The sequence below is a fragment of the Dendrobates tinctorius genome, unplaced genomic scaffold (genome assembly GCF_039654945.1).
Source record: "Dendrobates tinctorius isolate UK_male_01 unplaced genomic scaffold, ASM3965494v1 ptg000079l, whole genome shotgun sequence".
Classification (NCBI taxonomy): Eukaryota; Metazoa; Chordata; class Amphibia; order Anura; family Dendrobatidae; genus Dendrobates; species Dendrobates tinctorius.
Genome location: NW_027361747.1, coordinates 9,489,212 through 9,777,569, shown reverse-complemented (window position 1 = coordinate 9,777,569; position 288,358 = coordinate 9,489,212). Strand labels below are relative to the sequence as shown.

The 288,358-nt window shown below is 44.6% G+C and overlaps 2 protein-coding genes across 10 annotated transcripts in view; one reads left to right on the top strand and one right to left on the bottom strand.

Moving 5' to 3' along the window:
- Positions 1 to 37,727, top strand: part of TEC (tec protein tyrosine kinase) — a 181,765-nt gene extending 144,038 nt beyond the window's left edge. For all 6 annotated transcript variants that reach the window (XM_073583479.1, XM_073583476.1, XM_073583480.1 and 3 more), the window contains 3 exons: positions 657 to 775; positions 22,676 to 22,833; positions 37,228 to 37,727. In XM_073583479.1, the coding sequence (XP_073439580.1) occupies positions 657 to 775; positions 22,676 to 22,833; positions 37,228 to 37,299 (349 nt within the window). In that variant the 3' untranslated portion in view covers positions 37,300 to 37,727. The remainder of the gene's footprint in view (positions 1 to 656; positions 776 to 22,675; positions 22,834 to 37,227) is intronic.
- Positions 37,728 to 108,422: 70,695 nt separating this feature from the next.
- NIPAL1 (NIPA like domain containing 1) lies at positions 108,423 to 202,516 on the bottom strand. 4 transcript variants are annotated; one of them, XM_073583472.1, is made up of 7 exons: positions 202,420 to 202,516; positions 172,221 to 172,337; positions 122,866 to 123,138; positions 119,457 to 119,513; positions 114,382 to 114,472; positions 112,903 to 113,063; positions 108,423 to 111,649 (listed from the first exon to the last, which is right to left on the bottom strand). In XM_073583472.1, exons 3-7 carry the CDS (start codon positions 123,119 to 123,121, stop codon positions 111,033 to 111,035), a joined length of 1,182 nt encoding a protein of 393 aa, XP_073439573.1. In that variant the 5' UTR covers positions 123,122 to 123,138; positions 172,221 to 172,337; positions 202,420 to 202,516; the 3' UTR covers positions 108,423 to 111,032. The 4 variants fall into 4 exon arrangements, with proteins under 4 accessions (XP_073439573.1, XP_073439574.1, XP_073439575.1 ...); XM_073583473.1 differs by lacking the exons at positions 172,221 to 172,337; positions 202,420 to 202,516 and adding an exon at positions 161,499 to 161,528; XM_073583474.1 differs by lacking the exons at positions 172,221 to 172,337; positions 202,420 to 202,516 and adding an exon at positions 160,078 to 160,130.
- Positions 202,517 to 288,358: the final 85,842 nt, after the last annotated feature.

Sequence of the window (288,358 nt, the reverse complement as noted above, 5' to 3'; positions counted from 1 at the left end):
TCCTAATAAACGGAAGTCATATCAAATAAATTTTTACCACTAACATGAAGTACAATATGTCACAAAAAACTTTCTCAGAATCACCGTGATCTATTGAAGCATTCCAGAGTTATTACCTCATAAAGGGACAGTGGTCAGAATTGTAAAAATTGGCCCGGTCATTAACAAGCAAACAACCCTCAGGGGTAAAGGCTCCGGATCCCAGACTCAGGCTTTCCAGATGAGATGATGGTCTCTCTATCACCACTTCCCACCAACAGTACAGCACCATCAATTTAGGAATACAGAAAAATGTTTCTGCTCATAATACTTTAGGAAAACCTTTTAGGTTGCTTTAGCTCCTCAAACTGCTACCCTGACCTGGCAATGTTGCCAAACGTGCCTCTGTGTGTTCATTACCAGCGAAGAGTCATCAGGGCGGTGCTGTTGTCTGGAAGAGTCAGATAAGCGGGCCAGTCTCTGAACCTGTCCTACCAGGCTTGGTTGACAATCCTGTGGCCTCCATTTAGATGTGACATAGAGCATGGTCAGCTGGGAGCAGATATGTCAGTCATGCCTGGATGGGTATATATAATAATTCCTTTTTTATGTGTTTTTTTTCATGTATTTTTAGGATTATTATTTTTTAATAATTTCTCTTCTGTTACTAAAACCAGGTATGTTCTGGATGATCAGTACACAAGTTCCTGTGGAGCCAAGTTTCCAGTAAAATGGTCGCCCCCTGAAGTGTTCAACTACAGCAAATTCAGCAGCAAATCTGATGTCTGGTCTTTCGGTAAGATAATATCATTAGGAGAATTGAACCACATTGTACTCGGGGAGCTGAATTTGGCTGCAGCGTGGGCATGTACAGATAAGCAGGATGTCTAGATTTCAGTCTTGCTTTAGTTGGTGTAATGCAGGATTATTTCCATCATTAGTCTACTATAAACCACAGTTTTTTTCATTGGTGTGTGAGCATCTTATCAGCTAAGCTATTGTAGATGCATCTTACAAGTTATTAAGAAACAAAAAACAGAAATGTGTACTGACAAAATCTGTCAATAAGTTGCATTGATTAAAAGGAGTCTGTCAGCACCAAATGACTGTTCAAACCAAGCACAAGCGCTCCAGTCAACCTTTCCACCTACATGTTTTCCATTTATCTTTGCTCTCTTTAAACTCCTATAAAACTGAAATTTTCAACCAAGGGAGAAGGGATGAAGATATGTGGAAAAGAAGAGTTTGTTGTGCTTGGTTTGCATTGTCGTTTTGTGTTGACAGACTCCCTAAACTGAAAGATCAAAGATTTCTCTACCTTCAATGGCATTAATTCCATCGATGTCAATTTGCTTTATGACTAGACAGCCAAGAATTTTATCCCATAATTAATGAACTTGACCAGGGAATATAAATAATTGCACTTATTCCATGGTGCTTTACATATGAAAAGGGGTATACAAAAATCTTGAACGAAATGGGTTACCGACTGGCTTAGGAGGAGAGAGGACCCTGCCCGCAAGAGCTCACAATCTACAAGGGATGGGTAAGGATACAGGAGTTGAGGGTAGAGCTGGTCTTGCTGTGGTTTGGTGGAAGGGGGTGTCCACTACTTTTCCATTCATGACTGATTGGTGGGGGAACGTCAGATCTGCTCCTGGGACCACCAACACAGTTGATGGAGCTGTGGTATTCATCTCTGTACAGTTTCCATCCAGCCGCCTCTGATGGTGATAACAGCTGATCAGCTACCCCGTGTTCTACTTCCACCGATCGGATCCGATAGCCTATCCTGGGAATAGATCATCAGTATGAAAGTATTAGACAGTAAGCAAGCTTTTAATAAGTACATAAATGTTTAATAAAGGAAAAAAATTTAAAAGTAATGAAAACAGCCAAGTACAAATTTTTTCCATAAATTAGCAGTATAAATTATAGTTATTTTGTGAAGTTACTAAAAGAAACATATACAATATGTGCATCAAAATGCAAGTTATCAAGTTTGACATTACATGGCTATGGGCAAAGGCATAACATAAGGTATCAGAATGCAATGGAATAACAAGTAAAACTAACCTAAGAAACAGAGAAAAAGAAAAAAAATCAAACAATTTTGAGCACAACCTAAAAATCAATCCAGAAATCCCCATTTTAATTTTGGCTGCAATGACCTGTGTCATTTGTAAATCTTTTATGCTATATAATAGTGAGGTAGCGTCTGTTAAGGAAACAGCACTTTCTGTATAAAGAAGAAATGAAACTTCTTACTATTAAAGCAGGTGGTGTCAGAAGTGCTACATTGCTGATGTGATATGTGTCACCATTGTACATAGCTGTGGGCTGTGTGGTTGATTTTTTCACAGCCAGGAAGCTTCATCATCGCCTGGTGCCTTGATGTCGCTGAAAAATGTATCATTGGAATAAATTATAGTGAGGGAAGTAGGAAGTGAAAGAGAAAATCTTGAAAGTTTAAAAAAAGGAAAGGCGGCACTCTCTGTCCCATGAAGACGTCTTTTATTATAAAATCATTAAAAAAATGGATACAGGAGAATGCAGGTGCAAGAGTTGGACGACGGACGTTTCGCCCACAATGGTGCTTCAGTGGGTCCAAACACAAACTGTGTTAAAACCCAACTGTCCTTGTGATTTTTTTTTTTGTAATCCATATGACTTCCCATCTAAGAACTAACTTATAGTTACCTCACTGATCCGGGAGATTAACACTTTCTATCCCTGCAAATCTTAAATTAGACTGATGACATTCACATATATGCTTTATGATTCTTGCGGAACCCTTTCCCGATATGATTGATTTCATATGTTCTCTGAACCTAGCGTATAATGGTCTGATAGTTTTGCCAATATAAAAGAAACCGCAGGGACAGTAAACTACATAAACCATAAACTGAGTTTTGCATGAGATAAAATCAGAGACCCGATGTGTGCCAGATCACACGTACTTACAAAAGGAACAGCCCCCGCCTTTAAAGGGAACCTGACACCAGAAAGAAGGCTGATGGCCTGTAGCTATGCGGTTAATCTGCAGGTTAACAGCGTTATGATGCTGCCTGGCGCCTGCACTTAGCCGAATGCAGCAAGGAGAAAATAATATTTATTATCCGCTGTAACCGCTCCCCCGGCCCTGACTGACAGCAGGCCGCAATGTAGAGGCAGTGTCAGTCACGGACGAGGGACTGGTTACAGAGGATAATAAAGATTATTTTCTCCTTGCTGCATTCGGCTAAGTGCAGGCGCCAGGCAGCACTTCACTCCATGTCTACAATCCCCACCCCACAAACTTTCACACCCTCGCAGGAATCTTAAACACCTTGACCTACACTCATTCTCCGAATCCCTCCTCCCTCTTACAGATATAAGTTCCTTACACAATGCGGATGACGCTGCCGCTCTATATAACACCACAATAGCTGTAGCTTTGGAATCCGCTGCCCCACTTACACATACCAAAACTCGCAAAATCAACAGACAGCCCTGGCACACCAGCCTGACCAAAGAGCTGAGGCGAGCTTCCAGGGCTGCTGAGCGCAGATGGAAAAGATCCCACTCCAACGAGCATTTCATCGCATTCAAACAGTCCCTCACTACTTTCAAGACCACACTCGCCACAGCTAAACAAACCTACTTCTCATCTCTCATATCCTCCCTGTCTCACAACCCTAAACAGTTATTCAACACCTTCAATTCTCTCCTCCGCCCCACAGCACCTCCTCCCTCCCCACTCATCTCAGCTGAAGACTTTGCCTCATTTTTCAAGCAGAAAATTGATAACATCAGGGACAGTTTTGGTCAACAACCCCCAGAGCCCTTCCTCCCGACTTCCCAGCCCTCCACCTTCAAAACCAACTTCTCCACCATTACAGAAGATCGACTCTCCACTCTACTCTCAAGATCACATCTCACCACCTGTGCACTCGACCCGATCCCATCCCACTTCATCCCAAACCTCACCACAGTCTTCATCCCAACCCTAACCCATCTCTTCAACCTATCACTAACAACTGGTGTTTTCCCCTCAAGCTTTAAACATGCCTCCATCACACCTATCCTCAAAAAGCCCTCTCTTGACCCATCCTCTGTATCTAGCTATCGCCCTATATCACTTCTCCCATACGCCTCCAAGCTACTGGAACAACACGTCTACCTTGAACTGTCCTCCCATCTCTCTTCTTGCTCCCTCTTCGACCGCTTACAATCTGGCTTCCGGTCACACCACTCCACTGAAACTGCCCTTACTAAGGTCACCAATGACCTCTTAACTGCCAAGAGCAAGCGACACTACTCTGTCCTCCTCCTCCTGGACCTGTCGGCTGCCTTTGACACAGTGGACCATTCCCTATTATTACAGACCCTCTCATCCCTCGGCATCACAGACTTGGCCCTCTCCTGGATCTCATCATACCTAACAGACCGGACATTCAGCGTCTCCCACTCACACACCACCTCCTCACCTCGCCCCCTATCTGTCGGAGTCCCACAAGGTTCAGTCCTAGGGCCCCTGCTGTTCTCTATTTACACCTTTGGCCTGGGACAGCTCATAGAATCTCATGGCTTTCAGTATCATCTTTATGCTGATGACACACAGATCTACATCTCTGGACCAGATATCACCTCCCTACTAACCAGAATCCCTCAATGTCTGTCCACTATTTCATCCTTCTTCTCCACTAGATATCTGAAACTCAACATGGACAAAACAGAATTCATCATCTTTCCCCCATCTCACGTGACCCCCCCTACGAACCTATCAATTACAGTAAATGACTGCCCACTCTCCCCAGTCCCACAAGCTCGCTGCCTCGGAGTAATCCTTGATGCTGATCTCTCCTTCAAACCACATATCCAAACCCTTTCCACTTCCTGCCGACTTCAACTCAAAAATATTTCACGCATCCGTTCATTCCTCACCCAAGAATCTGCAAAAACCCTAGTCCATGCCCTCATCATCTCTCGCCTTGACTACTGCAACCTCATGCTCTGCGGCCTCCCCTCAAACACTCTCGCACCCCTCCAATCTATTCTAAACTCTGCTGCCCGACTAATCCACCTGTCCCCCCGCTATTCCCCAGCTTCTCCCCTCTGTCAATCCCTTCACTGGCTCCCAATTGCCCAGAGACTCCATTACAAAACCCTAACCATGACATACAAAGCCATCCACAACTTGTCTCCTCCATACATCTGTGACCTCGTCTCCCGGTACTTTCCTGCACGCAACCTCCGATCCTCACAAGATCTCCTTCTCTACTCCCCTCTTATCTCCTCTTCCCACAATCGCATACAAGATTTCTCTCGCGCATCACCCCTACTCTGGAACTCTCTACCACAACATATCAGACTCTCACCTACCATCGAAACCTTCAAAAAGAGCCTGAAGACCCACCTCTTCCGACAAGCCTATAACCTGCAGTAACCACCGATCGACCACCGCTGCACGACCAGCTCTACCCTCGCCTACTGTATTATCACCCATCCCTTGAAGATTGTGAGCCCTCGCGGGCAGGGTCCTCTCTCCTCCTGTACCAGTTATGACTTGTATTGTTTAAGATTATTGTACTTGTTTTTATGTATACCCCCCTCACATGTAAAGCGCCATGGAATAAATGGCGCTATAACAATAAATAATAATAATAATAATAAAGTGCAGGCGCCAGGCAGCATCATAACGCTGTTAACCTGCAGATTAACCGCATATCTGCAGGTTAACAGCGTTATTTCTGGTGACAGGTTACCTTTAAAACTACCCGACACTCTGGATTTTGTTAACCAGTTTTTTACTCCAATTTTAAACGATTGTGGACCAACATATCTTTTAAATTCATACATTTTCTATACATTATCATTGTTTTTTTTGCCACAATCTCCGACCAAGCCTTGTAAGAGCTCAATAATCGCCAATTTTTATGAACGGCTGAACGGTTGATGTTATCCAACGGTCTGAACTAGAAATTGAAAATAAATCTTTTTTTGATTTGTCTTTTTTTCTATCTCAACCAGCACTTTTCAGACAGTTCCCTTTGGTTCTAACTCTGTCCAATGCCTTTTTAAAAAGTAGGGTAGGATAACCTCTGGCCACAAACTTGTGTTTTTAATTAGTTTGCCTGGTGTTGAAAGTGTACCTCATTGCTGGTCAACTTTGACTATAGGGAAGTGATTTTTTAGTGTAACAGGTGTAATGCAGCGGTAGCACCGTACGCAGTGATGAGGCAGTGACCCACAAAGTTCAAACATAAAAGTCTCTTTAGTGTGTTATCTTCACACAGGTTCCAATCCACACAATTGCATATAACTTCCGTACATATAACTTCAGTGCTTGTTCAGTTCATACCAGTTCATAGCACTACATAGTGCACGGCTTTGTATCACAGTCCCTAAATATGCCGGACTTCACCTTGTCCAGTTTCCATGGGCGACTCCACGCCATGCCAATGTCTCTCACTTACAGCCTCCTTTAGTCTCTTTACTCATGCACACAGCCGTACACAGTGCTTGATATCCTCCAATTGCAGCCGGGCACCATATCCATCTGTTTGCAGTCATTACACACACCAGTCTTTCTTCGTTCACAGGAACTGTCTACCTCTGGTAAACCTTCGGGCTTTTAACATTAGAACGTGTGGCCTTCTGCCACATGGAAAACCTGGGTCCGGAATGGAACAGACTGCAACACTATCATACTGCAGTCTGTTTCAAACACAACATCCAGAGCAGGTTTTCCCTACATCTGCCTTGGACAATACCATTCTCATGATCCATGCTGGATCAGGACTGATAAAAAGCACAGGTAACCTTTTTTTATCTAAGCTGTGCTTAAGGTTGTTTTTTGCCCCTGGTGGCCATTAGGATTATTGCACTGTGGTGTCGTTTGTTCAAGTTTGCCCCCGGTGGTGGTGAGCGTCATTGCACTCTATGTTATGAATGAGTCACCGAGAAAAACAAAAACAAGCTAAGCCACAGAAAACCAGAGAGGTTGGTAACTAAGCGGATTGCAGACCCCTGATCCTATCCTCACAACTAGCAGTTGCCGTGGAGCGTACTTACGATGATCCTAGACGCTTCGTCACAGCCGGAGAACTAAATAAGCCTAAAGCAAGATAAGGGGAAATCTAAACTGCCCCAGAGCAGACCCCAAAGCAATAGACAGCCCCCAAACATGTATTTTCGGTGAGACAAGATGAAAACACAAACACAGAAAAAAAGGCTGAGCAAATGATGGGGCCCACACTAACTAGAAAGGACAGGAAAGGAAAGATGCTGTCTGCAATCATGCACAAAACCCTACCAAAAAAAGGTCCAACACTTTCTGATAACAAAACCCCTGAAGTCGCTAGACTTCAAATCCCTATATCAGCACTCTGGTATATTCTGAAGACAGAGCACAAAAAAGACCAATGTGATCAGGGACAAAAAGCAAACTGGCATAAACAGAGACATAAGAATGGAAATTCAGCACAGCCCCAGCAGGGGCTGGCTGACCACAAACCAAGTAAACCAGACCAAATCTCATGTGAAAAAAAAATAGCAGAGCACACTTAGCTTGAGAAGGCAGGAACAGGACTGGAAACCAGAACCTCAGGGCGGGGAAAATCACCAGCACAAAATTAGGGAGTCGGCTGTCTTAAATCCAGTCAGAGACTCCCGATGTCCACTCACAGTCCTCCTCCTCAGGTGGCAGGTCTCTGCCATTTAGATCAGCTTCATTACCTACTGTCACCACCAGAGGGAGCCCGGATGGAGAACTCACGACTCCTCTGTCAACACAGCCAGCTCCACCACCCTCACCAGAAGCCAGAGGTAAACCAGAAAATGAGTTCACAACAACTCTAGTTTCTTTAGTTAAGTGCACATGATTATAATGCAGGTGTAATTGCTGGCTCTGCTATAAAAGAGTCACAGGGGTTGCAATCAGTGTTGGTGATAGTGTTCATTTCAACTATCCTTGGTGGAGGAAGGAGCTGGAGAGCGTTCCTTGCAGCACTGTCTTAAGCCTGGTGTGGAAGGAGTCATAGGGGATTTTCTTGTAGCTCTGACAGAGCTTGGTGACAGCGATTCAGGAGGAGAGCTGCATTCTGGTGGTGGACTCTGTTGCCAGGAGCAAGTGCAACAGAGTAAAGCTAAGTTGTGTTTCCCCGTTTGTGTTTTTCCTTAGTGTGTATTAGTACAGCGGTGGGGCCAGTGCCTGCGCCATAAAGCTCCCTAGCAAGGGATAGGTGTAGGGTGTGCTAGGGTGCCAGGTATACTGATCGGCGCCCGGTGCGGAACCGGCATAGGGAACGTTAGGAGCGTTAGGGACACTGACTCAGGGGAGTGCAGGAGGTCTCCATGTCCCCTGTCCCTATCGCAGGGCCAACCGTTGTAACGGTTTCCCTACCCCTTGTCTTGTCGTTTTAGTTACCGTCCTGCGAGCCGTGTCACACAGGACAGTATCACGTGCCGCGTCTTGTTGTTTTAGTTACCGGCCGCTGGTCGCGTCACACAGGACGGGTCCATGTGACAACCATGTCCAAGACTAACCTTATTTATTATTACATTTAACCTGCATTACTGTCACAGTTATGCCAGTGACTGCCATGCACACCTATGGCCTTCATACACCTCCATGCATATCCTGGGGAGACTACACAGTGACTCCTACCTGTGATATCAGTCACTGCTTCACTATTGCAATCCCAGCTGTGCCTGTGACCGCAATGCATTCCCATAGCCTCAATACACCTTTCCTGGGGAGCACACACAGGACCCTCTAGCTGTAACAGCGGTCACTGCCTCACACAGGGGTGGGCATTTTTGTGCTTGTTTAGACTCATAATTCTTATTGTTTCAGGAAACAACACATGTACGTAGCCACAACGGTCGGAACCCGATCCTGTATTTTGTATTGAAGTGTCTATTGAACCTGTGAAATGGTCATTGTGATGGGAAGGGGAAAGGAGTCAGGAGTGACTTTACCTATTATGAATAGTTTGTATTGTGTTATCAGCTGTGTAAAGAAGAGTTACAGCTCACTGTAATCCTGCTTCTCATAGAATGTTAGAAGGGACCTCAAGGGTCATCGTGTCCAACCTTCCTGTTTCCTGATAATGAGGTTGCAGAACATTCCTGATAGGAATTATGACAGGACAGAAAGCATTAGTTTAAAAAGGCCTCAGTGGCTAGTGTGAAAATTGCAAGGTTATATTTTTTTTAATAAAGACTGGAATATGATTTTTTTAATATATGTAACACAAAACCTGATTTAAAAAATAGGTCATTTTCTTATAGCTTCCCTTCAACCCCTTTTCGCCCGAAGGTGGTTTACACGTTAATGACCAGGCCAATTTTTACAATTCTGACCACTGTCATTTTATGAGGTAATAACTCTGGAACGCTTCCATGGATTCTGGTAATTCTGAGAATGCTTTTTCGTGACATATTGTACTTCATGATAGTGGTAAAATTTCTTCAGTATGACTTGCATTTATTTGTGGTAAAAAAATGGAAAATTGGTTAAAATTTTGCAATTTTCCAACTTTGAATTTTCATGCCCTTAAATCACAGAGTTATGTCACACAAAATAGTTAATAAGTAACATTTCCCACATGTCTACTGTACATGAGCACAATTTTGGAACCAAATTTTTTTTCTGCTAGGAAGTTATAAGGGTTAAAAGTTGACCAGCGATTTTTCATTTTTCTAACAAAATTTACAAAACCATTTTTTTAGGAACAACATCACATTTGATGTCACGTTGAGGGGTCTATATGACAGAAAATAGTCTAAACTGACACTATTCTAAAAGCTGCACCCCTCAAGGTACTCAAAACCACATTCAAGAAATTTATTAACCCTTCAGGTGCTTCACAGTAAATTTTGGAATGAAAAAAATTTTTTTACTAGAGATCCATTTATTTTTTTTATTTTGACAAGGGTAACAGGAAAATCCGGACCCCAAAATTTGTTGTGTAACTTCTCCTGAGCATGGTGATAGCCCATATGAGGGAGAAAACCAATGTTTTGGCATACGACAGAGCTTGGAAGGGAAGGAACGACAGATCTTGGAAGAGAAGGAGCGCCATTTGACTTTTTGAATGCAAAATTTGCTGGAACAATTGGCGGACGCCCTGTCGCATTTGGAGAGCCTCTGATGTACCTAAACAGTGAAAATCCCCCACAAGTGACACCATTTTGGGACCTGATCTAGATGTGTGGTGACCACATTGAACCCTCAGGTGCTTCACAGAAGTTTATAACGTTGAGTAGTCGTAAAAATAAAAAAATAACATTTTCCCCACAAATATGTCTTTAACCCAAAATATTGCAGTTTCATAAGAGTAACAGGAGAAATTGCACCATACAATTTGTTATGCAATGTCTCCTGAGTACGCTGATACCCCATATGAGGAAGGAAACTACTGTTTAGGTGCACGGCAGGGCTCGGAAGGGAAGGAGTGTCATTTGGCTTTTTGAATGTAAAATTTCCTGGAATCATGAGCAGAAGCCATGTTGGAAACTAAACCCCTCAAGTAATGTATTTACACATGTGGTGAGCATTTTGATACCCCAGGTGCTTCACAGAAGTTTATAAAGTTGAGCCGTGAAAATAAAAAAAATCACATTTTCCCCACAAAAATGTTATTTTGGCCCCAAATTTTGCATTTTCATAAGGGTAACAGGAGAAAATGGACCATACAGTTTGTTATGCAATTTCTCCTGAGTACCCCGAGACCCCATATGTGGGGGAATACTACATTTGAGTCACAGAGCAAAGCTCAGAAGGGAAGAGGCGCCATATTGGAGTTCAGATTTTATTGGAATGGTTTGAGGGTGTCATGTCACATTGGCAGAGCCCCTGAGGTGCCAGAAAAACAGAAACCCCCTCTGACTCTATTCTACCACTGGCATCCATATCCTCACTCCATGACACAGACAGTGCCACTGCTTTCTACAATGCCACTCTCGCATCAGCTATTGACACGGTTGCCCCTCTCGTTCATGGCAGAATGCGACGTATCAACAGACAACCCTGGCACAAGAACACCACTAAAAAGCTCCGGCAAGTGTCCAGGATTGCAGAACGGCGCTGGAAGAAAACAAATTCGCAAGATGACTTCACCACATTCCAACAGGCAACACTCGATTTCAAAGCTGCCCTCACCTCTGCTAAACAGGCCTACTTCACAACCCTCGTATCTTCCCTATCTTACAACCCAAAACAGTTATTCAAAACATTTAACTCCCTTCTCCGCCCACCACTGCCTCCTCCATCCTCCCTCATCTCTGCAGAGGACTTTGCCACACACTTCAAAAACAAGATTGACCAAACAGGCAAGTATTCATCACTCAACCACCACAACCCCTTTGTATACCAGACCAATGCCCAAACCCCATAACCTCACTCTCCAACATCACTGAAGGGGAACTTAATCGCCTCTTCTCCAAATCGCACCTCACAACCTGTGCACTTGACCCCATCCCATCCCACCTCCTCCCCAACCTCATCACCACACTTATCCCATCCCTAACCCACCTCTTCAACCTATCACTAACGTCCGGTACCTTCCCTTCTGCTTTCAAGCATGCCACAGTCACGCCTATCCTTAAAAAGCCAACCCTCGACCCAACCGCTATGTCCAGCTATCGCCCAATATCTTTGCTCCCATTCGCTTCCAAACTCCTGGAACAGCATGTCCACGCTGAACTTTCCTCCCACCTATCATCTAACTCGCTCTTTGACAATCTACAATCTGGTTTCCGCCCCCATCACTCCACTGAGACAGCCCTAACCAAAATTACTAACGACCTACTTACAGCCAAATCAAATGGACAATACTCTATACTCCTGCTTCTAGACCTGTCTGCTTCATTTGACACAGTTGACCACTGCCTCCTACTACAGATCCTCTCCTCCTTCGGCATCAAAGGCCTTGCCCTATCCTGGATCTCCTCATACCTTTCCAACCGCACATTCAGCGTCTCCCACTCCCACACCACCTCCTCATCCCACCCTCTCTCTGTTGGAGTCCCCCAAGGATCTGTTTTAGGACCCCTACTCTTCTCAATCTATACACTTGGTCTGGGGCAACTCATAAAGTCCCACGGATTCCACTACCACCCTTATGCTGATGACACTCAGATCTACCTCTCTGGCCCAGACGTCACCTCTCTGCTGTCCAGAATCCCAGAGTGTCTATCAGCCATATCCTCCTTCTTCTCCTCTCGCTTCCTCAAACACAATGTAGATAAATCTGAACTCATCATCTTTCCTCCATCTCACAGATCTTCTTTACCCGACCTAGCTATAACAATTAATGACATCACACTTTCCCCAGTACCAGAAGTCCGCTGCCTCGGAGTAACCTTTGACTCTGCCCTGTCCTTCAAACCGCACATCCAAGCTCTTTCTACCTCCTGTCGCCTCCAGCTCAAAAATATTTCCAGAATCCGTCCTTTCCTCAACCCTCAATCTACTAAAATGCTTGTGCATGCCCTCATCATCTCCCGCCTCGACTACTGCAACATCCTTTTCTGTGGTCTCACTGCTAACACCCTCGCACCTCTCCAGTCCATCCTTAACTCTGCCTCCCGACTAATTCATCTCTCTCCTCGCTACTCCTCCGCTTCTCCCCTCTGCAAATCTCTTCACTGGCTCCCATTCCCTCAGCGTATCCAGTTCAAATTACTAATTCTGACCTACAAGGCCATCTATAACCTGTCTCCCCCATATGTCTCTGAACTAATCTCCCGATACCTTCCCTCACGTAATCTCCGGTCCTCCCAAGACCTCCTTCTCTCCTCCACACTTATTCGCTCCTCACCCAACCGCCTCCAAGACTTCTCCCGAATAGCCCCTATTCTCTGGAATTCTTTGCCCCAACAAGTCCGACTATCAACCACATTTGGATCCTTCAGACGGAACCTGAAAACCCACCTCTTCAAGAAAGCCTACAGCCTGCAATGACCCCGCTACCTCCTTCTCTCTCACCACTACCGGTGATATCACCTCAACCAACACCGGAACTGCTGCAACCCACCAACCTACTGTCTCCTTCCCCACCATCCTGTAGCATGTAAGCCCGAAAGGGCAGGATCCTCTCTCCACTCTGTATCAGTCTGTCATTGTTAGTTTGTTTACTGTAAGTGATATCTGTAGTTTGTATGTAACCCCTTCTCATGTACAGCACCATGGAATCAATGGTGCTATATAAATAAATAATAATAATATGTGAACTCATTTTACAAACTACACTCGCTAATGAATTCATCTAGGTGTGCAGTGATCATATTGACAGCACATGTGCCTCACAGAATTTTATGCCGTTGAGCGTTGAAGAAAGAAGAAATTACATTTTTACTACTAAAATGTTGTTTTAGCCCCAAGTTTTTAAATTTTCTAAGGGCTAATAGGAATTTTTTTTACAACAAACTGAGGTCCGTTTTTTCCTGAGTGCGCCAATACCCTACATGTAATCGGGAAATATTTTTCAGGCACATTGCAAAGCTTAGAAGGCAAGGAGTGCCATATTTTACTGTTATGGTTTGCAGGTGCCATGACCCACTGGGAGAGTCAATGAGGTGCCAGACCAGCACAACCCCCAATAAGTGACCTCATTTTACAAACCACATCCCTCAATGAATTCATCTAGGAGTGCAATGATCATATTGACACAACAGATGTGTCACAGAATTTTATACCATTGTTCAGTGAAGAAAAAATAACTAAATTTTTACCACCTAAATTTTGTTTTAACCCCAGATTTTATATTATCACACAAGAAGTGGGTAAAAATGGCACCAATATTTGTCCCACAATTTCTACTGAACGTGGCAATACCCCATATGTGGCTATACAGTACTACTTAGCCATACGGGGAGACTCGGGAGGAACAGAGCGCTATTTGCCACCTGGAGCGCAGATGTTCCTAGAACAGTTTGCAGACTCCATGTACAGAGCGCCTAATTGCTAGAAGAGCAGAATCTACCCTCAAGTGACCCCATTTTGGAAACTGTACCCCAATTGGAATTTATCTACAGGTGTAGTCATAGTTACGATTTTGACTCCATGGGTGTTTTCCAGAAACAAGCAGCAATGAATGTTGCTGAGTGAAAATTGCAAACTGCAGTTGCAGTGACCAGTACGTTATGCCCAGCCTGTGCTTCTGGAGGCATACACCCGTAAGTTAGGCAGGCTCTCATCACTTGAGAAATGCCAAACTTGGACACAAATATGTGGTTTAGGTACACTGTGGGGCTCAGAAAGGAGGGCATGTTTGGATTTGGGAGTGGCCTCTGTTCAGCTGTGTCCTTCTTTTCAGAAGTGCACAAAACTAGGGCTGACGGCACTTTTATGCAATCCTAAAAAGACAGACACCACCGGATCATAGGTCTGACGGCATCCACAGTGCCTCCATCTGCCTCATTATAGGGAATCTTCCACCAGAGATTCCATTTGAATCGCGTATTTCAGAGATTTTCAAGGAAACCCTGGTGTAAGCACTCAGCGCAGAGTGCAGCATAAATGTGTAAATGTGCGCCGAGCCTTACTGCGATCTTTAGGAGGCATAATGATAAAATCAACAGCAGGTGAAGACTTAGTTTTATTTATTTTTTTACTCTTTGGGTCGGTGCGATTACAGCGATACCAGATTTATATTGTGTTTTTATGTTTGGCTTCTGTCACACACTAAAAGACGCTTTTTATTGCAAAAATTAGTTTTTGCATCACCACATTTTGAGAGCTATAATTTTTCCATATTTTGGCTGACAGTCATGTGAGGTCTTGTTTTTTGTAGGACAATCTGACGTTTTTATTAGTACCATTTTCGAGCACATGACAATTTTTGATCGCTTTCTATTCCGATTTTTGGGAGGCAGAATGAACAAAAACCAGCAATTCAGGAATTTCTTTGGGGGGATTCATGCCGCTGCATGTGTGGTAAAAATGCTAAGGCAGTTTTATTCTTCGGGTCAGTATGATTACAGCAATACCTCATTTTTATCTTTTTTTGTGTTTTGGCGCTTTTACACAATAAAAACTATTTTATAGAAAAAAATCATTATTTTTGCATCGCTTTATTCTGAGAGCTATAACTTTTAGGCTGTGTGCACACGTAGCGATTTTTAAGCGTTTTTGCCGCGATTTTCGGCGCAAAAACGCTTAAAAATCGTGTACAGAACGCCCCCCATGCATTCCTATGGTATTCCGCACATGCTGTGCTAATGCTGCGCTTTTTTCTGCGGCGGAATCGCATCGCGGAAAAAATCGCAGCATGCTCATTCTTTTGTGCGGAATCGCAAAGAATTGCTGCGATTCCGCACCCATAGGAATGCATGAGAATCGCTTACTTCCCGCATGTGGCTATGCCCACCATGCGGGAAGTTAAGCGTCTCATGTGCGGTTGGTACCCACGGTGTGGAGGAGAGGAGACTGTCCTCCAGGCCCTGGGTACCATACCCCTGTAAAAAAAAGAATAAAAATAAAAAAATCGGGGTATATTTACCTTCCGGTGTCCCGCGCTGCATTCCCGGCCTAGCGTTCCCAGTAATGCCTTGCGGCAAGGCCCTGTAATGACGTAGTCTCGCGTGACTCTAGCGGTCTCGCGTGATCGCTATAGCAACGCGAGACTACGTCATCACAGGTCTCGCAAGGCATTACTGGGAACGCTGAGGCCCAGGAATGCAGCGCGGGACGCCGGAAGGTAAATATACCCCGATTTTTATTTTTTCTTTTTTAGCATTTTAACATCCTATCTTTTACTATTGATGCTGCATAGGCGGCCTCAATAGTAAAAACCTGGTCACACTTGTCAAACACTATGTTTGACGAGTGTGACCAACCTGTCAATCACTTTCCAAGCGATGCTTTAAATTGCTTGGAAAGTGCTTGAATAACGCACGTGAAAATCGCGATCATAATCGCGGTGAAATCGCGCGGAAAAAAACGCGCGATTTCTGGGAAGTTGTCCGGTTTTTAGTGAGCGTTTTAAAACGCTACGTGTGCACATAGCCTTATTTTTTCGCTGATGGAGCTGTATAGTGGCTTGTTTTTTTGTGGGACAAGATTATGTTTTAAGCAGTAACGTCTATTTAAACTGTGTTCCAAATTATTATGCAAAACGAGTTTAGGAGTGATAAGGTTAGAATTTTTTTGTTAGTCATTTACACTCATTGATGGTGATGTGTGTCAGGGCTCTTTATATCACTGAAAGCAATTGCAGATACCTGTGCAAATTAGTTTGGCAGGTGTGTCCAAATAAAGGCAAGACTACTTAAGAAGGCTGTTCCACATTATTAAGCAGCCTACATTTTTTTGCCAAAATGGGAAAGAAAAAGGATGTGTCGGCTGCTGAGAAGCAACAAATTGTGGAGTATTTAGGTCAAGGCATGACTACAATCAACATTGCCAAGACACTTCATCGTGATCATCGCACAATCAAGAAGTATGTAGCTGATTCCCAGCACACACGTGTGCGTGCTGATAAGGAAAAATTGAGGACTCTTTCCAACAGGCAATTGCATCAGGTTAAAAGAGCAGCTGCAAAAATGCCTTGTCATGGCAGCAGACAAGTTTTTGAAGCTGCTGGTGCCTCCAATGTCCCCCGAACAACAAGATGCAGGGTCCTTCAGAGGTTTGCAGCTGTGCGTAAGCCATCCTGTTGACCACCTCTATCCACTGCACACAAGCAGAAACGGCTCCAGTGGGCCAAACGAGACATGAAGACTGACTTCCAAACTGTTCTGTTCACCGATGAGTGCCGTGCAACACTCGATGGTCCAGATGGATGGAGTGAAGGAAGGCTGGTTGATGGACACCCCATGAAAACACGGCTAAGGCGCCAACAAGGAGGAGGTGGAGTAATGTTTTGGGCTGGAATCATGGGGAGAGAGATTGTCTGCCCCTTTAGGATCCCTGAAGGGGTAAAGAAGAACTCCATAATCTATGTGGAGTTTCTAAAACAGCACTTCCTGCCATGGTTCAAGAGGAAGAACCATGCTTTCCGCAGCAAGATCATTTTCATGCATGATAATGCACCGTCTCATGCTGGAAATAACACATCTGCATCTCTGGCTGCTATGGGAGGAGAAACTTATGGTGTGGCCACCATCTTCCCCTGACCTCAAACCCATTGAGAACCTCTGGAACATCATCAAAAGGAGTGTCTATGATGGTGGGAGGCTGTTCACATCTAAGCAACAGCTCTGGGAGGGTATTCTGTCCACATGCAAAACAATTGAAGCACAAACCATCCAAAAACTGACATTCAATGGATGAGAGAGTTCAGAAGCTTCTTTCGAACAAGGGGTCCTATGTGCAAATGTAACATCACCTAGAATAAAGTTTTGACTTGAAAACTGTTTGATTTCATTTTGTAATAAGCTGATAATGCTTATAATTTCACAATTGACCATTTTTTTTGTTCAAAATAAAAATAAAAAGGTTGAAAACTCTGCTGTCCATGATAATTTGGAACATGCATTTTGAGTGTTTATTTTTAAAAATATACTGTTTTCATAGGCAGTTTGTTCAAAAACATTGCAATTATACTAGCATAGTAGATGACTGGAAAATAACAATGACTTCAATTCATATAGGTAATTTAGAGAAAATAGGAGGAAATATCTTTTTGCATAATAATTTGGAACACAGTTTATATCTAGTGGGACAGTTTTATAGGTCGAGTCGTTGCGGATGCAGGGTTACCAAATATGTCTACTTTTATTGTTTGTTTTTTTCATAAAAATATTTATTTATAGATACAATATCTTGATTTTTTTTGTTATTATTTTTTTTAAAGATTTTTACAATTATTTAAAAACATATTTTTCGCTTTTTTTACATTGTCCCACTATGGCAGGGGTCCCCAACCGCCGGTCCGCGGCCCAGCACCGGGCCGCTGCAGTGCCCTTGCCGGTCCGCGGACACAAGGGGAGCCAGGGGCGGTCAGTGGCATAGCGGGGCTGGGGCGGCGCGCAGCAATTCTTAAACTGCGTGTAGCGGCGGGCAGGGAGCGATCAAGCAGCTCCGCTGCCTGCAAGAGGGAATAGCAGGAGCGGAGCTGCAAGGACCCATCCAGCTTCCTGCCCGCCGCCCGCGCTTCCTGTCTCTGACTGACACAGAGAGGAGCGCGCCGCTGCTGTGTCAGAGCGAGGAAGCGCGGGCGATGCTGCGGACAGGTGAGAGGTGGTGTGTGTATATATAATGTGTGTGTGTATATATGTCTGTCTGTGTGTGTACATGTATGTCTGTGTGTGTGTGTGTGTGTTTGTCTGTGTTTGTGTAGGTGGAGCCTGGCCCTGGAGGAGACCATGATGGGGAGAGAAGGCCATGAGGGGGTAATGGGAGAAGGCCATGATGCCTGGGGTGATGGGAGAAGGCCATGAGGGGGTGATGGGAGAAGGCCATGAGGGGGTAATGGGAGACGGCCATGAGGGGGTAATGGGAGACGGCCATGAGGGGGTAATGGGAGACGGCCATGAGTGGGTAATGGGAGAAGGCCATGAGTGGGTAATTGGAGAAGGCCATGAGGGGGTAATGGGAGAAGGCCATGAGGGGGTAATGGGAGAAGGCCATGAGGGGTTAATGGGAGAAGACCTTGATGGGAGTGATGGAGAGACGTCAGTGATGGGGTGAAGGCAATGATGGGGAGAAGGGAGTGATGGCGTGAAGGCAATGATGGAGAGACGGCAGTGATGGGTGAAGGCAATGATGGGAAGAAGGGAGTGATGGAGAGATGGCAGTGATGGGGAGAAGGGAGTGATGGGGTGATGGAGCAGGCAAGAATGGGGTGATGAAGCACTCATTCAAAACCTATGGTGAGTTGAGTCACATTATAAATGTTATTTAATTATAAGTATGCACTGCTACACTACAACTGCGTCCACAGCCCCGCCCCCTTATGACCAAAGCCCCGCCCCTGCCACACCTCCATCCCCACCCTGCCGGGCCATGGAAGAATGGTCTTGCTTGAAACCGGTCCCTGGTGCAAAAAAGGTTGGGGACCACTGCACTATGGGACAATCTTTTTTTTCAGGCTGATCGCTTGTACAGCATCGCTATGCTTTTCAAACTGTCAGTGCTGCACTGACAGAGAAAGTTGCTGATCATGCACTAAGCATGATCAAACAACTTTCCTAGCTCTGGTGACCCGGATGTTGTCATGACGACATCGGGTCACCATGGCAACAATCAGGACCCCTCGTGACGCCGTGAGGTCTCCGATCCAAAGACAGAGGGTCTGTCATCCCTCTGCTGGCTCCTGGAATGCTGCAATCGCGTTAAATTGCAGCATTTTCGGGGATAAAGTGCCAGGAGTGGTACGGGACCTCTCATGGCACTTAGTGTCAGCTGTCAGAATCAGCTGACACTCGGCGGCGATCGCCCTCACTCCCCCTGTGTGCGCAGTAGATCGTGATGACGTAATAATCCGTACCTGATCAAATAGGCCCAGGTCACATGGACGGATTACTATGTCAGAAAGGAGTTAAAGGAGTGCAGACCCTGTGGTAAGATAGCAGTCTCAACATTGATGAGCTGAATGTCACCCATATGTAAAGCATTTATGGATACTCCGAACAGGCAATTGTGTTCATTAATATTTGCTTTGTGTTTTTTTTTTTTCTGCAGGAAATTGACCTTGCAGCCTATTTTCATTCTTCCACTGGACTTAACTATGTTTGGGCATCTGGCCATCATGCTTATTAAACTTATTAAACATATTAAAATTCCAATGATATACCACTGGAATTAGGGTCTCTTTTCCTACATTATCATACTCTCAGATTAGGTGGCAAAAACCTAGTGACACATTCCCTTTAAAGCACAATGTATTTTAAAATGCACTAGCATAAAAAACTAGCTGAAGAATCCGGCGCGGACCGGGCATAGTAACTAACTATGGTTAGTTATAACAAATTATAATGATTATATATATATATATATATATATATATATATATATATATATATATAGCTGAGTGTATAGCCCCGCCCACTCCGCATAGCCAGATTCACTATAATATCCCACATCATCCCGTCAGCCAGAGCTACCGGACTACTACCCCTAATATCCCACGTCGTCCCGTCAGCCAGAGCCACCGGACTACTACCCCTAATATCCCACATCATCCCGTCAGCCAGAGCCACCGGACTACTACCCCTAATATCCCACATCATCCCGTCAGCCAGAGCCACCGGACTACTACAACTAACATCCCACATCATCCCGGCAAAGCCACCGGACTACTACCCCTAATATCCCACATCATCCCGTCAGCCAGAGCCACCGGACAACTACCACTAATATCCTACATCATCCCGTCACAGCCGCCAGACTACTACCACTATTATCCCACATCGTCCCATCAGAGCCACCAGACTACTACCCCTAATATCCCACATTATCCCATCAGCCAGAGCCACCGGACTACTACCCCTAATATCCTATATCATCCCGTCAGCCTGGGGTCAGAACCAGAGCGCTGAGTGGAACGATCCTACCTTCCATACCAGGGATCCCTTTAAGAGAGGCCTGGCGGCAGAACCAGTGGATTTGCCCTGACTTCCATACCAATGATCCCTTTAATAGAAACCTGGGGTGAGAATCAGAGCACTGAGGGATTTACCCTAACTTCCATACCGGAGATCCCTTTAAGAGAGGCCTGGGGTCTGAATCAGAGCGCAGAGTGGATTTGTCCTCACTTCCATACCGGAGATCCCTTTAAGAGGGGCCTGAGGTCAGAACCAGAGCGCTGAGTGGAATTGCCCTAACTTCCTTACCAATGATCCCTTTAAGAGAATCCTGGGGTCAGAATCAGAGTGCTGAAGGATTTACCCTAACTTCCATACAGTAGATCCCTTTAAGAGAGCCTGGGGTCAGTACCAGAGCATTTGAAGGCAATTGCCCTGACTTCCATACCGGGGATCCCTTTAAGAGGGGCCTGGGGTCAGAACCAGAATGCTGAGTGGAACTGTCCTAACTTCCATACCGGGGATCCCTTTAAGAGAGGCCAGGGGTCAGAACCAAAGCGCTGAATGGATTTGCACTGACTTCCATACCAATGATCCTTTAAATAGAAGCCTGGGGTCAGAGTCAGAGCACTGAGGGATTTGCCCTAACTTCCATACCGGAGATCCCTTTAAGAGAGGCCTGGGGTCAGTACCAAAGCGCAGAGTGGATTTGCCTTCACTTCCGTACTGGGGATCCCTTTAAGAGGGGCCTGGGGTCAAAACCAGAGCGCTTAGTGGAATTGCCCTAACTTCCATACCAATGATCCCTTTAAGAGACCCTGGGTCAGAACCACAGCGCTGAGTTGAACGGTCCTAACTTCCATACCGGGGTTCCCTTTAAGAGAGGCCTGGGGTCAAAACTAAAGCGCTGGATGGATTTGCCCTGACTTCCATACCAATGATCCCTTTAAAAGAAACCTGGGGTCAGAATCAGAGCGCTGAGGGATTTGCCCTAACTTCCATACCGGAGATCCCTTTAAGAGGGAAGATGTGCCTATGGGATGGAGGATGTGTGATGGGTATATGGGCACGGGAAGGGGGGATTCATATCCGTCATGTGCTCTCTGCTCCTTTCTGGGGGGCAGACAATGGCTGGGAGTTTATGTTTCCGGGGATGCTAGATTTCACCCACCCGGTCAGTGTCTGTTGAGGTGTTGTGGAGTGAGAAAACTGTTGCTCATAGCAACCAATCACAGCTAAGCTTTCGTCTATTAAACAGCTCTAGTGAAATGAAAGATGCTTAGTGATTGGCTGCTATGAGCAACAGTTTTCCTTGCAACCAATCACAGCTCAGCTTCTTTTAAACAGGTTTGGTGAAATGAAAGATGCTTTGTGATTGGTTGGTGATAGATAGATAGATAGATAGATTAGTCACTAAGTCATTATTGAAAGTGTTCAGAAGTGATACAGCATGGGTCCCCAACCTGTAGCTTGGGAGCCACATGTGGCTCGCGGTCCCATGAATTGTGGCTCGCGTCTGTCTGCTAGCTTGGTGCATTAGGTCAAGATCTAGCAAACAGGTACGAAGAGCACATCGCAAAATGGTACATTTTGTGAGTAGCCTGCACAGAAGAGCAGATCTGGATGCACATATACTATCATGGGGTTTAGAGATGATTTAGGTATGGTACGCTGAAGGATGATACTACCTGTTAGAGGAGAATCTTGAAGCTGGATGCGACTGTGTGTTTGGAGTCCTTCATGGGAAAATACTGAATTGGGGCATTGTGGGAACCCCTGGATCTCAGTGCATTTCTTTGGAGTGATTTATGTGGAAATCTTTGGTTATGATTATGCCTATAGTAGGGGCTTTGGTTGAAAGTACTTTGAGGGGGCGGGAGCTGGATGTGGCTCGCGACCCTCTCTCAGTGCTGAGTGTGTCTCGCGACCCTCTCTCTAAGCTGAATGTGGCTCTCAAGGTCAGAAAGGTTGAGGACCACTGTGATACAGCGTCACTCTTTATATATGGTTTCTTTTTCTTGATGCGTTTACGTGTGATTAGTTCTAATGTGTTCCCATTTTGACCAAGCCTTTCTAAATAATGTCCAGCAGTTAAAGTGTTGTTCTTAATTCCCATAACAGCTTGAATATCTCCATAAAGTATAAATCTGTCTTCTTTTTCGTAAGAACCCCTTATTATCTAGTGTGAGTGTCACTTCGCCTCATATGTCATGTTGCTCTCTCTTATTTTCCTTTCCAGGTGTATTAATGTGGGAAGTATTCACAGAGGGGAAGATGCCCTTTGAAAGCTATTCGAACCTTGAAGTAGTAGAAATGGTCTCAAGAGGAGATAGACTCTATCGACCAAGGCTGGCATCAAACAGAATATACAATATTATGGTGGCATGCTGGCATGAGGTGGGTTATAGGTTACGCATGAATTATAATTTTTTTATGCAACTAGAATATTCGGACTTAGCAGTGATAGAATCATAGAATGTCACAGTTAGAAGGGACCTCCAGGGTCATTTGGTCCAACCCCCTGCAGGATTCACTAACCCATCTCAGACAGATGTTTGTCCATCCTCTGTTTGAAGACTTCCATTGAAGAAGAGCTTACCACCTCTTGTGGCAGCCTGCTCCACTCACTGATCACCTCACTGTTCATGCTTGAGAAATACATAACCAATCCCGAGGAACAATAAACATTAAAGGCTATGGTATGCCTTTCTCACCAAGTAATTTTTTGGTGATCTGTCAGCAGTTTTTTAATATGTAATCTGAGATCTCCATTATATCGGGGCAGACAGATTGAGTACAGTGATGTGTCACTTACTAGACTGTGTTTTGCTATTTCATTAAAATTAATGTTTTATCAGCAGGATATTATCACTGCAGGATTAGATGTCTTGTGCCACCTAGTCAACTGCTCTACGTAACCCCGCCCATGCCACTGATTGGCAGCTCTGTGTACACTGTACATTGACAAAAAGCTGCTAATCAGTTGTTTGGGCGGGGTTATACAGAGCTCAGCATTCTGAGCACTGTTAGATCTACAGTAGAGAAAACAGTGATTATGTCTAAATTCCAGCATTAAGAGCAGTAACTGATACTTCTCTCGAATTGGGGTCTCAGTCCCTACATCATGCTGCTTTCAGAATACATATCAAAAGTCTGGGGCAGATTCTCTTTAAAATTAGAAATCTTTGTAAATAATCTGTGTCTGAATTCCTATGCAAAAGTATTATACATACCAAAGACTACACAGGACCTGATAAGTAGAGTGCATAGCGTTTAAGTTATTATTCTAATGTGATTAAGGCCATGTGCCCACGTTGCGTTTTTCAAGAAACGCATACCCTTGCCAGGAAAAACGCATGCGTTTTTTTTGTGCGGTTTTTGACGCGTTTTTCATGCGTTTTTGCATGCGGTTTTTTAAGTGTTTATGAGCCAAATAAAGTTGTTTATTAAAAAAAAAAAACCACTATGAGGTCATTTCTTTTTCCATCCCCTTTTCTCCATTTTGTTTTCTGGCTGTTTTCAAAATGCCTCACATGCAGCAGCAGCAAAGAAAACTTGCGGATTTTGCTGCTGACTTTATTACTGAATCTGGTACTGCCCCCATACTGATGCCAGCCACTGCCGCCATAGCTGATGACAGGGGAATTGGGGATGGGACGTCAATAGTCATTAACAGTAACTTGACTGCTGACATGAAAACATTCTGCTGGTCCCGTGGCATGGATCTTAGGCGGCCGGCTAAAAATGAGCCGAATTTGTCCAGCTCATCTTGCTTCGACGAAGTGTCGAGCATACCGAGGGTACGACTAGTGAGGTTTTCTAACGCAGTAGTCGAAGTCTCAGTATTTGGGACCTTTTTGTGTGCCGCCCTTCTCAATGCCACGGGACGGGCAGAAGATACCCCCATCGTAGTGGGCCTTGACACGCCACCAGTAGAGCTAAAGGCAGCGCCCGAGGCAGGAGCAGCAACACAGGACTCTGACGCCACCTCCACCCCAGATGCCGAAGTGCCCGCTGCATAACTTGTTGGCGATTCAGATACGATATCTGTGGGCGCCGAGGATGATGGCCTGTCCTCCGAACCATCCGGTGTTTCTGCCCTGGTATTGCCGTCAGTTCTGTAGAAGGAAGACAAAAACCATATTAATTTAAGACTACTTTAAAATGTTAACAAAATGAAAAAAAAATTTTTTTTATAAAATTTACCTCCGCAAGTTCCTGCTCATTAAAATAAATTGGAGCTGGTCAGCATATTGGACTCTACCCCTCTGAAGCGAGCTTCCGCTTGGAGGTTTCAGGGATTTCATGAAGCGGTCTGTGACAGACCTCTTCCGTTTCTTCCACTGAAATGAAAAAATAAAAAAGGATTTTTAAAATTAAATCATTACAAAACCTGGACAAATTCAATTTATGAAATACATGCTAATCAATTTTTGGCCAGCTGAAGGCAGATTCGGCCACTGCGGGTACAGTTCTTTCACGATAGCCGGCCAGACATCCCGCTTTGAACCCTTCTACTGTTCACAGGAGCGGTCCCAAACGGCCGGATATTTCTCAATCTACAATATAGTGAAGACATTTTTTTGAAATAATTGTGTAGTCAAAAATATGAATATTATATCAATATCTACATTTGCACCTATAAATTCATATATATCAAAATGGAAAAACACTTTCAAAACCAATATAGATATGTATGAATCCATGTACACATGTGCACACACACACAACCACCCCTAATCCCAACCCTAACCCTAATCCCAACCCTAATCCCAACGCTAATCCCAACTCCAACACTAATCCCATACCATAATTTTAAATTTTTATTTTTAATTCAAATTAGGATTCGGGATGGGATTACGGTAAATGATTTGCATAGAGTTGGGATTTGGTGTAGGGTAATTTTTCTTTTGGTAGGGGGGGTTAAAAATGGGGTATATATATATTGTGGTGTGGTGTAGTGACCACTGTCCGCTAGGGGGCACTGTGTGGGTATCCCAGGATGGGCCTACAGGCATATCCATTGTGGTAATGGGTATAGTATGCTGAATGACCGCTATGTATCCCAAGGTAAGTGGCCTTGAGATGCAGGCTCGAGTATTGATCAGCAGAGGTACTGCTGACGTTTCCGTTGCAATGTGTCAGGGAAGCCTGTGTGTGGATGTGTGTAATACGACCTTTAGTGAGGTCATAGCCATATGATTACCTGTGGGTGTGGTTATGGACCATATAAGGTACCTGAGGTCTGGTCACATGAGGGAGAGTGCATGGATCTGATTGAGCCATGTGGAAGGTCCCGGCAGGCCTAGGTGGAAGAAGGTGTGCTACCTTCCTAAAGACCACGTGCTGAGGCTGCTGACCCGGGGAGGCCTATGGATATTGGCTGTATGTGAGGAGGGATAAGCCTCCTGTGTTTTGCTGAGGCTCCAGGACTGAGCCTGAAATCATGGACACTTATGCTTGCTTTCGCCTGAGCTAAAGGCTATTCCTTGTGTTATGTGCTGCTTTATGGGGTATGAAGCAATAAACCCTGTGAACTTTTAAAAGGAACGTGCCTCCTGGTTGTCTCCCGTCGCACCTAAGCGAGTAGAATCCCTACAATTGGTGTAGAATTGGGGGTGGACATTGGGCACCTGGGGCTCCCTCTCTGGCTTCTCAGATCCCGGTAAGCGGTACTATTTAGTTATTTAACTTGGCTTTTCAGGATATATCGCGGTCATGTTGCGGTCTATGATGGGAACTTCCTGACCTGCCCCTTATACACTTTTTCTTTTGGTCACTTGACCTGTGGTCTTGCTTGCAACGGAATTGTTTTGCCAGAGGGGTGGCCCTTGTGTTTTGCTTGTATGCTCCTTGGTGCACTGTTTTACTATGTACAATCATTTATATATTTGTATACATAAATAAACATTTATATTTTTATACAAAAAGTATTTTTCTTGTTGTCACCGTGTACTCCGGTTTCTCTTGATATGACATAATTTATTGGAGTTGGTGAATTTGTTTGCTGGGAGGCTCACCAGGTGGTGATGTCATCCTGTGCATTTTTCTGTACACTGATTTTGTTTTTAATTGGTGTAGAATGCGGGCAGCGGTTCCGGGAGGCACATGTTGCCATACTATTTGAGAAGTCGCTATAGGGTGCGTCTGTGGATGAGAGGTACCCGAGAACCTGTGTGGCTGACACCAGCAGGTAACGGACAGGAATCCGTGTTGCACTAACCAGGGTCAGTGAGAGACTGTGCATGTTTTTTTTTTCTTTTTCCTCTTTTCCTCTGCAAAACCTGAAGGTGATTGCTGTGGCTCAGAGGGGTAATGAAGGGTTTTTTGCAAAGCGGCTTGCTGTAACTCGGCGGGGTTACGAATGTGACAAGCGGCTTCCGGTAACTCGGCGGGGTTACGAAGGGGACAAGCGGCTTCTGGTGGATCGGCGGGTTCACGAAGACGGCGCAGCAGGAGCTGTGGCAGCGCCAGAAGGAACTGGTGTGGAGTCGTGCTTAAAGGGCCAGTACCAGCCCAAAAAGACATTAAGTGTACTGTGTGAACTGTGGCATAAGAGGTTCTGCAGAACGGACATGGGGAAATCCCGAAAGGGGGTGGTGACCCAAATTGGGGTGGTAGCCCAAAAGGGGGTGGAGTCCTAAAAGGGGGAGGTGACCCAAATTGGGGTGGTAACCCAAAAGGAGGTGGAGTCCCAGAGGGGGGCAGTGACCCAAATTGGGATGGTGGTCCAGAAAGGAGCCGAGTTTTCAAAAGGGGCAGCACTGGTTGCCTCAGTGGACATGTCTGGGGAACCGCAGTGTATGTGTATGACTTTTGAAGAATCGGGGACAATCTTTCCGGATAATGATGGACCACAGGTGTGTACTGTGATGCTGCATCGGGAAGGAGTCTCTGGTAGGTTGGACTCAGAGTCAGGTGACTCTGACAGGAACTCCTCTCGTTTTCTCTTTGACCGAGAAAAACATCAGGATTCGCTGTAAACGGGGTCACGGTGAACTGGGCTGTAGACAGAGTAATGTTTGAGGGACCCAAAGGTGGTGAGTGCCAAGGGGACGGGATACTCCCTGACTTAGTGTATGCCTTGGAGAGGGGCCGGGACTTTGTCTTGTTTGACGATGCGTGGGAAGTTGATGAAATGTGGGGTGGCTCAAAGGAGGAGGTAGCACAACTTAAGGTCGATAGTCCAGAGTTTCGGGTGACTGAAAGAAAGTGTGGGTCTAACCAACTCGGGGATTTGGCTGGGGTGAACAAACGTGTGACCGTGGGAAACTGGGTACCTCCAGGAAATGGGTCCGACACCTGTGTGAGTGGGGACTGGCTGTTCCAGGATGACAGGGTGAGTGGTGACTCCAATTCAGACTGTGACTCCAACACAAGGGAAAGAGTGTGTAGTAAGGAGGTCACTTTATCTTGGACAGTCGCCAGCACAGAGGGAGTTAGTAATGGGCTTGAAGTAAAACAGACCTGTAGTAGACCTGCAGAGACCATAGAGCAGGATTACACAATAGAGATGCTTAAAGAGACTTTAAAAGAACATGTCGAACAAGAAAGGGTCCTAAGACAAGCAGCTGAGCACAGAGTGGATGAGCTGGAGATGGAAGTCTCTGCGCTCAGAGGTCACCTGTCAGCATGTCAAACTATAAAGAAAGCTATAGTGAAGGATATGGACGTGCTCAGAGAGGCCCAAGAGAAGCATCAACAGGAGATTCTCCGAAGAGAGGATGAGCGTCGCTGCCTGGCAGAGGAGCGGGATAAAGTTCTTCAAGAACTCAGAGGAGTAGTAAAAGGTCTTCTGCGGGAGAAGAGCTGGGACAAAGATGTACAGCGGCCGGGCCCGAGTGATAACAAGGCAGAACTGCCAAAGCCCATCTTGGAAAAGGGTCCTGAAGACTGTAAATCTCAGGAAGATGGTGAGCCAAGAGCTGCACAAGACAGTCACCCGGTCGGGGCAGATATCTTGAGGGAAGTGTCCGTGGTAAACCCAGAACCGTCTATCCAGGATGAGAGCAAGGCCACGACCTTCAAGTGCGTGATGGAGGAACCCGAAGACGTGCGAGAAGCATGTGCCAGCGAGGGTGTGCATGAGACCTTTAAAAAGGCAGTAAAGGCCTATAGTGTGAACTGGGCACCAGAGACAGATCAGTTGGTGATACTGGCAGAAACAGAAGACACAGAGAGAAGGGTGGCTGTCCTGAAGGAGATGCACCTACAATGTCTCCGCACAAAACAGATGCTCATGGTGCGTAATAGGAAAGCCGCTCGACGTCTGGAGCTTGCGAGGGAAGCTCAAAGTCGGCTGGGCTTTGTGGAAGACATAATTCCGTTGCCCAGAAATCTGGTGGGGAAAGTCATTGGCAGACTTGGAAAGGTGATGCAGGAGATGGTAAATCGATCCAGTGTGAAGAGAGTGAGGATCCCACCTGCTGGGGAAATCCAAGTTGCTGTTGAAGATGACATGGTTCCAGTCATTGTGGTTGGCTCGATGGAAAGCATTGGGAAGCTTCGCATGCTCCTGGAATATCGGGTAGCATACCTGAAGGAGATAGAGCAGCTAAGACAGGACCGACTGCAGTTGAATAAGCAGATACAGAACGTCAGGTGGCATCCACCTCCAACCCAAGGTGTAAGGACTCGAAGGGATCCTCCAAATAATGAAAGGACAGGTGGTTGAAGGCAAGAACGTCGAGAGTCCGCAAGTGGCAGTTCTAATCTTAGTAGCATAGGCATGAAACCCGGTGGTGGACATAGTGACAGAGGGTCAGACTCAGACCAGCCAGTTAGCCCAACTGGACGTGGGACTCATGACCGTACGAACCGGGAGAGCTGGCCAGTGAGAGAAAGGTCGGGTGACGAAGCGCACTGCAGACAGGTGGAGACTAAAGAGTGTATGGTCACGCTGACGGACGTTGACGGGAAGGCCAAAGCCCAAGGCCGAGATACTGACTGCTGGGGGCGGGGAGGCCTAACGTAAATATGATGCAGTATGACTACCGAAACAGACAGAGATGGTCCTCTCGACTTGTAGGGCAAGGTGACATGGGTGCCCGGTCTCGAGATCCCTGGGTGATGTCATGTGTTCAACCCCAGAAGTTTGAACAGAGGGGGGAGGTATGTGGTGTAGTATCCACTATGTCCGCTAGGGGGCGCTGTGTGGGTGTCCCAGGACGGGCCTACATGCATATCCATTGTGTTAATGGGTATAGGATGCTGAATGACCGCTATGTATCCCAAGGTAGGTGGCCTTGAGATGCAGGCTCGAGTATTGATCAGCAGAGGTACTGCTGACGTTTCCGTTACAATGTGTCAGGGAAGCCTGTGTGTGGATGTGTGTAATAGGACCTTTAGTGAGGTCATAGCCATGTGATCGCCTGTGGGTGTGGTTATGGACCATATAAGGTACCTGATGTCTGGTGACATGAGGGAGAGCGCACGGATCTGATTGAGCCATGTGGAAGGTCCCGGCAGGCCTAGGTAGAGGAAGGTGTGCTACCTTCCTAAAGACCACGTGCTGAGGCTGCTGACCCGGGGAGGCCTATGGATATTGGCTGTATGTGAGAAGGGATAAGCCTCCTGTGTTTTGCTGAGGCTCCAGGACTGAGCCTGAAATCATGGACACTTGTGCTTGCTTTCGCCTGAGCTAAAGGCTATTCCTTGTGTTATGTGCTGCTTTATAGGGGTACGAAGCAATAAACCCTGTGAACTTTTAAAAGGAACGTGCCTCCTGGTTGTCTCCCGTCGCACCTAAGCGAGCAGAATCCCTACAAAATATATATATATATATATATATATATATATATATATATATATACACAACCCATTTCCCCCCCCTCCCAAAAACAAATATATATATATTTTTTGGGGGGAGGTCGGGGGTTAAAAATTGGATATGTGTGTGTGTGTGTGTGTGTATATATATATATATATATACAATGTATAAATTTTTTTTGGTGGGAGGGTTAAAACTGGGGTGTGTGTGTGTATATACAGTGGGGCAAAAAAGTATTTAGTCAGTCAGCAATAGTGCAAGTTCCACCACTTAAAAAGATGAGAGGCGTCTGTAATTTACATCATAGGTAGACCTCAACTATGGGAGACAAACTGAGAAAAAAAAATCCAGAAAATCACATTGTCTGTTTTTTTTTCATTTTATTTGCATATTATGGTGGAAAATAAGTATTTGGTCAGAAACAAAATTTCATCTCAATACTTTGTGATATATCCTTTGTTGGCAATGACAGAGGTCAAACGTTTTCTGTAAGTCTTCACAAGGTTGCCACACACTGTTGTTGGTATGTTGGCCCATTCCTCCATGCAGATCTCCTCTAGAGCAGTGATGTTTTTGGCTTTTCGCTTGGCAACACGGACTTTCAACTCCCTCCAAAGGTTTTCTATAGGGTTGAGATCTGGAGACTGGCTAGGCCACTCCAGGACCTTGAAATGCTTCTTACGAAGCCACTCCTTCGTTGCCCTGGCGGTGTGCTTTGGATCATTGTCATGTTGAAAGACCCAGCCACGTTTCATCTTCAATGCCCTTGCTGATGGAAGGAGGTTTGCACTCAAAATCTCACGATACATGGCCCCATTCATTCTTTCATGTACCCGGATCAGTCGTCCTGGCCCCTTTGCAGAGAAACAGCCCCAAAGCATGATGTTTCCACCACCATGCTTTACAGTAGGTATGGTGTTTGATGGATGCAACTCAGTATTCTTTTTCCTCCAAACACGACAAGTTGTGTTTCTACCAAACAGTTCCAGTTTGGTTTCATCAGACCATAGGACATTCTCCCAAAGCTCCTCTGGATCATCCAAATGCTCTCTAGCAAACTTCAGACGGGCCCGGACATGTACAGGCTTAAGCAGTGGGACACGTCTGGCACTGCAGGATCTGAGTCCATGGTGGCGTAGTGTGTTACTTATGGTAGGCCTTGTTACATTGGTCCCAGCTCTCTGCAGTTCATTCACTAGGTCCCCCCGCGTGGTTCTGGGATTTTTGCTCACCGTTCTTGTGATCATTCTGACCCCACGGGGTGGGATTTTACGTGGAGCACCAGATCGAGGGAGATTATCAGTGGTCTTGTATGTCTTCCATTTTCTAATTATTGCTCCCACAGTTGATTTCTTCACTCCAAGCTGGTTGGCTATTGCAGATTCAGTCTTCCCAGCCTGGTGCAGGGCTACAATTTTGTTTCTGGTGTCCTTTGACAGCTCTTTGGTCTTCACCATAGTGGAGTTTGGAGTCAGACTGTTTGAGGGTGTGCACAGGTGTCTTTTTATACTGATAACAAGTTTATACAGGTGCCATTACTACAGGTAATGAGTGGAGGAAAGAGGAGACTCTTAAAGAAGAAGTTACAGGTCTGTGAGAGCCAGAAATCTTGATTGCTTGTTTCTGACCAAATACTTATTTTCCACCATAATATGCAAATAAAATGAAAAAAAACCAGACAATGTGATTTTCTGGATTTTTTTTTCTCAGTTTGTCTCCCATAGTTGAGGTCTACCTATGATGTAAATTACAGACGCCTCTCATCTTTTTAAGTGGTGGAACTTGCACTATTGCTGACTGACTAAATACTTTTTTGCCCCACTGTGTATATATATATATATATTTTGTGAGGGGGTTAAAACGGGTATATATATATATATATATATATATATATATATATATATATATATATATATATATATATATATATATATATATATATTTTTTTTTTTTTTTTTTTCTTGGGGAGGGGGGTTACAACTGGGGCATATATTTTTTTTGTGAGGGGGTTAAAACTGGGATATATATACAGTGGGGAAAAAAAGTATTTAGTCAGTCAGCAATAGTGCAAGTTCCACCACTTAAAAAGATGAGAGGCGTCTGTAATTTACATCATAGGTAGACCTCAACTATGGGAGACAAACTGAGAAAAAAAAATCCAGAAAATCACATTGTCTGTTTTTTTTTCATTTTATTTGCATATTATGGTGGAAAATAAGTATTTGGTCAGAAACAAAATTTCATCTCAATACTTTGTGATATATCCTTTGTTGGCAATGACAGAGGTCAAACGTTTTCTGTAAGTCTTCACAAGGTTGCCACACACTGTGGTTGGTATGTTGGCCCATTCCTCCATGCAGATCTCCTCTAGAGCAGTGATGTTTTTGGCTTTTCGCTTGGCAACACAGACTTTCAACTCCCTCCAAAGGTTTTCTATAGGGTTGAGATCTGGAGACTGGCTAGGCCACTCCAGGACCTTGAAATGCTTCTTACGAAGCCACTCCTTCGTTGCCCTGGCGGTGTGCTTTGGATCATTGTCATGTTGAAAGACCCAGCCACGTTTCATCTTCAATGCCCTTGCTGATGGAAGGAGGTTTGCACTCAAAATCTCACGATACATGGCCCCATTCATTCTTTCATGTACCCGGATCAGTCGTCCTGGCCCCTTTGCAGAAAAACAGCCCCAAAGCATGATGTTTCCACCACCATGCTTTACAGTAGGTATGGTGTTTGATGGATGCAACTCAGTATTCTTTTTCCTCCAAACACGACAAGTTGTGTTTCTACCAAACAGTTCCAGTTTGGTTTCATCAGACCATAGGACATTCTCCCAAAACTCCTCTGGATCATCCAAATGCTCTCTAGCAAACTTCAGACGGACCCGGACATGTACAGGCTTAAGCAGTGGGACACGTCTGGCACTGCAGGATCTGAGCCCATGGTGGCGTAGTGTGTTACTTATGGTAGGCCTTGTTACATTGGTCCCAGCTCTCTGCAGTTCATTCACTAGGTCCCCCCGCGTGCTTCTGGGATTTTTGCTCACCGTTCTTGTGATCATTCTGACCCCACGGGGTGGGATTTTGCGTGGAGCACCAGATCGAGGGAGATTATCAGTGGTCTTGTATGTCTTCCATTTTCTAATTATTGCTCCCACAGTTGATTTCTTCACTCCAAGCTGGTTGGCTATTGCAGATTCAGTCTTCCCAGCCTGGTGCAGGGCTACAATTTTGTTTCTGGTGTCCTTTGACAGCTCTTTGGTCTTCACCATAGTGGAGTTTGGAGTCAGACTGTTTGAGGGTGTGCACAGGTGTCTTTTTATACTGATAACAAGTTTAAACAGGTGCCATTACTACAGGTAATGAGTGGAGGAAAGAGGAGACTCTTAAAGAAGAAGTTACAGGTCTGTGAGATCCAGAAATCTTGATTGCTTGTTTCTGACCAAATACTTATTTTCCACCATAATATGCAAATAAAATGAAAAAAAACCAGACAATGTGATTTTCAGGATTTTTTTTTCTCAGTTTGTCTCCCATAGTTGAGGTCTACCTATGATGTAAATTACAGACGCCTCTCATCTTTTTAAGTGGTGGAACTTGCACTATTGCTGACTGACTAAATACTTTTTTTCCCCACTGTATATATATACCCCAGTTTTAACCCCCTCCTCACAAAAAAATATACATACATATTTATGCATATATTTTTTGGGGCGGGGGGGTGGTTAAAATAAACCACACACTTTAATTAAAAAATATTTTAATGAAATAGTGACAACAAGTTTTTGACAAAATTTTTATCTTTTAGACAAAAAAAATGACGTAATTCTGGCTCACCTGAGATGAACTAATTGGCGTGGGAAAAATTCCCACGCTCCTGAGTTTACCTCAGGTCAACCTGGGAGTCCGCGCATGCGCAGACCGCACCGCCCGAGTTCACCCAAGCAGCACGAGCTGCCTTCGGGTGAAGTCGGTATACAGTGAATCGGGGTGCTTTACGGCCCCGTTCATTGTAGCGGCGTCTGTGGTTTAGAGCGGCCACGTTATGTGGCTGCTCTAAACTGTAGATCTTCGTGGGACACTTCGTGTTTTTTTGGATTCTGCGGAGGGTAGGTATTTTTGTGGTTTGTTATTTTATATTTTTTTTTTAGGTGGAACATGGTCTTCGGGAAATTAGCTGTGTAGGTGAGTAGGGTTTTTTTTTTTAGGTGGCGACGTCGGGGACAGGTAATTATGTTTTTCCACAGGTAACCACTGGCCACCAATGTAAAAAAATTATTGGACAAATTTTATAATTTTTTAGAAAAAAAATTTTTGAAAACAAAAATTGAAATAAGTGGCCCTAATAAATATTGTATATATTGTGAGGTAGCGCTGTCATTTAAGTAGGGTATCACTTGCTTGGCAGCCACAACAAACCAGATCCGGCACAGGTTTTCCATAAACTCAGAACGGTCCATGCGGTTTATTAAACATCATAAACCATGACCAGCAATATATAAACGGCATAGCGTCCATGACAGAGCTTCACTCTGTTAGCAATGTCCAATACGCAGGCTTTTCAGCCTCACAGTTATATCTCACCCCGTCAGGGTTCTCTCTTGGCTGCTTCTCCATACTGCAGACATTCATTCCCTGCCAGGGAACTCTCAGGCACTTGCAGCCATTAAACACAGCGTTCACACATGCTGTCAGGCAGGAAGCCCCATCTCAGCGGGACCTTCCACACTGGACCAACCAAGTCCCAGCTTTCACCCCCCTTGTGACCTACCCTGGCCACATTATATGGTCCATAGCCACGCCCACCGGGTGACATAACCTCATCACAGGTCCTTCAAGCCTTTACACACTCTTTACAATAGTGCTTTAAACACACCCCCTGGGTGGGTTTGTAGGTAACCAGGCCCGCCCATCTCTCTAGTTACCTGGAGACTTCTCCCTTGCTCATTGAAACAACACCTCAACAGTATGACTGCTGATCAACACATAAGTCTCCATCCCAAAACCACCCACTTTGAGATACATAACGGCCATTCAGTATTCTGACATTCATCCTTTCTCCTGGGACATCCACACAGCGCCCCCTAGCCGACTCAGTGGTCACTACACCACATAATACATACATACATACATACATATATATATTTATATTTAGAAATATAAGGGGGGGTTATTTTATGGATGGACGGGGGGGCAGGACCAAAAAGAAAGTGTTTTTTTTTTAACAGCAGGAACAGCTCGATGGGAAATACTGCACCCATCGTGCTGAGCCTGCTGCCACTAGTGAAGGGGGAACAGACATAGGCCGATAGGAGGAGTAGTCCTATCAGCCTATGCCACATAGCACACAGACGCCACACACACCACACAGACACCTCACATACACCACATATACACCGCACACCCCGACACACACACACAGACACACACAATGACACTTACCACACTGATGAGGAGGCCCACATCCAGGTCCATCCTGCGGTACCATTCCATGCCGGCAGCCATGATCCAGGAAGACAGGAATTGTGGAATTTTTTTCTCATCTTCCTGGATTATGGGATGCTCATGGGATGGCATTATGGGATGGCCTGATGTCACTTCCTTTTGTGTGCGTTTTGAGACACTTGAAAAACTGCAAATGTTTGTTACATTTGCGATTTTCTAGCGTTTCAATACAAGTCTATTGAACATGCTGCGATTTTTACCGCTTAGCGATTCCGCAGCGGTAAAAATCGCACCATTGGCACTGCATGTGCGTTTTCCATTAGGAATGTATGGAATGTTTTTTTTAAGTGTTTCCGCGGCAGAATCGTGTGTTTAAAATCACCGCGGAAATGATTAAAAAACGCTACGTGGGCACACAGCCTCAAACACGTCCAGCTCTAGGTTTATGTGGCTCCTAGGGCGATAGAGTCGCTGTGGACCCCGTTATGTCTCAACCTTTCTAATCCACCCTGCATACTTAATGTACACCAGTAACACAGCATGGTGTAAGAAAAACATTTGCTCAATCTTACTAGGAGCAGATTTTTCAGAAAAATCATTGCTTATCATAATTTTGCTAAAATTATTAGAAATGCTGTTATATATATTCCATATAAAAATATAATCTCGTTTACTCTGCTGGCCTTCATTCACGAGGGACTTTCCTTATTAATGTGGTGATTTGTCAAAATAAAAGCTTTCCCAAAAAATAACTAACTCACTGTGCAAGCACAGAAAGTGGAGGTGTCACTGTTCCATAAGCTGCTGCACCACTGCGACCTGTGATCAGCTGCAGCGGTCAGGTGACATTGATTGGCACATCATCAGAAAAACATCTGACTTTTGCAGCCAATAACAGGCTGCAGGGATCTGGCGTCTGGTGGGACGGTGAAGTCTCCATTTCAAGCGACCAGCGCTGGAGGTAGGTGAGTATAAGGCCATGTGCACACGATGCAGATTTCCAGCGGATCCACAGCGGATTTTACCGCGCAGAAACGTTGCATATCCGCATTGTGATGTACAGTAGCATGTTAGTCAATAGAAAAAAAAACGCTGTGCAGATGCTGTGGATTTTTCCTCGCGTTTTCTTGTGGTTCAAAATATGCAGCATGTCCCTACTTTTGTGCGGTTTTCCACCTGCTCCATTCTCCAAATCCGCAGGGGAACACTGCACAAAAACCGCAAGAAAAAAGGAAGAAATCCGCAGGAAAAATGCAGGTCATTTGACCTGTGGATTTCTTCAATTCTGCGCTGAAAAATCCGCAGGGCGAAAAAGTACGTGTGCACTTAGCCGTAGTGGTTTTCTTCATTTCTACAAATCAGGTCCCCTGGACAAGTTTTTAGTTTGCCTTGACAACCCCTTTTATCTTGTAAGGGATAAACACACATAATATTCATAAGCAAGCAGAGATCTTGAAAACAGTAACGTTTACAGTATTTACTAAAAGTGAACTACTCCTTTTAAACTTTCTAGAGATGTCAAAAAGTCTTTATTGTAGATTAAATTTTATTATGCTTTTTTTTTGTTTTTGTTTTTTTTAGAAACCAGAAGGACGTCCCAAGTTTCATGATTTGCTGCTTCACATAGGACAAATCCTGGAAGGAGAGCTCTGATGAACATTAGGGGTGTTAGTAGCCGGACATCTGGACTATTGGACACCTTTCACTTGTGCAGTTCTTACATAACTTCAATTTCTATGTTTAGTTAAACTGTTTGCACACTACGTGTTTTACTTTACTGATTACAGATTATCCCACCCCATGTTCAGGGCCCATAATGTTGTGAAACTATAATGGATGTGGCTTCTGGATCAATGTTCATGACTGTGGACTTTCTGGGACAGTAATCAATGAATAGTAATAAATATTTTACATGTGCATTGTGACTGTGACACATCTGAAGCTAATAACAGGTTGTAAATAGTGAAAATATTCTATACAGTGTTGTTCCAATATGTGAAATTGTTGATTTTTTTTTAGATTTTTTTTTGCAAGTGTCTGCAGCAAAATACACAATAGAAATATACAAAAAAATGCTGTAATTATTGCATTTTGTTTTGTTTTTCCCTTTTGATTATCTTTTGGTGCAGATTTTTTTAATGCTTTAGAATTGTAATGTTTTTAGTTAAAAAAAAAATGGGGATTCTGCACTTAAAACAGAATTGCATTTATGTATACATTTTTTTCACGATCCCCATAAAAGCCTATATGAAAAAATACACCAAAAAAACTACCGACTCTAAACGCTCTGAACTAAGCTTGTCAGCAGGGTGCGTACTGAGGCAACTTGCAAAATTTGACGGCGATAATATATCAATCGAAGAATGGGTCGATCGTATCTAGCTGAGAAGCTGCACTCTGACGTCACGCTGCACACGCTGGAGGGAGAAACCCGGGAAACGGTGATGCCGTATCCTGCATCAACACGAAAAACACTAGAAGACATTCTAGCCATATTAGAGGTTTACAGAGAGATAGACACAGTCGCTAGTTTCTATGCACCCTTCTTTAATCGGTGTTAGCACGAAGACAAAAGCATCTCCCAGTATATAAATGCTTTACAGAGAATGTTACAGACCGGCCAAACAAAATGCAAGGCTGGAGCCTCTCTTTTCAACAATCCTGACACCCTCACGACAGAACAGTTTGTTCAGGAACTGATGGATTCATCGCTGAGACCGACATTGCGGGATCAGATACGGGTGAATGAGACACTTTAGTTTGCCCAGACTGCAGCAGAGGCTTTGGGTCACTAAGGTGAGGATGATATTGGCTCCAGCACTGTGCGAATGTATGGCCCCAGAAGACAGGGAGACCAGGCTGAAAAAAAGCCGTCCTACTCCTTGGCTGAGATGAGGGCCGCAATCCGGGATCTGATACGACAAGTGGATCAGCTAAGAAGGTCTCACCTTGTCAAGTGGGGTGGGGAGCTGGTCTATTCGGCGCATGACGCATTCTCCCCGACAGATGGGGTGAGAAGGACTGAGACATGCAACATACTTTCCTTCGTATATGTCACCAAAAGAGATCAAATGGCCCCAGAGTGGCCTGACCCACCCCTAAGGACAACCTAGTGTAAACCAGGACCAAACCCGAAAACAACTGAACATTGTCTAACCCAAGGCCCAATATGCTGGAGGTGCTAAGAAAGAGATAGTAGATGATAGTGTGAGAGCCAGGATATTTAAACATGGATCACCTCCAGTGGTAGGGCGCACTAAAGTAAATGCCCCATACAGGCAAGGCCTGAAATGTCCGAGTGTCCCGAAGTCCAGTGATGGATGTGCTGATTGAAGACAATACCTTGCGCTGCCTAGTAGATACAGGAGCCAAAGTCTCCACAATGCCACTGGAGTACTTCGAGACCTATTATGGTCACTTTATCAAAGCCGAGCGAGGAAAACTGATTAAGCTGATGGCCATTAACCAGATGAAGATTCCAGTCCATGGGATAGCATGGATGCACGTGAACTGCATGTGGGTCAAAAAGGGATCGTGCTGGTGGATGGGGATTCACTGTCACGAACCCCGATTATATTAAGAATGAATATCCTGCAGGAACTAGACTGTTGATGTTCCACAAAGTTGGCCCGGGATACTGGCAGAGCATCACCAAACATCAGCCTATACAGAAGGCATTCCAGAGACTGAGCTGGGTATATGGGATTTGCTACAGTGTAACTGAAAATGAAGTGGTGGGGATTTTGACAGTCCCACCAGGGCATCAAAATGTTATCGTCAGGAGCAGATCCTGCAGATGAATGTTGGAAGCCACCGAACACTCAATGGAATAGAGGTGATTATTGAGCTCCAGAAGCCAACAGGAACTGGACAAGGCCTGATGATCCCACATACTATGGCAACAGTGGTGGATGGACAAGTGGCCATCCAGTGTGCCAAAGTACGTGATTCTCCTGTAGTGATTTGCGCAATTGAAAAAAATTGCAGATTTATACATGAGGAGAGAGATTTCCCAAAGTCCAACTGGCCCTGATTGCTGAGGAACAGGGACTGTGACTGTCTGAATCTCCGAGGACAGAGCCAATTCTGCAGTGGTTTGGCCAGAAGATCCTCAAAATAATATGACTCGACACCATTCAGTTTTCCACCGAACAAATTCATCTGATAGAAGACCTGTTATGAGAGTTTCAAGGTGCTTTCTACAGAAATGAAGATGATTTTGGACATACAACCTACAGATTCCAACCACGAGATTCCAACGGGAGACACACCTCCGATCCGTGAGCGATATCGACAAATTCCTCCTAACTTGTAAGAGGATGTAAAAGTCATGCTATCGCAGATGCTGAGTAGTGGAGTACTGCAATAGTCAGTCCATGGGCCACACCGATAGTACTCATCCAACTGAAGAAAGGAAGCTTGAGATTCTGTGTCAACTATTGCAAGTTGAATAGTGTCACCGTACGAGACGCTTACGCTTTGCCTAGAGGGGAAGAGTCCTAGACGGCGCTTCGACATTTCAAGTAGTTCTCCACCTTAGATCTGGCAAGTGGCTACTGGCATTTTCTGATGGCTGAAAGAGACAATCCCAAGACAGTTTACATTTACCAATGGACCTGTACAAGTTCAATAGAATGCTTTTCAGACTCACTAATGCACATAGGATGCTTCAGTGGTTAATGGAGCACTGTATGGGAGAGATGAATTTTGAATCCATCTTGATCTATCTGGACGACGTCATCGTTCGTGCACCCACCTTCAACCAACATCTACGAAGACTACGACAAGTGCTGACCTGTCTACAGGCCCACAGTCTGAAGTTGAAGCCCCGAAAGTATCATTTGTTTCAGACAGAAATTGAATATCTAGGGCACCTAATGTCTTCGGGTGGAGCCCAACTTCAAAAGATGTGAGCCTTCCTGGGATTAACAGGATATTAGGATATTATCGATGTTTCATCTTTAACTTCGCTAAGATTGCCTAACCTCTTCACAAGTTACTGAAAGAGAGTGCAAAAGGTCCATAGAGTCAGCCCATTGCCTTGGGAACCTCATAACAACTAGCCCTGTATCAGCTGAAAGGAGCCTTGAACAATGCCCCGTGTTGGCATTCGCCCAATATGATTTTCCATTCATTCTATATATGGACGGAAATATTCACGGATTAGGATCAGTACTGGCCCAGGAATAGGTGGGCCAGAAATGAGTAATAGTGTACGGCAGCAGATCTTTGAGAAACTCTGAACGAACCCAGATAACTACAGTTGCTTTAAGCTGGAGTTGTTGGTGCTGGGCCATGAAAGAGAAATTTGTCCAATACCTCACTGGAGTACAGGTCTTTGTCTGGACTGACAATTATCCATTGGCTCATCTGCAAAGTGCGAAGCTGGGAGCCCTGGATTAGATGTGGGTCATCCGAATGGCGAAGTTTAATTACTTCATGAAGTCCCATTTCTCCTGGATGGAGAAAGAAAAATGTTGTGAAGAAGAAGCGGAGAGTGGAGGTCATGGGGGATTCCATGTTGAGAGGAACAGAGGCCGCTATCTGCAGATCGGATATAACTTCAAGAGAAATGTGCTGTCTTCCAGGTGCAAAAATTAAAAATTAAAGATGTGTCTGACAGGATATCAGGACTCTTCAGACCTACAGATGACTACCCATTCCTGCTACTACATGTGGGGACAAATGACACCGCAAGAAACGACCTGGAAACCATCTGCAGAGACTTTGAAGACTTAGGCAAGAAAGTGAAAGAACTGGGAGCGCAGGTGGTCTTCTCTTCCATCCTCCCAGTGGATGGCCATGGAACAAGGAGGTGGAATAAGATTCTGCAGGTGAACAACTGGCTACGTCGATGGTGCCGTCAGCAACGATTTGGATTTCTGGATCACGGAGTGAACTACTTATATGATGGACTACTTGCTAGAGATGGGGTGCACCTTACGAAGACTGGAAAGCATGTATTTGGAAGTCGCCTTGCTACACTTGTAAGGAGAGCTTTAAACTAGAACAACATGGGAAGGGAAGCAAAAGACCAGGAAAAGCCATACACCTGACAAATGCTATTGAGAACTCTGCTATTAGAAGTGGAAAGGAAGAACAAAGACGAAAGAATCTAATCAATAAAAATATTGGAGAAAGAGAAACCAATCACAAACTAAAATGTTTCTATACTAATGCACAAAGCATGGGCAACAAACAAGGAGAATTGGAACTACTAACACAGGAAAAGAAATATGATGTCATTGGAATCACTGAAACTTGGTGGGACGATACACATGATTGGAATACAAGACTAGAAGGATACAACTTATTTGCAAGAAACAGACTTGATAAACGAGGAGGGGGTGTCGCATTGTATGTTAGAAACGCGTATATCTGCACAGAGATTGAAGCTTCAGAGACGGGGAGTCCTGTGGAAACTGTTTGGGTAAGAATACAAGGACAGAACAATGGAAAGGACACCATTGTAGGCATTTACTACAGGCCGCCTGTGCAAGCTGAAGATATGGATGAACTCTTTATGCATCAAATGGCCAAGTTCTCCAAAAAATATGACATAGTTGTCATGGGAGATTTCAACTATCCAGAAATTTGTTGGGAATCTCTCTCAGGCAAAACTAACAGGTCAAGGAAATTCTTATCCTCTCTTGCTGACAACTTTATCTTCCAAAAGGTAAGGGAGAAAACAAGGGGAACTGCTACCTTGGATCTAATCCTTATAAACAGGGAGGAAATGGTTGAGGAGGTAAAAGTGGCTGGGACCCTAGGAGGTAGCGACCATGCTATTTTAGAATTTTGGATAACTAGAGGCGGAAGACCTGTGAAGACTCAGACATCAAGGTTAGATTTCAGAAAGGCAGATTTTAAGGGATTCAGAAAGAGAATTGGAGGGATCCAATGGCTGGATATCCTTAAAGACAAAAATGTCCAGGAAGGATGGGAAATCTTGAAAAATGAAATTCTCAAAGCACAGTTGTTAACAATTCCGAAAAGAGGGAAGAATAGGAAGCATTTGAGGAAGCCAGGATGGATGAACACAGAACTTAAGCACATGCTAAAAAGGAAGAAAAAAATGTTTATAAAATGGAAGGAGGGAGGCATATCTAAAGAAGAATATAATGCGGTCTGCAGAGCACAAATCAGATTAGCTAAAGCTGAAAATGAATTGAGGCTTGCAAGAGATGTCAAAAGCAATAATAAAGGTTTTTGGGGATATGTCAAAAGTAAAAGAAAAGTCAAAGATGCTATAGGATTTTTACAGGATGAAAATGATGAAATGGTAAGACAGGATGTTGAGAAGGCTGAACTTTTAAATTCCTATTTTGCATCTGTTTTCTCTCAGAAAGGAAATGTAACATCAACTGTTATTCACTGTCCTATTAAGGGAATAGAAGAATCCAGGATATCTATAAACAGAAAGATAGTGAGGAAACACTTAGCTAACCTAAATGAATTCAAGTCTCCAGGTCCAGATGAATTACACCCCAGAGTACTGAAGGAGATAGCAGAAGAAATTTTTGAACCCCTCTCCATAATCTTTGAAAATTCTTGGAGAACAGGAGAAGTGCCAGAAGACTGGAGAAGAGCAAATGTTGTTCCTATCTTCAAAAAGGGGAAGAAGGTGGACCCAAGCAACTATAGGCCGGTGAGTCTGACTTCTATACCAGGAAAGATCTTTGAACAAATTATTAAACAACATGTATGTCAATACCTGGATAAGAATGAAGTGATTAAACAGAGTCAGCATGGGTTTATAACTAATAAGTCATGTCAGACTAACTTAATTTCCTTCTATGACGGTATCACTGATTGGGTGGATCAAGGAAATGCTGTAGATATAGTATATCTTGACTTCAGCAAAGCATTTGACAAAGTCTCTCATACAATCCTTATTGAAAAAATGACTAAGTATGGAATGGACAAGGCAACTGTTAGGTGGATTCATAACTGGCTTAGTGATCGGACCCAAAGAGTGGTCGTAAATGGCTGCACATCCAGTTGGAAGAATGTCTCAAGTGGGGTACCACAGGGCTCTGTCCTGGGCCCTGTATTGTTCAACATCTTTATCAACGATTTAGATGAAGGAATTGAGGGTAAACTGATTAAATTTGCTGATGACACAAAGCTAGGAGGGATAGTTAATACTAGAGAAGAGAGAGAGAGGATTCAAAACGATTTAAATAAACTGGAGAAGTGGGCAGCAACTAACAGAATGGTTTTTAACAGGGAGAAATGCAAAGTACTACATCTGGGCAATAAAAATGAAAAAAGCATATATAGAATGGGAGGAATAGGGCTAAGTGACAGCACATGTGAAAAAGACTTGGGTATACTAATAGATCACAGACTGAATATGAGTCAACAGTGTGATGCAGCAGCAAAAAAGGCAAATGCAATTCTAGGATGTATTAACAGAAGCATACAGTCTAGATCACGTGAAGTCATTATTTCCCTCTACTCCTCTTTGGTCAGACCTCATCTGGAATATTGTGTCCAGTTTTGGGCACCACATTTTAAAAAAGACATCAACAAACTGGAGCAAGTTCAGAAAAGAGCGACCAGAATGGTGACCGGTCTGCAAACCCTGTCTTATGAGGAAAGGTTGCAGGATTTGGGAATGTTTAGTTTGCAAAAGAGAAGACTGAGAGGAGACTTAATAGCTGTCTACAAATATCTAAAGGGCTGTCACATTGTAGAAGGATCAACTTTATTCTCATTTGCACAAGGAAAGACTAGAAGCAATGGGATGAAACTGAATGGGAGGAGACACAGATTAGATATTAGAAAAAACTTTTTGACAGTTAGAGTGATCAATGAGTGGAACAGGCTGCCACAAGAAGTGGTGAGTTCTCCTTCAATGGAAGTCTTCAAACAGAGGCTGGACAGACATCTGACTGGGATGATTTAGCGAATCCTGCTTTGAGCAGGGGGTTGGACCAGATGGCCCAGGAGGTCCCTTCCAACTCTACGATTCTATGATTCTATGAAAGAGAATGCTAATGCTTACACTTTGTGTCGAGTCACCCTTCTCATTTCCCCTGGAGAGGTGGATGAAAAAGAAGATGAGACGCAGATACCGGACTTGGGTCGAGTGAAACACGTGGCTTCTGTAGCCAAGACTAATGGAGTAACAGAAGGTCAGATGTTGTTGCTCATCAGGACACTGACCAAATGAGCCCAGACTCAAGATGATAACCCTGTAATCCAGATGATCAAGGGCTGGCTACTAGAAGGGTAATGGCCTTCAGTGCAGACTTGGGCCGAATTGTCCTCAGATGGCTGGAGGATTCTGAATCAGTGGGAAAGATTGTGAGATAAAGATGGCCTAATGTACGGAACAGTGTAGTTGCCATCAGCGAGAGACAAGAAATGATGGCCTAGCTTGGAATGTGGCTTAAAGAAGGCCATGACAAAAGTTCCCATTTCGGGCCAGAGAAAACTTACAAATGGGTTCAACGATTTGTGTACTTTCCTCAGCTGGAGTAGATCGTCAGAGAAGTCTGCCAGCAATGCAGAGCTTGCGAGGCAGCGACGTCATCCGGTCAACTGCACCACTGGTGATCTTAATGACCGATTATTTTCCGCAGGAGTGCTACAGTACCGTTTAGTAATGAGAACTTTTAAAAGATAGTAGTAGCTGTACCGACCCGTGACCAAACTGCAGAGGTGGCGGCTAGGGTCATGTGTAGACATTCATTCAAGAGTACGGATGTCCGCGGATGATTCACTGTGACCAAGGGGCATGCCTTCAAGGAAAAGTTATGAAAAAGCACTGTGAGATCTATGGGATTCGGAGGTCTCGAGCAACACCGTTTCACCCACAGAGAAATAGCGTCTGAGTGATTTAATTGAACACTGCTGCCGATGCTTCGAATCCTGAAGGGAGACATGAATTTACGGTGGCCGGATAATTTGCCTGAACTGCTCTGGGTCTGCAATATCTGAATGCATAGCACTAATGTTTACATTCCCTTCATGTTACTATTTGGACAGTCAATAAGAGAAGTGTCCGAACTTAACTTGAGTACTCCAACCGAAGAAAAAAAGCGCACTCCAGATGTATGGGTGCAGGAGCACCAAATAAGACTGAAAACTATTCACCAGTTTGTAAGAAACAAGCAACAAAATCAGTTACCCTAAGACTGTTGTTCAGTCCAAACTGAACTGTTCACACTTGGGGACAGAGTTTTGGTCTGTGTAAAAACTACCGTAGGAAAATTGGATGTTCGCTGGGTGTTGGAACCCTACAAGATGTTTAAGTAGGTAATTCTGAATGGATCAGTCTACAGGGTGAGCCATTTATATGGATACACCTAAATAAAATGGGAATGGTTGGTGATATCAACTTCATGTTTGTGGCACAGTAGTATATGGGAGGGGGAAAACTTTTCAAGATGGGTGGTGACCATGGTGGTCATTTTGAAGTCCGCCATTTTGGATTCAACTGTATTTTTTTCAATGGGAAGAGAGTCATGTAACACATCAAACTTATTGAGAATTTCACAAGAAAAACAATGGTGTGCTTGTTTTCTTCGTATCTTTTTATCTTTATTCTTTCATGAGTTATTTACAAGTTTCTCTTTGTTTACAGCCATTGACATGTTGCAGAGGTTAAACGTGAGGAGCGGATAGAAATTATGTTGATTTCTAGTGAACGCAGTACCCGGGTCATTGCAGCAGATTTCAATGCAAGACACCCTACGCAAGAAAACTGTCACCATTTCCATCTTATTTAGGTGTATCCATATAAATGGCCCACCCAAAAAAAGTTTGCCTCATCTCTGAACATAATGTTCTATGTAAACTGAGGATCCTGTTCCAATTTTTGTTTTGCCCATTCTGCAAATTCATCGTGCCGATCTGGGTCACCAACCATTCCCATTTTATTTAGGTGTATCCATATAAATGGCCCACCCTGTACAATGTGAAGCAAGAAGACTGATCCAGTCCGATATGCTGACTACATTGGAACATGCTTCGCCCTGGACTGATTCCAGCATGGACAACAGACCCTCCGTTTAAAATTACAATGAGGATGAATGGTGGACTGTACCGGTCACCCCCAGCTTAGCAGACACCCGAACCAGAGCTGCAACTACAGAGGAAGAAAGAAGTTGAGGGCCCTATAGAGTCCTTGGACCTGCTGGCTTGCATAGGTCAGAGCATCCCACAGCGGACATCCCTCCACAAAGGTACTTCCAAAATGACTGAGTGGGGCCAGATCTCGGTTAGTGCTGTTTTTGCCGAGGCGTCAAAATGATAGTTGGGGGAAATGTAAGGGTTAATCACAGTTTACTGTATTGTTGAAGATTTGTGATGTAATATCTGATCTGGCAAGTAGAGAGTAACAGCGAAAGGCTGGAGATGGAGCAGTTTTTTGCGATTGGTTGGGGGTTCAGAGGGGTCAAAGGAGAGTCCATGTGGAAGTGAAACTGGATCATTGGAGAAAGTCTGAATAGGGCGGTGCAACTCTGGATCTGTTCTTGGTGACTCTGGGACAAATTGTTTGGCTTGACATCAGCTGACTCGGAGAGGACAACCAAGTACACAGCATCTTGTGTACTTGGCCATGTGTGAGGCCTTATTTTTAAGGACTTAGAAAACCCTGTGTTGGAGAGGTCGGCATTTCCTAACAGCTTCAAGATGCCATTTCTAAGATTATTCAGGACTCAGCGCAGCAAGGACATTTCTTATTCAGTTTCAGGACGTAGCGGTACCATCTTAAATCTGACTATACATGCACATATATAAATAGCCTTATAGAGATCCAGTTAGGAGAAAAGACCTCTTTTGTAAGAGACACTTCGAAAGCTGCTCCGAGCAGGTGATTACTAAAGTACTGACACAATACTGTCGTTTTATTGACTTATGCATAGAAAGAGTTAATTGCTTGCATAGAACTGTTAATTCTGTTTAAGTGTGCCTAACATTACATATCATCCTTTATTTTGTTTTACAAACTGGTTAGTAAATATTCATATTATATTATCTAGTCTTTGTGCGTGTCTGCTAATTTTTGCTGTATGCCAATGTGGTCATGACAGGTACACAGGATGCAGTGACGAGACGCGAGACAGATTTGTACTTTGGACCGTAACTTTTATAAATGGAAGCCGCTAGGGCTATCCTAAGCAACCAAAACAAAGTAACAGCAATTGTCCTCGCAGGGACTCAGCACAAACAAACACTATTAAGGAGAACACGACTACCCTGGCAAAGGCCGATGTAAGGTAGCGCTGTAATTCAGATAGGGGGCACTCGCTTGGCAGCCAAATAATCACGTCCGGCACAGGTTTTCCACAAAACAATAACTCCATGCGGTTTATTCAGGCATCATATACCATGACCAGCAACATAAAGTTCATATACACAGCATAGCGTCCATGACAGAGCTTCACTTTGTTTATCCTGTAGTCATACAGGTTATGCAATGTTCGATCCGCAGGCTTTCTAGCCACCAAGTTATCTCACCCATCAGGGTTCCCTCACGACTGCTTCATACTCCAGACGTTCATTCCCTCCCCTGGGAACTCTCAGATACTGGCAGGCATTACATCCAGCATTCACGTGCTGTCAGGAAAGGAATCCCCATCTCCCAGTGGGACCTTCCACAACGGACTAACCGGGTCCCTGCATTCACCCATATGACCTAGCCTGGCCACCTTATATGGTCCGTAGCCACGCCCACCGGGTCACATGGCTATGACCTCATCACAGGTCCTACAAGCATTCATACATTCTTTAGTATGACGTTCTAGACACGCCCCTGGGTGGTTTTGTAGGCAACTGGTCCTGCCCGTCTCTCCAGTCTCCTGAAGGCTTCTCCCTCACACATTGACACGAAAGATCAGTTCTGCTGATCAGCACATAAGCAAGCCTTCATCTCAAGGCCACCCACCTTGAGATACATTACGATCATTCAGCATCCTACTCCTATCAGGACACTGGAAATGCTTAATCACCTGTCCTGGGACATCCACACAGCGCCCTCTAGCGGACACAGTGGTCACTACACCACATACCTCCCCCCTCTGTTCAAACTTGTGGGGTTGAACACACAACTTTACCCCAGGATCTCGAGACTGGGCACTCATTACACCTTGCCCCACAGGTCGAGAGAACCGTCTCCACCTGTCATACGGCCTCATCCCTACGTTAGGCCTCCCCCGCCCCCAGCAGTCAGAATATCGGCCCTGATCTTTGGCCCTCCAGTCACAGTCTGTCTCCTCATCAGACACTGTTTAGTCACCACACTCCTTTCTCTCACTGACTGGCTCTCAGGGTTGGTGCGGTCGTAAGTCTTAATTGAGCCTACTGTCTGGCCTGAGTCTGACCCATTCAGCGTCTCACAGGAACTAATGTCTCTCAGCCTCGTCCTGCCAGTCGAACTACCACTTGTTGACATTCTTCGGCTTTGTGCCTTGTCACTTCTTGGAGGAACTCCTTGGGTCCTTACATCTTGGGTTGAAGGCGGCTGCCACCTGGTGTTCCGTACCTCTTTATTGATCCGTCGACAGTCCAGCCTTAACTGCTCAATCTCTTGCAGATACCCCACTCGATACTCCAACAGCAGCCGAAAATTTCTCAGGCTTACCATGGAGCCAACCACCATGATGGGAATTCTACCCTCTTCACTGGATATCTGGTCTTCATCATCAGGAGGGATCCTTACCCTCACCACACCGGAGATATTCACAAGGTCTTGCATTACATTCCCGAATCTTCCAATGATTCTCCCAATCAGACCCTTGGGTACCGGAATCACATCTTTCCGCAAACCCAGCCGATCCATAGCCTCTCTTACTAACTCTAGGCGTTGAGCAGCTTTCATATTACTCCGCCTAATCAGCTGTTTGGCGTGAAGACATTGCAGATGCATTTCTTTCAGGACAGCTACCCAGTTTGATGTATCTTCTCTGGCTGAAATTATCACCAACTGCCGAGTCTTAGGCGCCCAGCACACCTTACACGCTTTGGCCGCCTCTTTGAAAGCCTCATGCACACCTTCCTCAGCACAGGCTTCTTGCATGTCTTCGAGTACCTCGACTACAGATTTGAAGGTCGTGGTCTTTCTCTATTCCTGGACATAAGACTCTGGCTTTACCACGGACACCTCCCTCACCACCATTGACCCGACCGGGTGACTCTTGAGTTCATTGCTCATCAACTTCACAAGATTTTATCTCTTCATGACCCTTTGCCACGATTGGTACTGGCAGTTCCGTCTTGCCACTCAGGCCCGGCCGCTGTACATCTTTGACCAACTTCTTATCCCGCAGAAGACCTCTTACAGTTTCTCTGAGCTCCACGACTTCTTTCTTGAGCTCCTCGACCCTGTGCTCGGTCGTTTGTCTCAGGACTCTTTCCCGTTTCATATGTTCTTCCATCTCTTCCCTAAGGGTCTTGTTCACGTCTTGCCATGTTGACAGGTGACCTCTGAGCTCAGATACTTCCTTCCCTAGCCCTTCTATTCTGTGCTCCCTTTCTCTCTCAGAGCCACAGTCACCCTCAGAGTCTGCGTCACCCCGCCCTTCCGAGCAATCCCTCCGGTTACCCATTAACCGTGCCAATACTCCAGCCGTCTTATCAACCAGGTCAACGTCAGTCCTGTCACGAGATGTCAGGTCTGTCCTTTGGGCAGACATACCCCTTCGTCCGGTGACATCTACCTCTGACATGTCCATGTCAGGAGCCGTCACCGTCTCCATATCTGTTAGCGCAAGAGTAGAAACGTCCCCAACCTCCTGGCATATGTCATCAAACCTGAAAAAGAATGAGGATGAATGAACTCATGGAGATCAACATCCAACACTGCAGAGACACCATCACATGTTTCTCAACGCAGTGATTCTAGAGCAATGCCCCCATCCCATATGGGAAATATGTCAAAACATGCAAAACAATCCGCGGAGACACCATCATGTGTTTCTCAACGCAAGCAATGACTAGCCAGGTCTTTCCCCAGGAAGGAACAACCACGGGAAGGGCAATCTCCAATGAAGGAGACATGCCAAAACATGGTATCCATCCACAGACAGCTGTTTCTGGGTATTGCCCTCATCAGTGTGGAGTAGGAAACTGGCCAGTAGGAGCAATGCCTAGTAGAAGACTGTGAAAAATGAGGATAAATGAACTCATGGAGATTAACATCCAACACTGCGGAGACACCATCACATGTTTCTCAACGTAGTGATTCCCGGGGAAAGACCTGGCTAGTCATTGCTTGCGCTGAGAAACGTGATGGTGTCAGCGCGGCTTGTGTTTTGCATGTTTTGACATATTTCTCATAAGGGATGGGGGCATTGCTCTAGAATCACTGCGTTGCCAATTGCATTTCTCCACCAATTGTAAGATAGCGCTGTCATTCAGATAGGGGGCACTCGCTTGGCAGCCAAATAATCACGTCCGGCACGGGTTTTCCACAAAACAATAACTCCATGCGGTTTATTCAGTTATCATAAACCATGACCAGCAGCATAAAGTTCATATACACAGCATAGCGTCCATGACAGAGCTTCACTCTGTTTATCCTGTAGTCATACAGGTTATGCAATGTTCGATGCGCAGGCTTTCTAGCCACCAAGTTATCTCACCCATCAGGGTTCCCTCACGACTGCTTCATACTCCAGACATTCATTCCCTCCCCGGGAACTGTCAGATACTGGCAGGCAATACATCCAGCATTCACTTGCTGTCAGGAAAGGAATCCCCATCTCCCAGGGGGACATTCCACAACGGACCAACCGGGTCCCTGCATTCACCCATGTGACCTACCCTGGCCACCTTATATGGTCCGTAGCCACGCCCACCGGGTCCCATGACTATGACCTCATCACAGGTCCTACAAGCATTCATACAATCTTTAGTATGACATTCTAGTCACCCCTGGGTGGTTTTGTAGGCAACTCATCCAGCCCGCCTCTCCAGTCTCCTGAAGGCTTCTCCTTCACACATTGACATGAAAGATCAGCTCTGCTGATCAGCACATAAGCAAGCCTTCATCTCAAGGCCACCCACCTTGAGATACATTACGATCATTCTGCATCCTACTCTTATCAGGACACTGGAGATGCTTATACACCTGTCCTGGGACATCCACACAGCGGACACAGTGGTCACTACACCACACCTGTTACTATAGGGCCGCGGTATGGCCGACTACGGGTCCTTAGTTTCTATAGTATCACTTATCCGTCCTGATGGCCCTTGACGTCTCGGATGATGTTGCTTCGGTGTCGCAGCCGCTGGGCCCAGCTGCTGAGGATCTGGCCTAGTCTTCGGGTGCTCCGACGCCCAGGAGGGGTGGGGGCACAACAGGCCTTGGGCGAGTCCTTTGATGAGGCAACCCCCTGTGAAGGCAGCGGGGTTCCGCCAGTTACCGGGTTAAGGGAGACCCCAGCCCCCGAGCAGAGGTGAGTCGCAGTTACGTGGCGTGGCGGTTGGTAGGCCACGTGCACGGCCTGGGGCTGTGCAGAGAGTTTCTCTGTTAGAGAGGAGCAGGCCCCAGCTGACGACTGCAGCGGGGTGATTGCAGCTGCGGGCGGTAATGGACAGGACGCAGCCACGGACTGGAGTGGTGCAGCAACGTCTGCGGGCGGCAGCGGGCAGGCCGCAACCGCGGGCTGGAGTGGGGCGGCAGTGGCCACGAGTGGCAGCAGACAGGTCGCAAGGGGCTGGAGTACAGCGGCAACGGCCGCAGGTGACAGTGGGCAGGCCGCGACTCCGGACAGGAGTGAAGCAGCAGTCTCCTGTCGGTAAGCTCGGCGCCTCTGCTGCTGGCCTCCTCTCTGATCACTGTTTGTGGCTCCGGCTCTCTGACGCTCCCACAGTCTCCTGCTCCGTCTCTGCCGTTCTGCTGACTCACTCCCCTGCGCGTTCCCTGCCCCTTTTATACTCGCCCCTCCCCCTGCTGTTCTGTCACTCTCAGCCGTCCACCCTCCTCCGCCCCCCGGGTACAGTTCTGTTGTGAGTTCTTTTTCTGGTCCACCAGTTGTGAGTTCTCCTGCCAGGCTCCCTCTGGTGGTAACAGGAGGTAGTGAGGCTGATTTAATCAGTAGAGATCTGCCACCTGATAATGAGGATGACGATTGGACCTCAGGAATCTCAGACTGGATTTAAGACAGCCTACTCCCTATTCTGGTGCTGGTGATTCCTTCTGGCTTGTCAGGTCTTGGTTTTCAGCTCTGTTCCAGGCATCTAAAGCTAAGTTTTTCTGCTAATGTTTACACTTGATTTTGTTGGTCTATTCAGTTTTTTGTGTGGTCAGCCAGCCCCGGCTAGGGCTGTGCTGAATTTCCACTCTTATTTACCTGTATTTGCCAATTTGCTTTTTGTCCCTTATTAGATTGGCCTCTTTTTGCTCTGTCTCAGAATATTTTAGAGTGCTGATATAGTGGGAAAAGTCTAGTGACTTCAGGGTTAATTTTGCTATCAGAAGTGTTGGACATTATTTTTGTAGGGTTTTTTGCAGATTGCAGACAGTGTCTTTCCTTTCCTATCCTTTCTAGTTAGTTTGGGCCCCATCGTTTGCTCAGCCTATTTTCCTGCCTGTGTTTGTGCTTTCATCTTGTTTCACCGTCAATACATGTGTGGGGGCTGTCTTTCCTTTGGGGTCTGCTCTCGGGCAGTTAGTTTTCCCCTTTTCTTGCTTCAGGCTTATGTAGTTCCCCGGCTGTGATGAAGCGTCTAGGATCATCGTACGTACGCTCAACGGCTGCTGCTAGTTGGGTGGTTAGGATCAGGGATCTGCAATCTGCATAGTTAACAACCTCTCTGGTTTTCTGTGACTTAGCTTGTTTTGTTTTTTTCTCCTCGGTGACCCATCCATAACACAGTTCCCTTAGGAACCTAGATGGCAGTCCCCTTGGTTCCGGCCCGGACACTCTGCAGGGGCCCTCCTTCCCACACCTCATCCTGTTGCTGTGCCATATTAACAGTATCTGCTAAAATAAAATATATTAGTGTAGACGTGGCCTGCAATCCAAGCCAACTAGGCACACAGTGAAGGAGCTCCTCAATATCACAATCCATCCCGCCCTGTTATCCTTTCATCTTCACCTTACCTCAGTGCCTCTACATACACCGAGGAACCATCTTTGCCCAGTTTTATGGCGCACGGTGACTAGACCCTGGCTGCATTGTGCCAACTTGCCTGTGGTGAAATGCCGAGCAGATTGGGAGTCCTGTCTGGATGCTCTCCTTCTCAGCTCGCAGCTTTAAATTTGAAGTTGTGGGCCGTTGGACATTGCTCTCTGCATTAAAGGACTTGGAGTTCTCTGTGAGGATATTTGAGCCATCACTCAGCACCAGGATGCAGCTCAATCCTGGAGGGCCAGACCTCTCTTCTAGTAAATGAACACTGTTACATAGCTACACTCACCTCAACTACCACACTTTGTGGACAATATTTAATAGAAGATTAAAGTGGTGGTCTGGCCTTGGGGTACAAGTCTGTTGTCACTTCTGTAGTCACTCCATGTGACTGCAGACTTGTGAATCCTCACAGCACGCAGTGTGCATACTGTCAGGGTCAGGATTCTCCAGTGCTGGCACCTGCAGCAGGCAGTTGTGTGACCTCAAGTATGCAATTTGCAAACTTCCGGCCACATGCTGACTAGATGTATCCAGCCTTACTCAATTCACTTGTATTGAGCAAGGCCACGCACGTCTAGTCGGTATGTGATCGACTGTATGCAAATGGCATAATTGCAGTCACGCACCCACCTTCTCCTGGTACCGACACTGGGGAATCCTTACGGCGTGCTGTGAGAATTCACAAGTCTACGGTCAGGGTCAGACTGGCCCACCGGAGAACCGGAGGATTCTCCGGTGGCCCCAGGCACTGACACCTGCTGGCATACTGGCGGCACACCCAGCTGCTATGGGGCCTCTGAATCAGGGGGGCCCTCCCGGTGCCAGCGGGGCCTGTCCCCACTGCTAAAGAGAAATGAATATCCACGCTTCCCCACACCATCATGGGCATGGAGAGGAGTGAATGCCATTTCACTTTAACAGCGGGCAGTGATAACTGCAGGCTGAGGCTAACACTGCCCACATGTAAAGCAGGTGCGGCTGCATCGGGGTCCCGGTGGTGGGCCACTGCAAGGCGGCTAACTCTGAGGGCAATCGTGGGCAGGGAGCGATCCCTGCAGCTTGGCAGCGTAGCGGAACTGCAGGGATCCGATGCCGCCCTGCTTCCTGTCTGACAACGCAGCTGAATAACATCATCATTCAGCGCGACTGTTTCAGAGAGAAAGCTGCCGGTGATGAAGATGTTGCCGGGATGTGCTGCGGCTGTGGGGAACGTGCGGAGAGGTGAGTGGTGCTGTGTGTCTGCCTGCGTGCGTGTATGGTGCGGTGCTTTGTGTGTTGGTGTGAGAGAGTGGTGCGGTGCTCTGTGTGTGTGTGAGTGGTGCTATGTGTGTGTATTGGAGATTGGCAATGATGTAGAGAGCAGTGATGGGGTGGTGGAGGAGAAGGCAATGTTGGTGGTGGTGGTGGAAAGGATGATGGGGGTGGTGTGGGGGCGGAAGCAATGATAGATGTTGTGGAATGGGAAGTGATGGGGTCGGGGGAGAAAGCAATGATGGTTGTGATGATGGAGGTGTTGGAATGGGTAATGATGGGGTTGGTGGGGGAGAAAGCAATGATGGTGGTGGTGGAAGGACAATGATGGAGATGATGGAAAGGGCAATGATAGGGGTGGTGGGTGAGAAGGCAATGATGGATGTGATGAGGACAATGATGGTGGTGGAGGGGGGATGCATTATACCCTATGAGGGGGTTTCATTATACTTTATGAGGGGGATACATTATATTCTATGCAGGGAGCTGCATTATTCTCTCAGGGGGCTGCATTATATTCTGGGGGGGCTACATCATACTATATGAGGGAGGCTGCATTATTCCCTATGGGGGAGCTACAGTTTATTCTATGGTGGGCCGCATTATACCTTATGAGGGGGTTGATTTATACTCTGAGGGGGCTACATTATATTCTGTGGAGGAGCTGCATTATACTATTTGAAGGGGCCTGCATTATACCCTATGAGGGTGCTACATTATATTCTTTGGGGGGGCTGCATTGTACCTTATGGGGGGCTGCATTATGTTCTATGATGGTATAACGGGGTCCAGGGTGTCAGTCGTGGCCGGGGGCTTTAACTGTTCCACACCCTGAAGCTCCACTACTGTAAAATCAGAATGTCCGCTGTGTGTGTGTGCGGTGCTTCACCCACCTGTGAGCCAGCGTTCTCCAAGTGCAAGGGTCCTTTTCTTTTCACAAACATTGTCAGAGTCTCTATTCATTTTCTGCAAAACTTTACTTAACTCGTTCACATTTACAGCCGTTACAGTCCAGTATTTTCCACATGACACAGAAACTTCCTTCTCCAAACTCTCCCTAGAACCGTCTTCTGGCACAAAATCTGGCTCCCAGGTACCCAGTACCACAGCTAACTGAGATGACGATCCCGCTTCCAGAGGCTTCCTCTTCCATTCAGAAACATCTCGGGAACTGCCCAAAAGCCTCTAGTGTCCCAAGCACTACATAACCCTATTCTATACTAAATATTACGCCTAACTATTTTGCTAACTGTCCCTATCTTGGTCCCTATCACAATACAGGTAACCATGGATCATTACATTATAAAGACATCCACAGTGTGCCTGTTTTGTCCAGCAGATATGCATCAGGGTGCAAGGGCGAACTCAGCCGCCTGCACACCCCCTACAATGGGGCTGCATTATATTCTATGAGGGCGACTGCATTATATTCCATAAGGGAGGCTGCAATATATTGTATGAGAGGGCTACTTTATATTCTATGAGGGGTCTACATTATATGCTATGAGGGGGCTACTTTATATTCTATGAGGGGGCCACCCCAACCCCTGCTACATAATTAAGACATGTACTACTTTATATTATACCCTGATTTTAGCACGTTTTACCGCACAATTGGTGGTCTTGTAGTTACTTCTATGTAGCTACATAGTGGGCCCCAAGAATGATTTTCTCTGGTGAGCCCAAGGTGCTCTAGTCCCGACGCTGTCAACAGTCACATAAAGTGACTGCAGACTTGTACCACAAGGCTGGATAACTCCTTTAAAGATTTGGCTTCTTATAACTGTCATATGTAATAAATTGCTGAATATACGTGCTACTATGCCACCATCTAGTTGAGCTGTCCAATAGTGCACGAGAGGAAAAAAATATATTAAGTTTGCACAACTCTTAGGCTAGGTTCACATTAGCGTCTGAGTCCGCAGCGTATCATACGCAAACGCATGCATAACACGTTTACGCAGCGTTTTTTATGCGCATCATCTTACGCATGACGGAAAAAAGCTGCGTTTGTATGCATTTCTGCATGCCCTTGCGTTGTTTATGTGCATGCGTTCGATATGACATCAGACAAAAATGGGCGTCATGGGATTTCTATTTACATTTTGAAGAACGCATGTGTATCGAACTTGCGTACCAATGCGTTTCCATGGACAGTAATGTGTTTTTTTACGCACACATGCGCATGCCTGCAGATATTTGACAGATTTTTGACACTTCAAAAAATGCAACATGTTGTGTTCACCGCGTCCCGCCGCACACCGTGAAGGGGCACATGCATATGTAAAAGAATGCGAGCGCATGCAAACGCATGCCCCTGCGTACACCATGTTAGATATATGTACGCATGACGCATGCGGATCAACCGCTGCGTGCACAGACACAAATGTAAAACCAGCCTTATTCTTAGACTTGCTATACACAGGTGCATCTCCCAAAAGTAGAATATCATCAAAAAGTTAATTTATTTCAGTTCTTCAATACAAAAAGTGAATCTCATATATTATATAGAGTCATTACAGACAGAGTGATCTATTTCAAGTGTTTATTTCTGTTTATGTTGATTATGGCTTACAGCCAATAATAGCCCAAAAGTCGTTTTCTCAGTAAATTAGCTTGAAAAGTGATTTTAAAATCCGACGTGTTGGCCTACTGAAATGTATGTTCAGTAAATGCACTCAATACTTAGTCGGGGCTCCTTTTGCATCAATTACTGCATCAATGCGGTGTGGCATGGAGGCGATCAGCCTGTGGCACTGCTGAGGTGTTATGGAAGCCCAGCTTGCTTTGACAGCAGCCTTCAGCTCATCTGCATTGTTGGGTCTGGTGTCTCTCATCTTCCTCTTGACAATACCTATGGAGTTAAGGTCAGGCGGATTGCTGGCCAATCAAGCACAGTGATACTGTTGTTTGTAAACCAGGTATTGGCACTTTTGGCAGTGTGGACAGGTGCCAAGTCCTGCTGGAGAATGAAATTTCCTTCTCCAAAAAGCTTGTCAGCAGAGGGAAGCATGAAGTGCTCTAAAATATCCTGGTAGACGGCTGTGCCTACTTTGGTCTTCATAAAACACAGTGGACCTACACCAGCAGATGACATGACTCCCCAAACCATCATTGATTCTGGATACTTAGAAACTAATATATGAGTTTCACTTTCTCAATTGAAGAACTGAAATAAATAACTTTTTGATGATATTCTGATTTTGTGAGATGCACCTGTATTTGTGAAGCTTCATTAAAGGGTAAAAAAACTCTATAATGCAATTCTCAATTTTATGTAAAAAATGACTCTGATGGACTTGATTTGCTTAACTGCATCATAATACAGAGGCCCTCAACACACCTGTGCCTGTGCCAAAGGGATAAAAGGCAGAGTTAAAGACTAGTTTCTTTGGGAATTCTGTTAAAAATTCATTGTAGGCTTCTTTTTAGAATGCAAGACGCCTCTTCTACCACAGAAGAAACATTCCTCCCAGTCCCAATTCAATATCATAGCATGGACTGATCCTCCAAGTGCAAAATTTGGAAATACCCCATCACTATCAAACATGGCAACATCTCAACCACCATTGGAACTCCTCTACTACCGTGTTTCCCTGAAAGTAAGACCCTGTCTTACATTAATTTTACCCCAAAAAGTCCCACCCTGTCTTACTTTCGGGGGAGGTCTTACCCATTAGCCGAAAAAAAATGACAATTTCTTTTTAACCAATAAATTAACATTTATTAACATGCTGTTATACCCCATAACAGTGCCGTATCCCACTGCACACAGCCCCACACCCCATAACAGTGCCGTATCCCACTGCACACAGCCCCACACCCCATAACAGTGCCGTATCCCACTGCACACAGCCCCACACCCCATAACAGTGCCGTATCCCACTGCACACAGCCCCATACCCTATACAGTACATGTTTCCCTACTTGGTTTTTAAATGCTGGACGTTTTCCTCTGCGGTGCGGCTGTGGGTGCGGAAGGCCTGTGCTGCAGGGAACGCTGTGCTAATCAGCAGGGAAACAGCGGTGACGTGGGGCTGGGGCGGCCAATTACAGCCCGAGCTGCTGGACCAATCAGTGCTCGAGCCGGGGGCCGGCGGTGACGTGGGGAACAGGGGCGGCCAATGAGCTGTTGAGCTGGGCGGATTGCGGGGTTAACACGGCGAGTTAACCCCATGAGCGCTGGACCCGCCCAGCTGCACCTGAGGACACCTCTGGAGCCTGGGGACCCAATGGGGGACAGCGGCGGCCCAAAGGTAAGGGCCTTACATTTCACAGCGGCCCCCAACCCTGCCTTACATTCGGGGGAGGCCTTACATTGAAGGACCCCCCCGTAACCCCCACCCTGTCTTACTTTCGGGGGGGTCCTACTTTCGGGGAAACACGGTAAATCCCTATTCAATGAAGCTTCATCAGCAATGATTGTGATTCCTAAATGGCATCAAGGAAACGTTACCTTATCCAACTAAGGATGATTTAAAAAAAATCTATTTCCTAGGTGAAAGAAACATGCAGAGCAGAAATCACAGCCACCACAAGACATCTATACTGTGCTCCCTTCTAACAATTCCCTCCTGCATATTGTCCCCTCCTTGCTATGCCCTCACACTATTCTCCCATCTTGTCCCCTCGCAATATTTACCCATACTATCCCCTCAAACTATTTCCACATACCGTCTCCTCACACTTTACCGACACTGTCCGTTCACACCATTCCCCCACTCCTGTACTACCTACTCATACTTCAAGTTCCCCACATAGTCACTTCACACTATTCCCCTCATACTTCCCCACCATAGTGTCCTCTCACAGTAGGGAAAAAAAAGTAGATTCTATGTCCACCATCGTGTATAACTCAGCATCTTCAGAAAGCCTGTTTGATAGGGCATGTAATATAATAATATGGATTCCAGCTCACCATTGATGTTAACCCCATCCACTCGGAGCTCAGACAACAGCTCTACAGCAGCCCAAATAAGCAATAAGCGAATGAATAGTCCAGCTTCATGAATAGAATCATCTTTATTTAAATGAAAATTGTCTCTTCAGAGAGGAAAAGGACTAGAACTCTAGTGCCACCTATAGGAAGTAGCAATCCTAGAAGTCAATGTCGACCCTTTAAGGAGCCTTGTTACATGACTTAGGATAAAAGCCAAAACCAGAATCTCAATTTAAAGACGCTGTGTTTCGGAGTACTGTCCCTCATCAGTGCAAATTGTGAGATCTGGTTTGGCTGCACTGAGGACCGGCAGGACCCAGAAACACAGTGTCTGCAAATTGAGATTCTGGTTTTGGCTTTTATCTTAAGTCATGCAACAAGGCTCGTTAAAAGCTCAACATTGACTTTTAGGATTGCTACTTCCTATAGGAGGCATTAATACTAAAATATCCAGACTCATATCTTTATAATGAAGCAGTGAATATTACCTGCTCACTACATATGACTCCATATATAATGATACACAAAACCAGAGAATCATAGGAGTTTAGAAAAAAATGCAAAACATTTTATTTTCACCATACAGATAAGTAAAAAAGACAAAAATGATAAAAAGATGTGTTATAATAGACACCAAACTTTAGGCACACTGCAGAATTCTGCTCTGCCCTCAATAGGGCAGAGCAGTGCGCTTGCGCCGCAGCCATTACAGGACAGGAGAAGAGGACGTCATCGCATGAAGAAGGGAGGCGTCGGACCGGACCGCAACGCCCACCGGACCGGACCGCCCACCCCGGTGAGTATAATCTAGCGTGTTTTTCTTATCTTTCAGGTTACATCAGAGGCTTATCTACAGCATTACAGAATGCTGTAGATAGCCCCGATGTCTATGCCGGCAGCTGTAAGCCGAAAAAAAGGGTGACAGATTCTCTTTAAACTTCTCCTCATACTGTTCCCTCACACTCTCCCCCATACTGTCTCACACTAATTCCCCATACTTTCCCCCACACTTTTCTCCACCATACTATAGCCACACTCTTTTCTACACACACTGTCCCTTCACACTTTTCCTTTCCATGCTGTTTCCTCACACTTCCCCTCAGAATGTCCTCTCTCACTTTTCTCGCCCATCCCACACACTATTTCCCTTTGCATGGGCGCTTCCCCCCCAAGGCTATCTACTCACAAGATTCCTTCGCATCATAAAACTCCTTTATTTCTTCTGCTATATTGGAGCGCTTACCTTACTGCTGTCATCCGCTGTGACGCAGAAGCGACATTGACAGCATGATCAGGTGACTTGTTTAGGGTCATTGTCTTGTGGAAACACCCATTTCAAGGGCATATCATCTTCAGTGTAAGGCAACATGACCTCTTCAAAGTATTTTAATATATGCAAACTAGTGCATGATCACTGATATGCAGTAAATAGTAAGAGAAACATGCCCATATCATGATGCTTGCACCACCATGCTTCACAGGCTTCAGAGTGTACTGTGGCTTGAATGCAGAGTTTGGGGGTCGTCTTGTGGGAGAGAGGGTCCCCGTCAAGTGTCCGGGTCGGAACCGAGGGGACCGTCACCCGGGTTCCGGGGGAAGCTGTTTCCGGGGGGACAGAGTTCGGGGACGAACCGTTGTGACAGACAGATGGGCTGGGGGAGGGACCAGTATAAAGGAGACGGGGAATCCCCGGGACGATGAATCAGCAGAACGAGACAGAAGGAGCAGGAGATCGTGGGAGCGACTGAGTGCCAGCGTGACTCCCCAGAGCCAGGAAGGAGGCCAGAGACAGGAGAGACACATCCTCTGGACATCAGTGGGACAGCACCAAGACGACTGTCCGAGAACCGCTGCCCCACATCGACCAGCGGCCGCCGCCTTTTTCCAGCCCGCGGCTGTGGCCTGCCCCCGGTCATTCGCGGCCGTTGCCGCCTCGCTCCTGCCCGCGGACACCAGCGGCCTCTGCCACCTCACTCCAACCTGCGGCTGTGGCCTGTCACCCGCTGCCCGCAGCCGCTCTGCCCTCACCCGTGGTCGCGGCAAGACTGGTGCTGTTGGCGGCTACCACTGTCCCGCTCCGGTCCGCAGCAGGGGCCGAGCCTCTGCATGCCACGGACTCCCCATCGCAGCTGTTAGCTGCGCAGGTGGCCTATCCTTCGCCACCCTACATCGCTGCCGCTTGCCCCAGCATGAGGGCTGCGGCTCATCCGTCCAAGGACTCCGCCGGGGCCTGTGAGGTTCCATTGTTATCAGAGCGCCGGAGCGCGCAAAGACTCCGTCAACGCCTCAGCAACTGGGCCCAGCAACTACTATGCCGAAAGACCACCATCTCGAACGGCAAGGGACGTCCGGACGGCTAAGTTGACTATATAATTAAGGACCCGTAGTTGGCCATACCGCGGCCCTATAGTGACCGGCTAGTGCCGGACGTAGTCGTGTTCTACCCGTTTGTGCTTGCTTGTTTAGAGCCCCTGCGAGGGCAATCCGTGTTACCCCCTTTTTGTTGATCAGGCCGTGACTGAGGAAAGTTCCCTCTAGTCCTATAAACGTTATTATAGAAAGCACCAAATTGTCTCGCGACTCGTCACTGTATCTTGCGTACCTGCAAGCACCACATTTGGCGTAGTCGGCAGGATGCAGTCTCTGAGCGTGGACAACGAGGGCCCCCGGCCCAGCATTTCTTTGGGGGCTATGCTAAACAATCTACCCAGGTTCTCCGGCAGCAATACTATGCTGTGGAATTGGACGGAGCGAATGCGTTGGTTATTCAGGATGCATCCACTTACCCCTGACCTAGAGGCAGAAGTGGCCCTGATGGCGTTGGATGGGGAAGCCCGGGATACCGTAATGTTGAGGCCCCGGGGGGCAGCGAAACACCTTGGTCAGGGTGTTTTCAGATCTTAGAAGAGACTTATGGGGACCCGACCGATGTGGGGGAACTGAGAACCTGGATGTTTAGTCGCATGCAGAAAGAGAGGGAAACAGTGACCCAGTATATGAATGTTTTGCAGGAACTGTTTTAAGCCATTGAAAGGAAGGATGGAGTCGGCGTGGGGACCGTGGACGTAACATTACAGCGACCTGTTAGTGACCGAATTACGAGACACCCTGACAAGACAGGCTTTGCGAGAGCAGGTGTGAGTGGACCCACATCTGGCCTTTTCAGAGATAGGGAAGGAGGCACGGGTTCGGGAACAGGAGCAAGAGGTGACGGTCCCCGTGGGGATGGCTCGGAGTATCGAAGCATCCGTAAGCGCCCTGAGCGAACCCCACTGGGTACAAGAGGTGAAGCAAGAGATACAGAGTATTAAAGGTGAACTGGCTGAAGCCAAGAAAGCGGCCACAAGGAGTCGGCCAGGGCCGGGTAAAGGAGGCATGAACCATCGCGGCCCCCACCCAAGTCAGTCCCCACGACCATTCGCCTGTTACGATTGTGGAGAATTGGGACGCTCTGCCCGAGAGTGCCCACGTTCCAGGGGAAACTCGCCCCGCTGGCCAAGAAGAGCAGAGGACCCTGAGCCATGGAAACGCCGCCCGGAGCTGGAACCCATCACACAGGGTAGAGGAAGTCACGAAGACCTGGTCGAGCGGTGCCCAGTGGTATGGGCAGAGATCGAAGGCCGTGCCATGCGATGCCTAGTGGATACGGGATCGCAGGTTACGACCATGCCAGAGACTTATTTTCGGCAGCATTTTCCCGAAGCAGTGAGACCTCAGTGGGGGTCAGTGATAAAGTTGGTAGCCGCCAACCAGCTACCAGTTCCTATCGTCGGAGTAGCCTGGATGCAGATTTCGATAAGCGGCAAATCACTCGGCCGCCGGGGAGTGGTCCTGACCCAGGGAGACACAAACAGCAAACATCCGGTTATACTGGGTATGAACATTCTACGAGAGTTCGGCAACCTCCTCCTCAACGAACCCACACAAGAGACTCTGAGCCACTGGGGTTCTCGCACGGCCCAATGGCAGGTCTTCCAGCGGTTGGTGCGGGAGGCGCGAGTGCTCCAGGAGTGCCAGGAGGGTGAAGCGCTGGGCAAGGTCATCGCGCCGGCAGCCCCCCGCTAGTGCTTCCTCCAGGGAAGACGGTGGTAGCTCTGCCGATCCGCGTCCTGATGCCACTGGAGGGCGTGGAGGTGCAGGTGGAACCATGTTACTCGGAGCGCCTGCACCCTGGCACACTGGTAGCCCGCTCCCTGGCCACGGTGTGGGTGGGGACCGTCCTGGTGCGTTGTGTCAACCTGGAAGACCAAGATATAGCCCTGAAGCCCCGGGCTGAAATGGCCAAACTAGTGAGGCCTTTGGAGGAGATGCTGCCGGACCCCGTGGTCCAGTTGAAGGTGCAGCCCAAAGATCCTTGGGCAATAACGGTACGAACCCAACAGACTGCCGTATCCTCGACCCAGGAGAGAGGTCGAGTCATCCTGGAGAGAATGCGGGCTGAACTTTCCGACCTAGCGCCAGCCCAGCTTCTCCAGGTAGAGACACTTCTTGGACAATTTTACAGTGTCTTCGCCAGCCACGAGGACGACTTCGGATGTACCATGGCCATCACGCATGGGATCCCCACGGCAGGAGCGGCCCCCATCTGGGAGCGATATCGGCAAAAACCACCGCAGCTATACCAGGAAGTGAAAACCCTATTAGCCCAAATGCTCCGGAAGGGGGTCATACGAGAAAGTCAGAGCCCTTGGTCGGCAAAAAGATGGCACTTTGCGTTTTTGCATGGATTATCGGAAGTTGAACGCCTGCACCATCAAGGATTCGTATCCATTGCCCCGCATCGAAGAGTCTCTGTCCGCCCTGGGGAACGCGACTTACTTTTCAACCCTAGACCTGGCCAGTGGATACTGGCAGGTGCCGATGTCGGAGGAAGACAGAGCCAAGATGGCATTCATCCATCCCATGGGACTGTTTGAGTTCAATCAGATGCCGTTTGCGCTGGCCAATGCCCCCAGGAACTTTTCAGTGGTTGATGGGGCGGTGTCTAGGAGACCTCAACTTTGAAGCCATGTTGATATACCTGGACGATATCATCTACTCCGCCATGTTCGAGGACCACCTGAAGCGGTTGGGGCAGGTGCTCGGCCGGCTGCAGAAGTACGAGTTAAAGGTAAAGCCCCAGAAATGCCACCTGTTCCACACCCAAATCGAGTACCTGGGGCATAACGTCTCGGCAGAGGGCGTCCGACCATCCCTGGCAAAGGTCGCTGCCATCCAGGGGTGGCCTACCCCCGAGACGGTGAAGGACGTGCGGGCCTTCTTGGGGTTGGCCGGCTATTACCGTCGTTTAGTGAAGAATTTTGCAAGCCGAGCTTGAGCCCTGCAAGACCTGCTGAAGGGGGCTCCCGCCGGGGCGAATGAACGGAAGATCCAGTGGCAGCAACCGCAAGAGGATGCGTTTCAAGATCTCAAGGCTGCTCTCTCGGACACCCCGGTATTAGCATATGCGGATTTCTCGCAACCGTTCATCCTGCATACCGACGGGAGCCTCCAGGGACTAGGAGCTGTGTTGTCACAGGTGCAGGCCGGCCGGGAGAAAGTGATCGCCTATGGTAGCCGGTCGCTGCACGACTCAGAACGCAACCCGGACAATTACAGCTCCTTTAAGCTCGAGCTCCTCACGGTAGTGTGGGCAATGACGCAGCGATTCGCAGAGTAGTAGTAGTGCGGACCGATAACAACCCGTTAGCCCATTTGGAGAATGCCAAACTGGGGGCCCTAGAGCAGCGGTGGGTGGCTCGGATGGCCAAATTCAATTATAAGATCATCTACAAACGGGGAGCTGAAAACGTGCATGCCGACGCGCTCTCCAGAATCCGACACACCACCCCAGGAAGAAGTCGAGATGACGAATTAGAAGCAGACGAGACGCCGTTCGCCCTCACCACCGCCGTGCTTACGGTCAACACGCATGAAGCACCTCATCCGGGACTCCTAGGAGGGATGCTGGAACAGCCCCGTGACAAATGGATTCAGCAGCAACAGGAAGATACAGAAGTTGGACTCCTACGCCGATGGGTGGCCACCGGTAAATTGCCCACGGGCTCACAGAGACAGACTTTGACCCAAGATATGTTGCTGATGTTGTGCCAATGGGAAAAACTAGTCATCAAAAAGGGACTTTTATATCGAAAAGCCATGTCACGAACCATGTCAGCTACGATATGGCAGGTGATCGTGCCTGGAGCCCATCTCAACCAACTGGCCCGGGAAGCCCATGAGAAGGGGGCTCATTTTGGTGCTCAAAAGACTTTACAATGGTTGCAGCAGATAGCGTACCACCCACGCTTGCACGCTGCTGTAGAAGAAGTTTGTCGAACCTGCCGCCCATGCGAGCTCTCTAAGCCCCCCCGCGCAACGAGCCCCGGTGCAAACTATTGTAACATCAGCCCCTCTGGAGCTTCTTATGGTGGACTATCTGACCATAGGGCCTGCCTATCAGGGGTATGAACATTGTCTCGTTATGGTGGACCATTTCACCAAGTTCGCCGTGGTCACCCCCACTGGAGACCAGACAGCGGAGTCGGCCGCCTATGCGATTTGTAAAAACTTTATCCAAGTGTACGGCTGCCCGCAACAAATACATTCGGACCCAGGAGCGTGCTTCCTAGGAAGAGTCATGGAAGACCTACATCATCTCTACGGTATCGATAAGTCTCGAACTACACCATACCACCCGCAGGGAAACGGAGCCTGCGAATGATTCAATCGGACACTAATCCAAATGCTATGTACCCTGGAGAGCGACCGAAAGGCCTGCTGGCCTGAATACGTCCCTGAACTGGTGTGGGTATATAATAACCGGGTGACTGGTTACACCCCCTACTCATTGCTGTTTGGACGGGAAGGCAAAGGAATCACGGAAGTGGAGTTAAACCCGGAGGAACCTCTACCCTGGACCGGAGTATCCTCGTGGGTCCGAAACCACCGGCACCAGCTCGAGTCCCTCCACCGAATCGTCCATACAAAGCTCCAGGTCTAGAACACCCGGGGGGAGCGCTGCCCCCACCAATTGACTTCCAGGCTGGGGATCAGGTACTCGTACTAGATCAACTCCCCCAAAACAAGTTAGAACCACTGTGGGAAGAGAACCGGTACAGAGTGTTGCGCCGGGTAAGCCACGACGGGCCTGTGTATGAAATACAATCGGAAAGAGACTGTGCACCTCTCACTCGTACTGTGCACCGAAATATATTGCACCCCTGTGCGTCCACTGATCCCATGCGACCCGAGCCGATCACTCAGGTCCCCGACCCCCCGTCAATGGTCTGGGACCTGGATGACGAAGAGGACTTCCCAGCCACATCCGCGGGCTCTCCAAGTAATGACATTGCAGCGGACCCAGTTAGCCTGCCAGAATCGACCAACCCACCACCATCCACCACCCCAGGAAGCTCCACCCCGGTCGAACTTAGACGCTCCGAGCGGTCAACAGCTGGCAAACCCCCTGAACGTTACGAACAGGACCAGTTCGTATGGCGACAAGGACTGTCTTCTCCAAAGACTAACTCGAGTCGACTAAAGCCCTCGCCCGAAGACTGGTGAGCGTACAGGGTGGGGGAGTGGGGAGAGAGGATCCCCGTCGAGTGTCCAGGTCGGAACCAAGGGGACCGTCACTTGGGTTCCAGGGGAAGCTGTTTCCGGGGGACAAAGTTCGGGGACGGACCGTTGTGACAGACAGATGGACTGGGGGAGGGACCAGTATAAAGGAGGCGGGGAATCCCCGGGACGATGAGTCAGCAGAACGTGACAGAAGGAGCAGGAGATCGTGGGAGCGACTGAGAGCCAGAGCGACTCACCAGAGCCAGGAAGGAGGCCAGAGACAGGAGAGACACTTCCTTTGGACATCAGTGGGATGGCGCCGAGACGACCATCCGAGAACCATTGCCCCGCGTCGACCAGCGGCCGCCGCCTCCTTTTTCCTGCCCGCGGCTGCGGCCTGCCCGCAGCCACCAGCGGCCGTTGCCGCCTCGCTCCTGCCCGCGGCTGCGGCCTGCCCGCGGACACCAGCGGCCGCTGCCGCCTCACTCCAACCCGCGGCTGCGGCCTGTCTCCTGCTGTCCACAGCCGCTCTGCCCTCACCCGTGGTCGCGGCAAGCCCGGTGCCGTCGGCGGCCACCACTGTCCCGCTCCGGTCCTCAGCAGGGGCCGAGCCTCTGCTTGCCGCAGATTCCCCGTCGCAGCCGTTAGCTGCGCAGGTGGCCTATCCTTCGCCACCCCACATCGCTGCCGCTTGCCCCAGCCCGGGGGCTGCATCCCATCCGTCCAAGGACTCCGCCGGGGCCTGTGAGGTTCCAGTGTCATCAGAGCGTGCGAAGACTCCGTCAACGCCTCAGCAACTGGGCCCAGCGACTACTACACCGAAAGACCACCATCCCGAACGGTGAGGGACGTCCGGACGGCTAAGTTGACTATATAATTAAGGACCCGTAGTCGGCCATACCGCGGCCCTATAGTGACCGGCTAGTGCCAGACGTAGTCGTGTTCTACCCTTTTGTGTTTGGTTGTTTAGAGCCCCTGCGAGGGCAATCCGTGTTACCCGCTTTTTGCTGATCAGGCCGTGACTGAGGAAAGTTCCCTCTAGTCCTATAAACGTTATTATAGAAAGCACCAAATTGTCTCGCGACTCGTCACTGCATCCTGCGTACCTGCAAGCACCACAGTCTGATGAACTGTCTGCGGCCCTTGGACCCAAAAAAGAGCGATTTTACTTCTATCAGTCCACAAAATGTTTCTCCATTTCTCTTCAGGCCAGTTGATGTCGTCTTTGGCAAATTGTATGTGCTTCAGTACATGTATTATTTTTTTAACAGTGGGACTTTGCTAAGAGATTAGCTTCACACAGGTGTTTGTCACACTCCTCAAAGGTAACATGAGACGGTCTTTGATCATCCTGGAGCTGAACATTGGCTCAGCCTTTGCCATTCTGGCTATTCTTCCATCCATTCGAATGGTAGTCTTCTGTTTTCTTCCACGTGTCTCTAGTTTGGCTTTCCATTTTAAAGTATTAGAGATAATTTTACCTGAACAGTCTATCACTGTCTGCACTTCTTTAAAAGTTTTACCCTCTTTGATCAACTTTTTAAGCAAAGTACGCTGTTCTTCTGAACAATATCTGTAACGACCCATATTTCTCAAGCTTTCAAGGAGAAATTTATGTTAACATGTCCTGGCTTCACCCTTAAATAAAGGCCACCTGATTCACACCTGTTTCTTCACAGAATGATTGACCTCACTAATTGATCTGCACACTGCTATTATTTTGAACACCCCCCTTTCAATTAATTATTCTAAAACACAGACTCCGAAACCTGCAGATCATGAATGTGAAGTCTGATGGTTTTCTTAGAATCTACTTCACTAACTGGTAAATTGTATGATATGCGGTAATATAATTTATACTAAAAACAGTGATTAATCTGGTTAGTTATATTGGACTGCTATTATTTTAAACACTACTGTATAAAACAACAGAGATACTTAATCTTTACTTCTCTATCCAATTATAAGGATTGTTGCCAATGAATTATATAGTTAATATGCAGGGATGAGCGAGTGTTCTTGGTGACACGCAGACACACTCAAGTTGAGTGCTCAGATGTGCTCGGCATTCGACAAGCATTGTCGGATATAATGCTCAAATCCCTGCCCTGCATATTTGGCTCCTGTTTACACAGCCAATAAACATGTGAGGATTGTCTGCCAGTCACTGTACTGCCGTAGCCCTCTTGGTAGGGCCATTACTGTGATTGGCTGGCTGAATTACCTCATGGGAGGATATGGGAGGATATAAAAGGGCAGGTTGCTATGAATGAGTCACTGTAGGAGGCAAAAACAGAAATACTAGCTAAGTCCAGAAAACCAGAGAAGTTGGCAGCTAGCAGTAGCCGTGGGGGGTTCCTACGGTGCCCTAGACCCCTCGATCACAGCCGGAGAACTACATAGCCTAAAGACAGAAAGGGAAATCTAAACTGCCCCAGAGCAGACCCCAAAGCAATAGGCAGCCCCCAACATATAATGACGGTGAAGCAAGATGAAAAAACACTCGCACAGATAGAAAGATAGGCTGAGCAAATGATGGGGCCCAAGCTAACTAAATAGGACAGGATAGGAAAGCTGCTGTCTGCAATCCACCAAAAACCCTATCAAAACAAGGGCCAACAGACTGATAGCCCTGAAGACGCTAGGCTTCAAAAAGACTATATCAGCACTCAGGTATTTTCTGAAGACAGAGCAAAAATGAATTCAACTCACCCCAGCAGGGAATGGCAGAAATTCAGAAAAACAAGACAAAACAAAACACAAATGCAAAAAGCAGTGCAGAAAACTTAGCTTTTGAGGAGCAGGAATCAGACTGGTCTCCTAGAATCCCTCAGAGAGATCACCAGCAAGGCAGAAGGGCGTCGGCTGCCTTATATCCAGTCAGCAATTCCCGTCACCCAGTCATCATCATCATACCCAGGTGCTTGGTAATCAGCCTCACTACCTTCCTTCACCAGAAGAGGGAGTTCATGAGACCTCAATGGTGAAGGGGAAAATGAACTCACAACAGTACCTCCCCCTTGAGGAGGGGTCACCGAACCCTCATCCACGCCACCAGGGCGATCAGGGTGAGCCCGATGAAAGGCACGCACCAATCTTTTGGCATGAATATCAGAGGCAGAGACCCAGAAATTATCCTCCTGACCATAACCCTTTCACTTAACCAAATACTGGAGTCTACGTCTAGCCAGACTGGAATCCAGTATCTTCTCTACCTCATATTCCATGTTACCTTCAACCAATACAGGGTACGGAGGTGCCACCCCAGGAACTACTGGTTCAACAAACCTCTTCAACAAGGACTTATGAAACACATTATGGATTTTAAATGTGACAGGAAGAGCCAAATGAAAAGAGACCGGATTAATAATCTCCAAAATCTTGTAAGGTCCAATAAATCTAGGCTTAAACTTAGGAGAAGCCACCTTCATAGTGATATTTTTTGATGATAACCAAACCATATCACCAACCTTAAACTGGGGACCAATGGTCCTATGTCAGTTGGAAAACCGCTGGGCCTTTTCCTGGGAGAGAGATAACTTATCCACCACTTGGTCCCAGATCTGGTGCATTCTCTCCACCACAGTGTCAACACCTGGGCAGGCAGAAGGCTCCACCTGCCCTGAAGAAAATCGAGGATGAAACCCAAAGTTACAAAAAAAAAGGTGTCATCAAAGTGGCAGAACTAGCTCTATTATTTAAAGCAAATTCGGCCAAGGGCAAAAATGAAACCCAATCATCCTGATCAGCGGAAATAAAACATCTCAAATACGACTCCAAGGTCTGGTTTGTTCTCTCCGTCTGCCCATTGGTCTGAGGGTGAAAGGCAGAGGAGAAGGTCAACTGAATTCCCAGCTTGGAACAGAAAGTCCTCCAAAATCTAGACACAAACTGAACTCCTCTGTCAGATACAATGTTCTCAGGAATCCCGTGCAAGCGAACCACCTGTTGCAAAAACAGGGGCACCAACTCAGAGGAAGATGGCAACTTAGGGAGTGGTACAAGATGAACCATCTTAGAGAACCTATCACAAATCACCCAAACAGTCATTCTCTGAGAGACAGGCATATCAGAGATGAAATCCATTGAAATATGGGTCCATGGCCTCCTGGGGACCGGCAAAGGCATCAACAACCCACTAGAGCGAGAACAAGGTTTAAACCGGGAGCAAGTCCCACAGGACTGCACAAAATTCCTGACAAGGCGGGCCACCAAAAAGACCGACTCACCAGATCTCTAGTACCAAAAATACCTGGATGACCAGCCAATGCAGAGCAATGAACTTCAGACATCACCCTCTTCTTCCACTGGTCAGGAACATACAACTTTCCCCTGGGACAACGCTTAGGTTTGTCCTCCTGGAACTCTTCCAGAGCACGTCTCAAATCGGGCGAGATGGCAGAAAGAACTACCCCTTCACCTAAGATGGTAGCAGGCTTGGTCACCACAGGAGAATCAGCAAAGAAGCTCCTAGAGAGAGCGTCAGCCTTGACTTCTTAGTGCCAGGAAGAAAAGAGACCACAAAATCAAAACGTGTAAAAAACAAGGCCCACCTAGCCTGTCTAGGGTTCAAGCGTTTGGCCGACTCCAGGTAAATCAAATTCTTGTGGTCAGTGAGGACCACGACTTGATGTTTAGCTCCCTCCAACCAATGTCTCCACTCCTCAAATGCCCATTTCATGGCTAACAGTTCCCGATTCCCCACATCATAGTTACGTTCAGATGGAGAGAGCTTTCGGGAAAAGAAAGCACAGGGATTCATTTTAGATGTTACAGGATCCTTTTGGGACAAAACAGCTCATGCACCAATCTCAGAAGCGTCCACCTCTACCTGGAACGGGAGTGAGACATCAGGTTGCCGCAAAACCGGGGCAGAAGTGAATCTTCGCTTCAGCTCCTGAAAGGAAGAAACAGCCTCCGGAGACCAATTCAACACATCAGCACCCTTCTTAGTCAGATCAGTCAATGGCTTGGCAATACTAGAAAATTTTGCTATAAATTTCCGATAAAAATTAGCAAAACCCAAAAACTTCTGGAGGGCCTTCAAAGAAGTGGGCTGAACCCAATCATAAATGGCCTGTACCTTGGCCGGGTCCATTTCAATAGTTGATGGAGACCAAATAAATCCCAAAAAAGAAATCCTCTGTACCCCAAAAAGGCATTTCGATCCTTTGACATACAGGGAATTCTCCCTCAAGATCCGGAACACAGTCCGAACATGTTCCACATGAGAATCCCAATCCTTGGAGAAGATCAAAATATCATCCAGATAGATAATCAAAAATTTATCCACAAAGTCTCGGAAAATGTCGTTCATGAAGCACTGGAAGACAGAAGGGGAATTAGTGAGCCCTAAAGGCATCACCAGGTACTCAAAATGTCCCTCCGGAGTATTAAACGCCGTCTTCCATTCATCCCCATGCTTAATGCGGATAAGATTATACGCCCCCCTGAGGTCAAGCTTGGTAAACCAGCAAGCACCTTTAACTCTGGAGAATAGATCCGAAATCAGGGGTAACGGATACTGATATTTAATAGTAATTTTGTTGAGGGCACGATAATCAATACAAGGCCTTAATGAACCATCCTTTTTGGCCACGAAAAAAACCCGGCACCTAAGGGTGAAGAGGATGGTCTAATATGACCCTTCTCCAACGCCTCCTTAATATAGGATCGCATAGCCTCGTGCTTGGGTACAGATAAATTGAAGAGCCGACCCTTGGGAAATTTACACCCCGGGCTCAGTTCAATTGCACAGTCATAACTCCTATGAGGAGGCAAAGCGCAGACTCATTCTCACTAAATACATCATAAAAGTCCGCCAAATAGTCAGGAACATCATGCGACTGAGGAGAGGTGGAAAAAACCGGAGCCTCACTAAGGGCACACCGACAACCCCAACTCACCACAGACACAGATTTCCAATCCAAAACTGGATTATGAATTTGCAACCAGGGAAACCCCAGAACAATGGTATCATGCAAATTATGCAACACCAAAAATCTGCAATTTTCTTGATGGTCTAGGGCGACCCGCATTACCACCTGGGTCCAAAACTGAGGTTTATTTTTCGCCAAAGGAGTGGCATCAATCCCTCTCAAAGGGATAGGCGTCCGCAGAGGTGTCATCGGATATCCACAACGTTTAGCAAAATCCAAGTCCATTAGGTTCAGGGCTGCTCCCGAATCCACAAAAGCCTTGGTGGAAAATGTGGACAGGGAGCAGATCAGAGTAATTGCCAGAAGAAACTTAGGTTGAACACCACCCACAGAAAACGTGTGTGCAAAACGTTTCTCTCGTTTAGGACAGACAGAAATAATATGCGAGGCATCTCCACAAAAAAAGCACAGCTTATTACGCCTTCTGAACTCCTGACGTTGCTCCCTGGACAAAATTCTATCACATTGCCTAGGTTCAGACACTTGTTCAACAGGTGGCAACACCTCTCGTGCAGTCCTGCGTTCACGTAAACGCCGATCAACTTGAATGGCTAATGACATAGAATCGTCAAGACCAGAGGGAACAGGAAATCCCACCATAGAATCTTTTACGTCTTCTGACAAACCCTTCCGAAAGAGAGCTGCCAAGGCATTATCATTCCAGGTAGTAAGGACCGCCCACTTTCGGAATTTTTGACAGTACAATTCTGCAGAATCTCGACCCTGGCTCAATGCCAACAGGGTCTTTTCAGCCTGATCAATAGCATTAGGTTTGTCATACAACAACCCCAAGGCTTGAAAAAATGCGTTCACATTAGTCAGAATAGGATCATCTGGTTTCAAAGAAAACGCCCAATCCTGGGGATCGCCACGCAGCAAAGAGATGGCAATTTTAACCTGCTGCGCAGAGCTCCCTGACGAGTTAGGCTTCAAGGCAAAAAATAATTTACTATTATTTTTGAAATTCAAAAATTTAGACCGATCCCCAAAAAACACATCAGGAGTAGGGATCTTTGGTTCAGCAGCATGTGAATGAGCAAGGTAGACGGAAACTCCCCGCACTTCCGCAGCGAGCTGCTCCACACGATCAGACAATTGCTTTATCTCCATTGAGAGAAAAAAAAATTCCCCCTAAGGCCTCAGAGATATAGAGGAAAGAATATACACACTTTTTTTTTTTTTTTTTTTTTTTTTTAACAATTCTTTCCTGCTATTGAGTACCCTAGGATCTGCGGTATGGCTGGTGATTCTGTTATGAATGAGTCACCGTAGGAGGCAAAAATAGAAATACTAGCTAAGTCCAGAAAACCAGAGAAGTTGGCAGCTATCGGATTGCAGGCCCCTGAACCTATCAACAACTACTAGCAGTAGCCGTGGGGGGTTCCTATGGTGCCCTAGACCCCTCGATCACAGCCGGACAACTACATAGCCTAAAGACAGAAAGGGAAATCTAAACTGCCCCAGAGCAGACCCCAAAGCAATAGGCAGCCCCCAACATATAATGACGGTGAAGCAAGATGAAAAAACACTCACACAGATAGAAAGATAGGCTGAGCAAATGATGGGGCCCAAGCTAACTAAATAGGACAGGATAGGAAAGCTGCTGTCTGCAATCCGCCAAAAACCCTATCAAAACAAGGGCCAACAGACTGATAGGGAAAAAAGCCCTGAAGATGCTAGGCTTCAAAAAGACTATATCAGCACTCAGGTATTTTCTGAAGACAGAGCAAAAATGAATTCAACTCACCCCAGCAGGGAATGGCAGAAATTCAGAAAAACAAGGCAAAACAAAACAAAACACAAATGCAAAAAGCAGTGCAGAAAACTTAGCTTTTGAGGAGCAGGAATCAGACTGGTCTCCTAGAATCCCTCAGAGAGATCACCAGCAAGGCAGAAGGGCGTCGGCTGTCTTATATCCAGTCAGCAATTCCCGTCACCCAGTCATCATCATCATACCCAGGTGCTTGGTAATCAGCCTCACTACCTTCCTTCACCAGAAGAGGGAGTTCATCAGACCTCAATGGTGAAGGGGAAAATGAACTCACAACAGCAGGCGCCGCCACACTTGGCTCACTGACACTATTGCACAGCGCAGGGACTCTTCATATTGGAGGGAGAGACTTTTTGTCCAGGCCTCTGTGTGCACAGTACAGTGAATCAGAGTACTCTAGCGCTGATACTGTTGCTGATTCTGAACCATCATACTAACATTCCTTCTAACGGCTAATCCAGTGCTTTGCTGTTTGTACACGATACAATACACTTTATTGATCCCGAGGGAAATTATGGTATTACAGCAGCGTTACAAACAGCATTTCAAATATTACAACATTACAAACAGCATTACATAAAGTAATTCCTAAACACAGATCTTCCATATGACTAACCACATTACGTAACAAACAAATTTGTGTAAGTGCAGGTACTTAAATCTTAAATCTCTGATCATTGCTATTAGTGCACCAGCCATAGGCCATTGTCATCTTGCACCCTTAGGAAATTGTTATATATTCCCATATCAGTAGGCACAAACGATTTCCTGAATTTCTCCTTCTTGCACCCAAGTAGGATTAGACGGCTGCTGAATGTGCTCTTCTGTTTCAAGAACAGCTCGTATAGTGGGTGTGAATTATTGTTCATTATAGCCCTACACTTCTTCTGAATCCTATCTTCCACTACCTCCTCAAAAGAGTCAAGATGGAGGCAAACAGCCGCGCTTGCCTTCTTGATAACTTTGTTGAGCTTATTAGCGTCAGCTACTCGCACACTACTGCCCCAGCAAATGATAGCAAAAAAGATTTTGCTTGCCACAACGGACTGGTAAAACATTTTGAGCATTTTACTGCACACATTGAAAGACCTGAGCTTCCATAGAAAGTACAGTCTGCTCATTCCCTTCTTGTAAACCTTCTCCGTATGACACCTCCTATCGAGTTTTCTGTCAAGGTGGACCCCAAAATTTTTGTATCACTCAACCATCTCCACCTCCTGTCCAGCAATAGTGATTGGTAAAATATCATCCTTTTTCCTCTATAACTCACCACCATTTCCTTGATTTTCTTCACATTTAGTTCTAGACAGTTAGTATGGCATCAATCCACAAAGTCAGAAACTACCCTTCTATATTCCACCTCCCCCAGGTCCCCCACAATGCGCCCTACAATCACTGATTCATCTGAGAATTTTTGGATGTGACAGAGATCTTATTTATACTGAAAGTCAGCTGTATACAATGTGAATAGGAAGGGCGACAGCACTGTACCCTGAGGGGCTCCAACTACTCCGAACACTGCCAGATACCACCTCCCCCATCCTTACAAACTGCGGCCTGTCCGTCAGGTAGTCACTTATCCAGTTCACCATCCCCACATCTACCGCCATATCAGTCAACTTATTTCATAGTAAGGGCAGCTGTAAGGTATCGAAAGCACTTGAGAAGTCAAAGAACATGGCGCGCACTGCAGTTCCCTCATTGTCCAAGGATGAATGTATTGTATGTAGCAGAGACACTACCGCATCATCCACCCCCAATCTCTGCTGGTACGCAAACTGTATGGGGTCAGTGTAGGCCCTCACCCTTGGGCACAAATAGGCAAGTACTATTCTCGCCAACGACTTCATAGCATTCGATGTTAGTGCCACTGGACGATAGTCGTGTAGGGAAGTTGTAAAAGTGATCTTGGAGCCGACACCAGGCAGGTGGTCTTCCACATCATTGGTACTCTCTGTAATTGTAGTCTCCAGTTAATCAGGAGTTGGAAGACAGTACACATTTGGTTTGCGCACGCTCGGAGGACACGTGGACTGAGGCCATCAGGCCCAGCTGCTTTGCCAATGACTAGTTTAATAAACTGTTTCCTCCCATCTCTTGGGGAGACAGAGAAAACAGACAGTTTATCCCCCAATGTCAATGCTGGCAATCGTTCCCCAGATCCATCCCCCGTTCGTGATGACGCTGCGCATGTGTTAGTGAATCTGGTGAAAAACGCGTTCATTTCATTAGCCATGGGCAGTTCCACTGCCCCACGCTCCGGCCTTGCCTTAAACCCAGTTAACTGCTTCATGCCCGACCACACCTCCATGGAATTGTTGTGTGACAATTTATTTTCTAATTTAATTCGGAACACCTCACAGGCATTCTTAATTTTCCCTTTTAAGTCCCTTTGTATAAATTTCAGTTTCTTTGTATCCTTCATTTGAAATGCCAGTTTTTTCTTGTCTAGTAAGTATTACAGTTCTTTTGTAATCCAAGGCTTGTTATTTGCATAACATCAAATCTTTTTAACTGGTACTACAGTATCAGCACAAAAATTTATATAACCAGTTACTCTCCCAACCATATCATTTACATCATTATGCTCTCCCCTGTCGCATATCACCTCCCAGTCTGTGAAGTCAAAGCAGTCTTGCAGGGCCTCCTCAGCTGATGGGGACCACCTTCTGATCAATTTTATAGTTGCTGGTTGTTTGCTGACAACTGGGTGATAAGATGGTGACAGTAGTATGAGGTATCAGATACATTCTGCATTTATACAGTATTATGTGATTTGTGGTACATTTTTGTGTTATACAACACTCCAAAAAAAGCATACATTTTTATCTGGATTCAATTACTTATCCATAGAGTATTACATGCTTTATGTTACATTTTGATGGTATATATAACAAAAAAAGTATTCTAAAACTTTATATGCAATCAATGATTCATCCATACACTGTAACACGGTTCTTGTTACATTACGGCGTTATATAAAACTCAAAGAAACCTTCCAAAACTTTTTATGGATTCAATACTTCATCCATACACTCTTAACACGGTTCTTGTTACATTACAGTGGTATATGACACTCCAAAAATGAGTTGAAATTTTTTTCATGATTCAATTAGTCATCTGTAGAGTATTATGTGCTTTCAGTTAAATTTCGGTGGTATATAGCACTCCCAAAAAGTGTGGAAAAAACTTTCTGGATTCAATTAGTCATCCATACAATTTAATATGATTTGTGCAAAATTACAATGTTTTAAAACTTTTAAAAACTGCTTGGCCTGGTATAGCTCACAAAAACATTTTGTTCCAATAATTTACTTTTGTCATGCAAAATGTATTGCTTGGTTTGTGTGAAATTTCATTTGTTTGAAATAAAAAAGAAAAATTGGCGTGCTACAGGTCTACAAATTTTGTTGTTCAAAAATTGACTATTGCCAAAAATATTGTAGGACTTGGTCTATGTGAAATTTCATGGGTTAGAAATAAATATTAAAAATGGCCTGCTACAGATGTACAAATTTCGTTGTTCTAAAATTGACTATTGTTGTATGTACTGTAGAACTTTGTGTGAAATTTGTGTGTACACATTTGGAACCTTGGTACTTGGTCCCTAGCCGCCACTATTTCTCCCATTGTGGTGGCCCTGCCTTGTACCAGCACGTGCCAAAGAACATCACCAATGCTCTTACCAACGCGGTTACTGTTGCTGTCAACTTAATGACCGACATGTGGACAAGTACTTGTGGCCAAGGATGCTACATTTCCCTGAAGGTATACTGGTTGAACATTGTGGAGGCCGGGCCCAAGTCACCCTGGCACAACACATGTGCTACTGCTGCCATGGATTGCTAGCCCTACTTCTATCAGGGTTTTCTTCACTTCCTGCAACCCTCCTGTTCCTGCTCATCCTACATCTCCAATCTGCTATCTTAGAGCATGTTGTCCACATTAACCGGAAGCTGGAAGCTCTGCAGTACACCCTCGAACAAAACGTGTCCCATGGTGTACTGCTGTGTGTGTGTTGCATCACATTTACTTGTGGCCCATAGGCCTCCGCTGGCTCCAGGCTTCCAGAACCTTGGTAGCAAACAATCCAGGGGACACTGAATTAGTTAAAACAGTCAAGCTTTTACTTGGCAGTTTTCAGTCATTACAATCAGGCATACAGTGGGGAAAAAAAGTATTTAGTCAGTCAGCAATAGTGCAAGTTCCACCACTTAAAAAGATGAGAGGCGTCTGTAATTTACATCATAGGTAGACCTCAACTATGGGAGACAAACTGAGAAAAAAAAATCCAGAAAATCACATTGTCTGTTTTTTTTTCATTTTATTTGCATATTATGGTGGAAATAAGTATTTGGTCAGAAACAAGCAATCAAGATTTCTGGCTCTCACAGACCTGTAACTTCTTCTTTAAGAGTCTCCTCTTTCCTCCACTCATTACCTGTAGTAATGGCACCTGTTTAAACTTGTTATCAGTATAAAAAGACACCTGTGCACACCCTCAAACAGTCTGACTCCAAACTCCACTATGGTGAAGACCAAAGAGCTGTCAAAGGACACCAGAAACAAAATTGTAGCCCTGCACCAGGCTGGGAAGACTGAATCTGCAATAGCCAACCAGCTTGGAGTGAAGAAATCAACTGTGGGGGCAATAATTAGAAAATGGAAGACATACAAGACCACTGATATTCTCCCTCGATCTGGTGCCAGACGTGTCCCACTGCTTAAGCCTGTACATGTCCGGGCCCGTCTGAAGTTTGCTAAAGAGCATTTGGATGATCCAGAGGAGTTTTGGGAGAATGTCCTATGGTCTGATGAAACCAAACTGGAACTGTTTGGTTGAAATACAACTTGTCGTGTTTGGAGGAAAAAGAATACTGAGTTGCATCCATCAAACACCATACCTACTGTAAAGCATGGTGGTGGAAACATCATGCTTTGGGGCTGTTTCTCTGCAAAGGGGCCAGGACGACTGATCCGGGTACATGAAAGAATGAATGGGGCCATGTATCGTGAGATTTTGAGTGCAAACCTCCTTCCATCAGCAAGGGCATTGAAGATGAAACGTGGCTGGGTCTTTCAACATGACAATGATCCAAAGCACACCGCCAGGGCAACGAAGGAGTGGCTTCGTAAGAAGCATTTCAAGGTCCTGGAGTGGCCTAGCCAGTCTCCAGATCTCAACCCTATAGAAAACCTTTGGAGGGAGTTGAAAGTCCGTGTTGCCAAGCGAAAAGCCAAAAACATCACTGCTCTAGAGGAGATCTGCATGGAGGAATGGGCCAACATACCAACAACAGTGTGTGGCAACCTTGTGAAGACTTACAGAAAATGGTTGACCTCTGTCATTGCCAACAAAGGATATATCACAAAGTATTGAGATGAAATTCTGTGGGATCCGATCGTTACAGGGATTTTCTGGGCTCAGAAAAAAGTCTGCAATGACTATGTGGCTGCAGACTGCAGAATCATATTGTAATGATTCCCCTGTATTCACATACTTGCCGTCACATGCACTCTAGATTCTCTTCTGTTCCTCTCAATAGAAAATTGAAAAAAGCACAGAAAGGTCTAGTAGATACGTGACCGCAAGTGAGCAAATCCCATACATGTGTTTAAACAACCAAAAACTCACGCGGGGAAAACAGGGGAATCGAGACAGTGTGGTTTGGGAGTCTGCAGTCACATAGTGCTGCTGTAGAATTTGTTTCTCAGCCTAGAAAACTTTGTTAAAGGGAATCGGTCACATCATGGGAATGGGGGTTAAACAATGTTTCCAGTGTAGGCAAGGACAAGCCAGAGGGTTTACTTAGGGCCCCGTCACACATAGCAACTCACCAGTGATCCCGACAACGATATCAACTTGTCAGGATCGCTGGTGAGTCGCTACATGATCGCTGGTGAGCTGTCAAAACAGGCAGCTTCATCAGCGATCAGCACCACCGACGCCGAGTGCCCGGCATCGCTGTGTACGTTAGTTACCAGCGCGCTGATGCAGGGAGCTGGTAACTAAGGTACACATCGGGTTTCTAAGCGGCGCGCGTCACTTAGATACCCTATGTGTACCTTGGTTACCAGCTCCCTGCATCAGCGCGCTGGTAACTAAGGTACACATCGGGTTTCTAAGTGACGCGCACTGCTTAGATACCCAACGTTTACCCTAGTTACCAGTGCGCTGATCGCTGGTCTCCCGCTTGTCACACGCAGCGATGCATGCTGGCCAGCGGGAGACCAGCAATCAAAAAAATGTCCTGGCTATTCCAGGACGATCAGTGATAACCGGCAGGGGGGCCGGTCGCTGGTCAGTGTCACACACAGCGATCTTGCTGGTGAGATCGCTGTTGCGTCACAAAAATTGTGACTCAGTAGAGATCTCGCCATAGTCGCTGAGAGTCATGGGCCATGTGACCACCCTTGTCAGTGCGTATGTGTGTGCACACTGCGCAAGCGCGAGATTTTAGAGCAGATTCCCGTGACTTCAGAACACCCTGAAACATTAATCAGAGTGCGTGGGCCTGCGAGCCTGTGACTGAAATAAAATGAATCGCCACTCCTATGACTGAATGACAAGTTACTATATAACTATACAAAGAAATTGGTGGAGATGATAACTGCGCAGTTTGTATTGAAAAGAACGTGTTATTGCATCTCTGACAACACACTGGGGACAGTTTAGTTGCCAAAAATGATGTGACAGGTTCCCTTTTAAACCTGGGAGGAATATAGGTATCACATAGCTGAAACATCTACAGTAAGTAAACTCTCTGGCTTGTCCTTGTCTACACTGGATACATTGTTTAACCCCCCATTCCCAAAAAGTTACAGTGCTGTGCTAAATGTGAAGAAAACAAGAATGCAATAACGTTCAAATTTCTTATCGACAAATTTTTATTGACAGCAGAACATAGAATAATAGTAGAAGTAAATAACATGGGGACTTAGTCAACATTGTTTTGATTAAAAAAGACATAAAAGCCATCCCACCATGACAAGGTGCACCCACTTGGACGCTACCTAACTCTTGTAGTTCACCTTACAAGGCATTGAATAGCAGATTTTTCAAAAAGCCTATTTGGGTTGTCTTACCAGTTGGCAACTTCTGTAAGAAGTGATAATATTACTGGGGGCTGAGAGCAGCAGGTGAGGATTCCAGGTGTCTAATATTCACAGGTAATTCTGTGCATGAGAGACGTGCTGACTTATATGTATGCAGACCCCCCAAGGCTGAAAACGAAAGCAACCGGCCAGTCCTTCTGTAATATGCAAGAGTTGATCATTGAGCGAAGATTGATCTGAGGCCAAACTTTTAGCACAGTAGCAGTAAAAGAAGTTATGACTGCTGTATAAACATGTAGAGCTTACAAAAGCGAGGAGGCACAGAGGGAATGTAGAAAAAGAGAAGGGAAAAAAGTAAAGAAGAATTAAAGCCCCCGAATCGGGCTCGGTAAGTGATATAGATAAGTGCTGTAAGGGCTATGAGCACAAATAATCAAATAATCCACACTCATTCCGTAGCCCGTGTGTCTGGTGCATGTTTACTGTGGTACTTTGACAGCCCTAAGGACCACTTTTAGCCACCGTCCTTGTAAGACACTTTTTAAGATAGTAAATGTTTATTGCCATTCATGTGAGAGACAGTAAATAGTGATTTACAATATGAACATTTGTTTTACACCACAGTAAAACACCATGAGAAAAACCATATAAATATGTACAAACCTGTGATTTAGAGGATTCTATAATGGGAAATTTTACAGTTTAGAAGGAATATTGTATTTTGTAAATCCAGGCTTATTTTATGTTACGTCGGCAGGCAGCACACTTTATATAATTGTCAGTTTTGTATGATTTGTATTCAATAATTCCAGAATGAAGAATATATGTTGATGGGAAAAATGACGTACACCCCTCTTTGAATCCTATGGTTTTATGCATCAGGGCATAATTAAAAAAAAAGTTAGGATTTGTTATGTACAACCTCAGATCAACAACAAGACGCAATAAACTACACTGTGTTGTCATTTATTTATTTAAGAAAAAACTAGACCACAATGCAGCAGCAATGTGTGGAAAATAAAGTACACCCCATGAATCAGTAGCTTCAGAATCACTTTAAAGCCCCCGTCACACACAGCGAGATCGCTGCAGTCACAAGTTTTGTGACGCAACAGTGATCTCACCAGCAATCTCCCTGTGTGTGACACCTATCAGCGACCGCCCCCCCCCGCCGGGTATCGCTGATCGTGCTCTAATGTCCAGGACAGTTTTTTGATCTCCCGCTGGCCAGCACGCATCGCGTGGCAGTGGGAGACCATCGATCAGCGAGCTAACAGCTCTGTAAGCAGACGCTGGGAGCTGGTATCCAAGGTAAATATCGGGTAACTAAGCGCGCGCCTCGCTTAGTTACCCGCTGAGTACCTTGGATACCAGCGTGCTCGTGCTGGGAGCTGGTATCCAAGGTAAACAGCAGGTTTCTAAGCGCCGCACACGCTTAGTTACTGTTTATCTTGGATACCAGCTCCCAGCGCGAGCACGCTGGTATCCAAGGTACTCAGCGGGTAACTAAGCGATGCGCGCGCTTGTTACCCACGTCGTCGCTGTTCCTGATCGCTGGCGAGATCTGCCTGATTGATAGCTCACCAGTGATCATGTAGCGACACACCAGCGATCCTGACCAGGTCATATCATTGTCGGGATCACTGATGCATCGCTATGTGTGACGGGGGCTTTAGGAGCAATGACTTAAAGTAATCTTTTCCTCTATGACTTTACCAGTGTGTCACATCATTCTTCAACAAATGAATGAAGCAGAGTCAAGGGTGCTGATGGTGAGTGTCCAGCCAAAACCTGAGCTGTAGCTTGGAGAGAGACATGCCAGTGTTTCTCTCTGAATGGAGACTGCAGTCAGTGAAAGCTGTAAAAAGCCTGGTGGAAACTGAAGCCTGTCCAGTGTGAACGGTGATGGGAGTTGAACACTTCTCTTTGACTGCTAGAGCTTGAGCTGACGGGGATACCGCAACTGGTGGGATCCTACCTCTTCTGTGTATGAAGTCTGTTCTAGTACAAAGAACTGTAACAGGCTGTGGGCACAAAACCACGTACCAGTGGTTGCTATGAGCAATAGCTGTTTTGTTTGAGTGAGCTGGGGCTAGCTCAGCCGTGTATGACTAGCCGGGGTCTGTCCTGTGTAGTTAGCACATGGACAAGTCTAGAGATGAATATTTATCATTTTGTTTTGGTGCTGTGCATCCTGTGGAAAACAATAAATACTGCACGTGTTCGGAATAATACTGGATGGGTTATGTAAATGCTACCTGAGGCCTAATGCTTACTAGAGAGAGTGAAACGCTACAATTGGTGAATGAAATGCGGGTGTGAAGTCCCAGAGAACGCATGTAATTGCAGTCTAATGATTTAGCCCTGGATAAAGGTCGCTACAACATGAAAGCATAGAGAAGTTGTTTGGCCGGAAGGTGACATTGCTGCGGTGTAGTGGCATCACTGGTGCGGCCCGGGAGAGCTGGGAGTTGTCTCTTTAAATGGAGTTGTATGGAGAACTGGTGTCCGCAATAACACGTGGCGAGGTTTACGTAGCCTCCAAACAGAAAGATAGTGGAGCTGACCAAATTCTAGAACCAATGGCCTCCAGCATTGGCCAGTGCAACTCCTTCTTCATCTACCCTGCCTGCAGTGCTTTTCCTCATCCTGGCGAGGGGCCTCAACTGTGTCAGGTGGCTGTGAATGGTATCCAAGTGACAGGGCTTTGGGACTCACGGATTTTGGTGAACCTTGGAAGGGCCACACTTCCACATGTGCAAGTCCCTGGGGTGGGTGGTAAGGTGTATTGATGGCGACACCAAGAACTATCCCAAAGCCCAGGTAGCCATACATACAAACTATGGTTTTGTGTCCCATGAAGTAGGAGTGGTCAAGGACTTGTTACATGCTATGGGACTTCTGAGCTGAAGTGATACCACCCAGTAGTACTGCATGCCACCAGGAGTTGGCTGTTAGAACAAGGTCAGATGTTGTAAATGGTGAATTTGCTTTCACTGAACTGAGAGGAGGATGTAATGTACTGAACACAGAATAGTGACCGTGCATGTGTGGCAGAGCCTGTGAGCGTGATGTGCAGGCGGCACAGCCTATGTACATGATGTGTAGATGGCAGAACAGTATGGTGATGTGCAGGCGACAAAGCCTGTGTGTGTGATGGGCAGGCAGCAGAGCCTTTCTGTATGATGGGCAGGTGAAAGTTATACTGTCCCTCTGTGCACTCAGGATTTTAACCCTATAAGGTATTTTGTCCTTTTTTTTTTGAATATTACCTCTGGCCCTTTGTTTATATGTGGATCAACCCCAGGGCAGTGGGATTACTCGGTACTGGGCCAGTGTCACAGAGTGATATGTCACGGTGGCGGTGACCCGGTCCATGGTCCTGGGTGTCCAATGTAAAATGGGTGAAATGTAGCTGAATAAAGTTTATTTGTAGATGATTCGTGACGCCACCTGTAGTGCTCAGCAAGGAAGGTGTTAAGCCGACGCTGCGGTGCAGATCCTCTGGGACAGATGGTGGGGTGCAGCAAAGATGTAATAGCTCTCCACAGGTAGAGCTGTAGTCCCAGGGCAGTAGTAGAATAGATGTTGAGGTAGATGGTGTAATGTTAAGGCCCTTTTACATTTAGCGATGCACCAGCGATCCGACCAGCGATCCGACCCGGTCAGGATCGCTGGTGCATCACTAAATGATCGCTAGTGAGCTTTCATACAGAAAGATCTCACAGCGATGCAGCAGCGACGCAGCGCACGATACTTACCTTTCACACACAGCAATGCAGACGTCCGACCGCCCGCGTCCAGCGTCGCTCGTCTCACACAGCAGGAAGCCCAGCAGGAAGCAGACGACGAGAAATGGAGCCGCCCAATCTCGCGCGTTCAGCGATGGACAGTGGGGGAGCCGGTCGGAGGTAAGTATCACACATAGCGATATCGCTAGCAATATCGCTATAACGTCACAAAACCAGTGACGTTTTAGCGATATTGCTAGCGATATCGCTTAGTGTAAAACCCCCTTTAGGCACAGAGATGTAGCAGTGCTAAGTGGGTTGGCGCAGGAGAAAGGCAATGACACAGCTGAGTGCAGTTCCAATTCTTTTACTCACGTTTCTGGCACAGACAGGTGCTCGCTTCAATGCTGAAGTCTCCAGGTCAGGGGCTCAGCCAACTCCCAGGCAGATGGAATTAACCCTTCTAGCACTCCCTTCCAAATGTGCCTTTTCTGAATGTCTCCTTTCTAGCGCTAATCTGAAGTACTTGTAGTTCTGAATTACACTCAAGTGCCTCCTTCTCGATGTTACTTAAACTCCACTCGTATGACAGGTGACTGTAGCCTGCTTTGGGGACTCCTTACAATCATGTCCCGGCTCACACAACGTTGCCATTGTGACTCCGAGTCTTTGGTGGGAATAAAGCGGTCACAATTTCTATTCCACCGGTTTCTGCTGCAGGATTATTAGTATCACAAACAGCCTCAGTGTCAGTATCTAGTCCTGGAATCTGTTTCTCTTACCCTTAGACTTGCCCTTAGTTAACATGGATCTTGATGTTTCCACGTCGGCCATCTTGCTTCCTGCCAAAGCTGTATATAAAGCCAGCACCTGCACTGATTCATTGCTTGTGTATTATGTATTGGACTTTGTGCCTCTGCAGTCCCAAGCCTGGACTTACTATCCCTGTTGGTCCTCTCTTAACGGCGGAGTCCTCTGCCAACCTGCACGTCTGGATCCCTGCCTGCTGACCGAGTGATTGCTGAACACTTGACTTCAGGAACCTGTGCCTGACTACACCTGCGGTGAAGTAAGAACTCCAGCCAGCTAGTGTGTTCCTCCGCTCTGCAAGAGTCTGTGTCTTGTGCCCGCATTGCTCAGTGACTTTGCATGCTGTGTCGCAGAGTATCAGCTCTGCTATTACCATTTATCATATTGACTGAACATTTATCTGGACTTATATGCTATATTGCATTCAGATCATTAATACAATATTGCTTGCGCAACCCACTGTGTCTGTAGTCTCTTTGACCTAGCCACTGGTGTCCAGTTGTATCCACTAGTATCGTGACAGGATACACAAGCCCTAAAAATGGATGCCGCTGGGTCAGAGACTTTAGAAGTGCGTGTTAAGAAGCTAAATAATATCACTGCCACTGTACACGCTGAAGTGCAGACATGGAAGAGCAGAATAGAAGGCCTAGAGGGGCAGACTAAATATGATATACAAGTGCTCAGTCAGACCCTTCAGGAATTGCGTGGCCGAGTTGCGGCTCTGGAGGCACAATCTCAGGCTTCTGTTCCTACCATCCCCAAACTACCGCCATTTAGGTTTGGTGGCGACCGAGACAAGTACCGTGGGTTTCTGAACCAGTGTCGTTTATACTTTGCTGCACATGTCACACAGTTTCCTACAGACCGATCCAAAGTATTGACTATCATCATGTTGCTGACTAATAAGGCCCTTGCCTGGGCAAACCCTCTGATAGAATCACAGGATGCATGTCTGAATGACTTCAATATGTTTATCGCCGCCATGGGGCAGATGTTTGACGATCCGAACCGTGGCCTTACAGCTGAGACGGCCCTGCTGAATTTGCGTCAAGGTAAACGCCCAGTGACTGAGTATGCTATGGATTTTAGAAGGTGGGCTCAGGACACCACCTGGAATAGTGCAGCGAAGTACTCTATATTTAAGAAGGGGTTGTCCAGTTCTATCAAGGACGAGCTTGCACGTGCGGAGGCTCCCACTGCTCTAGGTGATTTCATCAATCACTGTATTCGCCTAGACGCTCGCATCTCCGAACGAAAACTAGAAAGGTGGTCTGAGATGAACCGCAGCAATAAATCGCTTCTTCCTTTCCTTCCTAAGGAGATTCCGGACCCAAGTCCTCAGGAGTCCACACCTGAGCCGATGCAGGTAAATTCCCTACGAAGTCGAGTAAGTGACGAACGGAAGGAATTTCGCTTCAAGGAGAATTTATGTTTTTACTGTGGGAAGTCAGGACATTTTATTATCAACTGCCCCAATCGTTCTCGCAGAACAACCGCAGCCGTGGTAGAACGCGACTTCTCTGAATCATACTCCATGACTTCCGAATCAGGGCCACCCGAAATTGCAGCAACCGCTCCTGATTATGACTTTTCAGATATGAACTCTGTTACATCCGAAACGATACTACCCATTAATGCTGTTATTCTGTCTTCAGCAGTTTCATACCCTTGCTATAAGAAAAAAGATTCACATTGTTACCTTCCTATCAAGATCTGGATTGACTCCCGTTGGGTGAACAGTTCCGCCATGATAGACTCTGGGGCTAGCGGTAACTTCATGGACACTTCTTTTGCTAAGGAATATGGAATCCGATCACAGAGAAGAGTGTCTTCAATTCTGATGGAGACTGTGGATGGGTCCCCTTTGACCTCGGGGCCCGTAGACCAGCAGACTGAACCACTGAAGGTCCTCATGGGAGATGATCACCAGGAGAAATTGCCCTTCCTTCTGATTTCCTCTCCATATTTCCCTATTATCTTGGGTTTACCCTGGTTGCAGGCTCAAAATCCCATCATTGACTGGAAGACTAAGAGATTGCACTTCCCAGCTAAAGAGGTAACTTCTGAGAAATCGACTGATCCATCTCCGGCCAACCCATCATCGGACCTAGAGTTACCGGCAGTTTATAAAGAATTTTCGGATGTGTGCGATAAAAAGAATGCAGATAAATTACCACCACACCGCTCTTATGACTGCCCAATCGAGCTTCTGCCTGCTGCTACCATTCCTTTTGGTAATATTTATCCATTGTCCGATCCTGAGCTCAAGACTCTCAAAGAATATATCGACGAGAACCTGTCTAAGGGGTTTATATGCCCCTCATCCTCTCCAGCCGGTGCACCCATCTTTTTCGTTAAAAAGAAGGATGGATCCCTCAGACCCTGTGTTGATTACCGGGAAATTAACAAGGTAACCATCAAGAACCGCTACCCCCTGCCATTAATTCCGGAGCTTCTCGAAAGAGTTCGTCAGGCCAAGGTCTTTTCAAAATTGGACCTACGCGGGGCATACAATCTAGTCCGTATAAGACCTGGAGACGAATGGAAAACAGCATTTAGGTCTCGATATGGACACTTTGAGTATTTGGTCATGCCATTTGGACTTTGCAATGCCCCAGCAACGTTCCAACATCTCGTAAATGATATTTTCAGAGACATTCTTGATATTTTTGTCGTAATCTATTTGGATGACATTCTGATTTTTTTCTAGCTCCATGGAGGAACATCAGCAACATGTCAAGACTGTCTTGCAGCGGTTGAGGGAACACCAGCTGTACATCAAGCTGGGGAAATGCGAATTTCACAAGTCGGAGATTCAATTCTTAGGTTATGTAATTTCTCCACAGGGTCTGAGTATGGATAACAGCAAGATCAAGGCGATTCAGGAGTGGCCAATCCCCAAGAACGTCAAGGAGGTCCAACGTTTCATCGGGTTTGCTAACTTCTACACACGTTTCATCAAGAACTTCTCTGACATCGTCTCGCCCATCATTCGGTTGACACAGAAGAAGACAGCATTTATTTGGTCCCTTCAAGCCCAAGAAGCATTCTCTCGGCTCAAGACCAAGTTCACGTCAGCACCAGTACTGATCCACCCTGACCCGGAACTCGCCTTCATTATTGAAGTGGATGCCTCAAACTGTGCCACCGGGGCTATACTGTCCCAAAGAACAGGTGAGAAGAATTTACTTCATCCTTGTGCTTTTCTTTCCAAGCGACTGTCTCCTGCCGAAAAGAACTACGATGTAGGAAATAAAGAATTACTGGCTATCATCGCCGCCTTCAAGGAGTGGAGACATCTTCTGCAAGGAGCCTCACAGCCGATCGTGGTCCTCACGGATCACCACAACCTTGAGTTCATCAGGTCAGCAAGATGCCTGACCCCACGGCAGGCCCGCTGGAGTCTTTTCCTTAATCAATTCAATTTTACAATCTCTTATAGACCAGGTTCTCGCAATGGAAAAGCAGATGCTCTATCCCGGATGTTCTCCACTGACGCTGTTCCAGATGCTCCACCTAAGACCATACTTTCTGATTGCAATTTTGTAGGAGTCATTCAGAATCAAGATTTGCTGCAGGTCATCAAAGAAGCTTACAACTCTGATCTTTTCCTGTCTCAGCCATCTGATGAGGTAAGCCTTCTTTTTAGGAATGGAGTTTGGACCCGGGAACGGCGCCTCTACATTCCTGAAGCCGTGAGGTTAAGAGTGTTGAGATTGGTTCATGATTCCAAGGTTGCAGGGCACAGAGGAATTCAGAAGACTCAAGAATTCTTATCTCGCTTCTTCTGGTGGCCAGGTTTTCGGAAGGATGTCCAGAAGTACGTTTCATCTTGTGAGGTATGTGCCAAATTCAAGGTTCCACGTGCCTCCCCTACTGGTCTGTTACAGCCTTTGCCGGTGCCGTCTCGCCCGTGGGGATCCATTTCTATGGACTTTATTGTAGAACTGCCCCTTTCTGAGGGAAAGAGTACGATTTTGGTGGTGGTCGATCGCCTGACCAAGGCGGCCCATTTCATCCCTTGTTCCGGTTTACCCTCTGCGAAGGACACTGCTGACCTAATTATCCAGAACATCTTTCGCCTGCACGGGGTTCCGGATGAAGTTGTTTCTGACCGTGGAGTTCAATTTACTTCAAAGTTTTGGCGAAGCTTTTGTTCAGCATTAGGCATAGAAGTTAACTTATCTTCTGCTTTCCACCCACAGTCCAACGGGCAGACATAACGTACCAACCAAACACTAGAGCAATACCTTCGCTGCTATGTTTGCCATTTGCAAGATGATTGGGTAAGGCTACTCCCCTTGGCCGAATTCTCTTATAACAACTCCCAGAGTGCCTCCACCAAACAGTCTCCATTCTACGCTAACCTGGGATATCACCCTAGCATTCTTCCCAGATTACCGGTAGATACATATTTACCAGCAGTTGCCGACAGGATCTCTTCACTTCAACAGAACCTTGAACTTCTGAAAGAGACTTTGGGTTCCGCACAAGAGAGATACAAGAATGCAGCTGACAGATTTCGCAAACCAACACCAACATTTAAGGTAGGAGATTTAGTCTGGTTATCTACGAAGAATTTAAAGATGAAGATTCCCTTCCCCTAAGTTGGGACAGAAGTACATTGGTCCTTATAGGATCAGTGGTCTGGTAGGTGCTGTTGCATGTCGCTTAAAACTCCCAAGAACACTGAAGATACATCCTGTCTTTCATACTTCCCTACTAAAGACTGTAGTACCAAATCCTTTTCCAGGACGTTCATCTCCTCCTCCCGATCCCGTTCTTGTGGATGGTCAAGAGCAGTTCATCGTTGAGAGGATTCTGGATTCAAGAATCTACAGAAATCGACTGCAGTATTTGATTAAATGGCAAGGCTATTCCTCAGAGGAGAATTCCTGGGAACCCGTGGATAATATTAACGCCTCCCGACTGATTGAGCAGTTCCATCAAAGGTACCCTGGCAAGCCTGGTTTAGGGTCGTCCGGAGGCCGTTCTTGAGGTGGGAGTAATGTCAGTATCTAGTCCTGGAATCTGTTTCTCTTGCCCTTAGACTTGCCCTTAGTTAACATGGATCTTGATGTTTCCACGTCGGCCATCTTGCTTCCTGCCAAAGCTGTATATAAAGCCAGCACCTGCTCTGATTCATTGCTTGTGTATTATGTATTGGACTTTGTGCCTCTGCAGTCCCAAGCCTGGACTTACTATCCCTGTTGGTCCTCTCTTAACGGCGGAGTCCTCTGCCAACCTGCACGTCTGGATCCCTGCCTGTTGACTGAGTGATTGCTGAGCACTTGACTTCAGGAACCTCTGCCTGACTACACCTGCGGTGAAGTAAGAACTCCAGCCAGCTAGTGTGTTCCTCCACTCTGCAAGAGTCTGTGTCTTGTGCCCGCATTGCTCAGTGACTTTGCATGCTGTGTCGCAGAGTATCAGCTCTGCTATTACCATTTATCATATTGACTGAACATTTATCTGGACTTATATGCTATATTGCATTCAGATCATTAATACAATATTGCTTGCGCAACCCACTGTGTCTGTAGTCTCTTTGACCTAGCCACTGGTGTCCAGTTGTATCCACTAGTATCGTGACACTCGGATTCCGGCGCCCGACCTTGGTGCAATGAACTTAGGGAAGGGCTCTACACTAGCCCTTGTCCCCAGTCTCTCTCCTCCTCACATTCCGTGCTTATCTATCTTCCTTCTAAACAACTGATCCTTCTTTCCTTCTCTTCCCTTGCCAACAGCTCCAGCTCACAGGGAGCTGTTGCAAACACGTCCTCTCTCTATCCCCTGCCGGGGATTATCACTGTCGAGAGTTCTTCTCTCCGCTCCCCCCTACAGGGAACCTCTGCCGTCCTCCCCCTCTCAGGGGATTCTGACCTAAGTTCCTGTCAGCTTTCCCCTCTAGTGTTTCTAAGCTCCACCCACCACCCTTCATGAACCAAAGCAGCTGGATCCACTACCAAGGTTTGGGTAGCTTGAGCCTGCACTTTAGGGTTGCATTGAACTGTAGTTGTAGATAATGCAGTAGGTATCGATATTACAGCTGGCGGTACAAAAGGGGTTAACGAACAGGCCGTTGATACTGCGGCCATACCTGCCAGCGGTGTCATCTTGTTATCAGCCTTCTCCATCAAGAGCAGAGGTTGCTGGAGGGGACGCGACTCCACTAAATGCTCTCCTTTCCTCAGGGACATTTTCCACTTCTCCATTGTGGTCAGCTTAGCGTCTTGGAATTGATGATGCAACTCCTCAGTTTGTTCCATGAGGAGCACCGGTGTTATGAATGGGTCACCGAGGAGAAAAAAGCAAAACACGCTAAGCCACAGAAAACCAGAGTGGTTGGTAACTATGCAGATTGCAGATCCCTGATCTTACCACACAACTAGCAGTAGCCGTGGAGTGTGCCTACGATGAACCTAGACGCCTCGTCACGGCCGGAGGACTACATAAGCCTAAAGCAAGAAAAGGGAAAACTAACTGCCCCAGAGCAGACCCCAAAGGAATAGATAGCCCCAACACATGTATTGACGGTGAAACAAGATGAAGGCACAAACACAGGCAGGAAAATAGGCTGAGGAAATGATGGGGCCCAAACTAACTAGTCAGGAAAGGAAAGACACAATCTGCAACCTGCAAAAAACCCTACAAAAATAATGTCCAACACTTCTGATTGCAAAATTATCCCTGAAGTCACTAGACTTCTCCCACTATATCAGCACTCTGAGATATTCTGAGACAGAGCAAAAAAAGAACGAACTAGTAAGGGACTAAAAGCCAATTGGCAAAATACTGATAAATAAGAGTGGAAATTCAGCTCAGCCCCAAGCCGGGGCTGGTAGACCACACAAAAAACTGAATAGACCAACAACAAAATCAAGTGTGAACATTAGCAGAAAAACTTAGCTTTAGATGACTGGAACAGAGCTGAAAACCAAGAGCTGACAAGCCAGAAGGAATCACCAGCAACTGAATAGGGCGTCAGCTGTCTTAAATCCAATCTGAGAATCCTGAGATCCAATCGTCATCCTCATTCTCAGGTGGCAGATCTCCACCGATCAAACCAGCCGCACCACCTCCCGTCACCACCAGAGGGAGTCCAGAAGGGGAACTCACAACTGGTGAACCAGAGAATGAACTCACAACACACCGGCCTGTTGTACGCGGTGGACGGTAGCGTGGGTATAGGAGCAGGCTCTAGGATACCCCCTTGGGTGTCATTCCCCAGTCCCAAGCTACATCTAGGACAACCTGACCGGATTTTGGGGTTGGTGGCTTTCCGATGGGGCCTAGCAGGGCCTCCCATGTCCCCGGGGCGTCGGACGTACCTGCTCCTCCAGGGCCGCGGTCCTCCTCTTCAGCCTCCGGTGACGGGGAGACTGGCGGGGCAGCGGGTACTGGTGACGGTGGTACCAGGGAAGTGCTGGTGGGTACCGAAGGTGAGGGTACCTGGGGGGCAGGCTCGGACTGGCCCACAGGGTAACAGGGGAATCCCCTGGTGGGCCCCTGTGCAGAACTAGGCCCCCAACTAGATAATATTTGTCTTAATTCACTTGATTTACTCTGTAGAGAAAAAAGCAGCATCTTATCATTCATTAACCAACCTACTTAATAAATAATAATAATCTTTATTTTTATATAGCGCTAACATATTCCGCAGCGCTTTACAGTTTGCACACATTTTCATCACTGTCCCCGATGGGGGCTCACAATCTAAATTCCCTATCAGTATGTCTTTGGAGTGTGGGAGGAAACCGGAGTACCCGGAGGAAATCCACGCAAACACGGGGAGAACATACAAACTCCTTGCAGATGTTGTCCTTGGTGGGATTCGAACCCAGGACCCCAGCGCTGCAAGGCTGCAGCGCTAACCACTGAGCCACCGTGCTGCCCGTGCTACTTAGATTATTATTATAATTTAGATATATATGTACATTTGTGAATGAGGGGAGTGTATTATTTGTATGCAGGTGAAAAGTGGGCCCCTTAAAGTCAATGTTACTGGTGGGCCCTTGACACCCCAGTCCGACACTGCTGGGGGGGTGACTGTAGGTACCGGTGGTGAGGGTACCAAGATGGTGGACTCCTCCTGGGCAGCCTGGCGTTGTCGCTCCCACAGAGCCTGCTTGTCCTGGAGTTTCCTGTGCAGCTCCGCGATTTCCTCCTCCAGCTGCGACAGGTTGGAAAGTGGTGAGCGTCCAGAGCCTGGTTCTCCGGAGCCAGGAAATGCTGACATTTCTCCACTGTGCTCCACAGGCCTCCTGCTGCTCACCATCATGGTACTATGTCTTCTCTTCTGCTCCTTTTCCCGCCGTGAAGCTTCTCTCCACCCCCGAGGGGCGGTGTCTTTTTCCTTTACCGCCATACCAGGCTAAGATCCGGACCCCTTTCTTGGTCGCCATGATGCAGTAGCATAGAAGTACAGGCATGGGAGGTTCATGTCATTTCTTGCTCCTTCTTGGGTGCGCCCATGAAGGCACACCTAACTTCACCGCCATGGCGGCCATCTTTACAGTCAAAGTCACAATGACCCGGTGGGGCGCCACATACAGTGGGGAAAAAAAGTATTTAGTCAGTCAGCAATAGTGCAAGTTCCACCACTTAAAAAGATGAGAGGCGTCTGTAATTTACATCATAGGTAGACCTCAACTATGGGAGACAAACTGAGAAAAAAAAATCCAGAAAATCACATTGTCTGTTTTTTTTTCATTTTATTTGCATATTATGGTGGAAAATAAGTATTTGGTCAGAAACAAGCAATCAAGATTTCTGGCTCTCACAGACCTGTAACTTCTTCTTTAAGAGTCTCCTCTTTCCTCCACTCATTACCTGTAGTAATGGCACCTGTTTAAACTTGTTATCAGTATAAAAAGACACCTGTGCACACCCTCAAATAGTCTGACTCCAAACTCCACTATGGTGAAGACCAAAGAGCTGTCAAAGGACACCAGAAACAAAATTGTAGCCCTGCACCAGGCTGGGAAGACTGAATCTGCAATAGCCAACCAGCTTGGAGTGAAGAAATCAACTGTGGGAGCAATAATTAGAAAATGGAAGACATACATGACCACTGATAATCTCCCTCGATCTGGTGCTCCACGCAAAATCCCACCCCGTGGGGTCAGAATGATCACAAGAACGGTGAGCAAAAATCCCAGAACCACGCGGGGGGACCTAGTGAATGAACTGCAGAGAGCTGGGACCAATGTAACAAGGCCTACCATAAGTAACACACTACGCCACCATGGACTTAGATCCTGCAGTGCCAGACGTGTCCCACTGCTTAAGCCTGTACATGTCCGGGCCCGTCTGAAGTTTGCTAGAGAGCATTTGGATGATGATGAAGTGGTGTTCATTGTCATTTGCACGTTGCACTTTTATCTTTACATATTAATTATTGTTTTGCACATATTGTTACTTTGCACACTTGCACTTCATTTTGTGATATATTTCAATTTTGTTGCCATCCTGAGGTTTTTTATATGATTTTTTATTACCTTTTTTGGGGTTATTACAGTGGGGAAAAAAAAGTATTTAGTCAGTCAGCAATAGTGCAAGTTCCACCACTTAAAAAGATGAGAGGCGTCTGTAATTTACATCATAGGTAGACCTCAACTATGGGAGACAAACTGAGAAAAAAAAAATCCAGAAAATCACATTGTCTGTTTTTTTTTTCATTCTATTTGCATATTATGGTGGAAAATAAGTATTTGGTCAGAAACAAAATTTCATCTCAATACTTTGTGATATATCCTTTGTTGGCAATGACAGAGGTCAACCATTTTCTGTAAGTCTTCACAAGGTTGCCACACACTGTTGTTGGTATGTTGGCCCATTCCTCCATGCAGATCTCCTCTAGAGCAGTGATGTTTTTGGCTTTTCGCTTGTCAACACGGACTTTCAACTCCCTCCAAAGGTTTTCTATAGGGTTGAGATCTGGAGACTGGCTAGGCCACTCCAGGACCTTGAAATGCTTCTTACGAAGCCACTCCTTCGTTGCCCTGGCGGTGTGCTTTGGATCATTGTCATGTTGAAAGACCCAGCCACGTTTCATCTTCAATGCCCTTGCTGATGGAAGGAGGTTTGCACTCAAAATCTCACGATACATGGCCCCATTCATTCTTTCATGTACCCGGATCAGTCGTCCTGGCCCCTTTGCAGAGAAACAGCCCCAAAGCATGATGTTTCCACCACCATGCTTTACAGTAGGTATGGTGTTTGATGGATGCAACTCAGTATTCTTTTTCCTCCAAACACGACAAGTTGTGTTTCTACCAAACAGTTCCAGTTTGGTTTCATCAGACCATAGGACATTCTCCCAAAACTCCTCTGGATCATCCAAATGCTCTCTAGCAAACTTCAGACGGGCTCGGATATGTACAGGCTTAAGCAGTGGGACACGTCTGGCACTGCAGGATCTGAGTCCATGGTGGCGTAGTGTGTTACTTATGGTAGGCCTTGTTACATTGGTCCCAGCTCTCTGCAGTTCATTCACTAGGTCCCCCCGCGTGGTTCTGGGATTTTTGCTCACCGTTCTTGTGATCATTCTGACCCCACGGGGTGGGATTTTGTGTGGAGCACCAGATCGAGGGAGATTATCAGTGGTCTTGTATGTCTTCCATTTTCTAATTATTGCTCCCACAGTTGATTTCTTCACTCCAAGCTGGTTGGCTATTGCAGATTCAGTCTTCCCAGCCTGGTGCAGGGCTACAATTTTGTTTCTGGTGTCCTTTGACAGCTCTTTGGTCTTCACCATAGTGGAGTTTGGAGTCAGACTGTTTGAGGGTGTGCACAGGTGTCTTTTTATACTGATAACAAGTTTAAACAGGTGCCATTACTACAGGTAATGAGTGGAGGAAAGAGGAGACTCTTAAAGAAGAAGTTACAGGTCTGTGAGAGCCAGAAATCTTGATTGCTTGTTTCTGACCAAATACTTATTTTCCACCATAATATGCAAATAAAATGAAAAAAAAACAGACAATGTGATTTTCTGGATTTTTTTTTCTCAGTTTGTCTCCCATAGTTGAGGTCTACCTATGATGTAAATTACAGACGCCTCTCATCTTTTTAAGTGGTGGAACTTGCACTATTGCTGACTGACTAAATACTTTTTTCCCCACTGTATATATCATCATAATTATTTTTATATGGTAATTACAATCTTGTCCTGCATATGCACGCAGTTTCTTTTAATCATTTTTCAGTAATTTTTATCATGCCATTTATACCTATTGTTATACCTTAATAAATTTTGTCATTACACAATTATTTTATTAGACAAAATGTTAATCTCCCGGAAGAAGCAAGGGCAAAACGCGTGTTGGGGTGAAGGAGGCAGCGCCACTTACATCTACCATTATCCTGGTTATCACAGTTATCATTCATTTATTTATTCATTGCTGGATTTGGCGGAACTCTACTGGTTTGAGAGACTCCAAGGCTTAGAGTAATATAACTCAGGGAGACATTGAAATTATTTCATGTGGCTGCATATTTGAATGAATTGCATTGATATTATATTTACTTACAGTATATGTCTATGGGTTAATTAGCACAAATGTTGGAGAAAGTGTATTATTGTTTTTTCCATACAGAATTTATATGTGTATCAAATATTTTATTAACTGTGTTACCGTAATAATTAATGTATGAGCGCCTCCTGCTGGGCATTTTTGTTGTTTTAAACCTTTTAAATAATTGATCAATAAAATTGAAGTTTTATTCATACTGGATCTCTTCTTGTTTTTCGGATTTAGTAATCTGATATAGATCCGATTAACGTTTTGTCTGATATTATGTAGAAGTGCCAGAATTTATTTATTTTTTGGACTAATTTTGATATATTTACAATTATTTTCTTGTCTGGCATTCTCTATCTTTTTCTATGCTCTTGGTATTGGGTTTCTCATGATGGGCAGGTGGCAGAGACTGAGTGGGTGATCTGCAAGGGAGCATTAATGTTTGTGTATACAACATGTGCCAATAGGGGGCATCTGAGTTTTAAGATTAATTCAGGTGGTCCTGTCTAATAGAGATATATTTGTTACAGATGGCTGTCTGCTACATAGAGTCACCATTGTTGCCCTTGCAGCATCTGTCAAATTGTAAGAAAGTGATTGTAAACTGATTGGCTATTCTTAATAGCCGCAGTCATTTTACAGTAAACTTTAGTTGATATCAGCTTCAATAATGGGATTGCACCATAGGCGTGTCGTACCTTGAACTGTTAGTGAACCTATCAATGAAAGTAAAGGTCCTTTCCACACTATTGAAATGTTATGGTATGACCACGATATGTTTCAAAAATTAAATGGACATGAGATCTGAATATGCTTCTTTCTGCTGCATACAAATGAATTTTTACAATTCTGATTTAATTTACCCAAATAGTTACAATGTGGAAAACAAGTATTTGATACCCTGCTGATTTTGCAAGGATTCGCACCTATTAAGAATGGAGAGGTCTGTAATTTTTATCGTAGGTACACTTCAACTATGAGAGACAGAATCTAAAAATAATATCTAGAAAATCACATTGTATGATTTTTACATAATTAATTTGCATTTTATTGCATGAAATAAGTATTTGATACAATAGAAAAACAGAACTTAATATTTGGTACAGAAACCTTTGCTTGCAATTACAGAGGTCAGACATTTCCTGTAGTTCTTGACCAAGTTTGCGCACACTCCAGCAGGGATTTTGACCCACTCCTCCATACAGATCTTCTCCAGATATTTCAGGTTTCGAGGCTCTCGCTGGGCAACATTGAGTTTCAGCTCCATCAAAAGATTTTCTGTTGGGTTCAAGTCTGGAGACTGGATGCTCCAAGACCTTGAAATGTTTCTTATGGAGCCACTACTTAGTTGGCCCGGCTATGTGTTTCAGACTATTGTCATGTTGAAGACCCAACCATGACCCATATTCAATGCTCTGACTGAGGGAAGGAGGTTGTTTTCCAAAATCTCGCAATATTTGACCCCATCCATCCTCTCTTCAATACAGTGCAGTCGTCCTGTCCCCTTTCCAGAAAAGCACCCCTAAAGTATGATGTTTCCACTCACCATGCTTCACGGTTGGGATGGTGTTCTTTGGGTTGTATTCATCCTTCTTCTTCCTCAAAAAACGGTGAGTGGAATTGATACCAAAAAGTTCTACTTTGATCTGATCTAACCACATGACCTTCTCCTATGCCCCCTTTGGATCATCCAAATGGGCATTGGTGAACTGAAAATTGGCCTGTCATGTGCTGATGTGGAACAGAGGGACCTTGCGTGCCATGTAGAATTTTAATCCATGAAGGCATAGTGTCTTACTAACGGTAATATTTGAGACTCTGGTCCCAGTTCTTTTCAGGTCATTGACCAGGTCCTCCCGTGTAGTTCTTGGCTGATTCCTGACCTTTCTCAGAATCATCCTTACCCCACGAGGCGAGATCTTGCAAGGAGCCCTAGACTGAGGAAGATTGACAGTCCTCTTGTGTTTCTTCCATTTTATAATAATTGTGCCAACAGTTGTTGCCTTCTCACCAAGCTATTGCCTATTGTCCTGTAGCCCATCCCAGCCTTGTGCAGGTCTACAATTTTGTTCCTGCTGTCCTTAGACAGCTATTTTGTCTTGGCCAATGTGGAGAGGTTGGAGTGTGATTGAGTGATTGTGTGGACAGGTGTCTTTTATACAGGTATCGAGTTCAAACAGGTGCAATTAATACCGGTAATGAGTGCAGAGTAGGAGGGCTTCTTAAAGAAAAACAGGTCTGTAAGTGTCAGAATTCTTGTTGGTTGGTAGGTGATCAAATACTTATTTCATGCAATAAAATGCTAATTAATTATGTAAAAATGCTACAATTTTGATTTTCTGTTTTTACTTTTAGATTCTGTCTCTCACAGTTGAAGTGTACCTGCGTTAAAAATTACAGACCTCTCTATTCTTGTAGATGGGAAAACTTGCAGAATAGGCAGTGTATCAAATATTTATTTTCCCCTCTGTATTTTTTTTAACAGCCTTCAGCTTGATCTCTAGCCATGGCGACTTGATGGATGAGTGATCTGTAGAAAGATCGATCTTGTTCAAATCTTGACCATTATCTTGAAGTAGTAAGCCGTCGGGTTATTGGTCTTCCTCTGTGCCTTGTTCCTTCCATTCTTCTGACCATGATGTCCTTCTCCAGTGATTGCTCTCTTCATATGATGTGTCCAAAGTAGGCAAGTTGTAGCGTGGTGATCCTTGATTTGAGTGTCATGTCTGGCTTGATTCGTCACAAAATTGATTTGTTTGTTCTTCTAACCATCCATGGTATTGATAATGTAATGGGCGGTGAGAATAGTATTGCACTCCTCAGACACCCCTTAGTTTTTAAATGTATGAAAATGTATTTTACTATACCGTATTTAAGAGTTATCCTCCTTCTGTGGCTACAGTTTCCTGTTGGTAATGTAGACAAGGTTAACTGTAAAGGCCAACTCAGATTGGCAAAGAGGATTAGGGATTTTGGGTTAGTGACAAGAAAAGAAGTCCAGTTAGTAGGTTCAGACAAGGAAAGAAGAAAGAACACCAGTCTTGTCAAGGTGATCTTCACGGCAGTGAGTGTGTGTGTAGTAAAGGATAACAGAGAAACAGATATTGAAGGAAAATAACTAAGAAGGAGATCTCGAGTGGTGGCCACGGAGTACTCCTAACAGGGGCAGTTGGGGAAGGGAACTTTGGTTCAGCAACTTTAGGAGGGTCGCTATGAGCCTCAGGAAATGGGAAGGGTCAGCCAAGTCTTGAGAGCAGTGGGTCTAAGATATGTCAGCGAGACTGGGGGCACATACAGTACAGGAGCTAGCCACAGGCGCTTCATTTATCAGAATTAAAGACAAACCAAACATTTTGTGCATTTATGGTCTTTTATATACAGTAACAGTACATAAAATAAGATTGTGTGCTATATAACACTCCCTGAATAAAATACACTCTCGGTAGTGTATGTGACTAATTCATTTGGCCAGTCAGTTCAGTAATAATTTTCATAATGTGTAAAGTTTCAGGCTCAGAAATTTAAGACAAGATCCTAAAGTAAAATTACATGATGACAATTACCGTAAATGAAATTGGTAAAAACACAACTTGTATACATTACATATACAATATACAGAATCATATTCAGTAATGTAATGAATTTCTGAGAATACCACTTACACTATATACAAGTCAGCTTAAGGCTTATCCAAACAAGAAGCATTAAAGGCTTTGGACATTTTATTGTATTGCATATAGTATAAAACATTGTAAGCAGCTCAGCCAGTGTCAATTCCTCTCGTCTCAGTCTCTAGCCTTTCCTGCTTCTCCTGAATGCAAATGTAAAACAACCAAAACAACTGAACCTTTTTTTTTCAATTAAATTATTACCTATTACATGCAATGCAATTAAAATAAAAAGATACAAAGATGTCCATAACTTTTAACTCTTAAAGGGAAACTGTCGGCTAATTCATGATGACCACGCATGAATCAAAAACTGGCTACCTTACTGCAGCCATGTATATTTTACTGTGATATTTCTTAGTAAACATATATTGAAAAGCTAAAAACAACCAGAAAACAAATGCTATAATATCACCGTATCAGGTAAACAGGAATACTCAAAACAATTTGATCAAAACCACAAAAAAGAGTACAAAGACCTGTATAGAGTGTCAAAAAGTACCAAATTTTATTAATATTACATCATAAAAAATGTTATTAGGACAACACATTGTTCAAAAATAGCACGTTATTCAAAAATAAAAAATATATAAAGGACATGAACAGTGGCAATGTGGTATAAATAGTTCATATAGGGACTGGGTATAGAAAAATCCAAATTAGATTGTATATAAATATTGCACAAAATTTTGTCCCAGTTCATATATGGCCACTTAAAATAGGAGACTAACCTATGTAAATTTGTACGTTGTTGGTGCTATTTTTGAACAATGTGTTGTCCTAATAACATTTTTTATGATGTAATATTAATAAAATTTGGTACTTTTTGACACTCTATACAGGTCTTTGTACTCTTTTTTTGTGGTTTTGATATATTGAAAAGCTGTCTCAAATGACCAGACCGAGGCAGGTGACTTCTCTAGTTCCCCAAGACTATCGGATCTCTCCCTATGTGTGTCTGTATAAGGAGACATCTGTCAGTATAGCGAAGCAGATTAGAAGGAGAAAGACCGGCACACTGTCCTTTTGAAAGAATTGTGAGATTGAGGAAGTGACTCGTGGTCCAGACTAATTAAGGTTGGAACCTCAGTACCACAAAAGAATATGAAATGATACTGAAGTCTCCTTCCATTTTCTTTTGTGATGCTGAGGTTCCAACCTCAATTGATACAGTGAAGCAGGCATGGAAAAGCCATTGGAGACATAATAATAATAATGTTATTTCTATAGCACCAACATATTCCGCAGCACTTTACATTATAGAGGGGACTTCTACAATAAACACATAGATCAAAACAGATACCAAGAGGAATGAGAGCCCTGCTCGCAAGCTTACAATCTATAAGGAAAAAGGGGAGACACGAAAGGTGGATGGTAACAATTGCTTTGATTGTTTGGACCAGCCATAGTGTAAGAATTGGGTGTTCCTGTTGCTGCATGAACCAGTTAACAGTCTAAATATGTAACAGTACAGACACAGAGGGCTATTAAATACATAAAGCATGTGAGAACATGATGTGAGGAACCTGGTTATACTAAAAAATGTTGCATGAGCCATGCCTTCAACTAGCCATCTGAGACACATAGTCCCTGGCTACTTTTCACATTTGGCTCTCTTTGAAATGTTGCAGCGTTTTGGAGTAACACACACATGGCTGCAATATTGCAGCCGGGTTCTGATACCTACTGTTGCATGTTCGGGCAGCATGAAACTCCTGCCTGATTACCTGTCATTCATTATAAAGAGGTAGATATTTATCAAGTAGTCACACAACTTAATTCGCTTTGGTCTACAATTCCCTGTACTATCAATGTCTCTCAACAGAGACATAGTGACCAATATCATTATTCATCAACTATTTACCTTCGTGAATACAGACACCGCAGTGATAACTGTGAAGAGACTATCCCAGAGCAGAATGGTCAGAGCTTACATATTAACCTTTATCTGAGTAATTACGGATTAAATCATGTTTTCCTTTTGCAATTCACTTTCAGTATTGTAATTCTTTTGTATGCTTTTAATCAACAAGATTAGAAAGGGCTCAGTTCTTGTTTGACCCTCCACCCGAAGCCTAGGGACTAGGGATGGGTGAACCCAAACTGTAAAATTCGGGACCGTACCGAATACATAGTGTTCGGTCACATGGTCCCGAACACGGGTTTCCATGGGAAACCCGTGTTACAATTCGGGTCCAGTTTGGCTGCAAAAAAAAGCAGAAAATTAATAATAAACATTATAATTATACTTACCTGTCCAGCGACGCATCCTCCCGTCCCGCTATCTCCCTGCCGCATCTGCTTCCGGGGCCGCTCATTAACTTCCACCGGTATTCACTGCACTCGGCAGTCTTCGACTTTTTCGGGCAGTGTTCATGCAGTGATGTCACTGCATGAACACTCACGGAAAAAGCCGAAGACTGCCGAGTGCAGTGAATACTGGCGGAAGTTAATGAGCTGCCCCTGAAGCAGATGCGGCCGGGAGACAGCGGGATGGGATGACGCGTTGCTGGACAGGTAAGTATAATTATAAATGTTTATAATTAATTTTATGCTTTTTTTACAGCTCCCCCCACCCCATCCCATATCTGTAAAGTCCGAGTTCGGGGTTCAGACGCAAGTTCGCGTCATCTCCAGCTCCCGAACTCAAACTTTATAAAAAAAAACTCAGGCAAACTCGCCAATCCCAAACATAGGGGGTGTTCGCCCATCACTACTAGGGACAAAACATTATCTAACAAGGCAAGGTCAAACATTGGCCTTCTCTTAGTGTGAGGTGAAGGAAGGGGCCATCCAGCTTCCTACCCCCTGTCCTAGGATAGGTTTCTATGAACTAACACCAGAAGGCAAGCCCTATTTGGTGGCTGAGGGACTGCTCGCATTACAATCACACATTAATTTACATCTTTTTGGGTGAGAATATGATTATATAACAAATACATAATTGCCATATACAGTGAGGGAAAAAAGTATTTAGTCAGCCACCAATTGTGGAAGTTCTCCGACTTAAAACGATGAGAGGCCTGTAATTGACATCATAAGTAGACCATAACTATGAGAGTCAAAATGAGAAAACAAATCCAGAAAATCACCTTGTCTGATTTGGCAAGATTTATTTTTCAAATTATTGTGGAAAATAAATATTTGGTCACCTAAAACCATGCAAGATTTCTGGCTCTCACAGACCTGTAACTTTTTCTTTAAGAGGCTCGTCTGTCCACCACTCATTACCTGTAGTAATGGCACCTGTTTAAACTTGTTATCAGTATAAAGCACACCTGTCCACTACCTCACACAGTCACACTCCAAACTCCACTATGGTGAAGACCAAAGAACTGTCGAAGGACACCAGAAACAAAATTGTAGCCCTGCACCATGCTGAGACAACTGAATCTGCAATAGGCAAGCAGCTTGGTGTGATGAAATCAACTGTGGGAGTATAAGAGCAATTCTACAGGAGCAATAATAAGAAAATGGAAGCCCACTGATAATCTCCCTCGATCTGGGGCTCCATGCATGATCTCACCACGTGGGGTCAAAATGATCACAAGAATGGTGAGCAAAAATCCCAGAACTAGTGAATGACCTGCATAGAGCTGGGACCACCATAACAAAGGCTACCATCAGTAACACACTACGCAGCCAAGGACTCATCCTGCAGTGCTAGGCGTGTCCCCCTGCTTAAGCCAGTACATGTCCGGGCCCATCTGAAGTTTGCTAAAGATCAATAGACAAAGAAACACCCAGATAGTTGTCTGCATTTCCATCACAAGATTCTCGTGAGTATCAAAAATAATCATTTATAAGAAACCAATGGAGCAGAATGTTGGGGGGAGCTCTATAGCCCCGCTCAGCTAGATAAAAAAGAGGCTAGTCCTCTGTAAAAGACCTCGACCGGTTTCTTATGAAGCAGGATATATATAAAGCGAATGTGGTATACTTTTACATATGATATATTTATGTTTTAAAACCTGAAGAAGACTCCGGGATATTGGAGTCGAAACGTGTTGTTTTATCCTGTAACTCCCAAATAGTTTATTTTTTATATCCACGAGAATCTTGTGAAGGAAGCGCCAACAACTATCTGGGTGTTTCTTTGTCTATTGATTGCTTTCACCACGGTTGTATGAAGCACGCCATGAGCCCAGCTGGTCGAGCTGCAGTTGGGATTCCTGCAGGATCCTGTCTATGCCCCATTTCGCCTGTTTCTGGTGAGTGCGACTATTATAACTTGCAATTTAAAAAGTGTGTACTGCCTGTTCCCCTTTTTCTCCCTATCTTTTAGGGTTAGTTGGATTTATAAGTTTGCTAGAGAGCATTTGAATTATCCAGAAGTGTATTGGGAGAATTTCATATGGTCTGCTGAAAATAAAGTAGAACTGTTTGGTAGAAACAAAACTCATTGTGTTTGGAGGAGACAAAATGCTGAGTTGCATCCAAAGAACACCATACCTACTGTGAAGCATGGGGGTGGCAACATCATGCTTTGGGGCTGTTTCTCTGCAAAGGGACAAGGATGACTGATCCTTGTACATGAAAGAATGAATGGCGCCATGTATCGTGCGATTTTGAGTGCAAACCTCCTTCCATCAGCAAGGGCATTGAAGAGGAAACATGGATGGGTCTTTCAGCATGATAATGATCCCAAGCACACCACCAGGGCAACGAAGGAGTGGCTTCATAAGAAGCATATGAAGGTGCTGGAGTGGCCTAGCCAGTCTCCAGATCTCAACCCCATAGAAAACCTTTGGAAGGATTTAAAAATCTGTGTTGCCCAGCGACAGGCCCAAAACATCACTGCTCTAGAGGAGATCTGCATGGAGGAATAGGCCAACATACCACCAACAGTGTTTGCCAACCTTGTGAAGACTTACAGAAAATGTTTGACCTCTGTCATTGCCAACAAAGGATATATAACAAAATATTGAGATGAACTTTTGTTAAGGACCAAATACTTATTTTCCACCATAATTTGAAAAATAAATCTTGCCAAGTCAGACAAGGTGATTTTCTGGATTTGCTTTCTCATTTTGACTCTCATAGTTGTGGTCTATCTATGACGTCAATTACAGGCCTCTCTCATCTTTTTAAGTGGGAGAACTTGCACAATTGGTGGCTGAATAAATACTTTTTTCCGCACTGTAAAATATTTAATAATGATTGTCCCTGTAAGATTACGATGGTCCAAGGTAAGGAACCCTCACCAGTCACCTAAAGGAAGCAGTTCTTGGCACAAGTAAGAATATGGAAAAACACAATACAGAATGTAAGGCCTAACATCAGCTAAAAAGTGTATGCCTCTCATATACGCCTTGTGTTGCGTACCTTGAGATAACAGCCATGTGTCTAACTTGGAGAAATGATTGCCCACTTATTGGAACTCATAGGCGACCACTGGAGCCGTTCTATGGAAAGCCGAGAATAATAATTGTCTAATACCATGATTTGAGTGAATTAAAAAACTCTGTGACCTCAGAAAACCTACAAAGAACAAGGATAATGGATCAATAAAGATTTCTATTTCACATTGGTCGTTATACTCCGTGTTCTTGTAGGTCTCCTGTTTTCCTTGTGGAGGGACTGTCTATTACATGGTTAAATGTATGTATTTCTATTTCACCTCAGCTAGTGATGGCAATAAAGCGTTGGATGCATTTGCCATACAATGCGAGTCCCAGGAAAGAAAGCCAACATTCATGTTATTCATTCATGAAAGGGCATTACCTTTATTGTATTTTTGGGAAATCAGCGAAATATCAGCACATCCTACATTAACCATTCCTCTTCTGTAGAAATACTAAGCAGCTGTAGGCAGTGCCACCACATCTCACAATGGCCAAATTCAAAGAGAATGCATCATTAATCTTGTACTCACCCTGCCATCTACGGCCAAGACCAGAGTTTCTATTCCTGTTCTCACTGGAGGTCCAACTTCTCAGACTAACAGACATCAAATTACATCACTAGGCCGTATTTCTCAGATAGAAAATATATATTCACTGTAGTCTGTGGTGCTGTCCACAGACAGCGATGAATGCAAACCAAGCATGCAGATTAATAGCGTTATGAATCTGTCAGGTGCATGAAATTAGAGGCCGATTGTCGGGAGGAAATGAACGTTATTCCTCCAAGCAGTGTTCAGGCTTCAGTCACGAGGGCTGCGGCGGCGGCGTGCGTTCAGTCACCGTTCTGTGTAGAGAGAGTCCCAACACTGACTGACAATCGGAGCGAATGCTGAGCTAGTGATAGTCATTGCCGTAGGCACGGCTACAGCCACCGTTTTCTATACATAGAGCGGTGACAAAAGCTCGAATGCTGCCAGTTGGAATAAAGTTCATTTTCTCCGGGTAGCGGAGCTGTCAGTGCGGGTGCCAGGCAGGATCAGAACCCTATTAACCTGAATTCTAACCGCACATCTGCAGGTTAATAGCGTTTTTTATATTACACGTAACCTGTAATAAAAGCTTTATTTTTTGCATATGAGAACAGATGCCACAATGATGGTAAAAATGGACTCACAAACCAAAAATAGAAGAAAACTGGATCCAGCACACTTATGAAAAGTGGTTCACTTTTTCTTGTACTCAACCTGCTGCAACCCCCCCCCAACACACACACCATTCTACACCCCCCCAAAAAACAACGGATGTATGACTGGGGCTGTAGATTTCAGGATGTATTTCATACCTAAATTTAATTGAAGTAGGCATCCTACATGAATGTGTTTTCTGCAACAGTGTTCACAAAGCAACATAAATTTTAGGCAAACATGATAATATACCGTAAGGTGAAATGTGGGGTGTGTTTTGTTACACATGTAGTGGCAGCTCACTTCCTCTGCACTGCATAGCACCCATTCAGGTTAAGGTTAATTAGATAGCATGTAGTATATGGTTGTGTGGTGTCCACCAGAGCACCAGCCCAATGGTAGGGTTAAGGCCTAAGGGTATGTGCAAGGTTATGGGTGATCCGCTCCATAAGCTGCCTGACAAAATGCTCAAAAGAATGAACACATGCAGAAACTGAGCGGAAACTCTAGAAATCTCTAAACTCATCAAAGTCTTTGAGTTTCCGTTCTGCTTCTGCTCCGAAAACTCAGCAGTTAGACTCCATGTGCACGTAGCCTATGAGGGGCTTTTGAAGTTGTTTTTTCAGTTTACTGAAACATTTTTAGAGATTTTTTTTTCCTGAAGCATTCTTTGTAACAAAGTCCATCAAGAGATGACTCAAAGAAGTGATATGCACCGTGTTTTCTCCCATTGGGTGTTTTTCAAACCTGAAGTGGAAGAAAAACTCTATAAGGATACAATGGCATATGTCACCTTTAGGTTCATTAATTAAAAAACATACAATATGTGGTAGAGTATTTTTTACTGGATGCTTCTGAATAGCTTGAGTGTGACACATACGACAAACATAAACTGCAATGCACCGTAAATGTCGCCCAAGAGTGTTTTTCACAGATCATTGAGGTCTTTCATCTATATGACCATTAGCTGAAATATTGGTCAGTCATACACCGCCAGTAGCTGAGAAATATCAGTCGAATAATGACTAACGGGACGCAGAACCCGGGTCTAGCGGTCAGGTAATCTATAACTATTGTGAATTGATGCTTACTTGCTGTCATCCTGGCTCTTCCTTTGATTAGTCAGGCTAATGAGATGGCATCATCACGTGAAGCACATGAGATGTGGCACCAGCCCGGCTAATCGAAAGAGGAAATTGTAAGATACTTGCAGCCCAAAATACGCACAGCATCAGGTGAGGCAGTTTGCCATCCCATAGCTCGGTTTTTGACATGAAGGCCCATGTTTAAGGGCCGAAACATAATTGACTAGATATTTGGATTGCCTAATAAAGTTCTGTTACCTATTTTGGATTGCCAAGTATCTTATACTTTCCTTATGTGCATGTGGTGGATGGAACCCTTCTTGGACATCTAATTCTTCGCTCAAGAGTGCTGTGTACCTGCTTCTATAATTGAAAGAGGAGCCACGGATGACAAAGGTAAGCGGTGATTCACCGAACTCCAGTCTAGTGAAGGACTCAGTAATCTGGGACCGCTGGATGGGAGCCCTGCGAATCATCGCTTACCGGTTGTCATCAGTGGCAGCTTGACGCCACGTCGTATTTGCGTATGGCGCCATATCGTATTGATTCTCCCATCTCTACCAACAGGGCATATAATTTGCAAGCTATCAAGTTAGGTAAAGTACAACAACTCATTGGTCATACACCTAGCCGTCGTCTTATAAGAAGAATGCTAAATAGAATATAAGATCCAACAAAATATTTTATAAAAAAAATACAAAATAATTAAAAATATGTGCAACTCATTCAGAAAATGTAAATCACAACATATTTCGTTAGCTTTGTTATTAAAGTGCGATTCCTATGTATAGGTGCTTATCCTTTTTTAAAAATTGAACCCGTTTTCATTGTGTGTGTAATACATGGAATAATGTATAAATCTGGCCTTTGTACAGTCACTTCACCAGTTAATGATTCAGCCTCGGGTCCAGAGTACATGACCCGTTAGCATAGAAAAAAAAATCAATGCAACCATCTGCATTGTCCAACAGCATGAACAGCGGGATGACATGATTGTACACTGCTCCGGCTATAAAAATGTTTCCATCCATCTAGATGAGGAATGATGAGGAATCAATGATATGTTTAGTGTTTTGTCTCAAAATTCTTCATTTAGATGGTTTATGTTCATTTACAGAGGTCATCCGACCTGTACAAGCACATTTCTATTTGTGACTTCCATAATGACGAGCTGGTGGGGTCTTGGTTGAGGAAGGGCACTCTGATCGAGGGAAACCATCTATTAGTTCCATAGGTCCTGACAAAGTCGCAATATCCAAAAGGCCACCTTGATTTTTAATGCAAGGACCTTTAGGTTGTAAAATCCATCCATAATGTATATGAATACTTCACCATAAAAATATAAAAATATATATATATGTATCTACATCAGGTCCATTGAACAGAGGCTCAGTATGGTCATTTATGAAGTAGTAATGGAGAAACAGTACAGACTTTGTAGGACTTAATGCTGGTTAGTTCTGCTTAGATTGATAATATCATCTTCAAATCCCAAGCCAGAGTGGTCAGGGTTACTTAGTAAGCTGTGTTGGTCTTCTTGTCCTTCGTAGAGCATTTGTTTCTCTTTTCGAACACTAGAGGTTATTTGGCTCCAGGTGATGTTGGTGTTCTTAAAAGCGTGCAAAAGAAAAATCCCAGCAATAATGGTGAAAAATCCACTTAGGGTCCCAATCATGTCACTGATATCCATACTGTTCCACTCCTTAAATAGGATCACAGAGCAGGTGACCACCATCGTGGTAAAGAAAACATAGTATATTGGGGTCACTATGGACGTATTGAACACATCCAAGGCTTTGTTGAGATAATTGATTTGTGTGCTGATGGATAGAACTAACGTGGCCAACAGGATGAAGAAAAGGGGGTCTTTATAAACCGGTTTTCTTTCTATAAACTCCTGAATGGCGATGCCCAAACCCTTAACGCATGATACGGAGAATGCACCAATGATGGAACAAATGGCAATGTACACCAGAACGTTGGTTGGGCCTTTCTTTGGAGCAACAGCAAAAATAAGGATAAGAGATGCCACAACTGATGCCACTGCAAATGTAATAAACCCTGTGGAAACCAAATGTAAAAATATAAATAAGTATTTAATAAAAATACTAAACATATTATTACCACTATATTGTCATTATCAATCGTAAAGTCACAAGCTAGGATGAACTGTATGATATTAGACTCTATATAAGTATATGGCATATATAAGGAATATGGAAAAGCCTAATGCAAGTTACATTTTTTTCTCTTGTGAGTTTGTTTCTCTCAGTAATATAGGCTGAATGTGAAATCTGTGTGTATCCTGGGTGCTTGGGTTTCCAGTAGCTAAAATATCAGCACAGCTTCTATCCTTCACTGATTTCCTCTTCATTAGATGCGTTCTTTATCTGTAGCCTTTCATTTCTGCCCTCCTAAATAGCAACTCACAAATGGCATGTAACAGATACCGATCGAGAGGACGACCACAGGTATAAAAGAAAAATGAACAGAGGTATCACTTATGCGCTGCTGAGACGGAATATCCTTTGAATAAAAATATTTATTAGAACAGGTTAAAAGTCAACACGTTTTGAGGTGATCCAGGACCTCTTCATCAGGACAAACCTGTTTGTCCTGATAAAGAGGTCCTGCGTGATCTCGAAACGCGTTGACTTTTAACCTGTTCTAATAAATGTTATTATTCTAAGGATATTCCGTCTCAGCAGCGCATAAGTGATACCTCCGTTCGTTTTTTTTCATCTCCAGTGCTGGCAATGTTCAGCTGTTTCGGCACTGGCATTATGTCACGTGTTCCCTGCAGCCAATTAGCTCTGACTTCACACTTCCCTCCTTTGGACAAATCAAGGCATCCAGAGGAATTGAGAGAACAGATGCAGCTATCTTCTCACTTTCTCTGGATGTCAATTTCATCCGTAGAAGAGGATAGTGAAGCCAAATCTGATTGGTTGCAGGGATGGTGTGACATAATGTCACATGATACCCTGGGAGAGCTAGTGCGGAAACTGCTGGAACGGCGCTAGCACCGGCAGTAAGTATAAGTGTCATTATTTTACTTGGGGGGAAACATAGAGATTGATAAGGGGTTGTCTGAGTAGTGGACAACCCCTTTAAGCCACATACATTAAGAGTTAACACATAGCAGCAATGTATACATACATGTTCAGACTAAATTATTGGAATCTCGAACACGTCGTGCAAGAATCATTTAAATGTAACATATTATCAAAGGTATCATACGTACATATATAGGTATATGTGTGTGTTTGGAATATGAACAATACTGTAGGTTTCGATCATGCTTAAACACCAACCTGGATCTCTTAGTTTGATCTCCATATCATGAAGAGATGTGACCTCTTCTTCATGAGGAGCATGTATCACCATCATGGTGGAGCCCAAGATACACAACAGACAGCCCAGCTTTCCGTGAATATTCAGCTTCTCATTCAGGAAATATGATGATAACATGGCACTAAGGAAATAAAGGAGACATGCTTTACTGCATCATGGATCCACCAGGACCAGGCCCCAACAACATCCTTGCATCGGTGAAATAATAGGAAGGCTTTGATTTGTGCAATTTGTTAGTTTTATATGACTAATATTTTAGCTGAATAAAACTTTAGCCTGACTGACTTTTTCAATAGTCGTGAATATTGAACTTAGAGGGGTTCTTCAAGATTGGACTGAATTGTGGCAAAGGCTAGTAATGCTTTAAAGTAACAAAATAAGCTTTAATTGCTTATATATCGTGCCAGTATCTGGCGTCAGAGGTGATTCTGTGGTAGGAGGCGCGTGACCGCTGAGGTATGTGATTGGCGGCAGCAGATAGGACATAAGGACTGCAGCCCTGTAAACTAAGACCTGCCAGGAGCAGCACAAGGTTTGCACTGGAGCAGCAGTGGCTGTAACCACGAAATAATGGTTTGTTCGATTAGTAACATCATTTCTTGCTTTTGCCCCAATTTTGTTCCATCCTGGACAACTCCTCTAAATGTGGCTTACATTTATGTGTACTGGATATCAGCTCATGAAGACTCAGGAAGTGCACCTTGAATTGTGGAAAAGTCACATAACATAATTAGGCCATGTTCACACTTTCAGGATTCTGTCAAGATAAACGACAGGATTCCGCTCCGTTGTTCTGATCTGATAATATTCCTCCTGCAATGTCTGTGGTATTTTATACCTCATTCACATGCTCGGGAAAATATCGGAACACAATAAAGAATTGGAAAATAGATAAAACTGAGAGAATCAATGTGTAGGGCCCCGGTCCAGTGGCCGCATCAGTAGGCCGTAGCTGCTGGACAGTAGTCCTACGAGCCGCCCAATACCTCATGCACGTGTCTTACGGCAACGATGATGTCATGCCACACCTACAAATGTGAAAAAGTACTGGGAGTTTTAGCAGGTAGGAGGCGGTCCGCAGGGCTCTTGTTCCCGTGGTCACAGACTACTGAAGTGGCAGATATACCACTGTCCAGCAAATTGATTCACTCATGTCTAAATATAGGGAATAATGGATATGTAAGATACAGAATGATAAATCCATGAGAGTAATGTCATTCTTGCTGCAGATTTTACAGAGAAAAGCCACAAATTAACCTCATGAAATTACAATGAGGCTAATCCATTGGAGGACACGCTGGCCTCTGAGAGTAGATTTCGACCATAGACATAATTAGGAAGCCCATGGTGGATTTGCCTATGAATAGTTACACGGGTAGTAAAGATTAAAAAGCTAATGCCATGTAATACAATTTAATACTATTGAAAGGTATTGTTACCAAATGAGGACGCTCAAGGCGCCAAGTGGCGTCACTAGGGTTGCAGGTGCAAATGCGTATGCAGCAAAGTTGGCGGCTTCTCCAGCACCCACTATAAGAGAAGAAAACAAATAGAAGATGGTAAAAAAAGAGAAACACTATTTCTTTATCAATTAAATCATTAAGTGTAAATTATTAACACCCAACTGTATAGGGGCCTTATTGTCAGAGACGTTCCGAGGAGGAGTGTGTTCATTGTTATAGGGGGAGATGATCACTTGTAATTAGTGTTGAGCATTCCGATACCGCAAGTATCGGGTATCGGCCGATACTTGCTGTATCGGAATTCCGATACCGACTTCCGATATTTTTTCAATATCGGAAGTCGGCATCGGAATCGGAAGTTCAAAGTTGATTGACAGCCTGACGTCATCATGATGCGCGGTGTGTGCGCATCATGATGCGCCGTCATTTCGGGCCTTCCGGGGGTCTCTGCCGGCCTGCCGGGGGGCTGTGTGGACTGCCCGGGGTCTGTACCGGCCTGCCGGGGGGCTGTGCACCCTGTGGGGGTCTGTACCGGCCTGCCGGGGGGCTGTGCCGGCCTGCCGGTGGTCTGTGCACCCTGTGGGGGTCTGTACCGGCCTGCCGGGGGGGCTGTGCCGGCCTGCCGGGGGGCTGTGCTGATGTCCGGGGGTCTGTGCAAGCATCGTCCGATGGGACTACAAGTCCCATCTGGCGATGCCTGCTACCATGACAGTGATTGACACATTAGCCAATGATGGGACAGTAGTAGTCCCATCATCCGGCTAATGTGTTAAATGTTAAAAAAAAAAAAAAAATACTACATACATACTACATGCATGCTACATACATACTACATGCTACATACATACTACATACATACTACATACATACCATATATATACTACATACATACTACATATATACTACATACATAACACATATATACTACATACATACTACATACATACTACATACATACTACATATATACTACATGCATGCTACATACATACTACATGCTACATACATACTACATACATACTACATGCATGCTACATACATACTACATGCTACATACATACTACATATATACTACATGCATGCTACATACATACTACATGCTACATACATACTACATATATACTACATACATACTACATACATACTACATGCATGCTACATACATACTACATGCTACATACATACTACATATATACTACATGCATGCTACATACATACTACATGCTACATACATACTACATACATACTACATGCATGCTACATACATACTACATGCTACATACATACTACATATATACTACATGCATGCTACATACATACTACATGCTACATACATACTACATATATACTACATACATACTACATACATACTACATGCATGCTACATACATACTACATGCTACATACATACTACATATATACTACATGCATGCTACATACATACTACATGCTACATACATACTACATATATACTACATGCATGCTACATACATACTACATGCTACATACATACTACATGCTACATACATACTACATATATACTACATACATACTACATGCATGCTACATACATACTACATGCTACATACATACATATATACTACATGCATGCTACATACATACTACATGCTACATACATACTACATATATACTACATGCATGCTACATACATACTGCATGCTACATGCATGCTACATACATACTACATACATACTACATGCTACATACATACCACATATATACTACATACATACTACATACAATACATTCATACAATACATACATAGACATACAGTACATATAACATAGAGTAACATACTTACCAATACTTGTCACATTGTTCCCCGAAGCCATTGTCTTTTACGGAATAAATATTAACATAACAAACCACAAAAATACTCACCCACGATCCGAAGCAGTCCACGAGTGTGTCCCACGACGATCTTGGGTAGAGAACTGCAGCATCAGCTGTTGCTGCCGTTCTCTACGGGCTGCAGGAATCCAATGACGGAAGGTAGGTATCCTTCCGCACTGTATTCCTCCGCCACTTAAAAAAAAAAAAAGTCCCTAGTCTCACTTTATGCCATTGCTGCGTGGGAATTTCCCACACAGCAATGGCATAAAGTGAGACTAGGGACTTTTTTTTTTTAAGTGGCGGAGGAATACAGTGCGGAAGGATACCTACCTTCCGTCATTGGATTCCTGCAGCCCGTAGAGAACGGCAGCAACAGCTGATGCTGCAGTTCTCTACCCAAGATCGTCGTGGGACACACTCGTGGACTGCTTCGGATCGTGGGTGAGTATTTTTGTGGTTTGTTATGTTAATATTTATTCCGTAAAAGACAATGGCTTCGGGGAACAATGTGACAAGTATTGGTAAGTATGTTACTCTATGTTATATGTACTGTATGTCTATGTATGTATTGTATGAATGTATTGTATGTAGTATGTATGTAGTATATATGTGGTATGTATGTAGCATGTAGTATGTATGTAGTATGTATGTAGCATGCATGTAGCATGCAGTATGTATATAGCATGCATGTAGTATATATGTAGTATGTATGTAGCATGTAGTATGTATGTAGCATGTAGTATGTATGTAGCATGCATGTAGTATGTATGTAGTATGTATTTAGTATATATGTAGTATGTATGTAGCATGTAGTATGTATGTAGCATGCATGTAGTATATATGTAGTATGTATGTAGCATGTAGTATTTATGTAGTATGTATGTAGTATGTATGTGGTATGTATGTAGTATATATGTAGTATGTATGTAGCATGTAGTATGTATGTAGCATATATGTAGTATGTATGTAGTATGTATTTAGCATGCATGTAGTATATATGTAGTATGTATGTAGCATATATGTAGTATGTATGTAGCATGTAGTATATATGTAGTATGCATGTTGCATGCATGTAGTATATATGTAGTATGTATGTTGCATGTAGTATGTATGTAGTATGTATGTTGCATGTAGTATATATGTAGTATGAATGTAGCATGTATGTAGTATGTAGTATGAATGTAGCATGTATGTAGTATGCATGTTGTATGTATGTAGCATGTAATTTTTTTTTTTTTTTTTACATTCAACACATTAGCCGGATGATGGGACTACTACTGTCCCATCATTGGCTAATGTGTCAATCACTGTCATGGTAGCAGGCATCGCCCGATGGGACTTGTAGTCCCATCGGACGATGCCTGCACAGACCCCCGAAGCCTGCACAGCCCCCCGGCAGGCCGGCACAGCCCCCCGGAGCCTGCACAGCCCCCCGGCAGGCCGGCACAGCCCACCGGAGCCTGCACAGCCCCCCTGGCAGGCCGGCACAGCCCCCCGGCAGGCCGGCACAGACCACCGGAGCCTGCACAGACCCCCTGGCAGGCCGGCACAGCCCCCCGAAAGGCCCGTACAGACCCCAGAGAGGCTGTACAAGGGAAAAACAGGATTTTTCTTATTCCGATACCGGAAGTCCCATAGACTTGAATGGGACTTCCGGTATCGGAATCGGCGATACCGATACTTTTTTTTAAGATCGGCCGATCCATTCCGATCCGATACTTTGAAGTATCGGACGGTATCGCTCAACTCTACTTGTAATTGGTGGGGTCAAATGGCCTGACCTTACCAATTATGGAAGGGCACCTGGGAATGGAAGAAGATTCTTCTTGACTAGTTTGCTGCAAACTGCCCACCTCACCATCTTTGCTAATTTGTTGTTCACTATTGATTGCTGGTGCAAAAAGCTAAAATAATAATACGAAGTTACAACTGGAGGTTGGCACATGGAATTCAAAAGCTTCCGGGCATCCAGATAGTGTAAGGATACTATGAAGGGTTCGGATGCAATGGTTCTAACGGGGCTTAATAGTTTTTGAAGCATGGATCTTTGCTCTTTGGGTCGAAATTTTCACCTTCAGCCTTCTTTTATGCTTTTGTCACATTTGCCAATTTCTTTTTTCATGGGGAGGGAGAAGGGGTAATATAAAACGGTTTATAGGCATTTCTAGGATCCTTTCTGAGAGCTCCTTCATAAAGATAACATCCGGCTGGTCTGGCTGCATTTTTGCATATTATGTGTGTACATTTTTATGTGGTTTTGGTCTCCGGTCCTTTGGAAGAGCACAGCAATCTTTATTATTAATAGGCTGAACTAGATGGACCATTGTACCAACAAGGTAATTATAGGATCTCCGTAGATTTCATATTGTAATTACAGTACTTACAATCTTAGTTTTGGGAATCAATACAGCCATGAATGTCTTGGAGATTTTTCCACATACAATTGTAAATAAAATATAGTAGAGACTGGAAACAATATGACCACAGGAAAATAAAGTCCATGATGCTAAACAAATTTGGTTTGCATAAGTTTGGAAAAGCCAAGCGCAACCCCCCCAACAGGAGATGTAGTTTCTTTCGGAGAAGCCAAAAAAATGACTGAAAATAGTTTTTAAAAAGGTTATTAGGTTTAGGGGGCAATCACTTTTTCGCACAGAGCCCTGTAGATTTGGATTTCTTTTTCCCTTAATAATAAAGACCTTCATATAAAAACTGCATTTTGTGATTACTTGTGTTATTTTTGTCTAATATTTACATTTGTTTGGTGATGTAAAACATTGAAGTGTGACAAACATGCAAAAAGATAGGAAATCAGGAAGGGGCAAATACTTTTTCACATCACTGTATTTGGGTTTCATTCAAAATTTGGCACCATTTGGCTTTTAGAGGCTATTTGTTTGGCAGATGCACAGCAGTACTCGGCAGCACCCACTAACAAATGTATAGAGCTGATGTAGTGTGCTGCAGTGCTGGGTCCTCCAAAGAAGCCACTCTCCTCTCTGGCTATTGGGATCTGGAAGTTTTTTCCATGTTGTGTGTCCTGTCCTGCATTTTACCGAAGAACACACATAGGATATCACCACCCTAGTGAATGAACGGGTGTCACCACAATGTACACAGTGCAGGGTGTGCCCTGTTCTGCTGGCACCGTGCACACATCCCTATTAGCTGAAGGTACAGAACATAATCAGACTTACTTGACAGCAGTCCAGCCCACCAGAGCCACTCCTTAAGGTACGAGAATCCACCCTGTCCTGTAAAGCAACATTTTTTTTAATATCACAAAGGAACAGTTTTTTAATAATCCATCCCGTGAATTCCCTCCTGTTAGATGATATCAATGCAAATGAAATAGAAAATAGCACAATGAGTCCTGGCTACAAAAAAGTGTAATTTAGCAGGAACCTGGCAGCAGATTCATGCTCCCAGGTTTCTGAACATTGAAGCACTTAAAAGAAGTGATATCACAGCTCACCTCTTCTTCCTCCCTGCACAATGACCTCTGTAAACTGTCCCATTGAAATTAATGAATAGTAGAAGACCATTGCTTGCTATGATCCATATGTCTGCTGAGAAGCATATCATTCAGTGCTGTTAAAAGGAATCTGTCAGCAGGCGTTTTGTATTTAATCTGAGAACAGCATAATGTAGGAGCAGAGAGACTGATTCCACCAATGTGTCGTTTGCTCAGCAACTTGGTGTAGTTTCATTACAATCACTGTTTTACCAGCAGGAGATTATCGCTGCAGGACTAGGTGTCCCATATCAGGCAGTCCAGCTAATCTGTATAACCAAGCCCCATCCCTGATTGTACACAGGAAGTTGCCAATCAGGGATGTGGGCGGGGTTATATAGTACTCACCATTCAGAGCACCATTTGCACCAAGCAACAGTAAATGACATCAATGAAATCAGGGTATCTGTCCCTACATAATGCTCCTCTCAGATTACACAGCAAAAACCTGTTAACAGATTCCCTTTAATGCTTTAATGTAAGTTCAGGCAAAATAGCTGCCCCTATAATCAAGTATAGACAAAAGAAGAAAAACTACTATAAGAAAATAAAAACATATTAGAAGTAAAGAATTTGTATTAATTTCTTGTATTGGTTTTTTTTGAGTCAAAATATTTAGTTAGCATGTTGCCTATAAAATTCAACAAAATAGATCATTTCACCCAATTCCATGAACATGGTTCAATTTCTGGTTATTGTGCCTTTAAAAAAAATTTGGTTTAGACAGCGTGTCAGATAGTCATGCGACTTAATGAAAGTGGCATCACTGAGCCGCTTCTTCTCATACTGGTTAAGGCATATATCCCACTCAACTAGAACTTTATCGCATTCAAACAGTCCCTCACTACTTTCAAGGCCACACTCGCCACAGCAAAACAAACCTACTTCTCATCTCTCATATCCTCCCTGTCTCAAAACCCTAAACAGTTATTCAGCACGTTTAACTCTCTCCTCTGTCCCCCAGCACCCCCTGACTCTTCACTCATCTCGGCGGAAGACTTTGCCTCCATTTTTCAAGCAGAAGATTGATAACATCACAGACGGTTTTGGTCAACAATCCCCAGAGCCCTTCCTCCTAACTGCTCAGCCCTCCTCCTCCAAAACCAACTTCTCCACCATTGCAGAATATCGATTTTCCATTCTACTCGCAAGATCACATCTCACCACCCGTGCACTTGACCCGATCCCAACCCACTTCATCCCAAACCTCACCACTGTCTTCATCCCAATCCTAACCCATCTCTTCAACCTATCACTAACAACTGGTGTCTTCCCCTCAAGCTTTAAACATGCCTCAATCACACCTATTCTCAAAAAGCCCTCTCTTTACCCATCCTCTGTATCTAGCTATCGGCCCATATCACTTCTCCCCTATGCCTCAACTACTGGTACAACACAAACTGTCCTTCCATCTCTCTTCTTGCTCCCTCTTTGACTGCTTACAATCTTGCTTACGGACGCATCACTCCACTGAAACTGCCCTAACTCAAGTCACCAATGACCTATTAACCACCAAATCCAAGCGACACTACTCTGTCCTCCTCCTTCTGGACCTGTCCTCTGCCTTTGACACAGTGGAACATTCCCTATTACTACAGACCCTCTCATCTCTTGGCATCACTGACTTGGCCCTATCTTGGATCTCATCATACCTATCAGACCCATCATTCAGAGTCTCCCACTCACACACCACCTCCTTGCCTTGCTCCCTATCTGTTGGAGTCCCGCAAGATTCAGTCCTAGGGCCCCTGCTCTTCTCCATTTACACCTTCAGCCTGGGACAACTCATAGAATCTCATGGCTTGCAGTATCACCTCTATGCCGATGACACACAGATCTACATATCACCTCTCTACTAACCAGAATCCCACAAGGTCTGTCTGCAATTTCATACTTCTTCTCCACTAGATTTCTAACACTTAATATGGACAAAACAGAATTCATCATCTTTCCCCCATCTCACTCGACCCCCCCCAACGGACCTATCCATTAAAGTAAATGGCTGCTCACTCTCCTCAGTCCCACATGCTCGCTGCCTCTGGGTAGTCCTTGACACTGACCTCTCCTTCAAGCCACATATCCAAGCCCTTTCCACTTCCTGCCGACTTCAACTCAAAAACATTTCCTGGATCCATACATTCCTCAACCCAGAATCTGCATAAACTCTAGTCCGTGTGTGAGCAGGTTGCGGGATGCAGTGACAGACAGAAGGCAGAGCATGAGTTAACAATTTTACTTTAACAGGGGGGATACTCCATGCAGGGAGGTAAACAGTTAAATGGGGAAATGAACAGTTAAATGGTAGAATGCACAGTTCAAAGACAAAGGATATGCAGTGTTGAAGAACAATGGTTTCAATAAAGGCAGTTTGTTTAAGTTAACTTATCCTGTCAGTCGTTTCTCAGACCGTGGGTGATGCTGAACGGACAATAACGCCAACAACGGCGCTCCCCGCTATTCCCCGGCCTCTCCCCTCTATCAATCCCTGCACTGGCTCCGCATTACCAAAAGAGTCAAGTTCAAAAACCTAACCATGGAATACAAAGCCATCCACAACCTGTGTCCTCCATACATCTGTGACCTCGTCTCCCGATACTTACCAGCATGCAAGGTCCAATCCTCACAAGATTTCCTTCTCTACTCTCCTCTTATCTCCTCTTCCCACAATCGTATACAAGATTTCTTCTGCGCATCCCCCTACTCTGGAACTCTCTACCACAACAAATTAGACTCTCGCCTACCATCAAAAAGAACCTGAAAACCTACCTCTCCCGACAAGCCTATAACCTGCAGCAACCCTCGCTGCACTATATTGTTGCTTGACCAGCTCTACCCTCGCCTACTGTATCCTCATCCATCCCTGGTAGATTGTAAGCCCTCGCGGGCAGGGTTCTCTCTCCTCCTGTACCAGTCGTGACTTGTATTGTTTAAGACTACTGTACTTGTTTTTATTATGTATACCCCTCCTCAGATGTAAAGCACCATGGAATAAATGGTGCTATAATAATAATTAATAATAATAATAACATATATGTTTCTGTACCACCTAATGTCTGAGCCTATCATGAGCACACACGTATTATTCTCCTTACCTGCTCTGGTGACTCCTTTGTCAGCCAACCGTAAAAGACCTTTCTTCTTCATGATAAAGCTTGACCCAATAAATAAACTAGAGCTTATCGCCAGTATTAATCCAATATAAAGGTTGTATTTGTTTCTAAACGTGGCAATGCTCAGGTTAGTCTCATTGGTGGACTGGCTGATGTTCTGCAGGACGATGAAGGACGATGGGCTCTGTGAGGAGTTCATGATCTGACACCATGCCTGGGAACCACTGTGATGACACATCAGAGGTAACACGGCCCCTGCAATGAGAAGCACAATCTATCAATACTTATATCAAGCACTACATATCTAAAAGAGGAACTTTTGTGATTACTGTAAATGGCAGTGATAACGGGGACTGGACCTCGAAGAAATGTTCCCACTAAATATATTTACTCTTCTTCTGAATGTTGATCGACGCTCGTGATGTGGAGAGAAAATTTTCTCTTTTATCTCAGATGGGTTGATGCATTATGGTTCTACCTATACCTCTTCCCTTTATCCTCTCCCATTCCTTGGTTCAACTTGATGGACATGAGTTTTTTTTCAACTGTACTATGTAAAGATGCAATGATGAATTATCATTGGAGTCCAATTGATCCCAGGAACAATGGTGCCAAAGTCCCTTCTATAAATGGAGGAGTAGAGCACATTCATTGCCATGGGACTTTAGGAGATAGCCGTTCCATTAATACCATAGACAAGAGTGAAGTACTGGTTAGGCATGATCACCCCTTCCTGTTCTTGCGATCAGTGTGCATCTTAGTGGACTAGTCACCAATGATCATAAATTTATGACATTTTCTGTGAATAAGTGATAAAAATAATTAGTGAGAAGAACCCTTTAAGGCTACACCACCAACTCAAGTAGGTTTCATTATGGTGTCCATATAAAATAAGTAGATTGGGTGGTTGCTATGTGGCAATTGGAGCTATCCCTAGTTGGTCCCATACTCTTTGCTTTTGGGGGAAGAAAAAGTATGTATGACTTTACCCTTCAGGGGAACAGCTTTGATAAAAAACAAGAAGCTGAGGAATTAGCCCAAGATTATAAAAGGACCATAGAGCAGTTAAAAAAAGACCAGGCCCTTCTGTCCTTGGTGTTAAAACCTCATTTGTAGCTCACGCCATGCTACAAAAGCTCAAATTGTCGTTAGCTCTCAACCCCTTCCCAATGATAAAGACTTTAAATAGTCTAATTGTGTTGGCATTCTGCATTCATGACATCAGCTACTAGTCAGAAGGAAATAACCAACAGAATCTGTTGGACAGACCTATTAATTATCGAATTCAGGTTTTTCTTTCAGTCCCATTGCCACAGGTATATAATCTAATATCTCACCCTACAATCTTGCTTTACTAACATCTGTGATAGAATGGGTCGTTCTAAAGAGCTCATTGATTTTGAGTGTTGGATCAAGTCAGTTCTATTTCTCTCCTAAAATGCCACAACCAATTGTGAGTGGTTTTAACAAAAACTGGAATCAACTCAATGACAAAGTGGAGGACCTATAAAGTTAAGAGTAGGGTCGTTGAATGCTCAGGAGCACAGGGCATAAAAGTCACCAACACCCTGCTGACTCAATAACTGCAAGCTCACACTCCTTTGGCAATAACAACAGCACAAAAACTGTGCATCGGGCCTTGGTTATCATGGCCGAGTGGCTGTATGCAAGCCTTACATCACCAAGCATAATATGAAGCATTGGATGTTTTTGTTACATATCACATTGCCACCAGATCAGTGGAAATGTGATAATATTTTTCTATCTGGCTCTCTGATGCACGTGCCTCGGTTTGGAGAGGAGAACGTTACCTGCCTCAATGCACTGTGCCAACTGTACAGGGGTTGGTTCTCAGGAGTTGGCATAGGCACTTAGTTCCAGTAATTAAGAGTAACCGTCGTCACTTAATACTTGAAAATAAAAAAAAGGAATAATATATCTTATCAGAGAAATCTGCTTCTTACTTTGCGAGGACTGATCTTTCATGTTCAAAATTCTCAATATCCGGGAAGAATCAGAATTTGGTGAAGATACATTTTTTTATTACAGAGATGGCAGTTGCTGCTAATAATATTCTTTGTATTCTATGTAGATGGGAGGAGCAGGAGCTTTCTACCCCTCCTTTCTTCATAGAGTCTTATAAGCAGCAACAGCCATCTCCTATCTCAGTAATGTAACAGTAATGCAACTATCTGTCTTCACTGAATACAGATTTTACCCAGAAATTGGGAATTTTGAAAAGTAATGATCGGTCCTTGCAGAGAAAGAAGCAGATTTATTTGATAAGATATGTTACAAATTCTTATTTTGATGAATTAAAAGTTAAAACGATGGTTACTTGCTAAGGCTTCTGCATAGCAAGACATTTTGGACAATTGTTTGCTTCCAACTTTGTAGGAACAGTTTGGGGAAGCCACTTCTCTGTTATAGCATGACTGTTCCCCATTGCACAAAGCAAGGTCCATAAAGGCATGGTTGGGGAAAATTGCTGTTAAAAAACAGTACTCTCTCTTATCAAACATCAGTTTCTGACCTCTCAAATGCTCTGATGGATGAATGGACAAAAATTCCCACAGACCTTTCAAAGAATGCAAAGTCTTCTCAAAAGAGTGAAAGCTATTACAGATGCAAAGCGGGATCCAACTCCATGCCAGGGTAGGTGCACACTACTGTTTTCTCTCTGTCTAATAAAAACGGTCCAATTATGCTGATCAGACTCTGATTAGAGCTAGATCAGAGTGGAATCAGTTTTTCTTGGAGGTGGAGAGATAAGAAATAAAAGTTACTTCACCTTCTCCAGTATGCCAGTCCATGAAAACTATGACTGCACTAGGATGTCATATGTTTTCCATGGACCCATAGACTTGCATTGCTGATTTAGATCTGACACTGGGATCAAACTTGGACATGTCACCAACTTTTTCCTTGGAACACTCGGTGCGAAGGAAAATTGGACAATGTTCATAGCCCCATAGAATAACATCCTTCCGAGGGCTAAACATGAAAACCACAAGCCCTAGGTGTAAGGTACAGGTATTCCAATACTTATGCAACACAATACAATCCTAATTTAATCCTTTTTCTATGAAACTGACCGTACCTCCAACAAGTGATATACTGTAACCGACCCAAGAGGAAATTATCCATGACAAAAAATAAAATGAAATACTTGAAAAGCTGACTGACATCGAAGTTCTACCTCACCATGTCAGAACTGGTTTGAAACAACTAACACTTTGCTGAATCACTTGTAAATTGCTGCTTAATTGCGAAAAACAAGAACAAGTCTGACACCAACAAGAAGTGACATAATCAGGCAAAAAGCAGTACTGTGAAGATGTCACAACCTTTCGCACAACCCGTTACAGGATTACCACTTTATAATGATTTTATATTGACGGTTTAAGGAAATGTTCACCATCTGCGAACAGTGCAGTTCAATTCATCAAGAATTATGTCACAAATAATGATTTTTTTCTGCATATGCAATGTACAGTTAGGTCCATATATATTTGGACAGAGACAACATTTTTCTAATTTTGGTTCTAGACATTACCACAATGAATTTTAAACAAAACAATTCCGATGCAGTTGAAGTTCATACTTTCAGCTTTCATTTGAGGGTATCCACATTAAAATTGGATGAAGGGTTTTGGAGTTTCAGCTCCTTAACATGTGCCACCCTGTTTTTAAAGGGACCAAAAGTAATTGGACAGATTAAATAATTGTAAATAAAATGTTCATTTCTAGTACTTGGTTGAAAACCCTTTGTTGGCAATGACTGCCTGATGTCTTGAACTCATGGACATCACCAGACGCTGTGTTTCCTCCTTTTTGATGCTCTGCCAGGCCTGCACTTCGGTGGTTTTCAGTTGCTGTTTGTTTGTGGGCCTTTCTGTCTGAAGTTTAGTCTTTAACAAGTGAAATGCATGCTCAATTGGGTTGAGATCAGGTGACTGACTTGGCCATTCAAGAATATTCCACTTCTTTGCTTTTATAAACTCCTGGGTTGCTTTGGCTTTATGTTTTGGGTCATTGTCCATCTGTAGTATGAAATGACGACCAATCAGTTTGGCTGCATTTGGCTGGATCTGAGCACACAGTATGGCTCTGAATACCTCAGAATTCATTCGGCTGCTTCTGTCCTGTGTCACATCATCAATAAACACTAGTGACCCAGTGCCACTGGCAGCCATGCATGCCCAAGCCATCACACTGCCTCCGCCGTGTTTTACCGATGATGTGGTATGCTTTGGATCATGAGCTGTACCACGCCTTCGCCATACTTTTCTCTTTCCATCATTCTGGTAGAGGTTGATCTTGGTTTCATCTGTCCAAAGAATGTTCTTCCAGAACTGTGCTGGCTCTTTTAGATGTTTTTTAGCAAAAGTCCAGTCTAGCCTTTTGATTCTTGATGCTTATGAGTGGCTTGCACCGTGCAGTGAACCCTCTGTATTTACTTTCATGCAGTCTTCTCTTTATGGTAGATTTGGATATTGATACGCCTACCTCCTGGAGAGTGTTGCTCACTTGGTTGGCTGTTGGGAAGGGGTTTCTCTTCACCATGGAGATTATTCTGCGATCATCCACCACTGTTGTCTTCCGTGGGCGCCCAGGTCTTTTTGCATTGATGAGTTCACCAGTGCTTTCTTTCTCAGGATGTACCAAACTGTAGATTTTGCCACTCCTAATGTTGTAGCAATTTCTCGGATGGGTTTTTTCTGTTTTTGCAGCTTAAGGATGGCTTGTTTCACCTGCATGGAGAGTTCCTTTGACCGCATGTTTCCTTCACAGCAAAACCTTCCAAATGCAAGCACCACACCTCAGATCAACTCCAGGCCTTTTTTCTGCTTAATTGAGAATGACATAACGAAGGGATTGCCCACACCTGTCTATGAAATAGTCTTGGAGTCAATTGTCCAATTACTTTTGGTCCCTTTAAAAACAGGGTGGCACATGTTAAGGAGCTGAAACTCCTAAACCCTTCATCCAATTTTAATGTGGATACCCTCAAATGAAAGCTGAAAATCTGAACTTCAACTACATCTGAATTGTTTTGTTTAAAATTCATTGTGGTAATGTCTAGAACCAAAATTAGAAAAATGTTGTCTCTTTCCAAATATATATGGACCTAACTGTAAGTACCATTCAGAGATCACACAGAGCCAAGGTACATCTCTGTATAGGAGTCCAAAGGTTCATGAAAAGATACCACTTCTCTTTTTTTGCAACAACTCTTACTCTTGGCTTCACAAAATTGGGTGAGCTATGCTGAATGCAAAATCTTAATTCAGGCAATTTACACCTAGAGAACAACCTTTGGTTGTAGTTTCCTCCCTTTGGGATTCATACTCAGGTAAGGTGCTCATTCTGAATAGTTTAACTATTAGAGTTTATACAAATCGATTCACGAGACTCAGTCCAGAATCCACGTCAATAATCTTTGACCTCTTGACAAGAGGCCAGAGAACTGTATTCTACTTTGCGGCTTTCGCAGCTCTACTTAGGTTAGTTGGCCAGGTATGACGTCACTTGTGCTTCATGCCATCATAATGACATCGCCCCAGAACATATTTCCAAAAGAGGAGTCGAGGATGACGGAGATGGTAGGAGGCAGTTCTCAGAGTTTCCATCCGTTGGATAGACATTATTGGCATGCCTGGCTGCTGAACCAAATTCTGCAAATCGATTTTCATCAATTCTACCAACTATCGTGGTGTATTTACCATAGTGACCCTTTACAGATCTGTCAAAAAGGCAGAGCTGTGTGCATGGAATCTGGATGGGGACACACAGAGTCCTTACTATTCAATGTAATCAAGCTGTAGGCACTCTGTGTGCTGCCATATGACACAGTTCTACACATATGGCTAATGATGAAAAATTGCATACATTTTTGCCTCATGAATTGCTCTCTCCAGAAGGAAAAACATTCTCTTCCCTTATAGGTCCCTGTCAGAGACCTCTCACCCAGCCCAACCAGTTCTCTACTTTTCACTGATGAGAGGCAAACACTCTGAAACACATCTCTGCAAATGTTTTAGCCTTTTACCCTAAGGCATGTGGCAAGGTCCTTTAAAGGGTCGATATTGACTGTTAGGATTTCTAATCCCAATAGGTGTCATTTGAGTTCTTGTCCTCTTCCTTTCTGAAGAGCCATCTCAGAATGATGTTAGCCAATTATGGAGGGATGCCTGAACATATAATTTTTATAGGGACCTCCCTACTCTCCCCCAATGGAGGGCCGGACTCTTTGCTCCCACTGATAGATAACCTACCACCACAGACATCTGGCAATGACGTACTCTACTCCACTTACTTACGTACTTCACTTTCCCAATTGAGAATACATTCATTCTCGGCCAAACTGAGCATTCATGAGTACGGAGTGGAATTGGGATACATAGTTTTTTTGACAAACCACTATCTATGGTTACAAAATACAAGTACTGTACTTTTTATACTATTCTAAATAATAGCACAGTGGTTTGCAAACTTTGTCCCTGCTGCAATGAAACTCTCATAGGGACAGAATTTGCCAGAACTAGAGAAAAAGACATGGACCACCCATGGTCCTGCTGGGGCAGTATCATGGAGGAAGTGGACGCTGCACAGGCCAGCGCCCTGCTGGGGCAGTATCATGGAGGCAGTGGACGCTGCACAGGCCAGCGCCTAATAGGTCAGGGTCTAGCTGATAAGACAGTGGGTTTATACATTCTGATCAAAATGTTAACACCTTTACTCCCAAGGGTGGTTTGCATGTTAATGCCCGGGCCAATTTTTACAATTCTGACCACTGTCCCTTTATGAGGTTATAACTCTGGAACGCTTCCACGGATCCCGGTGATTCTGACATTGTTTTCTTGTGACACATTGTACTTCATGTTAGTGGTAAAATTTCTTTCATATAACTTGCGTTTATTTGTGAAAAAAAACAGAAATTTGGCAAAAATTTTGAAAATTTCGCAATTTTCCAACTTTGAATTTTTATGCTCTTAAATCACAGAGATATGGCACACAAAAAACTTAATAAGTAACATTTCCCACATGTTTAATTTACATAAGCACAATTTGGGAACCAAAATTTTTTTTGTTAGGAAGTTATAAGGGTTTAAAGTTGACCAGCGATTTTTCATTTTTACAACACCATTATATTTTTAGGGACCACATCACATTTGAAGCCACTTTGAGGGGTCTATATGATAGAAAATACCCAAAAGTGACACCATTCTAAAAACTGCACCCCTCAAGGTGCTCTAAACCAGATTCAAGAAGTTTATTAACCCTTCAGGTGCGTCACAGGAATTTTTTGAATGTTTAAAAAAAATGAACATTTATCTTTTTTTCACAAAAAAAATTACTTCAGGTTCAATTTTTTTATTTTACCAAGGGGAACAGGAGAAGTTGGACTGGAAAGGTTATTGTGCAATTTGTCCTGAGTACGCCGATACCTGATATGTGGGGGGAACCACTGTTTCGGCGCATGGCAGAGCTCGGAAGGGAAGGAGCGCCGTTTGACTTTTTCACTGCAAAATTGGCTGGAATTCAGATTGGATGCCATGTCAAGTTTGGAGAGCCCCTGATGTGCCTAAACAGTGGAAACCCCCCACAAGTGACCCCATTTTGGAAACTAGACCCCCCAAGGAACTTATCTACTTATCTAGACATGTGGTGAGCACTTTGAACCCCCAAGGGCTTCACAGAAGTTTATAAAGTACAGTCATACAATTAAAAAATCATATTTTTTCCACAAAAATGATCTTTTCACCCCCAACTTTTATTTTCCCAAGGGTACCAGGACCCCAAAAGTTATTGTGCAATTTGTCCTGAGTACACTGATACCCCATATTTGGGGGTAAACCACTATATGTGCGCATGGCAGAGCTCGCAAGGGAAGCAGCGCCATTTTACTTTTTTGGCTGGAATTGAGATCGGACGCCATGTCGCGTTTGGAAAGCCCCGATGTGCCAAAACAGTGGAAACCCCCCAATTCTAACTCCAACCCTAACCCTAACCCTAATGGGAAAATGGAAATAAATACTTTTTTTAATTTTATTATTTTTCCCTAACTAAGGGGGTGATAACGGGGGGTTTGATTTACTATTTATGGCAGTTTTTATTTTTGGCAGCTGTCACACACTAAAAGACACTTTTTATTGTAAAAATAGTTTATGCATCACCACATTTTGAGAGCAATAATTTTTCCATATTTTAACCCACCGAGTCATGTGAGGTCTTATTTTTTGCGGGATGAGTTGACGTTTTTATTGGTACCATTTTCGGGCACGTGACGTTTTTTGATCGCTTTTTATTCCGATTTTTGGGACGCAGAATGAACAAAAACCAGCGTTTCATGAATTTCTTTTGGGGGGGGTGCGTTTACACCGTTCCGCGTGCGGTAAAATTGATAAAGCGGTTTTATTCTTCGGGTCAGTACGGTTACAGCGATACCTCATTTATGTCTTTTTTTTGTTTTGGCGCTTTTATGCAATGAAAACAATTTTATATAAAAAATAATTATTTTTGCATCGCTTTATTTTGCGAGCTATAACTTTTTTAGTTTTTCGCTGATGATGCTGTGTGGCAGCTCGTTTTTTGCGGGACAAGATGACATTTTCAGCGGTACCATGGTTATTTATATCCGTCTTTTTGATTGCGCGTTATTGCACTTTTTGTTCAGCGGTATGATGATAAAACATTATTTTTTGTTCGTTTTTTATTTTTATTTTTTAAGGGGTTCAATAAAGGGGTTAACTAGTGGGACAGTTTTATAGGGTGGGTCATTACGGACGCGGTGATACCAAATATGTGTACTTTTATTGTTTTGGGCTTTTTTTATTTTCAAAAAATGAATTTATTAGGGAATTTTTTTTTAATTTATTTAGCGATTTTTTATAAATTATTTTTACACTTTTTTTTTTAACTTTACTACATTGTCCCAGGGGGGACATCACTGTTGTTGTGACAGATCAGCGATCTGACACAGGCGCTGCACAGGCTTCCTCAAGCCGGCTCCCTGCAGGCCCCCGAAGGTCCCCGCCACCATATTGGATCTGGGGACCTGCAGGGAAGGGGTCTCAGGGAAGCACGGAGGGAGCGCCGCTGATCGCGCTAGACGTGCTATTCCGTCCTTTGGTCTTAGGTCCCAGGTCACATGGACAGAATAGTACGTCTAATGTAGGAAAGGGGCTAATTAAGTGCCTCGTGTTCAGTTTTGTAAATCTTGACATAGCAATATGCTATTTTAATGGCATGCTGGGTCATGAAGTTACGTTAGATAAGTCAATAGTCAAGAATGTTCATTTGTTGGGGTGATTGGACCGTTCATGCTGGCATTAAAATAATTGTTGTCTGCAGAATTGTTGTAACTTTTGTTGACCAGTTTGTGTATAGGATATCTCTTAGGTCACGTTCACACATTCAGTATTTTATATCAGTATTTGTAAGCCAAAATCAGGAGAGGAACAATCAGAGGAAAAGTATAAGGCCGGGGTCACACTTGCGAGAAACTTGCACGAGTCTCGTGTCTCAATACCCGACACTGCCGCGGGACCCGAGTGGCAGCGGCAGTGTCGGGTATTGAGATGCGAGACTCGTGCGAGTTTCTCGCAAGTGTGACCTCGGCCTAATAGAAACACGTCACCACTTCTATATATTTATCACCCATTCCTAGTTTTGACTTACAAATACTGATGTGAAATACCGACCACATACTGAACATGTGAACGTGGCCTTATAGTCATTATATCAGAAGCTAAACCAGAATTCAGTGACCAGTGTGTGAAGACTTCGACCTCTGGCAATGCACAGCATGTTTCATGTCCTTCGCTGATTTATTATTACAAGTGTTAGCATAAAGTAAATGAGCATAAAGTATCAATATTTCTATGTACCATAACTAGCAGAGTACAAGCAAAAGTCTGGAAAATGTGAACTAACAATAGGAAGCCTAGACATCCTCATAAGCGACTCTTGGAGAGAAATCTGTTTGCACAGAATGCAAATAAGGAAAATGCAAACACATTGCTGTACACATGGGTGAGCAATTAAATCTACCATAAAAATGCATGCAGCCTTGCTAAAATATATACATACACTTAGCATGGAAGATTGACATTCATTGTTTATGAATGTTATGATGCTGGAAAATGTTGTCTGACAACTGTTATCTGAGCTGTTATCATGACCTTTTAGTATAAGGGCAGGTGTAGGCGACCATATAGTATATTCTCTGTCCGGGAACAAAACATCAGATAGCACTTGGACCAATGTTAAGGGCCTGTCACACTAAGCGATATCGCTAGCAATATCGCTATAACGTCACTGGTTTTTGTGACTTTATAGCGATATTGCTAGCGATATCGCTGTGTGTGATACTTACCTCCGACCGCTCCCCCGCTGATCGCGCGAGAACGGCCTGGACCGTGTCATATCGCTGGTCGGGATCGCTGGTGCATCGCTAAGTGTGACAGTACCTTTAGTCTATGGGCCGTGCATATATCCGATCTTTGGAGGAGGAAAAAATCACATTTCCAATTTTGACACGATATTCGGATCGCAGTTGGCCATGCAAGTCAATGAGTCCGTGGAAAACATCAAACTGCATGCCGATGATTTTCACCGACTGACAGAATGGAGAAAATTTGTTTCTCCATCTTCTTCTCATCTGACAGAATTGAATCACAGGATGCTCACACTGATCAAACACTGATCAGAGTTTTATCAGAGTGTGATTTGCATAATTGACACAATTCCGAGAAAATATACGGTCATCAGGAGTTGCCCAAAGAACTTTTTCAAAAAAGAAAATAACATAATAAAATCAAATAAAGATATAACCAAAGACCCACATACATATTAGATAAAAGATGTACACACCAGATAGTCTTAGGAACACCAATTCACCACCTGATGATGGTTAGATGAAAGTCAACCAAAGCCAGCCAAAGTTTTTTGAGTTCCCCTTTTATGCATATAGAAACTCTAACCTGACAGATAGTGTCACAGGAGTGAAGGATCAGGCAACCAGAATTTATACCTCTGATCCTTTTGTTTTCAGGGGAGATAAACTACAGAGCGTTTTCTCCACTCTGCCTATTTAGAACACTTGAACGCTCCACCAAGAAGAGAGATTATGTTATAGTTGCGTGTAGAACGAGAGCTACCTCATGTATATGACCAACTTTAGAGAGAACTGCTGAAATTGTTAAGGATTAGAAAAAAAAAGTCTAGCTGTGCGTGGCATGGCAGCTTAGCTTTTTATTCAAGTGATTGTGATTGTGTTTTAAAACCAGGGACAACCTATTGACAAGCGTAGCACTAGTCGGGGGAAAAAAATACACTTAATCAGGGTTGTAGTTGCCACTAAGCCTTGGAGGAACAGTGATGTCATAGAGTAGAAGAGCAGAACAGCGTTCGAAACCAGAGAAGACGGTAGGTGAGCATATGAACACACTAAGGCTATGTGCCCACGTTAGCGTTTTTAAACGCTCAGGAAACTGATTCCCTTCCCAGAAAACACGCGTTTTATTTCCGCGCGTTTCTTGCACATTTTTTGCACAAAAGACGCGCGTTTTTGACGCTTTTTTTCCGCGCGTTTTCTGAGAACATTGGAAAAGGCTAAAAACGCTCAGCAATGCGGAACTTAATGAGCATGCTGCGTTTTTAGCCGCTAAGTGATTCCTGAGCGTTTAAAAACGCATGCATTGGCACAAAAAGCCAAAAATGCATGCAATTTAATGTGAAGCTTCTTTTAAGCGTTTCTGCAGCATCTGAGCCAGCGCAAACGCTGCGGAAACGCTTAAAAAAGTGCAACGTGGGCACACAGCCTTACACTACATACACTTATACACAGGTTTAGGGAGAAAAAACTTAATGGGGGAACTTCTTTAAGTGGTTCAATAAATTTGGCGCATGTTTAGGGTGCAGTCAGACAGACGTATAAATCAGAACGATATCAGAACGCAGTGCAGGGACCGGGTGACGGCTCTCCCGACCCAATCGTGACAGCTGCATAGAGATATGTGGAGCTGTCATGCTTGGGTGGGGAGAGCCACCAGCCAGTTCGTAGAAACACTGCATTCTGATTTTGCTTCAATTTATACAGACAACTGACTGTGCCCTTAAACCCTCTAATTCACACCATGTTTTAGTGGCTAATTTAGTGCCTGAAATTTGTGGCAAAATTTGGTCCATTTTTCTGAGTTTTGGTTTTGCAGATTAAGACAAGTCAACTTTTTTATGACACCACGTCCTTATCGCCAAAGTCGTGTCTCCTTGTCAGACAAGGCCCCAGAGTGTCTCAAACACAAAATAAATAGGGTGCAAGATAATAGATCAGTTACTACAATGTGATCTAGCTTGGCCAGTTCTTCCAGTTTCCAGTCTCGGTAGTTCACTCAACGTACAATGATTCTTGTCTTGATTTGTTGATCCTGAATAGCAATACCTCATTCCTCTTGAATGTAATAGATATGATTGTAAATCCTTTAGAGAGATGCTTCTTGAACAAGCCTCAACACGACATACACCTAAAGCCGGCACATGATGTATCTATCACACATTTTTTAAACTGATTCTACAACGAAAATGTGCAAAATGTACAAAATATGTGAGTGGGATTTTACAGAATTTTTATTTACAGGCTGCAGAAAATTTAGTACAAATCGGAGAATATTTCTGATTTTTAAACCCGATATCTTCTGGACTGGCTAAGGATGTTACCCACTGGTGAAATCTGTGGGCAACTTTGTGAAAGAAATCACAGCTTTAAAACACAGTCTCTCCTAGATCTTCTACAATAAGGCCTCATTCAGACGTCTTTGTCTCACAAATGAGGTTTTCATGAAAGGAGTATGCACCCATTATATTCTATAGTGCTATTCACATGTCCATTTTTTTCGGACTGAAATAAAGATGCAAGGCATGTTTACCCTTGATTTGGTGGTCAAACGTGTCCATTCAAGTGAGTGCTGTTCATTGAAAACAATGGTTGTCTTGGCCATCAATACAAATTCAAACCTGACGGATATACCAATACTGTTCATCTGACTGTCAGCCATACATGTAACACTCGCGTGGTCGAGCCCGACCTCTGGTTCTAGGAGCTGTATAGTGTAGGATTATGTTATACTGTAGATGTATTTGTTTAGGTTAAATGTCTATAATCAACCACACAAGCCTATATTAGAAGTATTCAGTAAAAAAGGAGAAAAGATGCATTATTTTTTTCTCAAATGGAAGCCTATATGTAACATATACTGTGCAATGCACTGAACGCCGATGGTGAAGGCCTACATCCGGAAATCCTTCCAACACATACCTCAGACAAACCAAGCAAACATACTGAGAATGCCGGAAGTGTCTACCGATGATATGTACACGTTTAATATACAGTATAATTGAATTATTTGCGTTATTAAGATCTTAGTCATTGCTAATGTACTTAAACTGACTTTAGATGCACTCATTAAGGATGCATTTCCACTTCATGATTATCAGGAATTTCTAGAAATGCTTGTTTCCCAGTCATCGTGCAGTGTAAACAGGCAGCTCATAGAGCAAAGCCCTTGTAAGTTGAGTGAAATTATTATTTTGCCTGCTCAAAAAAAAAATCATCATTCTCGGCAGCACATTGTCCTGTGTAAACAAGACTTGCGCTGCCGAGAACAAACTATGCAAATTGAAAGATTATTATTATTTATTTTTAAAGCTCCATTGATTCCTTGGTGCTGTACATAAGAAGAGGGTTTATAGATACATGTAATACATATATTGCCACGTCTGCCAGAGGTCACAGGCTCAAAGAGCCTACTACGGAGAGACTTGGCCCAAGCCACTCCATCTGGCAGACTGCAGAGTAACCACAATCTTCACCACTTAAACCCTGTACAGAGATGGGGTCTTATAACAGGGTCCACTGGATGCTTCCACGGAGGGGCTGCAGTCCGCAGGAGTCAACCAGGACGCGTCACTCTACAGAAGAATATTTTACTCTAAAGGTCAAAATATGCATTAAAATGGTTTTCTATCACTTAATTCATTGCAGGTTCCAATAAAGTTCCCCCCCCCCAAATATATTATTTCTTATTTTGTTGAATTTCATACGTATTTTTCAGCATATATTTACCATCTACACTTTTGGTCTGCAGCATTTTCCAGCTGTTTCCGGACTACATTTCCCATAATGCTGTGCGTTGACGTCTTAGCCAGTTCCTGGTCCGAGAAGAGGAGCCGACCAGCACATCACCAGCAGGTCCAGTCCACGTACGTCATGTCACAGATGACGCTCTGACCATTCAGCAGCAAAGGATCTTGGTTGCACTGTACAGATCATCCTCACAAATTAACATAAAAACTCTCTATGTGCAAAAAGAAAGAAACCTCTCAATCAAGCTGCTCACAGGACTCTTATGCCGATTCTTTTTAAAACCTTTTTTTTTTTCTGAAACTTTGCGACGTTTCAGCTTAAAAAGTAATGTTTTCCTAATGTGGAAGCCTGGAAGTTTTTTTTTACTGCCCATGATTAGGGCAGCATGAATCTTCTAACAGGTTACCTTAAAGGGGTGGTCTGAAGGTGAAAGAAAATGTTATCTAAATCCCTGTCCATAATCTAAGGTACTGCATTTTCTTACATACTTTTTTTTACTTTCTGTCAAAGGATAATTTGTTTGCAAGCCCTAGTGCATCCTGGGATACTCAAGCGAAGCATCAACAGAGCAGGGGGCAGAGGCTGCAGTCACTGTCCCAGCCCCTTCCCCCTCCCTGAAATGAAAGCACCATCAGTGATGCTTGTTTCAGGGGCTGGGCCGGACCCTGCTGTGTCTCTGTGCTGTGCGATGTGCACAATGACAGTGCCCGCTCTCTTATCATCTCAGATCTGCAGTGATTAGCTTTCAACACAGGGTGTTACAATACAGCGCTGATCTTCTGCACGGCGTACTGCAGTAGCAAATAGTATATTACTGGTCGTTTTAGATGCTTGGAGCTAACTTTAAGCAGAATTGGTTGCAAAATTAACAATTAGTTAAGTTACACATGCCTGGGATATATACTGTATTTACTATTTGGACTATTTACCTACAGGAGCTTTTATGAAATCACACTTTAAATCCACTGACATTCAAGGGGTTGTCCAGGCGAAATCAATAAGTCTGCCATCACTCTATGTGACTGCACTGTGTGCTGCAGGGATTCGCCAATTTCTGAGTCTGGGCAGGAGGGTTACATATGAGTTATACTGTACATACTCCCGGCCAGAACTTTTGTAGTGGGTGCAACCTCGCTCCATACATTTTAATGGAGCGAGGTCATGCCCTATAGTTGGCCATGCCACATCACTAGACAGGGTGCAGCCTCGCTTCATACACGTCTACGGAGCGAGGCTGCGCCCACTGGCCTGCAGTATGTATAACAAATACGTACCTTCTAGTCCTGGCTCAGAAACCGGCAAATCCCCACAGCACACACACACACAGATAAAATTGTTTCCTCTGCTCCAGCGTCCAGTGGCGACTTTACACCAATTTAGCACACCAACTCTTGGCCTTGTGCTTGGTGATGTAAGGCATGAAGGCAGCTTGGACATGGCCATGGACCCATAATGTGAAGCTCCTGGTGCACAGTTTTTGTGCTGTTGTTAATGCCAGAGTTTGAGACTCTGTAGTTATGGAGTCGGCAGAGAGTTGGTGACTTTTATGCCATCTGCTCCACAGCACTCAATCACCCCACTCTGTGACTTTACACGGTTTCCGGCTTGTGGCTGAGTTGCTGTGGTTCGTAAACACTTTCACTTTTCTGAATCACTCATAGCTAATTGTGGAATATTTAGGAAATAAAAAAGGTAATCAAATGACTTGTTACAACGGTGATGTCCCATTACAGGAACGCTCTGGTATCGGTGACTCCTATAGAACGAGCCATTCTATTACAGATGTTAGTAGCATCAGACTGCACGGCAAGGGGCAATGTTACACACCGGGGGAAATGGGACTGAATTAAAACCTGAATTCAATGATTAAGGCTACTTTCACATTAGCGTTTCTTAGTGCTGCGCTTCGTGTGCAATAGAAATGCATGCAAAAACGCATTATGCGCTTTGCATGCGTTTGCGTTTTTTAGGCGCATGCGTGTTAACCAGTTTCTAGTCATGTTAATTCTTAAAACGCATGCGATTTCAAACGCAGGTGTGCGAATGTCCTGTGTTCCCATAGACTGTAATGTGTTATTTTGGCGCATTCCGTGTGCAAGCGTGCTCATGCGTATTTTTACGCCGTTGGACAGACCCAAAAATGCAACAGGTTGCGTCGGGCGCGCCTAGACGCACACTACAAAAAACGCATGCGCACAAAAACGCATACGAACGCGTGCAAACGGTAGATTATGCGCCCGCCATGTTAAACATAGGGGCGCATGCACGCGCACGATGCGCTGTGCTAAAAAACGCTAATGTGAAACCAGCCTAAGACGTGTGTCCCAATACTTTTGTCCATATAAAGTGTATCTAGCCTAAAATAAAAAAAAAAAAAATATATATATATACACACACACACACATTATATATATATATAAGAAAAGTAAATAGGCAGTGGTGCAAGGCTTGCCATGTCACTTGGATCCGGTAAAAATCTCACAATGTGACTGTGCTTTACCAGCAATAATGCCACTTTGTAACTGGAAACATGTCAGGATAACTTTACTTTTCAAACTAATGATATTCTTGGTTAAGGGAAAGAAAACAATAAAAGCGTTACCAGTTTTGAAGTAATCGGACATGGCATAGTCAAAAAATTCAAGTTTTAGGCTACCTGCAAGTTAGCCTGGAATGGGGGCTTGTCGCTGTGCATGCACACACCCGGAATGCACTTCTAGGCTAATTTGCATGTGGCTGCAAAGCATGATTTCTCAGCCGCGCCACATTAGAGTACTACAAAACAGGAGTCATTTTTTTTTTATTATTATTTTTTTTTTTTTTTCTTCTAGAGCCATAAGACATTGTGGTCCCAGGTTCTGTTTAAGGGTGTCACTGGGGGTCTCGGAGGTCAAACCTCCGCAGATCTTGTATTTTGGCGTTGTGCCATCACTTAATGAGTTTGGTAACCTCTTCATTCCAAATACACATTTCTGTGTGTGTTTTGTGACTTTTTCTGATTGGGTAGGGTGCAGTGTATTCTGTGCCCCAGGACACGGCGGGGATAACTATAGGCTCATGGATTCCGGTATGTTACTAACAATACCTTAGGTGTTACTTTGGATGACGGGCTCAACTTTCATGTCATAGGAACTAAACTCCATGCAGATCTTGTGGAAAAAGTGATGTGAGCACACACTACAGGTACAGCGTGCCCTGCCCCCATCATTCGCCATGGATCGAGCTTTGCTGTGTACATATGACACACGAGTGCGGGCAGTTCTCGCCCGGATTGATGTCACAGTTTCAGTATGCATCTTGCCCGGCTCCTCCTTGTCAGCCATACCTGACTCACCGCATGAGCTCATGTGTAACCACACACCATGTACAGCACGGGATATTTCGTCACCACCATGGAAATCACATGTACAGATTTATCACTCACCTTTGTGACCAAGCAGTCACGCCATCCCATAGCTACAAGTCAGCCGCTACCTGCATTTCCCAACACAAACAACCACATCACTAAGTGGGAATCAGAGTATTAAACGGCAGCATAAGAACACTATTCACACCAGTCACACGTCAATGACGTAACAAGATGGTAGGATAATGATTGCAGCATGAGTGGTTTTACGGTGGCCGTGCAAATCCCTGATTTTGACTTATTCTGTATATAAAGACCCTGGTCTACGGCTCTGTGAAAATCATGACATCTATGTAATCCGTGATTAAGGGTTCATTGACACGACCAATTTTTCCACGTAAGAGAAAAATGGATCCATTGTTCTGACCAGACTTTGATCAGAGCGTGTCATTTGTTTTTTTCCATATGCAGAGAGAGAAAAAAATTCTCCACCTTCTCCTTTCTGATAGACCGTGAAAATGATCGGACGTCATCTGAGAGCTGTCCCATTTTTTCACGGACCCATTGACCTGCATTGCCGATTTTGATCTGACCCTCGGATCAAAATCGCAAAATGTCTCTACGATTTTTCAGTCTGCTAAAAATCATGCATATGTGAATGGTCCCATAGACTATGACAGGTACAGGTGCCTTCAGTGACAAACACGGATAATACTCCTATGAGAAAATTGGACGTCTGAATGAGACCTAACTTTGTAATGGATAAGAGAAGTTTTGAAATTTTCTTATTGATTTTTTGGAAATCACTGATGAAACACTGATCGTAAAATCTGACCCAGCGAGCAAACACCGATGAAAATCATATTCAAAACACTGATGATACTTTTATTTTTTGTGGACAAGAAAAATCACTTACGTCTGAATGAGGCCAAAATTGTAATGATAATTACAGTAGCTTTTAAGCCAGATGATACTGTGCAATCCTGACACATTCAAGTTAGAAGTATGCCAAAAAGATGCCCTTTAGTCTCATCCAGATGGCAGTGATCTTTCTTGCATGAGAAATAACAGACAGACCATCATTTTTTTGGATCACGGTTTAATAATTAGTTCATAAGTGATTTCCTCACATGCTTCTCCAACCCATTAAAATGTTAAGATCAGACAGCACAAGATGGCACAAGAAAGGTATCCGTGTGATGTTCGTAGGACATCCAACAGCCAGGTTTGGACTGGCCAACAGGAGAAAAGGAGAATCCTCCGGTGGCCCACCACCTTCTTAAATGAACAGTACTTGGCACAATATACATGAATCACTATGTACAGACAAAGGCGGCATCTTATTCATTACCAATCTACCAAGTACATTATTATATACATTTGTGATTGTGAATAAGGTCACATTTGCATGTAGCTGAAAAGTGGGGCCTTGGAAATGGTTACTGGTGAGCCCTTGGCAACCCAGTCCGACACTGCTGCAACAACTGCGCAGGATTCGTCACCAGCACATTGACAGGATAACAGGACTTAAAATTGTCGCATCACAGACATTTTTTTTCCAATTTTTGCTTTAAAAAAAATTCATAAAATGTTTTTCTCTATTTTTCCACTTTGAGTATGACAGGATGTATAGCTCTCGAGAAGATAGTAAAATAAAGGAAAAGGACACGAAAGAGAATATTTGCATGGTGAAAGACTATTGTTACCATATCTACAGACCTTGAGGACTGCAGCAGTCGCTCTAAAGGCCCCTTTACATTTAGCGATGCACCAGCGATCCGACCACGATACGACCCGGTCAGGATTGCTGGTGCATCGCTAAATGGTCGCTAGTGAGCTGCCAAACAGGCAGATCTCACCAGCGATGTAACGACGCAGCAGCGGTCGTTACTTACCTTTCACACGCAGCGATGCTGACGTCCTCCCGCCCGCGTCCACACGTCGCTCGTCGGCGCCAGCAGGAAACGCCCGACGAGAAATGGACCTGGCCGATCTCGAGCGATCAGCGATAGCCAGCAGGGGAGCCGGTCGGAGGTAAGTATCACACATAGCGATATCGTTAGCAATATCGCTGCTGCTTCACAAAATCGGTGACGCTTCAGTGATATTGTTAAGGTTCTGTGCACACAAAGGTTTGTGTCCGGCAGATTCTGCCTGGATTTGCCTGAAATAACCCTCAGTAAACATGAAAAAGAATGCACATATGCATTGCAATATCAAAGCAACTTCTTTTTTAACTCTTCAAGCTTTGAAAGCCATGAAGCAACTGTAAGAAGTGACCGCTCCATTGATCACGAGGCTTCCACTATTTTATGTTTACAATTTTTTGACGCTATAGGATTAAAAAAAAAATCCTACCAAAACCACTTCAAAACCTCTTTGGGAACGGGAAAAAACACCTCCAAAATATTCTCTAAAATAAAAGCATTTCTTGAAGTGGTTTAGGTTTGGAAAATTGTGCTGTTTTGAACGCCTCCAAATCTCTGTGTGAACACAGCCTAATCCCATAATTCCAGATGGGTCCACATCCCTCTTCGCCACTTTCATCCCTGTTAGAGTGGGGCGGCAGTGGTCATGCTCAATTGCCGCTCCATTCATTCTCTAAGGGTCTGCCAGAGAAAGCCGAGCGCAGCACTCAGCAGCCCCTTAGGGAATGAATGAGTGGATCAGCGGCCGAGCAAAACCACTGCTGCGCCACTCTAACAGGGATGAAGGTGCCCGGTTCTGCCAATCAGTGCAGATCACAGCAATCAGACCACTGCAGATCAATGAGTTATCACCTGTGGATAGATGGTAACTAGAGATGAGCGAACCCAAACTTACCAGTGTTCATACCGGACAGTCAGGCTGGGGTCACACTGGCGAGGAATACGGACGAGTGAGAGGCGTTAAAAGCACGCATTAGACACGGACAAATGATTCTCTATGGGTTTGCTCCCAACAGCCGTATATTTCTCATCCGTATTCTACGGTCCGTGCCAATCGCAGCATGCTGCGACTGTCAGCGTACTACGCCCATAATACGACAATGCAAGTCTATGGGTGCGCTAAAAATACGGATTACACACGGACCACACATGTGACTTGCGAGAAATACGCACCTGGTGTCTTTTAGAAAAGCCGGCAATTCAGTGCGCTATACAGTAAACTCACACTGACAGTTTTAATAAAGAATCGAAAGAATAGATATATACACATACATGTCATTGTGACAAACATATATATATTTATATTTCACAGAGTTCTTCATAGCAGAATAGCCTCTAATTCAATTGCCGGCTTCTCTCAAATCATTTCCCAACCCGACATGAAATGACACATGGTTTACATTCAGTAAACTATTTCATTTCAAGTTTTTTTATATGTCCCTGACTAATAATTAGATGAGGGTTTGTGTGCAAAATTTGGGAGTTGTAGTTGTTATTTTAAGGGGTTAATTCGTTGTTAAACAATGCGTGGGCTTCCCATTGCCCTATATTGGTGGCGAGTGGGTTAATCTAACAAAGGGTTAATGTCACCATTCGTTTGTAAGGTGACATTAACCCTTTGTTAGATTAACCCATTCGCCACCGCTACAGGGCAATGGGAAGCCCACGCATTGTTTAACAACGAATTAACCCCTTAAAATAACAACTACAACTCCCAAATTTTGCATACAAACCCTCATCTAATTATTAGTCAGGGACATATAAAAAAACATGAAATGAAATGCTTTACTGAATGTAAACCATGTGTAATTTCATGTCGGGTTGGGGAATGATTTGATAGAAGCCGGCAATTTAATTAGCGGCTATTCTGCTATGAAGAACTCTGTGAAATATATATATATATATATATATGTTTATCTCAATGACTTGTGTGTGTGTATATATATATATATATATATATATATATATATATATACACACAGTATATATATATATATATATATATATATACATGCATTCTATGTGTCTATATCTATTATTTAGTTTCTGTTAGAAACCCTGTCATAGGGCTCCATTATATGTCCATTTTGCAAGGCGGCGAGAAAATCTCGCCATACGGATTGCATACGGATGCCATACGGATTACATACGGATGCTGACATGTGCAAAATACGCGACCACACCTTGCTTACGGATGACATACGGAGCACTATTTAGGGGTCATTCATCCGTATTACGCCTGTAAACTACGGACCGTATTTTGCGTCGGTTAGTGTGACCCCGGCCTTAGTATCCGGCGCTAAACGCAGAATACAAACTTCTCCCGAAAGTCCATTTTAAAGAGAGATTTTTTTTCGAGATCTAAAGTTTTCAATGGGGTTCGGGTTCTGGTTCAAGTTCGGGTACAGTGCTGGTACCCAAACCGAAGTTTGGACTAAAGTTACCAGAACCCGAACTTCCACGTATCTGCTCATCCCTAATAGTTGCTCATTTTTACCGGACAAACCCTTTAAATCTCATAGAGAGTGGGAGTTCAACCAAAGCTATAAGAACCTTGGGCTGCTCTCGGCTGCGGACAAACCTTCACACATCGATGGCATAAATGGACATATTAGGACATATTTACTATCATAGTTGGGCCAGAATTTGTGCAATACATGTACCATAATTTTGGTGACACAATTTATGCTTTTCTAAAAGATTTGGGAAGAAAATCATTACTTTGTCGAGTAGTAAAATGTGCCATATTTATTACTTTATTAATGTGCTTTTAGGTGAAAAATACTACTTTAAAATATGCCACCAAGGAGGAGGTATGGAAATGGAAACACCGGAATATGTGTCAGATGTGATCAATCTCTCAGATCTCCTTGTCTACCTACGTTAGGTGGCATGAAAACCAATCGTATCGTTCTTCACTGGATCAGTTGAACAAAAACTAGATAGACTGCACTGTGTGGCTAATATCATAATAACAATTGTATTTTTATAGCACAAACATATTCCGCAGCACTTTACAATTAAGCGTGGACATATACAGACGATAAAGACATCACAAAGTAACACATAGTTCAACAGTCCCAGGAGGAGTGCGGGCTACAACTCCCTGCATACAGGCATGGTCACACAGACACCTCAGCCTCGGGTGTATTCCGTACAGGATATATGGTACGCAGCAGCAGGTGACAGTCCACTCCTAGGGTGTCCGGCATAGAAAAGGTAATGGAGCCGCACTCACCTGTGTCACACACTGAACCTACAGGTACATCTATCAGAGCTGGCGGTGACTCTCCCATTCTTCAATCCAGGAATGATTCCCCTGCGCTGTCCCCTCCAGAGTCCCCGTCCCCTGGCACTGCTGTCACTACAGTGCTGTCAGCCCCAGTCCTGCCTCCTGCCAGCCTCCTGTACATTGTGACTCAGTGAGGTTCACACCCATCACAGAGGCTCAGGATCTCCTCAGCCTAGATGTCCTCCTGACTATTACAAGGCTTTGCATTGCTTTCATTCTTTTGCTCAGGAGATACATTACGTGTCTAAACATGAGACCATCTGTAGTGATCCCACTCACAACCTAGAATCACCCACAGAGTTCAGTCTAGAGACACACGGTGACGCCAAAAATCGCAAAGTCGCACTGCAACATCATGATCTGCTGCGACTTACGACTTGACGCGACTGCCACACAGAGTCGCAAATGTTTACAAATGTGTTTGATTTTGCCTGGGACTCCAACACCTGTCACTCAGCAAATGAGCGCGATGTGCTGCTGTTACTCCGCGGCGTAGTGTAGGTGAATGGAGTCGCATTATGACCCCTAGGATACTAAAGTAACAAGTTGCAAAATATCCAACTGGGCGCCTGACTTTTTGAAACTTGCTTGTCGTTGTTCGAGGTGCCATAGTGGTCGTACTGCAACTCCGGTCAGCTGTATTACACAGCGCGTAGCAATTTTTAGCCATGTGAACTGTGTCGCTGCCAAAGTCACCATGTAGCCCCAGCTTTTCTGCGATTGGTCACATGCGTCTCACTTGCCTAAGGGTCCCGTTACATTTAGCGATGCACCAGCAATCCCGACAACGATACGGCCTGGTCAGGATCGCTGGTGCATCGCTAAATGGTCGCTAGTGAGCTGCCACACAGGCAGATCTCACCAGCGACGCAGCAGCGATAAGCGATCCATTGGCGGTCGCTCTTACCTGTCACACCGCAGCGATGATGACGACTTCCACTTGCAACCATATGTCGCTAGTCGGCACCAGCGAGACGACAATGAGGGAGAAATGGCCCAGGACATTCGAGCGCGATCAGCGATATCACGCTGGGGGGGGGCGGTCGCAGGTACGTGTCACATGTAGCGAGATCGCTAGCGATATCGCTGTTGCGTCACAAAATCGGTGACGCTTTAGCAATATCGCTAGCGATCTCGCTATGTGAGAAGGGGGCTTTAGACCTCAGTGCAAGCCAGTACAGCTGCAATCTGGGTGCGACTTGTCTTTCTACAGCAAAATCAAAGCTATAAAATAGTTAGAAAAGTTGCACAAATGTTTATGGTCTCATGACTTTTATTATAATTCTTGTGGCTTTCCACGTGTCCCTGTGTTGCCTCAGATACGCAAATGCGTCATTTATGAAGACATGTTAAAGGGAACCTGTCACCTCGTTTTGCCGTTATAAAATGCGGCCGCTGCCTTTCAGGGCTTATCTACAGGCAGTATTCTATAATGGTAGCATAGCCCTGAAAGGCAGCGGCTGTATCTTATAGCGGCCAAAACTGCTGACAGGTTCCCTTTAATTTGTAATAGAGAAATTCATAGATAATGATTTCCTAAAATTACATTTAGTTGCAGTGGGGTCTGATAATACCAGTACACTTGGATCACATTGACAAATTATATAATCTTTGTGCGCTAATAGTGCTATAAAATAATGATCACTATAATTCCTCAGTATCTCACCGCACACATCACATACAGTACATTATTGGGTCCATTTACTGCTAGGTGTACGAGTCGATATTGGTTTTCAATTCCCCCTTATACCAATTTCTTCTCGCATTGGCAGTGCAGCTAGTCCAGTAGTTAGCTATACACAGCTACGTGCTAAGTGCTATAATCAAGGTAGAATATTGTTTCCAGTAATGTGGGAAGGTAAAGAGTGGAATAAATTTAGCTAAATATATCTTCTCTGAAAAACTTTTTGTAATATTCTGGTTTTCTTGCACAGTTTATTAATCACAATTTATGAATATTAATATTAGGTTTCAGTGAATCGCCCGTCGTCTTACAGGTGCGTACTGTGCAAGTAAGGAGGTGAGGTGAAGCTAACATAGATCACAATAAATCATAGGGCTACAAGAAAAATCATAAGAAAACAGATTCTTAAAAGAAGCTGCATATCTGACACATCTATGGTGCAAAAGAGATCACATCTACACCCAGTGATTGCATATCTGAAATTAAGAATCTTCAGCTTACCCATAGATCAGTGATAGACGTTTAGATGATTGTAAGCAAAATTAGTCCAATCACACTCAATATGCAAGGATGTAACGTCGCCTTTAAAATGTCTTCAATCAAGTACTATGTCACATAAGGCAACATGTGTCTTGTGGGTGCAAAGACAACAGTCCTACCTTCCCTGCAATGCGTTTGTTCTGGAACCGGATGAACAACTTTCAGCTACTCACTCATTGTACTGACAATTAATGACGACACAGCTCGTTACTAAGGTTTGCTGTGAGCTCTCACGATATAATATTCAATTACACCTATTTATTTTCCCAATGGTGGTGGACACAGAGGTGGAAACGGACAGTGAATTCCCCTTTTGCTACAATTGTACACAAATATAGGACACACATATCAGACAAGTGCTTTATACAGTACATGCAAAAAAACCTCATTTTTAAGATGGAATTTTTCAGTAAAAAAATCCACATTAGGCAACTCTTTTGACCATTCCATTATTGTAGATTATGAAAATAGCTCGGCACTGACTAAATATAATAAAGAAGAATGATTTTATAAGTCATTGGCTTAAAGCACCACTCCACGTTTGTTTTTTATTGCACTCGTGTGGTGCTACTAATCCAAGTTCCCTGCCCCTAGTCTTACACTCTTCAGCTGCCATCGTCATCTTTTACTGGTGCCACGCCTGTCAGTCTCTGGCAGTTTGTGTCCTGCCGGATGGCTCCAGTGTTTGCTGGGCCGTCCAGAAGTCACTACACAATGGAAGTCTATGAGGGCCAGAACGAAGTCAGAATGAGACCAGAAAGAGGCCAGAACAAGACCAGAAAGAGGCCAGAACGAGACCAGAACGAGGCCAGAATGAGACCAGAATGAGGCCAGAAAGAGACCAGAATGAGGCCAGAACGAGACCAGAACAAGGCCAGAATGAGACCAGAATGAGGCCAGAATGAGGCCAGAAAGAGACCAGAAAGAGGCCAGAACGAGGCCAGAAAGAGACCAGAATGAGGCCAGAACGAGACCAGAACGAGCCCAGAAAGAGGCCAGAACAAAGTCAGAGAAAAGCCAGAATGAGGCAAGAACCAGGCCAGAATGAGGCCAGAGCGAGACCAGAACGAGGCCAGAATGAGACTGAGGGCACAGTTAGACGACCATCCTATTATCATACAGAGATCAGAACGCAGGGCACGGATTGGTCAGTGACTCTCCTTATCCGAGTGTGACAGCTGCATAGAAATACATGAAGTTATCACAATCGGGTAGGAAGGGCAATGTCTACTCCAAGCATTGCATTCCCATCTTCATCTGATGTATATGACTGTCTGACTGTGCCCTAACACTGAGAGCATGTGACCAGTTACCCCTTACTATTGTAGTGTAAGCAGATGGCAATGTTGTGTTTTTTTATGCCTAATAATATGTAGTGTATCTTAACTGTTTATTCTCTTGTTTAGACTGTCACTCTCTAGTATAGCTGCCATCTTAGGATAAAGGTACTGTCACACTTAGCGATGTACCAGCGATCCCGACCAGCGATATGACGCGGTCAAGATTGCTGGTGCATTGCTAAGTGGACGCTAGTGAGCTGCCACACAGGCAGATCTCACCAGCGACATCGCTGGGGGCGGGGGTCGCTACTTACCTGTCACACTAGGCGATCCTGCGTCCTCACGCTCTTCGCTCGTCTCTCCACAGGAAGCGCCGCAGGAAGCTGACGACGAGAAACGGTCCTGAACGTTCTTGCGCGATCAGCGATTACCAGCGGGGGAGCCGGTCGTAGGTAAGTATCAGACACAGCGATATCGCTAGCAATATCGCTATAACGTCACAAGTTATAGCAATATTGCTAACGATATCGCTTAGTGTGACAGGCCCTTTAGTCTGTATCTCTCAAGTATACTCTGGTTTGTCCCACAAATGCCTGATTGCTGTTACTTCTGTTGAAGTAGAACAAATCTGCAACACTAACTTCATTAGGATACTGTTACACTTAGCGATGCACCAGCGATCCCGACAACGATATGGATCGCTGGTGCATCGCTAAGTGGTCGCTAGTGAGCCACCACACAGGCAGATCTCACCAGCGACATAGCAGGGGTCAGGGGTCGCTACTTGCCTGTCAGACGAGGCGATCCTGACGTCCTCCCACCCGCGTCCACGTGTCGCTCGTCGGCGCCACAGGAAGCCCAGCAGGAAGCGCCCGACGAGAAATGGTCCAGGACGTTCTCGCACGACCAGCGATGAGCAGCGGGGAGCCGGTCGGAGTTAAGTATCAGACATAGCGATATCGCTAGCAATATCGCTGCTACATCACAAAATCGGTGATGTTACAGCGTTATTGCTATGTGTAACGGGGGAATGGAGCGGTGTCAGGACGAGCTGAAGATGAAGGCAGGAAATTAATAGACTAGGATCAGGGAACTTAAGTTAGTTGCACCACTCCAGCGGTGAAATAAAAAAAAAACGCTGGAGTGATGCCTAAAAGCAATGGTGCAGAGAGCGTGTCATAAGGCAACAGCCATTATGCAAATAAACGCGCTTCTTCTATAGGTGAAACGGCTGTTGCCTTGTCACCTGCTCTTTGTACCGTTATTTTTTTATGCCAATCATTTAATAAAGAAAAAGTATTTAATTTGGTTAGTGCTGAGCTATTTTCTATTGCTTCACTGATATGTGAACTTTTTTCTTGAGCTGTGCGCCATGAGCTGTCAGTGGTTATAATGGAATAGCTGATCCTTGTGTGGGATACAATGTACCTAAAAATTCCACCAAGCTGATATTTTTACTATTAATCTGATTTAATGTTGGATTTGCAGTCGTTCTGGCGTTGACACCATAGGATCCAAGACTCGGTAGTAGGTTTCCTATTATGTTTTGGCAGTGATTTTGGACATTCAACAATCTCCCTAAGGCTGGAGTCACAGACAACGTATAAAAATACGGTCCGTTTTAAACGGACGAGAATCGCAGAAATGTTCCTTGAACATCCATATGTCATCCATGTGCAATGCGAGGATGCGATTTTCTCGCATCTAAGCATTCGTGTAACATCCGTATGGCATCCGTATGACGAGATATTCGTGAAAACATATATACAGTCTATATACTGTATATATATATATATATATATTATTTATATATATATATATATATATATATATATATATATATATATATATGAGACACACACACACATATATATATATCATCCAGAGTTAGATAGCAGAATAGCCGATAATTCAATTGTCGGCTTCTGTAAAATCATTACAGAACCCGACAGGATATGAGACATACAGGTGACGTCACTGAGGCTGCGCAGACTCCCCGCCTGACCTGAGGTGAACTCACCAGCGTAGGGAAAATGTTCAGAAACTTTTCCACGCTAATCAGTTCATGTCCTGTCAGGCGGGGAGGCTGCGCAGGCAGCTTTTCATTCATTCCTCCGTGGTTTACAGCCGGGCCGGTCGCATTAGCACCGGTCCCGGTTGTAAACTATTTATCCCCTTCAGATGGATTGCAGAGTGGGACATGACTGTACGGTGGACAGGTATGGGATATTGTTGCTTTTTTAATTTGGATTTTTTTATACAGGAGAACGATGGCTTCGATTGGATTGGGAGTTAAATAAAAATGGAAAAAGTGTGTGTTTATTTCATTAAAAGTCTTTTTTCTTAATGTGTGTGGTTTTTTTTAACCCCTTTCAGACTAGTGGATTAATAATAGATAGGTGTCTTATTGATACCTCTCCATTATTAACCAGGCTTAATGTCACCTTACAATAGCAAGGTGACATTAACCCCTTATTACCCCACATGCCACCCGCTATAGGGCAATGGGAAGAGAGCAGGTAAGTGCCAGAATTGGTGCATCTTACAGATGCGCCTTTTCTGGGGTGGCTGGGGGCAGTTTTTTTAGCCAGGGTGGCCCAAAAACAATGGTCCCTCTCTAGGCTATTAATTTCTACCCTCAGTCACTGGCTTGCCCTCTCTGGCGGAGAAAATTGCTCGTGAGCCCACGCCATTTTTTTCCGTGAATTTATCCCTTAATTTAACACCTACAGCTCCAAAATTTTACACACATACACTACTAACATTATTAGTCAGAGACATATATAAATCTAACAGATATGCAATGGTTTACTGTATGTAAACCATGTCTCCTATCCTGTTGGGTTCTGTAATGATTTTACAGATGCCGATAATTGATTTTTCACCTTTTCTGCTATCTATATCACTATGAAATATAAATATATATATACGTGTGTCAATGACACACACACATATATATATATATACCTATACTATATGTATACATGTATTCTATCTATTCTATTTTAACCTGTCAGGGTGACTTTACGTTATAGCGCACTGAATTGCCGGCTTTTCTAAAGGACACCGGTGTGTATGTCTCGCAAATCACACACATGGTCCGTGTGTAATCCGTTTTTTTCTCGGACCCATAGACTTGTGGGCTGCCCTCCCAGGGCTGTGGGGTAATCGGTACCGGGCCCGTTGAGCTTCAATGGGAGTTGTCACGGCAGCTGGGACCCGGCCCGTGGCCCTGGGCGCCAATTGTAATAGAGTGGGAAAGTTCAGTGTGCTTATGATGATTAGAATGAATGAGTCGTGACGCCACCTGTGCTGTTCAGCAATGAAGATGTTAAGCCGACGCTGCAGACAGATCCTCTGGGACAGATGGTGTGGTGCAGCAATGATGTTATAGCCCTCCACAGGCAGGGCTTTAGTCCCAGTGCAGTGAGTTGAAGTGACACTTAGATGGTGTAGTGTCGGGCGCAGGGGATGTAGCAGTGCCAAGTAGGTTGATGCAGGATTAAGTGGAGGACACCAGGGCATGTAGTTCCAAAGCTTTACTCACAGTCTGTTGTGGCACAAGAGCCCGCATCCATGCCATGTCCTCCGGGTCAGGAGCTCAGCCAACTTCCAGGCAAGATGAAGTACTCCTTTCCAACACTCTGCCAACATATGTGCCTTTTCTGAACGTCTCCCTCTTAGCGCCTTTAGTGAAGTACTCCCAGTATTGAGTTACACTGGAGTTCCTCCTGTCAGATGTTCCTATGAACTCTACTTGTACGGCAGACAGCTGTAGCCTGCTTCGGTGATTCCTTACTACTTAGTCCCGGCTCACTATAGATGCTGTTGTGCCCCCAAGTCTGGTGTGGGAATAAAGCGGTGACAACTTCTATAGCTCAGGTGTCTGCTGCAGGACCATTAGTATCCATACAACCTCGGGGACCGGACCCCAGCCTTGCGCTTGGGAAGGGTTCTCCTCTAACCCTAATCCTTAGTTCTCTTCTTCTCCTCACGTTCTGTACTAATACTTTCCTTCTTATGGAGAGTCAGGCCTTCTATCAAAGTTCCTTTCCTGTGCCAGCAGACCCAGATCACTGAGGTCGGCTGCAGCACTTCCTTCATCCATCCCACTCAGGGCATCTTCTCTCACAGACTGACCTCGTCAGCATCCTGTGACAAACTGACTGAATCCTAAACCCTTCCCGCTCTTTTGTGCAAAACTAAACTCCACCCGCCTCCCAGCACGCTTCGTGTTCCAAGCAGGGAGCCACCAAAGGGTGCTTTGCTACACTACTATGTTGTGTGGGATGCAGGTGTTGGAGTGTGGTCCGGTGTCTCCACCTTACCTGAATGGTGGGGCACCACACCTCAGGAGGAGGTGCAGTACCTATGTGGCGACTGAACCCTCAGGGGCTCCACACTTGCATTGGCGAGTCTCAGGCGTAATACGCCTAAAAGTGATCAGTAGCTCCAAAAACATCAGCCTCAAACACAGTTTCTCCTAAGTTAGAGAATCCTAAACCTCAATCTATCTCCAAGATAATCTAGTGTGACAACCAGAAGGACCTGTTCTTAAACCTGCCTCATTGTATAACACATTTGCTTGCTCATGGTACTTTCTAAACTTGTGTTTTACAATGAAACAACAAACAAAGGTTAACCCATTCATGACCTGAGGTATTTTCGGTTTTGCATTTTAGTTTTTCGCTTCCCTTCTTCCCAGAACCATAACTGTTTTATTTTTCCATCACTATGGCCATATGAGAGCTTGTTTTTTGTGGAACGGAATTGTGCTTTTGAACTACATCATTGTTTTTAATGTATCATGTACTGGAAAATGGGAAAAATATTCCAAGTGTGATGAAATTGCAAAAAAGTGCAATCCCACTGTTGTTTCTTGTTTTGCTTTTTTACTAGGTTCACTAAATGCTAAAACTGACCTGCCCTTATGATTCTCCAGGTCATTATGAGTTCATCGACACCAAATATGCCTAGGTTCTTTTTTGGTGAAAAAAAATTCCAAACTTTGTTAAAAAAAATAAAAAATTGTGCCATTTTCCAATACCTGTAACATCTCCACTTTTCATGATCTCAGGTTGGATGAAGGTTTATTTTTTGCACGCCGAGCTGAAGTTTTTAATGATGCCATTTTGGTGCAGATAGGATCTATTGATCACCCGTTATTGCATTTTAATACAATGTTGTGGCGACCAAAAAAATGTAATTCTGGAGTTTTTACATTTTTTCGCGCTACGCAGTTTAGCGATCAGGTTAATCCTTTTTTTTTATTGATAGATCGTCCGATTCGTAACTCGATATCAAATATGTGTATGTTTGATTTTTTTTTATTGTTTTATTTTGAATGGGGCGAAAGGCGGGTGATTTGAACTTTTATATTTTTTAGATCTTTTTAAAACATTTTTTTTTACTTTTGGCGAGCTTCAATAGTCTCCATGGGAGACTAGAAACTGCCATAACCCGATCAGCGCTCACAGCAAGCCGGCAGTGACAACCATAGTCGTCTCCAGGAGACCTCTGATTGTCATGCCAACCCATCAGTGACCCACGATCACGTGACGGGGGTCACCGATGGGCAGATTTCTGGTGCGATTACTGGAAATGCATGTTACATGCCGCAGTCAGTGTGTGACATTGTCTGGCATTTAACGGGTTAATAGCCGCGGGTAGATCATAATTCCACCTGCGGCTGTTCCGGGCACATGTCAGCTGCTCAAAACAGCTGACATGTGCTGGGAAAGATGTGTGCTCACCACCAGAGCCCACATCAAAGGGAGGAAGTCCAACATTGAGGTACTATTACTCCCTATGTCGGAAAGGGGTTTTTAAACATCTAAGTAGAAAATGTGAGTCCAAATACTACTTCTGTCTCCGTTCTATTTAAACACCGTTGTCAGGATTAGCTGGGGGGTGGGCAGAGTGATGATATCTGATGTCTGGGATCATGTGTATACCCTTTTACCTTTTTATCTCAAGAAAAGCTTAGGACAAGCATGGAGTGACTGAAGATACAAAAGGAAGGAGCAATATACAGTATTATGTTAAATGTTTAGGCTCACCCCTCATGGGAATCCCCCACCTCTCCTGCTAATGCCCCTGGTCTGCATGGAAAGACCACTCTTGGGTGGGGTTTAAATAGACCCTGCTCCCTTTTGACTCAGTTGTTTCAGGAAAACCAGGAAAGTTGACAATTATGTTCATAGTTCCTCATCCATATGAAATCTGATGCTGACCAAGCACAGGCTGAGTGTCTCAGCTCTCTCTTTAGTTTGATTTCAGGTAATTATAGAATCATAGAATGATAGAGTTTGAAGGAACCTCCTGGGTCATCTGTTCCAATCCCTGCTCAAAGCAGGATTCACTAAATCATCCCAGACAGATGTCTGTCCAGCCTCTGTTTGAAGACTTCCATTGAAGGAGAAATCACCACCTCTCGTGGCAGCCTGTTCCACTCATTGATCACACTCACTGTCAAAAAATTTGTTTCTAATACCTAATCCGTGTCTTCACCCATTCAGTTTCATCCCATTGCTTCTAGTTTTTCCTTGTGCAAATGAGAATAAAGATGATCCTTCTACAATGTGACAGCCCTTGAGATATTTGTAGACAGCTATTAAGTCTCCTCTCAATTTTCTTTTTTGCAAGCTAAACATTCCCAAATCCTGTAACCATTCCTCGTAGGACATGGTTTGCAGACCGGTCACCATTCTGGTCGCTCTTCTCTGAACTTCCTCCAGTTTGTTGATGTTTTTTTTAAAATGTGGTGCCCAAAACTGGGCACAGTATTCCAGATTAGGTCTGATCAATGAGGAGTAGAGGGGGATAATGACTTCACGTGATCTAGACTGTATGCTTTTGCTAATACATCGCAGACTTGTATTTGCCATTTTTGCTGCTGCATCACACTATTGACTCATGTTTAGTTTATGATCTATTATTATACCCAAGCCTTTTTCACCTGTGCTGTTGCTTAGCCCTATTCCTCCCATTCTGTATGTGCTTTTTTCATTTTTATTTCCCAGATGTAGTACTTTGCATTTTTCACTGTTAAAAACCATTCTGTTAGTTGCTGCCCACTGCTCCAGTTTATGTATATCTTATTGAATCCTTTATCTCTCTTTTCTTCTTGTCAAATGCTTTGCTGAAGTCAAGATATACTATATCTACAGCATTTCCCTGAGCCACCCAGTCAGTGATTCTGTCATAGAAGGAAATTAAGTTAGTCTGACATTAGTTACAAACCCATGCTGACTCTGGTCAATCATTTCATTCTTATCCTGGTACTTACTCTCTCCACTCTGCTGTCAACTAGTGGAGTTTGCGTTACTCTGCATTTACCTGCAGTGTGACACTTCAGTACTTCATCTGGACCTGGAGACTTAAATTCATTTATGTTAACTAATTATTCCTGTTAGACGTTGGGTTTCTGTCGCTGCACAGCAGAGATCTCTAGCCTTGCCTTCCCATTCCTCTCCAGCCACAGAGGAGCCTGCTCAGCAGACTCATCGATCCTGGCGCTCTGCTCAGACCAGCTTTGTGGGTTTGGTTGCTGCTGCCACCTCTGGTCCAGCTATAGCAACGTATATTGGTCTGCAGCGAACAACTCCAGGGACGAAGTCCTCCTTTCGGTCCAATGAGCATGCCGTGGGATGATCTCCCATTGGAGATCGGAGGTCACATGCTCAGGTCCTTCTCCAGCTCGGATTGGACCACCAGGAAAGTCCCGGAAGGATGCTGCTATAAAAGTTTTGCATGGCCATGCACTAGTATAGACTCAAATACTTATGAAGTGTATGATGATGGACAATAATAATAATAATACATTTTATTTCAATAGCGCCGACATATTCCGCAGCACTTTACATTTCAGAGGGGACTTGTACAGATACATGGATGCATGTATCTGGTGATTGACTCCATATGAAACCCCTATCCTTGGTTGTGTTTGTTGTTAGGGTTCAGCGGTTAGAGTCAGCACCTGTCACTGGCTACTGTATATGCCACAGTGCAGTCCAGCCTTCTGAAGACTAGCATCTGATGGTGTCACCCACTGCAGTGACAGCCATGCCTGTACAATGCCTTGCGCAACCTGCGCTTATCTGGCCCAATCCTGGGCGATTAGTGGCGTCTGCCTGAGCGGCACTGTGCACACTTGCACGTGTTATATTTAGCTGGCACCGCAGTCTCGGTGCTGAGCATTAGCGGTCTAGAGGGACTCCAGTCCTGCGGTCTAAGGGCCGAGTCCTGTGACCTTACGCTATGCGCTTTCTTTGCCGAGTCCTGTGGGGTTAACAGGCTCCGGCGTTTCTGTTAGCGGCTCTGTGAAGTAACAGAGTTCGCCCCTGTGTCAGTGGTTAACCCGCCGGTGTTCACTTAATATTCTGCCATTACTAAGCAGCAGTTTTCCATCTCTGCACGGTGGACCCCAGGCTTTGAACGCACCTCATTATCTTTTTATTATTTGGTGCATTCCGTCAGCCTAACAATTCCCTCGCTATCTTTCTGTTTATAGATAGCCTGGATTATTCTATTGCTTTAATAGGATAGTGAAGGTCATTTGATGTTACATTTCCTTTCTGAGAGATGCAAAATAGGAATTTAAAAGTTCGGCCTTCTCAACATCCTTTCTTACCATTTCATCATTTTCATATTGTAAAAATCCTATAGCATCTTTGACTTTTCTTTTACTTTGACATATCCCCAAAATTGTTTTTTATTGCTTTTGACGTCTCCTGCAAGCCTTAATTCATTGTCATCTTTAGCTAATCTGATGAGTCCCCTGCAGGTTCTGCAGACAGTATTATATTCTTCTTTATATATGCCTCCCTCTTTCCATTTGAAAAACATTTATCTTTTCCTTGTTAGCACGTGTTTAACTTCTGTGTTCATTCATCCTGGTTTCCTTAAATGCTTCCTATTCTTCCCTCTTTTCAGAATTGTTAATGATTGTGCTTTGAGAATCTCATTTTTCAAAATTTCCCATCCTTCCTGGACATTTTTGTCTTTAAGGACATCCAGCCATTGAACCCCTCTGATTCTTTTTCTGAGTCCCTTAAAATCTGCCTTTCTGAAATCTAACCTTGAAATTTGAGTCTTCACAGGTCTACCTCCTCTAGCTATCCAAAATTCGAAAATAGCATGGTTACTACCTCCTAGGGTCCCAGCCACTCTTAAGGTACTGTCACACTTAGCGATGCACCAGCGATCCCGACAACGATATGGATCGCTGGTGCATCGCTAAGTGGTCGCTAGTGAGCTGCCAGCGACATAGCAGCGGTCGGGGGTCGCTACTTAAGCCTGTTTACACATCCGTTTGTCACCATCAGTCAAAATCCGCCCATTTATCTTGGCAGATCCATTTTTTTCCCCATTGACTTTCATTATCGGCGGATTTTGACTGAGGATCGTCTGTTGCATCCGTATTTCTGCGGATCCGCCAAAATTTTGGCATCCACTGAGATCACCGAACGGACAATGCAATGTTTTTTTGGTGTCCTGATCCGTATTTTTTTCTTTTGCTACATGTTTAACCCTAAATCCAATCTGGCTGCTGGATAAATTCTCTCTCTCTCTCCGTTCGTTCACACTGAGTTGCCCATTCACGCTCCACGATCCCGCGAGATACCCGTTCCCGCTCCATGATCCCGCGACATGCCCGTTCACGCCCCATGATCCCACTCCATGATCCCGCGATATCCCGTTCACGCTCCATGATCCCGCGAGATGCACGTCCACGATCATGCGACATGCCCTCTCTTCCGGATACTGCTACATCGCCCTTATTTTTTTTCTTTTTCGTTTTCAGGCGCGGTTCCTTTAAAATTACCGTATCGGCGGATACCAGCGCACCAACGGTCCGGTGGCTCCCGTTGGTGTTTCATGGGCCACGGATCCGTTTTCTGCCATTTTGGCGGATTTCGACTGACCTGAAAAACTGAAGTGTGAAACAGGCCTTACCTGTCAGACGAGGCGATCCTGACGTCCTCCCACCCACGTCCACGCATTGCTCGTCGGCGCCACAGGAAGCCCAGCAGGAAGCTGACGACTAGAAACGGCCCAGGCCGTTCTCACGCGATCAGCGATGAGCAGCGGGGGAGCCGGTCGGAGGTAAGTATCACACATAGCGAAATCGCTAGCAATATTGCTGCTGCGTCACAAAACCAGTGACGTTACAGCGATATTGTTAGCGATATCGCTTAGTGTGACGGGGCCTTTACCTTCTCAACCATTTGCTCTCTGTTTATAAGGATTAGATCCAAGGTAGCAGTTCCCCTTGTTTTCTCCTCTACCTTTTGGAAGATAAAGTTGTCAGCAAGAGAGGATAAGAATTTGTTTGACCTGTTAGTTTTGTCTGAGCGAGAATATCAACAAATGTCTGGATAGTTGAAATCTCCCATGGCAACTATGTCATATTTTTGGAGAACTTGGCCATTTGATGCATAAAGAGTTCATCCATATCTTCAGCTTGCATTCAGCTCATCAAATGGCTCCTGGCTTCTTCCATGTTCTTATTGTTAATGATATATAAAAGTGCTGAAAAACATGCCAAAATTTGCACGCCAGTAGGCGCACAGTTTACTGATGTCCTCCTTTCAGTTGCAGCAGCTAAAATCCAGTGTTCTTTGAACTCACTGAGACTCTTCACTTATCCTAGAATGCACTGGGAATATGCAAATGATCTCTTCAGGACTCCTCATCAGGGTACCAAACATCCAGAAATTCTAAAACAGTCTGGAAAAATAATGGCACTTTTTCTCTCCAAAAAAAAAAAAAAAATGCAATATGTCCATGATAGTTTTTAAGCTGGAGAAACCTGTACAGAATATTATAACTATAATTATTATCATTTTACAGTTCACAGTGAATGCAGCTAAAGTCTTTATATAAGAATTGTAGGCTGTAGAGCTATATAACTTGTACATATAGTGGGGAAAATAAGTATTTGGTACACGGCCGATTTGGCATGTTTACCCACCTACAAAGAATGGAGAGGTCTGTTATTTTTATCGTAGATACACTTCACCTGTGAGAGACAGAATCTAAAAATAAAAACCAGAATATCACATTGTATGATTTTTAAACAATTAAATTGCATTTTATTGCACAAAACAATTATTTGATCACCTACCAACCAGCAAGAATTTTGACTCTCACAGACCTATTAGTTTTTCTTTAAAGGCCCCGTCACACATAGCGATCTCGCTAGCGAGATCGCTGCTGAGTCACAAGTTTTGTGACACAACAGCGATCTCACCAGCGAGATCGCTGTGTGTGACAGCGATCAGCGAACAGCCCCCCCTGCCGGTATCGCTGATCGCTGCAAGAAATCTCTGGACATTTCTTTCGTCGCTGATCTCCCGCTGGCCAGCACGCATCGCTGTGTGTGACAGGCGGGAGACCATCGATCAGCGATAAAATAATAATAATAAAAAAAAAATATTACTATTCTCACCTTCCGACGTCCCGCGCAGCTATCCCGCCTCTCTCCACGCTCCGGTCCCAGTAATCCTTTGCAAGAATGACCGCGAGACTTCGCGATCCAGCGAGAACGGACGTCATCGCGGTAATTCTCGCAAAGGATTACTGGGACCGGAGCATGGAGAGAGGCGGGAATGCTGCGCGGGACGTCGGAAGGTGAGAATAACAATATTTTTTATTTTAATTCTATTTTTGACATGAATCAGTGCTGAACACAGCGATGCCGCACTCGTGGCGTCACTGTGCTAATCGCTGGTGAAGCTGTCTGTTTGACAGCTCACCAGCGATCACATAGTGATTCACCAGCGATCCTGACACGTTGATATCATTGTCGGGATCGCTGGTAAGTCGCTATGTGTGACGGGGCCTTAAGAAGCCATCCTACTCTGCACTCATTACCTCTACTAACTGCACCTGTTTGACCTTGTTAACTGTATGAAAGACACATGTCCACACACTCAATCAATCACCCTCTTACCTCTCCACCACGGCCAAGACCAAAGAGCTGTCTAAGGACACCAGAGACAAAATTATATATCTGCACAAGGCTGGGATGGGTTACCGGACAATAGGCAAGCAGCTTAGTGAGAAGGCAACAACTGTCGTTGCAATTATTAGAAAAAGAAAGAAACACAAGATGACTGTCAATCTTCCTTGGTCTGGGGCTCCATGCAAGATCTCGTCTCGTGGGGTAAGGATGATTCTGAGAAAGGTAAGGATTCAGCCAAAAATTACACAGGAGGACCTAGTCAATGACAGGAAGAGATCTGGGATCACAGTCTCAAACATCATAGTTAGTAACTGTCATGTCCGCCATCTTTGTCATGTCTGTTTTGTCTCAAGAACTCCTGGAGCGATGTGCATGTGCATATCTTGTCTGCTGTCCTGCATGTTCACTAGAGCAGTGTGCACACTCACCTTATGTCTGAGCTGCAGTCTGCCTTCTGTGATCTTCTCGTCATGTCTAGGATTCCTGATCATGTGTTCCTGCCTGGATCCTGCACTGTCTGGTTCTGCAATCATCTCGTCATGTCTGAAACGCTGATCATGTGACCTTTCCTAGGATCCTGCACTGTCTGGTTCGGCAATCATCTTGTCATGTCCAGAACTCTGATCATGTGACCTGTCTAGGTTTCAGCACTGGATCTGCAGTCGTCTCGTCATGTCTGGAACTCTGATCATGTGACTGTGCTCTGTTAGCCTGTGGATCTGAACCCGGAAGTGCTCCCCTGGTCCTGACCTGGAAGAGGAGGTGCTATGCCCTTTATCAGGCCGCCCATTCCTATGCTCAGGGCCTGAGTATTGTGTGGTGTCCCAGCATGGCTGCTTGGTCTGTGGGGCTCGCCCTCTATTTTGTGCCCTTGCACTCTGCTCTGTCGTGCATCTCTGCACATGCTCCGTGCTCGTACTCCATCTCTTGTCCCGTGCCTTGTCTTATGTTTGTCCGTTGTGCCATGTTCGTCCTTGTCCTGCTTGGACTTGTAGTCCTTCTGTAATTCTCTGCCTTGCCTTCGCTGTGCTCTGCCTTGTTCCTCCCTATGGTCTCTGTCTTTGCTTGCTCTGCCTCGCTCTCTCTGCTATGGTGCTCTGTAGTGCTCCCTGGCACACACACCATTCCTCCTCTCTTTCAGTTTGTGTTCTCTTCCATGTCTAGTCCCAAGGTCCTTCCTTGGCCTGGCTCTGGGCTTTGGCCTACGCTCCGCTGCTAGACTCTTTTCCTATTATGCTCTCTTGCACATTTCTAGGCTAGTCCCAAGGTTCTCCCTTGGCCCGGCTCTGGGCTTCGGCCTATGCTCCGCTGCTAACTCTGTTCTCGCTCTGACCTGATTCTGTGTTTCTGCCTATGCTTCCATTCCTGGTTCTGTACTCTGTTTAAGCTCTGCCTTGTTTCTCATCTTGTCTCCCTTGCTCTGTTTCTTCGTATGCTCTTTGCATGCGCCTGGCCTTCCTAGCCTCCTGTTTGTGCCTCAGCCGTGCCCGCCTGCTTGTGCCTCAGCCGTGCTCGTTGGTCAGTGACAGCTGTGTCGCCTGCCATGCCTCAGGCGGGTTCGCTGGAGTCTTGCCCGTCTGTCAGTGCCGCAGTCCGATCAGCTAGCCAGTGCCCCAGCCGTGCCCTCTGTGCTCCCTTGCACTTCACGCTGTTTCCGCACTGTGCTCTGCGTGCTCTCTAAAGCAAGTGCAGGTCCTCGCCTGCCCATGGCATACCTCCCCGTGCTTCTGTAAAAGTATGCGCAGGCTTTGCCATGTTCCCTGTCGTGCCCTCTTGCACGCACAGGTCCTAACCTGGTCCTTGAACCCTGTCCCTGGCGTGCCTCTCTGCACGCGCAGGACTCTGCCTCGCCTGATCCTGGCGTGCCTCTCTGCACACGCAGGACTCTGCCTTGTGACCTTGTGCCTTGGCGTGTCTCTACACACGCACTCTGTCTCGTACCTTGTGCCTTGGCGTGTCTCTACATGCACTCTGTCTTATCCTATGCCTTGGTGTGGCTCTACACACGCACCCTGTCTTGTTTTGTGAACCCTGGCGTGTCCCCTACACACGCACCTAGTCTTGAGCCCTTGCGTATCCCCTACACACGCACCATGCCTTGAACCCTGGCGTGTCCCCTACACACGCACCTAGCCTTGGACCTCGGCGTGTTCCCTAACACGCACCATGCCTGGATATCTGTCGTGCCTCCTTGCCTGAAACCTGGTTTGCCTGCCGGATGCCATGAGCTGGATGACTGCGGCCTGACGTCCGGAGCTGATGTCCGCAGCCTGATGTCTATCGTTGCCAGCAGTCCGGAGTCCGATGCCATCGCGCCGTTACCTGTACCTAGGCGTGCCACCTGGCATGTACCATGCTATGGACCTTTGCGTGCCCACGCACGCACCTTTCCGTGTTTGCTTTCTCACGTTTTTACACTGTATGTGATCCATACAGTGGACCAGCCGTGCATCGTTCCGAAACCCCGTGACAAACCAACTACTACCCTAGTGCGAAACCATACGTAGCAACACCCTTCCCAACCAATATAATCTAGACATTAATAAAGGTTTAAGTGAGCCTTACTTACTAGGCTGACTCCGAGGAACCCCACGGAACAGCCGTCACGTGTCCTCCGCGTCGAGCACCGCAACTGCGATCTTCTCCATGGATCTACGCCGACTGCAGCCCTCCTGGGCCGCAGCGCCAGCGCCCAGACCGACTGTCTGTCCGGGAACGCTTGGCAAAAAGTCACCGGCTCGGAGCCTCAAACAGGGGGGGGGAGGTTGGCGCTCCAGCCGCAGACAAAACCTTCTGAATCTGGCACCCAACGCCTGGGGAACGCGACGCCAGACCACATGACCTGTGGCCCTTGGCTGCTGAAGGGTGGCCACATGACCGTGCCACCGCCCGCTTCCCCCCAGCGCCGCGAGAAAGGAAATGAGGCCGGTGACGTCACACACCACCTCGCCACCGGGCTCCTTGCCGCGCCACGTCACCGCCGTCCACCGATGCCGATGACCGTGCCGGGTCAGGTGACCACGCCGGGTAACGTGGCCGCGACGTGCGCGTCACCACTGTGTGCCGCGATCCGAAATGGAGGGGAGGCCGGCCACGTCACTCACCGCCCCGCTGTCTTGCTGCCTGCTTCTCGACTTCTGGCTCCGGCCCCGCGATGTCTTCTGCAACAGGTCTGCTAATGGGGCTCATCCTCTGCTGCAAACTTAACTCCGGGCTGAGGTGCTCAGGAGGCCGTGATCGTCGCTGCCGCTTCGGAGGCAGAGGGGTCCCATCTTCTCCGCCGTCGCCATCACCGGACCATCGCTGCAGCTGTTCCTTCATCCACTGCTGGCCGCGCTGCTCCATCATCCTCTTCATCTGTGCCACGAGGTATTCCATCTTCTGGATCCAAAGATTCAAGCTGAAGTCCCAGATGTGAGGGGCTGATGATTCCGGATGTCTGCAAGGTAAGGAATGACCATCCCCCCACAGTTCTGCCCTATATATCCATCCCACAACTGACCACTCCCTGCCCATCACATTGCACCATAAGCCCCATAGCTCCAACCCACACCTTCCCCACAAACACAAAAGCACTACACCTTAACCCTTCACTAACCCTCAGGCCTAGCATCCCTCCTTAGTCATGTGCGCCCTCACTGTAGCCCCTTTGGGGCAGGCGTCCGGGCTTGCCTTTCCCAAATCCTCAACATTGTTTGCAGACCGGATACCATTCTGGTCGCTCTTCTCTGAACTTGCTCCAGTTTCTTCATGTCTTTTTTCGTATCATGACCCACACAGTAGTACTCACACAATATAATGTTGCGAACACTGTATGATGCCCCCAAAGCCCACTTACACACAGTCTAATGCTACCATAGTTCCCCAGTACAAGGTATAATGCCTTCACACTGTTTCATGGTCCCACAGTCCTCTTACAAGTTACAAGTACTATTAAAATTAAAAATAAACATCATATAAACACTTAACCCCCGATTCAGGCGATTCCACCAGCAAACTATGGCAAAGCTTGGTGAACCAACACGGGGATGTCATGGTGCCGGGACATGCATAGAACGTCAAAATCCCAGTGCGATGATGGCATTGCTGTACTTTCTCCCAGAAATTCTCTAGTGTGTCACCCTGATATTCCATACGTGTAGGCCTAAAGCACTTTGTGGCCTATAGAACAAAGAACAATAGTATAGGGAATCCATGTCTCCCTGCTTTATCGGGGAGTTAAACTGTATCTCCGAGCTGTACACGCAAATACAGTTAAGAGTGGCGTTCGCTACCGGTAGAACCCTCTGCATGAGGGTCCAGGGCAACCACCAGCTCTGCCCTCCCAGAAGGTACGCTAGTGTAATAATAGCCCATTTCTATCTAAAATTATACACTGACTATACTTGATGGACACTGAAACATGCTCATACCAGAAGTGAAAATCTAGGTGATCTGTCTTCTGTGAAGCCCTAGATATTGAGTACAACTCAGGGAATGACTTGCAGATGGTCTTGATAGATCATTGTCTTATACACCATCACTTGTATTGTGATAATGTGGTGATTATGAGTAGTAGATCACACATGTGGTTGTCATGCTGTAATACTATTGCTCAGTAACACCTGTCTCACCTGGATACTATTTTATGCCTATTGTCTCACTTGGGAGAAATTATGTCCCTTAAAATCCTGCTGTTGCTGGTGACTCTGTAATTATCAGGTAAAAATATAACCTGTCACGTGGAACTGGCTAATTAGTCCCTTTGCTTCTATTTTATCTAAATCTGACTGAGACAGATCGGCCCCATTAATGAGCTCTCCGAGGTCACTGGCTTGTTGTTATAGAGCAAACACATCTTCTCATTTATCGAGCGCTAACGCAGTTTGTAATGTTCTTACAAAAATGAAATAAATAGATTATTTTAGGATTAACTTTAGAATTGCTGAACCTCCTCCTACAATGACTTACAGTGAAAATATATAATATTGTGAGCGCTCTGCAAAATCAGGCCATTCATGAGGAATGTGCTGTACATGCTGAAAACTAAGCGTAAGTGGATGTGTAATTAGAGGACACAGTAGTCACAAACTAATGTCATATATGGACCAAAGTGCTTTTAAATGACAGCTGGAGGTACATGAAGAAATTAACTGTGAGGATGCTTTTGCCAACTTGCTGCAAATTTTTAAATACGTTTCTGTAGGAAACACAGGAAGTGAATAATAAAAAATCATATTATATATTAAAGAGTTGATCTCTCTTTTTTGTATCACCCATCAAAAAGTGCATTTGAAAACACCCTCCCCATGCATGTGGCAATTTTCTCACTTACTCTACACTGTAACTATTAGTTACTAGCTGAAGAGCCCGGGCATAGTAACTAACTATGGTTAGTTATAACAAATTATAATGATTATATCTATATATAAAGCTGTGTATAGCCCCGCCCACTCCGAATAGCCACATTCACTATAATATCCCACACAATCCCATCAGCCAGAGTTACCGGACTACAACCCCTAATATCCCACATCATCTCGTCAGCCAGAGCTACCGGACTACTACCACTAATATCCCACATCATCCCGTCAGCCAGAGCCACCAGACAACTGCCACTAATATCCCACATCATCCCGTCAGCCAGAGCTACTGGACTACTACCCCTAATATCCCACATCATCCCGTCAGCCAGAGCTACCGAACTACTACTCCTAATATCCCACATCATCCCGTCAGCCAGAGCCACCGGACTACTAACCCTAATATCCCACATCATCCCGTCAGCCAGAGCTACCGAACTACTACTCCTAACATCCCACATCATCCCGTCAGCCAGAGCCACCGGACTACTACCAGTAATATCCCACATCATCCCGTCAAAGCCACCGGACTACTACCCCTAATATCCCACATCATCCCATCAAAGCCACCAGACAAATACCACTAATATCCCACATCATCCCGTCACAGCCGCTGGACTACTACCCCTAATATCCCACATCATCCCGTCAGCCAGAGCCACCGGACTACTACCCCTAATATTCCACATCATTCCGTCAGTCTGGGGTCAGAACCAGAGCGCTGAGTGGAACAGTCCTAACTTCCATACTGAGGATCCCTTTTAGAGAGGCCTGGCGTCAGAACCAGAGTGCTGAGTGGATTTGCCCTGACTTCCATACCAATGATCCCTTTAATAGAAGCCTGGGGTGAGAATCAGAGCGCTGAGGAATTTACCCTAACTTCTATACCAGAGATCCCTTTAAGAGAGGCCTGGGGTCAGTAACAAAGCGCAGAGTGGATTTGCCCTCACTTCCATACCAGGGATCCCTGTAAGAGGGGCCATGGGTCAGAACCAGAGCACTGAGTGGATTTGCCCTAACTTCCATACCGGGGATCCCTTTAAGAGAGCCTGGGATCAGAACCAGAGAATTGAGTGGATTTGCCCTGACTTGCATACCAATGATTCCTTTAATAGAACCCTGGGGTCAGAATCAGAGTGCTGAGGGATTGTCCCTAACTTCCATACAGGAGATCAGAGAGCCTGGGGTCAGTACCAGAGCATTTGAAGGCAAATGCCCTGACTTCCATACCGGGGATCCCTTTAAGAGAGGCCTGGGGTCAGAACCAAAGCGCTGGATGGATTTGCCCTGACTTCCATACCGGAGATCCCTTTAAGAAAGGCCTGGGGTCAGTATCAAAGTGCAGAGTGTATTTGTCCTAACTTCCATACCAATGATCCCATTAAGAGACCCTGGGGTCAGAACCACAAAGCTGAGTGGAACGGTCCTAACTTCTATACCGGGGATCCCTTTAAGAGAGGCCTGGGTTCAAAACCAAAGCGGTGGATGGATTTGCCCTGACTTCCATACCGGAGATCCCTTTAAGAGGGAAGATGTGCCTATGGAATGGAGGATGGGTATTTTGGCATGGGAGGGGGGATTTATTTCTGTCATGTGCGCTCTGCTCCTTCCTGGGGGGCAGACAATGGCTGGGAGCTTATGTTCCCAGGGATGTTAGATTTCTTCTCCCACCATGTCAGTGTCTGCTGAGGTGTTGTCAAGAGGGAAAACTTGCTCATAGCAACCAATCACAGCTGAGCTTCTTTTAACCAGCTCTGGTGAAATGAGAGATGCTTAGTGATTGGTTGCAAGGAAAACTGTTGCTCATAGCAATCAATCACAGCTCAACTTCTTTTGAACAGCTCTGGTGAAATGAAAAATGATTAGTGATTGGTTGGTGATACACACATACATACGGTTTTATATATAGAGCTAATAACTATGTCACTGTCTTCCCTGATTAATTATAAATGCCACACTGTTCCTATCTTAAGTGTCCCCCTTCATGCTGCCCCCTTTCCATACTGGGCCCCCTTTCCAAACTGTCTTCTCACAATGTATCCACCCTATACTCCTCAGTCTTTATACTGTGCCCCCCTCCTCACACTCCCACTCCTCTGCAAATGGACCTTTCCTTGCTGTGTCCTCAAACCATCCCCCCATGCTGCCCATTTTTGTAATGCCTCCGTACACTACCCAGTCTTTATTTTGTGCACCCTCAAGCTTTGTCTATACTGTCCCCCTCGCAGTTCCCCCCCATATTATACCCTCACACTGACCCATCACACTTCCCCCATATTGTCCTCTCACACTTTACCTGCTATACTGTTTTCTCACACTCCCCCCATACTGTCTCCTCACACTTTCCAGCCCCCATAGTATCTCCTTGCGATATTCACCCTATACTGAACTCTCACACTTTCCCTTCCATACTGTTCACCATGGAAGTGCCGGTGGTCAGAGCTTCAATTATACTTGATCCTGTAAAACGCATGTAAATTTAATGCTGGGGCAGGCTGTTAAGGGGGTTTTACACATAGCGATATCGCTAGCAATATCGCTATAACGTCACCGATTTTGTGACGTTATAACGATATCGCTAGCGATATCGCTACATGTGATGCTCACATCCGACCGGCTCCTCCACTGTCCATCGCTGATCGCGCGAGATCGGCCGGCTCCATTTCTCGTTGGGCGCTTCTTACTGGGCTTCCTGTGGCACCGACGAGCGACGTGTGGAGGCGGGCGGGAGGACGTCTTCATCGCCGCGTCTGAAAGGTAAGTATCGTCCGCTGTATCGCTGTGAGATCTGCCTGTGTGGCAGCTCACTAGTGATCATTTAGCGATGCACCAGCGATCCTGACCGGGTCGTATCGTGGTCGGGATCGCTGGTGCATCGCTAAATGTAAAAGGGCCTTTAGTTTAAAAACCAACCTGGAGAACGGCCACATCTCATTTCCAGCTGTGTAAAATTCCCGCTCTGGGAGACACTTTGGACAGACAAATTAGGCGGCTTAATAGCCTGTTAGCTATGCAAATGACAAATGCCCTGCCTGCCCCCCAGGATAAGCCTCTGGATATATTCTTTCATGTTTTTCATGGTTTTTCTTGAGAGGTTCATACGAAGGCCTATACAATAGTAACCCTACAATAGAGCATAGTGCATGTGTATAAGCCCTAAAGTACGTAGTGGTATGATTCGGCACGAATTAGGACACTATTATATTCTATTCTATATATATAATGCTAGTTTGTGTTTATTCCTGGTTAGTAATCTTAAATGAACACAGAAAGCGACATGGCATTTTGGGGTTTTCAGTCTATTTTTAGTGAACGGTTCTCTACACATAACTTCTATATAGGCCTGTGATTGACAAAAAAATGGGGTTAAGTAATTACCACGAGCTATTTATCTCCTTGAATAACCACTATTGAGACAAACAAGCATAATTGTAACTGACAAGACTTATGCAACTACAATTGCGGCAATATCTACTTGAAGAATTACTTTTTATGATTTTATTATACAGAAGCCATGCAGAACCATGAATCAGCACTTTTAGTGTGGAAGGAAATAAATATTTCATTCTGCTGGTTTTCATACCAATGGCATAAGAGAAAAAAACCTGCTGCTCCTTTACCAATGCTGCCTGATTTTGTCACTGGTCTCCATTCTTCACTGCAGCCAATAATTGGCCAGTGCAGTGATCCCTTGTTTACCACTGTGACCTGTGATTGTGCTCTGTCTGGTCCTTGCAGGGGTTGTACTCACTCATGTGCAATGGGAGGAAAAAAGTTCATGTGGGTTTATTGCTTCATAAACCCCAGAAGCACAAACAGAAACTAAACAGCCCTTAGATCAGGCAAAACAAAGTCACAATGTCCTTAGCAGGGCTCTGCTCCCTCAGGCCTGTGGGCACAAAGGCTGGGTTAGCGTCCAGTATTCAGGCTCGGTCTGGAGCCAAACACACAGGAGGCCTTCTCCCTCCTAATTCACAGACCATGTGCCAAACAACAGCCTCCGTCATATAGGTCGTAACCACACCCAGATGTGAGGTATGTTGGTAGCCAGACCCACCCATCTCTCATAGCTACACGCGACCTGGTCCCAGGTGCAACAAACAAACCTCTAAGTGCTCTAGACTCTGGCTGCAGCCACTTCTGGACTAGGTGCAACAGGTCAAACCATTGGGTGCCAGGTGGTTTGTGAACCCGCTGTGCCCTGAGAGCCACTGTCACCCCCAAGCATGCAAGAATCTCAGTTTTTAGCTTGCCATACTCTTTGGCATCCTGCAAAGCTAAATCATAGTACACCTTCTGGGTTTCAACCGTGAAGTATGGCACCAGTACCTCTGCCCACTGCTCTGGCGGGAGTTTCTCCCTCTCGGCGACCCTTTCAAACACCGTCAGGAAGGCCTCAACATCATCCCCGTGGGACAATTTCTGCAAAGCACATGTTACCGCCTTCCGGACGTGGACGTCATCAGCCAGACCTGGGGTTGGGGCGCTCGTCCTGCCCTGGATGGCCGTTGCTAGAAGCTGCATCTGCTGCCGTTGTTCCTGCTGGTTCTGTTGGATCTGCTGTAACAACAGCCTGTTGGTCTCTTGCTGCTGCTGTGACATGACCAGGTGTTTCAGCAGGTCCTCCAGTTTGTCTGGCGATGCTTGCTGGCTTGCGACCGACTTAATCCAGGACATGCAGTCCTTCTTGTAATAATAATAAAAATAATAATCTTTATTTTTATATAGCGCTAACATATTCCGCAGCGCTTTACAGTTTTGCACACATTATCATCACTGTCCGCGATGGGGCTCACAATCTAAATTCCCTATCAGTATGTCTTTTGGGTGTGGGAGGAAACCGGAGTACCCGGAGGAAACCCACGCAAACACGGGGAGAACATACAAACTCCTTGCAGATGTTGTCCTTGGTGGGATTCGAACCCAGGGCAGCGCTAACCACTGAGCCACCGTGCTGCCCTCACCGTGCTGTAGCAGTCTCACATCTCTGTTGGGAACTCTGCCCACATTCTCCACCAATTGTAGGGGTTGTACTCACTCGGGTGCGATGGGAGGAAAACATGAGGCACGTTCCTTTAAAAGTTCATGTGGGTTTATTGCTCAATAAACCCCAGAAGCACAAACAAAGTAAACAGCCTTTAGATCAAGCAAAACAAAGTCAATATGTCCTTAGCAGGGCTCTGCTCTGTCAGGCCTGTGAGCACAGAGATTGGGTTAGTGTCCAGTATTCAAGCTCAGTCTGGAGCCAAACACACAGGAGGCCTTCTCCCTCCCAATACACAGACCATGTGCCAAACAACAGCCTCCATTATATAGGCTGTAACCACACCCAGATGTGAGGTGTGTGGGTAGCCAGAGCCGCCCATCTCTCACAGCTACCCGCAACCTGTTCCCAGGTGAAACAAACGAACCTCTTAGTGCTTTCATGCACTAGAGAAAATACTCTGGTTTACATCATAGAGACAAGCCATCTCTGTGACACATGCCGCCGATTGACTATGCGACCATTAGCCACACTACATCCTGAAGAAAAAGCATGGAGATCAGTGAGGAATGCAGACAGGAGCTGAAGAGAAGCAGTGGGATTGGTAAGGCGATTATGCTTTTTTATTTGATTTTTCTCTGAGCCATTGATGGTTAGTCGAAAATTCTCTGCACTTTCAGTGAAAAATATATTTTAATCAACTTTTAGAAAAGTCATATACATCATTTTTGGACACAAGCTACATGCTTTTCAATACACTTTGTCAATATGTTAACAAGCTTTCATATTCCCTCATTAAAAAAATACATGCACTGCTGTCTTACCTCTTCATCAGAATCAGTTCACATGCAAGCTCAATGTTGTCATACGGTGTGAAAGTGGTCTGGCATCCAGTATCTTCTTCATTGCTGACACTTGTGTTTGAACTTCTCTATCCACATCTTCAAGACAAAACACAAGCCCCATGCACTAATAAGTGTGCCATCTTACTGAGAAGTGCAACTCCAAGGTTATACAATGTAGTAATTGTCATGATCCCAGTGCAGATTTTTGAGCTGCACGTCAGGGGTTAATGTCTGGAGCTCAGTGCAGGTTTTGACCTGCACACATGGGGTTAATGATGGTGACCTCTTTCTGGTTCTGGGAGAGCTTCTTAAACCCCTGGGAAGCTTCAATCCCTGCCAGTTATACTTTTGCCTTCGGCCTAGTGTGCTGACCCCTGTGTGCCTGTGCCTGTTTGTTGTTATAGCTTGTTTCTATGGTTCTGACCCAGTTCTGTTTCCCGTTGTGAGTTTGCCTGTTGATTCTGTACTGGTACTGCGTTATTATCTCTGTGTATGACTCATTGCCTGTGACCTGACTACTCTCTGCTCACCCCTTTTGTACCTTGCAGCTATCTCTGTGTATGACTCATTGGCTACTTCCTGACTATTCTCCCTGTCTATGCCCCTTGGTAACTTTGTCTCGCAGTTACCCTGCCAGGAGTCTCTTGCTGCTCCTAGCTCCCTGGAGTTTAGGCCACGCCCCTAGCAGTCACATGCTTCAGGTCCTGCGGCTCTGAAGTACGCATCTACTCGGCTGCTGCCCGCTCCACAGGTATCGTTGAGCACAGTTCGCTTTACTCAGAACATGCGCACTGGCTCAGTGAGCAAGTTAAGTGCGGTGTTCCTGACATTATAACTGGCCTAGGACCTTCATCAGAAAAATCTCGTTTACTGGATGGCCAGTGGAAATGTTAAATGGCTGGCGTCTGGAAAGCGTATGTGGACTGAGCCATCCAAAATTAGAACAGGGAGCCCTACGCTGTACAGCTGCCTGTTCTAATTTTGGACGGCTCAGTCCACATACGCTTTCCAGACGCCAGCCATTTAACATTTCCACTGGCCATCCAGTAAACAAGATTTTTCTGATGAAGGTCCTATGCTGGACCGAAAACGTTTAAACCTTTCTGTCTGGATGCACAAAATAAAAGTGTCTGAATATTTCACATATTGAGTGCCAAGATTTTTGTCATTTTTGATTGATGGGTTGGATACCCGACTTGAGCACCAACAACCAAATTATTCCTCAGTGCCGTGCTCTCTTTATAGGATTATAACTGGCCTGCAATCTTTTTTTCTCTCCTCACTTCTGCAGCATGGATCTGAGCAGGTGAAATGCTTGACTCAATCACTGCAGAAGCTTAGATTGGAACACCAAGCTCTGGCCCAGTCCCAATGGCGGGTTGAGGACTCAGTTCAGGGGGTACTTTCAGCAGGCTTCCAGCAGGTGGGGAATAGAGATGTTATTTTGGTCCCACCCGAATCCCCGGTTAAATTGCCAGATACGTTTTCTGGTAACAAAGATGATTTCAGGGCATTTAAGGAGGGCTGTAAGCTCTTTTTCTCTTTGAGACCCCGCTCCTCTGGGGATGAGAAAGAGGGTGGGGGTAGTTATGTCCCTGCTTAGAGGGTCTCCACAAGCCTGGGCATTTTCGCTTTTTTCTTCTGCCCCTGAGAGAATGTCTGTGGATGCGTTTTTTGAAGGCTTAGGGCTTATTTATGATGAGTCTGATAGAGTGCGGTTGGCTGAGGACAAGGTGATGAGTGTCTGTCAGGGGGGAGCACTCGGCCGAATGGTTCTGTACTGAATTCACACATTGGGCAGCCGAGATTTCCTGGAGTGATGCCGCCCTTCGGGGGCTGTTCCACAGAGGCCTGTGTGAACGTCTGAAGGATGCTTTGGCACTCCATCCTCCGCCTGACTCCCTGGAGGATACCATGACCCTAGCGGTTCGCATGGATCGCAGACTGCGGGCTAGAGGCGTTATGCAACGGAAAACACCATTATTCTTCAGTGGAGATGAGACCCGGACTCTTCCTGCGGCTATGGAGGTGAGCGCTGTCACCTGTGAGGAAAAAGAAAGAAGACGCCGCCGGGAGAAGCTGTTGTGCTTCTATTGTGGGAAATCCGGACACTGGAAGAAGGACTGCCCCTCCTGTCCGTCATCCTCCAAGATGGCGGGAAACGACTAGGTCTGGGTAGTAGTCGAGGAGGCTACCCAGACCTTCAGGTACAATTTTCCTCACGTGCAAAAATGGTTCTGCAGGTGGAACTGGAACTTGGTTATGGTCCTGTTCAGACTACTGCTTTTGTTGACTGTGGTTCTGCTGTGAATCTGATTGATACCAAAGTTATGACTCTCAATAAGATAGGGACAGTCAGGCTTCAGGATCCTGTTAAACTTGTGGCAATTGACTCGTCTCCTCTTACCCAGGGCGGTATCTGTTGCAGGTCTGAACTTTTTTCTCTAAAAGTGGGTTCCACTCATGTGGAAAAACTAAGTTGTCTGGTGCTAGATAACTTGCCTGCAGGACTGGAACTGGGGATGCCTTGGCTTCAACGCCATAATCGTACCATTGATTCGGTTACAGGGGAAATCACTCAATGGGGATGCAATGATAAATATGATAACCTGGGACATCTTGTTAACACTGTTAAATCCGTGTCTGTCGTCTGTCGGTCTGGAAGGTATTCCGGAGTACCTGAAGGATTTCGAAGATGTTTTTTCCGAAAGTGAGGCTGAGGCGCTGCCACCACATAGACCCTACAATTGTGCCATTGATTTAGTACCTGGAGCCAAGTTACCTAAGGCTCGATTGTTCAATTTGTCTGGGCCTGAGCGCCAAGCCATGAAGGAGTACATAGCTGAAAGTCTCCACAAAGGGCATATCAGGCCTTCTGTGTCACCTGTGGCAGGAGGATTCTTTGTGAAGAAAAAAGATGGTGGTTTGCGGCCGTGCCTCGACTTTCGAGAACTTAACAAGATAACGGTTAGGAACACTTACACGCTTCCCCTCATCCCAGACTTATGTAACCAGTTAGCAGGAGCCCAATGGTTCTCCAAGTTAGACCTGCGGGGGGCCTACAATCTGATAAGGGTTCGGGAAGGGGACGAGTAGAAAACTGCATTCCTCACATCAGAAGGACTCTTTGAGAACCTGGTTATGCCATTTGGGTTAACCAATGTACCCGCTATTTTGCAGAATTTCATCAATGTTGTGTTTTCTGACCTGATAGGCCATTTTGTTATTAATTTTTTTGGATGACATTTTGGTGTATTCCCCGGACAGTCAATCTCACTTGCAACATCTAAGGACAGTTCTCCAGAGACTCAGGGAGAACCAATTGTTCGCTAAATTGGAAAATGTTCGTTTTTTGTACAGGAACTGTCTTTTTTGGGGTTGATTGTGTTCTATGAGGGGTTTCGTATGGATCCTAAGAAGGTGCTGGCGATCGCTGACTGGGTTCAGCCTCGAGATCTCAAGGGGCTCCAGCGCTTCTTAGGATTTGCGAACTATTATCGAAGATTCATTAAAGGTTTCTCACAAGTGGTTAAACCACTCACGGATCTTACCCAGAAGGGCGCTGATGTAAAAAATTGGTCTGTACTCGCTAAGGAGTCCTTTTCAGCGATTAAGAAATGTTTCATGTCTGCCCCGATGTTGGTACAACCAGACCCGTCCAAACCATTCATTGTGGAGGTGGATGCTTCTGAAGTGGGGGTGGGGGCTGTGCTGTGCCAGGGTCCGGCCACCCTTACCAATCTCAAACCCTGTGCCTTCTTCTCCAAGAAGTTCTCCTCAGCTGAGAAAAACTATGATGTAGGCAATAGAGAACTTCTTGCGGTCAAGTTGGCGTTTGAGGAATGGAGGCACTTTTTGGAAGGGGCGGCTCACCCTATCACGGTTGTCACGGATCACAAAAATTTGGCATACCTTGAATCTGCTAAGAGGCTTACTCCTAGACAAGCCCGTTGGTCACTTTTTTTTTCACGATTTCAGTTCTCCATTACTTTTCGACCAGGGTCCAAAAATGTTAAAGCGGATGCCTTGTCCAGAAGTTTTGATCCAGTGTCTCCCCCTGAGCCGCCGTCCTCCATTCTTTCCCCGGGGTGGTAGTAGCAGGGGTCTCAACTGAGTTGGAACAAGAAATTCTAAGGGCTCAGGCCCTAGCTCCGGCAACCAGACCAGGGGATAAACGGTTTGTTCCAGATTCGTTGCGGCCTAGACTTCTGCAGGAGTTTCATGAGTCTAGGCTGAGTGCTCATCCAGGTATCACGGCCACTAGAGAGGCAGTAGCCAGGGGTTTTTGGTGGCCTTCACTAAGGTCCGATGTCAAGGATTTTGTTTCTGCTTGTGGCATGTGTGCCCGTTCCAAAAGCTCGCATAACCGACCGGCTGGGGAACTCATACCTTTACCGGTTCCTGATAGGCCATGGACTCACCTTTCCATGGATTTTATTACCGGCCTTCCACCTTCCAGGGGTAATACCGTGATCTGGGTGGTGGTACATAGGTTTTCTAAACAGGCCCATTTCATTCCCTTGGCAGCATTACCCTCAGCAGAAACATTGTCAAGGTTGTTTGTGCAACATGTGGTCCGATTGCATGGGGTACCCCTGAATGTTGTGTCTGACAGAGGTGTGCAGTTTGTGGCCAAATTTTGGAGGGCGTTCTGTATGAAATTGGGCATCTCACTCTCCTTCTCGTCGGCATATCACCCGGAGAGTAATGGTCAGACAGAACGCACCAATCAATCTCTGGAACAAATTCTCAGGTGTCTGACCTCCGCCAGACAGGAGGATTGGTGTGATGCGTTACCGTTGGCGGAATTCGCTTTTAACAATCGGGTGAGTCAGTCCACTAACATGTCCCCATTCCTGATTAACTATGGGTTTAATCCGCATTTTGGGGAGTTTTCAAGGGTGGATTCCGGTTGTCCAGGGGCAGAGGGGTCCGTTCAACGGTTAAAAAACCTCTGGGCTGAAGTCTGGCGTAATATCTCTCGGGTCCAGGGGAGATACAAATATTTTGCTGACAAAAAGAGAACTTCGGGAGACATGTTTCAGGTGGGAGAGAAGGTCTGGCTCTCCACACGTTGCATCAACTTAAAGGTACCATCAGCTAAGTTGGGAGCAAAGTTCATTGGTCCATACGAGATTCTGGAGATAGTCAACCCAGTGACATATAGGTTGTGTCTCCCCGCCTCTTTAAAAATATCCAATGTGTTCCATAAATCTGTTGAAACCCGCAGGGTCTGTCAAAGATGACTCTGAGTCTGTTGTTCCTCCAGTGCTGGTGGAGGGTCAATTGGAGTATGAGGTCGGACATATTGTGGACTCTCGGCGGGTGCGCCGCTCTTTGCAGTACCTGGTCCACTGGAAGGGATATGGACCAGAGGAGCACTCATGGGTCCCTGCTCGTTCTGTACATGCAGATCGCCTCGTTCGGGCTTTCCATGCCAAGTACCTGTGGAAGCCTGGGGGTCCAGAGGCCCCCCGTTGAGAGGGGGGTACTGTCATTACGCCGAGAGGCAAAATGGATGTTATTGTTACAAAGCAGGGTTCCAACGGGTATGAATATTAGGAGTGAGATTTTGAGTGTTTTGTAAGTGTGATTGTGACTTACTACCTCCCATTAATCAGCTGGCTATGTTTAGTCTTGATTGTTCCTTGACTTCCTATGTTTCCCTTTAAAAGCATGTGTTCAGATGTATTATGTGTTGCCTTAGAATAAGGACTGTTTTTTTGTCCGAAACGCGTCCAACTACACGTCCTGATGCGTCTCTTATCATGATGGAGAATCTTATGATTTTTTTAAATTTTGGAATAAAAAAATTTTTTAATCTAATTACTGATCTGGATGCTGGAATTTTTTTCCATATCACGCTTTGCTGCAGAGGGATCCTGTTTCCACATTCCTTGCACCAATCGGACTTATAGCTGTCTTCTTTGGGGTGAGCTGAAAAAATTTTCTTTTTTTACCTTATTGTTTGGATTCCCTATTTTTCGTGCTCCCCTTATTTTGATTGTGACATATCCATTTTTATTCATAAATATGAATTTGGAGATAGCTACCAATATTTCTGATGACATTATCAGTGATGATTTTTTCAATGTGAACAGTCGGCAACGACTAGACAAGGCTGCCAACATTTTTTCTACTATACATGCCTATACACCTGAGGATGAAAAGGATTTGAAACCACTTATGTGGGAACTTGAAAAACTTATGTCATCACGACTCAGGGTGTGGTGGGACCACAAAACCTTACAGGCTTATATGAACAGCAATATGATTCCAAGAGGTTTGCGCATCAAGAAGCGCCCTACTACGGAATATGACCCTGAATTTGTAAAAGAATGGGACAATATTCTGAGTGACTGTTCTATTAAGCTGTTGAATTTGATTGTGAAGAGAGAGGAAGCCAAGATGTTAACTTTGGAGGAATCTATTAAAATGATTGAAAGTGATTTGGTGAAATATAAAGATTCTTCTTCTTTTATAATGACTAAAGATAAAATTAATGACAATCTGAGTAAAATGGAGGACTCTATTACAGTGATAAAGGAAAAGAAATTCAGAAGAGATAAAACTGATTACCAAAATAATCATATTTATGACTGGCATGATTATAGAAGAAAACGTAATAACATTCACCCTTCTATTCTCAAACGCAGAGATAATAGGGTAAGCTTTTCCTCAATGGATATGGATAATACGGATGTTAATACTGACACTTCTGATACTGAGAATTTACCATCTAATAGTTCCACGTATGCACGGGATGTGGGGCAGCGGATTTCACAAAGCAGTAGTTTTCCAAAAAACGGTTCAGGAAAAAGAAAAAACGTTAAAGGAGATCAGGGAGGAAACACTCCCATCATAAGAGAATTCAGGAGATCAGCGCGGAACAAGCATGCTTAGATACAACTGATGATTTTACAGTCCTGAACCTTTCTGCATCGATTTTATCGAATGATCAAATTAATATCCTTGAAAGGGGTCTTAATTTTGTGCCTACAGCGAAAATGGACTTATTCAACACCATGCTTGATGTTAATCATTTTATGAGAAGATTGACTCTTAGGAGACATTTTTTTGCAGAAGATGTGGAACATGAAAAAACTTCCAATATTAATGATGAATATGTTGATAAAGTTCCTGAGGAATTTATGCCTCCTTCTTTCCAGGAGCAAGTTACCCTAAAGAATTTGAGGGACTTGTCTGAATCTGGTTCTAAGTTAATGTATTTAACTGATGTTAATTTTTCCTCTAGAGTCCCTAATCCTAGATATTATCCTGAGCAGTCAAAATTGCAAGTTATGGATGATTTTCAATTTCTTGTTGAGGATGAACTTATGAAAATCTATAATGCTAATCAGAATGGTCGTTCTAACATTTCTCGTACTGAGAAACAGGCACTTGATTTGTTACCTGCTAATGTCAATATCGTGGTAAGAAATTCTGACAAGGGGGGATCTGTGACCATATTAGATACTGGGCTGTATGAAAGAGGTGAGGGCTATGCTTTTTAATAGTGAGGTATACAAGGGAATTAATTATAACCCTACAGATAACATCAGAATGGAATTACAGGAATTCTTACATAGGGGTTTTAGTTTGGGAATTATTAATCAAAAACAATGTGAATTTTTCTGTCCTTTATATCCCAGAGTTCCTTTGTTACATGCACTTCCAAAAGTTCATAAGGAGGTTTTTCCACCTTTGTTTCGTCCTATCATATCGGGCATAGGATCTCTTAATGAAAACTTGTGGGAATGGTTGGATGCAAGATTAAAACCTCTAGCCACTATTTCACCTAGCTATGTGCAGGATTCCAAGCATGTTCTTAGTATTTTTTCTCAGGTGGAATGGCGAAGTTCCTTTTGTTGGCTCACTTGTGATGTACAAAGTTTGTACACTTCCATCCCACACGATTTGGCTATTTTGGCTCTTACTACTAATTTACAGAAATACAGTAATTTTTCAGAAGATTTACAGATGTATTTGATTGAAGTGACCTATTTTTTGTTAAAAAACAATTTTTTTTTCTTTTTTGGATGATCTTTATTTACAGGTGCAAGGCTGTTCCATGGGTTCTAAGTTTTCACCGTCTCTTGCTAATATTTTTATGGCCTGGTGGGAGGAGGAGTATATTTTTTCTGAAAAAAATCCTTTTTCTTCCGATATTTTTCTTTTTCTGAGATTCATTGATGATGTTATAATTGTGTGGGATGGTGATGTATTTAATATTGAGAATTTTATGTTCTATATTAATAATAATCCATGCAATATACGCTTCACACATCAATTTGATGCCAAGACAATTTCGTTTTTGGACATTCTTTTGTCGGCAAATTTGGAAGAAAGAAAGATTGATTGTGATATTTTTAGAAAACCTACGGCAGGCAATTCACTGTTACACGCATCTAGCTGCCATCCACATCATGTTATAGCTAATATACCTACAGGGGAGTTTGTAAGAGCAAAAAGAACATGTACCACGCCTAATTTATACGATAAACAATGTGAGATCATTGGTAAACGTTTTATAAAGAGGGGTTATACTAAGGTAGACATTCAGAAATCTAAACATAGAACGGATGAAAAAAGTAGAGAGGATTATTTGCAGAAAGAAAGCAGAAAAACACCAAATTCTGTGGAGGGTCGGTCACCTATTGTTTTTTCAACTAATTTTAGTACTGACTACTACAGGATTGTTTATATTATTAAAAAATTCCTCCCTATTTTGTATGTTGATGATACATTAAAGAATATACTGAAGGATGGGATTAGATTTGTTTCAAGGAGGAATAATACTATTGCTAATAAGGTATCTCCAAGTGATCATACTAGTGTCAATAGACATGCTAATAAATATTTTTCAGACAGTTCAGCAAGTATAACTAATTGGTTACCCACTTGTGGATCTTTTAAGTGTGCTCAGAAAAACTGTGGGCTATGTAGGTTTATGTGGAACACAGAAAAAATAGTATCTTCTGTTAATGGAAAGGAATTTAAAATAAAATCTTTTTTGAACTGTGGTTCTACTGGTGTGATCTATGTCATAACATGCGTGGATTGTAATATTCAGTATGTGGGAAATACTTCACTTACCTTGAGACGTCGTATTTCCGAGCACGTATATGACGTAGGTCACACTACTACACGCAGTTTGTCTGCTGCTTCTCGACATTTTTTGCATATACATAAAGGAGATCTTAGTAACTTTAGGGTTAATGCCATAGAGAAGGTGCAGACAAAGAGGGTAGGTGGAAATTTAAATGACTTATTATTACGCCGAGAGGCAAAATGGATGTTATTGTTACAAAGCAGGGTTCCAACGGGTATGAATATTAGGAGTGAGATTTTGAGTGTTTTGTAAGTGTGATTGTGACTTACTACCTCCCATTAATCAGCTGGCTATGTTTAGTCTTGATTGTTCCTTGACTTCCTATGTTTCCCTTTAAAAGCATGTGTTCAGATGTATTATGTGTTGTCTTAGAATAAGGACTGTTTTTTTGTCCGAAACGCGTCCAACTACACGTCCTGATGCGTCTCTTATCATGATGGAGAATCTTATGATTTTTTTAAATTTTGGAATAAAGGAATAAAAAAATTTTTTAATCTAATTACTGATCTGGATGCTGGAATTTTTTTCCATATCATGTCATGATCCCAGTGCAGGTTTTTGAGCTGCACATCAGGGGTTAATGTCTGGAGCTCAGTGCAGGTTTGATGGTGGCCTCTGTTATGAGCGAGTCACCGTAGGAGGCAAAAGCAGAAATACAAGCTAAGTCCAGAAAACCAGAGACGTTGGCAACTATCAGATTGCAGACCCCTAAACCTATCAACACAACTAGCAGTAGCCGTGGGGGGTTCCTACGATGCCCTAGACCCCTCGATCACAGCCGGAGAAATACATAGGCCTAAAGAAAGAAAGGGGAAATCTAAACTGCCCCAGAGCAGACCCCAAAGCAATAGGCAGCCCCCAACATATAATGACGATGAAGCAAGATGAAAATACTAACACAGACAGAAAGATAGACTGAGCAAAGACGGGGCCCCAAAACTACCTAGATAGGAAAGGACAGAAAGGCTGCTGTCTGCAATCTGCCAAAACCATATCAAAGACATAAGCCAACCAGCTGATATGAAAAAGGCCCTGAAGCAGCTAGGCTTCAAAAACTGAATCAGCACTCAGGTATTTTCAGAAGACAGAGCTAAATGAATTCAGCACACCCCAGCAGGGAATGGCAGAAATCCAGAAAAACAAAGCAAAAACAAAGTCAAAGCACAAAAGCAAAAGGCCGAGCAGCAAACTTAGCTTTGGAGGAGCAGGAATTCAGACTGGTCTCCAAGGATCCCACAGAGAAATCACCCGCAGGGCAGAAGGGCATCGGCAGCCTTATATCCAGTCCGTAACTCCACTCAGCCAGTCATGATCATCAGCCTCAGGTGTTTGACAATCAGGCTCACTACCTTTCTTTACCAGAAGAGGGAGTTCCTCGGGCCTCAGTAATGAAGGGGAAAATGAACTCACAACAGTACCTCTCCCTTGAGGAGGGGTCACCGAACCCTCAACTACGCCACCAGGGCGATCAGGGTGAGCCCGATGAAAGGCACGCACCAATCGTTTGGCATGAATATCAGAGGCAGAGACCCAGGAATTATCCTCCTGACCATAACCCTTCCACTTAACCAAATACTGGAGTCTCCGTCTAGCCAGACGGGAATCCAGTACTTTCTCTACCTCATACTCCATGTTACCTTCAACCAATACAGGGTCTGGAGGTGCCACCCCCGGAACAGGTTCAACAAACCTCTTCAACAAAGATTTATGGAACACATTATGGATTTTAAATGTGACAGGAAGAGCCAAACGAAAAGAGACCGGATTAATAATCTCCACAATCTTGTAAGGTCCAATAAATCTAGGCTTAAGCTTAGGAGAAGTCACCTTCATAGCAATATTTTTTGATGATAACCACACCATATCACCAACCTTAAACTGGGGACCAATAGTCCTATGTCGGTTGGAAAACCGCTGGGCCTTCTCCTGGGAGAGAGATAACTTATCCACCACTTGGTCCCAGATCTGGTGCATTCTCTCCACCACAGTGTCAACACCTGGGCAGGCAGAGGGCTCCACCTGCCCTGAAGAAAATCGAGGATGAAACCCAAAGTTACAAAAAAAAGGTGACATCAAAGTGGCAGAACTAGCTCTATTATTCAAAGCAAATTCGGCCAAGGGCAAAAATGAAACCCAATCATCCTGATCAGCAGAAATAAAACATCTCAAATATGACTTCAAGGTCTGGTTTGTTCTCTCTGTCTGCCCATTGGTCTGAGGGTGAAAAGCAGAGGAGAAGGACAACTGAATTCCCAGCCTGGAACAGAAAGTTCTCCAAAATCTAGACACAAACTGGACTCCTCTGTCAGATACAATGTTCTCAGGAATCCCGTGCAAACGAACCACCTGTTGTAAAAACAGGGGCACCAACTCAGAGGAAGACAGCAACTTAGGGAGTGGTACAAGATGAACCATCTTAGAGAACCTATCACTAGAGTTGAGCGATACCGTCCGATACTTCAAAGTATCGGATCGGAATGGATCGGCCGATCTTAAAAAAAAAAGTATCGGTATCGCCGATTCCGATACCGGAAGTCCCATTCAAGTCTATGGGACTTCCGGTATCGGAATAAGAAAAACCCTGTTTTTGCCTTGTACAGCCTCTCTGGGGTCTGTACGGGCCTTTCGGGGGGCTGTGCCGGCCTGCCAGGGGGTCTGTGCAGGCTCCGGTGGTCTGTGCCGGCCTGCCGGGGGGCTGTGCCGGCCTGCCGGGGGGGCTGTGCCGGCCTGCCGGGGGGTTGTGCCGGCCTGCCGGTGGTCTGTGCAGGCTCCGGTGGGCTGTGCCGGCCTGCCGGGGGGCTGTGCAGGCCTGCCGGTGGTCTGTGCAGGCTCCGGTGGGCTGTGCCGGCCTGCCGGGGGGCTGTGCCGGCCTGCCGGTGGTCTGTGCAGGCTCCGGTGGGCTGTGCCGGCCTGCCAGTGGTCTGTGCAGGCTTCGGGGGTCTGTGCAGGCATCGTCCGATGGGACTACAAGTCCCATCGGGCGATGCCTGCTACCATGACAGTGATTGACACATTAGCCAATGATGGGACAGTAGTAGTCCCATCATCCGGCTAATGTGTTGAATGTAAAAAAAAAAAAAATAAAAAAAAAAAATTACATGCTACATACATGCTACATTCATACTACATACTACATACATGCTACATTCATACTACATATATACTACATGCAACATACATACTACATGCATGCAACATGCATACTACATATATACTACATGCAACATACATACTACATATATACTACATGCATGCAACATACATACTACATATATACTACATGCTACATACATACTACATATATGCTACATATATACATACTGCATGCTACATACATACTACATGCTACATGCTACATACATACTACATACATACTACATACATACTACATATATACTACATGCATGCTACATACATACTACATGCATGCTACATACATACCACATGCATGCTACATATATACTACATGCATGCTACATACATACTGCATGCTACATGCATGCTACATACATACTACATACATACTACATGCTACATACATACCACATATATACTACATACAATACATACATAGACATACAGTACATATAACAGAGTAACATACTTACCAATACTTGTCACATTGTTCCCCGAAGCCATTGTCTTTTACGGAATAAATATCAACATAACAAACCACAAAAATACTCACCCACGATCCGAAGCAGTCCACGAGTGTGTCCCACGACGATCTTGGGTAGAGAACTGCAGCATCAGCTGATGCTGCCGTTCTCTACGGGCTGCAGGAATCCAATGACGGAAGGTAGGTATCCTTCCGCACTGTATTCCTCCGCCACTTAAAAAAAAAAAAGTCCCTAGTCTCACTTTATGCCATTGCTGCGTGGGAAATTCCCACGCAAGTATTGGTAAGTATGTTACTCTGTTATATGTACTGTATGTCTATGTATGTATTGTATGAATGTATTGTATGTAGTATATATGTGGTATGTATGTAGCATGCAGTATGTATGTAGCATGCATGTAGTATATATGTAGTATGTATGTAGCATGTAGTATGTATGTGGTATGTATGTAGCATGCATGTAGTATATATGTAGTATGTATGTAGCATGTAGTATGTATGTAGCATGCATGTAGTATATATGTAGTATGTATGTAGCATGTAGTATGTATGTAGCATGCATGTAGTATGTATGTAGCATGTAGTATGTATGTAGCATGCATGTAGTATATATGTGTTATGTATGTAGCATGCATGTAGTATGTATGTAGCATGCATGTAGTATGTATGTAGCATGCATGTAGTATGTATGTAGCATGCATGTAGCATGTAGTATGTATGTAGCATGTAGTATGTATGTAGCATGCATGTAGTATGTATGTAGCATGCATGTAGTATGTATGTAGTATGTATGTAGCATGCATGTAGTATGTATGTAGTATATATGTGGTATGTATGTAGTATGTATGTAGCATGCAGTATGTATGTAGCATGCATGTAGTATATATGTAGTATTAATGTTGCATGTAGTATGTATGTAGCATGCATGTAGTATATATGTAGTATGTATGTAGCATGTAGTATGTATGTAGCATGCATGTAGTATATATGTAGTATGTATGTAGCATGTAGTATGTATGTAGCATGTAGTATGCATGTAGCATGCATGTAGTATGTATGTAGTATGTATGTGGTATGTAGTATGTATGTAGCATGCATGTAGTATATATGTGTTATGTATGTAGCATGCATGTAGTATGTATGTAGCATGTAGTATGTATGTAGTATGTATGTAGCATGTAGTATGTATGTAGCATGCATGTAGTATGTAGTATGTATGTGGTATGTATGTAGCATGCATGTAGTATATATGTGTTATGTATGTAGCATGCATGTAGTATGTATGTAGTATGTAGCATGCATGTAGTATGTATGTAGTATATATGTGGTATGTATGTAGTATGTATGTAGCATGCAGTATGTATGTAGCATGCATGTAGTATATATGTAGTATTAATGTTGCATGTAGTATGTATGTAGCATGCATGTAGCATGTAGTATGTATGTAGCATGCATGTAGTATGTATGTAGTATTTTTTTTTTTTTTTTTTTTTTAAACATTTAACACATTAGCCGGATGATGGGACTACTACTGTCCCATCATTGGCTAATGTGTCAATCACTGTCATGGTAGCAGGCATCGCCAGATGGGACTTATAGTCCCATCGGACGATGCTTGCACAGACCCCCGGACATCAGCACAGCCCCCCGGCAGGCCGGCACAGCCCCCCGGCAGGCCGGCACAGACCCCCACAGGGTGCACAGACCACCGGCAGGCCGGCACAGCCCCCCGGCAGGCCGGTATAGACCCCGGGCAGTCCACACAGCCCCCCGGCAGGCCGGAAGAGACCCACGGAAGGCCCGAAATGACGGCGCATCATGATGCTCACACACCGCGCATCATGATGACGTCAGGCTGTCAATCAACTTTGAACTTCCGATTCCGATGCCGACTTCCGATATTGAAAAAATATCGGAAGTCGGTATCGGAATTCCGATACAGCAAGTATCGGCCGATACCCGATACTTGCGGTATCGGAATGCTCAACACTACCTATCACAAATCACCCAAATAACAGTCATCCTCTGAGAGACAGGCATATCAGAGATGAAATCCATTGAAATATGGGTCCATGGCCTCTTGGGGACAGGCAAAGGCCTCAACAACCCACTAGAGCGAGAACACGATTTAGACCGGGAGCACGTCCCACAGGACTGCACAAAATTCCTGACATCACGAGACAAGGAGGGCCACCAAAAAAACTGACTCACCAGATCTCTAGTACCAAAAATACCTGGATGACCAGCCAGAGCAGAGCAATGAACTTCAGACATCACTCTCTTTTTCCACTGGTCAGGAACATACAACTTTCCACTGGGACAACGCTCAGGTTTGTCCTCCTGGAACTCTTCCAGAGCACGTCTCAAATCGGGCGAGATGGCAGAAAGAACTACCCCTTCGCCTAAGATGGTAGCAGGCTTGGTCACCACAGGAGAATCAGCAAAGAAGCTCCTAGAGAGGGCGTCTGCCTTGACATTCTTTGTTCCAGGAAGAAAAGAAACCACAAAATCAAAACGTGTAAAAAACAAGGCCCACCTAGCCTGTCTAGGGTTCAAGCGCTTAGCCGACTCTAGGTAAATCAAATTCTTGTGGTCAGTGAGGACCACGACTTGATGCTTAGCTCCCTCCAACCAATGTCTCCACTCCTCAAATGCCCATTTCATGGCCAACAGTTCCCTATTCCCCACATCATAGTTACGTTCAGATGGAGAGAACTTTCGGGAAAATAAAGCACAGGGATTCATTTTAGATGTTACAGGATCCTTTTGGGACAAAACAGCTCCTGCACCAATCTCAGAAGCATCCACCTCTACCTGGAATGGAAGTGAGACATCAGGTTGCCGCAAAACCGGGGCGGAGGTGAATCTTCGCTTCAACTCCTGAAAGGAAGAAACAGCCTCCGGAGACCAATTTAACACATCAGCACCCTTTTTAGTCAAATCAGTCAATGGCTTGGCAATACTAGAAAATTTTGCTATAAATTTCCGATAAAAATTAGCAAAACCCAAAAACTTCTGGAGGGCCTTCAAAGAAGTGGGCTGAACCCAATCGTAAATGGCCTGTACCTTGGCCGGGTCCATTTCAATAGTTGACGGGGACAAAATAAATCCCAAAAAAGAAATCCTCTGTACTCCAAAAAGGCATTTAGATCCCTTGACATACAGGGAATTCTCCCTCAAGATCCGGAACACAGTCCGAATATGTTCCACATGAGAATCCCAATCCTTGGAGAAGATCAAAATATCATCCAGATAGATCAAAAATTTATCGACAAAATCTCAGAAAATATCGTTCATGAAGCACTGGAAGACAGAAGGGGCATTAGTGAGCCCAAAAGGCATCACCAGGTACTCAAAATGTCCCTCTGGAGTATTAAACGCCGTCTTCCATTCATCCCCATGCTTAATGCAAATAAGATTATACGCCCCCTGAGGTCAAGCTTGGTAAACCAGCAAGCACCTTTAACTCTGGAGAATAGATCAGAAATCAGGGGTAACGGATACTGATATTTAACAGTAATTTTGTTGAGGGCACGATAATCAATACAAAGTCTTAATGATCCATCCTTTTTGGCTACAAAAAAAAAAAACGGCACCCAAGGGTGACGAGGATGGTCTAATATGACCCTTCTCCAACGCCTCCTTAATATAGGATCGCATAGCCTCGTGCTTGGGTTACAGATAAATTGAAGAGCCGACCCTTGGGAAATTTACACCCCGGGCTCAGTTCAATTGCACAGTCATAACTCCTATGAGGAGGCAGAGACGCAGACTCATTCTCACTAAATACATCATAAAAGTCCGCCAAATAATCAGGAACATCATGCGACTGAGGAGAGGTGGAAAACACCGGAGCCTCACTAAAAGCACACAGACAACCCCAACTCACCACAGACACAGATTTCCAATCCAAAACTGGATTATGAATCTGTAACCAGGGAAACCCCAGAACAACAGTATCATGCAGATTATGCAACACCAGAAATCTGCAATTTTCTTGATGGTCTGGGGCGACCCGCATTACCACCTGGGTCCAAAACTGGGGTTTATTTTTAGCCAAAGGAGTAGCATCAATTCCCCTCAAAGGGATAGGCGTCTGCAGAGGTGTCATCGGAAATCCACAACGTTTAGCAAAATCCATGTCCATTAGGTTTAGGGCTGCTCCCGAATCCACAAACGCCTTGGCGGAAAACGTGGACAGGGAGCAGATCAGAGTAATAGCCAGAAGAAACTTAGGTTGAACACCCCCAACAGAAAACGTGTGTGCAAAGCATTTCTCTCGTTTGGGACAGACAGAAATAATATGCGAGGCATCTCCACAGAAAAAACACAACTTATTACGCCTTCTGAACTCCTGACGCTGCTCTCTGGAAAAAACTCTATCACATTGCATAGGTTCAGACATTTGTTCAACAGGTGGCAACACCTCTCGTGCAGCTTTGCGTTCGCGCAAACGCCGATCAACCTGAATGGCTAATGACATAGAATCGTCAAGACCAGAGGGAACAGGAAATCCCACCATAGTATCTTTTACGGCTTCTGACAACCCCTTCCGAAAGAGAGCAGCCAAGGCATTATCATTCCAGGTAGTAAGTACTGCCCACTTTTGGAATTTTTGACAGTACAATTCTGCAGAATCACGACCCTGGCTCAATGCCAGCAGGGTCTTTTCGGCCTGATCAATGGCATTAGGTTCGTCATACAACAACCCCAAAGCTTGAAAGAATGCGTTCACATTAGTCAGAATAGGATCATCTGGTTTCAAAGAAAACGCCCAATCCTGGGGATCGCCACGCAGCAAAGAGATGACAATTTTAACCTGCTGCGCGGAGCTCCCTGACGAGTTAGGCTTCAAGGCAAAAAATAATTTACAATTATTTTTGAAATTCAAAAATTTAGACCGATCCCCAAAAAATACATCAGGTGTAGGAATCTTTGGTTCAGCAGCATGTGAATGAGCAAGGTAGGCGGAAATTCCCCGCACTTCCACAGCGAGCTGCTCCACACGATCAGACAATTGCTTTATCTCCATTGAGAGAAAAAAAAAAAATTCCCCTACGGCCTCAGAGATATAGAAGAAAAAATATACACTTTTTTTTTTTTTTTACAATTCTTTCCTGCTATTGAGTACCCTAGAATCTGCGGTATGGCGGGTGATTCTGTTATGAGCGAGTCACCATAGGAGGCAAAAGTAGAAATACAAGCTAAGTCCAGACAACCAGAGAAGTTGGCAACTATCAGATTGCAGACCCCTAAACCTATCAACACAACTAGCAGTAGCCGTGGGGGGTTCCTACGATGCCCTAGACCCCTCGATCACAGCCGGAGAAATACATAGGCCTAAAGAAAGAAAGGGGAAATCTAAACTGCCCCAGAGCAGACCCCAAAGCAATAGGCAGCCCCCAACATATAATGACGATGAAGCAAGATGAAAATACTAACACAGACAGAAAGATAGACTGAGCAAAGACGGGGCCCCAAAACTACCTAGATAGGAAAGGACAGGAAGGCTGCTGTCTGCAATCTGCCAAAACCCTATCAAAGACATAAGCCAACCAGCTGATATGAAAAAGGCCCTGAAGCAGCTAGGCTTCAAAAACTGAATCAGCACTCAGGTATTTTCAGAAGACAGAGCTAAATGAATTCAGCACACCCCAGCAGGGAATGGCAGAAATCCAGAAAAACAAAACAAAAACAAAGTCAAAGCACAAAAGCAAAAGGCCGAGCAGCAAGCTTAGCTTTGGAGGAGCAGGAATTCAGACTGGTCTCCAAGGATCCCACAGAGAAATCACCCGCAGGGCAGAAGGGCGTCGGCAGTCTTATATCCAGTCCGTAACTCCATTCAGCCAGTCATGATCATCAGCCTCAGGTGTTTGACAATCAGGCTCACTACCTTTCTTTACCAGAAGAGGGAGTTCCTCGGGCCTCAGTAATGAAGGGGAAAATGAACTCACAACAGACCTTTTTCTGGTTCTGGAAGAGCTTCTTAAACCCCTGGGAAGCTTCAATCCCTGCCAGTTATACTTTTGCCTTTGGCCTAGTGTGCTGACCCCTGTGTGCCTGTGCCTGTTTGTTGTTATAGCTTGTTTATATGGTTCTCACCCGGTTCTGTTTCCCGTTGTGAGTTTGAATGTTGATTCTGTACTGCGTTATTATCTCTGTGTATGACTCATTGCCTATGACCTGACTACTCTCTGCTCGCCCCCTTTTGTACCTTGCAGCTATCTCTGTGTATGACTCATTGGCTACGTCCTGACTATCCTCCCTGTCTTTGCCCCTTGGTAACTTTGTCTCGCAGTTACCCTGCTAGGAGTTCTCTTGCAGCTCCTAGCTCTCTGGAGTTTAGGCCACGCCCCCAGCAGTCACATGCTTCAGGTCCTGCAATCTCTCTCTCTCTCTCTCTCTCTCCCCTTTAAATTTCCTCATTTTTCAGGATCCGTCTGAAAACGGATCCTGTGCCATCCGTTCACATCAGTTGAGAATGGATCCGCTTGTCTGCCTTTTTGGTGGATTTCAACTGATGCAAAAAACTGAAGTGTGAAAGAGGCCAAAGCTATTAGGCCCACACTTGAAGAGGTTAATTGCTACATAGTATCTTGGCTACTGGGGGGGAGAGGGTGCAGTCATCCCGGGCTCCGTACTCAGAGGGGTCCACCCAAAGCTACGCTACCCTTACCTATATGCTATCTTTCTTCCTGTGCATGTGGTTAATCCGGGCAAGATGATGCAGTAATGAACTTTAACCAGTTTTATTCACAGTACCTTGGTGAGAAGAGGTAACATGTCAGGGAAGATGAAGGGCTGATGATGAAGTAGAATATGGAGGGTGGAGGATAGAGATAACATGCAAGTCCTCTCTTCAGTCCTGAGGCACATGCTGCAAAGATGGCACTGACCACAAAGAGGGATGTGAGGAAACAAGATAGATGGAGAAATAGAGAGAAAGGCATTATGGGAATTGCAGCAATAATACATGAACAACACATTATGACAATGGCCAGCAGATGGCAGCAAAAGACAACAAACACTGTAACCATCATATCTATAGATGATAAATGAATGAATTAAGACTTATAACATTAGGCAAATATCCCTGTAATGGCTGAAAGCCTTCACAGACGATTAGTTGAACAGCACACATTAAGAATATGTGGCAAGACTTGAAAATTGCTGTCCACAGATGCCTCCATCTAATTCCACTGAGATAGAGCTAGTGTGCAGAGTAGGCACAAATTTCAGCCTTTAGATGTGCAAACTGGTAGGGTAGAGACTTAACTCAGGAAGACTTTCAGTAGAGATTGTAGCAAAAGATGGTCCTACAAAGTATTGGCACAGTGGGGCTGAATACAAATACAGGTCACAATTTTCAGATTTATATTTAAAAAATATTTAGAAAAACACATATCATTTCCTTTACATTTCACAGAAACTTGCTACTTTGTGTTGGTATATCACAAAAAATCCTAATAAAATACATTTAAGTTTGTGAGTGTAACGTGAAAAAAATGTGGAAAAGCTCACAGGGTATGAATACTTTTTTAAGTCCCTGTAAATGCATCATTTACTGTTTTTACCCCATACATATTATGTTTGCTATTACCATTCAGCAAGACGAGCATAGCATAATATGAGGAATGATAAAGTTATGACAGCTCGATGGCCTAGTGAGGAAAGCACTCTGTAATCATAGACACCTATGAAAAGTCAACGAAAAACACATTTCATAACAGGGACTCTGATAATCTACACTATCATCAGTGAACAATGTGCCATTCACCTCCTGTGCGCTATTCAAAGAGCATTTATCTTGAAATAATAATTATTCAGTCTCTTATCTCGTCATATTTAATCTCTGCACGAGCAGAACCATAAGGGGTGGTAGAGGAAACCGTTGCATCCAAGTCCTGGTGGCCAAGGGAGATGGATGGTTGGCGAAAACAAGTGCTCAGGCCTTCCTATTCCCACTGGAGGTGAGCAGGAAACTGAGCATATACCAGTCTGTGCCGTGACAACCCAGAAGGTCACAAGTTCTCCCAATTTAGCAGACCGCCAGGTGACTTCCACACAATCTGCCTTTTGGTTTGCATAATCATAGAGTTTGCACTATCGGTGGTGTAAATTGAAGCTCATGGGCCACAATGCAACAGGACCCCCAACTATCACAGGTCTGTAATAGTACTGATCTTCTAATATGACCAAAGACACACTTTGTGTCCCCCTAGCCTCCAGAGCCATGGTGCAATTGTGACCCCACACCCATTATAGTTACACCTCTGTGTATTACATAGTCTCAGAATTCCTTAAGGTCGGTTCTCCTCCTGATGTAAAGTCAACTGTGGCCTCTACGTCTAATAATTACTGTGCCCGGCTACATTCACACATCAGTGCCTATTTTTCCATCCGGGAGAATAATTTTAATCTTGTTTGTCATTCATATTGTCTTCTTGTTGCTTTTTTTTCTCATCCATTTTTAAATACTGAAGCCGGTAGACAGTCTGAACTTTTATTTATCCATTGATTCATAGCAATGTAACAATGAAAAATGAACTAATCTCAGGTGGAAAATTGCAGTGCAAAGTATGCCTTCCATGGTTTATCCATTTGCACATAGAGAGAGACCTGTGAATTACCGTTAGCAATGTGGGGAGAAGATGACATGAGCTGGAGCCGCGCTAGACTTATCCCTGCCTATGGTTACTGGCCGGATACTTAAAGAGATTTTCCCACAAGCAAAGTACAATTTAATCAATAGATTTTGGAATAAAAATAAGTTCCATAATTGAATGTGTGAAAAAAAAATGTTTTTGCTTGTTTTTAAAAAAGTTTTACCTCACAGAAAACAGCATCTGTGATCCCGTGCTGTCCTGTCTGTATGCTCTTTGCTTCCTCCCCTGCCCAGGAGCTGTGGTATGATCAGACCATGTCACTGCACGGTCAGACACAGCAATTACACAGTACACTGCAGGGGCATATAACATTATCTCAGCACAGGAACATTTTATTTAAACACATCCAATTGTGGAAATTATTATTATTCCAAGATCTATTGATTAAAATGAACTTTGTTCATAGGGGACCCGGTAAGCGATTAGTGTTCGGGTGCCATGGGATCATGCCTCCCTGGACATTTCTTTATGGATTTTGAGAAGTTTCAGATTCTGTAGGAAAGGGTTAATGATTACCCTATGGACCATTCTACAGCTTGAAGTGCTCTGGGGTATCCTCAGGAGGAAAATAAACCAGAGCCGGTTTCCTGCCTAGCAACAGAGCCTAGGCATGCTGTGATTGGCTGCTTGGGCTGCTGAGGTAAGGGACGCCGTGATTGGAGGAGCGTCCAGGCGGGAAGGGAAATTATTCAAATGAACAGCTGAGAGGTTTTTCACTCAAGCTCTGGACGCCCTGAAGAGAAGTCACCATGGAGCTTCTGCTGACAGAACTTCGGCAGAAAATCAGTTCAGAAAAAGGTCTGGAGTTTGTGGTCTTAACTATCGGCACCAGCACCGAGTGTACCGGCAGCGCCGGAGGCAGTTGTCTCGGAGACTGTAGCTGAATTGGGCACTTTAAGTACCGAATCAGTGCTTAACACAACAGAAGAGCCGCAGATGGTAGCCAGAAATGGCAGGAGAATGCCGGGTACGTCGGAGCAATTGCCTGTTGAGGAGTTGTCCGGTTCCAGAAGGAAGAAACCAAATCATCGTTACTCCCCACAGCTTTCACCGGTAAGGAGCCGGGGACGTCAGGAACAACGTCGCCAGACATCTTCAGTATCTGCCATGGATCGCAGGGGGCTTCCCGGTGTTTCAGGTGACACCAGAGGACAACAGAGCGGTTCGGCCAGAAAGAGGAGGAAGATAATACCGGAGCCGGTGGCAACAGACGGAGTGACCCAGCCGGGAGGATCCAGTAAGATCTCCAGGCTTAATCTAGTGAAGGAGGGGAGGATGGTGCAGGGCAATGTCATGCCACAGGTGTTGCCACCTGATGTGGTTGGCTTGCCTGCGGTCAGCTTTGGGGCACCGAGCTGTCCAGCGGTGCCTCAGACTGATGCTTCACATAATGAGGCTGCTTATGCGGCTAGAGTTTGGTCTGCTGTACAGAGTAACTCAGATGATGGGTCTGTGTTATCTGTGGCAGCTGCATCAGGTATTAGTCAAGCAATTTTTGCTAACCAGAGGCATTCTAGACAACAGGGGTTTGATCACTCTGCCCCTTTTCCACAGTTTTCTAATTTTCCTGAGCTTCAAGCGTTGATTAAACAAGCGGTATCTGAGGCAATGGCAGGTCCCCAGAAAGATCAGGGCACTCCTGCGCAGGTTCCCTATGCGGGAGCTTCTGGGGTTTCTGATTCTATTCTTAAGGAGGCTTTAACTTGACATGTTTCGCCTCTGGGTTTTCATTTGCCGCAAACGCTTAAGGATAAGATCTGGCGTAAAGAATATGTGGATCTTTTCACTCTTCTCCCGTCTAACCGTTTAAGTGTTTTTTCCTCTGCTGATAAAAAAAGAGGACAAGTCCGAAGGAGAAGCTGACAAAAAACGGTTTTACAAGTCGTTTCACAATTGGTTGCAATCATTCTGCATCTATTCTGCTGTGCTGGGTGAGAGAGATGCTTCGGTATGCTCGGGATTATTTCAACATCTGGATATAATTCTGGAAGCATACCGCAACTTTGGGGGCTCGTCATGGCTTCTTTATGACGAAGCGTTTAGACAGAAACTTTCGGTGCACCCCAATGTACATTGAGGTTCCAAGGATGTTGGGATGTGGGTGAGCCTTATGCTCCCCCAACGCACTCCGGCCCCCAGAGTCTCTGCCAGTCTGACCCCTAAAAAAGGGATCTGTTTTGCATAAAACGACTCGGGCTGCAAATGGCCCTACTCGTGCAAATTTCATCACGAATGTTCAGCCTGCGGTGGTTCGCATGCAGCCACCAAATGCTTTAAGAAGCAGTCTTCTCAAGGAACTGGAAATTCTTGGGAGTCTGGGCATAAAGGGCCGGACCCCAGTGAAGTTGGACGCAATGCGGCCGTTTCTAAATTCTTACCCAAACCGGGAGAGGGCTCAAATTCTCGCTAAGGGTTTTCAGTTCGGTTTTTGGGTCCCAGGGTTTACTGGTTTAGGTTGCACCTGCCATAGGAATCTTTCGTCTTAGGCTTTGCATGAGGACGCTGTGGAGGCCTACATAAATAAAGAGCTGGGTTTAGGCCGGATTTCTGGGCCTTTTTCCAACCCCCCTTTTGAGAGCTTTAGGATATCTCCTTTAGTGGCGGTTCCTAAAAAAGATCCTGGCTGTTATCGAATTATTCACCATCTGTCCTACCCCGCCGGTTCGTCTTTAAGGCCGGGGTCACACTGGCGAATAAAACGGACGAATGCAATGCGATAAAAAAAAAAAAAAAAAAAAAAAAAAAAAAAATCGCATTGCATTCGAACCCATGTTATTCTATTGGGCAGCTCCCATCATGCGATTTTTTTATCGCATCCGATCCTCTCACCGAGACAATCGCAGCATGCTGCGATTGTCACCGATTTTCGGATCGGATTTGACAATACAAGTCTATGGGGGCGAGAAAAAATGGGACTAAAAACGGACCCGATGTGTGAGTTGCGATTAAATCGCACCCGGTGTCCTTTAGCAAAAGCCGGCAATTCTTTATTCCAAAACAGTAAAATCACAGAGACTGGTTAAATAAAGAAAGAATGAATATATCTAGACACAATATATATATATATATATATTATACATGTCATAGAGACACATTTATATTTATATTTCTAATTCATACAGTTCATCAAAGCAGAATAGCGGCAGAAACATTTGCCAGCTTTTGTATAATTATGCTCCTGCCTGACATGAAATGACACATGGTTTACATATAGTTAACCATTTCATTTCATGTTTTTTTGTAATGTCTATCACTATTAATTAGATGAGTGCTTGTGGGTAAAGTTTTGGAGTTGTAGGGGTTAATTTAAGGGGTTAATTCGTTGTATGAAATTACGGGGACTCCCTGCAGCCTCAGTGACGTCAGCAGGAGTCCCTGCAATTTAATACAACGAATTAACCCCTTAAATTAACCCCTACAACTCCATAATTTTACCCACAAACACTCATCTAATTAATAGTGATAGACATTACAGAAAAACATGAAATGAAATGGTTAACTATATGTAAACCATGTGTCATTTCATGTCAGGCAGGAGCATAATTATACAAAAGCCGGCAAATGTTTCTGCCGCTATTCTGCTTTGATGAACTGTATGAATTAGAAATATATATATAAATCTGTCTCTATGACATGTATAATATATATACACACATATATATACACATTGTGTCTAGATATATTAATTCGTTTGTGTGGGGAAACCTGTCATTGGGCTCCATTATATGTCCATTTTGCTACCCTGCGAGAAAATCTCGCCAGACGGATGTCAAAAGGATGCTTACATGCGATTAAAATCGCATCAGTGAAGAAAAATCGCATCAAAAACGCATCACTGGTTAAGATACTTTTGTGCGATTTCGGACCGTTAAAATGGGACCGATTTTTTATTAGTTGTGTGTGACTCCAGCCTTAATGACGAAGTGGCGGACATTCTTCCCCCGGTGGTTTATACCTCATTTGATGTGGCGGTGGACCACCTCTGACACCTTGGTAATGGTACACTTATGGCTAAGGCTGATATAAAATCAGCTTTCAGGCTCCTTCCGGTTTGGCCGGACGGATTCAACTCCCTGGGTTTCCATTTTAAAGGCGCCTTCTTTTTTGATCGATGCCTTCCCATGGGCTTTGCACTCTCCTGTTTTTATTTCAAAACATTTTCTTCTTTTCTTGAGTGGGCCATCTTGCAAATTTTTCCCCCATGGGAGGGTGCTCCATTATCTTGATGACTTCCTTTTTTTGGGCAGCCCCAATTCTAGGGATTGTTATTCTTTTATTTCCGTTTTTTTTTTAATTATTGGAGCATTTCGGTTTCCCGCTGGCGGCGGAAAAGACTGTGTTTTTCCTTGCACCAGTCTCGATTTTTTAGGGATTCACATTGATTCTCTACATATGGAATTAAGTCTTCCCTTGGAAAAAAGGAACAATATCCGAGAAAAAATTCTAGATGCCTTGCGAGGGGATAATGTCACATTAAAACAGCTGCAGTCCCTCTTGGGCAGCTTGAACTTTGCTCTGCGGATCATACCAATGGGAAGGGCATTCTGTAAGCAACTTTACGATGCCACAAAAGGGATCGTTTCGCAACATCATTATATCCGACTCTGCAGAGACGCGAAGGATGACCTTCGGGTTTGGTTACGTATCATTGAGCAGTTCAACGGGCATTGTTGCATTCAGGAGGAGTTTACTTCCTCGCTGGAATTTTCTTTTTCTTTTGATGAGACCAACGTTAGTTTCATGCAAATATCTATGGGTTCGCAACTTGTCTTTTCATTGTGGCCGGCTTGGTGGAATAGCGGCACACCCAATTTTTCTAACACAGCGTGTAAGATTTTTTCTATTTTTGTGTCTTTATCGCTTTGGAAACAAATTTTTAGGAACAAGAGACTTATGCTTTTGTCATATGACAGAGGAGTAGTGATGGCCTTGAACTATCTGTCTTCAAAGAATCCTCTGGTCAATTCGTTGTTAAGAGAAAGAGTATTTTTATGTTTGGAATCTAATGTTTGGTTAAAAGCACAGTTTTGTGAAGTTAAATCTTTTCCTTCTCAATCTTGTCTTTCTTCCCAGAACGGGTTGGATGGAGCAGGACACCTTGTGTCGTTGGAAATGGATCTTATATCATTCCCGGAACAGCTTTGGACTCATTTGATCCTTTAGTAGCGGAGCACATTCGATCTTCAGTGTCCGCTGCCACATGGGCCACTTACTCGGCTGCATGGAATACTAGGTGTGTGTATTGTTGTAAAAAAAAAAAAAAAGGTGTATTTCTGTAAAGTCGATACACATTTTGTGTTAGGTTATTTGCATTGCCTCTTGGCGAATAAGTTTAGTTATTCTAATTTGCACAAGCAAATTTCGGGGATCTCTTTCTTCCTTAAACTCCTGGGGAAGCATTCACTTTTTTCTTTATTCCCTATACAGCAGTTTTTTAAAGGCTTTCGTAAAAAGTCCTACCGCCCTGATGGGAGGAAGGCCATTTCACTGGAATTATTACTTAAGCTTAGTAATATGCTTCAGATGGTTTGCTTCAGCGAGTTCGAAACGTTTTTGTTTCGTGCTTGTTTTCGTTTTGCATTTTTTGGAGCTTTCAGAGTGAGTGAACTAGTTTGTCAGAATCGTCAAACTTTCTCGGGTTTGTTATTTCACGATTTTTCTTTCTCTAAGGGGGGTTGTTCGATCCTGCTTAGATACTCGAAGACTGACGAAATAGGTAGAGGGACTTGCATAAGTTTTAAGGCCATCCCCGAATCTCCTTTATGCCCGGTCTCTAATGTCGCCAGGTGGTTGAAATTTCGTCCTCTCGGCACTGCCCCGCTTTTTGTTCATCTAGATGGTTCCCCTGTCATGATCTTTCAATTTAATGCGGTGTTGCGCAAATGTACCACGGCCCTTGGGCTGGCGGACTCCCACATCTCTTCCCATTCCTTCAGGGTAGGGGCGGCCACGTTTGCCTCAAACGTCGGTCTTCCGGAAGGGAATATTCGAAAAATCGGGAGGTGGGCCTCGCACAGGATGCGCACTTATGTGCGCCCTCATGCGTTAGTTTAGTCCCTTTCTGCCTCTTTTTGGGGCAGTTTTTTATTTTGGTTTTTTTTTTTTCTTTCTTCTTTTCAGTTCCAAAGAGCGTATGGATTATCGGTGATTCCATGGTGTTTTGGGCAAAGAAGAGGGCAGATAAGCGTCCCTACTCTGCTAATTTGTCTTTCAATTTTTCCGAAGTTTTCATTTCGTGGTTCGGAAGGAAGGATTTATCCTGGGAAGCTTTAGTTCCTTTGGTCAACAGACTTTTTTCTACTCCCCCCCCCCCCCCCGACTTGGCGATTTTTCATGTAGTGGGGGGCGATTTGGGTAGGACGAAAACTCTGGATCTCCTTTCTCGTATTAAACAAGATTTTAAATTTTTCAGATCCAAATTTCCTTCAACCGTTTTCGTCTTCTCTGAGGTCGTTCCCCGTCTATTGTGGAAAGAGCCGAAGCTCCGTTATTTAGAAAAAATTAGGAAAAGGGTTAACCGCGCCTTGGCAAGATTTATGCCAAGTGTGGGTGGTTTTTCTTTTAGGCACTCCAATCTGGATGGTTTTTGTTCGTTTTTTATAGATGGGATGGTATACATTTAAAGTGAGATAGGACTGGATATCATAAACCTGGACTTCCAGAGTGTGATAGAAAAATGGCTGTCGGGTTTGGGGGGGCTCCTCTGTTTCGGCGGGCCCGAGTGGGATCAATTTTCTTAAGCCCACCTGGGCTTTGATATCTTATTTATGACTACTCATTATAGTTTTATGAATATTTAATTTTACGAAATTTGAATTCATAGTTTTCTTGTATATATTTGGAATTACCTAGTAAAGCCTGACGGCCAATTAACCCACAATCGGAGTCGTCTGTTTTTTGTCATTTATGCATTTTATGGGGGGCTGTTATCCCATGGGAAAACCTCTTTAAGCTATATTTTCTTTAAAACACTGGCGCATTTTGGAAAAAACATACCTGGCTGTATCGCGCACCCAGACTATTATCCATGCTGCTCGTCCTTTTGCGCCATGAATCGACTGATAGGCTCATTATAAAAATCCTTGTTCCCAGCACTGCTCTGTGTGAACATGCAATGCCGAGAATAGTTAAGGGGGTTTTACACATAGCGATATCACTAGCGATATCGCTATAACGTCACCGATTTTGTGACGTTATAGCGATATCGCTATGTGTGATACTTACCTCCGACCGGCTCCCCCGCTGTCCATCGCTGATCGCGCGAGAATGTCCTGCTCCATTTCTCGTCGGGCGCTTTCTGCTGGCGCCGAGGAGCGACGCATGGAGGCGGGTGGGAGGACGTCAGGATCGCTGTGTGTGAAAGGTGAGTATCGTGCGCTGCATCGCTGCTGCATCGCTGTGAGATCTGCCTGTGTGACAGCTCAATAGCGATCATTTAGCGATGCACCAGCGATCCTGACCTGGTCGGATCGCTGGTCGGATCGCTGGTGCATCGCTAAATGTAAAAGGGCCTTTAGTCATAGTAAGACATAGATGCAGTCTGCAACTCTTAGGCTATGTGCACACGTATGCAGAAAATTTCTGTATGAAAACCGGACTCCTTCCCAGAAAACGCACGTTTTTTATGCGTTTTTTTCCAGAGTGGCCCCAGTCTCATAGAAAATAGTTAGAAATGTGGATTTTTCCGCAAAATAAATGAGCATGCTGCGTTTTTTACCGCGATGCGTTTTTTTCGCGGAAAAAAAAATGCATCAATATGCACAAAAAGTGCAGAATTCATTAAAATTAATGGGATGCTTCTTTTAAGCGATTTTTAAGAGCTTTTGCCGGTAAAAACGCTTAAAAAACGCTTACGTGTGCACACACCCTAAAGGAGCTATTAAATGGTTGCTGATCTGAAAACATTTAGCTGATTGCTTAACAGCCAAAGGTCGTTCAGCGTAAACAGCACCAAAAGGATCTAAACATTTTATAATGCAGCCATTCACTTCAATTAGGATGAGACATTTTCTATTCTGAAGATTTTCAGGGGTCTCTGTGATTTGAGATCCCACTGATCCAATATCAATGGCATATTTACCTTCTGAGAAAACCCCTTTCACAGCTTGAAAGGAACTTTTATCATGTTGTTTTCTCCACCTCTAAGAGATGCAAACTATAGTCTGATGTCATTCTATAAAGTGCAATGCAAACTACAGCTAATCAGTAAATACAGATAATAAAACCCAGGCCTCATGGAGATTATTGGGCCTCACCTACATACAGTATTTTGTGCAAGTAAACTGATAACATCAGAGATTACAGGATTATTATACTACAACAATGCAATATCTTCATATTTTCCCCATTATCAATAAGCTGCGTGCAAATTTGAGGGCAAATTGGCATCTCCTGGAATACATGGTTGACGCACAGAAGACTTTCACTCCAACTGGAAACAATCAGCTTTATTATCTTCATACAAAGCAAAACAGCCATGTAGTTATTAACTACACACATTACAGCCGTGACCGGCGTCAGCACCCTAGCAAATGCCGGTCCCTGAGCAGGCAGGGGGGACCCACTTGCTGTCGGCAAGACTGGCGCACTATTGGGGCACGGTGCCAGCGCCTGTGAATGGGACCCCCCCGTGCTCAGGGCCCCTGTACTTACAATACTTACCTCTCCCCGCTCCACCACTGCAGCGTCTTCCGCACCTTCAGACTCTGTGTATTTATTCACTGTGCCATTGCGGCCTCCTAAATGTTTTAAAAGCAAGACCATATCAAATGCAATCCATACCTGAAGCATATCTGCATCACTCCCGTGCAGCCAGATGGAGCAGGTGCAGATGAAGGCCAACCAGGTCTGAACACAGACATCTCAGGTTTGACCTCCACACACTGCCTAACCAGCAAACACAGATGAAGGGCAATGCAGGCTCAGACATGGATGCAAAAATAAATAAAGCCTGGGGCAGGGCGGGGCTGCCGTGAGTGTGCACAGCAGCCTAGATCAATCACAATAAACACAGAAAAGATGGCGAACATGACCCAGCGTGCACGGCAACAGTGGTGGTCAGCCACAAAACCAATTTGCAATAAAAAAAGAGAAGAGCCAGCACTGCCAGTGGTCAGAACGCATAACATGACGTTTCAGGTGAGAGGGCATGATGACGTCAGGTCTGTACGCCCTCTGCCTGGACAGTTACAGTGCAGAGAGCCAGAATACAGCAACGCTGAGGAGTCTGTAACAGAAAAGCGGCCAGTGAGGAGAGGTGAGTATTTACATTAAAAAAAAAAAAATTATGTTTGAAGCAATATATGGGGCCCATTCTGTATGCAGTGTTATTTGAGGCCCATCATACACTGTAGCATTATATGGGGCACATTATATAAGGAGCAATATATGGGACCCAGCATATACTGGAGCATTATATGGGACCCGTCATATACTGTATGGAGCACTGTATGGGGCTCATTATGTATGGAGCACTATATGGCGCTCATTGTGTATCGAGCAATATATGAGGCTCATTGTGTATAGAGCATTATATGGGCCTCAGTATGTATGGAGCAATATATAGGGTCCATTATTCTGTATGGAGCATTATATGGGGCCCATTATTCTGTATGGAGAAATATTTGATGTTCATTATACTGTATGGAGCAATATATGGGGCTTATTATTCTGTATGGAGGACTATGTGGTGCCCATAATACTGTATTGTGCTATTGATATCACTCATGTAATGTAAGAAATGAAATCTTTATCATTGTACTATACCTATATTTTTCTGCTGTAGCTGTGCATCATGAATTATGGTATATGTTAAAGCGGCCCACTGAGACTGTTTCATCCAGGACCCCCAAAAAATGTGGAGCCGGCCCTGATTACAGCACACTAACCCCCTATACTGCGCCTAGTGCCCAGAACCTCCACACATAGCCCCCATCCCATTCCTCATGGTGAGGTTGGTGACCGCTTAATAAAGCTTTTCCTTCTTTTTAGCAACAACCAGGCGCAAATTAGCATTTTTAACCCAACGCTCTCCCTGGATGTGTGCAATGTGACACAAATATATCACTTTGGGAACGGCACCTGTTGAAGCGCAATCACTTTGCATGTCAGAAGAGAGTAAAGCCGCTGCCCATAGGGGCGGTGCGGAAGCAGAGCGGGCGTATGATTAGGTCGCTGAGCTGTAAATCCAGAGATCAACATCTGGGTAAATTACTTTATGGGGAAACAGCTGCAAAATGAAATTTGGAGAAAGAAAAGATTAGCTCCTTTCTCAGCAATCAGACTGGACATACTATGGCTCATAATATGGTACAAGAATAAAAAAATGCTTTTCAGATAAAAATGTATTCGACAAATTAAGCCTCTCGTTCAACATGTTTTTCTAGAATTAATACTCTATATAATGGTGGGTATAATGGTGGGTTTAGCGTGATTTTACAATGGAATATGGTATTCTGTTTTCATCTCCAATGGTAAAAGTAACACCCAAGCCTCTTATCTACATATAGGCATGTGATACTTATATACCTTTCTTATCTTTGCCTGCAAAGCACATGGTTATGACATGTGGACAGTACACACCCGGGCATTATCCAAGCATACGTAGGAATGCTAGGGCTTAAAGGGAACTTATCATATAATAGATGCAATGCTATCTGTTGGCAGCCGGGAAAAGGACAGAAGGACCCGAAGATACTTTTTGTGGGGAAAGATTCAGGTCAACTTGTCTATATTAGACTGTGCTTGTAGAGATAGCTGTCAATCAATAGGTAGTACCGCCCACTGGACTCCTAGGGACAAATGAGCAGAATCATATATGGTATGCCATGCTTCCCTGTAGTCGCTATTTCTGTGTACAGACAGTTGCAAAAGAGCAAACCTTTTTTTTAAAAGCGGCATATGAAAATCAACAATGAAGGCACTAAATAAATGTTAAACAGTATATTAATTTATTAACCTACGGATGTTTTCTCCCTCCAAAAAATGGGTATAGCCCCTGAAATTATTATGTAGAGCCAAAAGAGGTTTCTTCAAGAGGATGTATAGAAGCCATGAATGCGTAAATCTCATTTAGAGGGGGTAAATGAAAAATCGCCACATCGTGCCAGAAAATCTAACAAGAATAAGTTTATTACATCAATTATAAAAATAACAATTGAGTTTGTACAATTAGGGTAAGTTCGTACTAGGTGTTTTTTCAGCATGTTTTCCTTGGTTATTCTTCTGTCTTTTTTGTGGCAGTTTTGGCGTGCTAGATTTGTCTCTCGTGCATGCTGATAAAGTTTAGTGTTGAAAAAAGTGTTGCTATATATTCTCTTATATATAGCATAAGAGAATATTTTGACATTGAACATGACTCAACACAGTATGAAAAGTAATGTGCAATGCATAAGATAAATGCGGCAGGGCATCTAAGAGCAATATCAAGATTTATATAATGACTAAAGGATTTGCATTAATATAGATTATATGAAAAATATTATATAATGCAGTTCAATAATGTGTAAAGTATAAGTCAATACAGCAACATATACAGGAACAGCATACAAGCACCCCACCAGCATACACGCAAGGGGATTGTGGTGATGCAGATAGTATACAATATAACCAGTTAATGTATAAAGAACAATTCAATATAGTAGAGTATGCAGGAACAGCATCAAGCACATATCCAGCATATACACCAGGTCATTAGAGATCATACTAACCACAGTAAATGCTATGTAAAGGTGGTCCCAACAGTAACATAAGCAATATAGATCAGTTAAGGACAATAACTTGAGGCATGGTGTATGAGCACAATAAGGAGGAGTGCAGAACGGGGCAAACAAGCACCTCGACGCACGTTTCACCACTATGGTGAAACGCGCATCTCCCACTATCCTGGAAGGTTGAAGTCTCAATTTCACCTCTATCTGAGTCCCCGGGACAGAGACACATTTGACAAAGTGGTGTTACAGGGAACTTTCAGATCCTTGCTTCACTATTTCATGTAGTAACTGCAAGGACTGTGGACATGACATTCTCAGATGACTGTCGCAGTCGCAGAGGAGCAGGGATTACACGCAGGCAAATGGGATGCTTGTGTGTGGGCAACTGTAGGAAATTCAACCTGTGGGGGCATTAAACTGTATGTTTAGCATTGTAGAGGCATTATACTGTGTGGTGAGGGGCTAATGTGGGGGTATTTTACTATGGGGGGAATTGTGGGCAACATAATCTATGGGTAGGCACTGAGAGTATCATACTGTGCTGGGGGCTTTCATTCAAAGGGGCAGGCACAGAGCGGTTACAGTCACCGCACTGATCACTATACTGTGAGCGGAGGCTGCAATCACTCCACGGCACTTTGATTGACAGCTTGCTCTGCAGGGCATCTGTGTAGAGCGAGCTGTCAATCAAACTGGCTGGGTGTGCAAACAACCACAGTATACTGAGCGGTGCTGTGAGTGGTGACAGTAGGCGCGCCGTGCGCGCTTTCATGATTGAAAGCTGCAGGCTCTTGAGAGCAAAAAAGTAAATTTACCCTGAGTAGCCACACTTTTGGTAAGGCAGCATTGTGACGCTATTTACCTGCAGTTTAACCCTATACTTCTGAGGGTAAATAGCGTATTCCCGAAGTGACAGGTTCCCTTTGAGACCTAACTGTACTGAGCGAACATGATGTGGAGGCAGCTCCCTCTAGTGGTGACTGCAGGCAGCTACTGTGTGCATCTACAGTGGCAATCTAAACTATTCAACCCCTATCACAAATTAGGTTTATTAGCAAAATTTACAAACTTTCTGCAGAACAATTTAAAGAACACAACACAAAATAACATAAGAAGTGGTTTCTCCAACCTTTACACAAAATTCTACTTTTAATAAATACAACAATCTCAGAAGTCTGCAACCTCATGCATAGGAGATTGTGATTTTCGCTATACAGTGGGTACGGAAAGTATTCAGACCCCTTTAAATTTTTCACACTTTCTTTCATTGCAGCCATTTGGTAAATTCAAAAAAGTTAATTTTTTTTCTCATTAACTCCTTTCTGACATCCGACGTACTATCCCGCCCATATGACCCGGTGTAACAGGCCAGATTAACCCCCCCACCCAGAATAAACCCGAGGTTAAAGTGGCCTAGGCAAGTTAATACCCTCTGGGCCAGAATATACCCCAGCTATTTTATGGCCTAGGCCAGTGCTGAAATGTAAGGAGACAGCAGAGACCTTTTCTGCAGTGATACCAATGTGAGACAATCTGCGTCTGATACGAATCGTTAATGTTCCTGTTGTGCACCCGACATATTGCAGCTTGTGCTAGAAGCATGGTATGCAGTAACAGGTGATATATTGCTCGATCATATGACAGCTGCTATTAGAAAATGAGGAAAAGGATTTAGAATTCCTCAAGATGGAACAACAGGCGCATGTTTAGTGGCCACATTTAGATGAACCTTTCTGCTGCACGGCAGGCAGCTGGGGGTTCTCACGGTATGAATTTCAGAATATCCTTGCCTAGCATTTCACTTGACTCTTACGATATTCATGTGATTTTTAGTAAAAGTTCTGTCCTTTTTGGTACCAACTTAAATAACATGTTCAGTATTTTATCTTATTGGGCTATGTAGTTTGCTTCATGTACTAATAAATGAGGATCCATGCCATATCCAGAAGTTATTTAATGTGATGCTTTATTTCATTGCTGTATGTGATGGTTTGCAATCTCAAATATGTTATATTATCATTTCTCGCATAAATAAAATTAAAAAAAAATAAGAATAGAAGGCTGAGGGTCAGATACCAGGTGATCAATAAAAGTCAAATCAGGCGAGAAGTATGAATACCACAGAGCCTGGTGCTGGAGGCGAAACATGTCCGGGTAGAGATGTAAAAGTCAGAAGGTCACAGGAAGCTGGTGAAGGTCCTTCTGTACAGGTCCAGCAGTGATGGTGGATCTGCTGGACTTCAGGGCGCTAAATGCAGAGGTTTCCCTTCTTTTAGTTGGTTCTAGGGCAACAGTGACAACATGCAAATACGCGCGCAGCCCTGGATAATCCACGCCGGCAGGATGATGAGATCCGGCGGAAGATGGAACCTATGAGAAGAGAAGTACATATAATGTAAGTGATGGGACTCCATATGACATTATATCACTGTGCGGTCACTGTGGCCGGACGGCAGAGGAATATTATCACCCAGAGGTCTGGGATCATTGTCAGCCATCATATATGTGATAATCCCATCACTGACAGATGACATCTGCTCCACATGGATTATTCTCACTTACTGACATCGCACAACATGGAGCTGATTCTCACACTTACCTCGTCTCTTCTTTTCCCCCTTTTCTACATTTTCTGTCTCGTTACTCAGATTGCTTGCAGATTGTCTTTCTTCTTGAGCTGGAAATTCTGATCAGAAAGTAAATAAAACTCAGTAACGATATATTCTGATAGGATCTGCTTTGTCATAACATGGATAACATAGGAGACCTATAGCAGTGTAAGGATAGTGGACTGTGCTGTCGTATTCCTACACCTGGAGACATCAATTATGTAATGTATATTGTGTAGTGTGAACTGTAATGTTTTGTGATGTTTGTCTGTATAATACATAGAGTGTGGTAAGTACTGTTACTATAGTGTAGTGCGTAGCGTACAGTATAGTGTATAGGACAGAGAACATAAGAAGTGAAAATGGGGGAAGATAGGATAGGGATAATGTTTGGGACAAGCCCATAGGGGGTGTGGTTAGTGTTAGGGCAAGTGACTGCTTTGTGTGGATTAGTTAGTTTGAGTTGGAAGTGCAAATGTAAGCAGAGCTGCCATGTATAAGGGTGATCTGGAGCGAGAGGAGACTAAGAATGGGATAGTGAGATCCTGAAGAAAAGTATTGACAAGACAGAGTGGTCTTCCGGAGAAGGGTCCTTGGAGAGGACGTCAAGTCACGAACTTTAGAGCATGTTACGCAGAACGTGCCGGGCCTAGGCAGGACTGAGTATGACAGACTAGTGAGGGTCCTGGGTGTAAGGGTTTCAGGGCGCCAGTAATGGAAGAAAAAGGATGCAGAACCCCAGAGCAAGCAAGGGGACTTGCTGATCAGAACTGTAGCAATAAAGCTGGATTGTGGTGAAGTAGGGAGAAAACAGTGTGCCCCTCTAGACCTGCAGTAACCTACAGTGGAAGGATACTGTGTGGAAAAATACTTCATGTTGTAAAGGAAACGTCTATTACACTTTGTACCCGCTCTCCCTTGTATATAACCCTTACTAAGCTACCGTTTAGTAAAGACTTTATTTTTAAATGGCGGTCTCCCTCATTGAACTAAAGAACCTATGGTCCTGGCGAGCCTACAAATTTGGCTATAAGCCGCCTGCACTGGCCTTCGGCCCACACAGCACAAGTCCACACACCCAGCCAGGACCCACATTTTCATGTAGCGCACCGGGGCATAAAAGGAGATGATTGCCTTGCCCACCACTACTGCCCCACGCCGCACAAAACAGTACATAAATATTTTGAGTTGTGAAGTCAACATTCACATTGTTGGTGCTGTAGACATGTTCATACCTGACAACGGGGACGAGGATGACAATCTGCTAATAGCATCGTCTCTATTAGATACAGAATCAGATTCTTTCTGCCTGATTGGAGGAAGAAAAATGTGTAAATCACAAATAAATGCAGTATAAAAAGGGTTGTCTTGCTATAAGAACACAGAATATAAGGTCTACTAGGACATATGACTGTCATAGTGGGGAAGATCTTCTGCTCAAAACTACCTTTCATTGATCGGAGCGGAAAACAACTGCCAAGAATGTCTGACATGTAGTACTACATCTCTCCTATTGTGTGGGCAGCACTAAAAATGCATGACTGGCCGCAATTATGGACTGTTATCACCAGCGGATTCTAATGCCAAAAGCACAATTACCGCTAACCATGGGGCCATGGATGCTTCATTTGAAATTATGGTATTTATGTCCAATATTTGGTGTTGTGCCCATATATCAGCCGTAATCTACTCACATTTCTGAGATGTTAGTGTTGGATGCTGAGGTACACTCTGGAGGGGACTTGGGATCCTCATCATTCATCATCCCAGTAGCGGTGGTACAGAGCTAAATGTGGACAATATAAGATATTAAATATTTTCTTTTATGTTTAGAAGCCTTTTTTTACATATTTTGTATTTATTGATCACATACTTACTTTAGAAAGCCCTTCAGAAGATGATGTAAATTTTAAGAATAAGTCATTGTCCTCACGTATTTCATCCTTATCCTCTGAGACCAGATGGTTGTTTTTCTCAGAGTGATCTACAAGACATAGGTAATGAAGTATTATTAGAATTTGTCAGAATAAGACAGTCGCCATTTATCACTAGTCTTCTGGATGCTACAACGTAATTCACAGAATATATAATAAACTCCTGACCAAAATTAGGGAATTAGGGATACAGTATGGACCCATGGTCAACATAATTGGAAACCATGAAACATCGATAACATAAGAGACCCATTGCATTGAAGTATTTGGGCCTTGAAGTCAACATTCACATTATTGGTGCTGTAGACATGTACATACCCGACAATGGTGACGACAATGACAAGCTGCTCTTAGCATCGTCTCTTTTAGATACAGGAAAAGGTTCTTTCTGCCTGTTTGGAAGAAGAAAACGTGTAAATCACAAGTAAATGCAGTATAAAAGGGGTTCTCTCACTATAAGAACACTGACTATAAGACCTAATAGGACACATTACTATCATAGTGGGGAAGGTTTTCTGCTTAAATCTACCTTTTATAGAGCGGAGCGGAAAACAACTACCAAGAATGTCTGGCCTATGATACTACATGTCTCTTAAAGTGTGGGCAGCAGTAAAATTGCATGACTGGTCACAATTATGGGCTGTTATCACCAGTGGTGTCTAAATCCAAAAGCACAATGACCGCTAACCATGAGGCGGTGGATGCTGCATTTGATATTATGGTATTTATGTCCTATATTTGGTTTTGTGCACATATGTCAGCCTGGAGCTCCCAGTAATGACCCCATAATCTACTCACATTTCTGAGATGTTTATGCTGGATGCTGTTGTACATTCTGGAGGGGACTTGGGATCCTCATCATTCATCATCCTGTTAGAGGTGGTATAGAGCTAAATGCGGACAACAATAAGATATTAATTTTTTTTACTTTTACAGGTCTTTTTTTAACATATTTTGGATTTATTGATCACATACTTACTTTAAGAAGCCTTTCAGAAGATGAGGTAAAATTTAGGAAGTCAAGGCTCTCATTGTCCTCACCCTCTGAGTTGTTTATATCAGAGTGATCTACAAAACATAAGTAATAAAATATTTTTAGAGGTTGTCAGTATAACCCAGTCATTATTTATCACTAATATTAATAGGAATTGATGGTCACATCTTAGGGAAAACGAGGTAAACAGTCGCTTAGTATTGATGACGTCTCCTTCAACTTACTAATAAAGAAGCTGGTGTCAACGGCTGACACAAGCTGAGGAACATGCTCTAGCTTCTGACTTAGAAGGTTATCGAAGTCTAAGTGTTTCAGGAATGGATGAACCTTGATCTCAAATGCTCCTCCTGGAAAAAGAAATACAAAAGTGAAGTGGATATTGTCAGAGACTGCTCCATATCTGAACCATTTATTTTAATCTGAACTAATGATATAACTGAATCAACATTTAGGAAATAGACTGAAAGTCATAGTATGGAGAAAAAGAAAAGGATGAGCTGATAGTGAAGTGATGATCCTCGAGAATATTAATGATATGTCCTACGTGTAACAAGCAAATTGTTACCTGTCCCAAGTCTTTGTGCAGGATTTTTTCTGAGCAGTTCAGCGATGAGGTACTGTGCAGCTAGGGGATGAACTGGTCGACTGCAATGCAAAACTATGTCTCCTGTTATATAAAAAGAATTACAGAAAAAAATCTCTTTATTGGACTGTAAAATAAAGCAAAGGAAATAACTAAACAAATGTAACCAATAAAAGCAATGAATCGGATTATTCTACTTACCCTTGGCAACATTTTTATAAAACTCAATTAAATTATGATAAAATGGTACACATCCCACAAGAAATGTATGTAGGATCATCCCCATTGACCACCAGTCAACAGGTCTTCCATAGCCTTTTTCCATGATAACCTCTGGGGCTATGTAACGGAGAGAGCCAAAGACCTGGAAACCAAGAGAAGAAAGATATTAGATTGATGATACCATGATTATGACAAGTTTGTGCTATAAAAACACAATGACAGAAGCTAAAATATCAGTGGAAATGTTCTCTAGAAATGAAGAACGTAGAGAAGAAACTAGTGTAATGAGATTTGTCAAGAACAGTCTGGTTTTCTGCAAGTAATGCTGACCTCAAGATCCAGGAACTCTCTGGCGATGTCCTCTTCTAAGTGCTTGTAGATGTTGGATTTTGGTATCATGACACCAACTTTTGAACCCCCAAAATCGGCAACTTTAATGTGTCCAGCAGATGTTATCAAGAGGCTGCAAAAGAAAAGATGGTTTCAGCCTTACAGACCATGTGATAATAAATAACTCCCCCCCCTTATTATACTATAGGAGGCACTTACTTCCCTGGCTTTAGGTCTCTGTGGATCACACCACAGCTGTGCAAGTATTCCACAGCAAGAACGGCTTCTGCAAAGTACAAGCGCGCCAAGGGGACAGGTAAATGACCCCTGGTTTTTAGCAGGGTCCCGCAGTCTCCACCTATAGAAAAAAGGAAATATGACAGGTGAGGGGTTTATAAAACAGATCACCATGATGTGCAGAATAATGAGAAGTAAGCAGATATATTGGGCAGGAGAGAATATATACAGATATAATGTATAAAGTAGTGGTGAAATGTGTTCCATGTAAGTAATAACAGAGTGATATTATATCTTGTCTACAGTTGGAGATACTGAAGTTATTGACATGCTCAGTGCCGACATACAGGGGAGATCTCATACATAAAAATCACAGGACCCCATAGGAAAGTAGTAATTAGGCCACCCGAAAAAAAAAAGCATATAGGTATATACATATATCTATGGAGCCCCGTTTTTGTTTTCACCAGCAATATACCTATTATGGCCATTTTAAAGTATGATGCTCCCAAAAGTGACCCCACACACTGATTATGCTATCATCACAGTGAATACTGCTCCCTACAGTTTTGCCCCACGTAAGCAGTGTCAGTATGATGCCCCCACTCAGTATGAAGCCAGCCACAGCCCCCTACTCAGTATGATGGTGCCCACAGTCCCTCCACATAATATAATGGCTTCCCCAGCCCATCACCCAATATAATGGCCCCCACATGTTGGCATTCTGTATGGTAGCCTCCAAAACCCCCACACAGAATTTGGACCCAAAAAGAGAATGCGGAACCCCACACAGAATAAAGACCCTCACAGCACAATGAGGACCCCACTCGGAATATGGGCATTCACAGTTGGAAAATCAATATGGGGGCATTCACAGTCTCACATAGCATCACACACAGTGTTATTGCCCCCCTCATTCAGTATTATTAAATAAAGCACTACTCATCTCACCCTGTTCCCCCAGCACGCTGCTCAGGTCTGTGCGGTGTGAGCACTGAGACTCCACACTACAGGCATGATGCTACGACGACTTAGCACCTGCAGTGCACGGAGTCTCAGACTCACCAGCACAGGCTGGGTGGATCATTAAGCTTCCAGCTCCCTGATCCACCATTCTGTTCAGCAGTATCCGCATTCTGAGGATTGTGATGATAGGAGGAGGGATGGAGCCCAGTGTCAAATGGCTCCGGGCCCCCTCCAACTCATTGGTCCTATAGCTCCCCAGCACACAGATCAATGAATTTCTGAGCATCTTGGTAATATATAACCTACAGTAAATGCTCTGTGGGGATGTAACCAACTAGTTGGACAAATCCTAATTATATAACCAGTGATAAGATGTAAGCAGACAAGGCTGAATATAATATAAAGTACCGGTACATGTCCTACCTTCTACATACTCTGTGACCATACACAGGTGAGATTTAGTTGGAAAGGAGCAGAGCATGGAGACCACGAAGGGACAATCAGCGAATGTTAAGATGTCCCTCTCCTGAAAGGCCCGATCCACGCTTTCTGGAGTATCCAGGGACGACTTGGCAATTTTCTTCATTGCAAAGATCTGCTGTGAGTCTTTATGGCGTGCTAAGTAGACAGCCCTGGAGAGAAGGAGAATCCATAGTTTATAATGAACCCTTATTAACACTGTCTATAGAAATAATTATATGATTTGTACTAATTCTTGAAGTCCGGCCGTTACTTCAAATCCATTTTTAGAAAAGGATAAAATAGCACTACATAGATCGACTATGGGTGGTCTGCACAATGCCGTGTCTGACGGAGACCTCACCCAGGTCACATTAGAGATGAGAGACTATATTGAAATTCGATTGGGCAGATTCGCTATTTTTGACCAGTAGATACAATTCTGTGCAAGAAAAAATTAGTCCAAATTGAAAGTCCTCCAATTGCTATAAGACGTTTATTATGCTCCTCCCATTCCCCAAGGCATAATAATAGACAGGATGGAAGTAGTTCAAAGATAGTGAAACACATTATACCCACCTATCCTAAGCTCGCACCTCTCCATCACTGTCCTACATCCTCGGTGCCAGTCTTTGGTTCTCCTGGCGCACCCTTTTGGAGCTGAGGCCAGTGATTGGACTCACGTGGTCATGGTGGATGCGTGAGGGGGCAGATGTCATTGACGTCAATATCGTGTCAATGCTCACGTGGCCGTGTGCAGCCAATTACACTTATCAGCTCCATTATGGAGACCCGAAAGCAACAAGGTCTACTGAGGAGGACGGGGAAGCCCTGGTGGAGGTGGCAGCATAAGAACAGATGAGGTCTAGTACACTAGTGGATGTAATCTAATATATTATTGGAATCCTTTTTCTTACGGGTTTGCAGCAGAACTTTCTACACCATATCTGCATATCTAGGCAGAAAAAAGGATGCAGAGAAAAAGCGCATTTGGCACTTCCTGGTTGCAAACTGCATATCCCCCAGATATGGATTATGGCATGGGACAGAACGCCGGAGAGGTATGGTATATTGTTGCTTTATTATTTTATGTTTTTTACAGAACGAGGGCTTCGGGGAATTAGCAGAAGTTGTAAGTATGATTTAATTAAGAACAATAAAGAAGTTTGCGTGCTTATTTCAATAAAGGATTTTTTAATAGGTATCTGTGTTTTGTTTACTATTTGACTATTTGGGGTTGGTAATGGGGGCGTCTAATTGAAGCATCTTCATTACTAACCTCGGGGCTTGATGTCACAAAGATGCGCCTATTCCGGCACTTTTCTGGGGTGGCTTGGGGCAGATGTTTTTAGCCCGGGGGGGAGGGGGGCAATAACCATGGTCGTTCTCTAGGCTGTTAATATCTGCCCTCAGTCACTGGCTTTCCCTCTCTGGTGGAGAAAATTGCAAGGGAGCCCACGCAATTTTCTTCCGTGAATTAATCCTTTAATTTTACACCTAAAGCTCCAAAGTTTTACACGCACACTACTAACATTATTAGTTAGGAACATATATAAATCTAACGGATATGCAATGGTTTACTGTGTATAAACCATGTCTCATATCCTGTCGGTTTCTGTAATGATTTTACAAAAGCTGACAAATGAATTATCACCTATTCTACTATGTATCTCTCTATGAAATATAAAGATATATATATATATTTATGTGTCTCAGTGACATACATATACATATATACTAGCTATGAACCTATGGTCTCCCATCCTGGTATGTGCTGCCCTCCTCCTATCCTGGTATGCATGGCACCCCTCATCCCTATCCTGGTATGCATGGCACCCTCACCCCCCAATCCTGGTATGCATGGCACCCCATTCCTCATCCTGGTATGCATGGTCCCCTCACCCCCCAATTCTGGCATGTATGGTACCCCCTCCTCCTATCCTGGTATGCATGGCACCCTTCATCCCAATCCTGGTATGCATGGCCCCCTCACCCCCCAGTCCTGGTATACATGGTCACATCACCCCCCAATCCTGGTATGCATGGTCCTCTCACCCCCCAATCCTGGTATGCATGGTCACCTCATCCCCCAATCCTGGTGTGCATGGTCCCCTCACCCCCCAATCCTGGTATGCATGGTCCCCTCACCCCCCAATCCTGGCATGCATGGTCCCCTCACTCCTCTATCCTGGTATGCATGGTCCTCTCACCCCCCATCCTGGTATGCATTGTCTCCTCACCTCCATTCATGGTATGCATGGTCCTCTCACCCACCTATCCTGGTATGCATGGTGCTCTCACCCCCCTATCCTGGTATACATGCTACCCCTCACCCCCAAATCCTGGTATACATGGTCCCCCTCACCCCCCATTCCTGGTATGCATGGTCCTCTCACCCCCCCTTCCTGGAATTCATAGTCCCCTCATCCCACAATCCTGGAATTCATGGTCCCTCACCCCCCTTTTCGTGGTATGCATGGTCCCCTCACCCCCCTTTTCGTGGTATACATGGTCCCCTCACCCCCCTTTCCTGGTATGCATGGTCCTCTCACCCCTTTTTCGTGGTATGCACGGTTCCCTCACCCCCTTCCGTGGTATGCACGGTCCCCTCACCCCCCTTTCGTGGTATGCACGGTCCCCTCGCCCCCCTTTCGTAGTATGCACGGTCCCCTCACCCCCCTTTCGTGGTATGCACGGTCCCCTCACCCCCCTTTCGTGGTATGCACGGTTCCCTTGCCCCCCCTTTCGTGGCATGCACGGTCCCCTTGCCCCCCCTTTCGTGGTATGCACGGTCCCCTCACCCCCCTTTCATGGTATGCACGGTCCCCTCACCCTCTTTCTGGTATGCACGGTCCCCTCACTCCCCTTTCGTGGTATGCATGGTCCCCTCACTCCCCTTTTGTGGTATGCACGATCCCCTCACTCCCCTTTTGTGGTATGCACGATCCCCTCACTCCCCTTTTGTGGTATGCACGGTCCCCTCACCCCCCTTTCATGGTATGCACGGTCCACTCACCCTCTTTCTGGTATGCACGGTCCCCTCACTCCCCTTTCGTGGTATGCGTGGTCCCCTCACTCCCCTTTCGTGGTATGCGTGGTCCCCTCACTCCCCTTTCGTGGTATGCGTGGTCCCCTCACTCCCCTTTCGTGCTATGCACGATCCTCTCACTCCCCTTTCGTGCTATGCACGGTCCCCTCACTTCCCTTTCTTGGTATGCACGGTCCCCTCACTCCCCTTTTCGTGGTATACACGGTCCCCTCACCCCCCTATCCTGGTATGCACGGTCCTGTCACCCTCCAATCCTGGTATGCACGGTCCCCTCACCCCCTTATCCTGATATCTATGGTCCCCCTCACCCTTATTTAACTGCACACATACAAAAAAAAATGTATGCTCACCCTACTTTCCTGTGCTCCAGCGTTCTGCTCTGCTGGAGGCCGGTGGAGGAGTCTGGCGCCGGAGTACGTGCACGCTCATAGCGCTGTCCGGCGCCATATTGCTGAAGACACACTGCAAATGTGTCTTCAGTAAAATGGTGCTGGATCGCGCTATGCGCATGGGCAATTCCGGCTGCACTCCTGCCCCGGTCTCCGGCCGAAGAGAAGCGCCGTGGCAACGCTCCTCACGGTCAGGTAAGTATGTATGTATGGCACCCGAGATCGCGGTATGTAGTGTGTATGGTACCGCCATCTCCGGGCACCATACATACTCCTCACCGCTGGATGCCTCATTCTGTCTGGAGCCAGACTGCGCAGGCGCATCGCACTTGCGCAGTCTATAAAGGCTTCGGACAGAGTGACGCTTACAGCGTTATTTTATAGATACTGTATATACACCTATTCTATGTGTATACATGTATTCTATGTTGTGTATTCTGACATGTCAGTGTGATTTTACTGTATAGCTGCATATGTATTGCCGGCTTTTCAAAGGACACTGGTGCATAAAAATCAGACAGCACTCGCACCATGCAAGTGCTGTCCGATTTTTCTCTCTCACCCATTGACGTGCATTGGCGCGCTCGTCCGTGATACGCAGCATGCTGCTATGTTTTTCTCCGTCCGCTTTCGGCTGAGAAAAAAAATCACAAATGAGATGTCACCTATTGAATAACATTGGTCCGAGTGCAATCCAATTTTTTTATCGGATTGCACTCTCGTCCGTATTTCTTGCAAGTGAGTATGAGCCCTTAGATGCGGACAGTGATGTGGACTCAGATCATTTCCCTATGATAACGCTGAATGACAGAGCACAGAGGCAGAAGTGTTGTCATAGGAAACCCTGAGAAATATGGATTATACCAACAGAAATCTCACCCAAAAGCTCCTTTGCCGATCAGTTTGGATGTTTCAAAATCATTCATATGCGGCTTTCTCGATGGGATCAATGAGTCGATCACGCTCTATAAAAAAAAAAGAAATGATATTCAGATAAAAAAAAAGCTGCAGGAAAAAAGCTCCAGAAACAAAAACATCTTCCGCCTATAATATGTTCCAGCTAATTTACACTGACTGAATGTAGGGGACGATACAAGTAGGACGCTCCGCAGTCAGTGATGTAATTAAAGGGGGGATCCTCCATATACCGGGATCATGCTGAGTGCTATGGGAGATCACAGAGAACGTATAGGGAATCTGTCAGCAGGGTATTATATGTATTCTAATAACAGCATGATGTAGGGGCTGAATACCTGATTCCAGCGATGTGTCACTTACTAGGCTTTGTATAGTTGTTTTCTTAAAATCAGTGTTTAATCAGCATGATATTATCACTAGAGGACTAGGTGTCCTGTGCCAAGTAGTCCTATGGCCCCATTGTTGCCCCAACACTGATTGGCGGCTTTCTGCCTATTCAAAGAGTTCTGTACACAGAAAGCGGCCAATCAGTGGTGTGGGCGGAGTTATACATGGCTCAGTATTCAGAGCACTGCTAGATGTGTAGCATAGAATAGAGTGATTTTATCACAACGGCTGCGCCCAGTAAAGTAAGTGACCGCTGAAATCAGGGTCCCTGCCCCTACATCATGCTGCTCTCAGATGGGTAGCACAAACCTGGTGACAGATTCCCTTTAGTATAAGTGCTTTTATCTAACACTTAGATTACAGATGTTCCGTGGATATATGGGGGATAATACTGGACGTGTCCTGCACACCCCATGACCTGGTGTATACAGACATCTCCCTCTATGATACTTACAGCCGCAGGTTCTTGGATCTCCGGGATCTCACAGATTCCACTGTCAGGATTCGCCAGCACAGGTGTTTCTAAAATAGTGATAAAATAATGAAGAAATAAAATGTATTAGATGAAATCAATCCTACATACATGATACAACAATATAGCGGAGAAATAGCGGAATGTCTGTAAATGGGATTATTACTAATTGTATGGGGATTGTAAATATGAGGACAAACAGCGCATCCATAGACTGATAAATGTGATATAAATGATGGAGGAATCCCCAATCATCACATGAATGAGGATCTCATCGCCCTCGCTGCACATGCGAGTGATGGGAAGAGAGAGCTCAAGCAGAGCATCCATATGCAAATTATCCTGTAAGTGCACTGAGGGTGTGTCACTGCACTCCGGCTTTTTCCTCCACGCCCCCAGTGCACTTCCATCCAGATTTGTATATGACTTCTACGTTAGATTTCTCCTGACTGAGATATTAGATTTCGGCTTACCTGTGGTCAGATCGCTGGTCAGTTCCCGCTGACTCGTATTAGGGTGCGGGATCATTCCCGGGTGTAGATTTTGCCCATCTTTGGTGTCGCCTTCTGCTGTTTTCTAATAGTGATAAAATATATATTTAATATGTGGAAGATTTCATTTAATCACCAAATCCATCAATCAGGAAGCACTAAACCTGCATATACAGATACAGCAATTGTAGCGATACAGATAATGCGCCATCTTGGTAACGTTTCTCAGAAAGGTCTTTCACTTATGTGGATAAGGTAAGCTACAATTGCAAAATGAAGATAACTTTATGGTAACCACAATCAAAAATTAGGAACCACACAATGGTATAAATTGACAAAAACACATCTTTATTGACATGAAGCACAAACGACATATAAGTACATAAAAAAGGTGTCAAACCATTAAAAAAGGGACTGCAAAAGTCCATGGGAAGAACCCACAACAGCAACTTGTCCTAGACATTTAAGCACCATGGGGCAGACGCCCGGGGATTCCCTCCAGCTGACATTTAAAGGTATTTTACCATTGCTTTGGCTCAGCCTGTCTGCGGCTAGCGCCATTTGGGAGATATACATAGGAAGGTGTTGCTAGTTGTGATTATTTAATGTCGGGTCTTGACAATAATATTTAGTATACTACCTTCATTGTGGGGTTTTTTATTCCCCCTTTTCTTGCACCCTTCCATATTTCATACTTGGGTGTGCTTAAATGTCTAGGACAAGTTGCTGTTGTGGGTTCTTCCCATGGACTTTTGCAGTCCCTTTTTTAATGGTTTGACACCTTTTTTATGTACTTATATGTCGTTTGTGCTTCATGTCAATAAAGATGTGTTTTTATCAATTTATACCATTGTGTGGAACCTAATTTTTGATTGTGGCTACCATAAAGTTATCATTATTATTGGTGGTATATTACCCTTAATTGGGAATTTGTGATTATCGGGCAACTTATGTGATTAAATTGCAAAATGAAAGATTCAGCTTCGACTTTTCTGCACTGTGGTATCTCAGAGATGTGTTACCTGCGCTCATTATATCATGGGTACATCTCGTACTTCATTAATTACATTATTGGGGGAATTGCTTTACACTGCAGCTCCTCTCCACAAGTCCAGATTAATATACTGTATAGGAGACTTGTATGCACATTTCTGTAATATCGCCTGTTATCTCAACTGCAGCATTTACAAGCAGGAAGACTCTGATAATAGTGATAGACATAGGCGGATATACATACATCAGCAGAATACAGACCGCCATCACAGGCGAGGGGCAGCGGAGATAGGCGGCCATTAATATGCTGCGCCTGCCAGGAGCTGACAGGGAGGCCTGTAACATCTAACATCAGATCTTCAGATATCTGACTGGTGATCTGGAGAAGATCAGAAAACAAGGATGTGTGAAAGAGAAGAAGACGGCTCCTTACCAGGCGTTCCGATGAGCGGGCCGGACGTTCCAGTACAGTCAGGACTTTTTGGGCGAGTTCTTTAATAAAAGACAAATCGCCATTTTGAAATCTTTTTTCAGCCTATAAAAAGGAAAATTCTGAGGTGAGAGAGGGCGCGAAGGAGGCGGCCATTGTAGGTGACATCTGCCCCTCTGTCTGCAGATACAATGGCGCCATATCTGGGGATTCCTTGTGTTTTATATTGGAGGAAAGAAGAAGTTTCTATCCCGCTATTATTATCTATTATTATGGAGAAGATTTGTGCGGAGCGTCCGCCACTTACCTGCTGTAGTGATGTCCTGATGTTCCGAGTTAAATCCGTCAGATACTCTGACTTTAGGTGACCTTGGTAGTACTTGGTCAGGCAGTCATGTACTAGCTCCATCACCATCCGGTGAGTGAAGCTGAGGACGCCATCGGGTGGTAGAAGCGCAGTGTTGGGGCGATGGTTGATAAGAATCCCCAATAGTGCGTCTACCTGAAGATTATCCAGAAGATATTCAGACATAGCGAGCAACTGTAAGAGAGCACAGTCCACGAGCTATGGAGCCAAATAATGACACCTGTGACACTGTGTGCATTGTATATGTAGAGACTGTGAACTGTGATGTCACAATAGCAGTGATGTCATCATGGAATCTTGGAATAGAATCTTACCCCTCTATGACATATCACATACATGCATCATATGCCGTGTAAGCCCCTTTGATGCAGGCTCCATCACTGATCCTGCATGCTTCTGGCACATAACAGATGATTTAATCAGCTCTGATAGCGGCATTTAACATGATCGCGGCACAAGCACAGCACTAACTCCTCCTTTCAGCACTGCTGTCACATGATCGTAGGTTGTCGATGGGTTGGCATGATAACCCGGTGTCTGCAGAAGACCTTTTTGTGATTTCCGAACTACTATGAGCGCCACCCTGAGGCCATGCTCTGTGTAGTACAGGCAATCAGATGATTGCAGCTTCAAGTCTCCTAAAGAGACTAGTGAAACAAGTAAAATGTGTAAAAAATGTTTTTAAAAATATTACAAAATTAAAAAAATAAAAGTTAAAATCACCCCCCTTTTTCCCCATTGAAAATAATACACATATTTGGTATCGACGGGTTCAGAAACGCCCGATCTATCAGGATATAAAAAGAATGAATCGATCAGTAAACATGAGAAAAAAATTAAAACACCAGAACTATGTTTTTTGGTCACAATAAATGCAACAACAAGAGATCAAAACATCGTATCTACCCCAACATGGTATCAATAAAAACATCAACTCGGCGCGCAAAAAATAACCCCTCACCCAGCCCCAGATTCCGAAAAATGGACACACTACAGGTCTTGGAAAATGGCATCATTTCTTTTTTTTAACAAACTTTTTTTTTTCCCTACTTACATAAAACAGAACCTATACATGTTTGGTGTCTGTGAACTCATAATGACCTGGAGAATCATATCGGCAGGTCAGTTTTAGTATTTACTGAACAAGGTAAAAAAAAAAAACAACACAAAAAATTGTGGAATTTTTTGCAATTTCACCGCACTTGGAATTTTTTTTCCTGTTTTTCGGTGCACTATATGGTAACACCAATGTCGCCGTTCAAAAGTACAATGCAAAAAACAAACTCTCACATGGCCATATTGATAGAAAATCAAAAAAGTTATGGCTCTGGGAAGAAGGGGAGCAAAAAAATGGAAAAATGGCCCAGAGGTGAAGGGGTTAAACGGACTGCTTTCCACAAATAGATACTGCCTCGCAATATTGAAAGCGGCAACGCCATAGAATTAATTAAATCTCCATGTTGTTATGGCTGTACTATTTTATTTCTAACTCGACCACAACGAGGATAAGAGATTGTTCACACGTTGCATATTTTTCTACCCCAAAACCAGAGTGGAAGCAGGAAAAAGGCTACGTACAATATTCGCGTTATTGCTGTGTTTTGTTTTTTTTCATTAATTTGAATGTGTGAAAATTGCTGCAAAGCAAAGACGATTTTAAAAAACAAGAAAATAAATGCTAAGTCTGATTGAGAATTTAGAAATCTCATTCTCCGGGCTGATACTGTATAATGCAGCATTTATTTTCCGCAGAGGAAAGCAAAGGCTGAAAAAAACCCCGCTGATTGTGAAGAAACCTTAAAGATATACTCATAGCATATATAGTCATATTATTGGAAATGTGTGTATTTATTGCTCATGTGTCGTAAATCATTTAGATCAGGGGTGGGCAATTAATTTTCCCGACGGCACATGAGAAAATGACTGTTGTGGAGGGTCGAACCAATAGGCTGAAATTAATTATGTTAATTATTCATTTTAACATATACATTATTATTATTTTATATTAATATTAATTATATAACTTGACATTGAGCAGAATTAAATATTCTGACATCCCGTATATACTGTATGAGCCCACGCACAGCCCCCTTATATAGAATTTGAGCCCACACAGCCCCTATCTACAGTATCTGACCCACAAGCCCATCAATATACAGAATGAGGCCACACACAGCCTTCTATATACAGGATGAACCCGTATGTACAGTATGAGCACCCACATAGCATCTCTATGTGCAAAATAAGCTCTCAGATAGTCTAATATATGCAGTATGAGCCCCTACATAGCCTCCCATATACAATATGAGACCCCACATAACCCCCTATATACAGTATGAGCCCCACAAAGCTACTATATGCAGAATGAGCTCCCTATATACTGTATGAGACCACACATAGCCTCCTATATACAATATGAGCCCCCACATAGCCTCTCTATATACAATATGAGCCCTTACATAGCCCCTAAATACAGTATGAGCCCCTACATAGCCTCCTATATACAATATGAGACCCCAGATAACCCCCTATATACAATATGAGACCCCACATAACCCCCTATATGCAGAATGAGCTCCCTATATACTGTATGAGACCACACATAGCCTCTCTTTCTACAATATGAGCCCCCACATAGCCTCTCTATATACAATATGAGCCCTTACATAGCCCCTAAATACAGTATGAGCCCACATATAGCCTCCTATATACAGTATGAAAACCCCACATATCCCCCTATATACAGTATGAGCCCCACAAAGCTACTATATACAGTATGAGCTCCCTATATACTGTATGAGACCACACATAGCCTCCTATATACAATATGAGACCCCACATAACCCCATATAGACAGTATGAGCCCCACAAAGCTACTATATACAGTATGAGCTCCCTATATACTTTATGAGACCACACATAACCTCCTATATACAATATGAGCCCTTACATAGCCCCTAAATACAGTATGAGCCCCCACATAACCACCTATTTGCAGTATGAGCCCCCATATAACCACCTATTTACAGTATGAGCCTGCGCATAGCCTCTCTATACACAGTTGAAACCAGAAGTTTACATACACCATATAAAAAGACACCCTCATTGATAAAACCCTCATGTTGTGTCATGTACATAATATAACATAGCCCCTAAATACAGCATGAGTCCCCACATACAATATGAGCCACCACATATCCTCTACATATTGTATGAGGCACCACCTAGCTCCTATATATATAGTGTGAGCCATCTATATACAGTATGAGCCCCATATAGCATCTCAATATACAGTGTGAGCCCCCACATGGCCTCTCTGTCTGCAATATGAGACCACACATAGCCTCACTAGATACAGTTGAAAAAAGATGTTTACGTACACTATATAAAGAGACACCCTCTTTGATATAACCCTCATGTTGAGTCATGTACAAGTCCTCTTCACTGCCACCATTTACAAAGGCAGTTTTGATGCTCAAATGTCTGACAAACATCTTTTGCACCGCCACATCAAAGGGTGAGGGAGGAAGGGATTATTGGGAGCTGGTCATGCTGTTGGAATGTGAAGATCCATAGCAGTAGAGTAAACGTTGGCGAGTGCTGTACCAGCCGTTGATCGCAGCTGAAGACTTTGGAAGGGAAAAGGTCATTTTTGGTATAAGGCTGTGTGTCCAAGTTGCATTTTGTAAGCATTTTTTCAGCTTTTTTCCGCAGCGGAAACGCTTAAAAAATGCTAACAAAACGCATCCCATGCAATCCTATGGGATTCTGCAGTTGCTGTGCGAATGCTGTGGATTTTACCGCTGCAGAATCGCATAGCGGTAAAATCCGCAGCATGTTCATTTTTTCTGTGGAATTGTGGCCATAGTATTGCATTGAAACGCTCACTTTACGCATGTGGCTATAGGGTCTGGAGGAGAGGAGACTCTCCTTCATGCCCTGGGTACCATATTCCTGTAAAAAATAGAATTAAAATTAAAATTCGGGATATACTCACCTTTTGGCGGCCCCCAGAGTCTTTCCCGCCACTCAGCCACGCTGCCGGCATCTTCAGTCCCCAGGCGTGCTTTGCGAGAATCACCCCAGATGATGTAGCGGTCACGCCACCGATATGTCATCAAAGGTCCTTTACGTAAAGCATGCCTGGGAACGGAACTTGCCGGCAGCGTCACTGAGGACTCCGCGGGCCGTCGGAAGGTGAGAATAATCATATTTTTTATTTTTTTAATTATTTTTAACATTCTATCTTTTCTTATTGATAGGCAACATCAATAGTAAAAAGTTGGTCACACTTGTCAAGCACTATGCATGACAAGTGTGACAAACCTGTCAATCACTTTTCCAAGCGATGCTTCAAATCGCTTGGAAAGCACAAGCACAAGCTAAAAACACTTGCGGGAAAACGCATATGAATTCCGCATGCGTTTTACCCGTGGCAGGGAGTTGTGGAAATGCTGCAGACATTTCTGCAGCATTTCTGCAACGTGGGCACATAGCCTAACCATCCAGATAGAATCAAAATAGTTTTGCTGAAAAAAAATAAAATATGGTTAAAAGTAAACCTCAGATCCTGACTCATGTCTGGCGTACTAGACACCCTTAATCATGGGATGTCACATCAATGTATCGTCGAGGTATATATAGAAATATACAGCCAATCACAATTGTGACTGTTAATGATTTTAGGCCGGCATCACACTAGAGAGAAATACGGACGCGTGAGAGGCGTTAAAAACACGCATTGCACACAGACCAATGATTCTCTATGGGGCAGCTCCCATCAGCCGTATATTTCTCGTGTATAGTTTACTGTCTGTGCCAATCGCAGCATGCTGCGATTCTCAGCGTACTACGCCCGTAGTACGCCAATGCAAGTCTATGTGTGCGCCAAAAAAACGCATTACACACGGACCACATGTGTGACTTGCGAGAAATACGCACCCTGTGTCCTTTAGAAAAGCCAGCACTGGCGCGATACAGTAAAATCACACTGACAGATTAAATAAAGAAACAAAAGAATAGATATATACACATAGAATACATATATATATACATGTCATTGAGACACATATATATATATATTTATATTTCATACAGTTCTACATAGCAGAATAGCCGCAAAATCAATTGCCGGTTTCTGTAAAATCATTCCCCAACCTGACATGAAATGACACATGGTTACATACAATAAACCATTTCATGTATTTTTTTATATGTCCCTGACTAATAATTAAAGTAGGGTTAGTGTGTAAAATTTGGGATGTCTAGGTGTTAAATTAATGGGTTAATTATTTGGAATAAAATGCGTGGGCTCCCGTGGCAAAATCGCAACCAGAAAGGTAAAGCTGGTGAGTGAGGGCAGATTTTAATAGCCTTGAGAGGGACCATTGTTTTGGCCCACCCTGGCTACAAAAATCTGCCCCCAGACACCCCAGAAAAGGCGCATCTATAAGATGCGCCTTTTCTGGCACTTATCCTCTCTATTCCCATTGCCCTGTAGCGGTGGCTAATGGGTTAATATTAATGACTTAATGTCATCTTGCAATTGGAAGGTGACATTAAGCTGATTAATCATGGAGAGGTGTCAATTAGACACTTATCCATTATTAACCCTAGACTATTAAACGGTTAAAAAACACACACAGACATTAATTAAAAATTATTTTAATGAAATAAAGACACCTAGTTTTTGACCAAATTTATTGCTCTGCTAATCCAAAAATAAACCATCGCCCTGTAACAGAAATAAAACAAAAAAACAACCATATCCTTACCTCTCCGCTGCTCAGTCAGGTCCCCCGCTGCAATCCATCAGAAAGGGTTAAATGGTTTACACAGGGACCAGTGCTAATGCGACCAGCCCCATGTAAACCACTGCCAGAATGAATTATTTAATCTCTGTGCAGCCTCCCTGGCTGCCCTGAGATGAACTAATTACCGTGGGAAAGTTTCTGCATTTTTCCCACCCTCATTAGTTCACCTCAGGTCAGCCAGAGGACTCCGTGCAGCATCAGTGACGTCAGTGGGAGTCCCCGGCTGACCTGAGGTTAACTGATGAGCATGGGAAAAAAGTCTGAAACTTTCCCATGCTAATTAGTTCATCTCCAGGCAGCCAGTGAGGCTGTGCAGAGCTGAACTAATTCATTCTGCAGTAGTTTACAGTGGGGCTGGTCACATTAGCACCGGTCCTCATTGTAAACTATTTAACCCCTTGTGAAGGATTACAGCGTGGGACATGACTGAACGGTGGAGAGGTAAGGATATTGTTGCTTTTTATGGGTTTTTTTGCAGGTCATGGTTTTATTTGGAATAGCAGAGTAATAAAACTTTGTCAAAAATGTGGTGTCTATATTTCATTAAAAGACTTTTTAATTAATGTTTGTGTGTGTTTTTTTAACCCTTTCATAGTCTAGGGTTACTAATAAAGAAGTTTCAGGGCGCTTCCTTCAGAGGATCTTTGACCCAATTTGGAGCAAGAAGGTTGTAAAGCCAAATAACTGAGTATCTCTGATGTTAAATCAGATGATATTTTATTGGCTAAGTAAAATGCAAAATTTTTAAAAAAACAATTAAAACATTTTTTGTTATAAAAAAGCACAACGCGTTTCGGCCGTGTAGGCCTTCAGATCCTCTGAAGGAAGCGCCCTGAAACTTCTTTATTCGCAATATCACATGGAGGAAAATTTCTTTCTGGGAAAGGAAAATTATCTCCATGCTATTACAGACGGGCAGCACACCGGTGGAAGGATCACCCTTGTTTGCAAACTGTTCCCAGTGTTGTGCCTCTTTGCACAACCACACAAGGTGAGCAAGTTTTAAGTTGTATTTTTCTCACCAAACTGAATTGACTCATCCACTACGCCTAGATAGCGCTTTCCTTTTTTCCCCTCTTCCTTTCTTTCCCAGGACCTTATTCACATAGTCTAGGGTTAATAATGGATCAGTGTCTTATTGACACCTCTCCATTATTAATCGGCTTAATGTCACCTTCCAATCAAATGGTGACATTAACCCTTTGTTATTAACCCATTAGGCACAGCTACAGGGCAATGGGAATAGAGAGGATAAGTGCCAGAAAAGTCGCATTTTATAGATGCGCCTTTTCTGTCAGCAGATTTTTGTAGCCGAGGGGGGGGCAAAAACAATGGTCTCTCTCAAGGGTATTAAAATCTGCCCTCACTCACCTGCTTTACCTCACTGGTTGCGATTTTGCCCCGAGAGCCCATGCATTTTTTCCAACGAATTAACCCCTTAATTTAACAACTAGAAGTCCCAAATTTTACACACAAACCCTAATTTAATTATTAGTCAGGGACATATAAAAAATACATGAAGTGAAATGGTTTACTGTATGTAACCATGTGTCATATCATGTCGCATTGGGGAATGATTTTACAAAACCCGGCAATTGATTTTGCGGCTATTCTACTATGTAGAACTCTATGAAATAAAAGTATATGTGGTGCCCCCAGGAGTACAGTCGCCACACTGGCTTTGCCTTCCTCCAGGGGAGGGTAATGCCCGGCTTGGAAGCAGTGATGGGTCTCTCCAGCAGTTAACCTAATGCATGCAACACAGTTCCACTCCTGGCCAGCAGGGGGAGCTCTGAGCCAGGATTGAGGTGAGGAGTGCTCTCTGAGGGCCAGGAGGAAGTAGGAGTCAGAGAGTCTGTGGAGGGTGAAGTGTGCAGACGTGTGGAATGAAGCTGGAGGTTGACCTGCAGAAGGCGAGCTCCCCAGCTTGAGAGCGCACAGAACTGGAGCCTGGTCTCCACAGTGGTACGGATACTAACGGTCCTGCCACAGATACCAGAGGAGTAGGAGGCTGTAAATGCCCTGCTCCCACCAAAGACTTGGGACACAACAGTAATTGAATAGAGAGCCAGGACTCAAGAGAGGAGTCCCCGATAGAGGCTACAGCTGTCTGTCATACAAGTATTTCAGAGTAAATAAGTACTGGAGTGCTTCACACTACAAAGCGCTAGGAAGGAGACTGCACAGCCTTCTGCTGAGAGAGAATCCTGATCTGCTTCCAGGCTAACCTGCTCCAATACCATCTGTAATCAGGACCCTGGACTGCATATACTCAGTAAAGGTACAGAAACTACAACCGCTGTGTCTTGTCTGTTCCCTACATTTCCAGCACCGCTACATCCCTGTGCCGGTTACATCTACACTGCCCTGGGACTACAGCTCCACCTGTGGGGAGCTTTTACATCTTTGCTGCACCCTACCATCAGTCCCAGTGGATCTGTATGCAGCGTTGGCCTAACACCATACTTGCCAAACACCACGGGTGGCGTCACAAACTATTCTACCATTAACTACATCTCCCCATTGCTTGGGCGCCCAGGGCCACGGACCGGGTCACCGCTGCTGTGACACATCCCCCTGACACCGGCCCGGTACCGAGTACCCCACAGCCCTGGGAGGGTGGCCCAATTTGGCATCATGAACAGGATTACGGAGCCCGCTATCCCCGGGTCCTGTGTGCCATAGACTGTGATTGCGAACTGTGTGAATTTAGTGCCAGAAGCCGCCATTGCCACGCTGCTTGGCGGGCGTGGAAAGAAAGAGGGGCGGCCTTCAAGGGCGGAGCCTGCCGCTGAGCGCGAAGAAGTGAAGTGCCGCACGGGAAGAGAGGACAGCGCGCGAGAGGAGGAGGAGCTGAGGCCTACAGCCCGGAGCGCCGGGCCTGCGAAGCAGCCGCTGGTGAGCTCACACAACCCCCGACCCTGGCCAACGTCCACTAGGGGGAGAAGATGTCCGCACCAGACGGCAATGCAGCGGCCGGCGCCGTTGCCAATCCCACGGTACCGCCAGGAGGAGCGCCTGCCGCACCGGTCCCCATAATGCCGCTGTCCATGCCCTACATACCGGGAGCGGCTTGGCTACCGCAGTACTCGGATGAGTCACATACCCTGAGTGAATTTAAAGAAAGAATGTGCAGCTTGTTTAAAGTTTACCCTCTGTCTGAAGACCAGAAAGTGAATATCCTGATTGGACAGTTAATGGGTGCAGCACTGAGGGAGGTGAAAGCCTGGCAGGACACTGATAAGGACACTGTTGCAAAGATCCTGGCCAAGCTGAGGAGCACCTTTGACACCCACACTGCAGCTGAAATCAAGATGAGGTTCTTTGGCTGTAAACAGAGGGCACAGGACAGTATCAGGGACTATGCCCTCAGCCTGCAGGAGGCGCTGCGAGCAGTTAAGCAAGTTGACTCTGATAGTGTGAAAGAAGAAGACAAATTGTTAAAGTAGCAGTTCATCGAAGGACTCCTGTCCAGTACCCACAGAGGACAGTTACGCATCATTACCCTGCAAAACCCTGATTTGAACTTTGCTGAGTTTAAGGACAGAGCTATCCGGGTACTGCAGGAATCCACCGACAGCTGTCCAGTGCCCCCTAGGCACCCAGCGATCACCTACCATCAGGAGGGTACATCCTTTCCTTCCATCCTTGTGGAGGCTGATGCACAGACCCTGGATAAAGACCCTACAGAGGAGCTGCGTCTTCAGGTCCAGGAGTTGACCAAAGGAATGGCTGCACTTACCAAGACCGTGCAGTCCCTGAAGGTGTCTTCCAAGGAAAAGATCCATCTTGCTTCCAGTCCAGAGGATGTCCCGTGGCTCCGGAGGAGGAGAGCCCCGCCATTTCGAGGAAGGAACAACGATCGCTATCACCAGGACGGACGTCCCGTCTGTCGCCGCTGCTACAAGGCAGGTCATCTTGCAAGTAGTGTTGAGCGACTTTTGTTTTTTTAGGGTCGAGTTTCGTTTCATGAAACCCGACTTTTCCAAAAGTCGGGTCCAGCAAAATCGGCCGACTATAGGTAAAAGTCGGGGTCGTCCCGAAACACGAAACCCAATGTAAGTCAATGGAGAATTAAAGTCGGCAGTGAGAGGTGGACAGGAAACACACCAACAGTGCCCATTTGAATGCCAAAAGCATAAATTCTTGTTACTGAAGCTTGTCAACCTTAATTAACTTCATAATACTAGTTACGCACTGAAAAATGGGGGTTATTTGGCTACAGTTGTGGGGGGCAGGGCTGGCTCCAGGTTTTCGTGGGCCCAGGGCCAAAGAGCGCCCCTTTAACACATACCACAACTCATGATGCTCCGATACGGCAGAGAAATAGCAGTATAGTACAATGAAAAATACTTCACTTCTTACATCTCATGACTGATATCTATTTTAAATTCTCAAATACCTCCAAAAACGGACAGTATATAACTCCATACAGTATTATGGCCAGCGCTTAGTGCGCTATACAGAGTAATGAGGCCCATATATTTCTCCATACGGAATCATTATTCCCATATAATGTTTCAAACCGTATATGATGAGCTCCACATAATGCTACAGTATATGTTGGTCCCAATGGATGAAGCTCCACTGTCTTATGGGCCCAAATAATGCTCCATATATAATGGGCCCCATTTCTACTGCTCTAGTGTATAATGGGCCCTGTAAATGCTGCTCTAGTGTCTGATGCCCACCTTTGGAATGCTCCAGTGTATGGTGGGCCCCATATATCATTCACCAGAGTATAGTGCTCCCCAAAAATTGCTGTCCCAACATTGAAAACAATTACATAAGTCTCCTTGCTAGGGAATCCCTGCACTACTCTGAACTCCTTGTCATCCCCATCTTCCATCTCACTGCACTTGGCTGTTTAGGCCCTCCCACCGGCAGAGACACTTTTGCGTACTATGTGGTTCCCTGTGCCAGTGCCATCGCCCATGAGTATTCCCCCCCACCTGCTCAAGGAACCTGCACTTTCATCTGCACCTTCCTCTTTGTCACCGTGTAAGGTGGTATAGTATGCGGGAAGGGGAACCTGAGTTTCCTCTGGGTCAGATTCTGGCTGTGTAGAGTGTGAGGGGAATGTAGTGGTCTGGGTCAATGTACCAGCAGCATCATCCAGCAGTGGCTGGGCCTCAGTGCACTTGTGGCGTCCCCAAGAGTACGGTCGCCACTGTGGCATTGCCTTCCTCCTAGGGAGTGTGTTGTCAAGCTTGGGAGCAAGGAAGGATCTCTCTAGCAGTGAAACCACACACAACACATTTCCCACTCCAGGCCAGCAGGGAGACCTCTGAACCTGACTGCTGAGGAGCTGCTCTCTGTGGTCGGGAGGAGGTAAGTTAGGGCACTCTGTGCAGGGAAGGGGAAGTGTGTGGACGTGAGAAGGGGAGCTGGAGGATGAGCAGAGTTAAGGCTCACTCCTAGCTGGAACGCATGGTCCGGATTCCGGTCTCCGAGTTTGTAGGGACACTGACGTTCCTGCAGCAGAAACCGGGGGAAGTAGTAGCTATAAATGCTCTGTACCCAACTAAGGCTCGGAGGCCCCAGCATCGACGTGTGCGAGGCAGAAGGAAAAGGCTACAGCTGTCTGCCATACAAGTAAAGTCTGAGGAACATCTGTTAGACAGGAGGTGTTTCAGTGAACCACGGTCCTGTGAGTGCTTCCCCCACAAGCGCTAGAAAGGAGACGTTCAGGAAGGTACATGTTGGCGGAGTGTTGGAAGGGAGCTTTCCATTCTGGTCCCGGAGGTTGGCAGAGGTCCTGACCCAGAGGACACAGCACGAAGGCAGGCATCTGTGTAACCTGCAGACTGTGAGTAAAGCTTTGGAACTGCACGCTCTGGTGTCCTACAGTTATTCCAGCACCGCTACATCTGGGTACCAGCACCTACAGCGCGTGTGCCTTTCCCCCATCACTACATCTACATTTCCCTGGGACTGACTCCAGCTCCACCTGTGGGGAGCTTCACCATCTTTGCTGTACAACACCATCAGTCCCAGAGGATCTGCATGCAGCGTCGGCCTAACATCTATGCTGCCGAACACCACAGGTGGCGTCAAACTATCTATATAAACTCTTTACCATTATACCACGCCATTTACATGGGCGCCCTGGGCCACCGTCCGGGTCACCGCTGCTGTGACACATCCCACTGACACCGGCCCGGTACCGAGTACCCCACAGCCCTGGGAGGGCGACCCATATGCCGACTGCTGATCGGGCGGCGTTATTCCCACGAACCTCCAAACAGCGTCCCTGAAGGCAAAGTTTTTGGTTTCCGGGGGCAGTATGATTGCAAAGCTGAACCTTAAAGGAATATCCAAAAGGGCACCACCAGGAGTGGAGCCTGTGGCTTAATTGGACTGCACCCGGGAAACCACTACCATACAAGCTACAGAAAATGTGGACAGATTGCAAGCTTTGTCGATTCTGTGTGTGGTGTGGTATGTCCGTTTGTAGTTGTGCTAGCGATTTCTCAGCTTTATTCCGTTAACGACCGAGACTCCGGCATGGCCCTGCGGTACGCGTCAAGCTTACTAGAGGGATACGCGAGGCTGTGGCACGTGAGATCGAGCAATAACAGGTCTAGCATTCCAGTACATGTCCGGGGCTGTATGCACGCTACACTGAAAGGACCAGCTTTTGTCGCTTACAGGTGCAGATAACCTGCTGAACTCCGTTAGTGATGGGGATCTGGGATTCAGATTATTACCCGCGAACGATGATTTCCCAGTAAGTTCAGGTCAACCGCAATTCCGGAGTTAGGCCTAACTATCATTCCTGAAAAAATTACGTGTCCAAACCACAGGTGCTGCAGCTTGCTTAACAGCTCGGCAGCCGTTCTCAGGCCCAGTATGGATTCAACAACATTGTATAAAGTTGATAAAGGGTACAGTTTCACCGGATAACACGTATATATGTAGCCTAGTTTACACATTAATAATATATGTCTATGGATCAGGAGGCAGACTCAGATGTTCTCAGGCCCAGTATGGATTTGACCAGATTGTACAAAGTTGAGAAAGGGTACTTTATCACTGGATAGCAGGTATATATAGCATAGTTTAAACATGTAAAATCTCCGTGTTCTCAGTATGGATTACACAGCAATCTAAAAAGTGGAAAAAAGGAAATGCATTTGAGGCGTACACAACTATATACTTTTGGTGTTATTTTTAAATCGTCATATATATTTCTGTCTCAGTAATACAGTCCAGCCTCTCCGCAATAGGAAATGAGATGCATACAATTAGTGACATAAAGGCTATTGATTGCAGAAATCTAGGAATTATTATTCACGGGAAAAACTTCCGTCACAATTCTCATAGGCGATGCTGACCCTCAACTAATTTGTGTGTTGAGACAGTGAAAACATTTTTTTGTGTATAAAGTCTTGTTGTATCGCACTTCCGTTGATTCCATCACTGTTACTCATCTCAATCCAATTTTTATCACAGGGAGCGATGTAAACATGGTGCTCACTGGCTATCATGATCTGTCACGTAACTTTGGAGTGCAAAAGACAAAAGCCACAGGCCGTAGGCGATTCTTTTTGATTGGCATGAGAGGGCACATTTTGAAATGTGCGCCGGAATGTCACACGTTTGTGAGTAGGAAAACTGTGAAAGCTGATGATAAACAACCACTGCATATAATTGTGAGTCGACGTCCATAAGAAATGGAAGCCACTGATCATCTGGAGCTAGAGCCCGGCCAGCAGGACAGGGCATAGCTACATCTTAACCATCATCTTTCAGTTCAATCAATTTGTAGTGGCAGTCCCAGTGAAGGATTTGACAGCCCAGACTACACAGCGGAGGAGCAGGGAGAGGTAAACATTGCAAATGCTGGGGCCCTGCCCAAGCAAGGGGGGCACACTTGTGGGCGTCGGTACTGGCACTGGGCCCCTCATAGTACGGCGGTGTGTCTGACGGCGGGTACGCACCACCACTGTCAGAGACACTTGATTGCACTATGAGGGACCCTATGCCAGTGCCCGCGCCCAAGAGTCGGCCTACCCACCTGTCCAGGGCAACAGCACTCGCACGGTTTTGTGCGCTAGGTGGTGACCCCAGCCATGGGGGGGGGTGCCCACTTAGGGAGGTTTAAAAAGTGGCATATGTAGATGTGGGTCATTCAGCTGCTGCAAAAGGCGAAATAGGTCAAGTTCGCGGAATAGGAGGAGGACCAAAGCAAGCCATTTTTCTGGCAACCTATGTGTCATCAGGGGAAGGTGGGACAAAATCCTTGGAAACCCATGCATGGTTCACTTTAATGAAGGTTAGATCATCCACATTTTGGGTTGACAGACGGGTCCTTTTTTCTGTCATGATTGATCCACCTGCACTGAAGACTCTTTCCGATAGCACACTTGCAGCTGGGCAAACGAGCTCCTGTAATGCATATTGTGCCAATTCAGGCCAGGTGTCCAGTTTAGTGGCCCAATAGTCAAAGGGGAATGACCTGTGCGGGAGAACATCGATATGGGAGGAAAAGTAGTTGTTAACCATAGTTGACAACTGCTGTCTCCTGTCACTTTCCATCGATGCAGTATTCCCAGTTGTGTGAGCGGTCCGTGAAAAATCAGTCCACAACATTGTCATGAAACCCCTGTCTCCAACGTCACTTCTGCTGTGTGCACCACGAACACCTCTGCCAAGCTGCCCCCCGGCCCGTACGGCTCGTGTGAGAACCATCACCGCTGCTGTGTGCTGGGAATGCCTCAACCAACCGGTTAACCAGAGTTGCTTGTTTAGTAGCGAATATTAGGTCAAGGTTCTCCTGTGGCATGATGTTTTGTAATTTGCCTTTATAGCGTGGATCCAGGATGCTGGCCAACCAGTAGTCGTCATCGTTCATCATTTTGGCAATGCGTGAGTCCCTTTTTAGGATCTGCAAGGCATAATCTGACATGTGGGCTAATGTTCCCGGTGTCAATGATGCACTGCGAGTGCTGGGTGGAGGAGCACTTTCTGGCAAATCCACATCCCTAAAGTCACAAACAAACCCTGTACCAGACCTTGCCACGTCAACATTTTCACTTGCCCCACGAGATGCATCCTCCTCCCCTAAGTAATCATCCCCATCATCATCCTCCTCCTCCTCTACTTCCTCCACCTCGTCCAGGAGAGGTCCCTGAGCAGACAATGGCTGAATGTCATCAAGGATTCCCTCCACCTCTTCCTCCTTGTCAACATTGGCTGCAGACGCCTGCTCCTTAAGGTGCGTCAAAGTTTGCATAAGCAGATGCATAAGTGGGATGCTCATGCTTAGGATGGCGTCGTCTGCGCTTACCAGCCGTGTGCATTCCTCAAAACACTGAAGGACTTTACAGAGGTCTTTCAGCTTCGACCACTGCACACCTGTCAACTCCATGTCTGCTCTCAAAGTGCCTGGCCGTGTATCTTCCCACAAATGCATTATGGCCTGTCTCTGCTCGCACAGCTGCTCAACCATGTGCAGGGTGGAGTTCCACCTTGTTGCAATGTCGATAATGAGGTGGTGGTTGGGAAGGTGGAGCAATTGCTGCAGCTTCTGCATACGAATGGAGTGTACAGGCGACCGGCGGATGTGCGCGCACAGTCTTCGCACCTTCTGGAGCAGGGCTGTTAACTCCGGATAATTATTGAGGAAGCACTGCACCACCAGGTTCAAGGTGTGAGCCAAGCAAGGTATGTGGCTGAGTTTTGAAAGGGCTATGGCTGCCACAAAATTACAGCCATTATCACTAACTACCTTGCCTGCCTCAAGATGTACACTGCCCAGCCATGACTCAGTTTGTCGCTGAAAGTACTCGGCCAGCACCTCGGCGGTCTGTCTGTCACCCAAACACATCATCTGCAACACAGCCTGCTGACGCCTTCCACTAGCTGCTCGATAGGGGGACACCTCGTGTGCAACAATGGCAGCTGCAGATGGAGTGCTCGTACGACTGCGCTCTGTGGACGAGTTTTCGCTTCTGGAGGAGGAGGAGGGTCGAACGCCTACAGCCAACTGTTTCCTATACCATGGGCTAGGCAGCACTGTCCCACCACCGCTGTCCCCTGTGGACCCTGCATCCACCACATTAACCCAGTGCGCAGTGATGGACACGTAACGGCCCTGGCCATGCCGACTGGACCATGCATCAGTTGTGAGGTGCACCTTTCCACTCACTGACTGCTTGAGTGCATGGACAATGCGGTCTTTCACATGATGGTGGAGGGCTGGGATGGCTTTGCGAGAGAAGAAGTGGTGACTGGGTAGGTCATAGCGTGGTACTGCATAGGCCATGAGTTCGCGGAAAGCTGCACTTTCCACCAACCGATAGGGCATCATCTCTAACGAGATTAGTTTGGCAATGTGGGCGTTCAAACCCAGTGTACGCGGATGAGAGACTGAGTACTTTCTTGACCTACTCATTGTGTCTGGGAGGGTGAGCTGGACTTGAGAGCTGCATATGGTGGAAGTAGCGGTGGACAGGGCGGACTGAGAGAGGGTTGATGATGGTGATGGAGTTGGTGTTCTTTCTGATGGCCTAGATTCAGTCTTTCGTTGATATAACAGTGGGATTCCCTGACTGCTGTGGCCTTGCAACGACACCTCAACATTTGCTGCTGTGCTAACCGGTGGGCTTACAGTGGGGGAAACAATGTAGCGTTGCTGACTACCTTCTTTGTGATCAGTTGCACATGTGGTACTTGAGGTTTGGTGTTGTGTCCACGCTTGCAAGTGCATGCTGGTTAAATGTCTAAACATGCAACTGGTATTCAAATTTTTCAGATTTTTCCCTCTGCTAAAGGTCTTTGCGCACTTCTTACAGATAACCTTGGCCTGATCATGAGGATTTTGTTCAAAAAAGTGCCATACTGCACTCTTCCTACTTTGGCAGACATTTTGCGGCCTAGCACGCTGTGATATTTTGACCCTCTGGACAAGCTGTCCAGCACCTCTTTTGATTTTTGGAACCTGTCTTTGGAGTGCTCCGGGCCTGCCAGATAACAGCTGTTGCGATGTCGATGTCTGCTGTGGCTGCTCCTCCTCTTGATCTGAGCTATTGGAAGCAGCACCCTCTTCCCCCAATGGATGCCAATCTGGGTCAACAACTGGTTCATCCATCACCTCCTCTTCAATGTCATGTGCACCTTCCTCTGTGTCACCGTGTATGGTGGTATAGTGTGCGGGAAGGGGCACCTGAGTCTCATCAGGGTCAGAATCTGGCTCTGTACACTGCGAGGACAATGTAGTGCTCTGAGTGAATGTACCAGCAGAATCATCTATCAGTGGCTGTGCATCAGTGCACTCCATGTCAGATTCATCTTGGCCTGGGTAATTCACCATTTCACTTGATAATCCAGGCATGGTATGTGAAAACATCTCCATGGAGTAATCAGTAGTATGGCCTGCGTCATCCTTCAATCTTGGTTGGGGTGAAGGACACAAGGAAAGGTGTGGTTCATGAACATGAGCCTCCAATGACGACTCAGTGCTTTTATTTTTTACAACTTCAGAAGAGGAGGCGATAGAGTTGGAGGCTGAGTCAGCAATCTAAGCTAAAACTTTTTCCTGAAGCTCTGGCTTTAAAAGCGGTTTGACAACTCCTATAAAACTAAGCCTTCGAGGCCTTGTGGAGCCAGACGATGACGCAGGCTCAACACCTCCTGCATTCGGCCCTATTTTGCTTTTGCCACTACCATCAGATCCACCACCAACACCATCATTACCAGCTGCCAACCCCCGCCCAATTCCACGGCCTCTTCCACCAGCCTTCCTCATTTTTGGTAGAAATGTAGACAAAATCCAACAAACTATATAGTAATGTAAAACAAGGTACAAGGTGTCTATAGAACAGGGGAGATTTTGAATTTCTGCACACACTTGTGGACACTGGATACTTTTGGATTGTGTGAGGCCCACTGAATATCACAGCGCTATGTCACAGGCTCGATGTCGCAGGTGTGAAAAATGTCACTAGAGGATAACGGAGATTTTGAATTTCTGCACACACTTGTGGACACTGGACACTTTTGGATTGTGTGAGGCTGTATAGTACAAGTTATTTTTATATGGTTTCAATCAGTTTAATATAATATACACTGAGATGAGTAAGCTTAAAGGTCACTGAAACTTACTTAAGATAAAGGAATGTAAATTACTGGTCATTTGTTTATCCATCAACAAAGGACCATTGATATTCAAGGCAACTACCTTAATTAGATTGGGTGTGTTAACTTTCCCAAGGATGTTATCTTGTGCTCCGAAGCCCTTCCTCCAGCTTGCTGTATTTCTGCCATGTGGCACACATGAGGCCCCCTCTAGCTTCTTGTATTATATACTGGTTAAAACAGGTATTGAGGGGATGTGTTTATAGCCAATGGGCAATAGACTTGTGAGATCATTCCCCACATGGTGGGGCTGGACACACCTTGTAGCTGGACATTTTAAAAGAACTAGGACACATGTCCTCTGGCTCTCTTGGCTCATGGAGGATGACTGATCGACGTCTATCTGAATAATGTAACGTATGAATAATGCTTGTTTCTGATTAATGCATTTGTATTTATAGTTTTATATTGTTTATTATTTAATCTTATCACTTATTAAGTAAATCAATTTAGTAAATTCAATTCTTGTGTGAGCATTTTCTTATTAATCACAATCCATTGGAACCCTTACAATACAAATTGGTGTCAGAATTGGGATTGTTTTGAATAAAAATGTTTGCAAAATTGAATAAGTTTGTTAAGAGTAGGAAAGCAGTTGAGAGTATGAGAGTAGTGTCAGATCTTTGCCAGAATGGGTGTTACCAGGAAAGTGGACTGAAATGGCACAGGAATGTAACAAGTATATGGAGGGACAGCGGTTATCAAATCCCCAGGAAGTGGCTGCAAAATTTGATCTCTCAAGGTATGATGCAAAAGAGCAGAAAGCTGCAGCAGCCGTTGGATGGATTTTTGTGCAAGTGTCCCAAAGATTACAGGTGGAGATAGACAATTTGCGTTTAGAGCTGCATACAGCTATAGAGCAAAGGATTAGCTTGCAATCAGCCTTGAGAGACCAAATGAAACAGCATGACAATATGCAAAGGAATTTTGAAGCTTATGTAATGAAAACTGTGAATAAGAATAGGCACAGGAGGAGACAGCAGCCAGTGTCAGATATTTGTACTGCACAGATTAGCACCATGATTGCACGTGAGAAATGGTCAGATTTGCTAGAATGGGAAGGCTCTGACAGCGAGACAAATAGGGAAGAAAAGCAAGCCAGACCGATTGTGACTACTAAAACTAGGAGAGAAGTCACACAGCGTAGTGGAGATAGGATGGATGCAGGAAACACAGCTACAGGAGCAGAAGCTTCAATGACCGAGGAAACTAGGAATTATACAGCCGGAGAATTAACAGAATTAGCTAGCAGGTACAGGCAGCAAGCAGGAGAACCTTTGTTAGCATGGATTCTCAGATTATGGGATCAGGGAGCCGATACTATAATCTTGAACCGTCTTGAGGCAATAGGACTTTGTAGTATTTGTATTGATCCTATGGTACGTCTAAAAATGAGACGTGCAAGGGACACTGCAGAGAATTTCTCTTTGTTGCATTTGGTGAGGGATTCTGTGGCACAAGTGTATGACTCTCCCATGGAATTAATACCACAGACACGATGGTAGTCTCTTGCAGATGGAGTTCAGAGATTGAGAGAAATCGCATGCATAGGTGGCATAACTCGCAATCCTTTGCCAGATCTGAATGATCACTTTGCTGTTGTTGAGGATTGGAAGGGACCAGATCCTGCAATATTGACAGTATTGATGAAGAATAAATTCATAGAAGGTGCCCCAGCGTCATACAAAGCCCCATTGTTCACTATGTTCAGTGCACTTATGGGAAATTCCACTAATGTCTACACAGCATGCAATCTAATCTCCCAGCTATCTGCTCTAGAGAGAGCAAAAGTATCAAAAAATAGTACAGTAAAGAGAGTAGATCAAGAAAGGAGAAAAGAGGATGATACTCAAATTAGAAAGAGCAGGACGGAGTTGTTTTGTGACCTGATAGCTAGTGGAGTTCCTTTCCAGGAGATAGATGGGACCTCTACAAGTGACCTGTTGAGGAGATGGCAAGATCTGAGGAGAAAAGGTAAATTGCAACTCCCCAGACCCAAGAGGGTGGCGACAAATGAGATAGGGGGTTGGAAAGATAGAGGTGGGACACCTGATGGAGGCATGCAAAGCCCCCACTGTAACCGCCCCTTGCACTCTTCCAATACCATGGCATACTACACCCCCTGCCAAGATTCCCTCATGGACTAATTTTAAGTGCACATTTTAGATAAAAGTTCTTGAATATCCCTGAAAATTGTTGTTTGAACAGTTTTGCCATTTTTTGATGTCTAATGATGTTTATTATTATTATTATTATTATTATTTATTGTTATAGCGCCATTTATTCCATGGCGCTTTACAGGTAAGGAGGGGTATACATAAAAACAAGTACAATAATCTTAAACAATACAAATCATAACTGGTACAGGAGGAGAGAGGACCCTGCCCGTGAGGGCTCACAATCTACAAGGGATGGGTGATAATACAGTAGGCGAGGGTAGAGCTGGTCGTGCAGCGGTTTGGTCGATCAGTGGTTACTGCAGGTTGTAGGCTTGTCGGAAGAGGTGGGTCTTCAGGCTCTTTTTAAAGGTTTCGATGGTAGGTGAGAGTCTGATATGTTGTGGTAGAGAGTTCCAGAGTAGGGGTGATGCGCGAGAGAAATCTTGTATGCGATTGTGGGAAGAATTTGTTTTCATTCTAGAGTTTTTTAGAGAAATACTCCTGTGAGCATACTGTGACGTATGCGCTGGCTGATGTATGATGAATTGGGTTTGGTCTTGGTGATGCATAAATGTGCATTCCTCACCTGAGGGTTTGTAATAGACCTTGATGTTTTAAAAGGCAAAAGACCACAGCAGATATAAGATGATTCTGTATGTGGGAGCCATGAGAGGAACATACAAGTAAAAGAGGGAGTGACCGTACAGACAATGAATTTAAGACTGACCTAAAGTTAGATGACTGATAATATACTGGGGGGTTGACAAGATAAATAGATGACTTATTTGTACTAAGTGTTTGTCTTTGTCACTGTATGTGCTTTGTGTATTTGTCATGGATATCCCTTGATTAAAATTGGTTCACAGCCAAAGAAAAAATCCACGTGGTATTTTTTTATTTTTACTTTTTTATTTGGTATATTTGTATTTTTTATGAGCTCATTTTCTGAATTTTAATTGTACTGTGTTTAGCATTTTTGGTTTTTAAAGGAATTGTTTTTCCTCTATTCAGTCCACTACATGTTGGATTGGGGGGTGGGGGGTGTAATTAACCTTTTGTTTATTTGCAGGAGTGAAAGAAGAAACCTTGGCCATTTAATTAACATGTAAATACAGTGCACAGTAAATAGTTCATTCCTGCAGTAGTAAAAAAGGAGTCCATCCACCAAATACAAGATTATATTTTATGACTTATTTTTGAGTTTTAACATTTTTTATTTTTTGGGAGCTCCCGTGCAAATTGGGTTTTGAAGAATATATATATATGTTAAATGATTTCAATGAATGCTAGTTTGTTAATGTCTTGATATAGCTTTGTTCACCTACACCTGAGTCATACAATGCAAATGTGTGGGTACCCAAAGTGTGTGTTTGTCTATATATAAATGAGAATCTCTCCTGCTTACTGAATGAGTGCATTAGGTTAAGCCAGAGTGTGTTGATGTAATGTGTATATTATGTAAAAATAATAATTTGCTACAATTGGGTTAATAGCAATTTGGTTTGGGTTCGGTTTTCCTTAACATGTAATTGTACTGATTCTGATTAGTAGTAACATTATTTTGTGATCTCCATGAACATAATTGTACTGGTAATTATGATCATCGTTCTTATGCAAATGTGATTGACATGAATTTGATGTGTTTGATCAGTGTAAAAGTCCATACACATATGATATATATTTTATGTAGTATTATTATCTAGAGTAGAAATATTTGCTACAGTAGAAAATTTCAAAGGTCATTCTGGGCACAATTAATTTGGACCAACAAACCTACGGTAATTTTGTTTGATTCATTTGATCAAGGGGTGGAAAACAAGCCACCAGGACTGAGTTATTTTGGACTGTTGCTTTGGACTGAGTTAGCTCTGCCAAGACTTTGGAACTTTCAAGTAAGATTGTGAACTTCACTTTCCCTCAGTGCAGGCTGTGTCTTGTGTGTAGACTGAAGATGTCCAATTGAGCGCTGAGACTGAGCCCAGATGATGCTGAACCGTCAACCAGGGTGAATCCTCATGACTGCCAGCTGATGCAAATGGCATATAAAGTTAGGCCCTGAACAGCTGCAGCAATAGAAAATGAAAGGTACTCTTATGCTTAGCCATGGACACCTGCACTTCCCTCACCCATTGCTTTGGAGAAACGAGGGGTTAATGTCATGAAGGGCAGGGACAGATTGCTCTTTAGATTTTGGATTTTGGATTGTGTGAGGCCCACTGAATATCACAGCGCTATGTCACAGGCTCAATGTCGCAGGTGTGAAAAATGTCACTAGAGGATAACGGAGATTTTGAATTTCTGCACACACTTGTGGACACTGGACACTTTTGGATTGTGTGAGGCCCACTGAATATCACAGCGCTATGTCACAGGCTCGATGTCGCAGGTGTGAAAAATGTCACTAGAAGAAAACGGAGATTTTGAATTTCTGCACACACTTGTGGACACTGGACACTTTTGGATTGTATGAGGCCCACTGAATATCACAGCGCTATGTCACAGGCTCGATGTCGCAGGTGTGAAAAATGTCACTAGAGGATAACGGAGATTTTGAATTTCTGCACACACTTGTGGACACTGGACACTTTTGGATTGTGTGAGGCCCACTGAATATCACAGCGCTATGTCACAGGCTCGATGTCGCAGGTGTGAAAAATGTCACTAGAGGATAACGGAGATTTTGAATTTCTGCAAACACTTGTGGACACTGGACACTTTTGGATTGTGTGAGGCCCACTGAATATCACAGCGCTATGTCACAGGCTCGATGTCGCAGGTGTGAAAAATGTCACTAGAGGATAACGGAGAATGTCAAGGCAGACGCCCTCTCTAGGAGTTTCTTTGCTGATTCTCCTGTTGTGACCAAGCCTGCTACCATCTTAGGTGAGGGGGTAGTTCTTTCTGCCATGTTGCCCGATTTGAGACGTGCTCTGGAAGAGTTTTAGGAGGACAAACCTGAGCGTTGTCCCATTGGAAAATTGTATGCTCCTGACCAGTGGAGGAAGAGAGTGATGTCTGAAGTTCATTGCTCTGCATTGGCTGGTCATCAAGGTATTTTTGGTACTAGAGATTTGGTGAGTCGGTCTTTTTGGTGGCCCGCCTTGTCTTGTGATGTCAGGAATTTTGTGCAGTCCTGTGGGACTTGCTTTCGGTCTAAACCTTGTTCTCGCTCTAGTGGGTTGTTGATGCCTTTGCCAGTGCCCAGGAGGCCATGAACCCATATTTCAATGGATTTTATCTCTGATATGCCTTTCTCTCAGAGAATGACTGTTATTTGGGTGATTTGTGATAGATTCTCTAAGATGGTCCATCTTGTACCACTCCCTAAGTTGCCATCTTCCTCAGAGTTGGTGCGCTTGTTTTTGCAACAGGTGGTTCGCTTGCACGGGATTCCTGAGAACATTGTATCTGACAGAGGAGTTCAGTTTGTGTCTAGATTTTGGAGGACTTTCTGTTCCAAGCTGGGAATTCAGTTGTCCTTCTCCTCTGCGTTTCACCCTCAGACCAATGGGCAGACGGAGAGAACAAACCAGACTTTGGAGTCATATTTGAGAAGTTTTATTTCTGCTGATCAGGATGATTGGGTTTCATTTTTGCCCTTGGCCGAATTTGCTTTAAATAATAGAGCTAGTTCTGCCACTTTGATGTCACCTTTTTTTTGTAACTTTGGGTTTCATCCTCGATTCTCTTCAGGGCAGGTGGAGCCTTCTGCCTGCCCAGGTGTTGACACTGTGGTGGAGAGAATGCACCAGATCTGGGACCAAGTGGTGGATAAGTTGTCTCTCTCCCAGGAAAAGGCCCAGCGGTTTTCCAACCGGCATAGGACCATTGGTCCCCAGTTTAAGGTGGGTGATATGGTTTGGTTGTCATCAAAGAATATCGCTATGAAGGTGGCTTCTCCAAAGTTTAAACCTAGATTTATTGGACCTTACAAGATTTTGGAGATTCTTAATCCAGTCTCTTTTCGATTGGCTCTTCCTGTTACATTTAAGATCCATAACGTGTTTCATAAGTCTCTGTTAAAGAGGTTTGTTGAGCCAGTAGTTCCTGTAGTGGCACCTCCTGACCCGGTATTGGTTGAAGGTAATGTGGAATATGAGGTTGAGAAGATACTGGATTCTTGCCTGGCTAGACGGAGACTCCAGTATTTGGTTAAATGGAAGAGTTATGGCCAGGAGGATAATTCTTGGGACCCTGCATCCGATATTCATGCCGAAAGATTGGTTCATGCCTTTCATCAGGCCCATCCTGATCGCCCTGGTGGCGTGGATGAGGGTTCGGTGACCCCTCATCAAGGGGGAGGTACTGTTGTGAGTTAATTTTCCCCTTCACCGTCGATGTCTGATGAACTCCCTCTTCTGGTGAAGGAAGGTAGTGAGGCTGATTACCAAACACCTGATCTGGTAGATGATGACTGGGTAACAGGAACTTCTGACTGGATATAAGGCAGCCGACGCCCTTCTGAGTCGCTGGTGATTTCTCTGCTGGATTCTTGGAGACCAGTCTGATTCCTGCTTCCCAAAGATAAGTTTTTGCTCTGCTATTGAACTTATTAGTTTTGTTTTGTTTCCCTTGTTTTTTGGAGTTCAGCCATCCCCGGTCGGGGGTGTGCTGAGTTCCATTTTTGTCTCTGATCAGTTTGTCTCTTTGCTCTGTCTTCAGAATTTACCTGAGTGCTGATATAGTCATTTTGAAGTCCTAGCGACTTCAGGGCCTGTATTTCCTATCAGACAGTTGGGACATTTTTGGTAGGGTTTTTTACGGATTGCAGACAGCAGCTTTTCTATCCTGTCCTATTTAGTTAGCTTGGGCCCCATCATTTGCTCATCCTATCTTTCTATCTGTGTGAGTGTTTTTTCTTCTTGCTTCACCGTCATTATATGTTGGGGGGCTGCCTATTGCTTTGGCGTCTGCTCTGGGGCAGTTTAGATTTCCCTTTCTGTCTTTAGGTTATTTAGTTCTCCGGCTGTGATCGAGGGGTCTAGGGCACCGTAGGAACCCCCCACAGCTACTGCTAGTTGTTGTTGATAGGTTCAGGGGTCTGCAATCCGATAGCTGCCAACTTCTCTGGTTTTCTGGACTTAGCTAGTATTTCTGTTTTTGCCTCCTACGGTGACTCATTCATAACAGAGTATCATACCACTGCAAATCTACCAAGACACGGCTGTCCCTCTAAACTTTCATCTCAAACAAGGAGAAGACTGGTCAGAGATGCAGCCAAGGGGCCCATGATCACTATAGATGAACTGCAGAGATCTACAGCTGAGGTGGGACAGTCTGTCCATAGGACAACAATCAGTCGTACACTGCACAATTCTGGACTTTATGGAAGAGTGGCAAGAAGAAAGACATTTCTCCAAGATATCCATAAAAGTGTTGTTTAAAGTTTGCAACAAGCCACCTGGGATACACACCAAACATGTGGAAGAAGGTACTCTGGTCAAATTAAACCAAAATCAAACTTTTTGGAAACAATTCCAAACGATATGTTTGGCATAAAGGCAACACAGCTCATCACCCTGAACACACCATCCCCACTGTCAAACATGGTAGTGGCAGCATCATGGCTTGGGCCTGCTTTTCTTCAGCAGGGACAGGGAAGATGGTTAAAATTGATGGGGAGATGGATGGAGCCAAATACAGGACCATTCTTGAAGAAAACATGTTTGAGTGTTATGAATGAGTCACCGAAGGAGGAAAAAACAAAAATACAAGCTAAGTCCAGAAAACCGGAGAGGTTGGTAGCTATCGGATTGCAGACCCCTGATCATATCCACAACAAATAACAGTAGCCGTGGGGGGTTCCTACGATGCCCTAGACCTCTCGATCACAGCCGGAGAACTAAATAGGCCTAAAGATAGAAAGGGGAAATCTAAACTGCCCCAGAGCAGACCCCAAAGGCTCAAGGGTGGGCTATTTAGTTTGGAGGGCACAATTAAAAAAATCATATTTTTTCCACAAAAATGATCTTTTCACCCCCAATTTTTATTTTCCCAAGGGTAACAGGATCCTAAAAGTTATTGTACAATTTGTCCTGAGTAGGCTGACACCCCATATGTGGGTGTAAACGACTATTTGGGCGCATGGCAGAGCTCAGAAGGGAAGCAGCGCCATTTGACTTTTTTGGCTGGAATTGAGATCGGACACCATGTCGCGATTGGAAAACCCCTGATGTACCAAAACAGTGGAAACCCCCCACAAATGAAACCATTTTGGAAACTAGACCCCCCACAGAACATATCTAGATGTGTGGTGAGCACTTTGAACCCCCAAGTGCTTCACAGACGTTTACAACGCCCGGGCGTGAAAATAAAATCATTTTCCACAAAAATGATATTTTTGCCCCCAATTTTTTTTTTCCTAAGGGTAACAGGAGAAATTGGACCCCAAAAGTTGTTTTGCAATTTGTCCTGAGTAGGCTGATACCCCATATATGGGGATAAACCACTGTTTGGGCGCATGGCAGAGCTTGGAAGGGAAGGAGCACCATTTGATTCTTTCAACGCAGAATTGGCTGGAATTGAGATCAGACGCCATGTTGCATTTGGAGAGCACCTGATGTGCCCAAACAGTGGAAACCCCCCAATTATAACTCCAACCCTAACCCCAACACACCTCTAACCCTATTCTCAGCCCTAACCCTAGCCCTAACCCTTGCCCTAACCCTAGCCCTAACCCTAACCCTAATGGGAAAATGGAAATAAATACATTTTATTTTAATTTTATTATTTTTCCCTAACTAAGGGGGTGATAACGGGGGGTTTGATTTACTATTTATGGCGGTTTTTATGTTTGGCAGCTGTCACACGCTAAAAGACGCTTTTTATTGTAAAAAATAGTTTTTGCATCACCACATATTGAGAGCTATAATTTTTTCATATTTTTACCCACCGAGTCATGTGAGGTCTTATTTTTTGCGGGACGAGCTGACGTTTCTATTGGTATCATTTTCGGGCATGTGACATCTTTTGATCGCTTTTTATTTCTATTTTTGGGACGCAGAATGAACAAAAACCAGCATTTCATGAATTTCTTTTGGGGGGTTCGTTTACAACGTTCCGCCTGCGGTAAAATTGATAAAGCGCTTTAATTTTTCGGATCAGTACAGTTACAGCGATTCCTCATTTAGGTCTTTTTTTATGTTTTGTCGCTTTTATGCAATTTTATATAAAAAATAATTATTTTTGCATCGCTTTATTCTGTGAGATATATCTTTTATATTTTTTTGCTGATGATGCTGTATGGCAGCTCGTTTTTTGTGGAACAAGATGACGTTTTCAGCGGTACCATGGATATTTATATGCGTCTTTTTGATCGCGCGTTATTGCACTTTTTGTTCGGCGGTATGAAGATAAATCATTATTTTTTGCTTCGTTTTTTATTTTTTTTTTTAAGGGGCTCACTAAAGGGGTTAACTAATGGGAGAGTTTTATAGGGCGGGTCGCTATGGACGCGGCGATAGCAAATATGTGTACTTTTATTGTTTTTTTTTTATTTCCAAAAACTGAATTTATTTGGGAATATTTTTTTTTTAATTTATTTAGCGATTTTTTCAAAATTATTTTTACACTTTTTTTTTTTTTTTAACTTTATCACATTGTCCCAGGGGGGACATAACTGTCATGTGACAGATCGCTGATCTGTCACATCACAGATCAGCGATCTGTCACAGGCACTGCACACCTGATCTCAACCCAATTGAGCATGCATTGCACTTGTTAAAGACTAAACTTCAGACAGAGAGGCCCACAAACAAACAGCAACTGAAAACCACCGCAGTGAAGACCTGGCAGAGCATCAAAAAGGAGGAAACACAGCGTCTGGTGATGTCCATGAGTTCAAGACTTCAGGCAGTCAATGCCAACAAAGGGTTACCAACCAAGTACTAGAAATGAACATTTTATTTACAATTATTTAATCTGTCCAATTACTTTTGGTCCCTTTAAAAACAGGGTGGCACATGTTAAGGATCTGAAACTCCTAAACCCTTCAGCCAAATTTAATGTGGATACCCTCAAATGAAAGCTGAAAGTCTGAACTTCAACTGCATCTGAATTGTTTTGTTTAAAATTCATTGTGGTAATGTCTAGAACCAAAATTAGAAAAATGTTGTCTCTGTCCAAATATATATGGGCCTAACAGTACAAGAGGAGGAGAGGAATCTGCTCGAACATTTACAGCTCATAAGTAAAATGTTGGACAACAAAGGTAATAAGTGTTTGTAGTATAAGGTCCAGCCACCTTTACAATAAATAAGGATATACATATAAGGCTGCATGAATCGGCCAGTATCTGTATATGTACAGATTTTTATCAGACAACAAAACGCATTGTTAAGTATGATAAATGTGAAAAAAATTTCAATAAACATAATAGTTTTTTTATATATATATATTTTTTATTTTGATTAATAATAGGATAGAAGGATAAAGGAGGGGTAAAACTAGGAACAGAATCAATAGACACAATCATAGTCAGGGAGTCAGCCGGGGTCAGATACCAGGTGATCAGTAAAAGCCCAGTCAGGCGAGCAGTAGGATTACTGCGGAGCCTGGTGATAGAGGTGATACCAAAACATGACCGGGTCTAGATGTAAGTGTCAGAAGGTCACAGGTAGATGGTGAAGGTCCTTCTATACAGGTCCAGCAGTGATGGTGGATCTGCTGGACTTCAGGGAGGGAGAAGATAGTAAACAGAATCAATAGGCTAAATCATAGTCAGGAGGACAGCCGTGGTCAGATACCAGGTGATCAGTAAAAGCCCAGTCAGGAGAGCAGTAGGATTACAGCGGAGCCTGGTTATAGAGGTGATACTGAAACATGTCCGGGTCTAGATGTAAGAGTCAGAAGGCCACAGGTAGATGGTGAAGGTCCTTCTATACAGGTCCAGCAGTGATGGTGGATCTGCTGGAATTCAGTGAGGGAGAATGTAGGGAACAGACTCAATAAGCTAAATGATAGTCAGGAGGACAGCCGGGGTCAGATACCAGTAAGAGCCCAGTCAGTCGAGCAGTATGAATACTGCGAAGCCGGGAGACAGAGCTGATACATGTCTGGCAAGGGATGTAACAGAAGGCCACAGATAGCTGGTGAAGGTCATTCTATACAGGTCGTTAATAATGTTCGGGTAGAGCTATTCGATAGCGCTATCCATGAAGAAAGTGCACGGGTAGAGCTATACGATAGCTCTATTCCTAAAGGAAATGAACGGGTAGAGCTATCCAATAGCGCTATCCCTCAATGTTCCGGAGCGTAAGCTATTTCACATGGTTGAGCGCACTTGGGATCTGCCCCCAAGGCCCTGCCCATGCCCAATGTTTGGTCCGTAGACCGCGGCTAGGAGTTAGTCCCGCTTCTAAACAGGTCCAGCAGTGATGGTGGACCTGCTGGACCACAGGGCGCTGGATGCTTACGTTTCCTGTTCTGTAGATGTACTATAGCAACAGTGACAACAAGGAAATGCTTGAGCAGCCCTGGATAATCCGCTCTGGCAGGATGATAAGATCCAGCGGAAGATGGAACCTATGAGAAGAGAAGTAAATATAATGTAAGTGATGGGACTACATATGACATGATACTACTGTGCGGTCACTGTGGCCGGAGGGCAGAGGAATATTATCACACAGAGGGCAGGATCATTGTCAGCCATCATATATGTGATAATCCCATCACTGACAGATGACATCTGCTCCCCACGAATGATTCTCACTGACATCCCACAACATGCAGCTGATTCTCACACTTACCGAGATTCTTTATCCCCTTTTCTCCATTTTCTGATTTTTCTTCTTCTTTACTCAGATTTACTGGAGTATTTTTTCTTTCCGCCTGAGCTGGAAATTCTGATCAGAAAGTAAGAAAAAAAAAAACCCTCATTAATGACTAGAGTTGAGCGATACCATCCGATACTTCAAAGTATCGGATCGGAATGGATCGGCCGATCTTTAAAAAAAGTATCGGTATCGCCGATTCCGATACCGGAAGTCCCATTCAAGTCTATGGGACTTCCGGTATCGGAATAAGAAAAACCCTGTTTTTGCCTTGTACAGCCTCTCTGGGGTCTGTACGGGCCTTTCGGGGGGCTGTGCCGGCCTGCCAGGGGGTCTGTGCAGGCTCCGGTGGTCTGTGCCGGCCTGCCGGGGGGCTGTGCCGGCCTGCCGGTGGTCTGTGCAGGCTCCGGTGGGCTGTGCCGGCCTGCCGGGGGGCTGTGCCGGCCTGCCGGGGGGCTGTGCAGGCTCCGGGGGGCTGTGCCGGCCTGCCGGGGGGCTGTGCCGGCCTGCCGGGGGGCTGTGCAGGCTCCGGGGGGCTGTGCCGGCCTGCCGGGGGGCTGTGCCGGCCTGCCGATGGTCTGTGCAGGCTCTGGGGGGCTGTGCCGGCCTGCCGGGGGGCTGTGCCGGCCTGCCGGTGGTCTGTGCAGGCTTCGGGGGTCTGTGCAGGCATCGTCCGATGGGACTACAAGTCCCATCGGGCGATGCCTGCTACCATGACAGTGATTGACACATTAGCCAATGATGGGACAGTAGTAGTCCCATCATCCGGCTAATGTGTTGAATGTAAAAAAAAAAAAAAAAAAATTACATGCTACATACATGCTACATACATACAACATGCATACTACATACATGCTACATTCATACTACATACTACATACATGCTGCATTCATACTACATAAATACTACATGCAACATACATACTACATATATACTACATACATACTACATGCATGCTACATACATACTGCATGCTACATACATACTACATGCTACATACATACCACATATATACTACATACATACTACATGCATGCTACATACATACCACATACATACTACATACATACTACATACATGCTACATGCATGCTACATGCTACATACATAACACATATATACTACATGCATGCTACATACATACTACATGCTACATACATACCACATACATACTACATGCATGCTACATACATACTACATGCATGCTACATACATACTACATGCTACATACTACATATATACTACATGCATGCTACATACATACTACATGCTACATACATACTACATATATACTACATGCATGCTACATACATACTACATGCTACATACATACTACATATATACTACATGCATGCTACATACATACTACATGCTACATACATACTACATATATACTACATGCATGCTACATACATACTACATGCTACATACATACTACATATATACTACATGCATGCTACATACATACTACATGCTACATACATACTACATATATACTACATGCATGCTACATACATACTACATGCTACATACATACTACATATATACTACATGCATGCTACATACTACATGCTACATACATACTACATATATACTACATGCATGCTATATACATACTACATACATACTACATGCATGCTACATACATACTACATGCTACATACATACCACATACATACTACATATATACTACATGCATGCTACATACATACTGCATGCTACATGCATGCTACATACATACTACATACATACTACATGCTACATACATACCACATATATACTACATACATACAATATATTCATACAATACATACATAGACATACAGTACATATAACATAGAGTAACATACTTACCAATACTTGTCACATTGTTCCCCGAAGCCATTGTCTTTTCTGGAATAAATATTAACATAACAAACCACAAAAATACTCACCCACGATCCGAAGCAGTCCACGAGTGTGTCCCACGACGATCTTGGGTAGAGAACTGCAGCATCAGCTGATGCTGCCGTTCTCTACGGGCTGTAGGAATCCAATGACGGAAGGTAGGTATCCTTCCGCACTGTATTCCTCCGCCACTTAAAAAAAAAAAAAGTCCCTAGTCTCACTTTATGCCATTGCTGTGTGGGAATTTCCCACGCAGCAATGGCATAAAGTGAGACTAGGGACTTTTTTTTTTTTAAGTGGCGGAGGAATACAGTGAGGAAGGATACCTACCTTCCGTCATTGGATTCCTGCAGCCCGTAGAGAACGGCAGCATCATCTGATGCTGCCGTTCTCTACCCAAGATCGTCGTGGGACACACTCGTGGACTGCTTCGGATCGTGGGTGAGTATTTTTGTGGTTTGTTATGTTAATATTTATTCCAGAAAAGACAATGGCTTCGGGGAACAATGTGACAAGTATTGGTAAGTATGTTACTCTATGTTATATGTACTGTATGTCTATGTATGTATTGTATGAATATATTGTATGTATGTAGCATATATGTGGTATGTATGTAGCATGTAGTATGTATGTAGTATGTATGTAGCATGCATGTAGCATGCAGTATGTATGTAGCATGCATGTAGTATATATGTAGTATGTATGTAGCATGCATGTAGTATATATGTAGTATGTATGTAGCATGTAGCATGTATGTAGCATGTATGTAGTATGTATGTAGCATGTAGCATGTATGTACTATATATGTGGTATGTATGTAGCATGTATGTAGTACGTATGTAGTATGCATGTAGCATGCAGTATGTATGTAGCATGCATGTAGTATATATGTAGTATGTATGTAGCATGTAGCATGTATGTAGTATATATGTAGTATGTATGTAGCATGTAGTATGTATGTAGCATGTATGTAGTATGTATGTAGCATGCATGTAGCATGCATGTAGTATGTAAGTAGTATGTATGTAGTATGTATGTAGCATGCAGTATGTAGCATGTATGTAGAATGTATGTAGTATGTATGTAGTATATATGTAGTATGTATGTAGCATGTAGTATGTATGTAGCATGTAGTATGTATGTAGCATGCATGTAGTATATATGTAGTATGTATGTAGCATGTAGTATGTATGTAGCATGCATGTAGTATATATGTAGTATGTATGTAGCATGTAGTATGTATGTAGCATGTATGTAGTATGTATGTAGTATGTATGTAGTATTTTTTTTTTTTTATTTTTTTTTTTAACATTTAACACATTGGCCGGCTGATGGGACTACTACTGTCCCATCATTGGCTAATGTGTCAATCACTGTCATGGTAGCAGGCATCGCCAGATGGGACTTGTAGTCCCATCGGACGATGCTTGCACAGACCCCCGGACATCAGCACAGCCCCCCGGCAGGCCGGCACAGCCCCCCGGCAGGCCGGTACAGACCCCCACAGGGTGCACAGACCACCGGCAGGCCGGCACAGCCCCCCGGCAGGCCGGTACAGACCCCCACAGGGTGCACAGACCACCGGCAGGCCGGCACAGCCCCCCGGGAGGCCGGTACAGATCCCCACAGGGTGCACAGACCACCGGCAGGCCGGCACAGCCCCCCGGCAGGCCGGTACAGACCCCGGGCAGTCCACACAGCCCCCGGCAGGCCGGCAGAGACCCCCGGAAGGCCCGAAATGACGGCGCATCATGATGCGCACACACCGCGCATCATGATGATGTCAGGCTGTCAATCAACTTTGAACTTCCGATTCCGATGCCGAATTCCGATATTGAAAAAATATCGGAAGTCGGTATCGGAATTCCGATACAGCAAGTATCAGCCGATACCCGATACTTGCGGTATCGGAATGCTCAACACTATTAATGACATATCCTAATGGGATCTGCTTTGTCTCCTGTATATAGTAGGATTGTTCTAGTCCTGTCTCCAATAGTCCTGATAATCTGGTATTATATCATAATAGGGCAGAATAGGTCCTATATAATGTACATAATCCCATCTTAGGGGCATTAGATGTGTCACTGATATAGAGCAGTAAGCGCCCTGTGTGCCCCATGTGGTGCATCACTGATGAGCAATATTCTATGATAGGAGATGATGTCTCCTTATGATGATTTAGGTTATTGAATGCTACAACGTATCTCACAGAACCCATGAAAAAAGATGTACAAAATTAGTGAAATAGAGGTACAGTATGGGCCCATGGGCAACATAATTGGGATCCATAAAACATGGATAACATAGGAAACCTATTACAGAAAACCATGTGGAAATATTTGAGCTTTGAAGTTAACATTCACAGTGTTGGTGCTGCAGACATGGACATACCTGATAGTGGGGGCAAGGTTGGCAAGGTGGTAATAGCGTTGTCTCTATCAGATACAGGGACAGATTCTTTCTGCCTGTTAGGAAGAAAAAAAACATGTAAATCACAAGTAAACGCAGTATAAAAGGGGTTGTTTCACTATAAGAACACCGACTATAGGGCCTAATAGGATATATGATTGTCATAGTTGGGAAGGTCTTCTGCTCAAAACTATGTTTTATAGAGCAAAGCAGAATTAAGCTACTAAGAATATCTGACAGGTAATACTACTAATACTACATCTCTCCTGCAGTGTGGGCAGCACTAAACATGCATGACTGGCTGCAATCATGGGCTGTTATCACCAGCACTTACTAAGGACAAAAGCAAAATGACCGCTAATCATGGGCATGTGGATGTTGCATTTGATATTATGGCATTTCTGTCCTATATTTGATGGTGTGCATATATATCAGCCTGGAGCTCCCAGTAATGAACCCATAATCTACTCACATTTCTGAGATGTTTGTGATGGATTTTGGTGCACACTCTGGAGGTGACTTGGGATCTTCATCGTTCTTCACCCCGCTAATGGTGGTATAAAGCTACATGCAGAAGCAACAAGATATGAAATTATTTCATGTTTACTTTTATGGGTCTTTTTTATACATCTTTTGAAGTTACTGATCATACACTTACTTTAGAAAGCCTTTCAGATGATGATGTAAAATTTTGGAAGTCCTTACTTGTGCCTTTCTCATCCTCTGAGACCAGATGTTTTTTCATATCAGAATGATCTATAAAACATAGATAATGAAGTGTTATTAGAGGTTGTCAGTATAACACAGTCACCATTTATCATAAATATTAATGGGAACTGATTATCGCATAATATGGAAGACGAGACAAACAGACACTTAATCTAGATGATGTCTTTTCTACTTACTGATAAATAAACTGGTGTCCACATCTGATGCAAGCTGAGGAACGTACAATGGCATTTGACTTAGAAGGTTATCAAAGTCTAAATCTCTAAGGAATGCATGATCCTTGATCTCAAATGCTCCTCCTGGATAAAGAAAAACAAAAGTGATGCAGACATTGTCAGAGAGAGCTCCATACCAACAAATTAAGGGAAGCGCTTAATCGAGTAGGCTGGGACCATCTCATGGTAACTGGGGATTCCGACAATAAATGGGGCATGTTTAAGGATATACGACGAAAATCCAGTATTAAACTTATACTCTCTGGTAATAAAAAGTCCAGGAATAAAAAGAAGCCATTATGCATAAATAAGACACTACAAAGGTTAATCAGACTAAAACAAAAGGCATTCAAAATCTTGAAAGCCGAGATTACTGAAATAGCATTTCAGGAGTATAAAGATCTAAGTAAGAAATGTTAAAAAGAAATCATGCTGGCAACATTATCCACAGAGAAACAAATTGCCAGTGACATTAGGATAAATCCCCTAAAATGCTATAAATTTATCAATGCCAAAAAGGAAAAAAAGCATAGTATAGGTCCCTTAAAAGACATTAATAGTAAGATGATAATACAGGACAAAAAAGGGTGAGACATTAAACAGACTCTTTTCATCTGTGTTCACCAATGAACTAACTGTTCCACGGATACTGTTCCACATAGCAACCTTATCCTGAAGCTCCATAAGCAGGGACTGGGGGAAACTATATGCAGATGGGTAAGGAATTGGCAAAATGACAGGAAACAAAGTCGTCATAAATGGTACATTCTGTAAATGGGATATAGTCAGCAGTGGGGACCGCAGGGATCTGTACTGGTAGCAGTGGGGACTGCAGGGATCTGTACTGGGAGCAGTGGGAACCGCAGGGGTCTATACCGGGAACAGTGGGGACTGCAGGGATCTGTACTGGGAGCAGTGGGGACCGCAGGATCTGTACTGGGAGCAGTGGGCAGGGATCTGTACTGAGAGCAGTAGGGACCACAGTGATCTGTACTGGGAGCAGTGGGGTATCGCAGGCATCTGTACTGGGAGCAGTGGGACCACAGGAATCTGTACTGGGAGCAGTGGGGACCACAGGATCTGTTCTAGAACCAATTCTAAACCTATAAATCACTTGTGAGGCCACATCTAGAATATGGGATCCAGTTTTCGGCTCTACATTTAGAAGGGATATTCAGAAATTAGAGTCAGTTTATAATCAGGCAACTAGATTATTACAAGGGATGGAAGACAACCATATGATGAGAGGTTGGAAAAGTTGGGCTTGTTTTGCTTAGAAAAAAGACGCCTCAGAGGAGATCTCATTTATATGTATAAATATGTGTGGTCAGTACAGAGGACTTGGGCCTGTCTTAAACTAAGGACTAGGGGGCTCTCATTACGGGTGTAGGAAAGGCGATTCCAGTAGGTTAATAGGAAAGGGTTCTTTACAGTTAGAGCAGTTAGACTATGGAGTGCCTGACCACAAGAGGTAATAATGACAGACACTATGACAGCTTTTAAAAAAGAGCTGGATGATTTCCTCAATGCACATAACATTGTGGGTTATAGTTAATCTAGTGACAAAATGAACAATTGGTGGAGAAAGGAAGAACTTGATGGACTCAGGTCTTTTTTCAACCTTTGTAACTATGTAACTATATCTGAACAGTTTATCTTAATCTGAACTAATTACGTAACCGAGCAGACATGTAGGAAATAGACTGAAAATCATAGTACGGAGAACTATAAATGGAGAAGCTGATAAAAAAAGAGATGAATCTCATGGACATGAGTGATATGTCCTTGGTGTAATAAGGAAATATTATTATGTGTTACCTGTCCCAAGTCTATCCATGGGATTTGTTCTGAGCAGCTGAGTGATGAGGTCCTGAGCTTCGGGAGGAGGAGTGTAATGACGATCCCATTTTATATTTCCTGTTATATAGAAAATTACAGAACATAAAACCTCTTAACTGGACTGTAAGATAAAGCAAAGGAAGTAACTAAACCAAGATAACAGGTCAAAGCAATGATCAGATTATTCTACTTACCAGTGGTCACATTTTTATAAAGGTTAGATTTGGAATCCGCATGAAATGGTGTATATCCCATGAGCATTTCATATAATATGATGCCCATTGCCCACCAGTCAACAGGTCTTCCATAGCCTTTGTTCTGGATGACTTCAGGGGCTATGTAATTCGGGGTGCCAACGAACTAGAAACCAACAGAAGATAGAGATGAGAATTGATGAAACAATTATTATGACAAGTTCTTCACATAAAAACAGAATGACAGAAGATAAAATATCAGTAAAAAAGCTCTAAAAATGAAGAATGTAGGGAAGAGAAAATAGAGTTATGAGATTTGTACAGAACAAGCACAGTTCCTGTAGGTATTGCTGACCTCATGGTCCTTGAATTCTCTGGAGATGTTCTCTGCTGATTCCTTGTAGACGGTGGTGTGTGGTATCATGACACCAAGTTTTGAAAGTCCAAAGCCGGTAATTTTAATATGTCCAGCAGATGTTATCAGGAGGCTGTGAAAGAGAAGATGATTTTAGCTTCATAGACCGTGAGATAATAAATGATAAATTGCTATACTACAGGTATTCACTTACTTCTCCGGCTTCAGGTCTCTGTGCACCACACCGTGACTATGCAGGTATTCCACAGCAAGGACAGCTTCTGCAAAGTACCGGCGGGCCAAGAGGACAGATAAACGACGCCTGGTCCTTAGAAGGGTCCTACAGTCTCCACCTATAGAAGAAAGGAAATATGACTGGTGAGGGATTTATACAACAGATCAACATGATGTATAATGAGAAGTGAGCGGAAACATTGGGGCAGGAGACACTATATAAAGATACGTCATGGTGAAATGTCATCTATAAAAATAATGACATAAAGTGACATCACATCTCGTCTACAGCTGGAGATACTGACATGCTCAGGGCGGATATATAGGGAGATCACACACATCAATGCCTTTATAGGCTTCTTGGCATTAGAAAACTTATAGTAAATACTCTGTGGGGATGTAACCGTCCACAGGGACAAGTCCTAATGATATGAGATGTGATAAGATGTCAGCAGACATGGGCGAAATATAATACAATGTACGTGTCCTACCTCCTACATACTCCAAGACTATACACAGGTGATATTTAGTTGGGAAGGAGCAGAGCATGGAGACCACAAAAGGACAGTCTGCAAATGTGAGGATGTCTCTCTCGATATAGGCCCTTTCCACTTTATTACGAGTAGTCAAGTAGCTCTTGGCGATTTTCTTCATTGCAAAGATCTGTTGTGATTCCTTATGGCGCACTAAGTAGACGGCCCTGGAGAGAAGGAGAATCCATGGTTTATAATGAACCCTTATTAACAGTCTGTATATACAAGTCATTATATGATCTTTTGTAGTAATGTTTGATACCAGCAGTCCGGCCATCACTAGAAATCCACATCTAGAAATACATGAAAGAGCTCTACATGGATCACCTATAGGAGGTCTGCACAATGCCACGTCTGCCGGACCCTCACCCAGGTCACATTATAGATGAGAGAATCTACTGAAATTCATCTTGGGAGGATTCCCTATAACCGACCAGTAGATACGATTCACTATAAATAAAAATTGGGCTAAATTGAAAGTTCTCCAATTGTCGTAGCATGATGTTTTTTTTTTTTTGCTTTCTCCACAGACCAAGGCAGAATAAATGGAGGGGAGGGAAGAAGTTAAAATATAATTTAACACATTACACCCACTTGTCCTCGTCCCTGCCCGTCCATCACTGCAGACCTCCGTCCTCTGTGCCAGTCTTTGGTTGCTCTCCCTTCTGCTGCTGAGGCCAGTGATCGGACTCACATGGTCATAGTGGAGGGTGGGGGTGCAGATGTCATTGGCGTCAGTATCGTGTCACCCCTCATTTGACCGTGTGCAGCCAATCACTATTATCAGCTCCATAATGGGGCCCTGAAAAATCCGAAGATTGGTACGGAGGACGGGGAAGCTGTGGTGGAGGCGGCAGCATAAGAACAGATGAGGTCTAGGGGCGGTGAGTGTAATGTATTATATCATATTATATTATATCATCCTCTTTCCTTACAGACTGATTTGCTACAGATCTGGTCGCTCAGCTGTATATAACTGACCAGAATAGTGACATCTAGATGTGGACAGTGATGTGGACTCATATCGTTTCCCTATGATAACACTGAATGGCAGAGCACAATGGTAAATTATTGTCATAGGGAACCCCGAGAAATGGGGATTATAGGAACAGAAATCTCACCCAAAAGTTCCGCTGCTGATCAGTTTGGTAGTTTCATAGTCGCTCATACGCGGCTCTGCTGCCGGGATCAATGATCTGATCAAGTCCTAAAAAAGAATAAGAAATAATACTAAGAAATAGAAGCAGCAGGAAAACATATCAGGATGTAAAAACTCCTATATTATGTCCCAGTTGATTTACACTGATCTGATGTAGGGGACGATACAAGCCGAACACTTCACATGGATGTAATATAAGGGGAGATCCTCTATATACCAGTATTATTGTAAAGTGCTGGATAATATGGGAGATCACACAGGGGAGAACTATGTATTCTGAGAGCAGCATGATTTAGGAGCAGAGACCCTGATTCCAGCGATGTGTTACTTAATTCGTGTGCTGTTGTTTCAATAAAATCAGTGTTTTATCAGCAGGAGATTATCAGTGGAGGACTAGGTGTCTCGTGCCATGTAGTCCTATTGCTCTACATAATCAGAAAGGACTAAACCAAGATTTGCAGATGCACCAATTGTAACCCTACAAATCACGCGCCATCATGAGAACTTTTATCAGAAACTTCTCTCACTTATGTGGATTAAGATGAGTTAACATTGAAAAATCTCATGTTTGGTGTCAGATTTCATTTTATGCACCGTGATCTCCCAGAGCTGCGTTATTTGCGTTCTTTACACCATGGATACATCTTGTACTTTATCCATTACATTATTGGGTAGAATTGCTTTACACTGCAGCTCCTCTCCACAAGTCCACATTAACATACTATAAGGGACTGGTATACACAACATTTCTTTAATGACGTGTATTATCTTATTACAAGCAGGAAGACTCTGAGGGCATGTTTCCATGTAGCGGAAACATTCAGTATTTGCTGCGTATTGAATGCTGCGTCCTGCCGCAGCATTTAATCCGCAGCGGCCAGATATTCCAGCATAGTGGAGGGGCTTTTATGAAATCCTGTCTCCACTATGCGTCCTATTATGCGGGTGACACAAACACGAAACCGGACATGTGGCGCTTCTTTTTAGACTGCAGCATGTCTGTTTACCTTGTGGAGGCGCTCAGTCTCTCCAAGGTAAATAGCCTACTCTATGGATAGGCTGCGGCGATTCCGGATATGTTCAGTTAGCACATCCGGAATCACCACGTGTACAGAAGGGGGCGGGGCTTTGGGCAGAGCGAGGTTTCCGCTCCGTCCAAAGTGCAGGGATTACGGTAAGTGGAAACGTATCCTGATAGAGCGAGAAAGAAGGGAAAATACAGACTCCCGCTGCTGAGCTGTGACTACATCAGCAGAATACAGACTGTCCTCACAGACGAGAGAGCAGCACAACAGGCGGCCATAAAACCTCCTGTGGCTGCCGGGGACTGACAGGGAGGCTTGTAAGATCTGATACCAGATCTTCTGATATCTGGTGATCGGGAGAAGATCAGAAAACAAGGACATGTGATAGAGAAGATGAAGGCTCCTTACCGGGTGTTCCGACGAGCAGACCGGACTTCCTAGTACACGCAGGATTTTTTTGGCCAGGTCTTTAATAAAAGCCAAATCTCCAATTTGAGATCTTTTTTCAGCCTATGAAGAAGAAAAGAAGCAAAAAAAGAAAAGTCTGAGATGAGAGGCGGCCATTGTATGTGTCATCTGCTCCTCTCTGCAGATACACTGACTCCATACAGTATTTGGGGACACGTCGTGTTTTATATTGGAGGAAAGAAGAAGCTTCTATCCACCATTATTATCTATTATAGAGTAGATTTGTGCGGAGCGTCCGCCACTTACCTGGTGTAGTAATGTCCTGATGTTGTGACGTAAATCCGTCAGATACTCTGACGTGATGTTGTGACGTAAATCCGTCAGTTCTTCTCTGCATTTGGTCAGGCAATCCTTTACTAGCTCCACCATCAGCCGATAAGTGAAGCAGAGGACGCCATCGGGTGGTAGAAGCAAAATGTCAGGGCGATTATTATTGATAACAATCTCCCACAGTGCTAGCACCTCAATATCGTGCAAACATAATTCAGCCATAGTGAATAATTGCAAATGCTCTCAGTCACTATAGAACCAAAAATGGCACCGGTGATCATGTGTACATTCTATAAGTAGAGACTGTGATCTGTGATGTCATAATGGTTGAGAATCACCAGTGATGTCATAATGGCCGCGCATCATCAGTGATGTCATAATGACCGATCATCACCAGTGATGACATCACGGAATCTTGTGATAGAATCTTCAAGGATCGGCTCTGCACAAGTACAGTGGGGAAAATAAGTGTTTAATACACTGACAACTTTGTAAGTTTTCCCACATACAAAGAATGGAGAGCTCTGTAATTTTTATCGTAGATACACTTCACCTGTGATAGACAGAATCTAAAAATTAAAAAACAAAAAGTTGATATTGTATGATTTTTAAATAAGTAAATTGCATTTTATTGCATGAAATAAGAATTTGTTCATCTATCAACCAGCAAGACTTCTGGCTCTCACAGACCTGTTAGTTTTTCTTTAAGAAGCTTCCTACTTTGCACTTTTTTAATTGCTCCTGTTTGAGTTTGTTAACTGTATAAAAGACACCTGTCTACACATTCACACTCCAACCTCTCCACCATGGCCAAGATGAAATAGCTGTTTAAGGACACCAGAGACAAAATTGTAGACCTGCACAAGGCAGGGCTGGACTACAGAACAGTAGGAATCCATAATGATCATGCCGCATGTATGCAACACACAGATCAAGAAGTGCTTATATTCAATGCAAAATTAAATGGAACACCTTATTTTTGAAAATTTAAAACAATACATAAAAGACAAAACATTAATGAGATAAAAAGGTGCCTCAAACCAAAAAACACAAGGAGGGCAGCTGCAGCAACTTACTAGTATACTAGCAGTTGTAACTAGGGATGAGCGACTTTGCCTTTTTTAGGGTCGAGTCGGGTTTCATGCAACCCGACTTTCTCAAAAGTCGAGTCGAACGAAATCGGCCGACTATCGTGAAAAGTCGGAGGTCCGACTGAAACACGAAACCCAATGCAAGTCAATGGGGAAGCAAAGTCGTCAGGGAGTGGAGGACAGTAAACACACCTACAGTGCCCATTTCAATGCCAACGACATCAATTCTTATTACATAAGCTTGTCAACCTTAATTTACTTTATAATAATAGTTACGCATTGAAAACTGGGGGTTATTTGGCTAAAGTTGTGGGGGGGTAGGGCTGGCTCCAGGTTTTCGTGTGCCCCGGGCGAAAGAGTGTCAGTGGGCCCCTTTAACACATACCACAATTCATGATGCTCCAATACAGCAGAGAAATATTGGTATAGTGCAATGACAAATACTTCACTTCTTGAGTGTACAGGCGACCGGCGGATGTGCGCGCACAGTCTTCGCACCTTCTGGAGCAGGGCTGTTAACTCCGGATAATTATTGAGGAAGCACTGCACCACCAGGTTCAAGGTGTGAGCCAAGCAAGGTATGTGGCTGAGTTTTGAAAGGGCTATGGCTGCCACAAAATTACGGCCGTTATCACTAACTACCTTGCCTGCCTCAAGATGTACACTGCCCAGCCATGACTCAGTTTGTCGCTGAAAGTACTCGGCCAACACCTCGGTGGTCTGTCTGTCACCCAAACACATCATCTGCAACACAGCCTGCTGACGCCTTCCACTAGCTGCTCGATAGGGGGACACCTCGTGTGCAACAGTGGCAGCTGCAGATGGAGTGCTCGTACGACTGCGCTCTGTGGACGAGTTTTCGCTTCTGGAGGAGGAGGAGGAGGGTCGAACGCCTACAGCCAACTGTTTCCTATACCGTGGGCTAGGCAGCACTGTCCCACCACCGCTGTCCCCTGTGGACCCTGCATCCACCACATTAACCCAGTGCGCAGTGATGGACACGAAACGGCCCTGGTCATGCCGACTGGACCATGCATCAGTTGTGAGGTGCACCTTTCCACTCACTGACTGCTTGAGTGCATGGACAATGCGGTCTTTCACATGATGGTGGAGGGCTGGGATGGCTTTGCGAGAGAAGAAGTGGTGACTGGGTAGGTCATAGCGTGGTACTGCATAGGCCATGAGTTCGCGGAAAGCTGCACTTTCCACCAACCGATAGGGCATCATCTCTAACGAGATTAGTTTGGCAATGTGGGCGTTCAAACCCAGTGTACGCGGATGAGAGACTGAGTACTTTCTTGACCTACTCATAGTGTCTGGGAGGGTGAGCTGGACTTGAGAGCTGCATATGGTGGAAGTAGCGGTGGACAGGGCGGACTGAGAGAGGGTTGATGATGGTGATGGAGTTGGTGTTCTTTCTGATGGCCTAGATCCAGTCTTTCGTTGATATAACAGTGGGATTCCCTGACTGCTGTGGCCTTGCAATGACACCTCAACATTTGCTGCTGTGCTAACCGGTGGGCTTACAGTGGTGGAAACAATGTAGCGTTGCTAACTACCTTCTTTGTGATCAGTTGCACATGTGGTACTTGAGGTTTGGTGTTGTGTCCACGCTTGCAAGTGCATGCTGGTTAAATGTCTAAACATGCAACTGGTATTCAAATTTTTCAGATTTTTCCCTCTGCTAAAGGTCTTTGCGCACTTCTTACAGATAACCTTGGCCTGATCATGAGGATTTTGTTCAAAAAAGTGCCATACTGCACTCTTCCTACTTTGGCAGACATTTTGCGGCCTAGCACGCTGTGATATTTTGACCCTCTGGACAAGCTGTCCAGCACCTCTTTTGATTTTTGGAACCTGTCTTTGGAGTGCTCTGGGCCTGCCAGATAACAGCTGTTGCGATGTCGATGTCTGCTGTGGCTGCTCCTCCTCCTCATCTGAGCTATTGGAAGCAGCACCCTCTTCCCCCAATGGATGCCAATCTAGGTCAACAACTGGGTTATCCATCACCTCCTCTTCAATGTCATGTGCACCTTCCTCTGTGTCACCGTGTATGGTGGTATAGTGTGCGGGAAGGGGCACCTGAGTCTCATCAGGGTCAGAATCTGGCTCTGTACACTGCGAGGACAATGTAGTGCTCTGAGTGAATGTACCAGCAGAATCATCTATCAGTGGCTGTGCATCAGTGCACTCCATGTCAGATTCATCTTGGCCTGGGTAATTCACCATTTCACTTGATAATCCAGGCATGGTATGTGAAAACGGCTCCATGGAGTAATCAGTAGTATGGCCTGCGTCATCCTTCAATCTTGGTTGGGGTGAAGGACACAAGGAAAGGTGTGGTTCATGAACATGAGCCTCCAATGACGACTCAGTGCTTTTATTTTTTACAACTTCAGAAGAGGAGGCGATAGAGTTGGAGGCTGAGTCAGCAATCTAAGCTAAAACTTTTTCCTGAAGCTCTGGCTTTAAAAGCGGTTTGCCAACTCCTAGAAAACTAAGCCTTCGAGGCCTTGTGGAGCCAGACGATGACGCAGGCTCAACACCTCCTGCATTCGGTCCTATTTTGCTTTTGCCACTACCATCAGATCCACTACCAACACCATCATTACCAGCTGCCAACCCCCGCCCAATTCCACGGCCTCTTCCACCAGCCTTCCTCATTTTTGGTAGAAATGTAGACAAAATCCAACAAACTATATAGTAATGTAAAACAAGGTACAAGGTGTCTATAGGACAGGGGAGATTTTGAATTTCTGCACACACTTGTGGACACTGGATACTTTTGGATTGTGTGAGGCCCACTGAATATCACAGCGCTATGTCACAGGCTCGATGTCGCAGGTGTGAAAAATGTCACTAGAGGATAACGGAGATTTTGAATTTCTGCACACACTTATGGACACTGGACACTTTTGGATTGTGTGAGGCTGTATAGTACAAGTTATTTTTATATGGTTTCAATCAGTTTAATATAATATACACTGAGATGAGTAAGCTTAAAGGTCACTGAAACTTACTTAAGATAAAGGAATGTAAATTACTGGTCATTTGTTTATCCATCAACAAAGGACCATTGATATTCAAGGCAACTACCTTAATTAGATTGGGTGCGTTAACTTTCCCAAGGATGTTATCTTGTGCTCCGAAGCCCTTCCTCCAGCTTGCTGTATTTCTGCCATGTGGCACACATGAGGCCCCCTCTAGCTTCTTGTATTATATACTGGTTAAAACAGGTATTGAGGGGATGTGTTTATAGCCAATGGGCAATAGACTTGTGAGATCATTCCCCACATGGTGGGGCTGGACACACCTTGTAGCTGGACATTTTAAAAGAACTAGGACACATGTTCTCTGGCTCTCTTGGCTCATGGAGGATGACTGATCGACGTGTATCTGAATAATGTAACGTATGAATAATGCTTGTTTCTGATTAATGCATTTGTATTTATAGTTTTATATTGTTTATTATTTAATCTTATCACTTATTAAGTAAATCAATTTAGTAAATTCAATTCTTGTGTGAGCATTTTCTTATTAATCACAATCCATTGGAACCCTTACAATACAAATTGGTGTCAGAAGTGGGATTGTTTTGAATAAAAATGTTTGCAAAATTGAATAAGTTTGTTAAGAGTAGGAAAGCAGTTGAGAGTAGTGTCAGATCTTTGCCAGAATGGGTGTTACCAGGAAAGTGGACTGAAATGGCACAGGAATGTAACAAGTATATGGAGGGACAGCGGTTATCAAATCCCCAGGAAGTGGCTGCAAAATTTGATCTCTCAAGGTATGATGCAAAAGAGCAGAAAGCTGCAGCAGCCGTTGGATGGATTTTTGTGCAAGTGTCCCAAAGATCACAGGTGGAGATAGACAATTTGCGTTTAGAGCTGCATACAGCTATAGAGCAAAGGATTAGCTTGCAATCAGCCTTGAGAGACCAAATGAAACAGCATAACAATATGCAAAGGAATTTTGAAGCTTATGTAATGAAAACTGTGAATAAGAATAGGCACAGGAGGAGACAGCAGCCAGTGTCAGATATTTGTACTGCACAGATTAGCACCATGATTGCACGTGAGAAATGGTCAGATTTGCTAGAATGGGAAGGCTCTGACAGCGAGACAAATAGGGAAGAAAAGCAAGCCAGACCGATTGTGACTACTAAAACTAGGAGAGAAGTCACACAGCGTAGTGGAGATAGGATGGATGCAGGAAACACAGCTACAGGAGCAGAAGCTTCAATGACCGAGGAAACTAGGAATTATACAGCCGGAGAATTAACAGAATTAGCTAGCAGGTACAGGCAGCAAGCAGGAGAACCTTTGTTAGCATGGATTCTCAGATTATGGGATCAGGGAGCCGATACTATAATCTTGAACCGTCTTGAGGCAGTAGGACTTTGTAGTATTTGTATTGATCCTATGGTACGTCTAAAAATGAGACGTGCAAGGGACACTGCAGAGAATTTCTCTTTGTTGCATTTGGTGAGGGATTCTGTGGCACAAGTGTATGACTCTCCCATGGAATTAATACCACAGACACGATGGGAGTCTCTTGCAGATGGAGTTCAGAGATTGAGAGAAATCGCATGCATAGGTGGCATAACTCGCAATCCTTTGCCAGATCTGAATGATCACTTTGCTGTTGTTGAGGATTGGAAGGGACCAGATCCTGCAATATTGACAGTATTGATGAAGAATAAGTTCATAGAAGGTGCCCCAGCGTCATACAAAGCCCCATTGTTCACTATGTTCAGTGCACTTATGGGAAATTCCACTAATGTCTACACTGCATGCAATCTAATCTCCCAGCTATCTGCTCTAGAGAGAGCAAAAGTATCAAAAAATAGTACAGTAAAGAGAGTAGATCAAGAAAGGAGAAAAGAGGATGATACTCAAATTAGAAAGAGCAGGACGGAGTTGTTTTGTGACCTGATAGCTAGTGGAGTTCCTTTCCAGGAGATAGATGGGATCTCTACAAGTGACCTGTTGAGGAGATGGCAAGATCTGAGGAGAAAAGGTAAATTGCAACTCGCCAGACCCAAGAGGGTGGCGACAAATGAGATAGGGGGTTGAAAAGATAGAGGTGGGACACCTGATGGAGGCATGCAAAGCCCCCACTGTAACCGCCCCTTGCACTCTTCCAATACCATGGCATACTACACCCCCTGCCAAGATTCCCTCATGGACTAATTTTAAGTGCACATTTTAGATAAAAGTTCTTGAATATCCCTGAAAATTGTTGTTTGAACAGTTTTGCCATTTTTTGATGTCTAATGATGTTTATTATTATTATTATTTATTGTTATAGCGCCATTTATTCCATGGCGCTTTACAGGTAAGGAGGGGTATACATAAAAACAAGTACAATAATCTTAAACAATACAAATCATAACTGGTACAGGAGGAGAGAGGACCCTGCCCGCGAGGGCTCACAATCTACAAGGGATGGGTGATAATACAGTAGGCGAGGGTAGAGCTGGTCGTGCAGCGGTTTGGTCGAGAGTCGAGAGTCTGATATGGTCGAGAGTCTGATATGTTGTGGTACAGAGTTCCAGAGTAGGGGTGATGCGCGAGAGAAATCTTGTATGCGATTGTGGGAAGAATTTATATGCGATTGTGGGAAGAATTTGTTTTCATTCTAGAGTTTTTTAGAGAAATACTCCTGTGAGCATAATGTGATGTATGCGCTGGCTGATGTATGATAAATTGGGTTTGGTCTTGGTGATGCATAAATGTGCATTTCTCACCTGAGGGTTTGTAATAGACCTTGATGTTTTAAAAGGCAAAAGACCACAGCAGATATAAGATGATTCTGTATGTGGGAGCCATGAGAGGAACATACAAGTAAAAGAGGGAGTGACCGTACAGACAATGAATTTAAGACTGACCTAAAGTTAGATGACTGATAATATACTGGGTGTTAGCGTGGGTGGTCAGGAGCGGGAGCTCCGAGAGTGGACCCTCTGGGCCGTGGCACCGAGGGACCCCGGGCGAGCTGCCAGGTGGAACCGACCCCTATACAGGGACCGTTAGGAGCAGGCCCAGGGGTTTGAGTACCACGGTAGCCGGTACCGAGAGGGGCGGCTCAGGATGGACTGGAGTAAGACTGAGACTGGAGTAGGATGGCAGGAGCACTGAAGACAGGACTGGAGTAGGACGGCAGGAACACTGAAGACAGGACTGGAGTAGGACGGCAGGAACACTGAAGGCAGGACTGGAGTAGGACGGCAGGACTGGAGTAGGACGACAGGAACACTGAAGGCAGGACTGGAGTAGGTAACCAGGAACACGGGTAGCAGGACTGAGAAGCTGCTGTGAGGAGCAGCCGAGACAGGAACTGCAGGAGCAGAGTGTGCACGATGGAGCGAGGCCAGAGTGTCAGGAAACACAATGATCAGGCGCCTCCCTCAGGGGGAAGCGGCCTGATATGGCCCCGTCTGGTCAGCCATTGGTCCAAAGGTGCTTCCGGGTCAGGGCACAGCCGGAGCATAAGGAGCAGGAAGGAGGCGCGGCCGCTGCCTATGGCGCATGCGCATAGCATGCAGGGAAGGCATCGGTCGCGGGCCTGTCTCAGGTGACCGCCGCGGCCGTCGGGTGGAGAGAGGCTGCGGCGTGGGAGCGGAGGGCGACTGCGGCGTGGGAGCAGAGGCCGGGTAAGTATGGCGGAGCGGTGTAACAGTACCCCCTCCCCTAAGCCGCCCCCCCCGGAGATTAACAAGAAACCTCTTGAGGATACGGGGAGCATTAATATTCTCCCGAGGCTCCCAGGATCTCTCCTCAGGACCAAAGCCCTTCCAATCAACGAGAAAGAAAGTCCTACCTCTAACCCTTTTCACAGCGAGGATGTCCTGCACTTCAAAAACGTTGTCGGCACCCACCGGCTGAGGACCAAGATCAAGCGAGGAATGGAAACGATTCAGCACCACAGGCTTCAGGAGAGAGACGTGAAAGGTGTTCGGGATCCGGAGCGAAGCAGGCAACCTCAATTTGTAGGCAACTTCGTTAATACGTCCCAGAATTTCAAACGGACCGATGTAGCGTGGACCCAACTTGTAGGAGGGCAGTTTTAGTCAGACGAATTTGGAGGAGAGCCAGACCTTGTCGCCAACACGATACGGAGGAGAATCCAACCTCTTTTTGTCTGCATAGTTCTTCATCTGATCAGCGGATCTCTTGAGTGATGTGTTGGTCTCAGCCCAAATCTTAGAAAATTCTGAGGACAAGGCATTGGCCACGGGTACCTCAGAGGCAGGGGTTATCGGAAGAGGGACACCAGGATGTTTGCCAAAAACAATGAAAAACGGAGACTTGGCCGAAGACTCACCAGCATGGTTGTTATAAGCGAACTCTGCCCAGGGAAGTAAGTTGACCCAATCGTTCTGGTGGGCGTTAGAGAAGTGGCGTAAGTATCCCGTAAGTGTCTGGTTGGTACGCTCTACTTGTCCGTTGGACTGTGGATGGTAGGCCGAGGAGAAGTCGAGGGAAACGTTCATAAGCTTACAAAGCGAACGCCAGAACTTGGAGGTAAACTGAACCCCTCGGTCAGACACAATGCGTCGAGGTAGTCCATGAAGCCTGAAGACTTGATGAATGAAGATCTCGGCCAGCTCTGGCGCTGAGGGAAGACCGGGCAGAGGGATGAAGTGAGCCATCTTGGAAAAACGATCCACCACCACCAGAATGACTGAGCAGCCCGCAGAGCAGGGTAGGTCGGTGATGAAATCCATGGCGATGTTCTCCCAAGGAACCGTAGGGACAGGCAACGGAAGCAACAAGCCAGACGGAGATCTCCGTGGCACCTTGTTCTTTGCACAGGATGGACAAGAAGCCACAAAGTCGAGTACATCTTGGCGAAGTGAGGGCCACCAGTAGTGACGTTTGATAAGGTCAAGGGTCTTCTTAGTTCCGGCATGGCCGGCCAGTTTGGAGGAGTGCCCCCATAGAAGAACCTTTTGCTTGAGATTCTCTGGCACAAGCGTCTTGCCAGGCGGAGGAGTAAGCCAGTTCACTGGAGCCACGGTGATGATCCTAGTGGGATCAATGATATGTGACAGTTCCTCCGTGGATTCGTGTGGTTGGAAGACCCTGGACAGGGCGTCGGCTTTGGAATTCTTGTTGCCGGGACGGAATCGGAGCTCGAAATCAAATCGGGCAAAAAATAAAGACCATCTGGCCTGGCGAGGGTTTAGTCTCTGGGAAGACTGGAGATAGGCCAGATTCTTGTGGTCCGAGAAGATGACAAAAGGATGGACAGCTCCTTCCAGGAGGTGGCGCCATTCCTCCAAGGCCAACTTGATGGCCAAAAGTTCCCGGTCACCGATCGAGTAGTTACACTCGGATGGAGAAAAGGCCTTCGAGAAGAAGCCACAAGGGTGTAGGCGACCGGAGGCGGTTCTCTGGGACAGCACCGCCCCGGCACCAGTCGAGGAAGCGTCCACCTCGAGTACAAAAGGTCAATCGCTCTCAGGGCGATGCAGGACCGGAGCCGTGGAGAAAGCCCGTTTTAGGGACAGAAAGGCCTCCTCTGCCTCAGGAGACCAATCCTTGGAAGTAGACCCTTTACGGGTGAGCACAGAAATGGGTCTTGTGATCGCGGAGAAGTGGGAGACAAATTGCCGGTAATAGTTGGCGAACCCGAGGAATCGTTGTATCGCCTTTAATCCGACGGGGCGAGGCCATTTGAGGATGGCAGACAACTTCTCGGGATCCATCCTTAGACCAGCGTCGGAGATAATGTATCCCAGAAATGGCAGAGAGGTCTGTTCGAAGAGACATTTCTCGATCTTTGCATACAGACGGTTCTCCCGAAGACGCTGAAGCACCAGGCGGACACTCTTTCTGTGGGACGAGAGGTCCGGCGAGAAGACGAGGATGTCGTCTAAGTACACAACCACACAGGAGTACAAGAGATCCCGGAAGATCTTGTTGACGAACTCTTGAAAGACTGCAGGAGCATTGCAAAGACCGAAGGGCATGACCAGGTACTCGTAATGGCCATCTCGAGTGTTGAAAGCGGTCTTCCACTCGTCACCTGCGCGGATACGGACCAGATTGTAGGCTCCTCTGAGGTCCAGCTTGGTAAAGACCCGAGCCCCTCTGAGACGGTCAAACAGCTCCGGAATGAGTGGAAGAGGGTACCTGTTCTTGATGGTAATCTCATTCAAGCCCCTATAGTCAATGCATGGCCGTAGAGTCCCGTCCTTCTTTTTGACGAAGAAGAACCCAGCTCCCGCGGGCGAAGAGGATTTCCGTATAAAGCCTTTGGCGAGGTTCTCTCGGACGTACTCGGACATGGCGGTGGTCTCCGCGGGAGACAGAGGGTAGATTCTGCCCCTTGGGGGGGTTGAACCAGAAACAAGTTCAATTGGGCAGTCAAACGGCCGGTGTGGAGGGAGGACCTCCGCTTCCTTCTTATCAAAAACATCGGCGTAGGAGCTGTAAGCTGGAGGAAGACCCGGGAGGTCTGGAGGCGACCGTGGAGCGGTCGCCAGGCGGACAGGAGTCAGACAGCGAGCTTGGCACGGGTGCCCCCAGCGGAGTGTCTCCCCAGAAGACCAGTCGAGAACAGGCTGATGAGTCCTTAACCATGGAAGACCGAGTAGAATGGCGTGAGAGAGCTTAGGTAAAACGTAAAAGGCTATCTTCTCTCGATGTAAGGCTCCGATTTGCAATTCCACCTCTTCAGTGACCAAGGTGACGGTCACCTGTAGCGGTTTGCCATCCACGGTGGCAATCTGAATTGGGTTAGATAGAGTGACTACAGGAATTTGGTATTTGTCTACCTCTTCCGGCCGAATGAAGTTACCCGCTGAGCCCGAATCCACGTAGGCCACCTCGGAACCACGCCTCCCTCCTGAAACCAAAAGCACAGAAACCGTAAGGGGTTGAGAGGAATCATCATCATCACCTAGGAAGGCCTCTCTTCACCTGACCTAGGTGGAGTCGTTTCCCTGTCTCTTAGGACAGGTGCGGATATAGTGTGACGAATGACCGCAATAGAGGCACAGACCTTGTGCCCGTCTCTCTCTCTGACGTAACTCGGCCAACCTGAGATGATCTATCTGCATGGGCTCACCCGAAGAGAGGGAAGAAGATCCGACTGAACGTGAGCTGGCCGACTGAGTGAAAGGAGAAACTGACCTGGAGGAGCGCCTGTCTCTCACTGACTCCCGAGCGCGCTCCAGGAAGCGCAGGTCAATGCGGGTAGCCAGCGAGATAAGTTCCTCTAAGGTGGACGGGGTATCTCGACCAGCGAGTTCATCCTTTATTTTACTAGAAAGACCGCGCCAGAATGCCCCCACCAAAGCTGCGTTATTCCAGCCGAGCTCAGAGGAAATAGTGCGAAAGCGAATAGCGTACTGTCCGACCGTGAGAGAGCCCTGGTGTAAGTTAAAGAGTGACTCAGTGAGAGAGGCTAACCGGCCCGGCTCATCGAAAACCTTACGAAACGTATCCAGGAAAACCGGGAGACTCGAAACGACCGGGTCGTCACGTTCCCAGAGCGGGTTTACCCAAGAAAGGGCCTCTCCCTCCAGATGGGACATGATGAAGGCCACTTTGGCCCGGTCCGAGGGATATTGCTGTGGCAGCCATTCAAAGTGGAGACTACACTGATTTAAGAACCCCCTACAGAGCTTGGGATCCCCGGTGAAACGAGGCGGCTTGGCGAGGCGGGGTGTCGGAGGAGCAGCAGACGCAGGGGGAGGAGTCGGCACTGCAGCGGCAGCCTGGAGGGCCGACAAGCGACTATCAAAGGAGGCCATGTAGGACAAAATGTGGGTTTGAGTATCTTGCTGCTGACCCAGCTCCTGTTGGAGACTGGCCAGCTGAGTGGCATTTCCAGGATCGGCCACCTGTAAGGCCGACAAACGGGTGCCCATCGACTTCATGATTGACATAATGCGCCCCTGATTCTCCCGTAGGAATAGCAACTCTTTCTGGGTAGCAGCCGTAGTACCGGCGGAGTCCATGGCCTGATCGTACTGTTAGCGTGGGTGGTCAGGAGCGGGAGCTCCGAGAGTGGACCCTCTGGGCCGTGGCACCGAGGGACCCCGGGCGAGCTGCCAGGTGGAACCGACCCCTATACAGGGACCGTTAGGAGCAGGCCCAGGGGTTCGAGTACCACGGTAGCCGGTACCGAGAGGGGCGGCTCAGGATGGACCGGAGTAAGACTGAGACTGGAGTAGGACGGCAGGAGCACTGAAGACAGGACTGGAGTAGGACGGCAGGAACACTGAAGACAGGACTGGAGTAGGACGGCAGGAACACTGAAGGCAGGACTGGAGTAGGACGGCAGGAACACAAGGCAGGACTGGAGTAGGACGACAGGAACACTGAAGGCAGGACTGGAGTAGGTAACCAGGAACACGGGTAACAGGACTGAGAAGCTGCTGTGAGGAGCAGCCGAGACAGGAACTGCAGGAGCAGAGTGTGCACGATGGAGCGAGGCCAGAGTGTCAGGAAACACAACGATCAGGCGCCTCCCTCAGGGGGAAGCGGCCTGATATGGCCCCGTCTGGTCAGCCATTGGTCCAAAGGTGCTTCCGGGTCAGGGCACAGCCGGAGCATAAGGAGCAGGAAGGAGGCGCGGCTGCGGCCTATGGCGCATGCGCATAGCATGCAGGGAAGGCATCGGTCGCGGGCCTGTCTCAGGTGACCGCCGCGGCCGTCGGGTGGAGAGAGGCTGCGGCGTGGGAGCGGAGGGCGACTGCGGCGTGGGAGCGGAGGCCGGGTAAGTATGGCGGAGCGGTGTAACACTGGGGGGTTGACAAGATAAATAGATGACTTATTTGTACTAAGTGTTTGTCTTTGTCACTGTATGTGCTTTGTGTATTTGTCATGGATATCCCTTGATTAAAATTGGTTCACAGCCAAAGAAAAAATCCACGTGGTATTTTTTTATTTTTACTTTTTTATTTGGTATATTTGTATTTTTTATGAGCTCATTTTCTGAATTTTAATTGTACTGTGTTTAGCATTTTTGGTTTTTAAAGGAATTGTTTTTCCTCTATTCAGTCCACTACTTGTTGGATTGGGGGGGTGGGGGGTGTAATTTACCGTTTGTTTGTTTGCAGGAGTGAAAGAAGAAACCTTGGCCATTTAATTAACATGTAAATACAGTGCACAGTAAATAGTTCATTCCTGCAGTAGTAAAAAAAGGAGTCCATCCACCAAATACAAGATTATATTTTATGACTTATTTTTGAGTTTTAACATTTTTTATTTTTTGGGAGCTCCCGTGCAAATTGGGTTTTGAAGAATATATATATGTTAAATGATTTCAATGAATGCTAGTTTGTTAATGTCTTGATATAGCTTTGTTCACCTACACCTGAGTCATACAATGCAAATGTGTGGGTACCCAAAGTGTGTGTTTGTCTATATATAAATGAGAATCTCTCCTGCTTACTGAATGAGTGCATTAGGTTAAGCCAGAGTGTGTTGATGTAATGTGTATATTATGTAAAAATAATAATTTGCTACAATTGGGTTAATAGCAATTTGGTTTGGGTTCGGTTTTCCTTAACATGTAATTGTACCGATTCTGATTAGTAGTAACATTATTTTGTGATCTCCATGAACATAATTGTACTGGTAATTATGATCATCGTTCTTATGCCAATGTGATTGACATGAATTTGATGTGTTTGATCAGTGTATAAGTCCATACACATATGATATATATTTTATGTAGTATTATTATCTAGAGTAGAAATATTTGCTACAGTAGAAAATTTCAAAGGTCATTCTGGGCACAATTAATTTGGACCAACAAACCTACGGTAATTTTGTTTGATTCATTTGATCAAGGGGTGGAAAACAAGCCACCAGGACTGAGTTATTTTGGACTGTTGCTTTGGACTGAGTTAGCTCTGCCAAGACTTTGAAACTTTCAAGTAAGATTGTGAACTTCACTTTCCCTCAGTGCAGGCTGTGTCTTGTGTGTAGACTGAAGATGTCCAATTGAGCGCTGAGACTGAGCCCAGATGATGCTGAACCGTCAACCAGGGTAAATCCTAATGACTGCCAGCTGATGCAAATGGCATATAAAGTTAGGCCCTGAACAGCTGCAGCAATAGAAAATGAAAGGTACTCTTATGCTCAGCCATGGACACCTGCACTTCCCTCACCCATTGCTTTGGAGAAACGAGGGGTTAATGTCATGAAGGGCAGGGACAGATTGCTCTTTAGATTTTGGATTTTGGATTGTGTGAGGCCCACTGAATATCACAGCGCTATGTCACAGGCTCGATGTCGCAGGTGTGAAAAATGTCACTAGAGGATAACAGAGATTTTGAATTTCTGCACACACTTGTGGACACTGGACACTTTTGGATTGTGTGAGGCCCACTGAATATAACAGCGCTATGTCACAGGCTCGATGTCGCAGGTGTGAAAAATGTCACTAGAGGATAACGGAGATTTTGAATTTCTGCACACACTTGTGGACACTGGACACTTTTGGATTGTGTGAGGCCCACTGAATATCACAGCGCTATGTCACAGGCTCGATGTCGCAGGTGTGAAAAATGTCACTAGAGGATAACGGAGATTTTGAATTTCTGCAAACACTTGTGGACACTGGACACTTTTGGATTGTGTGAGGCCCACTGAATATCACAGCGCTATGTCACAGGCTCGATGTCGCAGGTGTGAAAAATGTCACTAGAGGATAACGGAGAATGTCAAGGCAGACGCCCTCTCTTGGAGTTTCTTTGCTGATTCTCCTGTTGTGACCAAGCCTGCTACCATCTTAGGTGAGGGGGTAGTTCTTTCTGCCATGTTGCCCGATTTGAGACGTGCTCTGGAAGAGTTTTAGGAGGACAAACCTGAGCGTTGTCCCATTGGAAAATTGTATGCTCCTGACCAGTGGAGGAAGAGAGTGATGTCTGAAGTTCATTGCTCTGCTTTGGCTGGTCATCCAGGTATTTTTGGTACTAGAGATTTGGTGAGTCGGTCTTTTTGGTGGCCCGCCTTGTCTGGTGATGTCAGGAATTTTGTGCAGTCCTGTGGGACTTGCTTTCGGTCTAAACCTTGTTCTCGCTCTAGTGGGTTGTTGATGCCTTTGCCAGTGCCCAGGAGGCCATGGACCCATATTTCAATGGATTTTATCTCTGATATGCCTGTCTCTCAGAGAATGACTGTTATTTGGGTGATTTGTGATAGATTCTCTAAGATGGTCCATCTTGTACCACTCCCTAAGTTGCCATCTTCCTCAGAGTTGGTGCGCTTGTTTTTGCAACAGGTGGTTCGCTTGCACAGGATTCCTGAGAACATTGTATCTGACAGAGGAGTTCAGTTTGTGTCTAGATTTTGGAGGACTTTCTGTTCCAAGCTGGGTATTCAGTTGTCCTTCTCCTCTGCGTTTCACCCTCAGACCAATGGGCAGACGGAGAGAACAAACCAGACTTTGGAGTCATATTTGAGATGTTTTATTTCTGCTGATCAGGATGATTGGGTTTCATTTTTGCCCTTGGCCGAATTTGCTTTAAATAATAGAGCTAGTTCTGCCACTTTGATGTCACCTTTTTTTTGTAACTTTGGGTTTCATCCTCGATTCTCTTCAGGGCAGGTGGAGCCTTCTGCCTGCCCAGGTGTTGACACTGTGGTGGAGAGAATGCACCAGATCTGGGACCAAGTGGTGGATAAGTTGTCTCTCTCCCAGGAAAAGGCCCAGCGGTTTTCCAACCGGCATAGGACCATTGGTCCCCAGTTTAAGGTGGGTGATATGGTTTGGTTGTCATCAAAGAATATCGCTATGAAGGTGGCTTCTCCAAAGTTTAAACCTAGATTTATTGGACCTTACAAGATTTTGGAGATTCTTAATCCAGTCTCTTTTCGATTGGCTCTTCCTGTTACATTTAAGATCCATAACGTGTTTCATAAGTCTCTGTTAAAGAGGTTTGTTGAGCCAGTAGTTCCTGTGGTGGCACCTCCTGACCCGGTATTGGTTGAAGGTAATGTGGAATATGAGGTTGAGAAGATACTGGATTCTTGCCTGGCTAGACGGAGACTCCAGTATTTGGTTAAATGGAAGAGTTATGGCCAGGAGGATAATTCTTGGGTCCCTGCATCCGATATTCATGCCGAAAGATTGGTTCATGCCTTTCATCAGGCCCATCCTGATCGCCCTGGTGGCGTGGATGAGGGTTCAGTGACCCCTCATCAAGGGGGAGGTACTGTTGTGAGTTAATTTTCCCCTTCACCGTCGATGTCTGATGAACTCCCTCTTCTGGTGAAGGAAGGTAGTGAGGCTGATTACCAAACACCTGATCTGGTAGATGATGACTGGGTAACAGGAACTTCTGACTGGATATAAGGCAGCCGACGCCCTTCTGAGTCGCTGGTGATTTCTCTGCTGGATTCTTGGAGACCAGTCTGATTCCTGCTTCCCAAAGATAAGTTTTTGCTCTGCTATTGAACTTATTAGTTTTGTTTTGTTTCCCTTGTTTTTTGGAGTTCAGCCATCCCCGGTCGGGGGTGTGCTGAGTTCCATTTTTGTCTCTGATCAGTTTGTCTCTTTGCTCTGTCTTCAGAATTTACCTGAGTGCTGATATAGTCATTTTGAAGTCCTAGCGACTTCAGGGCCTGTATTTCCTATCAGACAGTTGGGACATTTTTGGTAGGGTTTTTTACGGATTGCAGACATCAGCTTTTCTATCCTGTCCTATTTAGTTACTTGGGCCCCATCATTTGCTCATCCTATCTTTCTATCTGTGTGAGTGTTTTTTCTTCTTGCTTCACCGTCATTATATGTTGGGGGCTGCCTATTGCTTTGGCGTCTGCTCTGGGGCAGTTTAGATTTCCCTTTTTGTCTTTAGGTTATTTAGTTCTCCAGCTGTGATCGAGGGGTCTAGGGCACCGTAGGAACCCCCCACGGCTACTGCTAGTTGTTGTTGATAGGTTCAGGGGTCTGCAATCCGATAGCTGCCAACTTCTCTGGTTTTCTGGACTTAGCTAGTATTTCTGTTTTTGCCTCCTACGGTGACTCATTCATAACACTCAAACATGTTTTCTTCAAGAATTGAAAACCACCGCAGTGAAGACCTGGCAGAGCATCAAAAAGGAGGAAACACAGCGTCTGGTGATGTCCATGAGTTCAAGACTTCAGGCAGTCAATGCCAACAAAGGGTTACCAACCAAGTACTAGAAATGAACATTTTATTTACAATTATTTAATCTGTCCAATTACTTTTGGTCCCTTTAAAAACAGGGTGGCACATGTTAAGGATCTGAAACTCCTAAACCCTTCAGCCAAATTTAATGTGGATACCCTCAAATGAAAGCTGAAAGTCTGAACTTCAACTGCATCTGAATTGTTTTGTTTAAAATTCATTGTGGTAATGTCTAGAACCAAAATTAGAAAAATGTTGTCTCTGTCCAAATATATATGGGCCTAACTGTACAAGAGGAGGTGAGGACTCTGCTCGAACATTTACAGCTCATAAGTAAAATGTTGGACAACAAAGGTAATAAGTGTTTGTAGTATAAGGTCCAGCCACCTTTACAATAAATAAGGATATACATATAAGGCTGCATGAATCGGCCAGTATCTGTATATGTACAGATTTTTATCAGACAACAAAACGCATTGTTAAGTATGATAAATGTGAAAAAAATTTCAATAAACATAATAGTTTTTTTATATATATATATTTTTTATTTTGATTAATAATAGGATAGAAGGATAAAGGAGGGGTAAAACTAGGAACAGAATCAATAGACACAATCATAGTCAGGGAGTCAGCCGGGGTCAGATACCAGGTGATCAGTAAAAGCCCAGTCAGGCGAGCAGTAGGATTACCGCGGAGCCTGGTGATAGAGGTGATACCAAAACATGACCGGGTCTAGATGTAAGTGTCAGAAGGTCACAGGTAGATGGTGAAGGTCCTTCTATACAGGTCCAGCAGTGATGGTGGATCTGCTGGACTTCAGGGAGGGAGAAGATAGTAAACAGAATCAATAGGCTAAATCATAGTCAGGAGGACAGCCGTGGTCAGATACCAGGTGATCAGTAAAAGCCCAGTCAGGTGAGCAGTAGGATTACAGCGGAGCCTGGTTATAGAGGTGATACTGAAACATGTCCGGGTCTAGATGTAAGAGTCAGAAGGCCACAGGTAGATGGTGAAGGTCCTTCTATACAGGTCCAGCAGTGATGGTGGATCTGCTGGAATTCAGTGAGGGAGAATGTAGGGAACAGACTCAATAAGCTAAATGATAGTCAGGAGGACAGCCGGGGTCAGATACCAGTAAGAGCCCAGTCAGTCGAGCAGTATGAATACTGCGAAGCCGGGAGACAGAGCTGATACATGTCTGGCAAGGGATGTAACAGAAGGCCACAGATAGCTGGTGAAGGTCATTCTATACAGGTCGTTAATAATGTTCGGGTAGAGCTATTCGATAGCGCTATCCATGAAGAAAGTGCACGGGTAGAGCTATACGATAGCTCTATTCCTAAAGGAAATGAACGGGTAGAGCTATCCAATAGCGCTATCCCTCAATGTTCCGGAGCGTAAGCTATTTCACATGGTTGAGCGCACTTGGGATCTGCCCCCAAGGCCCTGCCCATGCCCAATGTTTGGTCCGTAGACCGCGGCTAGGAGTTAGTCCCGCTTCTAAATAGGTCCAGCAGTGATGGTGGACCTGCTGGACCACAGGGCGCTGGATGCTTACGTTTCCTGTTCTGTAGATGTACTATAGCAACAGTGACAACAAGGAAATGCTTGAGCAGCCCTGGATAATCCGCTCTGGCAGGATGATAAGATCCAGCGGAAGATGGAACCTATGAGAAGAGAAGTAAATATAATGTAAGTGATGGGACTACATATGACATGATACTACTGTGCGGTCACTGTGGCCGGAGGGCAGAGGAATATTATCACACAGAGGGCAGGATCATTGTTAGCCATCATATATGTGATAATCCCATCACTGACAGATGACATCTGCTCCCCACGAATGATTCTCACTGACATCCCACAACATGCAGCTGATTCTCACACTTACCGAGATTCTTTATCCCCTTTTCTCCATTTTCTGATTTTTCTTCTTCTTTACTCAGATTTACTGGAGTATTTTTTCTTTCCACCTGAGCTGGAAATTCTGATCAGAAAGTAAGAAAAAAAAAAACCCTCATTAATGACTAGAGTTGAGCGATACCGTCCGATACTTCAAAGTATCGGATCGGAATGGATCGGCCGATCTTTAAAAAAAAGTATCGGTATCGCCGATTCCGATACCGGAAGTCCCATTCAAGTCTATGGGACTTCCGGTATCGGAATAAGAAAAACCCTGTTTTTGCCTTGTACAGCCTCTCTGGGGTCTGTACGGGCCTTTCGGGGGGCTGTGCCGGCCTGCCAGGGGGTCTGTGCAGGCTCCGGTGGTCTGTGCCGGCCTGCCGGGGGGCTGTGCCGGCCTGCCGGTGGTCTGTGCAGGCTCCGGTGGGCTGTGCCGGCCTGCCGGGGGGCTGTGCCGGCCTGCCGGGGGGCTGTGCAGGCTCCGGGGGGCTGTGCCGGCCTGCCGGGGGGCTGTGCCGGCCTGCCGGTGGTCTGTGCAGGCTCTGGGGGGCTGTGCCGGCCTGCCGGGGGGCTGTGCCGGCCTGCCGGTGGTCTGTGCAGGCTTCGGGGGTCTGTGCAGGCATCGTCCGATGGGACTACAAGTCCCATCGGGCGATGCCTGCTACCATGACAGTGATTGACACATTAGCCAATGATGGGACAGTAGTAGTCCCATCATCCGGCTAATGTGTTGAATGTAAAAAAATAATAAAAAAAAAAAATTACATGCTACATACATGCTACATACATACAACATGCATACTACATACATGCTACATTCATACTACATACTACATACATGCTACATTCATACTACATAAATACTACATGCAACATACATACTACATATATACTACATACATACTACATGCATGCTACATACATACTGCATGCTACATACATACTACATGCTACATACATACCACATATATACTACATACATACTACATGCATGCTACATACATACCACATACATACTACATACATACTACATACATGCTACATGCATGCTACATGCTACATACATAACACATATATACTACATGCATGCTACATACATACTACATGCTACATACATACCACATACATACTACATGCATGCTACATACATACTACATGCATGCTACATACATACTACATGCTACATACTACATATATACTACATGCATGCTACATACATACTACATGCTACATACATACTACATATATACTACATGCATGCTACATACATACTACATGCTACATAAATACTACATATATACTACATGCATGCTACATACATACTACATGCTACATACATACTACATATATACTACATGCATGCTACATACATACTACATGCTACATACATACTACATATATACTACATGCATGCTACATACATACTACATGCTACATACATACTACATATATACTACATGCATGCTACATACATACTACATGCTACATACATACTACATATATACTACATACATGCTACATACTACATGCTACATACATACTACATATATACTACATGCATGCTACATACATACTACATACATACTACATGCATGCTACATACATACTACATGCTACATACATACCACATACATACTACATATATACTACATGCATGCTACATACATACTGCATGCTACATGCATGCTACATACATACTACATACATACTACATGCTACATACATACCACATATATACTACATACATACAATACATTCATACAATACATACATAGACATACAGTACATATAACATAGAGTAACATACTTACCAATACTTTTCACATTGTTCCCCGAAGCCATTGTCTTTTCCGGAATAAATATTAACATAACAAACCACAAAAATACTCACCCACGATCCGAAGCAGTCCACGAGTGTGTCCCACGACGATCTTGGGTAGAGAACTGCAGCATCAGCTGTTGCTGCCGTTCTCTACGGGCTGTAGGAATCCAATGATGGAAGGTAGGTATCCTTCCGCACTGTATTCCTCCGCCACTTAAAAAAAAAAAAAGTCCCTAGTCTCACTTTATGCCATTGCTGTGTGGGAATTTTTTTTAAGTGGCGGAGGAATACAGTGCGGAAGAATACCTACCTTCCGTCATTGGATTCCTGCAGCCCGTAGAGAACGGCAGCATCATCTGATGCTGCCGTTCTCTACCCAAGATCGTTGTGGGACACACTCGTGGACTGCTTCGGATCGTGGGTGAGTATTTTTGTGGTTTGTTATGTTAATATTTATTCCGGAAAAGACAATGGCTTCGGGGAACAATGTGACAAGTATTGGTAAGTATGTTACTCTATGTTATATGTACTGTATGTCTATGTATGTATTGTATGAATGTATTGTATGTATGTAGTATATATGTGGTATGTATGTAGCATGTAGTATGTATGTAGTATGTATGTAGCATGCATGTAGCATGCAGTATGTATGTAGCATGCATGTAGTATATATGTAGTATGTATGTAGCATGCATGTAGTATATATGTAGTATGTATGTAGCATGTAGCATGTATGTAGTATGTATGTAGTATGTATGTAGCATGTAGCATGTATGTAGTATATATGTGGTATGTATGTAGCATGTAGTATGTATGTAGTATGTATGTAGTATGCATGTAGCATGCAGTATGTATGTAGCATGCATGTAGTATATATGTAGTATGTATGTAGCATGCATGTAGTATATATGTAGTATGTATGTAGCATGTAGCATGTATGTAGTATATATGTAGTATGTATGTAGCATGTAGTATGTATGTAGCATGTATGTAGTATGTATGTAGCATGCATGTAGCATGCATGTAGTATGTATGTAGTATGTATGTAGTATGTATGTAGCATGCAGTATGTAGCACGTATGTAGCATGTATGTAGTATGTATGTAGTATATATGTAGTATGTATGTAGCATGTAGTATGTATGTAGCATGTAGTATGTATGTAGCATGTAGTATGTATGTAGCATGCATGTAGTATATATGTAGTATGTATGTAGCATGTAGTATGTATGTAGCATGCATGTAGTATATATGTAGTATGTATGTAGCATGCAGTATGTATGTAGCATGCATGTAGTATGTATGTAGTATGTATGTAGTATTTTTTTTTTTTTTTAACATTTAACACATTGGCTGAATGATGGGACTACTACTGTCCCATCATTGGCTAATGTGTCAATCACTGTCATGGTAGCAGGCATCGCCAGATGGGACTTGTAGTCCCATCGGACGATGCTTGCACAGACCCCCGGACATCAGCACAGCCCCCCGGCAGGCCGGCACAGCCCCCCGGCAGGCCGGTACAGAACCCCACAGGGTGCACAGACCACCGGCAGGCCGGCACAGCCCCCCGGCAGGCCGGTACAGACCCCCACAGTGTGCACAGACCACCGGCAGGCCGGCACAGCCCCCCGGCAGGCCGGTACAGACCCCCACAGGGTGCACAGACCACCGGCAGGCCGGCACAGCCCCCCGGCAGGCCGGTACAGACCCCGGGCAGTCCACACAGCCCCCGGCAGGCCGGCAGAGACCCCCGGAAGGCCCGAAATGACGGCGCATCATGATGCGCACACACCGCGCATCATGATGACGTCAGGCTGTCAATCAACTTTGAACTTCCGATTCCGATGCCGAATTCCGATATTGAAAAAATATCGGAAGTCGGTATCGGAATTCCGATACAGCAAGTATCGGCCGATACCCGATACTTGCGGTATCGGAATGCTCAACACTATTAATGACATATCCTAATGGGATCTGCTTTGTCTCCTGTATATAGTAGGATTGTTCTAGTCCTGTCTCCAATAGTCCTGATAATCTGGTATTATATCATAATAGGGCAGAATAGGTCCTATATAATGTACATAATCCCATCTTAGGGGCATTAGATGTGTCACTGATATAGAGCAGTAAGCGCCCTGTGTGCCCCATGTGGTGCATCACTGATGAGCAATATTCTATGATAGGAGATGATGTCTCCTTATGATGATTTAGGTTATTGGATGCTACAACGTATCTCACAGAACCCATGAAAAAAGCTGTACAAAATTAGTGAAATAGAGGTACAGTATGGGCCCATGGGCAACATAATTGGGATCCATAAAACATGGATAACATAGGAAACCTATTACAGAAAACCATGTGGAAATATTTGAGCTTTGAAGTTAACATTCACAGTGTTGGTGCTGCAGACATGGACATACCTGATAGTGGGGGCAAGGTTGGCAAGGTGGTAATAGCGTTGTCTCTATCAGATACAGGGACAGATTCTTTCTGCCTGTTAGGAAGAAAAAAAACATGTAAATCACAAGTAAACGCAGTATAAAAGGGGTTGTTTCACTATAAGAACACCGACTATAGGGCCTAATAGGATATATGATTGTCATAGTTGGGAAGGTCTTCTGCTCAAAACTATGTTTTATAGAGCAAAGCAGAATTAAGCTACTAAGAATATCTGACAGGTAATACTACTAATACTACATCTCTCCTGCAGTGTGGGCAGCACTAAAGATGCATGACTGGCTGCAATCATGGGCTGTTATCACCAGCACTTACTAAGGACAAAAGCAAAATGACCGCTAATCATGGGCATGTGGATGTTGCATTTGATATTATGGCATTTCTGTCCTATATTTGATGGTGTGCATATATATCAGCCTGGAGCTCCCAGTAATGAACCCATAATCTACTCACATTTCTGAGATGTTTGTGATGGATTTTGGTGCACACTCTGGAGGTGACTTGGGATCTTCATCGTTCTTCACCCCGCTAATGGTGGTATAAAGCTACATGCAGAAGCAACAAGATATGAAATTATTTCATGTTTACTTTTATGGGTCTTTTTTATACATCTTTTGAAGTTACTGATCATACACTTACTTTAGAAAGCCTTTCAGATGATGATGTAAAATTTTGGAAGTCCTTACTTGTGCCTTTCTCATCCTCTGAGACCAGATGTTTTTTCATATCAGAATGATCTATAAAACATAGATAATGAAGTGTTATTAGAGGTTGTCAGTATAACACAGTCACCATTTATCATAAATATTAATGGGAACTGATTATCGCATAATATGGAAGACGAGACAAACAGACACTTAGTCTAGATGATGTCTTTTCTACTTACTGATAAATAAACTGGTGTCCACATCTGATGCAAGCTGAGGAACGTACAATGGCATTTGACTTAGAAGGTTATCAAAGTCTAAATCTCTAAGGAATGCATGATCCTTGATCTCAAATGCTCCTCCTGGATAAAGAAAAACAAAAGTGATGCAGACATTGTCAGAGAGAGCTCCATACCAACAAATTAAGGGAAGCGCTTAATCGAGTAGGCTGGGACCATCTCATGGTAACTGGGGATTCCGACAATAAATGGGGCATGTTTAAGGATATACGACGAAAATCCAGTATTAAACTTATACTCTCTGGTACTAAAAAGTCCAGGAATAAAAAGAAGCCATTATGCATAAATAAGACACTACAAAGGTTAATCAGACTAAAACAAAAGGCATTCAAAATCTTGAAAGCTGAGATTACTGAAATAGCATTTCAGGAGTATAAAGATCTAAGTAAGAAATGTTAAAAAGAAATCATGCTGGCAACATTATCCACAGAGAAACAAATTGCCAGTGACATTAGGATAAATCCCCTAAAATGCTATAAATTTATCAATGCCAAAAAGGAAAAAAAGCATAGTATAGGTCCCTTAAAAGACATTAATAGTAAGATGATAATACAGGACAAAAAAGGGTGAGACATTAAACAGACTCTTTTCATCTGTGTTCACCAATGAACTAACTGTTCCACGGATACTGTTCCACATAGCAACCTTATCCTGAAGCTCCATAAGCAGGGACTGGGGGAAACTATATGCAGATGGGTAAGGAATTGGCAAAATGACAGGAAACAAAGTCGTCATAAATGGTACATTCTGTAAATGGGATATAGTCAGCAGTGGGGACCGCAGGGATCTGTACTGGTAGCAGTGGGGACTGCAGGGATCTGTACTGGGAGCAGTGGGAACTGCAGGGGTCTATACCGGGAACAGTGGGGACTGCAGGGATCTGTACTGGGAGCAGTGGGGACCGCAGGATCTGTACTGGGAGCAGTGGGCAGGGATCTGTACTGAGAGCAGTAGGGACCACAGTGATCTGTACTGGGAGCAGTGGGGTATCGCAGGCATCTGTACTGGGAGCAGTGGGACCACAGGAATCTGTACTGGGAGCAGTGGGGACCACAGGATCTGTTCTAGAACCAATTCTAAACCTATAAATCACTTGTGAGGCTACATCTAGAATATGGGATCCAGTTTTCGGCTCTACATTTAGAAGGGATATTCAGAAATTAGAGTCAGTTTATAATCAGGCAACTAGATTATTACAAGGGATGGAAGACAACCATATGATGAGAGGTTGGAAAAGTTGGGCTTGTTTTGCTTAGAAAAAAGACGCCTCAGAGGAGATCTCATTTATATGTATAAATATGTGTGGTCAGTACAGAGGACTTGGGCCTGTCTTAAACTAAGGACCAGGGGGCTCTCATTACGGGTGTAGGAAAGGCGATTCCAGTAGGTTAATAGGAAAGGGTTCTTTACAGTTAGAGCAGTTAGACTATGGAGTGCCTGACCACAAGAGGTAATAATGACAGACACTATGACAGCTTTTAAAAAAGAGCTGGATGATTTCCTCAATGCACATAACATTGTGGGTTATAGTTAATCTAGTGACAAAATGAACAATTGGTGGAGAAAGGAAGAACTTGATGGACTCAGGTCTTTTTTCAACCTTTGTAACTATGTAACTATATCTGAACAGTTTATCTTA

Coding starts and splice junctions, on each gene's coding strand:
- NIPAL1 (XM_073583471.1), bottom strand. CDS start 145,602: ATGGGAGAGTCACCGCCAGCTCTGATAGATGTACCTGTAGGTTCAGTG. Junction 123,139..145,544: donor AGGTTCAGTGTGTGACACAG/GTGAGTGCGGCT, acceptor TTCTCATTGCAG/GGGCCGTGTTACCTCTGATG. Junction 114,473..119,456: donor GTGGGCTGGACTGCTGTCAA/GTAAGTCTGATT, acceptor CTTCTCTTATAG/TGGGTGCTGGAGAAGCCGCC.